General features: G+C 41.6%; 1 protein-coding gene across 2 annotated transcripts; it reads left to right on the top strand.

The window, feature by feature from the left end:
* The first annotated feature begins 17,717 nt into the window (after positions 1-17,717).
* On the top strand, positions 17,718-136,787 carry LOC126336564 (uncharacterized). Of its 2 annotated transcripts, none has more exons than XM_050000412.1 (4): positions 17,718-17,860; positions 84,108-84,204; positions 130,168-130,311; positions 134,670-136,787. In XM_050000412.1, exons 2-4 carry the CDS (start codon positions 84,141-84,143, stop codon positions 134,897-134,899), a joined length of 438 nt encoding a protein of 145 aa, XP_049856369.1. In that variant the 5' UTR covers positions 17,718-17,860; positions 84,108-84,140; the 3' UTR covers positions 134,900-136,787. The 2 variants fall into 2 exon arrangements, with proteins under 2 accessions (XP_049856369.1, XP_049856370.1); XM_050000413.1 differs by lacking the exon at positions 17,718-17,860 and adding an exon at positions 70,246-70,383.
* The last annotated feature ends 151,571 nt before the right edge of the window (positions 136,788-288,358 follow it).

Genomic DNA, 288,358 nt, shown 5'->3' on the forward strand with positions numbered 1-288,358 from the left:
GTGACAAATACATACCTCTACCCCACTCTAAAGAAAAATTCAATATGTTAGCTAAATTTCATATTCAACAAGATGTTGTATAATATGCACCAAACGCAAAATCATAGCGACTTCTATCTTTCGTTGCACACTGTTCCGAATTTCACGCAGTGTCTTACTTTCACGTAAATATCACAATATCTAGGACCATTAACGAAATGGTGGACACACCATCATGGACCTTACCTATAAATTTTTTACCGAGTAGTTTCTGTAAAATCGTTTCAGAAAGATTTCAGGGTGCGTGCCTCGTTTCTGTCATCGCCGACCGGCCGAAAGGTGGGAATCACTTATCGGCCTCCCCTTCCAAACAAACGAATGAACTCGCCCAGCGGGTTGGGAAAAAAACGGTCACTGCGCATCAGTCAGCGTATCCTGCACGAGCTATACAAGCGTTCACGTCACCACAGTACTTCGAAGAAGGATGCGAGTACATATAGTATTCTGACCTACCTCACCTTCATCTGCTATATACGAGTATAACTAACTGTCCTGAATTGTGCGCTTCTGCGAACTTATTTCAATATACTGAAGACTTCACTTTCTCTGCTGTCCATTGAGTCCTTCATTCTTCCCAATGTCCCCTCCACGTCCAATGCTACTAAAACACAGGCGTTGATTACAGAACATAAAATACAATCTTTGCGTCCCAGAGACTTCTGTTGCACAGTCCACGATGGTCCCTTTCAGCTAACTAAAACACTAAAATACCTTTGATTAAGAATCGACCAAAAAGTTAAATTGGTACAAACTAGCGTTATATTTACAAAGAATGAGGTTTATGACCCCACTTACCAGTATGATGCTTCACCTCCTCCCTAATTTGGTATCGAATGGTGTAATAAAGCCGTTTTACTCTCTTTTGAACCAATCTGGTCCACAACTGTTGTAACTGGTGCTAGCATTAGGACAGAGTTGACATCCCAGCTGGTCAACAGATGATCTATTGCGGACAGATATGGGGATTTTGCTGGCCACAGAAGTACATTAATATCAGACAGACAGTTCGTAGAGAAACATGCTGTGTGTGTGGACGAGCATTGTTCTGTTGAAAAGTGGCAAGATAATAAGATGAGAGGTAACACATGAGATCACAAGACGTCTGTGATGTACTGTTATGCCGTCGGAGTTCCATCAATCACCAGCATCCGTATATAAAAGTAATACCTAATGAATACCCACATCATTACGCCAGGAATAACACCGCTGTGCAACTCAAAACATTGGAAAAATGAGGCCTCTCCGAGCGTAGTTTCCCTAGTCCCTGACGATGGTCATGTGTGGTAGTGCACATGCGCAACCCCCTAATGCACACAGTGCGATGGTATTCATTACCAGTCCGTGCTTCTCTATCACAACACCACAGTCAATGGTGTTGTAGTGTTAATGGTACCTATGCATGAGACAATAATTTCATAGTCCAGCTGCTCTTGATCTCCAATCAATGGTATGGGATGGCACAGAATGTGGCAAGCAGTCCACTACCTGTTCTCGGATGGCAAGCGCAGATGTGACAGATTGACACTGTGCTTGCTGCACGATACGGCGACTCTCCCTTGTGGCAGCCAGACGTGGTGTACTGGGATCTAGGAGACAAATGTGCCTGCGCACAGGCCTGCAGTCAGATAGTGCCCCACCGTCACCTCAGACTGCCCCACAAATCTCGATATTCTATGATTAGACCAGCCAGCGAAATGGAGACCCATACTGAGGCTCCTCTCAAACTGTCACATGCTGATAACGCTGCCTCACACGAGTTCGCGACATCTTCATGTTCTTCACAGTGATCACTCGCCATCTGATGCTGTTCACGTTCCTTATACATCCTGCTAACAACACACATACACTATGGTTGTTGTACCACCTGCCACGGAGTACTGCGACTGAGACATTTGCATGCCCACAGATGATGTGTAAATGTATGAAGTTATACTGAAATGCGACCATGTCTTCTGGATGCTTCACATCGTTTTGTCAGGCAGTATATATATCTTTAGACTGTTTGTCTGTCCTAAGAGTAGTCAGGCGTATTTCTCTGGTGTATCAACAAATATCAGGAATTTCGTTTTCGTAATGCGAAGCTACAATCAGCCCAAACAAATATCGTTCATTACGTCTTTCATGCGATTCCTAGTGTCGACGGAAAACGTTGCTTTGTTTTCTATTACAAACAAGATATTTTTAAGCAGAATTTTACGTGCCTGCTCGATAGACCGGTCCCAAATTTGTCTAGTGCGATATTGAGTTTGGCGGTATATATGAGTAGGGATTGTAAAATACGAAGAATAGCTTGTACTCCAGCAGCAACTGGGCAGCGCTGCTGCATGGCGGTAGCAGCAAGTGAAGGCCAGGGTGCTGCTGCCGCTGCTGCAGTACTGGTTATTCCTCATGTTTTACTGTCCCTGTTAATACCTATAGCGACAAAACGAATATCGCGTTAGACTAAGATCGGACTGTGGTGTCGACTGCGCACTTACGGCGTTGGCAATTATTAAGTTACATTAAATAAAATCGTCATAACTTCTAAACGGTTTTGCGTCAGGACGTTCAAACAGCACAGTTGGCTGCGGGACATGATGGGAATAGGTATGCACGGTATGGTAGGGTTTGGCGACAAAGCCTACTTTCATTTCGATGGGTTCATCAATAAGCAAACTTGTGGGACAGAGAACCTGCATTTCCCTATCGATAAGTCTCTTCACCCTCAACAGGTGACTGTGTGGTGTGCAATGTCCACTCAAGGGATAATCGGTACAATAATGAGATCAACAGGAAGTGCAAAATGGCTAAGAAGGGATGGCTAGACAACAAATGTAAGGATATAAAGGATTACCTCACTAGGGGTAAGATAGATACTGCCTACAGGAAAATTAAAGAGACCTTTGGAGATAAGAGAACCACTTGTATGAACATCAAGAGCTCAGATGGAAACACAGTTCTAAGCAAAGAAGGGAAAGCAGAAAGGTGGAAGGAGTATATAGAGATTCTATACAAGGGCGATGTACTTGAGGACAATATTATGGAAATGGCAGAGGATGTAGATGAAGATGAAATGGGAGATATGGTCCTGCGTGAAGAGTTTGACAGAGCACTGAAAGACCTGAGTAGAAACAAGGCCCCCGGAGTAGACAACATTCCATTGGAACTACTGACGGCCTTGGGAGAGCCAGTCTTGACAAAACTCTACCATTTGGAGAGCAAGATGTATGAAACAGACGAAATACCCTCAGACTTCAAGAAGAATATAATAATTCTAATCCCAAAGAAAGCAGGTGTTGACAGATGTGAAAATTGCCGAACAATCAGTTTAATAAGCCACAGCTGCAAAATACTAACACGAATTCTTTACAGACGAATGGAAAAACAAGTAGAAGCCGACCTAGGGGAGGATCAGTTTGGATTCCGTAGAAACACTGGAACACGTGAGGCAATACTGACCTTACGACTTATCTTAGAAGAAAGGTTAAGGAAAGGCAAACCTATGTTTCCAGCATTTGTAGACTTAGAGAAAGCTTTTGACAATGTTGACTGGGATACTCTCTTTCAAATTCTAAAGGTGGCAGTGGTAAAATACAGGGAGCGAAAGGCTATTTACAATTTGTACAGAAACCAGATGGCAGTTTATAAGAGTCGAGGGACACGAAAGGGAAGCAGTGGTTGGGAAGGGAGAGAGACAGGGTTGCAGCCTCTCCCCGATGTTATTCAATCTGTATATTGAGCAAGCAGTAAAGGAAACAAAAGAAAAATTTGGAGTAGCTATTAAAATTCATGGAGAAGAAATAAAAACGTTGAGGTTCGCCGATGACATTGTAATTCTGTCAGAGACAGCAAAGGATGTGGAAGAGCAGTTGAACAGAATGGACAGTGTCTTGAAAGGAGGATATAAGATCAACAACAACAAAAGCAAAATGAGGATAATGGAATGTAGTCAAATTAAATCGGATGATTCTGAGGGAATTAGATTAGGAAATGAGACACTGAAAGTAGTAAAGGAATTTTGCTATTTGGGGAGTAAAGTAACTGATGATGGTCGAAGCAAAGAGGATATAAAATGTAGATTGGCAATGGCAAGGAAAACGTTTCTGAAGAAGAAGAATTTGTTAACATCGAGTATAGATTTAAGCGTCAGGAAGACATTTCTGAAAGTATTTGTATGGAGTGTAGCCATGTATGGAAGTGAAACATGGACGATAAATACACACCTGGAAATTGAAATAAGAACACCGTGAATTCATTGTCCCAGGAAGGGGAAACTTTATTGACACATTCCTGGGGTCAGATACATCACATGATCACACTGACAGAACCACAGGCACATAGACACAGGCAACAGAGCATGCACAATGTCGGCACTAGTACAGTGTATATCCACCTTTCGCACCAATGCAGGCTGCTATTCTCCCATGGAGACGATCGTAGAGATGCTGGATGTAGTCCTGTGGAACGGCTTGCCATGCCATTTCCACCTGGCGCCTCAGTTGGACCAGCGTTCGTGCTGGAAGTGCAGACCGCGTGCTCAATGGGGGACAGATCCGGAGATCTTGCTGGCCAGGGTAGTTGACTTAACACCTTCTAGAGCACGTTGGGTGGCACGGGATACATGCGGATGTGCATTGTCCTGTTGGAACAGCAAGTTCCCTTGCCGGTCTAGGAATGGTAGAACGATGGGTTCGATGACGGTTTGGATGTACCGTGCACTATTCAGTGTCCCCTCGACGATCACCAGAGGAGTACGGCCAGTGTAGGAGATCGCTCCCCACACCATGATGTCGGGTGTTGGCACTGTGTGCCTCGGTCGTATGCAGTCCTGATTGTGGCGCTCACCTGCACGGCGCCAAACACGCATACGACCATCATTGGCACCAAGGCAGAAGCGACTCTCATCGCTGAAGACGACACGTCTCCATTCGTCCCTCCATTCACGCCCGTCGCGACACCACTGGAGGCGGGCTGCACGATGTTGGGGCGTGAGCGGAAGACGGCCTAACGGTGTGCGGGACCGTGGCCCAGCTTCATGGAGACGGTTGCGAATGGTCCTCGCCGATACCCCAGGAGCAACAGTGTCCCTAATTTGCTGGGAAGTGGCGGTGCGGTCCCCTATGGCACTGCGTAGGATCCTACGGTCTTGGCGTGCATCTGTGCGTCGCTGCGGCCCGGACCCAGGTCGACGGGCACGTGCACCTTCCGCCGACCACTGGCGACAACATCGATGTACGTGTTAAAGACTGCGATGGAGCTCCGTATGCCACGGCAAACTGGCTGACACTGACGGCGGCGGTGCACAAATGCTGCGCAGCTAGCGCCATTCGACGGCCAACACCGCGGTTCCTGGTGTGTCCGCTGTGCCGTGCGTGTGATCATTGCTTGAACAGCCCTCTCGCAGTGTCCGGAGCAAATATGGTGGGTCTGACACACCGGTGGCGATGTGTTCTTTTTTCCATTTCCAGGAGTGTAGTTTGGACAAGAAGAGAATAGAAGCTTTCGAAATGTGGTGATACAGAAGAATGCTGAAGATTAGATGGGTAGATCACATAACTAATGAGGAAGTATTGAGTGGGATTGGGGAGAAGAGAAGTTTCTGTCACAACTTGACCATAAGAAGGGATCGGTTGGTAGGACATGTTCTGAGGCATCAACGGATTACCAATTTAGTATTGGAGGGCAGCGTGGACGGTAAAAATCGTTGAGGGAGACCAATAGATGAATACACTAAGCAGATTCAGAAGGATGTAGGTTGCAGTAGGTACTGGGAGATGAAGAAGCTTGCACAGGATAGAGTAGCATGGAGAGCTGCAACAAACCAGTCTCAGGACTGAAGACCACAACAACAACAACAACATTCCTTAATGGCACAGTGATTACCAAACAGTATATGAAGGTTTTGGAAAATGATTTCATCCTCATTATCCAAAGTGACCCTGATTTCGACAAGATGTGGTTCATGCAAGATGGAGCTCCACCCCATCGAAGCAGGAGACTGTTTGGTGTCCTGGAGGAGCACTTTGGGGACCGAATTCTGCCTCTGGGATCTCCAGATGCCACTGACATAGGCCTGGATTGGCAGCAATATACTCCGGATCTAAACACATGCGACTCCTTTTTGTGGGGCTATATTAATGACAAGTGTACAGCAGTAAACTCAAAACCATTCCTGAAAAACAGGCGGTCATTGACGGCATCGATGTTCCGACACTTCAGCGGGTCATGCAGAATTTCGCTATTCGTCTGCGCCACATCTTCGCCAATAATGGCAGGAATATCGAATGTGTCATAACCTAAATCCGAATATGTGTGGTGACGTTTACATGTTGAATAAAGTGTGTGCACGCAGAGCTTTGTAACTAATTTGCTTTTTAAATATAGTTCAATAATTGCCACGCTGTTAAATTCCGCTTTAAAAACCATTTTGTTTGTGGGAAACAAACCTATGCTTACCGTCAACAGCGAGCGTCACATGAAAGACGTCATGAGCACTATTTGGTTGAGCTGAATCCACTTCCATGCTGCATAATCGAAATTGCAAATATCTGCCGAAACACCAGAGAAAATGCACCTGACGACTCTTTCTGTATGCCTCACTTCTTTTTAATATACACAATCGTAAGTTCATTTAATTTGTTGGAGAATTTCATCACAACTCATATTTCGTACACCATTCGCCAGACCGTGGTTTGTGACAGAGGGTGGATAGTTTACGGTATCAATTCAGTCCTCCATCCCCCTATCGTCCTTCATTCGTCTTCCCATTCCATGCACGAAACACGCGCTGGCTGTGCTGGGACGGAAGTAATATATTTCCACCCTTGACTTCCAATGTACGCCCTCAAAACTGTAAAAATTCGCCTTTTCGTCGTGTTGAACGCCTCTCGTGTTGAATTCTACAACGAAGATAATTACTACTATTTTTGTGTAGCATTTCGCTCCAACTAAACAAATTCGCAATGGTTGCACTGACTTGCGTTTGTCAAGAAGCCTTCAGTCAAATGACATAGCTGATCTGAGATCGTGTAGGCACATAATTTGGTTACTACAGCCGGCACAGCGGTACTGTAGTTTGGAAATAAGGCATCAAATCGGGCTTTTCGATCTCATGAAAGTGAAAAATGATCTGGTTAGCAAAGAATTGAAAAATGCCATGATTTACAGCCAAGAACTGTCGATAAAAATTTCGTTTATTAAGTATACAAGCGCAAGCAGTTGCCAATCATCAGTTGTTGTAAATTATATTCAACAGTTGCGAGCTAACATCACAAAGATATTCGGGCTCACATGCGGTTCCTCTTTGTCGAAATTTCTTGGCTCAAACTCGTCTAGGGGTTGAACCACACGTGTCGCATTACACGCCCTAAATTAGACACTTGTGAGCCTTTGGTTAAATTGTCTGGCTGATGGCAAGTTTACGAAATACAAAGTTAACATAACATATAATAATAGTAATAATAATATCTGGAACTAAATGAACGACCCATAAATGATGTAGGACACACAGTTGTGGTTTAGTGAGAATAATGTTTATTCAGAAAGCAAACTAATAGCGAAAATGGTCGTATTTAGATTTACTGTTACACACGAGTGCATATCTATTTCATAGAATTACATCATTCACAATCCCATCGCGAATTACAAGTACACTACTCCATCTCGTTAACTATGCGAAAAGTTAGAGTTCACATCAGGCGCGTGGCTGCTCACCGCTCAGAGACTAAGTCCCGCGATACCACACAATGTGAAATTTTCTAAGTCGTTTCACTTCCTAGCTGCCTAAAGACCGACCGTCCGCTTTCGTGACTCCACCAGCACTGTACCCTTTGGTGTCTCCAGCCGAACTGTCCTCTTTGGTGTCTAGACCAGAATTGCCCTCTGCCCGTCTCCGACCACGTTTCCGGCGCGCCGAACATCTTCGCTCAACTGACTAGCGCAGTTCCCTTTCCTGAAGCCGTCCATCTGATTGGCTACAGCTTATTTTACATTACTTTACATTTTAATATGTTTAAATAACCAAAGCTTGACCACTTTCACGTTCTAAATAAAGTAACAATAATATCCATTACATAATAAACATTAAATTCTTTTACATAAAACCAATACACTTTCCTTCTTAACTTTGAATGTCACGACTAGTAGGCTAGCACCAATGTGCCTTCTGATAAACAAATAAAGAACAAAACTAACTATTACGCACTAAACTTTACAACAAATATTCTGTTACCTAATGGATCAATAAGGTGTCATGCTGTCATCGTTCAATGTGTTTTGTGTGGATGGAATTATAATCTGATGCTTAACAGAACATACTGATAATTTAAGTTTACTATATCTTTTAAAGAAATAAAGTTACAGAGTTGATATATGCAACATTTGTCATTTTAATGATGCTCTTCTATATGAAATATCGATTGTTTTGTTGGGATCACCATGAAAATTTATGGAGGACGGCAGATTAAAATTACTGTGGCTTGATTCCCTGCATTACTACAGAATTAAATACTTTTCATAAATGTTTCCCTTTATGGCCGATCTTAGGTTCGCCATATTTAACACTACTACGTCTCCTTGGCCACAAAAGCTATGTGTTGGGTTTCCCTATGACGAAGGTTCTCGTCTGTCTCACTCGCTCGCTACAGTGCTCAGGTCTCAATTGACCATAGACGTCTGTGAGTTTCCCCATCTCGTGGAGAATCTGCGCCCTTTGAGGCACGCGGTCCTGGACGATAGGGTTCGTTTCACAATTCCTGTAGGCTGACTCTTTCAGCCATATATTTAAATGAGAGCGCAATGTTTGTTAACTTACACAGTCTACTAGGCAATATAACAATATTGGCCCCAAATAAGATAACTTCAGTTATTCGTCACTGCCATTGGATAGCAATAGCAGCGACGAATCATGGGTCTGATATTATTTTATATCGACTCATAAACTGTCGTAAACATTTTATGATACCTGATGGTAGTCTGTAGACCGAAACTGGCAGTCTAATAAAGAAATTTATATCAGTAGTTCTTGGCCATGCATCATGACGAACTGTGTCAAATTAAATTGACAAAATTATCGAACATTGCCTGGCGAAAGGATTTGCTGAGCTGAGATCAATACAATAAAACAAATGGTAAACATCAAAAACTTATTTATTATTGCTTGTTACATACTTCAGCATATTATCGTTACCTATAACTTTCTGGTAAAAGTCATTGCATGACGCAAACTTCCAATTAAAATGAATGTATAATTCTGCTTTTACTATATGAACACTGTTTCTTTACTGCGTCAGACCATAAATGATTCATGTTCCACATAGGCATGGAACCACCATTATCATTTTGTCGATTTTGCAAATCAATAAATAAATTAGTAATATAAATACTTCGGTACTGAACACCGAAAGCCTTGCTGAAATACCGAACAGTTCGGTAAGAAAAAAACACCTGGCAACCTAGTCTGTGGGGTATCACCTTCGTAAAATATATCAGAAAGTTTTTCGATCCCAAAAAGTCCCCACATAACATATAACACACAGTTGTGCAACATATTGATGACAGTACCATAGATGTGTATATCTGTGTAACTATCCTCCGATCCTTCTTAAAAAGAAACAGTCTGCAGCGTTTAGACATGTCACTTCCTGCTACCAAATCGGACGCACTCTGCTTCGCGGATCTACCCTGCTGACTTTTTTTTCTCATAGTTCACATAGTACGTAAGAGCAGACCATCATGTTGAGAAACCTTCCTTCTACTGAAACACGTTTTTGAATTCTAAAAATATATGTTTTTCTATGCACCTCCTGCGGGGACACCACCTTAACGTAGCACTATCCATGCGGGCAAGGACCTTTGTGTGCTCTGGATACGGAGGGCTATGCCGGTGGTAGCATAGCTACCAGCAGGGTCACCCATGCTGGACAGGCCAAAGGGGAGGAGCCAGACGAAGTGTGTTCCACAACGACCTATCTTTAGCCTCTCTCCTCTCCTATCCTATCCTATCCTAAACCTCACCCTTTCCCTTACCATTATCAAACCCTTACCAGGGATATGGCGGTGTCCTTAACGGCAGCTAAGGCAGAGAAGAACATCTTTGGTACGGCGCAGCTGGTGGAGGAGGCACCCTTTCCCTCCTAAGAGCAAATGAGGAGTGGAACCACTGCCTTTGTGGTGAAGAGAGATCTTCATAGGCTGAGGGAGTAAACCCTGAAAGAAAATACTCAGATGCATTAGGCTTAGCAGACCAGCAGATGAGAAAAATTTGACATTACTATCAATCAAAGAACGAACCTCGGATTAAAAATACACTCCTGGAAATGGAAAAAAGAACACATTGACACCGGTGTGTCAGACCCACCATACTTGCTCCGGACAGTGCGAGAAGGCTGTACAAGCAATGATCACACGCACGGCACAGCGGACACACCAGGAACCGCGGTGTTGGCCGTCGAATGGCGCTAGCTGCGCAGCATTTGTGCACCGCCGCCGTCAGTGTCAGCCAGTTTGCCGTGGCATACGGAGCTCCATCGCAGTCTTTAACACTGGTAGCATGCCGCGACAGCGAGGACGTGAACCGTATGTGCAGTTGACGGACTTTGAGCGAGGGCGTATAGTGGGCATGCGGGAGGCCGGGTGGATGTACCGCCGAATTGCTCAACACGTGGGGCGTGAGGTCTCCACAGTACATCGATGTTGTCGCCAGTGGTCGGAGAAAGGTGCACGTGCCCGTCGACCTGGGACCGGACCGCAGCGACGCACGGATGCACGCCAAGACCGTAGGATCCTACGCAGTGCCGTACGGGACCGCACCGCCACTTCCCAACAAATTAGGGACACTGTTGCTCCTGGGATATCGGCGAGGACCAATCGCAACCGTCTCCATGAAGCTGGGCTACGGTCCCGCACACCGTTAGGCCGTCTTCCGCTCACGCCCCAACATCGTGCAGCCCGCCTCCAGTGGTGTCGCGACAGGCGTGAATGGTGGGACGAATGGAGACGTGTCGTCTTCAGCGATGAGAGTCGCTTCTGCCTTGGTGCCAATGATGGTCGTACATACGACCGAGGCACACAGGGCCAACACCCGGCATCATGGTGCGGGGAGCGATCTCCTACACTGGCCGTACACCTCTGGTGATCGTCGAGGGGACACTGAATAGTGCACGGTACATCCAAACCGTCATCGAACCCATCGTTCTACAATTCCTAGACCGGCAAGGGAACTTGCTGTTCCAACAGGACAATGCACGTCCGCATGTATCCCGTGCCACCCAACGTGCTCTAAAAGGTGTAAGTCAACTACCCTGGCCAGCAAAATCTCCGGATCTGTCCCCCATTGAGCATGTTTGGGACTGGATGAAGCGTCGTCTCACGCGGTCTGCACGTCCAGCACGAACGCTGGTCCAACTGAGGCGCCAGGTGGAAATGGCATGGCAAGCCGTTCCACAGGACTACATCCAGCATCTCTAAGATCGTCTCCGTGGGAGAATAGCAGCCTGCATTGCTGCGAAAGGTGGATATACACTGTACTAGTGCCGACATTGTGCATGCTCTGTTGCCTGTGTCTATGTGCCTGTGGTTCTGTCAGTGTGATCATGTGATGTATCTGACCCCAGGAATGTGTCAATAAAGTTTCCCCTTCCTGGGACAATGAATTCACGGTGTTCTTATTTCAATTTCCAGGAGTGTACTTAATGTAGGCAGCACTTCTTGTTCCATGGAACGAATGACAGCTCTTCACAGCCTGAAGAAAAAGTAAGGAACGCAAGAACATACACTAAACAAGAACAGAAAACTAGAACCCAACAAAAAGACAAAAACAAGTTGAGAGTAGGAACATTAAATGTAATAACCTCGACAGGAAAGACTGGAGAGATTGTAGACATGATGGAGAGGAGAAAGATTCATATTCTTGCATTGAGTGAGACCAAATGGAAGGGAAAAAACTCTAAATTGCTGAGAGATGGGTACAAATTACACTGGCAGGGTCACAATAAAGAGGCAAGAAATGGAGTGGGGTTTGTGTTTCACAAAGACATTGATCCTGCTACAGATGTGAGCTTTGTAAGTGAAAAGATAATTAGAGCAAGAGTGAACTTGGAAAAGGAATAGTTTTACTGTGCTCCAAGTGTATGCACCTCAGCAAGGGAGCAGTGAGGAACAAAAAACGAAATTCCTTGAAGAACTAGAAGACCAAATAAGAGAAGATAACATTATGATAATTGGGGATCTGAATGCTCAGATCCGCACTGACGGAAATAGATATGAGGAGGTGACGGGTCCTTTTGGATACGGAAGATGAAATGCTGAGGGAGAAGAAATTCTAAATCTGTGCATAATGAATCATCTTTTAGTGAAGAACACATTCTTGAAGAAACGAGACAGCCATAAGATTACTAAATATGGCTGGAGTGGCAAATCTAAGGCAGTTATAGACTATACATTAACGGACAACTGAACTGGAGGAAAGGAAGGGAAATTAAAGTCATACCAAGTGAGCACTTGGGTAGCCACCACAGGTTACTAGTAGCTGATCTAAATTATAAGATGAAAAGTTTGAATACTGTACAAAGAGAGCCAAAAATTAAGGAGTGGAAGATGAAAGAAGAAGAAAATAAGACAAGTTTACAGAATCTAGTAGCACAAAAATTGCCACAAACTGAAAGGGGTAATGTAGAGGGAGAGTGGAACCTATATAAAACATCAATAGTTAACAGTGCTGTGCAGATATGTTCCAAAACTAAGGGTAAAATGAAAGACAAAGAAACCAGTTGGTGGAACGATAGAGAAAAACATGCAATTAAAAAACGTAATATGGCAAAGAAAAACATGGAGTTTGAAAACAGAAATCAGAGCCAGGGGCTGGTGCCAAAAGATGAACACAAGGTGACAACACTGGAGAAGGACTACCGACAAAAGAAACTCCAGGCAAAGAGAAGTGTTAAACAAGAAAAGGAGAAGAGTTGGGAAATATTCACCCAGAAACTAGAGCAGGATAGCAAAGGAAACCAAAAACTGCTATATGCGTTATTGAAAAGTAAAAGATCTGATAGAGATAAAAGCGATTGAAAAAGACGATGGGGATATTATCAGGGACATGGAAGGTATCAGAGAAGAGATGAACAATTATTTTCAAATCTTACTGAATGGGGAAGGTGCACAAGAAAGTGACACTGAAGTCATTTAATTAGAGGAAGAGCAGGATCCAATCTCTTGGTTAGAATTCCCTGAAACAGATGAAATGTGGGAAGGGAGCTGGAGTAGATGAGCTGACAGGAGATATGATTAAAACCGCAGGAATCCATGGAATACAATGGTTACACCGGATGCTGGGGGTGATGTGGAAAGAAAACAAAGTGCCCGATGAATGGAAAAAAGGAATTATAATACCATTGCTCAAGAAAGGTAGTAGAAAGAAATGCACCAACTACCGAGGAATCACAGTGTTATCACAATGCCTTAAGATAATGGAAAAGGTCATAGAAAAAATATTGTGAAAAATTCTAGAACACCAATTAGAGGAACAACAGCATGGTTTCAGAAGTAATACGGAAACAATAGGTCTTATTTTCTCCCTCCGTCAGTTAATGGAGAATTATTGGGGAAAAGGAAAGGACTTGATAGTAGTATTCGTGGATTTGGAAAAAGGATATGACACTGTACCAAGGGATAAAATATGATAATGCTTGGAAAAAAAAACATAATGTTCCTGACTCATTAATTAAAAAAGTCCAGATGCTGTAAGATGGTTGTGAGAGCAGTGTACAAGTAGGCGGTGGAAGATCAAAATAGTTGAAGACAAAAAGAGGTGTTCAACAAGGCAGTTTGCTCTCCCCTTTACTCTTCATTACACTTATGGACACAATCATGGCAGAAATCAAGGAAGAAGAAAATGAAGATCTCAATGCTTTTGTTTTTGCTCATGACATCGCCATTTGGGGAGAGAGGGAAATGGAGGTTCAGAGGACACTAGATTACTGGAACACAAAATTTACATGTGAGTAGGAACAAGACAGTGGCAATTGTAACAACTACAACGCCTCTCGGTGTTAATTAACCAAAATAGCTCCCAAATTAGCTCCAATGCCCGGGAAATATAAATTCAGAAAATGTCCCAAGCCCCTCCACAAGTAGTAATTTACGAAATAGAAATAAGAGGGAAATCTATATTAGAAAAATAATAGAAAAAGAAAAGAATTATAATCATAAATTTTGGAAGCATGGGAGGGAGGGAAAACGATAGAAATGGTTAAATTATTAGTTATTCTTATATATGAGAAAATCAATATTGTAGTCACAGAACGTACGTCTTGAATACCAAAGATAGCGTTTATTAAATTATAAATAGACGTACAATGCAATTATGATACTCCAGTCTGTCTCCTCTAGTCTGTTCAGCTTTAGGAAGCAACAATAGGAGCTTTATTAAACCAGGGCGCAAGAATAAATCGCGACGAGATTGTTTTTTGGGAAGCATTAATTTCAGATCAGAATTAGAACATTTGTCATAGTAGAGGAACGGGGAGGTGATCAATAATCTCTCTGACCTTAACGTCACTTCGTGCGAAGATTTAAATATTTTACGGAATTAACGATGTTTGGACAGATTCGGACTTTGTATTGCGATAGTGGGAAAGCTTTACTTCACGCGACTGGTAATCATAGTTCGTGACAGTTTATGGATATTAAACGGAAACAATATTTTTATCGAAAGTGACAGAACATTGTTTAGTATTTCTGATATTGACGGGATTCCAGATGAGATACTTATTCAAAGAACCCCTTTGAATGCGATCGTGTGTTGTTGTTGTTGTTGTTGTCTTCAGTCCTGAGACTGGTTTGATGCAGCTCTCCATGCTACTCTATCCTGTGCAAGCTTCTTCATCTCCCAGTAACTACTGCAACCTACGTCCTTCTGAATCTGCTTAGTGTATACATCTCTTGGTCTCCCTCTACGATTTTTACCCTCCACGCTGCCCTCCAATACTAAATTTGTGATCCCTTGATGCCTCAAAACAAGCGATCCCTTCTTCTAGTCAAGTTGTGCCACAAACTTCTCTTCTCCCCAATCCTATTCAATACCTCCTCATTAGTTACGTGATCTATCCACCTTATCTTCAGCATTCTTCTGTAGCACCACATTTCGAAAGCTTCTATTCTCTTCTCGTCCAAACTAGCTATCGTCCATGTTTCACTTCCATACATGGCTACACTCCATACAAATACTTCCAGAAACGACTTCCTGACACTTAAATCTATATTCGATGTTAACAAATTTCTCTTCTTCAGAAACGCTTTCCTTGCCATTGCCAGTCTACATTTTATATCCTCTCTACTTGACCATCATCAGTTATTTTACTTCCTAAATAGCAAAACTCCTTTACTACTTTAAGTGTCTCATTCCCTAATCTAATTCCCTCAGCATCACCCGACTTAATTCGACTACATTCCATTATCCTCGTTTTGCTTTTGTTGATGTTCATCTTATACCCTCCTTTCAAGACACTGTCCATTCCGTTCAACTGCTCTTCCAAGTCCTTTGCTGTCTCTGACAGAATTACAATGTCATCGGCGAACCTCAAAGTTTTTACTTCTTCTCCATGGATTTTAATACCTACTCCGAATTTTTCTTTTGTTTCCTTTACTGCTTAGATTGAATAACATCGGGGAGAGGCTACAACCCTGACTCACTCCTTTCCCAACCAATGCTTTCCTTTCATGCGCCTCGACTCTTATGACTGAACGTGTTAATTTGAAACTGACTATTCGTCTTGAACTTTACTTCGATTTATGTTCATAAATAATTTGGTTACGTGACTGTAACAAGTGAACGAGACTCTATTGAAAACACTAGTATTAATTTACTTATGTTTTTTTATTTCAGAACTGGGAAGACAATATGTGTAGTGACTCACTGCCGGGATAAAACAAAACCCCTCAATAGCAGTCAATGTATAGATAAATTAACATTCCTACTTTCATGCAAGGTGCGGAAGTCGGGATAGGAAAAAGGGCCGCTACACAATGGAGATAAGCAGGACACCCTCACCTTGTCACATCAGACTGGAGGGGGAGAAGGCTGAATGTGTGAAAAGCTTCAGTTATCTGGGTGTCATCATATCACGCGATGGAAGTTCCAAACTAGAGGTCTTAAACAAAATAAAAAAAGGATCTAGCTTCTTCCACCAAGTAAGAAATCTAATCTGGGACAAGGAAGCCCCTCAAAGAGACCATGTACAAAATGTATCTCCTGCCAGTCATGGTGTATAATCTAGAGGCCTTTGTCATAAATAAGAGAGTCAAATTGAAGCATGTGAAATGAAGTTCCTTAGGTCAGCTCTACAAAAAACTGGGAGGACAGAGTCAGGAATGATTATGTAAGGAGAGACCCGCAGGTGACATTGACTACAGAGGAGAGAATGAGTGCTTTGAGATTGAAGTGGTTCGGTCAAGTGAAGCAAATGCACCTGACTCGAACTCCATGCCAGTATTGGGAGATGGAGGTACCAGGATGAAGACCAATTGGGCGGCCTAGAAAGAGAAAGACAGATCAGGTTAAGGAAGATCTCAAGAAGAAAGGAGTAACATGTGATGTAGTGGGGAGGGAAAAGTTATACCAGGACATAAACCAATGGAGGCATATCCTTCACAAAGTTCCCACTTGGCTCGCTGGAAGGAAATCCTGATAATGATGATATTATGCGCCTGGGTGACGATCCAGAGGTTTAAGTATTTTGGCGTTCTACTTCATTGAAAGAATTTCGAACAACGCAATTTAACATTTAACCATTCGCTATTTCCTTCTGCTTTGGAGGTCAGCTTTGTGACTGGGTGATATTGATTTATTGACTGGCGTTATATAGGACAACAGTTACTTAGGAGTTTTTGACATTTTGGTAGATAGATTTTTGCTTGCAAATTAATGGAATGCCTCCAATATAATTGCTAATGCTCGTTTTGATTATGTGCAGCCGTTAGTTATCAACGAGACTTCAGCTTTGAGTTTCCTAATACCGCACTCGAACTTAGGTTGCTCATTATATAAAATCTTATTACATTCCTCAAGTTATTTTATCCATTTTGGTTGGAGAATACCGCAGTTGTTTTCGTAAAGTACACTGTAGGAATACTGCAACCTGCCACAAGTTTTTTTGAAATGATTTTATTGTACCATTAGTAGATTCGGCCCTGACCTATCATCAGACGGGCTCAGGCCATAAAACTAGTAACGGTACAATAAAATTATTTCAAAAAACTTGTGGCTAGTTTCATTATTTATTGTAGTGCGAATTTACATCCTTCAGGAGCACAGTAACTCGACTGAGTGAGAAGTTTATGAGTTATATGTTGGCCTCAGCGTACCTCTAACCAAGAAAGAGAAATGTAAGGTTGAAGTAATAACAGCCAAAAGAACGGGATACAAAGAACTGCTGCAGCTATTATTCTCCCTGTGCAATAAAATAAATAACGCATTCATACTGTAATAATTTGCAGCAGACACATGTAAATGTTTCTCAATGAGCACTCTTAATGAACACAGATGCTAACAGCTACACCTCTTGGTGCCGACTTCTTGAACACGGCAAATTTTATTTCTGAATTTTCGAAAGCGCCATTTAGCAGCACGTTGTTTCGAACGTCGGGACGCGCCCAGTGCGTCCGATCGGTGCTGCCACCCTTCGGTCGCCTAGCAAACGAGAAGAATCGAGGTCACGTGATCTTACGCATTCCACAGCCCGCCATGCCTTGCCAAGGCGTGGGCGTGAAGATGCGTGAATATTGTCACTGCGTGGATATTGGCGGGAGAGAGCACACGTGATTTCTTCTTGAGATCTTCATTTTCCTGGTAGTATCATTGTCTACAATACTAACAGCTGTATAAACAAGATGCATGAGTCGTAGAATGTAGAAGGCGATACAGTTCTAACCACAGACGTGCCACATAAGAAAACAGTTTTCTACTTCATTTTTCATATGTGCAGTATTACATTAAGAGTTACTGCAGTGCTCTTTACAGTGACTATTTCGTCTTTTTTATTTTTTTGGAACGAAATTAGAAATATTATTTTTTGTTATGTGACCTTGAAACGGGTTTATCATTTCTACTCCAAATAATAATCTCATCATTTTAAAGCAATCCCTCAATGTTTTAGCAGTTTATAGGCATTTGCACTGTGTAGTATAGCTTTGTTTCGTATTAACTCGTTTAAATGTCAGCGTCGAAATTATTTGTCATCTGTCGCAACATTTTATACAATCAGCTGATTTACAACGGGAAATCAGGGACGCCAACATTGAAAATGACTGCTGTACGTTGTCAATATTTTGCTGTTTGGCAGTCTTTCCTTTTGTGGTTATGCCGTAAGATTTTTAAGTAAACTCCTAATCGCTACGACCTGTGACATATATTGTTCAATGGCTTCTGTATATCATACAGACACGGTACGCCGCGATGAATATTTTACGTCGAATGTTGCATCAAAATACGTAGTACGTCTTCCACAGAGATACGTTACCAATCAGTGTTGAAAACCTTAAGTTACTCATGTCAAAACTGTTCCAAAATAACTTCTTTATAATCAATAAAATGCAATAAGTTTCGTGACATTACTTCAAATTCACACAGTTACGATGTTCCACAATCCCGTCCAAACTACTGCTTATCTGCTTGCCGCACTGATTTATTATCAAGTGTGAGCATTGTTTCGTTGTAGTTGCTAATAATTATGAAAGGTATAATGACTCTTATTAGCAAGTTTTTGTAAATATTTCGATAGCTTTGGAAAGAAATGAAAATTTTGATTTCGAACTCAAAATAAATTATCAAAAATAAGAAAAGTAACTTGAAAAAATATCCATGTATGCCCGTAAAAGACAAGGAAATACGACAGCGAAGACGTCATGGGCCCCCATAGTAACGTCAACTTACTGTAACATTATGCGACAAGGCACTCAAAACGTCTGGAACTTCCGATGGTATCAATTTAGTGTCATCTGACTTTTCTGGAAGCAAAGTTCTCATATTTCTCCCCTATCGAACAGTTTAACGTTTGAAATCCTCAACTTCCGAATTTGGGACTGTAATACAGTACGTGTAAGAAATGTAGCAAGAGAAAGGTGTAACACACAGCACAGCTTTGTCCTAAAGGTTAAGTAAACGATACAAAACCAGTGACTGACGTACAAGGAAGATATGGAACATCCTCGAAGGCACTTATCAACTCTTGGAGATTTACGGAATGAAATACCGGAATGTCTGCCCGAAGAGTCAAGTTCGAATGTCCAACTCTGGACCTTCCACAGACACATTTCGTGTCGAAAAATCATAGGATAATTCTGTCGACGACGGGGTCGTTAGGGAGAATAGCACGAACTCTGATCGAAAAATGAGAAAGGAAGAGACCAGTGTTCTTTATACTACCAGTTTTCATCTAAGGATTTCTGGATCCCTTTCATAATCCTATCTGCTTACGCCACAATAAACTGCGAGCTACAGCGGTGGAAATCATCGGAGTATGCCAAGACTTGTTGAGCCTAGGGGTACATACGAGTAGCGTCAGATAATACCGCAGTTGTTTCTTGGAAACGTCTGTTTGTGTGATTGAGAATAAATGAAAAATGTAAAGTAGTTATCGCTGCTAGTGTAAACCCAATTTTTGGACCCCGCCGAGATAAAGTATCTGAAGTGAATCGAATGGTGCGTACTTCCCCAGTGCGCCCTCGATTGCATCAGCAACAAAATCCAAATCCTTACTTGATACACGATCGTCAGTTGGAACATTCGTCACATATTTGTGTGCCTGGTTGCAATTTTCCGTTATTATTAAAGCGCAGAGACAGAGGTCCAGTGTGGGCTGAATTACCTTATGGTAGAGAAACTTGGTAGATAATCTAATGCGTTAATGCAGAATCGATTTACGATGGGCAAAAAATTGGTTCCAATTTTGGCCACCAGGAGCAAAGCTGGCGCTGTACAGCATCTTGTTGACGTCTCCGGTGTTCACACTGGACATTGTGTATGTGGAAGTTAATAATAGCATCAACATTATGCCTTTCTTGCTTATCTGACCTTTTATGCCCACATCCCACCCCTGATTTATTGCGTATGGAAACATTTCTGTACGTCCTTCTTGCATTGAGGGCGCCAGATCTGCATCTGATGGCCAAAATTGGAACGAATTTTTACAAGTGTAAATCGGTTCCGCGTTAACGCATTAGACTATCTACCAATTTGCGCTACCGTGCAATAACTACAGCCCACGCTGGGTCTCTGTGAGTAGTTGCACTTTAATTATAACCACGCGGTATAAAGAGGCATTTAAATGAATTCGAATTTTATTTATTTCCTGCTCTATATATCCACAAATGAACTAAATTACAACTATTTATATTGCGTCAAGTGACGGTAACGTATCGAAATCGACTGTGACAAATATTCTCCCGCTACCGCCACTTCTAACAAACTCCCTTGCGAAAAGTTCTGAAAGCAGTTTCAGATAACTGCCATGAACAATTAGCTCGAGAGCTCACACGTAATGTGAATATTACTGATTTCTTGGCAACAAGTTGAAATGAACTTCTAGGTTCCTGGTAGCAATGCGATATCGTTTAACGTAGTCAGTTCTTAGCTGTCCACGAAATTAAAAACGAAACAAATCAACACATTTGTTTGAGTGTTTTCATGTGTCTAGAACAAAAATAAACAACCACTAGCGTCATAACAGCGAAACACATTATTACATGTTAGTGTAGTACGTAATGATTTAGCAGACGATATTAAAATCAGCAGCAAGCACTCCGTCTTCAGGCCACAAGTGGCACATCGGAACCATCCGACCGCCGTGTCATTCTCAGCTGAGAATGTGGATAGGAGGGGCGTGTGGTCAGCACACCGATCTCCCGGTGGTTATGACGGTTTTCTTTGACTGGGGCCGCTACTATTCGGTCGAGTAGCTCCTCGATTGGCATAATGAGGCTCAGTGCACCGCGAAAAATGGTAACAGCGCATGGTCACCCACCCAAGTGCCGGCCACGCCCGATAGCGCTTAACTTCGGTGATCTGACGAGAACTGGTGTATTCACTACGGCAAGGCCGTTGCCAATATTAAAAGCAACCTCAGATATTTAGCAGATGATCCAGGTATCTATAACTAAATCCTGTCTGAAGAAAGACACATAAATATTCAGTAAGTTCCTAATATAATTTGAAGGCGGTACAAAGGTTGGCATCTTGCTTTAAATGTTCAGACATGTGAAAATTTCCACTTCACAAAACGGAGAAGTATAGTATCCAATCGCAGCTCATACAAATATCTGGGTGTAACAATTTGTAAAGATAGAAAATGGAACGATCACATGGGCTCAGTTGTAGGCAAAGCAGGTGGCAGACTTCAGTTCATTGGCAGAATGCTACGCAAATGCAATCAGTCGATAAAGGAGATTGCTCACAAAAACTCGTACGATATGTCTTACAACATTGCTCAAGTGATCCTTACCAAATAGGACTAACAGAGGATGTAGAACGTATACAGAGAACGGTAGCAGGAATGGTCAAAGGTTTTTTTCACCCATTGGAGAGTGTTACGGAGACACTGATAGAATTGAACTGCCAAACGACTGATGATAGACGCAAGGTATCAGTGAAACCCTACTTAGTAAGTGTCAAGAAACAATTTTACGTGATAACCCAGGAATATACTACAACGCCCTACGTATCGCCCCCGGAGAGCTCGCAAAAACAAGATTAGCCTAATTACAAAGTGCTCAGAGATTTTTCAGTAATCTTCACGTGCTCCATACATTAATGGACCGCGGTAGAGCCCTAATAACTGCTCAGTGGTTAGCAAAATATGTATGTACACGTAGAAACCCAATAAAAACATTCAGCTTGAATTCGACAGTCACCGATGTTACACGTTCCAAGTTCGAATTTCTGAACTGAACTGCAGTAGTGTTTACGCTGATGTGGACTATCTTGACAGCTTGCACAGCATCAGGGGTCAGAGCCACACATTTAATCATCGTCATAGCCCTGGTCTCTAAAGCAGTCCTCACACGGAACGAGGCAGCAAACGTTGACGGGAACAGAACATCCGACATCAATAGAGACAGCGACCTCGGCTCACGGGACGAGCTGGTTAATGTGATTTTCTCTCCTCAGCGCTCACCAGCGGCCGTTGTCGGCTTTATTTGGTTCGCAGACTACACAGTTTCTTTACGAAAATGGATGTGCGGAAAACAGCTCCGTGAACTCTGCTAGCGCTTGTCGAAGACGAGCGAAGAAAATCTCGAACCAGTTTCTGGAGTCGTCGATGGCTTGAATAGCGAATTCCTGGTAGAGGAACACTACATAATGTTGTACAACGATTAAAAATACATACTGGTAGAAATTTTCATCCAATTTTCCGTTTTAAATTGAATATCGTTAAGGTATAGCATCTAACGTCAGTTTGCGCTTGCCTAATTATTCATACTGTCGATGTTGCATCGACTACCGACATTCTGAAATAACATACTTGGTCACATTAATTCAGGATCAAGATTCATTTCGTAATTTCATTCGAATGGAATTGAAAATGATATTTACTAGCAAGATACAAACAGGAGCGAGTTCACAAAACCAGAGATAGTTTCATAATAACAAAAACTTACAGTATGTAATTTGCCTCTACTTTCAGATCTAACTGGCAGTCACATTAAGATTCTGGCCACTGGGGAAACATTCGAGGCGTTGGCCTTTGCAACAAGAATTGCACCAAGTACTTTATTTATAATAAATAATATCGATGTTTGAAATAATACTCTTATTAAATGAATAAGGAAGACCCAGAACCTCATAAAAACAAAAGATGAGCCTTTCTTTTACTTAAGGCGAGAACTAGTGCTGTTGATAAAATGCCGAGTAATCGATAATTTCTCCAAAAATATCGATTTATGTCGGCAACTTTTTCCACCGATATATCGTTATTGAAACGGCAGTATAGGATGCAGATATTTTTATTTTACATTTTTTTCGCAGTTTTCGGTAAATATTTCAAATTGTTCCTTTGAAATTGTAGCAGAACATAATTTCACTTTCACAATGTGAAAAAAATCTTACTACTTTTTGAGCTTTCTCTTTGACTGTGTGAAGCAAGTATAGGTGACACAAAAGAAGTCCGATTGCACTGGAGGATGGGGGTGTGAATGGAACGACAAAATTTCCGTTGTCAGAAACAGCACACCAGTCGTGTTAAAAAAAAACCATTTTAATGCAACTAGTGTCTTATTTCTTCAGAAACAGTTGCTGAGAATTATGAACAACGTTTAAGATCACCCCGCAATTTTAACACTGCAATTGCTAGGTCGCTGGCGTTTGCAGAAATGAAAACACAGGGAAATCGACATGAAGTATTCCAGACCAATTCGATATGTGACGACACCAAACGACAGATTCATTGGAGGTGTTTTATTGTGCCACTTACATGCAGCTACCATTGCCAACAAAGTGGTTATCGCCAAGCGTGAAGGTGCATCGTTTTCCTCTCAATTCTCGCTCTAAAGGGGATAAGCAGGCTACTAGCTTGTTGATGTACAGGATATCTAATAACAAACTTATACTTAAATACACAGCTCTAAAACCGGCAGTACTCTTACAATGGGCAGCCGATATTTTTATTGACTTGTACATCGATATTTTTCTGCCGGTATATCGGTTCCTTTTTTCGATATGCAGAGGGCTGACAATGATATTTTTAAAAAATTTGATGTATCGGATTCCTGATATTTTTAAAAGTATCAACAATCCTAGCGCGAACCTGCTACCTTTATCTTTGTTAGCAAAGAACTCGTGACACAGATTGGACATACCGAGATGGTTTCCGTATATGGCATACAGTGTGTAAAGTCTGTAACTATAAATGTAATTATTTGGTATTTAATACGCAAACTGTACCAATAAGACGCGCTTTTGACAAATCATTCTGGTATAGCATTCAAACGGTATATTTTCGTAGCAAGTAAGTTATAAAAGGAAAAACATCAGTTATAGGAATCAGCTACCTACCCATACATAGTTTCCTGTCATTTTGTTACAACCAATCGCAGCTAAAACTCGCGTTTTCGAGAGATCCTCAATTTTCTGATGATTTGAAACAGCTTCTATTCGTACCACATACTCTACGAGAAAGAAAACCCACCAAATACGATGTTTAACGCCATACAATATGGCGGCTCCTCTGTTTGCTTGTGACGTAAAACGACGTTGCGTCTCATTGGCCACGTTCCTCTCCACCAGACAAAAATCCAACACGACAGATTATAACAAGCTGCACAGTGCAGTGGAACATGAAATTCCAAGCTGTGACGTCACCAGCTCCTCGTCCAAATGCGTTTCCACGACTTAGGGCGTACTTGTGCGAGTCGGATATAGTCACTTCGAATGCGGGTGCTGAAAAAAAAGTCATCGCCAGTATTTGGCTGGAAAGCTGTGATGTGGCGACGAGAATGTTCCTGATCATTATACTTCGGACCGGTGTACTGCCCTCTCCGCAATGTCTCATGGAATGAGGCCATGGTACTCCGCCTTTCGGATGGGGACTTTAAGCCTGGCGGCCCCCTTGATTCTATTCGGGAAGACTAGGCTCCCATTTCTCACCAGCATCGAACAGAAACATGACATCACACCATATGCAGATCCATTATAGTCGCCCACACCTGTGATACACACAGCTCTAACGCAACTCGTGGAAAAGGAGTGTAAAAATAAAATCCTTTTAGATTTGGTGGATGAACAATGCCTTACGAGCCTTTCTCTCTCTTTTGCGGATTGATTTAGATTGTGATTTTTTCTCAGATATACAGGATGACCCAAAACACCGTTAACATTTAAAACTGCACTAATTCATGGAACGATGCAGGTAGAAAGGTAAAATCTGACACACATGCCTGAAATGATATGTGGCTTTATTGGAACCAAAAGGGAGTGCAATAGCTGGCAAAAAATGGCGATGGACAGCAACAAGTCAGTGACGCCCCATGAGAATTTGGGCTGCCGAAAATCCTAGAACTGCCGTGAAAACCCCATTGCATGACGAGAAAGTCACGGTTTAATGTGGATTTACCATTTCAATCGTGATCGGCCCCTTTTTCTTCGAGGAAATGCGGGGGGCTGCTTTCCGAAAGGTCAGCGTGATGGGTGCGAGGCACGCTTATATGTTATAGAACCTCGCATCATTCCACAGTACGGCTGATAAAACATCTGCTGGAAGGTACTACTTTTATGCATGACTTCACTCCATCCCATATTGCTACACGTGGGAAAGGTCTCTTCCGCACATCGTTCGGTGAGTATCGCGTGCCGAGCCGCCACTTCCGTTATGCTGGACCTCCCCAGATTCACAGCCATCAATCCGTGTGATTACTGTTTGTGAGGTTACCTGAAGTCACAAGTCTATCGCGATCGGTCCGACCTCATTAGGTATGCTAAGAGAAACACCCGGGATGTTTCTCAGCGTACCTACTTACACACTGTAAGTGCTGTTACAACTTGTCCCTGGACTGTAGGTGCTGTTGATGAATAACGGCCGGCATGTTGAGCATTCGTTATGAAGAACAACGTCTCTGCTAACAATCAATTGTTATGCTAATTATTGTTTGTATAGCATAAGAAGCGCCAACTATTGGTCATTTTGTGCACTTTTTTGTTTCAATAACACTCCAGTCATTTCAAGCATGTGTGTCAACTTTTACCTCTCTCCTTACATTGTTTCGTGAGCTACTGAATTTTCAAATTTTACCGTCCTTCTGGATCACTCTGTACTTCAGTAGTTCCATGTAGTTCATAGGTATAAGTTATTATTTTAAGCCTACGACCATGGTTTAATGAAATAGAGATTTTTTTTTAATCGATGAAGGGTGATGCAGTGTCCTAGGAGGAATGGTAAATATTGAGGGATACGACAGGAACGTTCATTTTAAACGAAAAGTGCAGTAAATATGGGCTCTAAAATGCATACCTTAAGAATTATGGGCACTTCTTCATCTTCGCTACTGTGGAACACAGCTCATCTAGCTGCTTTCCATATTTTGTGACCAAAACAAGAAAAAATGTCCAGTAAACATGGACTCTAAAGTGGATACCTTGCTGTTATGAGTTCTTCTTCATCTTCGTTACTGCAAAAGACATCTCTTCTACTGAAGAAGTGTCATAGCTCTTAAGGTGTGCGCTTTAGAGCCCATGTTTACTCGACGTTTTTGCTTCGAATGAGGAGCGCATGCTCGTAGGTGAACACCTAGCTCTGTTTCGTAGGTCTGAGCCATGTGCGGAAGTGAAACCTGAACGATAAACAGTTCACACAACAAGCATCTCAGATGTGGTGCTTCAGAAGAATATTAAAGATGTTCAAGATTTCTCGATACGAACAAAATGAACTTTCAATGCTCTTTATCTCATATACTAGACAAAATTAGTGCACGGCACGGTGTCAGTTCTATTCTATTCTTTCAAAGAAGCTAGCGTGATGCTGTATCAGTACTCTCAAAGGCTGACGTGAAAACTGAATTCTTCTGGATTTTCGCCCATTCATTTCGTTAACGTGCAGAACAATTCCACGCGCTGCAGTATTAGTCAACAGTTCAGATATTGTATTATCCAAAACGTTGAAGCACACTTCATTTGTAAACTTCAGTGACTTCTACTTGATCCAGACGCCACTTCAACTAAGTTGACATTCTTTCCTATGATGTATAAGAAGCAGTCAAATGAAAACGAGACAGGTGGGTAAAAGTAAGTAAACTGTTTATCATTTCAAAAGCAATCACCCTAATTGTTAATACATTTATCCCACTCTGAAACAAGACCGTCAGTGACTTCATGGAGATATGAAAGCCTACCCAGGCTACACCTCTTTATCTGAGGCAAATCGACGGCCACGAATAATTTTCTTCCGAGCACTAAAAACATTCAAATTGCATGGCGGGGAGATCGTGTCTGTATTGAGGATGTAAGGGCTTCCCAGCAAAACTTTGGCGGCGTACTCGAAATAACCTTGGCAATATGTGGGCCGGCCCATTCGATTTCCATATTCTTGAAGCCCTGACGAATGACAATCGTGACCATTTATTTACTTCGGACGGAGAGGTGCACGCCAGGGGCATGGTTCCGTAGGCAACCGAAAACATTTTTCCATGAAGGCAATGACTGTCTTTTCTCATAGTGGAATTAACAGTCGTGGCGATTACTTTTTTTTCCATCTGCTTCGTTTTCATTTGACCGCCACTTTTATTTCAACCTGAAGCCAGTGGTTGTCGCTAGTACTAAAACTTATTAGTAATGAACTGTTCAAGTACTCCTAAATTAGAAACGGGTGTTAAGTACAAGCTGATACCATTCTTAGTAAAATGAAATATCTATTTTCTGTAATTGTGTAATTTGGAAGTTATAAGGTTATGTGAAAGATGGAATTCATGTTGTTTTGATTAAGAGGACGGGATGTACAATAATGATTATCGTTCCGAGGTGACACTTACCGACTTCAGATCACTTCTGCAGTCAATGACTTAATGTCAGGAGCAGAAATAAGTAAAAAAAAAAAAAAACCTGAATGCGTTTCACTTATCTCCTCATCTCATCAAGCAAATGTTTGTTGTTTGTCGGCTTTGTCATCTTACAGATCAGTAATCTGGAGTGATGCAATGAAAACGAATTCGTCAGAACAGTGTAAAGTAGATTACAGGGCAGCAGGGAAGTACTCTTTCAGAATCTCGACAGTTTTCCATTTATTCTGATAAACACTCCTTAACAGCAGTGTTGAAAATAATTCAAAAAATGGTTCAAATGGCTCTAAGCACTATGAGACTTAACATCTGAGGTCATCAGTCCCCTAGAACGTAGAAATACTTAAACCTAACTAACCTAAGGACATCACACACATCCATGCCCGAGGCAGGATTCGAACCTGCAACCGTAGCGGTCGCGCGGTTCCACACTGAAGCGCCAAGAACCGCTCGGCCACATCGGCCGGCAAACCTTGGACCAATGCAACCTACTTTCAACAAGTGTCTTTCTGAGGTTTGACAAGTGATAGAATAATGACTAGTAAATGAAGATTGTTGCAAAGTAGAGTTGAAATTGATAAGCCTGATACTGGAGACATACTCAAATGTGTGTGCTGATTATACATCGTAACTGACAAGGAGAGGAAAGAACCAGAACCTGTATTCACTCGCCGGCTAGCAGAATCGACATCAACGAAAAATACACTTCTGTCGGCGAGAACCGCGGCGTCGGTGCAGCGTATTCTACAGGGTGTTACAAAAAGGTACGGCCAAACTTTCAGGAAACATTCCTCAGACACAAAGAAAGAAAATATGTTATGTGGAGATGTGTCCAGAAAGGCTTACTTTCCATGTTAGAGCTCATTTTATTACTTCTCTTCAAATCACATCAATCATTGAATGGAAACACACAGCACAGAACGTACCAGCGTGACTTCAAACACTTTATTACAGGAAATGTTCAAAATGTCCTCCGTTAGCGAGGATACATGCATCCACCCTCCGTCGCAAGGAATCCCTGATGCGCTGATGCAGCCCTGGAGAATGGCGTATTGTATCACAGCCGTCCAAAATACGAGCACGAACAGTCTCTACATTTGGTACCGGGGTTGCGTAGACAAGAGCTTTCAAATGCCCCCATAAATGAAAGTCATGAGGGTTGAGGTCAGGAGAGCGTGGAGGCCATGGAATTGGTCAGCCTCTACCAATCCATCGGTCACCGAATCTGTTGTTGAGAAGCGTACGAACACTTCGACTGAAATGTGCAGGAGCTCCATCGTGCATAAACCACATGTTGTGTCGTACTTGTAAAGGCACATGTTCTAGCAGCACAGGTAGAGTATCCCGTATGAAATCATGATAACGTGCTCCATTGAGCGTAGGTGGAAGAACAAACTAAAATGAGCTCTAACATGGAAATTAAGCGTTTCCGGACACATGTCCACATAACATCTTTTCTTTATTTGTGTGTGAGGAATGTTTCCTGAAAGTTTGGCCCTACCTTTTTGTAACACCCTGTATACGAGGTGAATGACGTTCTTTTTGTCAGCGGAAGTCCACATATGAAAGCAGTTTGAGTACTTTAGAGAATACTGGTTACATAGGGTGAACGTATGGCTGAAGGTGTTCTTCGCAGTTTTGATTTTAAATACAGTTTCTAGATTTTTTTAAAATATTCTTACATAATGGCGTGCTTGCAATCAGTATCTGACGTACTAAAAAAGCAAAGAATTCAAAAGATGCGCTGTTTTCAAGATCTGTACTGTTTCTGTCACCAAATCGTACTAAGACCAACTGGCAGACGTATGCAGGACGGGATTGTGGAACGTCTTTAGGTTCTGGATTTTGTATTTAAACAGAGTTTCTAGAATTCTTTATACTGTCTTACTGAATGTAGACTGCGCGTCGCGTGTCATACATTAAAAAAACCTGATCACACAATATTGTACTACGATATGATTAGCGTTTCCGTTGCTTCCACACTCATGTCTTGTCACAGTGGTGGTATTCTTGTCTTGTACTTTCCATAGTGACCTGTTCTCGTTCACAAGACATGAGCTTCTTTAGTCTATAGTTGGTAATCAAGTGTGAAACGCACCCAGACACAAGAAACAAGAGCCGCGACGAGTGGCTGCGCAGTTTGAGGCCCCTCCCGCCGAAGGTTCGAGTCCTCCCTCGGGCATGGGAGTGTGTATTGTTCTTAGCATAACTTAGTTTAAGTAGAGTGTGAGTCTAGGGACGGATGACGTAAGCAGTTTGGTTCCTTAGGAATTCGCACGCATTTGAACATCTGAAACAACAACAGACGCTCGCTTGCACGTACTCAGTTTGACCAAACCCATTACAACGGGGTCCGTCCGTTAGTCGGCCGTTCCAGTGCCGCTGCGTTTGTCTTTCGTTGTAAACTGCAGCTCGTAACGAATACATTATTGTAGGTTTGCGTCTGCATCCTGGAAATGTCTTATAATTTCAAATCTGGTTTCGAAAACTTTGTTCCAAATGTGTTTTATTCTTTCACGATTCTTAAGCAAGGTGCTCGCGATGATTACACTATGCTCTGTGCGAAATTCTATCAGGTGGCTTCCACTTTAATCTCTTCCCCAAGCCTTTGTGTTCTTACTGTTTTCCTGTACCTGCTACCGTATCACATTTTAAATTTTTTGTCTCGCTTAACTATCTGAATAATCTCTTTTGTCGTACATTGTTTCAATGTGTTAGGAGATAGTGAACAATCATGAACGCTAGTCATGAAATCTGTTTATGGTGAAATGAGAAAACATGAATAATGGAATATGTGAAAGAGTACATTGTACAGAAAATGAAAAATTGGTATGTGTTCACCCAACTTCGCCTTTCCTTCGTGTAAGTGTAAGATATGGTTAATGAAACGCACCGGGCGTTTCAGTGGGTTCCGCCCCGTACGTCAGTGGCTGTCCGTCATTGGTTACCGCTAGCGTCTGCCGCTTCCAGATGGGAACGCCAATTCCGCGAGCCGCCGCGTCAAAGCGGAAAACGTTTGCCGCTGCCGTTGCCGCACGACGCGCTGCCGCGCTCTAGTGGGAATCGGCCTTTAAATAAAGAGGGCCGCCTTCGGCCGTATGCGGCCGCCCAACTAGCAGGACGAATACGGTTCCAGTGGAAGCTAAGCGTGAGCTCGGCGGCTCCCTGTGTTCTCTTCGAGATGAGTAGGCTATGTGCCGGCACCAGGTTTCACTCTCTCCCTTCTTTCATCATATCCAACCCGACTTTGAGGCTACACTACACACTCGGCCATTTCAGTCACCTACACTTAACAGATACACTAACGCTCACAGTTCTCATACACTGAAGCGCCAAAGAAACTGTTATAGATATGCGTATTCAAATGCAGAGATATGTAAACAGCGCCCGCATCTCGTGGTCGTGCGGTAGCGTTCTCGCTTCCAACGCTTCCCGGGTTCGATTCTCGGCGGGGTCAGGGATTTTCTCTGCCTCATGATGGTTGGGTGTTGTGTGATGTCCTTAGGTTAGTTAGGTTTCAGTAGTTCTAAGTTCTAGGGGACTGATGACCATAGATGTTAAGTCCCATAGTGCTCCGAGCCATTTGAACCATTTTCTATGTAAACAGCCAGGATACGGCGCTGCGGTCGGCAGCGCCTATATAAGACATCTCCGAGGTAGCGATGAAGTGCGAATTTTCCCGCACGACTATTTCACGAGTGTACTGTGAATATCAGGAATCCGGTAAAACATCAAATCTCCGACATCGCTGCGGCCGGAAAAATATCCCTCAAGAACGAGGCCAACGACGACTGAAGAGAATCGTTCAACGTGACAGAAGTGTAACCCTTCTGCAAATTGCTGCAGATTTCAATGCTGGGCCATCAACAAGTGTCAGTGTGCGAACCATTCAACGAAACATCATCGAGGTGCTGAACTGAGGGCCCACTCGTGTACCCTTGGTGACTGCACAACAGAAAACTTTACACCTCACTTGGGCCCGTCAACACCGACATTGGACTGTTGATGACTGGAAACATGTTCTTGGGCGGAGAAGTCTGGTTTCAAATTGAATGGAGCGAATGGCCGTATACGGGTATGGAGACAACCTCATGGATCCATGGACCCTGCATGTCAGCAGGGGACTATTCAAGCTGGTGGAGGCTCTGTAATGGTGTGAGGCCCGTACAGCTGGAGCGATGTGGGACCCCTGATACGTCCAGATACGACTCTGACAGATACAGGAGACACGTATGTAAGCATCCTGTCTGATCACCTGCATCAATTCACGTTCATTTCTAAGTCCGACGGACTTGGGCAATTCCAGCAGGACAATGCGACACCCCACACGTCCAAAATTACTACAGATTGGCTCCAGAAACACTCTTCTCAGTTTAAACACTGACGCTGGCCACCCATCTCCCCAGACATGAACATTATTGAGCATATCTGGGATGCCTTTTAACGTGCTGTTCAGAGCAGATCCCATCCCTCGTACTCTTACGAATTTGTGGACAGCCCTGCAGGATTCATGCTATCAGTTCCCTACATCACTACTTCAGACATAAGTCAAGACCATGCCACTTTTTGTACGGCACTTCTGCGTGCTCGCGGGGGCTATACACGATATTAGGCCGGTGTACCAGTTTCTTTGCCTCTTCAGTATGCTTCGGAAGGGTGACTGCGGGCGCGAAGGATACGGGAAACCTTTCCTATTAGGCAGCTAAGCCTTACTTACTTTCATATTCTTTCTCCGCAACAAGTTTCGTTATAATCGACGAACTCAGTGGCAGCGGACAAGTAGTTAAGCACTGTGTTTTTGCAGCCCGCTGGAAAACATTCTCCACTAAGTCTGACTCAAAAGAAACGAGGCTGATGTCCCTAACGAATATGTTCGATTACAGATTTCCCTCGTCGTAGCCAGCGTTGCCACATGTCCAGCTTTAGCCAGACATGTCTGGCTTTTCCACTATCGTGTACGGCCATATATATAGAGGCCCAACCGGTACGGCTTTCGTTAGGCTTTTCACCGTGAAGGGGAGAGCGCACAACTCTCTTCCAAGCTAACAAGGCAAATGCGAGGAATAAGTATACGGAGGAAAAAGTGTATAATACATATACCGACAACAACCACAGAATTCAATTTTTGGGATGGGTCTTGCCCACTCATTTCATATAGTGTGCCTAAGGGGTATAGCGTTCTCGGAATGCTATCAACAGTTCAAGCAAATAACATTACTAGTTTTATTTCTACACACATAAAAAAAAAGTTTTGCCTCACTTTGGTTCTCAGAACTCCTGAAGATAAACGTAGATTGTGGATATTGTGTCACAGGTACGGTCCCTTTGACTGTTCAGAGATGTCACTAATCCTGTCCAAAGATGTAAGCAACCATGCATGAGCAGCGCCTATTAGACGGAGGGGTTCCGACAGCCGATTAGTTCCAGTCATTTCACCAGGAAGGAGGTGCACGTCTCGTGTTGTCTGTAGTTGAACCATGCTTAGACGGTCAATACTTTTTGCCAGGAAGGGCTCTCAACAACGGAAATGTTCAGGCGTCTCGGAGTGAATCAAAGCGATGTTGTTCGGACATGGAGGAGATACAGAGAGACAGGAACTGTCGATGACATGCCTCGCTCTGGCCACCCAAGGGCTACTACTGTAGCGGATGACCGCTACCTACGGCTTATGGCTCGAAGGAACCCTGACAGCAACGCCACCGTGTTGAATAATGCTTTTCGTGCAGCAACAGGGCGTCTTGTTATAATTCATACTGTGTGCAATAGGATGCATGATGCGCAGATTCACTCCCGACGTCCATGGCGAGGTCCATCTTTGCAACCACGACAGCATGCAGCGCAGTACAAATGTACCCAACAACATGCTGAATGGACCGCTCAGGATTGGAACACGTTCTCTTCACTGATGAGTGTTGCGTATGCCTTCAACCAGACAGTCGGCAGAGACGTGTTTGGAGGCAACCCGGTCAGGCTGAACGCCTTAGACACACTGTCCAGTGACTGCAGCAAGCTGGAGGTTCTCTACTGTTTTGGGATGGCATTATGTGAGGTCGACGTACGCCGTGGTGGTCATGGAAGGCGCCGTAACGGCTGTACGATACATAAATGCTTTCCTCCGACCAATAGTGCACCCATATCGCCAGTATACTGGCTAGGCATTCGTCTTCATGAAAGACAATTCGCGCCCCCATCGTGCACATCTTGTGAATGACTTCCTCCACGACAACGACATCGTTCGACTAGAGTGGCCAGCATCTTCTGCAGACATGAACCCTATCGAACATGCCTGGAATAGATTGAAAAGGGCTGTTAATGGACGACGTGACCCACCAACGACTCTGAGAGACCTACGCCGAATCGCCGTTGAGGAGTGGGACAATCTGGACCAATAGTGCCTTGATGAATTTGTGGATAGTATGCCACAACGAATACAGGCATGTATCAATGCAAGAGGACGTACTACTGGGTATTAGAGGCACTGATGTGCACAGCAATCAGGACTACCACCTCTGAAGGTCTCACTGTATGGTAGTACAACATGCAATGTGTGATGTTCATGAGCAATAAAAAGGGAGGAAATGGTGTTTATGTTGATCTCTATTCAATTTTATGTACAGGTTCCGGAACTCCCGGAACCGAGAGTATGCAAAACTTTTTTTGATGTGTGTATGAAGCAGATTAACAATAATTAACTCTAATGTACAAAGGTGTCGGAAGCATTGGGCGACCTGCAACATAAATCCTAGTCCTGGCTATAAACAATGTTCAGGCGAGTCTGTCACATAGTTTGTTGTTCACTATTAACTGTTATTGTAGCACTCTCTGCTAGGCCGTGCTAATACTCCACTAATGTCCGGCCGAGCGTCGCTTATATTCACTTCTTGCAGAGGTCGCTCCTGTGTCGAGCGGTTCTTGTCAGTGGGCTATTGGCTTAAGTCGCCGCACCGCCTTTTGTGGTCTTGCGTGCTTCCTCTTCGTTCCGGCACTTGTGGTTACGCCACAACATTTTGCAACAGTGTTTCGCCATTTGCCTGAGACAGAGTCGCTTCAGGAAGCAGGAAATAATGAAGGACGTACCAGACATGTTCGGACGCCAACGCCGGACTTGGAGGAAAAGGTGATTAACACGGTGGAAGGCGACTACCGTGTCAGTACCAGGCAGCTGACCCGCCAGTACAGGGTAAGCCAGACAATTGTTACTATCCTTTCATTTACGCCGTGTGCAGGACTTACTAGTGACAGACTTTCCACATCGGGAGCAGTTTTGTTACTGGTTTCTTCACCAGGCAACCACGATTCCGGGATTTGTGTCATCCGTCCCCTATTCACAGATGAGGCCACAATTACGCAGAGCGGTATCTTCAACTTTCGTAACAGTTATCTGTGGGATCGTATGCAGAATTCCCGTGGTATGGTGATAGCGTCGGTGCGAATGTGTGGGCTGGAATGGATTGCAATCGTATTTTGGGACCAGACTTCCTTCCACATCGCCTAACAGGCCGGAATTATCGGCGTTTCTTGACAGTAACTTTGCCCCCCCCCCCCCTGCTTGAAGAAGTGCCATTGATGATTCGAAGGATTATTTGGCTGCTACGTGGTGGTGCACATCGTCGTTAACGTCTCAGTCGTGTCTTCCCTGGTCGATGGATCGAACGAGGAGGTCCAGTTGCACGGCCTGCTCCTTCAGCCAATCTCAATCCGAGCGATTTCTGGTTATGGGGTTGCCTCAAATTTATCGTGTCTGCAGCGCCTATTCAGATATGGAGACGCTGGAGCAGCGTATTTACACTGCCTTTGACACAGTTCGGATGCAGCCTGGCCGATGAGAACAACGTGTGAGGCAGAACATGCTACGGCGCGTACGTGCATGTGTTGAGGCACCTGGAAACCATTTTCAACACACTGTAACTGTGACTGCATGGTACGGCAAGTATTAGACCGCAGTCTCTGTAAAAATGTATGATTGTATAAATGGTCTCCTGCATGGAAACCATGCATGAAGCTACGTCCAGAGCGAGCAAGGCAAAGTAGGACGTGCCGATCAGCCAATCCACTGCGCCAAGCTCGTGCTTTGCTCTTATACACGTTGTGACACTCAGATGCATAAGGAAGAATTTTGTTCGGTGTTATAGAAATTCGAAGATTATTGCTTTGTTGTTCTATATCATAATGACATAGTGTTCTATTTCCTAATTACCCAGTGGACTAAGGAATGCAATAAATTACAGACCGACACAGTCACAAAGACAATGTTGCTGCTGTGTAATTTAAAACTCTACTGTCAAGAATACCACGAAATGATTTCAGAAATATAACGTTCTTGATCAAGTGGTTTCAAATGAGAAATATTAATAGTTAAGTCATATTATTGACTAATTGAAACGACCTCCCATTAAATATACTTTCGTTTTCCGTTCCAGACGAACATATAATTGTTTCTTTTGCTTAATGAAGAACTTCTGGTTTATTTTGACAGTTATTTAGTTCGTTACATGTTCCATATCTCATCCGAACAATTCTTTTATCGAAATGATGTGGAACGAGTCACTTTACAGGATTTGTATACTTGATTAGCGTTAACATTAATCAACACATTACTATTTTTAGTCCTACACATACAACTGCACTTATTTTATCTCTTTTTATTTTTGATTTATTTTTTGCCAGTTTTTAAGTAGAAATACGTCAATGGAATAGAAGTCGTGGTCCTCGTGAAATGATTTTAATTTTGATTTAAAACTTGCTTCGCTACCTGTCAGATTTTTATGTGTTGCTGCATATGAAACTCCTTTCTGAGCCACTGACAGCTTTAATAATGGGTAATAAATATCATTTTTCCGTCTTGTGTTGTAGGTATGCACATCACTGTTCTTCTCAAATCATGGTGGATTGTTTTTGACGTATTTGATTACGAAAATATGTATTGTGACAGCTCGGTTAAAATGCTGAGCTTTTTGAAGAGGTACCTACAACATGACGTCCGTGGGTGAACACAACCTATTATTCTTACTCCACGCTTTTATGCAACCATTGATTGCTTTCTGACTGAGCCGAGAAGATTATTCTGTAATAGATTGTTGAGTGGAAATATGCAAAATACGCCAGGACGTTGATATGTTTGTTTCCAAGATTAACAATTATACGGCGAACAATAATAGCTGAACTTAATTATTTGAGGAGCTCAATAACATGCCTCTTCCAGTTTACGTTTGGACCAATAGGTACGCCCAAAAATCTGGAGTATTCGATCCCATACATACTCCTCAGACCACCGTACGGTACATGGCGGAGGGAGCGCATTTCGAGTCCAGTTCGACTCGCAAATACAGTAAGGGAAAAACGATTGTCTAAAAACATCCGAACAAGACCTAATTTATTGCTTCTTATATTCGTGGTCCTTACGCGAAATGTATGTTGGCGGCAGTAGAATCGTACTTCAATCGGCCTCCAATACCAGTTCTCTAAATTTATGCAACAGTGCCTTGCAGAAAGAGCATCATCTTCGCTCCAGAAATTCCCATTTGACTTCACAAAGCATCTCCGGAATGTGAGTACTTAAGAGTCGATCGAACCAACCGGTAACACGTCTCGCAGCACGCCTCCGGACTGCTTCGATGTTTTTCTTTAATACGACCTGGTGCAGATCCCAAACACTCGAACAGTACTGAAGAATGGGTCGCACTAGCATTCTACACGTCTTCTGCCTTGTGGATGAGTAACACTTTCCCAAAATTCCACCAATAAAATGAAGCCGAGCATTGCCCTTCCCTACTACCAACCTGATGTACTCTCCATTCCATATTGCTTTGCAGCGATACGCCTAGATATTTAATCGAAGTGACTCTTTCAAACTGTACCCTACTAATGGTGTACTCTAACGTAGCAGGACTTATTTTTCCCTCCTGATCCGCATTAACTTATTCTTTTCTACATTTAGAGCTAGCTGCCATTCTTCACGGTAACTAGAAATTGGCTCAAATCATCTGGTATATTCCTACAATCACTCAACGACGATACCTTCCCATACACCACAGCGTCATTAGCGAACACAGTGAATTGCTGTTCATCCTGTCCGACAGTTCATTCATGTATACATGCAGAAGAAGGAATGCGTCCTATCGATCAATACCTTCTTTTAGCCAAGTTATGCCACACATTTCTATTTTCCCTAATTCTATTCAGTATCTACTTACTGGTTACGTCATCTCCCTATCTAATCTTTAGCATTCTTCTGGTAGCACCACAATTCAAAAGCTTCCTTTCTCTTCTTGTCTGAACCACGTGTCACTTCCATTCAAGTCTACACTCCATACAAATACCTTCAAAACTCACTTTCAAACACTTAAATTTGTATTTGAAGTTAGCAAATTTCTCAGAAAAGTTTTTCTTGCCATTGCCAGTCTATATTTTATATCCTCTCTAGAATATTTCGGCCAACATCAGTCATTTTACTGCCCAAATAGCAGAACGCTTCTACTATTTCTAGCGTCTCGTTCCTTATTCTAATTCCCAGAGAGTCGCCTGACTTTCCTCTACTACATTCCATTACACTTGTTTTGCATTTGTTGATGTTCATCTTATAACCTCCTTTCAAGACACTGTCCATTCCGTGCAACTGCTCTCCCAAGTACTTAGCTGCCTCTAAAAGAATTGCGATTTCATAGATCAATCTCAAAATTTTTAATACTTCAGTTTTTCCATTCTGCTGTAAATAATTCGTATTTTGCAACCATGACGTACTAAACTGATAGTGCGTTAATATTCACACCTGTCAACACCTGCTTTCTTTGGAACTAGAATTATTACACTCTTCGTGAAGTTGGGGGGTATTTCACCTGTCTCATACATTTTGCATATCAGTTGAAATAGTTCTTATTATGGCTGATTCTCCCAAGGCTGTCAATAGCTCGTCTATCCGAGGGGCCTTGTATCGACTCAGGTCTCTTAGTGCCCTGTCAAATTCTTCTCGCAGGTTTGTATCTGTTATCTAATCGTCATGTATTGTACCCACAAACAAAGTTGACACTCAGCGCTGTGGTTGATGGGAGTGACTGCGAAGGCATTTCCCATTTACAGCCGCTCCCAGCAGCCAGCGCGCCGAATATCAACCTTGCTTGCGCGTACAATACGCCCTCTTCCCTTTGTATAATATTCAAGTTAATTTCCGTTGTATAGCGTCACTATACACATATATTCCTTCTGTCTTTTAAACGTCCTCTTCCCTTTCTACACTATTGGCCATTAAAATCGCTACACCCCGAGCATGACGTGCTACAGACGCGAAATTTAACCGACACGAGGAAGATGCTGTGATATGCAAATGATTAGCTTTTCAGAGTATTCACACAAGGTTGGCGCCGGTGGCGACACCTACAACGTGCTGACATGAGGAAAGTTTCCAACCGATTTCTCATACATAAACAGCAGTTGACGGGCGTTGCCTGGTGAAACGTTGTTGTGATGCCTCGTGTAAGGAGGAGAAATGCGTGCCATCACGTTTCCGACTTTGATAAAGCTCGGATTGTAGCCTATCGCGATTGCGGTTTACCGTATCGCGACATTGCTGCTCGCGGTGACCGAGATCCAATGACTGTTAACAGAATATGGAATCGGTGGGTTCAGGAGGATAATACGGAACGCCGTGCTGGATTCCAGCTGCCAACGGCCTCATATCAATAGCAGTCGAGATGACAGTCATCTTATCCGCATGGCTGTAACGGATCGTGCAGCCACGTCTCGATCCCTAAGTCAACAGATGAGGACGTTTGCAAGACAACAACCATCTGCACGAACAGTTCGACGACGTTTGCAGCGGCATGGACTATCAGCTCGGAGACCATGGCTGCGGTTGCCCTTGACGCTGCATCACAGACAAGAGCGCCTGCGATGGTGTACTCAACGACAAAACCGGATGCACGAATGGCAAAACGTCATTTTTTCGGATGAATCCAGGTTCTGTGTACAGCATCATGTTGGTCGCATCAGTGTTTGGCGACATCGCGATGTACGCACATTGGAAGCGTGTATTCGTTATCGCCATACCGGCGTATCACCCGGCGTGATGGTGTGGGGTGCCATTGGTTACACGTCTCGGTCACTTCTTGTTCGCACTGACGGCACTTTGAACAGAGGACGTTACATTTCAGATGTTTTACGACCCGTGGCTCTACCCTTCATTCGATCCCTGCGAAACCCTACATTTCAGCAGGATAATGCACAACCGCATGTTGCAGGTCCTGTACGGGCCTTCCTCCAGATCTCTCACCAATTGAAAACGTCTGGTCAATGGTGGTCGAGCAACTGGTTCATCACAATACCCCAGTCACTACTCTTGATGAACTGTGGTATCGTGTTGAAGCTGCATGGGCAGCTATACCTGTACACGCCATCCAAGCTTTGTTTGACTCAATGCCCAGGAGTATTAAGGCCGTTGTTGCGGCCAGAGGTGGTTGTTCGGGGTACTGATTTCTCAGGACCTAAGCACCCAAATTGCATGAAAATGTAATGACATGTCAGTTCTAGTATAATATATTTGTCCAATGAATACCCGTTTATCTTCTGCATTTCTTCTTGGTGTAGCAATTTTAATGGCCAGTAGTGTATAATATTCAAGTTAATTTCCGTTGCATAGCGTCTGTATACAAATATATTCCTTTAGATCTGACGACAGGCACGTTTCAGAGCACACCGTGCATCGCACATTGTTGAACATGAGGCTCCGCAAAATATGACACGTGTACCTACATCATCATCAATGATGATTGTAGTGGCCACGGAATCGTTTTGTTGGGTGAATCACGTTTCTTGTTACACCAGGTCGATGGTCGCGTTCGGATAAGTCGTCATCCAGGCGAACTGCTACTCGATGATGATGATGATGATGATGATGTTTGGTTAGCGGGGCGCTCAACTGCTCGGTTATCAGCGCCCGTACAAATTCCCAACGTTTGCTCAGCCCAATGTCACCTCTGTCATGAATGAGGGTGAAATGCTGAGGACAACACAAACACCCAGTCATCTCGAGGCAGTTGAAAAGAGCTGCTACTCGAAACGTGCAACGCGCCACAGTTGATGATGTTCTCTCTACGAAGGCTGTACTGAACTGCTTGAGGAGCTGCACAAGTTTGATGATTGGTGCACTGAGAGGAAGTTAACCTTGGACGTAAATAATTGCAATATATTGCTCACCAGCGGGAAAATGCTCCTATCGCAGCACAAAAAGCGAAATGTTTCTGTTTATTTAAAAGACTTTAACTGAAAAGTAAGGTAGCATCTGCCTCATTCTACCTTCGTCAGCACCTTCACAAATTTACCCAAAACTTTTAGCATGCGAACACATTCGCGCTTTCTTTAATGCGCATCCCATGTCTAATTGCCTCAAGTTCCGCTAATTGTAACTCACTCACACAGACCAGTCCATCGTTGTAAGTCGCTCATAGGCATCTATTCGCAGTTGTCGTTTCTCACTCACTCATTCAGCCAGGTCATTGTCATTATTTCTTTGTCTACATCTGTAATGGTCTCCTGTGTCACTGTCACAGACCCTTCGTTCTGTCCTACTTCTATCGTCTCCTGTCCCTGCACTGTCTCCCTCTTGCTCTCTCTTACTACTAATCTAATATGCCGTTCCTTCCTTCCTACTACTGCTCTCTTTGCTCACTGTCACTACCTCTCTCTTCCTTGTTGTCACTGGCATATACTCAGTTGCTCATTATCACTCTGGCTCTCACCCACTTTCGTTTCCTCTTTCGGTTAGTCCTTCCTCCCCCACCCCCCCCTCCGACACTGTCACCATCACTCCTTTCCCAGCACTGTTCTATCACTATTAGCTATGTTCCTCTGCCATTGCGTCCTTCTCTTCCTCTCACACTGCCATTGTCTCGCTTGTGCTCTCTATAACACAACCACTGTCTACTATCTACCAGGCTTTATACTTTTCCGTATCTTTGCCACTGCCACTGTCTTCTCTCTCAACACAAAAAAGCGCGAATATGTTCACATGCCAACATATTTCGGAAAATTTTTATAGGTGCTGAGGAAGGTAGAATAAGGCAGCTAGTACCCCACTTTCCAATCAGAGACTTTTAAATAAACAGAAAAATATTCGATTTTTTTGTGCTCCGAAATGAACAATTTTTCCGCCGGTTCCCTTATTTTCCCTTCTGCAGCTGGGCATGTAACCCATATGGATAGAAATGTATTGGTCAGTAAAATTTAGATAGCTGACTTATGTGAAATTGAAATAACGCAGAACTAATTTTGCATCTCAGGCCGGGTTTTGTGTTCAAAAACATTTTGCCTGTGTTGCAGCACCAGAATATGGCGTTCCCAGATGATAACGGACAGAATTTCCAGCATATTTCTCCGTGCTGCGTCAGTTAAGAAACTACGTTTTCAGCTCTCGCCGGATTTTACGTGTATAAGTACGATAAACTCGAACCTCTGAATCTACGAAACGGATAAAGATATGCAGAAAGTTTTCAAGGCTGTTCGAGACTGGGATTTTAAGAATACATCGTAAAAATTTCAGCCATTTACTGTGCATAGCCGTCTTGGAATTCTCGGCTGGATTTTGGTCCGCTGATAACAGCGAAAACATAGTAAAAAAACCGTTTTTGGGATTTTCTGAGGAACCAAAGATGAACTAATGGTGCCTCCATAGGCCCCAGAAAGCCCACTGTAGACAACATGAAATGCAAAAAGAACCACCAGATTTGTTCCATTTGCCTACGCAGGAGGAAGTGTGTATAATTAATACTCTGACCATGTACTTTAGGATACGTCACTAAGACTATCCTTCTGTTAGGTACGCAAATGATGCCTAACCCAAGTACTGTCCAAAACATTTGAATCTACCTTTTTATCACTAACAGAACCCAAGGTATGAGCACCGGAAAGCACCGTTTTTACACTATGTGATCAAAAGTATCCGGACACCCCCAAAAACAAACGTTTTTCATATTACGTGCATTGTGCTGCACCTACTGCCAGGTACTCCATATCAACGACCTCAGTAGTCATTAGACATCGTGAGAGAGCAGAATGGGGCGCTCCGCGGAACTCGCGAACTTCGAACGTGGTCACGTGATTGGGTGCCACTTGTGTCATACGTCTGTACGTGAGATTTCCACACTCCTAAACATCCCTAGGTCAACTGTTTCCGATGTGATAGTGAAGTGAAAACGTGAAGGGACACGTACAGCACAAAATCATGCAGGCCGACCTCATTGTGGACTGGCAGAGACCACGACAGTTGAATAGGGTATAATGTGCAATAGGCAGACATCTATCCAGACCATCACACTGCAATTCCAAACTGCATCAGGATCCACTACAAGTACAATGACAGTTAGGCGGGAGGTCAGAAATTTCTTGGCCGAGCGGCTTCTCATAAGACACACATCACAGCGGTAAATGCCAAACGACGCCTCGCTTGGTGTTAGGAGCGTAAGCATTGGACGATTCAACAATGGAAAAACATTGCGTGAAGTGACGCATCGCGGTACACAATGTGGCGATCCGATGCCATGGTGCGGGTATGGCGAATGCCCGGTGAACATCATCTGCGAGCTTGTGTAGTGGCAACAGTAAAATTCGGAGGCGGTGGTGTTATGGTGTGAGCGTGTTTTTCATGGAGGGGGCTTGCTCCCCTTGTTGTTTTGCGTGGCACTATCACAGCGCAGGCCTACACTGATGTTTTAAGCACCTTCTTACTTCCCACTGTTGAAGAGCAATTTGGGGATGGCGACTGCATCTTTCAACTCGATCGAGCGCCTGTTCATAATGGACGGCCTGCAGCGGAGTGGTTACACGACAGTAACCTCCCTGTAATGGACTGGCTTGCACAGAGTCCTAACCCGAATCCTATAGAAACCCTCTGGGATGTTTCGGAACGCCTCACCGACCGACATCGATACCTCTCCTCAGTGCATCACGCCGTGAAGAACTGACTGCCATTCCCCAAGAAACCTTCCAGCACCCGATTCAACGTATACCTGCGAGAGTGGAAGCTGTCATCAAGGCTAAGGGCTGGCCAACACCATACTGAATTCCAGTATTACCAATGGAGGGCGCCACGAACTTCTAAGTCATTGTCAGCCAGGTGTCCGGGTATTTTTGATTACATAGCGTATGTGCTGATGTTTGGAACATATTAGATAAGTATGCTGTCGCATGCATATCGATAAATAGGCGAGGAAATGCGTTACTTTCACAACTGGTACAAATTACTGGAAATAAAAAATATTGTAAAATATCTAGGAGTACCATCCGGATGACATAAAGCGGAATGACCACATGAAACAAATAGTAGGGAAAAAGAGACGCCACGATGAGATTCACAGGAAGAATATTAAGGAAATGTAAAGCGTGCGTGAAAGAGGTGGCTTACGTAACACATATTCGATCGAGTCTTGAGCAGTGGACATCACTTTGGGAGCCGTACCAGGTCAGATCGCTAGAAGAGGTAGACAAGATCCGAGGAAGTGCGGGCCATTTCACTACGGAATCATTTAGTCGGCTCGAGAGCATCACGGAGACGCCTGACAAACTCGAGTGGCAGAAGCTACACGAGCGGCGTTTTGCATCATGGACACGTTGTCTGTCGCAAATCCGAAGGCATACGTCCTTGAAAGAGGGAGCACTATATTGCTTACTTCCATATACATGCGGCGTAATGACCACAGTGAGAAAACCTGAGAAGTTAGAGCTAACGCGGAAATTTACCGGCCATCATTTGTCCCCCCGCCATCCGCGAATGGAACAAGGAAGGGCCGGCCGCGGTGGCCGTGCGGTTCTGGCGCTACGGTTGCAGGTTCTAATCCTGCCTCGGGCATGGGTGTGTGTGATGTCCTTAGGTTAGTTACGTTTAAGTAGTTCTAAGTTCTAGGGGACTTATGACCTAAGATGTTGAGTCCCATAGTGCTCAGAGCCATTTGAACCATTTTTGAACAAGGAAGGAGGGGAACTCACAGCACTAGAGGTACCCTCTGCCACACACCGTGGGACGGCTTGGGGGGTGTAGATGTGTTTGTAGATGCAGATAAAAAAATTGGCCGATGTCTTTTACAGGTAAACATCCCAGTATTCGCTTGAAGTTTATTAGGAAAATCCAGGAGAAATAAATGTGGATGATGGGACAAAGATTTGTACAATGCTATGCGGACTTCAAGAAGAATACAGTAATCCCAATTCCAAAGAAAGCCGGTGCTGACAGGTGTGAAAATTATCGAACTATCTGTTTAATAAGTTAAGGCTGCAGGACGCTAACACGAATCCTTTACAGCAGAAAGGAAAAACTCGTAGAAGCCGACCTTGAGGAAGATCAGTTCGGATTCCGTAGAAATGTTGGAACAAGCGAGGCAATACTGACCCTACGACTTCTCATGGGATTCAGGCATACCTATGTTTATAGCGTTTGTGGATTTAGAGAAAGCTTTTGACAATCTTGACTGTATTACTCTCTTTCAAATTCTAAAGGTCGCAGGGATAAAAAACAGGGAGCGAAAGGCTATTTACAATTTGTACAGAAACCAGATTGCAGTTTCCAGAATGAGATTTTCACTCTGCAGCGGAGTGTGGACTGATGTGAAACCTCCTGGCATATTAAAACTGTGTGCCGGACCAAGACTCGAACTCGGGAGTATTGCCTTTCGCAGTCAAATGCTCTACCAGCTGAGCTACCCAAACACGACTCACGCCTTTTCCTCACAGCTTTACTTCTGCCAGTACCTCGTCTGCTTCCAAACTTGCCGGTGAAAGGCAAAGGTCCCGAGTTCGAGTATCGGTCCGGCATACAGTTTTAATCTGCAAGGAAGTTTCATATCAGCGCACACTCCGGCGCAGAGTGAAAATCTCATTCTGGAAACATCGCCCAGGTGGTGACTAAGCCATGTCTCCGCAGTCTCCCTTCTTTCAGGAGTGCTAGTTCTGCAAGGCTCGCAGGAAAGATTCTGTAAAGTTTGGAAGGAAGGAAACGAGGTACTGGCAAAAGTACAGCTGTGAGGACGGGACGTGAGTCATGCTTGGGTAGCTCAGTTGGTAGAGCACTTGCCCGTGAAAGATAAAGATCCCGAGTTCGAATCTCGGTTTTAATTTGTTAGGAAGTTTCAGATTGCAATTGTAAGAGTCGAGGGGCGTGAAAGGGTAGCAGCGGTTGAGAAGGGAGTAAGACAGGGTTGTAGCCTATCCCCGATGTTATTCAATTTGTACATTGAGCAAGCAGTAAAGGAAACCAAAGACAAATTTGGAGTAGTGATTAAAGCCTGGGGAGAAGAAATAAAAACTTTGAGGTTTGCCAATCACCTTGCAATTTTGTCACTGACAGTGAAGGACTTGGAAGAGCAGGTGAACGGAATGGGCAGTATCTTGAAAGGAGGATACAAAATGAACATCAACAAAAGCAAAACGAGGATAATGGAATGTAGTCGAATCAAATCAGGTGATGCTGGGGGAATTAGATTAGGAAATGAGACACTTGGAGTAGTAAATGAGTTTAGCTATTTGGGAAGCAAAATAACAGATGATGGGTGAAGTAGGGAGGATGCAAAATGTAGACTGGCAATGGCAAGGAAAGTGTTTCCGGAGAAGAGAAATTTGTTAACATTGAGTATAGATTTAAGTGTCAGGAAGTCCTTTCTGAAAGTATTTGTATGAAGTGTGGCCGTTTATGGAAGTGAAACATGGACGATAAACAGTTAGACAAGTGAATAGAAGCTTTTGAAATGTGATGCTACAGAAGAATGCTTAAGATTATGTGGATGGATCACATAACTAATGAGGAGGTACTGAATAGAATGCGGTAGAAGAAAAATTTGTGGCAGAACCTGACCAAAATAAGGGATCCGTTGGTAGGACACATTCTGAAGCATCAAGGGATCACCAATTAAGTAATGGAGGGAAGCGTGTGGGGTAAGAATCGTAGAAGACCAAGATATGAATACACTAAGCAGATTCAGAGAGATGTAGGTTGCAGTTGTTATTCAGAGATGAAGAGGCTTGCACAGGATAGAGTAGTAGGGAGAGCTGCATCAAACCAGTCTTTGGACTTAAGACCACAACAACAACAATGCGGAAGTACGAGTCCATTGTAGTATAACCAGAGCGCCACATAGCACGGCGAACAACGTTGATCAACCTAGTATTGGAGAGTTTACCAGTCACTGATTCGCTATCCCAACTTTCAGCTGCTGGGACCGGCCACCGTTAAAAGCAATATTCGCTCGGCGCCCATTCGTGCACCCAGGCCCGCACGAGGCACGGTAGTTGACTGGTTGCACCTGCGTTTGCTTCCTGTGGCGCGGAACTGCCGCCTCGCATTGTTCACAACGGATCACCTGCCACCTGACACACGTCATATCCGCCGCGCAGCAGCTGCACTCACGGTTACCAGATGTCGCTACTTTGTCACTTCGCGACCATTCCACAAATCACGACGTAGTAAACAGTTACTGGCCACTGCCTAAACTACCTTAGTCGAATCGTGTACTAAGTCATTTCTCAAGTTGTTCCGCAGAACCATAGGGTTCACTCAAGGATTCCACGAAACTTCGTGCCTTTTTTCATACAAATTCAAGAAAGTAGCTAGAAAGAACAATAAAGGTTAATGCCTCTAATAAAACTTGATAGGCCGGAATCAAGATTTAAACACTATTTTATAAATTAACAGATGATTAAATATCAAAATGAAGTGTGGGTTACAAATCCCTTTATGATCATTGTGCGATCCTCGACCGTGACAGAATTAAAACATGAAACTCTTATTGAACCGACATATGATTTATCGTTAACAGAAAAATGTAAGTTAATACCTTCAGCGGAATTCTGGTGCAGTTTAAACCATCACAATCCTCAATTAACTCAAAAAACTGTGTTGATACTTCTTTCCATTTGTAACTACGTATACGTACGAAGCATGGCTATCAACAAACAAATATCGCCTCAGCCTTGATGTCGAAATTCTAATGAGAATTCAACTTTCATCCATAATACTTAATATTAAGTATATCTGCGTAAATTACCATTCATCTCATTAGCGTCATTTGACTCTGTTGCTTTAAGTGCAAGTTTCTTTGAGAATTTTTAGGTTAATTTTGAAATTAGTTTTTGGTGTACATAATCTGTTAACAACAAAAACAAACTGCAGCAACTTTTGAAAGCTCCACGATGAAAGAGGACATTGAGAAAGTGTTCTACTTATCGAAAAGATTAAGAAATACTTACACTACTTTGTTGTCAGTAAAATGACGATTTAGCATTAGGTCTATGCCCTAATGAAATTAATACTTTCCATCCATAGTTCTGCGATGTGCACGAGTGACAGTCAGTCTGACGGTTTGTATCATTAACAATAGGGTCGGAACGGCTTTGGAAGGGGCGTATTCGGATAACAGATCTTTTACGAAAACATATTGTACTAGCAATATAAAACAAAGAAACACTGATTACACACCAAACTGCACATACATTTTATTTTGTGCCACAGGTCTTACAAATGATACAGAGAAATGACTGCATAACCTAATTTTAAAACTTCAAACTGGGCATTAAAGGAGGCATACAGTTTAGGAAAATAAGACCGAAAATCTGTTTTTGCATCACAACTCTTTTTATTGCTGCGAAATCTCGAAAACATTTTTAAGCCCGCAATTAGACAGCATTGCATTCTTCTTGTAGTTCTGATCATCTGATAGCCGACTCAAGGCAGTGATAAGCTTCCTGTCTGAATGGTCCTTTTTTTGCTGTCGCTGTTGCCAGGCTCTTCCTCTACGAAACAATGTGTTGGTCGTCCATGACACTGGCAGTTATTTCACCGTGCGTCAATACTTGATAGCCAGGGTGACCAACATCACATTCTAGCCGGTCTTGAATATTATATTTCAGTATTATCGTTCAAAACCTTACTCTTTAATCAGTCGAGCCAATTGGGATATAAATCCTGGATTTTGATCTTTCTTGTGCGCAAGCTTCTACCTTCACTGTCAAATACACTACCATAGTTTTTATTGGATTCAATGTTCTTTCTGATTACTTTGCTGTAATATGGATCCAAAGCTTCTATAAAATTTTTAAGTGGTGTCACCTTGCTTTCAGCTATTAGAATTTTATTTTTCGTCATTAAGTCATCTTCAAGCATAAGGTTTTGACGTACGCTTTTACATTAGGCAGAAATAACAACATTTCCAACTGCTGAAAGGAAGATTACATCATTTAAAAACTTATGTTTGGTGTTCGATATCGTTGTGTTCCCTCCATATTCGTGAATCAAGCTCGATCCACCAGCACCTTTCTTCAACTGGTATAAAATTTTACTCTTGTTGGAATCACTAATAACAACGCATGTACCTTTAGTCATCATTGCGAAAGGTGCAACAACACCACGTTTTGTCACAATTAGAGTTGTAAAACTACCATAGGCCTCCATAGACTGTCGTAAATAAGATAGACTACAATAATGTTTTTAGTAGCTTTGGTCAGTTAAGACCGTAACCGCGTTACTTGTATATTTGGTGTGTTGCATACTTACCGGGCTTACCCCATTTCGTTTGCTTTGTCTGCGTATGCAGTCAGCTTCTTACTAAATTCCCTTAGGAACTAGAAGCGCTGAACTGTCTAGAAACTGAGTGTGAGTATATAAAGGGCCACGTAACGTACAGGAAATTTTTGTTCTATTTGGTTATCCGCATGTCTGTTACTTAAGAATAAACGGTATTTACAGCAAAATTTTTGATTTGTAATGTGAAACAGCGAGATGTTATAGGAAAATAAAAAAGATACATACTTATCAAACAGTGATAGAAAACTGAGTTTCCGAAAAAAGAGGTAAACTTAAAAATAGCGAAACAAAAACATATCAAATATCGCTTCAATACTTCGTCGAATTTATATAATACATTTGTCTGTTATTGCTGAAAAACTTTCGTACTTACCTATAATAGCAGGAAACCCTTGCCTTGCATCATGATGAAGAACGTGCTACTGAGTACAAAATAGCAACGATAATTATATATATTTTTTAATGTTTGCGCATGTAAACTGTACTTGCATCAAAAGTAATAGTTTTGGTTACATAAGAGTGTAGGAATTACACTTATAATTTTTATTACTTGTAAAATCCAATTTTGTAAGGATATAATATTCACTCTGGGCTATCTCTGAACGATTTGCGGTTCATATTATGTGCAAAACAAACAAACCAAAAACAAAGAGAAGTCATACGATCTCAGTTCCTCTCTCACACTTTCATTTATGTTTCTTTCCCTACAAATGATAACGGTAATCCTACCATTTACTATGTCATTTATGTACTCTACCAAAACTATCGAATTGTAGTTTTAGTAGAGTGCAACTCTAGTCACAGTCGAAGGTCCAGCCGTCGACATAAAACAGCAGCAGTGACGGTTGGCGAGGAGGGGGAGACCGTTCAACCGACCATTCCAGCGTCAGCGGAAACAGTACAAGGCGCAGACACGCAAATTTGAATTTGCCAACTGGAACGCCTGCCGTTAATCGATATCTCAATTGATCGGTATCCACATAATCGATGCTGTACTGTACTGTTCTGTACCACAAATCGTAAGAACCGCCTGATCTCGCGCGTAAATACATGGTTGAATTAAATTACTTTTACAGACTCTGAGGACAGGTTCGTTACACAAAAACAATAAAAAATATGCACTAAACATGGGCTCTAAAGGCCATACCTTCAGAGAGACGAGGCTACGATTGCTTTGGTTGCGTATGAAGTACCATGGGCTGTGCTCGTCTGACTTCAGAATGCGCTAGGGCTTTTCGTGAAGTTGATGTACTGGGGTTGTGTGCGTGTTTTCAGTGTATAAGCCTGTGTTTGGTGTTTGATATATGTGGTACTGGTACCTAAGGAGGCGTGTAAGAATTAATTTTGGGTGTCTGAGAGAAGCTTCTGGTGGTTCGTTTCGTAAATTTTGGCTGAGAAAATGTGGTGAAGTTTGTGTTGTTTCGTAAAATGTTGTGGATTTGTCTTGAATAAGTGCGTAAATGGTGGGTTGGCTTAGGAAGACATGCGTGTGTGTCAGGGGCGTATTTGCCAACGTCTGAGATGACACAGAAAACTCTATTCTGGAGACGTTGTTGTCGGGATAGTGCTGTGTCTAACGCCATAGACCGTACCTCCGAGCCATACAGAATAACTAGAAGTATGAGCTGGCGCCAGTGGAGGAGTTTGCACTGAATGGATATTCTGTCGCCTTTCATCAGGGGATATAGCCTATAGAATACGGCGTAACCTTTTCTGCTGCGGTGGTGAGGTGCCTGTTCCATGTTAGGCGTCGATCTATTTCGACGCCCAGCTGAATAACTGAATTTCTCCAAGTTAGCTCTCTGGCGTCAGTGGAGAGTCGACGTTCAGGGTGCTTGATTTTAGGGGTGAAATAGAGCGCCTGCCTCTTGGTAGGATTGATCTTTATTTTCTAGTTGTTGCACCACCGCGTATTGTAAGTAAAACAGGTCGAAATATGAACTTTATTAAAATAAAAGTATTTACACGTGCATTTGCGTTGGCAGAATAACAATAATAATTTATTTAGACAAGTAGCAGTGAAGAGTCTTTTGTTTGGCTAAGCTGCAGCTTTTCCTCGCGGCAGTGTCACGCCACCGTCTCAGGAGCAGTAGGTCAGTTGGTGTCGCCTCAGGCTGTTGTTCCACGTAGCATATGAAGGCCTCGACAGCAGCGTAGCCATCGGTGTGACTCATCATCGGAGCAGCCTCTGCCTTGTCATCCTCGTCACTCTCACACTGCGATGGAATGTTAACCGTGTCAATTATAGAAGAGTCTGTCACTCCCAACTGTTCGTCCGAATTTGACCACTCGCCTACTTCCACCTCTCCTGCCTCCATGACTTAGAAATTGTGTCTGACTTTATTTCGCTCCAAGATTCGCTAATCCAGTACACGACGTCCTTCAAAGTCACATTCTTCAAAGCTCCTACAATTCTTTCGTTGTCTTCGGAATGCAGGATTGACTGTAGCAATCGCCGACGACACTTTTTTTTAGACATTCCAGAACGCCCCGATCCATGGACTGTATGAGACAGGTAACGTTTGGTGGGAAAAACAAGGCAGTTCTCCTGCACTTGGATGTGAGGAAGCATTATCCATGAGCAAAACTGCTTTGCATGGCAGTCCCCTCTCTTTTAAAAAATTCTTGCAGTCAGGTACAAATGAGTTAAAAACCAGTTCTTGAAGATTTCCTGATTCATCCAGGCATTATTCCGATGTGTATAGACAACTGGAAGAGCTGAGATGGGTACATTCTTGAATGCTCTTGGCTTGGCAGACTTCCCAACCACAACTAGTTTTAGTTTGTGGTTTCCAGATGCATTTGAAGCTGCCATAGCTGTGAGCCGCTCTCTGCTTTTTTTTTTTGTGCCCAGGAGCTCTTTTTTCTTCACAAGAAGTAAGTGTCCTCGCTGGTAACATTTTAAAATTTAGCCCAGTTTCGTCACAGATATATATTTGTTCATTGTTCATTAGACAGATTTTCATCAGTTATGATTTTTTTAAACTCGACGATAAATTTTGAAACGGCCTGAGCGTCACCAGAGAGTTTTTCTCCACATACGTCTCGTTGACGCACTCCATACCTCTTCTTCCACTTCGAGCCAGCGGCGAAATTGTCGCCTCCTTCCTGCAGCTGGTTTCTGAAAAACAAAGCTTTTTCTTGCAAGATTGGACCTGAAATCGGAGCACCCTTCTGTCTCTGTTGGGTAAACCACATGAACAATGCCTCACTTGTTTTTTTCGAAGTCTGACCTCTTTATACTTCTTCGACTGAGAGATTCGTGTGAGCATATCTGTGAAGAAAACTGTTCCAGTTTAAGTCGGTTTCTTCTCGAGTCACCAACAGTAACTTCACCGACACCATATTAGGGAGCAAGTTTTTTTATTGTTTCTCCTTTGTCAAGTCGTCTTAGTGCTTCTAATTACTTTTTGTTGCAGCACTCATCTTTGTAAGGTGTACAACGGAACACACAGTCAACAGACAAAACGACACACAACACTGTACAGTACAGGTACTGGGAACTACAGCAGCGTATGAACTCCCCAGTTTTGATCGGTAGCAGCCATCAGCAGTCGGGGTATTTCGTGCCATGCTGACAACAGATGTTCGTGCAACAGGGCAGCGAGCTAATCGTCGGTGTTGATTACATTGTTGTCTGCTTTGTCACTGAGCTGTACTCTCCCTATATATCTTTTGCAATGATGTTTTCATTATTTGTCAAGCATGCCAGTAAAAAAAAAGAATTATTATTGGAAACTCGAACTATCGAGACTCTGCAGTGTAAAGGACAGGACCTAAAACCGAACCTTGTGGGACTGCTGTCGCAATCCGTCGTGTCTGTCTGGACTTGTCTTCGTTCCTTACGAAGAACTGGCGTCCTGTAAGAGTCAATGATCCAGATTATGTGAACTGAGCACCCTATCTGATCTAGTTCGTAGATTAGGCCATGTTGCCCGACGCGGTCAAATGCTTACCTTAAGAGCTATGAGCACTTGTTCATCTTCGATACTGTCAAACACATCGTACCCTTGCTATAAAAATGACATAACTCCAAAATTTTCATTTTTAAGTTGTTACTATGAAAGAGTTGAAGAAATGGCACCTGTCCAGAGCAGCAAAAGTGTTTTTCCTATAATTTCATAATTTCGCCGTTAAAGGGAAGTTACGTCACTTTAATTGTTCGGAATAGGAACGTGCTGATGACAACAAAAACGTTGCATTGTTAGTTAAGTAATAAATTCTATGGCGAACGGATCTTTGTTAAGAAGTTCAAAACTGTGTTGCTTTGAGTTCTGTTGTTCGTTTTGAATTGAATTCACAAAAACCAGCACGATATTTCTATTTGTATCGCTTAAGTCGATCGAAGGAAGCATAGAGAGGTCACAGTTCGTAGTGACTGACAGAAAGTCATCGAATAAGCCGGAAGTGATTTCTGGCGTTCCCCAAATGAGTCTTATAGGTCCTCTGCTGTTCCTTATCTATATAAACAATTTAGCAGACAGTCTGAGCAGCTGTCTTAGATTGTTTGCAGATGATGCTGTCATTTATCGTCTAGTAAAGTCATCAGAAGGTCAAAAGTAATAACAAAACGATTTAGGATCGATATCTGTATGGTACGAAAATTGGCAACTGTCTTTAAATAATGAAAAGTGTGAGGTCATCCACATGAGTGCTAAAAGGAATCCGTTAAACTTCGGTTACACGATAAATCAGTCAAATCTAAAGGTTGTAAATTGACCTAAATATCTAGGAATTACAATAACGAACAACTTAAATTAGAAAGAACACACAGAAAATGCTGTGGGGAAAGCAAACTAAAGACTGCGTTTTATTAGCAGAACACTTAAAACATGTAACAGATCTAGTAAAGAGACTGCCTACACCACGCTTGTCCGTCCTCTTTCGGAGTAGTGCTGCGCGGTCTGGAATCCTTACCAGATAGGATTAACAAAGTACGTCGAGAATGATCAAAGACAAGCAGCACGCTTTGTATTATCGAAAAACAGGTGAGGGAGTGTCACGGACATGATGCAGGATTTGGGGTGGACATCATTAAATCAAAGGCGCTTTTCATTGCGACGGAATCTTCGCTCACAAGCTTTCCCCTCTGTGTGCGAAAATATTTTGTTGACGCCGTCCTACATAGGGAGAAACGATTATTATAACAAAATAAAGGAAATCACAGCTCCCACGGAAAGATATGGGCGTTCGTTTCTGCCGCGCGCCATTCGAGATTGGAATAATAGAGAATGATTGTGAAGGTGGTTCGGTGGACACTGTGCAAGGCACTTAAGTGTGATTTGGGGAGTATCCACGTAGATGTAGATGTAGAAAGGTTAAGTAATTTGGATTATGATAGTTTTTGAAGTATTATTTCTGGGAATTTTGCGTTACGTTAGTTTTACTAAATAAATTATAATGATCCATTTATTGTTTTTGTAATGAAAAGTATGTTATTTTCTAATTTCTAATTTAAATTTAAACATTGAGAGCTCTTCCAAGTAAACGGATCCCTTGATTATTGTGTGAATTGTATTATTTGCGATTGTGAATTGTTATTCTGAGTTGCTTCACTATAGAAGAATTAACATTCTCAGTTGTGTCGGTTTTGAAGAAGTAGATTAGGATATTTTGAGATGTGTAATTCTTAAAGAATATATTCATCCTTTTCTGTTCCGTTTTCATGCCGGATGATGATGTTTTAGTCAGGGCGGAAATCCTGTTAATCTGAGAAGAAACATATGAAATAAATACATGTAGTGAGACAGCAAAGGAAGAACATAATAAAATGCTCCATGAATTTCATTGATATAGAAACGCATCATCTTTAACGAATTCCTGTAATGAAATAGTATCAATTGTTTCTGCTACAATTTTGATAGCAATGGATATGACATTTATACTGTTGCATGTAGATCAGAAAGAAGATTGTTTAAAGCTTACTCTAACCGGTTTCCTCTGCCTGAAAACAAGAAGAAACATATTCAACAACTTCATAAAAACATCATTCCAAAGAACTTAATAATTCTCATTATAATGTCGTTCTCATTGTTAGTTGACTATTTGAACTGCTCATTATGATTCCACGATTTTAGTGTCAGATAACTGTTAGACTTGTATGACGATGAATGATACTGTCATTTTACTTATCCTTCTGAGTTTGTGAAAGGTTTTGTTAATATACATAATTTCCATAAACGTAATGAGTCTGCGTCAATTGACACCAAAAGCCTATAAGTCAAAATTAATCATACACATTGTGCGACTTGGAAATAAAACATTATTAATAAGAACATCAAAATTGACATACGTATATGTGTTATCCTAGAAAAGTGTCAGAACTCTAAATAATAAAGAACTATAAGTCCGATAAAGACAATGAAAGTGACAAAACTAAAATAAAGGGCAATTCCTTAGGGTAAATTACTGAAACAACTTTTGTTCCTGATGTTATGTCCAATAGCGGTAACGTTGACAAATTTGTTTGTTATAATAAATTCTCGATGGGGAATTAAAAAAAGGAAGAAATGGATAATTAGGGATCCGTACCCCAGTAGGTAAAAAACGGAAGCTTTGACTTCAAGAAGAATATAATAATTCCAATCCCAAAGAAAGGTGGTGTTGACAGATGTGAAAATTACCGAACTATCAGTTTAATACGTCACAGCTGCAAAATACTAACACAAATTCTTTACAGACGAATAGAAAAACTAGTAGAAGCCGACCTCGGGGAAGATCAGTATGGATTTCGTAGAAATGTTGGAACACGTGAGGCAATACTGACCCTACGAGTTATCTTAGAAGCTACATTAAGGAAGGGCAAACCTACGTTTCTAGCATTTGTAGACTTAGAGAAGGCTTTTGACAATGTTGATTGGAATACTCTCTTTCAAATTCTGAAGGTAGCAGGGGTAAAATACAGGGAGCGAAAGGCTATTTACAATTTGTACTGAAACCAGATGGTAGTTATAAGAGTCGAGGGACATGAAAGGGAAGCAGTGGTTGGGAAGGGAGTGAGACAGAGTTGCAGTCTCTCCCCGATGTTATTCAATCTGTATATTGAGCAAGCAGTGAAGGAAACAAAAGAAAAATTCGGAGTAGGTATTAAAATCCATGGAGAAGAAATCAAAATGTTGAGGTTCGCCGATGACATCGTAATTCTGTCAGAGACAGCAAAGGACTTGGAAGAGCAGTTGAACGGAATGGATAGTGTCTTGAAAGGAGGATATAAGATGAACATCAACAAAATCAAAACGAGGATAATGGAATGTAGTCGAATTAAGTTGGGTGATGCTGAGGAATCATTAGGAAATGAGACGCTTAAAGTAGTAAAGGAGTTTTGCTATTTCGGGAGGAAAATAACTGATGATGGTCGAAGTAGAGAGGATATAAAATGTAGACTGGCAATGGCAAGGAAAGCGTTTCTGAAGAAGAGAAATTTGTTAACATCGAGTATAGATTTAAGTGTCAGGAAGTCATTTCTGAAAGTATTTGTATGGAGTGTAGCCATGTATGGAAGTGAAACATGGACGATACATAGTTTGGACAAGGAGGGAATAGAAGCTTTCGAAATGTGGTGCTACAGAAGAATGCTGAAGATTAAATGGGTAGATCACATAACTAATGAGGAAGTATTGAACAGGATTGGGGAGAAGAGAAGTTTGTGGCACAACTTGGCCAGAAGAAGGGATCAATTGGTAGGACATGTTCTGAGGCATCAAGGGATCACCAATTTAGTATTAGAGGGCAGCATGGAGGGTAAAAATCGTAGAGGGAGACCAAGAGATGAGTACACTAAGCAGATTCAGAAGGATGTAGGTTGCAGTAGGTACTGGGAGATGAAGAAGCTTGCACAGGATAGAGGTGCATGGAGAGCTGCATCAAACCAGTCTCAGGACTGAACAACAACAACATAGAATCATTTTATTGGCCGTCTATGTTTCTGCCTGTCCGTCCGTCGTCTGTTGAGACCCGTTTTTCTCAGGAACAGGAAGACACATCAAGTAGAAATCCGTGTCCCCTTCTAAGGTCTATGGGCTCTCGACAGAGGAAGAAATTTAAGTATTTAAGTCAATGAAATCAAAAGATACGACCAATTATTTAACATATTTTGATACTTGCAGAGACACGCATAAAAATCTATAGGGTACCTCCTGTTGACCTAGAGTCATGAAGTTTGGCAAGAGCAAGGCTTCACACTACAAGTAAAGACTGTTTTTTTTTGTGTACTTTCCCTATGCAGCTCTGTCCTCATTAATGCTCATGCTGAATTTTCTGCTTCTTTTTGCATGCACCTAATTGTGTCATTTGTTTTAGAATTTGGTTAACCAAGTATGTTATTAATTTTGTGGCGCCAGTCTTTTACAGCGATAGCCGTTCTATGGCGCCGTTTGTAGCAGCTTCAAAAGGATAAGTTTGGATTCTTTCACTTTCCAACCACCTATCAAGAAAGTAGTCAAAACACAAAGGCCTGGGGATATGCGGTGCCTGTGAATGTACCTTGAGCCAGTCATCACATACATCTTCAGGCCGAAGAAACGCCTGCGTAGCACACATGCGATTTTGTTTCTCACTTCTTCATTTTCTTTGTATTCATGAGTAAATTCTAGATCTTGAACTTGCCACCACAGAGGCTTTTTCATGTGGAAATAATATCCATACACTTCGGCTGTCGGTCGTACAACTTCAATCGCAGAAATCGCTGCTGATTCCAAATCTACGGTCACGTTTGCAGTTTCCATTCTGGAATATTTACCACCAAATTTCGAAAAGGCGGATGTATATCTCTTTTCTTTTGTGTGGTAAAAATGCAAAGGCAACTGGATTGAAGTCCGTCTCATTTGCACCCCGAAAATAGGCAAGAATGATGTATATCTGCGAAGACTGTTTGCTACAGCACTTCAACGTTCCAGCCATAAAAAGTCTTATTTAGTTCTTAGAGCCTCCATCCCTGCTCTTCCGCTAAAACCTATTATCCTTTCTCCTAACTTGTCGTCTCTTAACAGGAAACTGCTGCCATAGCTCGCAGCTCTGCTTTGAAATCAATTTCTTCTCTAGTCTGCGGATCTCTCACATTTCGCTGCGATTTTGCCCGCTAGCAGTATAAAGTTCTCTTCGTTGCTTGCTCCTCTGGCATTTCAGTGACCAAATCATAGCATTGATTTTGCAGGCAACCCAGTTCTTCTAAATATGTTTCGGAAATAGAAGTCCCTTTCCCTCGTTCCCTATCCTTTTCCTGGTTTAAAGTCTTCCAAAGGATTGGAAAAGGGCACAGGTCATTCCCGTTTTCAAGAAGGGACGTCAACAGATGTGCAGAATTATAGACCTATATCTCTAACGTCGATCAGTTGTAGAATTTTGGAACACGTATTATGTTCGAGCGTAATGACTTTTCTGGAGACTAGAAATCTACTCTGTAGGAATCAGTATGGGTTTCGAAAAAGACGGTCATGTGAAACCCAGCTCGCGCTATTCGTCCACGAGACTCAGAGGGCCATAGACACCGGTTCCCAGGTAGATGCCGTGTTTCTTGACTTCCGCAAGGCGTTCGATACAGTTCCCCACAGTCGTTTAATGAACAAAGTAAGAGCATATGGACTATCAGACCAATTGTATGATTGGATTGAAGAGTTCCCAAATAACAGAACGCAGCATGTCATTCTCAATGGAGAGAAGTCTTCCGAAGTAAGAACGATTTCAGGTGTGCCGCAGGGAAGTGTCGTAGTACCGTTGCTATTCACAATATACATAAATGACTTTGTGGATAATATCGGAAGTTCACTGACGCTTTTTGCGGATGATGCTGTGGTATATCGAGAGGCTGTAACAATGGAAAATTGTACTGAAATACAGGAGGATCTGCAACGAATTGACGCATGGTGCAGGGAATGGCACTTTAATCTCAATGTAGACAAGTGTAATATGCTGCGAATACATAGAAAGAAAGATCCTTTATCAGTTAGCTACAATATAGCAGGTCAGCAACTGGAAGCAGTTAATTCCATAAATTATCTGGGAATACGCATTAGGAGTGATTTAAAATGGAATGATCATATAAAGTTGATCGTCGGTAAAGCAGATGCCAGACTGAGATTCATTGGAAGAATTCTAAGGAAAGGCAATCCGAAAACGAAGGAGGTATGTTACAGTACGCTTGTTCGCCCACTGCTTGAATACTGCTCATCAGTGTGGGATTCGTACCAGGTAGGGTTGATAGAAGAGATAGAGAAGATCCAACGGAGAGCAGCGCGCTTCGTTACAGGAGCATTTCGTAATCGCGAAGGCGTTACGGAGATGATAGATAAACTCCAGTGGAAGACTTTGCAGGAGAGACGCTCAATAGCTCGGTACGGGCTTTTGTTAAAGTTTCGAGAACATACCTTCACCGAAGAGTCAAGCAGTATATTGCTCCCTCCTACGTCTCGCGAAGGAGACCATGAGGATAAAATCAAAGAGATTAGAGCCCACACAGAGGCATACCGACAATCCTTCTTTCCACGAACAATACGAGACTGGAGTAGAAGGGAGAACCGATAGAGGTACTCAGGGTACCCTCCGCCACACACCGTCAGGTGGCTTGCGGAGTATGGATGTAGATGTAGATGTTACTTCCATCCGAACGTCATCTGCAGCTCCACATTGATGCTCGAATGAAAAAAAACACCCACGAATTCTTGGTTTTAAGCATTCCTTGGCAGTGGTTCAGTTTTTTTCTTGAACAGCGCCTCATCACAGCCCTGTCTTCTTTCGTTCTCTCCACTATGTAAGAATAGCCTTCATAGTGGCAACACGGCTTATCGCGAATCGTCGTCGAAACTTCCATATCGCACGATGTCAACTCTACGACAGATAGAGCAGTAGTAGACTGTTTAGACACTCAGCTAATGTGGTAGAGTATGTATATTGCGGCGCAATTTGGCCGTATCTCGGGAGCAGGTAGTTTAGAGTAATTACGATGGTCCGGGCGCATGTAAGCCGTGACGTAAAAGGAGCAGGTGTTGGGCGCATATTTCACGTCGGAGATTTCAGTAGGCGCAGTTTTCACGGATTCGAAATGAAAGTAGCTGGTGCCATATCCCGACTATTCGCAGTATAGAGTCGTGCATTGTCGTGAAAGGTAATGATTTCTTCGAAAATCACTCCGCGCTGTTTGTTTGAATTGACATGCAGGCTCTTGTAAGTCTCACAATAAATCTGTGATGCCACAGTATTCTCGCATGTTAATCTCATTAAATCTATTGTCAAAATAATTATTTGAGCTTACTGGAAAAATAAGTGTGCACAGATTATTTGGACTGTTCCTTAGTTATGGAGTACTCGTACGCACTTACGCACCAATGTTTCGTCCCAACTCTCGATTCTGTACAGAAATTCCTCTCCCTCGTCAATGTAGTGTCGAAGGAACACATTGTTTCAGATTTGGCAACATCGGTCATACATTTTGATACCCCCTGAATACAAAACCTATGGTAACCTAAGCTGTCTGTGAGAAACTTAAAAGAACTCTTGTCCTTGAAATCTGAGGCAAGTTCGAAAATGTGAACCGACGTCTGCCACGCACAAGTTTATCAGTCACGCCTGAATGTCTTCCTCGGCAACTTCCATCATGCACATCTAAGCGACTAGACTTGAATTTACTGCTCCAGCGCGTCACGACGGTGATTCACAACTCCTTCCCCGAACACACAGCTCTATCGCCGGTGAACATCGGCGCAAATGACTGCTCCTGCTTGCAGGAAGCCAGTTACAGAACGTACCTCGCGACTGGCCGGAGACAAAACAAAACAGTCTATGTCATTCGCTTGCCTCTTACACAGTGTCGAACGAAACTGAGTGCTGAGGGACACAACATGACCTTCTATGTCCCCTTTTCCAGCAACGCAAGAGCCATGAAACTACGGGCATTTGTTTATTTTTAACAACCAATCGGAAGTTAATTTGTGGATAGTCCTCGTATGAAGAGTTAGCGAGATTAAAAACAATTCTGCCTCTAGTTAAGAGCTTACTCGTTACATTTACGTTTGTGCTCCGTTAACAATAATAACGGAGCCTTAAAGTTACAATGCAGGTTAAACAGTGTGAGGAAGGAATGTTTTTATGACTTTATCTAAGGTATTAGAGTGTCATTTTAACTTCCTGTAAAGAAGAGGTGCGTAAGGGACTGAAGGGGATTCACAGATATCGCCCTTTAAAACAGACATTTTTCGAAGATATTAAAGAGGTTTTAACAAGATACTAGAAATCCTTCCCGGTATTTCTGCCATTTGAGTCTCACAGCATTTCAAAAATGGTTCAAATGGCTCTGAGCACTATGGGACTTAACTTCTTTGGTCATCAGTCCCCTAGAACTTAGAACTACTTAAACCTAACTAACCTAAGGACATCACACACATCCATGCCCGAGGCAGGATTCGAACCTGCGACCGTAGAAGTCGCGCGGATCCGGACTGTGCGCCTAGAACCGCTCCTCCACAGCGGCCGGCTTACAGCATTTCTCAGACAAACTCCAGTGAGGCAAAGAAGCCTACGACCATTCATTATACCCAGCTTCTTTTCATTCTCGCGTATGACATGTGTGTTAATTTCAATCCGATACAGGTCGCTTAATAATCATGTTGCTCTTAATGGAACGAAATCGACAGATGTAAAGGTAATTTACGGAGTACCCCAAGCAAATGTGACAGGATCGTTACTCTTCAAAATGTATATAAATGTTTAGGTAACAGCGTTGGAAGCTCTTTAAGACCCTTCAAAGATGATACGGATGTCTATTAGAAAGAAGAAATGCCAGAAGACAGTATCGATTTGGAGAATGACCTGCAGAGGGTTGATGAATAGTGCGAGCTCTGGCAGTTGATCAAGAACGCAAATAAATGTAACATTTTGCGCATACACAGGAAAAGAAATCGACTACTGTGCAATCACACTATTGATGACAAATTGCTGGAAATAGTATCTACCATAAAATATCTGGTAGTAACTATCCGGAAACAAACCACAGGAAAAGCAGAGGCTGGACTCAGTCTCATAGGAAGACTCTTAAGGAAATGTTACTCATCCAGAAAGGAAGTGGCATACAAGGCACTTGTTCGACCGATTCTTGAGTATTGCTCACCAACCTGGGATCCTTACTGGGTGGGACTGATAGAAGAAATAGAGAAGATCCAACGAAGAGCGTCGCGTTTCGTTACGGGATCGTTTAGTCAGCGCGCGAGCGTTTCGAGGATGCTCAGCAAACTGCAGTGGCAAGCGCTCCAAGAGAGGCGCTGATCACCACAGAGAGGTATGCTATCGAAATTTTGAGCAAGCGCTTCCCGGGAAGAGTCAGACCACAAATTACTTCCTCCCACATACACCTCGCGAAGTGACAACGACTAGAAAATTCGAGGGATTAGAGCCAATACAGAGGCTCACCGACGATCGTTCTTCCCACACGCCATTTGCGAGTGGAGTAGAGAAGGGGAAATTATTTAATGGTACCAGAAATATCAAAATGGTTCAAATGGCTCTGAGCACTATGGGACTTAACTTCAGAGGTCATCAGCCACCTAGAACTTAGAACTACTTAAACCTAACTAACCTAAGGACATCACACACATCGATGCCCGAGGCAGGATTCGAACCTGCGATCGTAGCGGTCGTGCGGTTCCAGACTGTAGCGCCTAGAACCGCTCGGTCACCCCGGCCGGCGCACAAATATCCTCCGTCACACACCGCTAGGTGGCTTGCGCAATATTGTTGTTTTTGTTGTTGTTGTTATCTTCAGTCCTGAGACTGGTTTGATGCAGTTCTCCATGCTACTCTATCCTGTGCAAGCTTCTTCATCTTCCAGAACCTACTGCAACCTACATCGCTCTGAATCTGGTTGGTGTATTCATCTCTTGGTCTTCCTCTACGATTTTTACCCTCCACGCTGACCTCCAATGCTAAATTTGTGATCCCTTGATGCCTCAGAACATGTCCTGCCAACTGATCCCTTCTTATAGTCAGGTTGTGCCACAAACTTCTCTTCTCCCCAATCCTATTTAATACCTCCTCATTAGTTACGTGATCTATCCACCTTATCTTCAGTTTTCTTCTGTAGCACCACATTTCGAAAGCTTCTATTCTCTTCTTGTCCAAACTATTTATCGTCCATGTTTCACTTCCATACATGGCTACACTCCAAACAAATACTTTCAGAAACGGCTTCCTGATACGTAAATCTATATTCGATGTTAACAAATTTCTCTTCTTCAGAAACGCTTTCCTTGCCATTGCCAGTCTACATTTTATATCCTCTCTACTTCGACCATCATCAGTTATTTTACTTCCTAAGCAGCAAAACTCCTTTACTACTTTAAGTGTCTCATTTCCTAATCTAATTCCCTCAGCATCACCCGATTTAATTTGACTACATTCGGTTATCCTCATTTTGCTTTTGTTGATGTTCATCTTATATCTTCCTTTCAAGACACTGTCCGTTCCGTTCAACTGCTCTTCCAAGTCCTTTGCCGTCTCTGACAGAATTACAGTGTCATCGGCAAACCTCAAAGTTTTTACTTCTTCTGCATGAATTTTAATACCTACTCCAAATTTTTCTTTTGTTTCCTTTACTGCTTGCTCAATATACAGATTGAATAACATCGGGGAGAGGCTACAACCCTGTCTCACTCCTTTGCCAACCACTGCTTCCCTTTCATGCCCCTCGACTCTTATGACCGCCATCTGGTTTCTGTACAAATTAGATGGGCGAAATTTGAGTCCAATCAGATGAGGGCTTAATCGAAAAGCTTACGTTTCAGTTACATTTGTACTAACCATGACAATATTTCACACTGACGTCAGTACCGCTCATATGGACGTATCCGCAATTATTACGTAAACGGTTCTTTTGCAGACCTATCTATAGTGGTACGTCTTTGCTTCTACTGTCGTATACTTTCATCAGCGTCAGTTTTCGCTGTTAATCATGATACGCCTTCTGTAGTGTGCAGTACAGGGTACCAGGTGCATACAAGAAGCCCAGCTTGTCAAGTGGGTCGGTGCAATCAATATTTCTGAAGCACGATCTTCTACTCAGCGGTGTGTAGTCTTTGCGTTGTTTTTTCTCCGCAATGCGTAAAGTGTTTGCGAGAGTTGCGGCTTCAGTGTGAGCTCGTGGATAACTTAAGCCGGTAAGTACATCACGCATTTTCACACCAGTCGCACTTAGCCGTGTATTTCTGCACGAGCGGGCAAACAAATGCCAAAGCATGAAATACAGCAATTCGCATTTCACACGCAAGCAAATCTGTCTTTCTGCAATGTAGAGCAAATAAATGCGCTTGAAACAAAGAATGTTTTCCCGAAACGAAGCATACACTGCACAGAGTGACCTATCAATACGTTTAATGTGTAAACGTGTTATAAATACGTTCGGCACCCGATGAAAAATAGCCTAATTGTGGAATTATTATTTGTGAAATTATTAACATTCGTTGTGTTTGTGATTACTCGTAAGCCTCATCAGTAAATATTATCTGACCGTCTGGATTCTGGGACTATAAATCCTCATTATTGCAAACATCCTGTTCACACTTACGTAAGCCGTTATTCTTATGGTGCTTAGAGAACTATCTTTATCTGGCTGAGATTGCCGCCTTTCGATGTTTTCGAACTAAATTTGGAGTTTAGAAAATTAGCAAATTATTTTATTTCTTTTTAATTAGGGTCGATACCTATGACCTATGTGTTACCTTTCTTCGGTCTCATTATTTATTTCTTGAGCTGCATCAATTTAAGGTTCAGCTACAGGGGGGCTTGGTTTTATATATGTTATGGTTTTGACACAATGTTATGTTGCCTCTGATACTGTACATTGCTTTTTGTTTTGTTGAGTGCAGTAAAGCACATTGTTTTATCTCTTACGTAGGAGTGCAATATGGATTAGTAAATAAGCAGCAAACGGACAGAATAACTTGAGAAGCAGTAGACTACTTTTTAATTGGCTTTTTCTGTTCAAAGCTCTTAATTAACAACATAGCCAAATAACACAAAAAGTTGACTATTCATATCTACAGCTATACTGATACTCTGTAAATCACTGTAAATCATTTGGGAGTATTACTTTCCGTTCATTGTGCTACGTATTGCGGTTACTTCCCGTTCATTCACAGACGGATCCTCAAAACGATGTTTGTTTATGTATCGTTGTGGGAACTATTTCCAGTTTAATTTCATTTACATGGCCCCTATGTAAACTATGTGTAAGGGTCAAAATAGTAGTCGTAAATGAGACTGAAAAAAAGGTTCTTGAAAGTTTAAAGCTGATTTTCTTTAGATATTTCTTCGTTTGTCAGTCAGTTGACAATTTTGAGTTTAGGTTGTACAATCATTTTATGAGTAGTCTCATTCACAGTTATCTGTGGATAAAAATCCTACATCAAGGTAGCAATTTTTCTTCACTGATTATCCTTTTCGGATCATTACCGAGGCATCTTTAGACCTAAAAATAAGAAAATTAAGTAAAAAAGTGACAATAAAAATACATTCAATACTTCAATTTCCTTTATGCAATACGTACCAATCTGAAATGTTGTTCAGTGTGTGACACTCATACCACATCGTCGTATTTTTTAGAGCTAAGTCGTCCAAGTGAAACAAAAAATCCCATAGGCATAATGGGAAAATACAACTATTAAAAGGTGATGCTATAGAATACAAAAAATATACGGTGAGTACTACGAAATAACTTACCTAAAGCCAAAACATGAGTTGTTTATGTGCATTGACAACGTTAATCACTAACCAAATATTGTTAGAGCGCCCATTATGCCACATGTATGTACAAACGTTCGACAGGAACGATAGTTCATTGCCCATGAGTGGACGTAAACAAGATGTCATTCCTGATATGAATATTACAAATCATTTCTGGTTTATATCCACTCATGGACGATGCAATTACCATTGCTGTTCATCGTTTGTAATTACGTGCGGCAAAATTGGCACTGTAACAACATTTGATTAGTGACTAACGTTGACAGTTTACATAACCAAGTAATATTTTCACTTTAGACATGGTACTTCATATTACCATCTACTTTTGCATGTTATAGTGTCACTTTTTTATGTTTTCGTGTTATGTCAATGGGATTATTTTGTTTAACTACGGCGACTTAGCTCTAAAAAATACAACGATGTGTGATAAGTGTCATACACTGAGCAGAATTTTAGATTGGTGTGTACTCCACAATGGAAATTCAAGTACTGAACGTATTTTTTTTATTGTTCACTTCTTATAAGCAATTTTCTGTATTTTTAGATCTGAAGATGGCTCTGTAATGAGCCGAAACCGGTAATCAGTAAAGAAAAATTGCAATACTGACGTACGATTTTTATCTCCCCCTCCCCCCCCCCCCATTGACAATGTCAAAGAATAATATTCTTCATAGCCGTTTTACCATTCCAGGAATTCCACTAACGACCCAAAGTCTGCCATTGCTTTCGCATATCAGAGAACGTAATGACAGTTCCGTATTATACTTCAAGGCACTGTTACTCCCAGGTACATGTTTAAGTGTATGTTTCTGCCCTCGTCTGTGGCTCATCGTTTGAGTAATCAGAATTCGTACATTCCGTGAGGAACAGAATATGTGAATGAATGAAGGAACGCGGTGGCATCTTCATTCCAAAGACTGGTTTGAAGCAGCTCTCCACACTACTCAGGCCCGTGCAACCTTCTTCATCTCCAAATAACGACTGCGATCTGGTCTCCCTCAACAATTTTTATCCCCCATGCTTCACTCCAACATCAAATTGATAATTCCTTGACACGAGGAATGTGTCCTGTCAACCGATCCCTTCTTTTAGTCAAGTTATGCCGTAAATTGCTTATCTCCCCTATTTGATCCATTAGAGGAAAGTGGTCTAAATTAGGGCTACCATTTACTTTTTGAGATACAACTCACGTTCTGTCCAAAATAAAGAATGTTGCAGTAAACAATACTTTGAAGTGTCTTGCTTGAACCATTACGGTGAAATGTAACATACTCTCACTATTTTTTCTTATTTTGGATTTAAAAATATTTTAGAAAGTTGACACAACCTAGAGCTGTGGTCTAATTTGGGCTGCCCTAACAAATATTGAGATCTCGTTGAAAAAAGTCAGTAAAATGAATGAAAAGCAATTTACTTGTATAATGCAATATTAGAAACATTTCATAAAGTAGCTAAAAATGATAAGGCGTTCTTTTATTTTCAAACCACTGTGCTTTATCAACAAATGTGGTCACATAATCATAATGTAAAACATTCTACTCTCTTGACAAGAGTCGCAAAGTGGCGTGGCCGGTTCTAAACTGTCTTCTTCTTCCTATCCTTGCCCATTTCCCTTTGTATTTTGGTGTTGCCCTTAACGTCTTGGAAGAGGTTGATATCTTCGGAGTTCTGAAGAAATCCCCTCGCTCCTCACTTAATGCCCAGACCGATCTAAGGCACAAGTATATTTTAGAAAATTTTGATTACTTAAACAGGTAGTCTTCCCCCTATAGCTTACTTGTTTTTTTTTTTCTTTATTGATTTTCAATTTCCCCCGAAGGAGGCGGGCTGGCAGGAGCTTAGTACGCTGCTCTACAGCCTACAGACTTTTTTAAAAACGGAAGAAGAAAAGAAACAACAAAAACAGGCGCTAAAACGGTGACTTAAAGTGTAAAATGGCGGAAAAATGCGGAAAGTTAAAACAGAAAGCAAAGGGGTTGACAATGTTAATAAAATACACAGGAATCAGACAAGTAACATAGTAGACACACAATTAAAAAACATGGCGACAGTCTGGTTTCTGTTCACAAGTAATAAAAAATTACACCCAGCAACAGTATGATGGCCATTCGCAAAACTTCCCAAAAGACACAACACGGAACACTCACTGTAGAACACTCACTGTAAAACACTGCACGAAAATGGAGGCACAAAGATGACACTCCTGAGTCAAAGGCAGATGGGCTGGGGCGGGGGGGGGGGGGGACCTGGAGGAGGGGGAAAAACAAGGAGGGAGGAGAGGAAAAAACGAAAGGGTTGGGAACCAAGGAGGGAGAGGACTCATAAGAGGGGAGAGGGGCAGGGCATCTACATCTACATCTACATGACTACTCTGCAATTCACATTTAAGTGCTTGTCAGAGGGTTCATCGAACCACAATCATACTATCTCTCTACTATTCCACTCCCGAACAGCGAGCGGGAAAAACGAACACCTAAACCTTTCTGTTCGAGCTCTGATTTCTCTTATTTTATTTTGATGATCATTCCTACCTATGTAGGTTGGGCTCAACAAAATATTTTCGCATTCGGAAGAGAAAGTTGGTGACTGAAATTTCGTAAAAAGGTCTCGCCGCGACGAAAAACGTCTATGCTGTAATGACTTCCATCCCAACTCGTGTATCATATCTGCCACACTCTCTCCCCTATAACGCGATAATACAAAACGAGCTGCCCTTCTTTGCACCCTCTCGATGTCCTCCGTCAATCCCACCTGGTAAGGATCCCACACCGCACAGCAATATTCTAACAGAGGACGAACGAGTGTAGTGTAAGCTGTCTCTTTAGTGGACTTGTTGCATCTTCTAAGTGTCCTGCCAATGAAACGCAACCTTTGGCTCGCCTTCCCGACAATATTATCTATGTGGTCCTTCCAACTGAAGTTGTTCGTAATTTTAAGACCCAGGTACTTAGTTGAATTGACAGCCTTGAGAATTGTACTATTTTATCGAGTAATCGAATTCCAACGGATTTCTTTTCGAACTCATGTGGATCACCTCACACTTTTCGTTATTTAGCGTCAACTGCCACCTGACACACCATACAGCAATCTTTTCTAAATCGCTTTGCAGCTGATACTGGTCTTCGGATGACCTTACTAGACGGTAAATTACAGCATCATCTGCGAACAGTCTAAGAGAAATGCTCAGATTGTCACCCAGGTCATTTATCTAGATCAGGAACAGTAGAGGTCCCAGGACGCTTCCCTGGGGAACACCTGATATCACTTCAGTTTTACTCGATGATTTGCCGTCTATTACTACGAACTGCGACCTTCCTGACAGGAAATCACGAATCCAGTCGCACAACTGAGACCATACCCCATAGCTCCGCAGCTTGATTAGAAGTCGCTTGTGAGGAACGGTGTCAAAAGCTTTCCGGAAATCTAGAAATACGGAATCAACTTGAGATTCCCTGTCGATAGCGGCCATTACTTCGTGCGAATAAAGAGCTAGCTGCGTTGCACAAGAGCGATGTTTTCTGAAGCCATGCTGATTACGTGTCAATAGATCGTTCCCTTCGAGGTGATTCATGATGTTTGAATACAGTATATGCTCCAAAACCCTACTGCAAACCGACGTCAATGATATAGGTCTGTAGTTAAATGGATTACTCCTACTACCCTTCTTGAACACTGGTGCGACCTGCGCAATTTTCCAATCTGTAGGTACAGATCTATCGGTGAGCGAGCGGTTGTATATGAGTGCTAAGTAGGGAGCTACAGTATCAGCGTAATCTGAAAGGAACCTAATCAGTATACAATCTGGACCTGAAGACTTGCCCGCAGACGCGAGAGGGAGTGAGAAGAGGAAGAGGACGGAAATGCAAAAGGACTCGGGGGAGAGAAGGGGCCAGAGAGAGGGGAGGTGGGAAAAAAAGAGGATGGAAGGGGGGAGAGGGAGCCCGGGAAAAGGACAGAGGAAAGAAGGGGGAGTGAGGATCAGAGTTGATAGGAGGTATAAATGGAGGGAGAGAGGGCATCATCTGGGAGGGGGAGTTGATGGAAGCCACCTTGGGAAAGGAGATGAAGGGTGCAGAGATGGAGGGTAGGGGGGACACAACAGTGAAGACGTGGCAGGGGGTGGGGATGGGAGAGGAGAAGAACAACCAGGGGGTGAGGGGGATCAAGGTGGTGGGAGGTGTAGAGGATGTGGATATGTTCGAGGAATAGGAGCAGATGGGGGAAAGGAATGAGGTCACACTTACTTGTTAGTAGGGTCTGTCCTATATATTTTTATGCGTACTCTGGGCCTTGCACGTTCAGAACAACCACCTCTATTATTCTTATGGTTTTATCTAATTGCCATGTTTTATATTGGCCACCCAGTATGGTATTTGACTTCTTAAAAAATAGACATATGGAATTGTTTATGAAATGTTCAGCACCCCCCACTCTTCACACCTTGTACACGTCATCCGGCCTCCGGCGATCCTCGCGCCACTGCGTGAGCGCTTTCCGCGTTTCGGCCAGCCAGTCTGGCCGTGTCCTCCGCTGCTGCGCGACTCCTCTCAGCTTGCACGGTAAGTTTCGCTGTTTGTTCGTGCTAATGAACGCTCTACGTCGTTCGTGTTTAGGGGAGTTTTATCAGCATGGAATTTTATTTTTATTTTCTAGGTCATCGCCGCTCCCATCATTTAAAAAATTACAAAAAAAAAAAATTTAATTTTAGCTACCGCTTTCACCAGACGACGGTATATTGGACGTGAATGGCGGGGAGTGGCTACAGGGCAATGTTCAACGTGACCGTGTTATAAATAGCGTATGTGAGTGTTTTCTCGTCTCATTCAAAAAACTGGTTGTTTAAAAGTTCAGTTTATACATCAGAATTGGGGGATCGAATAGTTTATATGACCCCTTATTATATTGTTATAAATAGCGTATGTGAGTGTTTTCTCGTCTCATTCAAAAAACTGGTTGTTTAAAAGTTCAGTTTATACATCAGAATTGGGGGATCGAATAGTTTATATGACCCCTTATTATATTGTTTTTGGTACAGATTGCCTGAGGATGCACCGATAAGTGGTGCGAAACGGTCGCAGATTTAATAAAAATCATTGATACAGCCAGTGCGGAATTTTCTTTGGAAAAATATCGTTTGTATCTTCCAACACAGGGCAAACGACTTTCAATTAAAATGTCTCACCCGTACAGGATTATACATAATGGACGTGCGAGTACATGTTGTATATGCATGGTTGAGGGCTTATGGAAGACAGAGCCTGGCCGTGAGTCGTGCACGAATAACCAGTTGGTGAGGTGATCGCTCGCGATAAGCGGGTTCGAGTCCCGGTCCGGCACAAATTTTCATTTTCGTCATTCCATTGTACAGCTGATGGTTGTCCATATTCACAATCTCTAATACATTTAAAGGCGCGTTTACATTGAGCCCAGAACGTGTTTTTGTTCGGAACATGTGTGTGCAACTTGTTCCCTCAACATGTTGGCAACATTCCCGTTTACACTAGCGAGCAACATTTCTACGTATTAGAGATGGATCGAACTCGTTCATTCCCGTGAACTACTTCATTCATCTCACTCTTTGCCGTGAACCGTTCAAATGAAGTAGTTCATTCATGAAGTACGAAAGCCTGGCGAAGTTGCCCAGTTCGCCGCTCAGCCTCGGCTACGCTCGCTTCTCCCCGCTCGTACAATAAAGCTTCGTAATACTTCACAATTTTACCAACAGGTGGCCGAACTATGCAGTAACGTGTACGCAACGTTTTACGCTCTTACAGCGTCTGAGTTAAATAGAACATGGTCGAAGGGGACAAAGAAAAGATAAACAGAGAAACGTGTCACATATAAAGAAGGTATTACATTTAATCTTGCTCGACATTTTCTCATGAAGCGTCCGAAAAAGTCTTTATCGGCCAAATGAAACATTATTTGTTGTATTCATGGACTGAAAACTAGGGCTACCAACGAAATGCAGTCCAATTTTATGTTCCTTTTAAAATGTAATGCAAAATAGAATGAGTATGTTTACCACTGTTACAAAGTCTATATACCTACGTTAAGGAATTATTCAGGACGTTTTCCTGTAGATTTTATTTTTGTTGAGAATAATAACCCTCCAGATTCAAAAATGGTTCAAATGGCTCTGAGTACTATACGAGTTAACGTCTGAGGTCATCAGTCGCCTAGAACTTAGAACTACTTTAACCTAACTAACCTAAGGAGATCACACACATCCATGCCCGAGGCAGGATTCGAACCTGCGACCGTCGGCCGCTCGGTTCCACACTGTAGCGCCCAGAACCGCACGGCCACTCCGGCCGGCTCTCCAGATTCAAAACGTAAACTGTCACCTGTAGTCATTGGTAAGATTTCGAGTAAAATCCCTCTTTCAGTGTCATTAACAAACCTTTTATTTTCATGTTGGCTGTGCGTGCTCACACAGCAAGCTTCTTCGTTTGTATCTTTAATATTCATTTGTCTGCAAGCGCTGCCAACGATAGGCTATCCGAAGACGTGAAGTTTAATTGCACCAATAGTCACGGGTAATGATGTCAGCTAGTCGTGGGCAGGAAATCGCGTATCTGTTAGAAATCACAGTGATTGAGAAGTCACAGATATCACAATAACAACTTTACAAAATCTAACTGCGATTTCAGTCACAGTTAGCAGTCGCAAGTAGCATTTCACATTAAACGCCATGAGCCATCTGTTGGCCGAATTCCATACTGCTTTCTGCGATTTCAGTGCCAAATCGCAACTGAAATCGCAAGTAGCAACTAAAAAGCGCAGTTAGCAGTGCCATCTGTTGAGCAAAGCTCATACTATGCTATTCGCTACAGAGTCAAACTGGGATTTCCGTGAGAAATCGCAACTAAGAGTCACAAGTAGCAACTAAAAAGCGCAGTTAACATTCTTTTCCTAGTGCCATCTGTTGAACGACGTACGTACTTCGTTATGAGAGCCTTGTGCCTCACGAGATCGGTGTGCTGTGTGTGCATATGAAGGACTTATTTCATTAGTGGTACAAGTCCATTTTTGTTCATTTTGAGATACGGAGTCGTAAAGTTAAATGAGCGCTGAAAAATCTACAGTTGAGATACCAGAAATATTCAAGCATATGGCTTCTTGCTAGAAATGAACCTTTATTAATGTTTGTTTGGATCATTAATTTCAGAAGCATTATAGACAGAAAAGTGGAGGTAATGGACTTGAACCACTATTGAAATAAGCCCTTCACATTATATGACGACATGCACATTCAGCATCAGTTATGGTTGGTCAAACACAGCTGTGACTCTGAATGTATTATATTAATAAGAAGCAACATTGCCTTTTTCTCCTGAAAATATCAAGTATCGTAACAAATGTGATTCTGCTTCCAATATGACAATTTTGGTTAATACTCCACATGCCTACAGGACTTTGCAATGTTAACACAGCAGAACTCAGACATCTGTATAAGTGTAGTGAAATGAAAACAGCATTATTGAGTCATATGAATGCCTCACTTTTATTCCGGCACAGTTCAAGACTCGGGATAAAAGTTTTGCACCTGGTGTTCTACGGAGCAACTTCACACACACGAACTTTTTGCCGACACTACTACCACCTACATAAGTAAGCTTTTCCTGTGTTACTTTCAAGTACTGCACTTAAGCTATTCCTGATTTAACTGTAAGATCTGTACTTCCTACTTTCATATCAACAGCCTCAAAATGCATATTGTAGACTTCGTGATATGTTACAGGTCAGTGTCACACCAAGATTGTGGAGAAGGGGTTTACCAGTAAATAAGTGGCGGAAAATTACGGGTATAGGACGGCTTAAACATGTGGAAAATGAGATTTTCATTATTCACTCACTGTATTTAACATTTATTATTCCTTGAAAATCGCATAACAATTTCAATAAAACACAGTTTAATCACTCATGTGCACACTTATTTCACAATTATGTCACTTTTAAACTGCAAATTCTCTAAGAGCTGTCTTGAATCTTCACAAGCCTCTCTCAACAGCCTTGATGTGGATAGATACGTACAGCAACCAGTAATCAAGAGTCAGAACTGTGCAAAATCGCAAGGGTTATTAAACAATTTTTGCTGTCACTAATTACAAGCAATATAATTGACAGAGTAGATTGCTAATATTTGCTGTAATGAAAGCCACTCAATGGGGTATATTTCACATTTGCAAGAACGATCTCACTGAAGTAATTAAGTCCATCGAAACACTTAGAAACTAACCTCTCGGCTGACGAAAACGGTCTAAAGACGCACTGGTAATTTCTCCAGATCTGTTGAGTTATCAATTTACTGAGTGACTGAAATGTAGTTCGGGTACCTGTGAACATAACAATATGTTAGAATTCATTTTCTAAGCACGAACTATTATGCTACTGTATGGCTACTTACATATTAATTACACTATTAATATTTTCACAGTTGTTTCTTTAATACATAACTAAAGCCAACGGAAGAACAAACGTAAAACTTACTTACCAATGACAGGTTTGTTGAGATGCAATTTTCTGTGTGGGCAGATGTAACTTTTTCATATGGTGGTAAGTCGCAGAAATCACAGGAGTCACAGAAATCGCAGAAGTAGCAGAAATCGCAGAAGTAGCAGAAGTCACAGAAATCGCAGAAGTAGCAGAAGTCACAGAAATCGCAGAAGTAGCAGAAGTCACAGAAATAGCAGTGGCGGGAAATCGCAGAAGTCACAGAAATAGCAGTGGCGGAGGGATACGCGACCTACGTTCAGTAACTGCGACAAATCACAGTTAAGAATAGCAGATACTGAAAAGTAGCATTCACAGAAACCACTGATATCGGAAAATCGCAGTTTAGCCCATCACTAATGTCAGCACTGCAGGAAGCAACTGACGCTGCTTTCCCCTCGCCCCTCACCTCCCCAACCCCTCGTAAACCTATCGTTCCCCACAAACACCGCGCGATTCGTCGACAGGCAGTAGAGGGAAGACTGAAGCGAAGGGAGAATGAGTGACGTAGTGCCGATGTAGCGGGAGAGGGAAAAGGGTAAGAGAGTGAGTGAACCAACTAGAAAAAAGTGTGGAGTGTGCTATCTGAGAAGAGTTTGAAGTACCAGTTCACTGAAATTGAGTGGTTAGTTCACACTTCACTAGAGTGAAGCGTTCATTTGAACGACTCATTCAGGAGCTCCCCATCACTACTACGTATTCGCATAGTCTGCTGCGGTGAACTGATAGGTTACTTTGTGTATTCACATCAAGAGATACGCTATGTCAAGTGAAGAGGAAGAGTTAATGACATTTTGTGCTGCATTAATAATACTTAACGAAATAAACACACGAAGAAAACGATGCAGTCGACGTCGGTGGACCAAAACATACTATAGAAGACGTGGCGGCAATGACATGCTTTGTGAGCTGAATTTGGAAGACGGCTCTGGCTTTTCATAACTTCAGTAGGATATCGCCGTCAGATTTTGAAATGTTGTTGAATATTATAGGACCATTTGTTTCAAAGAAAGTCACAAATTTCAGAAAAAAGCAAACCCCTGTGAACCAAAGACTTGCTCTTACTCTTCATTTTCTGGCATCAGGAGACTCCTAGAAAAGCCAGCCATATCTCAAATAGTTCCATATCACCCAGGAAACGTAGATATTTAAATCCAAACCACTTCGTTTCGTAAAGCGTGTCCAGTACCACATCCAGATTTTTTACTTTATTTTTCTTTTCTCTCGTCGGTACTGAGACAAGAGATTTCATTTTTTTTGTCCACGTCACTGCTGCTGGTGCCAAGCGCCTCAGAAACTTTTTGTAATGAATCATGTTTGATTTTAGTATTTTTGTAACCTGCGCAAAGTACATTCCACAGGTACTCCTCTGCCTCATGGAGCGACATTAGCTGGAAAATTTTGTCTCGTGACCGCTCCATTTCAAATAACAATGAAGGGACATCAAATAAATGCACCACTACACTCCAGCAAAACAAACACCAAAACACTCACTCAGAGCAAACGAACACTAACGCTGCGTAGCGGAATTTAGTGGTAACAGGCCACGAACAATGTCCCTTTGATCTCTACCGACACAGCCGTGGAACACTGATTTTGTGTCGCCAACATGTTGCGAACATCGGTAGTCCATTACCAGCCACGAATAATGTTTCGCCTTGATGCACCTTACAGACAGTTTTCACATATGCCACTGAATGTACCTGAAAAATTATATCTACGTATTACAAATTGTGCAGGATATATAACGTCAGAAGTACTGAGTTGCGTCAAAAACTGCCGCATCTTGCATGAGGCCTAAATTTATTATTGATAACCTGCTGAACAAATTTCGATTAAATTTGGTAAGGAAATACCTTGACCCTTGAGGAAAGACATAGGCTACTTTATAAAGTGTACAGTATAAGATACTTATTGATTTCAAGAATATTAGGCGAGTTAGGAAAATATATTCGCTCTTTGACAAAGTTATATACTCATTGAAGATGAACACAGTTTTGAAAATGCTTTTCGTCGTTGGTATGTGCAAAGTGATACCATTCTAAATAATGTTTCTTCGCCGTGTTTATTCCATACTTCCTCACTATTGGTTGCGTAATGTACAAGTTGCATAGCTAGTATGTGCGTTATACCAGATTTGAGAACGACAGAAGTTAGAGACTTGCAACAAACTTAACGCATAATTTCAAACCTTTACGAAACTTTCGCTCGCTGACAACTCCCACAAAATAATGAAAGGAAAGAAGTTTATTGCTAGCTACGTTTTCGCTGCTCATGTAGTAAAACTGTAGCAACAGGCGTGATGATGTGACGTTTACCTTTTTTTGCTTATTTGCTACTAACTCGCAACATATTTAACAGACAGTACCCACGTATGCTGCTGAATGTACCTACGAAGTACGTCATTGCACGATGCATATTTCAGGAGATGTAAGGTAAGAAGGAGATGGACAGAGGATGAGAAGGAGATGGACACAGAAAGGGAAGGGGAGAATATGGACACGGAGAAGGGTAAAGAAGAGACGGACATAGAAAGGGGAGTGGATGGAGAGAGAGAGGGGGGGAGAGGGAGATGGTGAGTAGCAGATTGTCGGAGGAGTGGGAGCAGATGGACAGAGATTGAAGGGGTGGATAGAGAGAAGCGGCAGAAGGGGGTGGACGGAGGAGGCAGAGGAAATGGACAGACGGAGGGGGAAGAAGGAGATGGGGAAGTGAAATAAATACATACTACTGCAACGCCAGGTACTAAGCTAGTAGTGAAATAAATACAATCCAAAACTAATTACTCATAGAGGACTTTCACTACTAACCTCGAAGGCTTGTTAACCTCTAATTAACGTAGTTCTGATGTGGGGATAATAGTTTGCCACCTCCAGAGAGTGCTGCATCCCTTCGTCTGCAGCGCTCGTAAAATTTACGACTCTAACATTCTTTTACTGCTAGGCGATAAACGGAAGGAGTCGTAACTTCCAAAAACGTAAGGGTACTTCCTGAAAACGGAGAAGTGGGTCCGAAACGCATTCGACATGAGCGGAAAAATAGAGTTTTGAGACTGTAGGCGGGGTGTTACTAGTAAAAACATTCTTAGCGCTGAAGAGAAGCTTCGTTCGTTGAAGTAAATCGTATAGCCGGATGCATATTTCTTGCCTCCAAGTTGAAGTATTACAAGTAATTTCGCCTGCTCATATATTGTTCAAATGTTACCATGGAAATGGTAACGATTCGACAGACTCTCAAATTTGGCCGTCATGCAGGGCTCCAGAACTTGCTGATAGTATCCGACAAATGTGTACTGCAATAGTCTGAAAACCCGAAAAGTAACAGTAAAATGAATATTAAAATGCTGGAAATCGTACGAGAATCGTTTCTAAATAAACGAAGAGGCATGCGAATGACACTGCTATGGTCCCCAGCTCTTGCGGGACCGGTCTGCAATGGCAAACTCGACCAACTGTCGAAGAAGGCCACTGTGCCCGGCCCTATAATCTTCCGTTTTCAAATTATGGATGCCGAAACTGGCAGAGGAAGACTGTGCAGATGTTTGGCGCCTGTCTATCTTACAAAAAGGTAAAAAACATACTGCAATACAGCCAGTAGTTAGAAGCGAGCTGTAGTTTTGAAATTTGAGGCGAGCAGGGTCCTGGAAACTAGGGTGGTGCAAACGCGTACCAGCCATCGTTCAACTACTTCCCGCTTACATCGGATAAGTATCAACGATAATCCTTTCTCCGACTTTCAGAAGAAAGAAGGAGATGTGAACCACTTGCCATTTTCCTGCAGTTTTCCTAAACTTAGCAAAAACTGAATGTGCCCCCTCCAACCAGGTACTCCCATTGTGTCATGAAGATCCTCAAAACTAAAAATAACGTTTTATTTTTTTCTACGACATTGTAACGTTTGTATATGAAGTTTGGCGTTCTATCTCTCATTGCATAAACACTGTAATATACCGGCGTATGCCTCCCAATCTCTGGTACGTTTTTTTTAAATTTTTACTCTAGTTAATAAGTCAAGTTTCTTAGCTTTATGCATTGTACCTACGCGGGCAATGTGCAAAACTTTTAATTGATTGTTCACATTTTAGCAGTGTGATTTCTCTATATGGAGGGTGAATCATCTAAAACTTGCACCGCAAATATTGCGGAAATGGAAATTGCTATTGATGTGCTATTTTCACAGAGCGGATTGATAGTCAGGGGCTTGTATAGTTGGCCAATTCACAAATTGTAGTAATACTTGTTTTTGTGCGAACATACACTTTTGTAAATGGAACAATGTCTTTTGACATTATGCAGGATTCTAGTGGGAGTAGTTTGCGAGGTATCGTATTTTGAAAAGTTTCCAAACTGACACTTGTTTATGCCATTCAGCCTACGTGGTTGCTAGGTAAAATGGTTCAAATGGCTCGGAGCACTATCGGACTTAACTTCTGAGGTCATCGCCCCCTAGAGCTTAGAACTACTTAAACTAACTAACCTAAGGACATCACACACATCCATGCCCGAGGCAGGATTCGAATCTGCGACCGTAGCGGTACGGTTCCAGACTGTAGCGCCTAGAACCGCTCGGCCACCCAGGCCAGCGGTTGCTAGGTACGATGTTGTTATGTTTGGTTACAGGGTGTTTGTGTGTTCCTTGAGTGTGCAATGGGATTTACGAACGCAGAAAATGTCGGCAGGCTCATGGTGTATGGAGAATGAAGTTCGTTCTTGAATGGTGTTCTTCTTCTTCTTCTTTTTTTTTATCATCAGTCTACTGATTGATTTGATGCGGGCCGCCACGAATTCCTTTCCTGTGATAACCTCTTCATCTCAGAGTAGCACTTGCAACCTACGTCTTCAATTATTTGCTTGACGTATTCCAATCTTTGTCTTCCTCTACAGTTTTTGCCCTCTACAGTTCCCTCTAGTACCATGGAAGTCATTCCCTCATGTCTTAGCAGATGTCCTATCATCCTGTCCCTTCTCCTTATCAGTGTTTTCCACATATTCCTTTCCTCTCAGATTCTGCGTAGAACCTCCTCATTCCTTACCTTATCAGTCCACCTAATTTTCAACATTCCTCTATAACGCCACATCTCAAATGCTTCGATTCTCTTCTGTTCCGGTTTTCCCACAGTCCATGTTTCACTACCATACAATGCTGTACTCCAGGCCTACATCCTCAGAAGTTTCTTCCTCAAATTAAGGCCGGTATTTGATATTAGTAGACTTCTCTTGGCCAGAAATGCCTTTTTTGCCATAGCGACTCTGCTTTTGATGTCCTCCTTGCTCCGTCCGTCATTGGTTATTTTACTGCCTAGGTAGCAGAATTCCTTAACTTCATTGACTTCGTGACCATCAATCCTGATGTTAAGTTTCTCGCTGTTCTCATTTCTACTACTTCTCATTACCTTCGTCTTTCTCCGATTGAATGGTGTATGGTGCAAAATATCCCAATACATGTCAACCATCTCGGCAGTTATTTACCAGCCTCTTCAACCAGTTAAGTGAAAGTGGTAGTGTAACACCTAGACAACGCAATAGAAAGAAACGGATGATGGCAGTAGAGGAGGAAATTATCTCGTTGCTGCTGTTGCAGCTGATCCCCACGTTAGTTCCTGCGCAATCGCACGAGGAAGTTGGGTGAGTCAAGCAAGTTTCCTGCATATTCTCCAACGACATAGGTTCCATCCCCATCACATCTCTCTCCATCAAGAGCTGCGTTGAAATGATGATGAGAATCTTGTTAAATTCGGTACATGGGTATTACGACATGACACTCCAGAAAAATCATGTATCTTGTCTAATGATGGAGCCACATGTACCAATCATTGCCAGGTAAACCGCTGAAACATGCACTGTCTGCTGACAATCCTCGTTGGCTTCGTCAGATGGAACGTCAGCGTCAATGGAATGTAAACGAGTTGTGTGGGATAGTGAACCATCAGCACATAGGCTCGTTTTTCGTATATGGAACACTGAACGCGAACGCAACTTCCGAACGGACCGTCTTTTCGGGTGCTACAAGGAACTTGTGGCAAAGTGATGGCTGTCCAGCTCATAGCGCAAGAAGTACTATAGGATGCCTTCACGATCCGTTTCCAAATTGTTGTACTGGACGCAGAGGATTGGTACCTTGGCCGGTCCGTACCCCGGATTTGACGCAGTAAACATTTTTCTGTGGGATAAGCTGAAAGAAAGGGACATACCAACTACACCCAATGATATGCAACGACGTATTTCTGTAGGTAGATCGGACGTCTCCACTGAAATGCTAGCACGTGTTCCGCAGTCATTCCATACCAGACTGGAAGCGTTTGTCACCGCTGTCGGTGGTCATTTTGAACACAGCCGTTGATGGTCAATTGTCTCGTTACTTGTCAGAATCCACATAACTAGTGTATACACTTGCGTTGTTTTTTAATGTGTGCTATCACAGATGTTGCACATGTGTCGGTGTGGCAACTTTTCAAAATACGATGTATCGTAAACGATTCGCACTAGAATCTGCAACAAACCCCATTGACTTTGACGAATTCTTCTCGGGTTATCAGCCGAGTGGTGGCGTCGTCTTGTCGCAACGTTTCGATGAATTTCGTACCCCTCATCTTCTGGCGAAGTGTCGGGATGCAATTTCTGCATATCTACGACGGTTGGAACTTTAATAGCAGCAACTATTTATTTACAGTGCGTACAAAACAGATACGTGTTTCAAAGTTTTACTGACCTTCAAAGCAGTCACCAGCATTGTGTATAACCCGTTGCCAGCAGTGTGGAAGTTGTAGGATATTCTTAACAGTGCCAGTTATGTTGACAGTTCGATCGGCGCGGTCCATTTTCCGACGAATTTGCAGCAGTTATCAAGCGAATGCCGTGAAGTGCTTCCTTCAATTTAGAAATCGAGTTGAATTCATGAGGGCTTAAGTCAAGGTGGTAGAGCACTTAGCAGCCCCATCAGTCAAACAAATCAGTAACAGCTTGCATTCACGCACTGTCCTGTAAAATGATGTTCAGATCCTCCAGAAAGTGTCATCACTTCTGCCTCTATGCTGCTCATTTTTGGAACACAACCTGCGAACAGCTTAGAGACAGAAATGATGACGCTTTCTGCAGGACTTGACCATCATTTTGCAGGACAATGCACAAACACGTACAGCGCAAGCTGTTACTAATTTGTTTGACTGATGGAGATGCTGAGTTCTGTACCACCTACCGCATTTCCCTGACTTAAGTCCTCGTAAGTTCAACTCGATTTCTAAACTGAAGGAAACACTTCACGGCATTCGCTTCAGACCTGTACAAATTCGTCGGGCAAAAGGCCGCGCCGCTCGAACTGTCAACACGGCTGACACTGCTAAGAGTATCCTACGACTTCCACATCGCTGACAACGGGTTATATACAATGCTGATAACTACTTCGAAGATCAGTAAAACTTTGAAACACGTATCCATTTTGTACGAGCTTTAAATAAATAGTTGCCACTATTTAAGTTCCATCCCTCGTATATATCTGCTTGGCCGTCGTCCGCTTCTGTATGCAAAGCAGCTATATAGATATGCAGAACACATCATCCAGACACTTCGCCAGAAAATGATGGGTACGAAACTCACTGAAACGTTGCGACAAGACGACGCCACCACTCGGCTGATAACCCGAGAAGAATTCATCAGTGGAATACGCCGAGAAAGACTGCAATCGCGTACCCACTGACATTCTAATTCACCCCACTTTTAGTTTGTTGATGTTAACAGGTATTGTTACCTCTAAAACGTGTATTTTTACACACAAAATAAAATTTCTAAGTATTATTATAATCTGTTGATTGGATAACAATACGAGTCCCTGGCTACCAATTTATTCTGTGAAAACCGTACGTCAATAGCACTCTCCATTTCCGCAAGTTTGAGGTGGCTCACTTTGTATAACGGCTGGTTCTTATTATAGTGTAACTACTCACAGAGGTCCAGTATGGGCTGTAATAACCGTATGGCAACGAAACTTGGTAGACATTCTAGTACCTTAAAGCGGAATCGATTTACTCTGGAAAAACATTAGTTCGTTCTGGTCACCAGGTGCAAATCTGGTGCTGTGAATGCAAGAAAGATGTATAGAAAGGTTTCCATATGCAATGGATTAGGAATGGAACGTGGATATAAAAGGTCAAACAACTAAGTGAGGCACAATGTTGGTTTTTATTCTTAACCGCCACATACACAGTTTCTTCAGTACGAGCACCGAAGACGTAAAACTACATGATCGACAGCTGCTCGCACCAACTCCGGTAGAGGCTGAGCATGTTGTACCTGCATACTGGCCTTCAGATCAGGTATAGACCGAACGTATCGCTGGTAAACGCTTTCTCTTAGATGTACCCAGGACCAAAAGTCACATGGGTTCAGGTCAGGTTATCTAGCAGGCCATCCATCTGGAAAACCTGCGGAGATAACACGTTCGTAGAAGGTCCTATTAAGCAAATCTTTTAATGAGTGAGCGACATGCGGCATTGCCCACCTTGCATGGAAACAGTGGTTTTCACATAGTTGCGCTCTTCCAAAGCAGGATTCGCATGATTACAAGGAGATCCCGATGATGTGCAAACGTCAGGGTACGCCTGACAGGCCGTCTGGGTGTATTATCTTGACAGAAGAAAGGACCGAGGGTATAGTGCTTATGCATCCACACCACATAGTCACATACGGCGAATGTAAATGCTCTTCGTGCCCAACAAGCGGTTTAGCAGTACCCCAAATTCAGCAGTGTTGTGTATTCACAGAGCCTGTACTGTAAAATCTGCCTCATAACTCCACAGAATATTTCTCGGCAACATGTCATCGATTTAATCCGTGCCAGAAACCGAAGAGCAAATTCACAACGTTGTTGCGGATCATGAGATTTCAGGCGCTGCATCTTCTGGAACTTGTACGGGTACCAGTGTAAAATAGTCCGCTAAACTTTCCACAGGTCCTACTGTTGACCATTGTATGGACAATTCTCGTAACACTGCACATGCAGTGACTGCTACGGTCGCAGGTTCGAATCCTGCCTCGGGCATGGATGTGTGTGCTGTCCTTAGGTTGGTTAGGTTTAAGTAGTTCTAAGTTCTAGGGGACTGATGACCTCACGCGTTAAGTCCCATAGTGCTCACAGCCATTTGAACCATTTTGCACAAGCAGTAGCACTGTAAGAGGCACGTGCTGTCGCACCGAGCTCTCGTCTTTCCGAATTTCATTATTAGTTTTTAAAACGATTTAATGACTTCGGGCATCTCCTCAGACCTTTCAGTGGCCGATACTCTCCGTCGTTCATTATAAACAGCAGCCGTTCACATAAAACAGATTCACTAACAGTGCAGGATCCATATTCTCGACAGCCATACTGCTCACTAACGTTACGGCTTGTCAAATGACTGTGAATGTCATACCGTCATACAAACATTGTACAGCGCCAGATTTGCACCTGGTGGCCACATATGGAACTAATGTTTTTTTCCCCCAATGTAAACTGATTCCGCATTAATGCAATAGCATATCTGCCAAGTTTCGTTGCAATACGGTAATTGCAGCCCACACTGGGCCTCTGCGAGTAGCTACACTGTAATTATAACGGCCAGCTATGTTGCATATTTGTACCAATGCGTTGGCAATACGTTCCAACAAACGAAAGCCATGTAAACACCCTACTTTGTGCTGTCGCAGAGGTTACGCGTTGTGGCGTTGTTTTTTCCACATGACAGCCGCCGGCGCGCATTGCACTGGCCTCGAGTAGTGGAGTGGCCGAGCTAATGCGACTGCTTATCTGCTTGCAGGTTATCTGGGCCCGCGCGAGTAACACGCGCGACATGGCCCGCTTCGGCAGCGATGCTCTCCTGCTACTGATCGCCGTCTCAGCGCTAGTCCACTCTGGTGAGTTCTGGCGGCGCGTGTAGCAGTATTATAGGAATACTAGCTGTACCCGGCCACGCTTTGCTGTGGCTCTCCTTAAGTGGAAAAGAAAGAAATGAAAAGCAAGCGTTTCTAATATGTCTGAAAACTGGATATACGTCATAATCTCCTTCTCTCCTCTGTCTTGCCCGCCTCCCCCTCCGACTTTCTTCGCCATCCCCTCCTCCTTCCCTCTCTCTCTCTCTCTCTGTCCACCACATTCTCTCCCTTTCTCTACCGATCTTCTCCTCCCCCCTCTCTCTCCATCTTCTCCTCCTCCTCTCTTTGTCCTCCTGACCCCACTCTCTGTCCATCTCCTCCTTCCCCTTTTCCACCCAATGGATCCAGGGATCCCGAATTCGATTCCCGGCCTGGTTGGGAATTTTCTCCGCTCGGGGACTGGCTGTTTGTGTTGTCCTCAACATTGTAGCCTTAGCATCATTCATGAAAGTGGCCATCATCATCATCATCATCACTCTTTTCCATCCCATCTGTCCATCTCGTCCTCACTCCTCTCTCTGACCATGAGACCTGTTTATTGTTACTGCAAATTCAGGTTGTGTAGTAGCATTCTAATCATAAACCAGCAAGCCACAAATAGAACTGTTTGCTAACGACGTTTCATTATGGTTTATTCCATATATATCAAAAAGCATAAAGTATTTATGTGCAAAACGTTTATTAGAGCAACGTGTAAAAATTTGAATGAAATCGGAAAGGTACAAAAATGGTTCAAATGGCTCTGAGCACTGTGGGACTTAACTTCTGAGGTCATCAGTCCCCTAGGACTTAGAAGTACTTAAACCTAACTAACCTAAGAACATCACACACACCCATGCCCGAGGCAGGATTCGAACCTGCGACTGTAGCGGTCAGGCGGTTCCAGACTGTAGCGCCTAGAACCGCTCGGACACCATGGCTGGCGGAAATGTACATATTGACATTTCTAATAAGTGTTGTCCCTTTATATATTATATAAACATAAATATATGTTATGTATGTTAAAAATATACCTATATTAAAGAATTACGTATCTCAAGATACGCCTATATTGGTTCAAATGGCCCTGAACACTATGGGACTTAACATCTGTGGTCATCTGTCCCCTAGAACTTACAACTACTTAAACCTAACTAACCTAAGGACATCACACACATCCATGCCCGAGGCAGGATTCGAACCTGCGACCGTAGCAGTCACGCCGTTCCGGACTGAGCGCCTTAACCGCGAGACCACCGCGGCCGGCTCACGCCTATATTAGAATCAAAGGTTGTGTCGAAATTTGGAAGCATTCTGTCAACGACTTTCGGAGGTCAACGATTTTGAAAAAACCAACATTTATATTTTTATGACGTTTCCCCTTTTATTACATATATGTTAAATATGTACCGTTTGGCGTTCCTGTAGCTATATAAAAACATGTAAGTATTCGAATGCAATGTTGTGATGGGCCAGCCGTTGTGACCGAGCGGTTCTAGGCGTTTGAGTCCGGAACCGCGCTGCTGCTGTGGTCGCAGGTTCGAATCCTGCCTTGGGCATGGATGTGTGTAATGGTTCAAATGGCTCTGAGCACTATGGGACTCAACTCCTGTGGTCATTAGTCCCCTAGAACTTAGAACTACTTAAACCTAACTAACCTAAGGACATATACATGCGGCTTAATGACCACAGTGAGAAAACCCGAGAAGTTAGAGCTAACGCGGAAATTTACCGGCCATCATATGTCCGCCCGCCATCCGCGAATGGGACAAGGAAGGGCCGGCCGCGGTGGCCGTGCGGTTCTGGCGCTGCAGTCCGGAACCGCGGGACAGTTACGGTCGCAGGTTCGAATCCTGCCTTGAGCATGGGTGTGTGTGATGTCCTTAGGTTAGTTAGGTTTAAGCAGTTCTTAGTCTAGGGGACTGATGACCTCAGATATTAAGTCACGTAGTGCTTAGAGCCATTTGAACCATTTGATTTGTTGTGATAAAGTTTTAAGCCAATCCGTGAAGAACTTTCGGAGATTTGAGTTTCTGAAGAAACGAACATGTACGTCTGTATTTATACAGAAATTCTAACCAATCGCAAATCTCCGAAAGTTTTTGACAGAATGCTTTGAAATTTTGACACAGCGTTCACAACTGGAATACACGTATATTTTTACACACTTATTTTTTAAATACCAACGGCGCTGCCGCATTGGTAACACCAGTCCACAACCGATCTCCGAAGTTAAGCGCTGTCGTGCTTGGCTACCAGTTGGATGGGTGACCGTCCGGTCTGCCGGCTGCTGTTGGCAGCTGGGGTGCACTCAGCCCCTCTGAGACCAATTGAGGAGTTACTTGACTGAGAAGTAGCGACACCGGTCGCGAAAACTGAGAACGGCCGGGAGAGCGCTGTGCTGACCACATACCTCTCCGTATCCGTATACAGTGATGCCAAAGGGCTGAGGGTGACACGGCGGCCGTAGGTATCGTTGGACCTTCAAGCAGTCGAACTAAGAAAATTGGGTATCTGTTAGATAACGATCAGTTTGGCTTTAGGTAAGGAAAGGCACCAGAGAGGCGGTTCTCACATTACACTCCATTACACTAGATACAAGATACATTCGTAGGATTTGAATGCCTAGACAAAGCGTCCGACAATGCAAAATTGTGCAAAATACTTGAAATTCTCATGAAAATAGGTGTAAGCTGTAGGAAAGACAAAATGTAAGTAACAATAAGAACGGAAAACCAACAAGGAAGTGTTCGGATTAAAAAGGGACTCCCATACTTTCAAATTGTACATGGAAATACTAATGACGGAAATAAAAGATAAGTTCAGCAGTGGGATTCAAATTTAAGATTGAAAAATATCAACCATAAGATTGAGGATGACATTGCCATCTTCAGTGGTAGAGAGAAAGAATTAAAGGAGGTAATGAACGAAATGAACCGTTTACTCATCACAGAAAGTGGACCATCAGTAAACTAAAGAAAGTTATGAGGCGTAGTAGAAATGGGATTAGTGAGAAAATTAACATAAAAATGGGGGGACCACGAAGTAGACGAAATGGCGGAATTCTGCTAGGACAGGCAAAGAGAGCATTTCTGGCCAAAAGAAGTCCACCAGTATCAAACATTGGCCTTAATTTGAAGGAGAAATTTCTGAGTGTGTACACCTGGGGAAGAATATTGTATAATGGTAAATCGTGGACTGGGGAGAATCTGTGAAGAGGGAACTCGAAGTGGTTGATATGTGGGGTTATAGAAGGAGGTTGAAAATACAGTGGACTGATAATACAAGAAATGAGCAGGTTCTGTGCAGAATCGGCGAGTATAGAAATAAATAGAACGTATTGACAAAAGCTGGTCCCGGCGGAGGTTCGAGTCCTCCCTCGGGCATGGGTGTGTGTGTTTGTCCTTAGGATAATTTAGGTTAAGTACTGTGTAAGCTTAGGGATTGATGACCTTAGCAGCTAAGTCCCATAACATTTCACACACAACATTTTCATTGACAAAAGGGACACGATGAAGGGAGATGTGTTTAGAGGGAACTGTAAAAAGACTGTAGTGGAAGACCATGGCTGGAATACAGCCAAGAAACAATTGAGGTCTTTGGAAGTAAGTGTTACTGGAAAAGGTTTGTACTCGATAGAAAGTTGTGGCGTACTGTCCTGACGACTGGGGTTAAAATTGTAAGTGAAAAGATATCGATGATAATTTTAAAATACCCCACTTAGATCACTGTTTATCTGCATAAAAATGCTTTCAAGAATTACATATCGACGGTAAGATCGGTTGATGACTTTGGTATCCTCAGAGAAAATCTGGAAGAGATACAATCCATTGAATGGATTGAACAGACACTAAGCGCAGAATATGGACTGAGGGTAAACCACAGGAAGACCAAAGGAATGGGTAGTAGCAGATATGAGCTTAGCGATAAGCTTAACAAGAAAACCAATAGATGACGTGAAGGAATTCTTCTCCATCGGAAGCAAAACGTTGCTTGATGGACGAAGCGAGAAGGATATAAGAAGCTGACCAACACAGATATATATACCACTATCGGATATGTTGTTGTGGTCTTCAGCCCCAAGACTGCTTTGATGCAACTGCTCATGTTCCTTTAACCTGTGCGAGCCTCTTTACCTCCAAATAACTACTGCAATCTACATCCATTTAAACCTGTTTACTATATTCATGCTTTGGTCTCGCTCTACAATTTTTACCCTCCGCACTTCCCTCGAGTACAAAATTTGCATTTCCTTGATGCCTCATAATGTGTCCTATCAGCTGATCCCTTCTTTCAGTCACATTATGTCAGACAATTTCCTTTTTCCCCCTTTCGATTCAGTACCTTAACATTAGTTATGCGATCTGCCCATCTAATCGTCAGCATTCTTCTGCAGCACCACGTTTAAAAGCTTCTATTCTCTTCTTGTTTGAACTGCATACTACTCACGTTTCACTTCCATACAAGACTACACTCCAGACGAATACGTTTACAAAAGACTTCCTAACACTTAAATTTATCTTCGATGTTAACAAATTCCTGTTCAAAAACATTTTCCTTGCGGTAGCCGGTCTGCATTTTATATTCTCTCTTCTTCGGCCATCACGAGTTATTTTGCTGCCCAAATAGCAAAACTCATCTAATACTTTTTGTGTTTCCTTTCTTAATCCCCTCAGCATCAGGTGATTTAATTCGATTAGATTCCATTATCCTCGTTTTGCTTTTGCCGATGTTCATCTTATATCGTCCTTTCAAGATACCGTCCATTACGTTCAACTGATGTTCTCTCTGACAGAATTATAGTGTTTTTACTTCTTCTCCCTGGACTTTAATTCCTACTTCAAATATTTCTCTGGTTTCCTTTACTGCTTGCTCAATGTACAAATTAAATGACACCAGGAACAGGCTACAGTCCTGCCTCACTCTCTTCTCAACCACTGCTTACCTTTCACACCCTTCGACTCATGTAGCTGCCGTATGGTTTCTGTACAAGTTTAAATAGCTTTTCGCTCCTTGTCTTTTACTCCTGCTATCTTCACAATTTCAAAGAGAGTACTCCAGTCAACACTGTCGAAAGATTTCTCTAAGTACACAAATGCTATATACGTAGGTTTGCCTTTGCTTAACCTATCTTCCAAGACAAGTCATAGGGTCAGTATTACCTCGCGTGTTCCTACATTTTTATGGAGTCCGAAATGATCTTTCCCGAGGTCGGCTTCTACCACTTTTTCGTTGTTCTGTAAGTAATTCGAGGCTTGCACAGGGAAGAGCAACTTGGAGACCTGGATCAAACCATTCTTCGGATTGAAGACCCAACAATAACGGTAACTGTTAGACAGCTATGAAGGACTGTGTGAGCTCAAAGCCCTGATGGAAGGAGCGGTTCCAATCGACTTTCGTTAGCTCCCAATACGGGCATCTCATAAGAATCCATGCACGCGTATCAGAGACTTATAAAAATACGTCATTCTTGGTTCGATTTACCATAGTTATTGTTATAAGTAAACGTCACTTTACGATCTATCGACGGTTAATGCTTTCATATAAGATTGATTTCTATAGAGTGAGTTGTTATTGTCATTATCGTAATTTATAAATTAAGCATGAAACATGCTTGTATTTAAATTCTAGTATGTCGTTTCAAGGTGACAGCGCATTGAAAATTTATGATAAGCATGTAACTATTATTATTAAATATCAGGCAATAATGCGTTAACGATAAGTCTTCAAGAGATACTATGATAACAAAAACACGAGAATAATATGATATGACGAAGTGCTAGGGCAATCGATAATCTCGCAATCTGTGGAGTCAAAGAATGTATGTTTGCATACTACTACTTGAAAACATTTTTTTTCACCCTAACGTTGTTAACACATATTGGGACTTTCTTATGAATGTTATACTAGTCCGTTTTGCAATATTTGACGTTATTTACATTACCGTCTGATTAGAGGCCGAAGGATGAAGTAAATATTTGGCGATTTCCCAGTGCGTAGTTAGGCAGAAATCTAATAGGACAACTAAAATTGCTGCGAGTGAAACGAGGAGCAATAACATTTATATTCTTCCCTGCCACAAAGTCGATAGCGATTCTTTCTGTTGTCGATATTGCGTGTAAAATGACGTCACCTTTGCAGAAAGTCTTGTGGAATGAGTGTTACCTCCAGTTTTAGCGCAAAGTATTTTTGCGCAAGTGAATCTTTGACGCTCAATATATTTTAACCATCGTGTCAAACTGGGCTTCTGCAGGTTCTATGATTGTGATATTTCCCTTCCTGTTCTCTTAAATTCCAATTGTCTAACCTTGATTAGTCAATGTGTCAACTGACTGCTTGATACAGGCATGTAAGTAGGATGGAGTACGAAACGTCCGAGACTATATGAAACGAAATCTTTTTTTCGGGTCCCTCTTTATATAGCATATGGTGGTCAGATTAGGTGTACCAGCATATACTTCCACTGCTGCCTGTTTGTTCTGACAGTCACAATGCCTGTTACAACGTTTTACCTCTCCTGCATCTGAAAATAACTGTGACGTTAGATTTGGGATGGTAACTTAATTACAATTATACTTCTGTTGCATGTTTTTGTACATCCAATTGAATATTTGGTTAACGTTAAGCATTATCTTTCATTGTATATTGCTAATATTTGCATATGAATTATTACCTTTATAAACATAGCGAAATTTAGTTATATGCACCCACTCATCCCTACGAGTATGTTATTATTAATTGTCACAAATCGATTTGTTTATTGCAGCATCTACCGCTGCGTAACGCGTTATATTGTAGAAGTCTCTGTTCACATTACATCTGAACGGTGCATTTATTAGTAACGTATTTCCAGCTGTATGTTATCTTGAAAGGAGAGACAATGACAGAAGTAGAAGTTACTTCAGGCGTGCACCAGAAAAGTGTATTGGGACCTAAGTTGTTAGTGACCTGGGAGACAATACTAATAATAATCTCGTACTTTTTACAGATATTGCAGTTATCTATAACTGACTGTAAAAACTATCTTACACTTCACAAATATCGAGTCAAATCTAGATACGATACCAGAGTGGCGCAGAGATTGAGAGCTTACGTTAAATGTTTAGAAATATAAAGATGTGTACCCCACAAAACTCAGAAAAGTAATATTCTATGTCTACAACATCAGTGAGTCACATTTGGAATCAGTAGACTCGTATTAAATATTTGAATGTAACAATTTGTAGGAATATAAAATGGAACGATCACATAAGCTCCGTCTTATGTAAGACAGGTGGCCGAATTTCTATCATTGGCAGTACACTGAGAAAATGTAATCGGACTGCTTACGAATCACTTTTGTGTCCCGTCCTAGCTTGTTGCACAAGTTCGAATGCCGGTATTAGGAGAAGAATCTAGACGTAGTCTCCATCCCCGTATGCATCACTCGCTGACGGATCGTGGAGGTAAGAGCAGACTAATACAGCACGTGGTAGCCAACCCGTCTTTCTTCGAGCGCTGCATAAGCCACTGGATGGGGTAGAAACAATAACACGACACCATGCTAAGTACCCTCTATCGTGAACGTCAAAGGCTTGCAAAGTATGTGTAGAAGTAAAGATTGATGTAGGTGGATGAGGAGAAGCTGTGACACTTTATGCTGCTATGATTATGCCTGATTGTGCGTCTCAGTATGATGTGGCACACTGTAAGTAAAATGTGAAAAAGTTTCAAAATTTGTAACTCTCAACGTGTCATACCAGTATTACTGACGATTTATTTCTGAAACGAATAAACTATGTGTTTTAACAATTTTTGGTTTGTCTACTGTAGTACTGGTTTCCGTGTTACAATGCATCTCAAGATAACTTATTACACTGTATGTAGTATAAAATGTAAAAGATTTCAGAACATGTAACCTTCAACGTGACAGTCAGTGAATTACTGACGGTGTTACTGCTTTCCACCGAGCGAGGTAGCACAGTGGCTAGCACACTGGACTCGCATTCGGGACGACGAAGGTTCAAACCCGCGTCCGACCATCCTGATTTTGGTTTCCCGTGATTTCCCTAAATCGCATCAGGCAAATGCAGGAATGGTCCCTTTGAAAGGGCATGGTCTGCTTCCTTCCCCACCTTTCCCTCATCGGATGGGACAGATCATCTTGCTCTTGGTTCGCTCCCCCGAATCAACCAACCAACCAACCAACCAACCGCTTTCCACTTTGTCAGACACTTACCTCTTCCGTCGTCAGTAGTCTCACATATTTATTTTGATTGTGCACACTGCTGCTTGAACTGCACTGGTTCCTTACAAAAGTAATCACTAACGGACTTGTATGTATGTATTAAACCAGGGAACTAGAAACGACGGAGAGGCTCCGTCCCGCCTTAGCCCTCAGTGTTTCACAGTCCCACAACAGGCCCCACCCCACCGCCACCCACACCGAACCCAAGGTTATTGTACGGTTCGGCCTCCAGTGGACACCCCCGGGAACATATCTTACCTGATGAGTGTAACTCGAAATGCTTGCATGGTAGAATAATTATGGTTTACGCGTACGTGGGAACGGTATTTACGCAACAATTGTCGATACAGTGTAACTGAGGCGGAATAAGGGGAGCCAGCCCGTATTCGAGGAGGCAGATGGAAAACAGCCTTAAAAACGATCCACAGGCTGGCCGGCACACCGGACCTCGACACTAACCAGCCAGGCGGATTCGTGCCGGGGACCGGTACGCCTCCTCGCTCGAGTAGCAGCACGTGAGACCACGTGGCTATCTGGGCGGTCTACTAACGGAATTACGACGCAAATATCACACGCTCCATGACTTCATTCTTAAACACCATCAACATTAATACAGTACTGTTGTATGATGTGTGTGCCTTTCTGCAGTAATCTGCATTCCCTAAATTAATAAATTTTTGTAGCGCAGCGAAACGTCGGCCTGTACTCGAATGCGGTTGATATGAGACTCGTGCCGACAGGAGCTTCCGCTCTAACAAACCAAACAATGAAGCAAAGACTGTTTTTAACTTCTCTCCTGAAAACGAGAACCGTTTACATTGCTGAATATTATGCTAGTGAAAATCTGACCCTACCAGCCTAGCTTGTTCGTAGATAAACAGATTTCTGTGAAGCTTTGGTCGAGTTCTATAGGACAAAGACATTATACAGGTGAAATTAGCAGAAACTATTAACGTTATTTTTAAATATGTGATCATATACACTTATAACATTTCATCATCACCAGACATTGAAGACAATGCGTTGTTGGTGCAGTCGTCCTCCCCATGTGTACCATTTGGTTCCAGTTGCTGTAGTTCATTCCAGTGATAACTCTTTGTAATACGGATCTTTTCAGCCTGGTTCTTGACATTTTCATCCTGGACATTTCCTTACTATATCTCTTTTACGAAGCAGTTATGCCAAATTATGTCTCCATTTTAATTTTTCATACCTCTATCACGTTGATTAGTGTCCTTTTCTCGTTCAAGTTTTTGTATTTATTCATTAGATTTACTTTCAGTCCAGGAGGTTTTTTGGCTCTTCTCCATACTCCCATCTCAGTTGCTGAACATCTTCTTCTAGTTTACCCAGCATTGCTTGAAATGTTCCAAATAAATGTTTTGATGAATTACTTCCTTGCTTCTACACTTCTGGCCATTAAAATTGCTACACCAACAAGAAATGCAGATGATAAACGGGTATTCATTGAACAAATATTGTATACTAGAACTGACATGTGACTACATTTTCACGCAATTTGGGTGCATAGATCCTGAGAAATCAGTACCCAGAACAACCACCTCAAGCCGTAATAATGGCCTTGATACGCCTGGGCATTGAGTCAAACAGAGCTTGGATGGCATGTACAGGTACAGCTGCTCATGCAGCGTCAACACGATACCACAGCTCATCAATAGTAGTGACTGGCGTACTTACCAGACGTTTCCAATTGGTGAGAGATCTGGGCAATGTGCTGGTCAGGGCAGCAGTCGAACATTTTCTGTATCCAGAAAGGTCCGTACAGGACCTTCAAAATGCGGTCGTGCATTATCCTGCTGAAATGTAGGGTTTCGCAGGGATCGAATTAAGGGTAGAGGCACGGGTCGTAACACATCTGAAATGTAGCGTCCACTGTTCAAAGTGCCGTCAATGCGAACGAGAGGTGACCAAGACGTGTAACCAATGGTACCCCATACCATCACGCCGGGTGACACGCCAGTATGGCGATGACGAATACACGCTTCCAATGTGCGGTCACCGCGATGTCGCCAAACACGGATGCGACCATCACGATGCTGTAAACGGAACCTGGATTCATCGAAAAAAAAATGACGTTTTGCCATTCGTGCACCCCGGTTCGTTGTTGAGTACACCATCGCAGGCGCTCCTGTCTGTGATGCACCGTCAAAGGTAACCGCAGCCATGGTCTCCTAGCTGATAGTCCATGCTGCTGCAAATGTCGTCAAACTGTTCGTGCAGATGGTTGTTGTCTTACAAACTTCCCATCTGTTGACTCAGGGATCGAGACGTGGCTGCACGATCCGTTACAGCCATGCGGATAAGATGCTCGACTGCTAGTGATAACGAGGCCGTTGGGATACAGCACGGCGTTCCGTATTACCCTCCTGAACCCACCGATTCCCTATTCTGCTAACAGTCATTGTATATCGACCAACGCGAGTAGCAATGTCGCGATACGATAAACCGCAATCGCGATAGGCTACAATCCGACATTTATCAAAGTCGGAAACGTGATGGCACGCAATTCTCCTCCTTACACGAGGCATCACAACAACGTTTCACCAGGCAACGACAGTCAACTGCTGTTTGTGTATGAGAAATCGGTTGGAAATTTTCCTCATATCAGCACGTAGCAGGTCTCGCCAGCGGCGCCAACTTTGTGTGAATGCTCTGAAAAGCTAATCATTTGCATATCACAGCATCTTCTTCCTGTCAATTAAATTTCGCGTCTGTAGCACGTCATGTTCGTGGTGTAGCAATTTTAATGGCCAGTAGTGTATATTAAGGTGGATTTTAATGAATTAGTCTTTTATGTGAATGCTTGTTCAGTCATTGCAATTCTTCTTTTAATATCTATTATACTTTCATTGCCCCTGTTATTGTAGTTCCCAAATTGCGTAATTCATTTACTTGCACTAGCATTTTATTTCCTATCTTAATATTTATTGCATGTGTCTGCTCGATTTACCACAGTATCTGGAAAAAATCGTAACAACAAGAAGGAGTTGTCCGACGTAAACGAAAGTTGGTAGGCATGTTCCTACATCTGAAAGATGATGTCTACTCAGATTTTGCGCCAGTCACATAAGAGTGGAGCTAGTAGCGCCCTGATGAGGATGCAAATCAGGTTTGCTTTAAATACACATTGTAACGACCGTGAGTTGAGATTGCATGTGTTGAGTTGATATTAGTAAAGAAAGCCTTTAAGGCGACAAAGATGCCAATATAAACACCTCACTGAGTTTGAATGACGTCGTGTAATATAGTTAGGAGAAGCTGGATGTTCCTTTGCGATAGTGCAGAAAGACTTGGCAGGGGTTTGGTCACTGTACATGATTGCTGGCAGCGGTGGTCACGAGAATGTACGTTCGCAGGAATACCGGGCTTCGGATGACCACGTGGCACTTATGAGAGGGAAGACCATCGTGTACGGCGTATGGATCTGGCGCATCGTACCGCAACTGCAGCTTCAATTTGAGCAGCAGTTGGCACCATAGTGACACAACGAACTGTTACAGATCGGTTACTTCAAGGACAGCTCCGAACCAGACGCCCTGTAGCGCGCATTCCACTGATCTCAAACAACCGCCATTTGCAACTTCTGTGGTGTCAAAGCCGGCCGCGGTGGACGAGCGGTTCTAGGCGCTTCAGTCCGGAACTGCGCGACCGCTACGGTCGCAGGTTCGAATCCTGCCTCGGGCATGGATGTCTGATGTCCTTAGGTTAGTTAGGTTTAAGTAGTTCCAAGTTCTAGGGGGTTGATGACCTCAGAAGTTAAGTCCCATAGTGCCCAGAGCCATTTGAACCATTTTGCAATATTAACCACTTAAATATGTTACCTAGACAAATGCATTCCCAAAATTTCATTACTCTACATTAATTTTTTTGGGTGTTGTGCCATTTTCCGTCAGCATATCATGGTTATTATAGTCTTGTATTTTTTCAGTCTTTTTTTGTTTGTTATTGAAGCCTCAGGCAAAGTTTTTAACATAGAAATCATCTTCTTTTCAGAATCTGCAGACATTTACTAAGTTACTACGACATTTACTACGTTGAAAGATAAATAACACTCTGGGAATTTTGATGAACAACAGCCTCGACCCTGTCGGTAATGCGCACGAGATCTGGATATATTTCGTGACTAATGTTCAGTGCAGTGGTAGACTCATGCAGTCCATTGTCTTTCATTTCCAAATCATTAAATGTCGCTATCTTGAAGATAACGCCCCAGAGGAAGTCAACTGAACATGTAGTGCAGCCGTCGGTAGCTGCCGCGGAAGCTCCTATCGCCGCAGCCACGATTCCTGCCGTGTCTGGCTTCCATTTCACGACTTCCTGGTTAGATAACTCTCAGAGGCGATAGTGCAATGAGACATACCTTTCACGTCTCCGACTCTGGGTGTGCACATGTTTTTCGACTGCTTACTATAATACGAGGGTATTACTAATCAAAGCTGGAAACCAGATATGACTATGAGTCACGAAACCTCTGTGGGCCAAAACAGCTGAATCGCGTTGGAGTGTCGGCATGCGGCTCAGAGATAGTCAGCTCGACTCCTGCGCTGGAAAGCATAGCAACGATCCCGTATCGTGTTGTAAATACCATGAATTCAGCGACTGATCATCTAACCCCAAATCGTCTGGAATTCGAGAGCTTGAATTCCAAACTCATAATACAGGGCCGGTCATGCGTGCCACACCGCACGCGAGCTGGGTGTGCCCACCACGTGCTGGCCGATGCTCGGTCTGTCTCAGGTCTGTTCGGTCCTTCTCGGAAGTACACGGTACACCTCAACATTTCATTTACTATTGGTGTGCGGTATTTTTCGGCCAGCACAAGTCTCTTCAGTTCGGCAGAATCCTGGTGTCAGCGCTGTTTACCTTTCAGTATTTGTTCATGTTGTGAAGGTCGTTCACAGGTGCAGTGGCTGTTTGCACAAGAAGAAGCAGTCTAGCAATCTATAGTTATAGGCTTATAGGACTTTAAAACTGAATGGGAATGACAGAAGAGTTGGATGAGAATTCTCAGTATCTATTATGCTGTCACATAATCGATGGATACTGCTAACTTGTTATGACACGGCGTTATAAGACTATCTACATCTACATCCATACTCCGCAAGCCACCTGACGGTGTGTGGCGGAGGGTACCTTGACTACCTCTGTCGGTTCTCCCTTCTATTCAAGTCTCGTATTGTTTGTAGAAAGAAAGATTGTCGGTATGCCTCTGTGTGGGCTCTAATCTCTCTGATTTTATCCTCATGGTCTCTTCGTGAGATATACGTGGGAGGGAGCAATATACTGCTTGACTCCTCGGTGACGGTATGTTCTCGAAACTTCAACAAAAGCCCGTACCGACCTACTGATCGTCTCTCTTGCAGAGTGTTCCACTGGAGTTTATCTATCATCTCTGTAACGCTTTCGCGATTACTAAATGATCCTGTAACGAAGCGCGCTGTTCTCCGTTGGATCTTCTCTATCTCTTCTATCAACCCTATCTGGTACGGATCCCACACTGGTGAGCAGTATTCAAGCAGTGGGCGAACAAGCGTACTGTAACCTACTTCCTTTGTTTTCGGACTGCATTTCCTTAGGATTCTTCCAATGAATCTGTCTGGCATCTGCTTTACCTCTCGATATACTACAGAGTCATCCGCAAAAAGCCTCAGTGAAGTTCCGATGTTATCCACAAGGTCATTTATATATATTGTGAATAGCAACGGTCCTACAACACTCCCCTGCGGCACACCCGAAATCACTCTTACTTCGGAAGACTTCTCTCCATTGAGAATGACATGCTGCGTTCATGCTATGCAGTAGGAATCTAAGAATTTGATAGTTGCCAACGAAAAGGCAAAAAATTACAAAGATCGCTAAAAGGGATTCATTGTTCTGTACATCAACAAGCATTTTTGGTGAACTTTCAGGCATGGAGCACGTGAAGATATTGTTGGTATGAACAGTAAAATTTCTTAAGTCATATGTATTATTCCACTGTCAGTGCCAACAGTTTTCAGTGGAACTGTTCAAAGAGAATGGAGACTTTACGCATTATTGTGAAGCCCGTTGACTAAGTCAAGGGGCATTCCTGGAACGATTTTTCGATTTAAAACGCTCTATTATCGATTTTGTGAATAAAAAAGGAGTGCAGGAACGACAAGTATTACATTTGGAATGTATTGCAAACTCGCAATGTAAGTGGATTTGATTGTACTCTGCCCCCATTAAGAGTTTGCGAGCTGTGAAACAACTTATTTCTGATGTGATTGGGGTGCATTTAAAAAGAAAGCCGCATTGCAGGCGGGACAAATGCTGACAAACACAGTCCAATGCCCTAAGCTCGCTGGCTTCAAAGAAAATGTGAGGTTTGAAGGATTTATTATGGCCTTGAAACAGTTACAAGCATTTTTCTTAAATGTCTTGAAGATACCGCCAATCTTGCATCTGTTGTCGAGCTGTTTGCCGTTTCAGTTGGAAGTCCCCCTGTGCATGTGCAGATGGAACTGCAAGGTAATTTCCATTTTAATGCGAAACCCTTTTACACTAAAGATGTACATGACATCTAAATTGCTTTCCTCAGGTAGTTTCCACCTCTTCGTGCTCAAAAGTGCTACAATATTGCTATCAACAAGCCTTTTTCTGATTACGAAACTACATAACTCACGTTTACGTGGTAATCTGAGGGCAAAAATCTGTGGAATCGTCTGTGTCTGTCAGTATGCCGACAGTTTGTACTAGATACAAATTATGTCTTCAGCACGCCAAAAAATAGTTAAATAATACTGAAAATTTATTTTGTTTGTGATCTGTGTTGTTGAAAAATGTGAAACATAAAACCAAATCCCTTGCAATGTGACTGCATTGACATCTAAGTACGGTACATTCGCAGTTGTCCACAGCTCATGATCTAGTGGCTAGCGTTGCTGCCTCTGGATCACAGGGTCCTGCGTTCGAGTCCCGGCCGAGTCGGGAATTTTCTCCGCCCGGGGACTGCATATTTGTATTGTCCTCATCATCGCCTCAACATTCGGGAATTGCCTAGACTGGAATTGGGAACGTTTGGAACTTGATTGGGCGCTGTTGATAACGACGTTGAACGACCTACAAACCAACATCGTCACATTCGCAGTTTTTGCCCTTCTCGCGCTCAGACAGTTTGCAATGGCGGTGGGGGAGGTGTGCAGCTAGTCTCAGCGCTATGGCACTCGCGCCCGAACCAGATTGTTGGCCGCCCACGCACGTCGTCTTCCTACACACGTCAATAAAAGTTTGCATCACCACGGTTCCGAGAGTTCGGGAACCTGTACAGAAAAACTGGAATAGATATCAACATAAAAATCATTTCCGCCCTTTTTATTGCTCATGAAAACCACACATTTCATTTTGTACCACCATACAGCGAGACCTTCAGAAGTGGTGGTCCAGTTTGCTGTAGACACCGGTGCCTCTAATACCCAGTAGCACGTCCTCTTGCATTGATGCCTGCCTGTATTCGACTTGGCATAGTATCAACAAGTTCATCAAGGCACTCTTGGTCCAGATTGCCCCACTGCTCAACGGCGATTCGGTGTAGACCCCTCAGAGCGGTTGGTGAGTCACGTTGTCCAAAAACAGCCCTTTCCAATCAATCCCAGGCCTGTTCCACAGGGCTCACGTCTGGAGAACAAGCTGGCCACTTTAGTCGACCGATGTCGTTATCCTGAAGGAAGTCATTCACAAGATGTGCACGATGGGGGCCCCAATTGTCGTCCATGAAGCTGAATACCTCATCAATACGCTGCCGATATGGTTGCACTATCGGTCGGAGGATGACATTCACGTATCGTACAACCGTTACGGCGCCTTCCATGACCACCATCGGCGTACGTCGACCCCACATAAGGCCACCCCAAAACAGCAGGGAACCTCCACTTTGCTGCACTCGCTCGACAGTGAGTCTAAGGCGTTCAGCCTGACCGGATTGCCTCCAAACACATCTCCGACGATTGTCTGGTTGAAGGCATACGCGACACTCATCGGTGAGAGAGAACGTGATGCCATTCCCGAGCGATCCTTTCGGTACTTTGTTGGGCCCATCTGTACCGCGCTGCATGGTGTCGTGGTTGCAAAGATAGACCTTGGGAGTGAAGTTGCGCATCATGCAGCCTGTTGCGCACAGTAGGAGTCGTAACACAACGTCCTGTGGCTGCACGAAAAGCATTACTCAACATGGTGGCGTTGCTGTCAGGGTACCTCAGAGCCATAATCCGTAGGTAGAGGTCAACCACTGCGGTAGTAGCCGTTGGGCGGTCTGACCGAGGCATGTCATAGACAGTTCCTGTCTCTCTGTACTGGCTCCATGTTCGAAAACATCGCTTTAGTTCACTCCGAGACGCATGGACACTTCCCTTATTGAAAGCCCTTCCTGCCACAAAGTAACAATGCGGACACGATCGAACCGCGGTATTGACCGTCTAGGCATGACTGAACTACAGAAAACACGAGCCGTGTATCTCGTTCCTGGTGGAATGTCTGGAACTAACCAGCTGTCGGAACCCCTCCGTCTAATAGGCGCTGCTCATGCATGGTTGTTTACATCTTTGGGCAGGTTTAGTGACATTTCGAAAAGTCAAAGGGACTGTCTGTGATACATTACTCACAGTCAACGCCTATCTTCAGGAGTTTTGGGAATTGGGGTGATCCAAAACTTTTTTTAATGTGTGTATACTCTGCCTATTGCAAAAAGCCCTTGCCTCGGCACATGACTCTAAACACACGCTGTTGGCCAGTTTTAATCCATCCAAGTAGCACCATAAAGAAACGACTACTATCGAACGAACGTCTGCTTGAGCACCCCACAAACCAAACATCATCATCATCATGTTAGTAATATGGTTTATATGGCAACAGGTGCGCTTCGTTCACACAGCTGCCGCCTACACAGCTCTCTCAAGTTCGACAGTTGAGTTCTTGCTGTTACTTCGCTGTGGTACTGTACGTTCTCAAAGTTCAGCGAGCGGATGCTGAATCTACTTGATCGAAAGCTTTCAATTTGTGCCGATTTGTGAACTGCAGACTAGAGTGATATGTGGCGTTGGAGGAATCAAGCAGAAGAGGTGGATGGAATGTGTTATTTCCTTGCCCATCCACCTACTACTCTTGCTACTCCCAACATATCTTGAAAATGTGCAGCTGATTTGGTGCCATTTTTAGTAGTGATATCGACACGGTGGAGCTAGTTTGTAAAATAGCTGCTTTCAGGTTCCAGATGAAAGAGGTAATGAAGTGCATTGGTATGGTCTTGCCATTTGGGTATTTTGAAGGCTTTTGAGAGTGTGGGTTGAGAACTGCTTACCCAAACATCGTAATATCTTTGATGATATTTTTAATAATGTCATAAACTGCAGCATATTATGAATGCAGTTTCAGCAATTTAAAAATGTAAAAAGACAAATTAAAGTTGAGTATGGGTGAAAGAAAACTATTAAGATTGGCTGTCTTGACGATATACACGACACAGCAACTAACCTTCACTTCAGCGAATAATCAGTACATAAGCTTCGTTCAAAGCAAGGAAATGTACCGTAAAAGTTACAATAAAATGCACAGCAGGAAAAGGGTATGTTCTCAACTCTTTATTATAGACCTTTTTCTTGTATTTCTAGTGAATAATTTACGCACTGCTAATAATGTATGATGAGCAAATATCTGTTCTGTATTACATCTCGCACTAAAACACTATCTTGTCGAAAGTAGACATTATGAGGACTGTGGCCGTACCGTTATGAGGTCTATAATTTAAAACAGCAGCCAGCCACAAGTTTGGTTTGAGAAAGTTTATTTAAATCAAACCATTACTTGTTTCTGATTTAATACAAGTCTATCTTCAGACGGCTTTTACAGATTTTCTTACTTTCCTGCTTGTGTCTCGTTTTGTAGTCGTTATAGTTTTCTGCACCGAGATTTAAAAAAATTGTCAAAATTCGGTAAACTTGTGAGAGACTTTTTTTCTTTTTTGTAGTTCAATGAATGATTTTAAAGTTAATTAATCATTAAATGTGACGAAAACTTACACGGCTTATGTGCGATAGGTACAAGAAACAAAAAGATCTTGTTTTATTTAATTTTGTGTTGAAACATTATACTTTTGTAATTCGTATTAACTAAACACATTTTTAGCCTTGTTTCAGAAACTTTATTATTACCGTAGGCTTTGGGTTATAAGTTGGTTTTCTAATTCATAACTGGTCCCAAAGATGTGAACCAAGCAAAGATACAAAGATAAGCATGTCAACTTTTTAAGTCTATCAATTCTTGACATAAACAGTAAAATTTATGTCTGTTGAAAATTTTGACAAGTTGCCTAAGGATTTATAAAATTCATTACTACAGCATTTACAGTAACTATGACTGAACATATCTGGCTGCCAGGAATGAAGCTTTTTATGTCAATGAAGGCATCAAGGTTTTTCCTCGTTGTAGGAGTTGCAATATTTTAGAAATTAAGAAATAGGTTGTTGTATCCCGCATTTATTACTGAATGAACAAACTCAATTCAATTAGTCACCCCTTTTAGACAATATTGTGCCCCCTCCAAAGAAGAAAAACCTTGGTGCCTCCATTCACATAACAAAAAATTCAATTCTGTGCATTAGTCTTTTCCAGTGTATGCTTAGTCATAGTTATTGTAAATGGTGTACTAATGAATTTAGTAAATTCTGTCTTAATGAATTTTGTAAATCCTTGTGTAATTTATCAGAATTGTCAACAGAGACAGCTTTTACAATTTCAGTCAAGAATCGATAGAGTAATGAAGTCGACATGTTTATCTTTGGGTTCAGTTATTTACTAGAAAATGAGCTTATGACCCGAAACCAAGTGGTAATAAAGTTTGTGAAACAAGGCTAAAAAAGTGTCTCGTTTATTTAATTCAATATGTAATGTTTCATCAAACATCCACAGTTGAATCAATTAAAAAGGTTGTAATTTATTTACTAAATGGTACATTCAATTTTTTGTAGACCGTATTTTACATCAGTGTAGTTCATTTAAGTAATATATTTGAATAATTATTCTTTTTTAGTAAACATTATTATGAAAATCACTGGAAGGAAGTTTTACGCGGGGGGTTTGGGGGCGGAAGCGCAATTTTAGTAGTTCTGTTTTGGACAATGATGTCGGTACGATCTGGATGTCGAACTGTGTGGTCCAGCGAGTGAGGGAGGTCGGGGCCAAGGGGACCTGTTTTTCCCAGGGTGCCATTCGCAGAGCGCCGAATGGTCTGTAAGAAAACAAGATTTTCCAAAAAATATATTATTGTTAGTATTAAACTCTATGTATTATATTACTATGTGTGTTTCTAAAGGGGGGGGGGGGGGAGCGGGGACAGTTAAGCTTCGTGCTCTGCGCGCCAGTTATGTTCACTGTGTCATAGATGGAACTCCATCTGCCTGAATTTGCCGGCCAAAGATGCTTGTACTTCGCTCTTGTCTAATTACTACATGGCTGCCACGAAATATTCACAACGCAAAATGAAAATACCTTTTTATTCTAGTCGCACATCATCCTTTCGGGGCGCAGTTTGATATAAAGCCAGGAATGAGTAAAGAATTCTTCATCACATACAGACCGGTGGAAGTTATTTTGCCTAACTACAGCATGGCCAACTATGCAGATGACAAGAATCTGGAGGCACGCCAAAGCTCCATTCACAGAAAGCAGAGCTCTGCTTCCGAGTAGTATAGAGATCACTGGTTTGCGCCATTCATTGAGACACGAGCGCGAATCGGAGTCCCGTTTGACGTCACTGCCAGTAACAGCAGCCAGAATTATGGTTGCGGTGGCGAGGGGGAAAGGGGGGGGGGGCAGAGGAGTTGCTTTAGAGCGTTTAAAATAAATTGTGACTTTTGACAGTTGAGTACGGGCGGGTGGAGGAAAGCGTAGTTGCCAGCTTGTGCTCGACGCGTCAGCAGGTGACAACAGAATAACGACAGGCCGACTCGGCGCAGAATCTAATAGGCTCGCTTCACAGGGCGAACAGCAAGTCGCGCAAACCGGCCGATCTGCGATCTTTTTCAAACGATTTTAAAGAAATCATTCGGTAATGAACTCTCATTCTCGTACATCTTAGAGTTTAATTCGTCAGCTTCAATGATGACCCGCCTATCATTTCGTTAACAGTCATAATTATTTTGATATTTCCACAGTAGGTAAATTACTGCAAGAAATCCTTAGTTTGCAGTTAAAAATAGGTCTTGCTATGAATTGTTAAGTTACATATTGTTGCTTACTAAATGTAGATAATATATTGAATTATTTTTTAAACTTGGAACGTTATCGCTGCTGTTTCCAAGCTCGGGAAAGTCGAATTTACGTAAAGCGTTCCGTCTCGAACTCGTGCGTCAGTCTAAAAACTGTAATGGAATATTTATTAATTCATTGTACCTCATAAATGGTTTAAGATATCGAAACATTTTGGCAACTGACAGCGCGCAACGACGAGAATGGCTCAAATGGCTGTGAGCACTATGGGACGTAACATCTGTGGTCATCAGTCCCCTAGAACTTAGAACTACTTAAACCTAACTAACCTAAGAACGTCACAACATCCATGCCCGAGGCAGGATTCGAACCTGCCACCGTAGCGGTCACGCGGTTTCAGACTGAAGCGCCTAGAAGCGCACGGTCGCTCCGGACGGCCAACGACGAGAATGTTTTGGCATATAATTAATATGCCAAACTTCCATATCTACCGCGATATTCAAGCGACTACAGATTTTTTCAGTTAAATGATGTGATTATTGAGGGCCATCGATAGCTTGTGAAACGATAACTTTTGTGGGTTTCGTAACAACGTAAGTGAATAAGTTACACGTTTATTTTTATACTGAGAATAGGCCATACTATAGACCTGGCTTGTACTCAGTTGTTAGTTTAACAACACACTATTTCGGAATTCTATCGTAACTCAAGGCCAGTCCTGTCACGTAACATTGGCAGTGGCTTCTTATGCTAGTATTTTCAACCTCGGTGGGCGTAAACTTCTTGTTTTTTTGCCACATTACTTTTCACCTAGGCCCATATGTTCTCAGTCGTAATTAAACGAGCATGATGCGGGGAAGTCTGATTAAACGATTCCCTTTATCGTTAGCCAGTTCGTCGACCTGTTGTTGTTGTTGTGGTCTTCAGTCCTGAGACTGGTTAGATGCAGCTCTCCATGCTACTCTATCCTATGCAAGCTTCTTCATCTCCCAGTACCTACTGCAACTTACATCCTTCTGAATCTGCTTGCTGTATTCATCTCTTGGTCTCCCTCTACGATTTTTACCCTCCACACTGCCCTCCAATACTAAATTGGTGATCCCTTGATGCCTCAGAACATGTCCTACCAACCGATCCCCTCTTCTGGTCAAGTTGTGCCACAAACTTCTCTTCTCCCCAATCCTATTCAATACTTCCTCATTAGTTATGTGATCTACCCATATAATCATCAACATTCTTCTGTAGCACCACATTTCGAAAGCTTCTATTCTCTTGTTGTCCAAACTATTTATCGTCCATGTTTCACTTCCATGTATGGCTACACTCCATACAAATACTTTCAGTAATGACTTCCTGACACTTAAATCTATACTCGATGTTAACACATTTCTCTTCTTCAGAAACGCTTTCCTTGCCATTGCCAGTCTACATTTTATATCCTCTCTACTTCGACCATCATCAGTTATTTTGCTCCCCAAATAGCAAAACTTCTTTACTGCTTTAAGTGTCTCATTTCCTAATCTAATTCCCTCAGCAGTACCCGACTTAATTCGACTACATTCCATTATCCTCGTTTTGCTTTTGTTGATGTTCATCTTATGTCCTCCTTTCAAGACACTGTCCATTCCATTCAACTGCTGTTCCAAGTCCTTTGCTGTCTCTGACAGAATTACAATGTCATCGGCGAACCTCAAAGTTTCTATTTCTTCTCCATTGATTTTAATACCTACTCCGAATTTTTCTTTTGTTTCCTATACTGCTTGCTCAATATAAAGATTGAATAACATCGGTGAGAGGCTACAACCCTGTCTCACTCCCTTCCCAACCACTGCTTCCTTTTCATGTCCCTCGACTCTTATAACTGCCATCTGGTTTCTGTACAAATTGTAAATAGCCTTTCGTTCGCTGTATTTTACCCCTACCACCTTTAGAATTTGAAAGAGAGTATTCCAGTCAACATTGTCAAGAGCTTTCTCTAAGTCTACAAATGCTAGAAACGTAGGTTTGCCTTTCCTTAATTTTTTTCTAAGATAAGTCGTAAGGTCAGTATTGCCTCACGTGTTCCAGTGTTTCTACAGAATCCAAACTGATCTTCCCCGAGGTCGGCTTCTACTAGTTTGCCATTCGTCTGTAAAGAATTCGTGTTAGTATTTTGCAGCTGTGGCTTATTAAAATGGTTGTTCGGTAATTATCACATCTGTCAACACCTGCTTTCTTTGGGATTGGAATTGTTATATTCTTCTTTAAGTCTGAGGGTATTTCGCCTGTTTCATACATCTTGCCCACCAGATGGTAGAGTTTTGTCAGGACTGGCTCACCCAAGGCCGTCAGTAGTTCCAATGGAATGTTGTCTACTCCGGGGGCCTTGTTTCGACTCAGGTCTTTCAGTGCTCTGTCAAACTCTTCACGCAGTATCGTATCTCCCATTTCATGTTCATCTACATCCTCTTTCATTTCCATAATATTGTCCTCAAGTACATCGCCCTTGTATAGACCCTCTATGTACTCTTTTCACCCTTCTGCTTTCCCTTCTTTGCTTAGAACTGGGTTTCCATCTGAGCTCTTGGTGTTCATACAAGTGGTTCTCGTATCTCCGAAGGTCTCTTTAATTTTCCTGTAGGCAGTATCTATCTTACCCCTAGTAGCGTTAATTTTTGGCTTGCACAGCACTACAAGTTACATTAACTTCGCCTTATACATGCTGGGTTCAACTTTGTCTCATGGATTATTTTTTTGTACCCAGAGCAAAATATCCGCTTTCCTCCACTGCATCGTTGGAGCACTGTAAATCATAGAGCGGTCTGGCGTTTCGTCCATTACTATAGTCGAACTCCGAGGAATGTTTACTATAGTCGAACTCCAAGGATTGTTTTGCAGCAGAACGTTACCCTCGCAGCCGGTGAACGTGCTCTTCGATGACACTGTTGTTACTAATGCAGTGCTAACACAAAACACTTGTTCACAATACCTGGCAACTACTAAACACTTCAACGCCAGAAAATATGACTTTACAACGAAAGGTGTCAAACGTTCATGCGTGTAACGCGTGACACCACGTGGTACTGTTTGTTCAAGCTGTGGCAACAGGGGTACTTTACCAGCATGACCACTGGCGGTGTGGTAGGGGAAGCCGGCTCGCCATTGGTGTTACCTGGGCAACAGCGTCACGTACGGCTCCGGCCAGCCAAACGGCAAAAGTCGCGTCTAATTTTAAACGCACTTCAGAGTTCGTTACTGCTTATTTCGTTCGTGAGCCACGTGGCGCCAAAACCAGTTGTAGCATCCAAGGTCACGGCCCGTAGAGTACTGTCGAGTCCATTAATGCGCCCGGTGCGCTCGCCTGATTTAAACTAGTTACTTCACTGCACAAAAAGGCCAAAACGTCGAGACCTTTCTTAGGTTAGTATTCGTGAAACTCGTTGGACTAAGGCACTAAAACAAACATTGTGTCTGCGTATATGATTCACTAAAATATTTCTTCCTAACCTCTTGCATTTCTGATACGGAGAGAAGAGTGTGCAGCGCGTGACTAAACAGTTTCGTTGGGGGTTACTTCTAAGTTTGAGGTCGATTGATATGATATCAAATCGTCGTTTCCTGTATTTGTGGCTAATTACAACCACAGTTAGGTTTTTAATTATTCGTTAAGGTTTTGATAATATCGTTTAGATAATTGTAGCATTACGTGGGTGATCCCATTGAGACAGTACTATGCAACTGCTGTATAATTTATGTTTGTTTGGTTGTCACAAAGTTAATTTATATAAAAAATTGAATTAAGGGAGTCCTGTCCCCCCATCTCCCTCCCATCCTCCACCTGTTAAATTTCTGCTGGCACCCATGCGGCATCATATCTTGTGCAACATTTTACTCCAAAAAAGTGTAAACAGTAGCTTCAGATTTAGGACGAGGAATTCCTTTTTAGCAACACCACAAGATGATTAGTAGCTTAAAAGTTAAAAGAAAAGAACACGTTAAAAATTATAATCCCTGTATACGTGCAGTTATCGTATACACAGAGTGTCCAAAAATAATGTATACACTCTTTGAAACTGAATATCTCTTTAATCAAAGAAGATAGAAATACAGTACAAAGTTTGAGGTGTACTTTACGATCCAACTAAAAGTGGTAAATATTCAAAATGGCCTCCTTCAGCCGCAATACACCATCGACATTGACTTAGAACAGTGCGACATGCCAACTGTATTGTTTCTAATGGAATAGCATCACAGGCCTCCTCAATTTGCTCTCCTAAGCTCATTCAGTGTTTGTGGTCTTGCAGTGCAAACTGTGTTTTTGAGAGGACCCAACAGACAGAAGTCTAGAGGAGTTAAATCAGAAGATCAAGCTGGAAACTCCACACTTTCTCTTTGTCCGATCCATCTTGAAAGGCATGCACAACTAACAAATTCCATCACATCAATATGAAAGTGAAGTGGTACACCACCCCGTTGAAAGCAACAACCTTCATTTTCAAAAAGGTCATTGAGACAAGGAGTTATCATATACAACATTTCTGTTTAAGTCACCTGTGACAGTGTTTTGAAAGTAGTGCAGTCCAGTTAACCTTCCAGAAGACAGATCACACTAGACTCGTACTCCTGGTAGATTTCACTGGCCCAGTACATGTTTTAATTTTTCTAATAAGTTTAAAGGTCATTTCATCTGACCATATCGTGTAAATGTTGCTCTTATTTGCATCTGCTAACGAACCACTCACAAAATTCATTTCACCTTTTGGGATCATCCTCATTAAGAGCATGGAAAAGTCTTGAGATGTAAGGCCTCAATTTCTCAGCGCACTGAATTCTATGAACACTGCATTTGCAGGTCGCAGTCTCACGAGAGCATTGCCTTGCAGATTTATTTGGGATTGTGTGTATGCCTGGGTCACTGCATCAGCCCTTTCATTGTCTGCTGAACATATCTTTCTTCCACAATGTCCGTTCTTCAAATCTTGCGCTGTTCCTCTGATGTCAAACTTATCTCACATTCTTGCAATTGTTATCCTTGGTGTTGATGGTTTTCCAAATTCAGCACTCCAACATCGTCTTACCTCACTCACATTCTCTGTTTTCCAGTAACACTTTAGCACGCATTTCCGCTGAGCCAACAATAACCTCATGTTTACAATCCTGGAACAAAAGAAAGTGTTATGTTTTTCATTGCCTTCTGAATAAGTACCCACAAAAACTGCGTTTCTATCTTCTTTAATTAATGAGATATTCAATTTCAAAAACTGTTTACATTATTTTAGGACACCCTGTATTTTGACACTGATAGTCATATTGCACTTTTAATTTATTGGTGGCTGTCGAAGAAGTTACAAGTATTCTGGTATGCATGAGATTTATAAATATTGAAACTAAAGGGACAGCAGCTTTGTAAAAAAAAAATCACGTTATGAAATAAAGCACAGCGCTGCAGACTTGCGCTTTTGGTGAATCTTTAGCGCAAATGCTCATTTTCTATGGATGGAAAAGCATACACTATGGATGCGAAGAAGATGAAGATGAAAAGCAAGGGAAAGGAAGAAATACGATGTAGTCACGTGTTTTTCTGTCAGCAAAATGATTTAAAAGTCGATTTAGGTAGGTTTTTAACAGTGTCGGAACTATACTTTTTAGTGGTTATTTACAAGTCGGCATTCTTCTTCCAAAATATTAAAAATTCTTTGCACCCCTAGGTCTAGCCCCTCCGCCCTACAATCTATCGTATGAGCCCCCTTGATGACAAGCACTTCAGCAACAATGTCGAAAAAGTAAAGAAAGTTACTATCGAAGATAGCTGAATCACTGTCATAAGGGTTGGTCAGAACGTTGGTACAGCATACAGTTGATGCCATGCTATTTTTCTTTTCGGAGTTTGCGGAATGAAGTTCACGACGATCCAGAACTGCACAAACAAGTCATATGATTGTGTGAATGTATGAATGTATGTGTATGATTTCGACACACCATCTGCAAAGGATTTATTTTCTTCTATTCATTCTGTAAAACTAGTAGAAGCCGACCTCGGGGAAGATCAGTTTGGATTCCGTAGAAATACTGGAACACGTGAGGCAATACTGGCCGTACGACTTATTTTAGAAAAAAGATTAAGGAAAGGCAAACCTACGTTTCTAGCATTTGTAGACTTAGAGAAAGCTTTTGACAATGTTGACTGGAATACTCTCTTTCAAATTCTAAAGGTGGCAGGGGTAAAATACAGGGAGCGAAAAGCAATTTACAATTTGTACAGAAACCAGATGGCAGTTATAAGAGTCGTGAGACATGAAAAGGAAGCAGTGGTTGGGAAGGGAGTAAGACAGGGTTGTAGCCTCTCACCGATGTTATTCAATCTTTATATTGAGCAAGCAGTAAAGGAAACAAAAGAAAAATTCGTAGTAGGTATTAAAATCCATGGAGAAGAAATAAAAAAACTTTGAGGTTCGCTAATGACATTGTAATTCTGTCAGAGACAGCAAAGGACTTGGAACAGCAGTTGAATGGAATGGACAGTGTCTTGAGAGGAGTATATAAGATGAACATCAACAAAAGCAAAACGAGGATAATGGAATGTAGTAGAATTAAGTCGAGTACTGCTGAGGGAATTAGATTAGGAAATGAGACACTTAAAGTAGTAAAGGAGTTTTGCTATTTGGGGAGCAAAATAACTGATGATGGTCGAAGTAGAGAGGATATAAAATGTAGACTGGCAGTGGCAAGGAAAGCATTTCTGAAGAAGAGAAATTTGTTAACATCGAGTATAGATCTAAGTGTCAGGAAGTCTTTTCTGAAAGTATTTGTATAGAGTGTAGCCATCTATGGAAGTGAATCATGGACGATAAATAGTTTGGACAAGAAGAGAATAGAAGCTTTCGAAATGTGGTGCTACAGAAGAATGCTGAAGATTAGATGGGTAGATCACAAAACTAATGAGAAAGTATTGAATAGGGTTGGGGAAAAGAGAAGTTTGTGGCACAACTTGACCAGAAGAAGGGATCGGTTGATAGGACATGTTCTGAGACATCAAGGGATCACAAATTTAGTATTGGAGGGCAGTGTGGAGGGTAAAAATCGTAGAGGGAGACCAAGAGATGAATACAGCAAGCAGATTCAGAAGGATGTAAGTTGCAGTAGGTACTGGGAGATGAAGAAGCTTGCATAGGATAGAGTAGCATGGAGAGCTGCATCAAACCAGTCTCAGGACTGAAGACCACAACAACAACATTCATTCTGTGTTATAGTATCGGATTACGGTATATTTTAAGGCAGTAAAGCATCCAGTGTGAGGGTTTTCCGGTATATAGAAGAAATATAAGTACACACATCAAAGTCAAATGTCTCGGAGCACTGTGGGACTTAACACATATTAAAAAAAAAGTTTTGCATCACCTCGGTTCCCAGAACTTCTGATGACAGACGTTGACTATGGATATTATATCACAGACACAGTCCTTTTGACTCGTCAGAGATGTCACTAAACTCGCCCAAAGGTGTAAACAACCATTCATGGGCAGCGCCTATTAGACGGAGGGAGTCTGACAGCCGATCAGTTCCAGCCATTCCACCAGGAAGGAGGTACACGGCTCGTGTTGTCTGTAGTTCAAACATGCCTAGACGGTTAATACGGCGTTTCAATCGCTTCCGCTTTCTTACTTAGTGTCAGGAAGGGCTCTCAACAAGGGAAGTGTCCAGGCATCTGGGAGTGAACGAAAGCGATGTTGTTCGGACATGGAGGAGATACAGAGAGACAGGAACTGTCGCTGAAATGCCTCGCTCATGCCGCGCAAGGGCTACTACTGCAGTGGATGACCGCTACCTACGGATTATGGCTCGGAGGAACCCTGACAGCAACGCCACCATGTTGAATAATGCTTTTCGTACAGCCACAGGACGTCGAGTTACGGCTCAAACTGTGCGCAGTAGCCTGCATGATGCGCAACTTCACCACCGACGTCCATGGCGATATCCATCTTTGCAACCACGACACCACGCAGCGCGGTACAGATGGGCCCAACAACATGCCGAATGGACCGCTCAGGATTGGCATCACGTTCTCTTCATCGAAGAGTGTCGCATATGCTTTCAACTAGATCATCGTCAGAGACGTGTTTGGAGGCAATCCGGTCATGCTGAACGCCTTAGATACACTGTCCAGCGAGTGCAGCAATGTGGAGGTTCCCTGCTGTTTTGGGGTGGCATTATGTGGGCCGACGTACGCCGCTGGTGGTCGTGGAAGTCGCTGTACGATACTTGAATACCACCTTCCTACCTCTAGTGCAACCATATCGGCAGCATGTTGGCGAGGTATTCGTCTTCATGGACGACAATTCGCGCCCACATCGTGCACATCTTGTGAATGACTTCCTTCAGGATAACGACATCGGTCGATTAGAGTGCCCATGTGCTCCAGACATGAAATCTATCGAACAGGAGTGAGACAGATTGAAAAGGGCTGTTTATGGGCTACGTGACCTACCAACCACCCTGAGGGATCTACGCCGAATCGCCGTTGAGGAGTGGGACAATCTGGACCAACAGTGCCTTGATGAACTTGTGGACAGTACACCACGACGAATACAGGCATGCATCAATGCGTGCTACTGGGTATTAGAGGTACCGGTGTGTGCAGCAATGTGGACCATCACCTATGAAGGTGTCGCTGTATGGTAGTACAACATGCAATGTGTGGTTTTCATGAACAATAAAAAGGGCGGAAAAGATGTTTATATTGATGTCTATTCCAGTTCTCTATACAGGTTCCGGAACTCTTGGAACAGAGGTGATTCTGAACTTTTATTGATATGTATATAATCGAAGGTGTAAAAAAAAGGAAATCTCGTAACCAGTTATTTAGAAAAACGGGAATTTGCCCCCTTCGATGTATAAATATTTATGAGACGTTTATATTATTTAAGGAACATGCAAACGAAAATCTACACCTTTTCTACCTTTTCTACAGGTATAATACACGACATAAACAAATTTCCACAACAAAAAATCAACTTAGCCTCTGTCAAAGAGTAACATTACAGTATGATAAAAAGATTTCCAATAGGTTACCAGAACAATTTCACTCGCTGGATATATTTAATGTACCACACTTTCACAACATGAAAAAACTCGTAACGATGTACTGTAATTAGATGTTTAACACCTTCTTCCGAACTATATAATATGTCGGTATAAACTTAAAAATTTCCCTGATGTGAACTGTGTAGTGGTCATGGACTTCAATGACGTTCTATTAGGTTTGTGCAGAAGTTCGTAGCGTTTTTGTTTTCCATGTTGGTATTCCGGTTGTTATGGGTTTATTTAGAATTGTCATTTTTATTTGTAAGTTCACTGTTTCTGATTCAGTTTACATATTGTCATTTTATCATTTGGAGATAGTGAGTGGAGTTGTGGACCTTAGAGTATGGAGTGCTAAGTGGAGAAACCGAAACATTTCCGCCGTATTCTTCTGCTTGAGTCCAACACAGAGGTGACAGCAGGGGACGCAGCCAGAAACATTTGCGCCGTGCATGGGTACAATGTCATTAGACAGAGCACAGGAAGAAGGATCGTTTTAACATTAGTGACTCTCCGCGTTTGCGAAGATCTTCAAGGTTTGATGAAAATCGTTTAAATGCATTAATCCATAATGAACTACGTCAGTGTACTCAAGTGTGGTGGAGAATGACCATTCCACCATCGTGCAACATTTGCATGCACTGGGGGAGGTTCAAAAATTTGATGTATGGGTACCGCACGCTCTAAACCAAAATCAGAAAAATCAGCTGGTAAAGCTCTTCTTGCTCGTCAACAACACCGAAAATTCCTATGCTGTATTGTTACTGGTGACGAGAAACTGTGCCTTTATGCTAACATACGGAAAAGAAAGGAATGGTTGAGTTCAAACAAAGCAGAAACTCCCAGTACAAAGACATGGGCACATCCACAAAAGATAATGTTATCCATCTGGTGGAACAGCGACAGTGTGGTGTGCTTCAGATTGATTCCCCGAGAACCACTGCTGCCATTTATTGTCAACAACTGAGACGTGTTACAGACACATTCCAAGAATAACGACGAGGAAGACTGCGTGAATTAATGCTACTCCACGACAAATCCCGCCTGCAATCTGCTAAACTGACAAAAAACACTATACAGAAGTTGGGTTGGGAAGTCATTCCACCACCCTTATTCTCCTGATCTTAGTCTTCGCACAACCTTCAAGGAACTTCCTCTCCGGATGAAAATGCGCTCCGAACATGGCTCAACAAGTTCTTCCCCTCAAAACGACGTGATTTCTTCAGTCGCGGAATCGAAAAGTTAACAAAGCGCTGGTAGACTGTTGTCAATAGTGAAGGAAAATATATTCTTGATAACTGAAGTCTCTGTTTTGTATATCTTTTGTGTTTATTAAACTTATAGAAAACGCAAGGAGTTCGTAGCTCGTGGTCGTGCGGTAGCGTTCTCGTTTCCCACGCCCGGTTTCTCGGGTTCGATTTCCGGCGGGGTCAGGGATTTTCTCTGCCGCGTGATGACTGGGTGTTGTGTGGTGTCATTAGGTTAGTTAGGGTTAAGTAGTTCTAAGTTCTAGGGGACTGATGACCACAGATAATAAGTCCCATAGTGCTCAGAGCCATTTGAACCATTTGAAATGCAAGGAACTTATGCACCAACCCAATAGTAAACTTAATTTTTTTGTTGATGTAGAAAGTGCACCTCTCTCTGGTTCTTATGTGCGTAAAAATTAATTACATTATACGTTTCAATAAAAGCCTAAACTGTTTCGCGGTATTTAACTATAAAATACGTAGCCATAATATCATCATAAACGTGTATTATCATACCATTTCTCATCAAACACGGCCTATATCTTGTTGTGTCTTGTACAAAAAAAATGATGGTAGGGGTCCAATAAATTACAGTTCAATGCAACAAAATCCTGCCACTCAAACAGCTGATGAAGCCAACACTCGATAAGAAACCTAGAAGCCACTATAGCAGCGAAAACCGACGAAAGACGAACGGCTTTTTGCACACTTAACTTCAAACGGTTCAAATGGCTCTGATCACTATGGGACTTAACATCTGAGGTCATCAGTCCCTAGAACTTGGAACTACTTAAACCTAACTAACCTAAGGACATTACACACATCCATGCCCGAGGCAGGATTTGAACCTGCGACCGTAGCGGTGGCGCGATTCCAGATTGAAGCGCCTAGAACCGCTCGGTCACTTCGGCCGGCGAACTTGACTACTGCAAGTGAATCTACAGGGATAGAGCAAACAAGGTAACACAAACAAATGACTGGATAGTGAAGAGGTCTTTAGCAGCCCGCCCCTCCCACCACTCTTTGTACTTGTATATATGCGTATTGTTACCATCGTATTCCAGCCTGCACCTTTTAAGTCCCGCTGCAAGGGGCGTCACCGTAGAGGAACGCACGAACAGACGGACGCTTCGAGCGTGTTAGCTCTCAGGAGGTAATCTTGGCGGCAAATATGCTTACTGATAAGATAAACCCCTTTTGTTTTCGTCTTGGAGTGCAGGCTGTTGTGCGTCACGGAAAAACGTGCTTAACGCTTGGAGCCGTTGCTTCTCGAAGAAAGGAAGGACCATTAGGGTTTAAAGTCCCCGTCAACGATCCGGTTTTTGGAAACAAATCACAAGCTCGAGGTGGGGAAGGGCAGAAAAGGAAATCAGTTGTGTTACCGGCATTTTCATAATTATTCACGGTATTCTCCTTAATAGTTTATAGAAACCAAAGAAAAATCTGCCGTGCGTGGCAGCCGCGCGGTCTAAGGTCTGTGACGGTCCGCGTGGCTGCCCCGTCGGAAGATCGAGTCCTTCCTCGGGCATGGGTGTGTGTGTTTTCCGTAGCGTAAGAAAGTTTAAATTAGATGGAGTAGTGTGTAAGCCTAGGGAGCGATGACCTCAGCAGTTTGGTCCCACAGGATCTTACCAAAAATTTCCAAGAAAAATTTAACTATGTTTATATGGGCACGGAGTTACGCGACCACTTTCCCGAATGCTAGTTGAGTCAATAAGCCCTGTCAGTGAAGACCAAAAAATTGGCGAGTAGGAGTCAAGCACTGAGGATTGCATACAAACTTAATTATGTTTGTATATAGTTCATCAGTGTTCGGAATCGAGAATCGCAATGGTTTTTGCTTGTTACCAGTATCGATACTGGCAAAATACTTGTCCCGGAAATTCCAAGACAGCATCAACGCCTCTGCAGTAGTTCCTCATACTAGCTTGGATATACAAAAAGAAACGAGCCGGGGAATTCAGTTTATATACGTACAGAGAAGATTTAATAAAACATTTTTGATACTTACTAAAACATGACTCCAACTTATATTTTACGTTTGTGTGAAATAAAGTTCGTCTGTTATGCTTTTGACGGATAATGAATGCAGTGTACGTTCAAACGGAAAAAAGTTATGTGATATAATTATAATTTAACAATCTTTAGATTTTTTCCTTATATTGTGAAACATTTTTTTCTTGCCAAATTTCAAGTGCCCTGTAGGTTTTGATAGTGAGATTTCACTTTCAAGACTTGTGATATAAATGTCCATATCTTTTGATTGCATCGAATTAGAAGTTCAAAATTTTTACATTATCAAGAGACCGTAGACCTTAGTATGTGACATGAATTTTAACTCAATATGTCAACCTGTTCAAATGGTTCTGAGCACTATGGGACTCAACTGTTGTGGTCATCAGTCCCCTAGAACTTCGAACTACTTAAACCTAACTAACGTAAGGACATCACACACATCCATGCCCGAGGCAGGATTCGAACCTGCGACCGTAGCAGTCGCACGGTTCCGGACTGCGCGCCTAGAACCGCGAGACCACCGCGGCCGCCTCGAATTAGGGAAGGAAAGAGAAGGAAGTAGGCCGTGCGCTTTCAAAGAAACAATCCCAGCATTTCCCGAAGCGATTTAGGGAAATCACGGAGAACCTAAATCAGGATGGCCTGACACGGGCTTGAACCGTCGTCCTCCCGAATGCAAGTCCAGTGTCCTAACCAGTAAGGCACCTTGCTCGGTGAGTGGTAGGAGAGAATGCCATAAACAACATACTAAAAATCCTGATCAGTGGGGTGGGGATGTGACCGAAAATCACTTTTAGTTGAATAACTTGACATATCTCAGTCCATAACGAAAATGTACAAAATTAACTATGTTACATTTCCTACAAAAAATGTACTATTCATTTTATCTCTGGTTTGTGCGTAGGGAGTGATAAATATAAACCCTCCCTTGGCGCGCATGCACTGTAGCTTAGGTGGAGTTTGTGGGCCAGTTTGAGATATTTTCCCTACTTGATAGATAACAAGTATCTTGTATAAAATTGTTCGTCTCAACTTCCTCTAATCCAATTTAGTTGCCGGCCCTGGTGGCCGAGCGGTTCTAGGCGCTACAGTCTGGATCCGCGCGACCGCTACGGTCGCAGGTTCGAATCCTGCCTCGGGCATGGATGTGTGTGATGTCCTTAGGTTAGTTAGGTTTAACTCGTTCTAAGTTCTAGGGGACTGATGACCTTAGAAGTTAAGTCCCATGGTGCTCAGAGCCATTTTAACCATTTGAACGAATTTAGTATGTTGAAAACAGATCCTAAGTGATCCTACTACGATTATTTGTGGCTCATCCGAAGTTAATTTCGTTAGTGTTTCTCGGTGGTATCCCAATACCATATCTAAAAATAGTGAAGAACTTAGGTGTAACTTTGGGTGAACATCTCAAGCGGCCAGAAAATGCTGTCACTTTCAGGAAGACTTCCGCTTACCTTTCTTCCCTCCAAAAGTTTCGGAAAAGTTTTCAGAGGACGTGAAACGTGGGCAAATTGATGGTGCTCATGTATTGGATGCTTCTGTAACCAAGGCAGACAAAGTATCTGGTGTTTCAAGAGTAACAGTGTCGAAGATTTATACCGCATACAAGGAAAGTGGCAAAACATTATTCGCAAAGTCACAGCTCGGATTAAATTATGTGTTCAGGGATCGCGATGGGCGATCATTGAAGAGAACTATGGCTAAAAATAAGAGGGCAACAGCTAGTAAGGTCACTGCAGAACTGAATGTCTACATCTACATCCATACTCCGCAAGCCACCTGACGGTGTGTGGCGAAGGGTACTTTGAGTACCTCTATCCGTTCTCCCTTCTATTCCAGTCTATAATTCGTTAGTTTATCTATCATCTCCGTAACGCTTTCGCGATTACTAAATGATCCTATAACGAAGCGCGCTGCTCTCCGTTGGATCTTCTCTATCTCTTCTATCAACCCTATCTGGTACGGATCCCACACTGATGAGCAGTATTCAAGCAGTGGGTGAACAAGCGTACTGTAACCTACTTCCTTCGTTTTCGGATTGCATTTCCTTAGGATTCTTCCAATGAATCTCAGTCTGGCATCTGCTTTACCGACGATCAACTTTATATGATCATTCCATTTTAAATCACTCCTAGTGCCTACTCCCAGATAATTTATGGAATAACTTCAAAATGGTTGAAACGGCTCTGAGCACTATGGGACTTAACATCTGTGGTCATCAGTCCCCTAGAACTTAGAACTACTCAAACCTAACTAACCTAAGGACATCACACACATCCATGCCCGAGGCAGGATTCGAACCTGCGACCGTAGCGGTCACGCGATTCCAGACTGAAGCGCCTAGAACCGCACGGCCACACTGGACGGCTATGGAATTAACTGCTTCCAGTTGCTGACCTGCTATATTGTAGCTAAATGATAAAGGATCTTTCTATGTATTCGCAGCACACTACACTTGTCTACATTGCGATTCAATTGTCATTCCCCTGCACCATGCGTCAATTCGTTACATATCCTCCTGCATTTCAGTACAATTTTCCATTGTTACAACCTCTCAATATACCACAGCATCATCCGCAAAAAGCCTCAGTGAACTTCCGATGTTATCCACAAGGTCATTTATGTATATTGTGAATAGCAACGATCCTACGACATTCCCCTGCGGCACACCTGAAATCACTCTTACTTCGGAAGACATCTCTCCATTGAGAATGACTTGCTGCGTTCTGTTATCTAGGAACTCTTCAATCCAATTACACAATTGGTCTGATAGTCCATGTGCTCGTACTTTGTTTATTAAACGACTGTGGGGAACTGTATCGAACGCCTTGCGGAAGTCAAGAAACACGGCATCTACCTGGAACCCGTGTCTATGGCCCTCTGAGTCTCTTGGACGAATAGCGCGAGCTGGGTTTCACACGATCGTCTTTTTCGAAACACATGCACCTGCGAACCCTGTCAGCGCCAAAACAACACGGAGGGAGGTGCAGAAGCAGGAAACTGTAGGGCGAACTAGAATTCTAAAATCACTCGTCAGTGACACAAATGCCCGTCACGGGAAAGCGCGGTGGACTATAGAGCCATTTGTCATTTGGTCGAACGAGTCTTGTTCAACGCTATTCCCAACTTTTGGCCGAGTTTCCGTCGCAAGGATTAAACATGGTGGGGGTTCGATGATGTTTTGGGCAGCCATATCGTGGTAATCCGTAGGCGCCGTGGTTACTCCGAAAGGTCACATTACTGTCGAGGATTATGTGACCAATTTGGCTGATCTGGTCCACTCTATGGTACGATGCTGATTCCCCAGTAGTGATGATGTGTTTCAAGACGCTAGGGCCTCTGTTCACGCAGCTTATATCGCCCAGTACCGTTTTCATGAGCACTCCGTGTTCAGGCCAGGAGTGGCCTACCGGGACCATCCGACCGGCATGTCATCTTCAGCGGAGGATGCGGATAGTAGGGTGAGGTGAGCACACTGCGCTCCCGGTCGTTTTGATGGTACTCTTGACCGAAGCCGGTACTAATCGGTCGAGTAGCTCCTCAATTGGCATCACGAGGCTGAGTGCACCCCGAAAAATGGCAACAGTGCATGGCGGCCTGGATGGTCACCCATCCAAGTGCGGACCACGCCCGACAGCGCTTAACTTCGGTCACCTCAGGGGAACTGGTGTATCCACTGCGGCAAGGCCGTTGCCGTTTTCATGACCACCAGGATGAATTGTTGCACTCCCCCTGGTCACCACAGGCACCAGATCTCAATGTTATTGAGCCTATGTGGTCTAGTTTGGAGAGAACGATGCGTGATTGTTATCCACTCCATCATCGTTACCTGCCTGAACGTACCATTATTTTGCAAGAAGATTGTATGATATTCCCTTGAGAAGCATACGGGACCTGTATTTACTCATTCCGAGACTGCACAAAGTTTTTTTTGTCAACTATTTTCCTGTACCGTATTATGGTAATCTGTTGTGGGTTTGGCATTTCCGTATATTTGTTCGACCCTTATGGTTCCTCGCGGCCCGACGAGTTACGTAGCTACTACCATGCGCTATGCCTACACTACTGGCTATTTAAATTGCTACACCACGAACATGACGTGCTACAGACGCGAAATTTAACCGGCAGGAAGAAGCTGCTGTGATATGCAAATGTGCTGACATGAGGAAAGTTTCCAACCGATTTCTCATACACAAACAGCAGTTGACCGGCGTTGCCTGGTGAAACGTAGTTGTGATGCCTCGTGTAAGGAGGAGAAATGCGTACCATCACGTTTCCGACTTTGATAAAGGTCGGATTGTAGCCTATCGCGATTGCGCTTTATTGTTCGCGACATTGCTGCTCGCGCTGGTCGAGATCCAAAGACTGTTAGCAGAATATGGAATCGGTGGGTTCAGGAGGGTAATACGGAACGCCGAGCTGGATCCCAACGGCCTCGTATCATTAGCAGTCGAGATGACAGGCATCTTATCAGCATGACTATAAAGGATCGTGCAGCCACGTCACTATCCCTGAGTCAACAGATGGGGACGTTTGCAAGACAACAACCATCTGCACGAACAGTTCGACGACGTTTGGCTGCTGTTACCCTTGACGCTGCATCACACACAGGAACGCCTGCGATGGTGTACTCAATGACTAACATAAGTGCACGAATGGCAAAACGTCATTTTTTCGGATGTATCCAGGTTCTGTTTACAGCATCATGATGGTCGCATCCGTGTTTGGCGACATCGCAGTGAACGCACACTGGAAGCATGTATTCGTCATCGCCATACTGGCGCATCGCCCGGCGTGATGGTGCCATTGGTTACACGTCTCGGTCACCTCTTGTTCGCATTGACGGCACTTTGAACAGTGGACGTTACATTTCAGATGTGTTACGACCCCTGACACTACTCTTCATTCGATCCCTGCGCAAACCTACTTTTCAGCAGGATAATGCTCGACCGCATGTTGCAGGGTCTGTGCGGGCCTTTCTGGATGCAGAAAATGTTCGACTGCTGCCCTGGCCAGCATATTCTCCATACCTCTCACCAGCTGAAAACGTCTGGTCAATGGTGGCCGAGCAACTGGCTCGTCACAATATGCCGGTCACTACTCTTTATGAACTGTGGTATCGTGTTGAAGCTGCTTCGACAGCTGTACCTGTACACGCCATCCAAGCTCTGTTTGACTCAATGCCCAGGCGTATCAAGGCCGTTATTGCAGCCAGATGTGGTTGTTCTGGGTACTGATTTCACAGGATCTATGCACCCAAATTGCGTGAAAATGTAATCATATCTAAGTTCTAGTACAATATATTTGTCCAATGAATACCCGTTTATCATCTGCATTTCCTCTTTCTGTAGCAATTTTAATGGCCAGTAGTGTGCTTCATCCATACGCCTGTAGGCAAGCACCTCAGTACCTCAATTACTTATTAATACCTGTCAGATCATCATAACGTATACACTACATCTCAGTTGTCTGTCCTAACTGCATCCATTCAAGATGGTTAAAATGGCTCTGAGCACTATGGGACTTAACATCTGAGGTCATCAGTCCCCTAGAACTTAAAACTACTTAAACCGAACTAACCTAAAGACATCACACTATCCATGCCCGAGGCAGAATTCGAACCTGCGACCGTAGCAGCAGCGCGGTTCCGGACTAAAGCGCCTAGAATCTCTCGGCCACAACGGCCGGCTAGCTGCACTACATGTACAAGCAATCCTAGTTTAGGTTTTCGGTCATTTCCCTGAATTGCTTCAGGTAAATGCGGGGATTGTTCCTCTGAAAGGGCACGGCCGACTTCCTTCCCCATCCTTCTCTAATCCGATCGGACTGATGACCTCCCAGTTTGGTCCCCTCACCCGAATCAACCAACCAAACGGAAGCCTAAAAACATTCGTAAACACGCTCCCTGTTGCTGCCGTCCGCCTGTGGAACAAACTATCCTCCACACTACCCACAATTCATTGGCCTGTTGTTTTTAAGAAGAAGCTAGAGTACTTCCTTCTATCGCCCTCCTACTTTTTCCCTTTCTCAGACAACAAAACTAGTGCTCCTATATTCTACCAGTCACACTTCTTTCTCATTTCGTTTCTCTATTAGTCACGCCAGTTTCTTGCCCCTTATCATTAATTGTGTGTTCTCACGTTAACCTTTCTCTGTCTCTTGCACCCTATTCCCTCATATCCATTTCTGCTAGAGTACCTTCCAGTAATTTGTTTTTATTGTTGTGCTTACCACGAAGAATTTAAAATGTGTGTTTTTGTCCGCGCTGATGTAATTTCTAAATGAAGTTCAGATGTGTGTGAAATCTTATGGGACTTAACTGCTAAGGTCATCAGTCCCTAAGCTTACACACTACTTTACCTAAATTATCCTAAGGACTAACACACACCCCCATGCCTGAGGGAGGACTCGAACCTCCGCCGGGCCCAGCCGCTCTAATTGAAGTATTCTGTAGTAAGTGTAATTTACAACATGCTTATCGTAATGTACGTAATGTAAAAGAAGTAGAATGTATAGTTAGAGGTAATAGAGGCCCTAATGATCGTAAGCTTGCCAAATTAAGTAAATCAATAAACACCTGTAAATAAAATTAAAAAAATAATTCAGCGTTCGGTATAGCGTAGAAGGCTCATGTAGTAAAACGATGGATACAGCGAACTTCATATCTGTGAAGATATGCAGTACGATTGCATTTTCGTTATCACCAACGTTGTGGTACAGTCACGTAGAAAGCGTTGTCGAATCAGCTGATACAGCTCTGAAGAGATTGGAAGAGGAATAGGATGTTGAATCGATAGCAGATGACGCGCAGCTGCATCTGTTGACAGCTCCCGAGCAGACAGCTGTTCTGATTTCGCAGCTCCGACGGAACTCTTTTTGGCTTCCATCAAGGGCGCCGCTGCCGTGCGTATTTCGTCACACCGGCGTCAGTGAACGGAGTACGGGACGAAAATAGCTTCGTGGACAAGGCTGCGAATCTGAGCAGGATCGGGGGACGGCGTTGTCTTAAAGAGCAACTTCTAGTACAGTGTTTGCTGTTGTGGAGGGTTTGTCACCGATCCGTCATAAAACCTTTAATTTGTACACGTTTTTATACATACAAGTACGGTTCAGCCAAAATGCTGCTGCAAAAATTTATTATGCTCCGGCTAGTTTTCACTATTTTGTCATCAACCGGCAGATTTTAAAAGCTAGTAAACTGACGTATGATATATACCTTCACTATTTCCAGTTTTAAATTCTGCCATATGATGACAAAATAGTGGCAACCATTTGCACAAAAAGGCGTTTTATAGCAGATTTTTGGTTGTAGTCAGGGTGTCCCACATGTCTTCACTATAAATGTATCAAGCAGATATTGTTTAGCTTCCAAGGGGAAAATTAACCAGCATGATTTCCTTTCTTGTAATTTTGTTCATTACGAAGTGTAAGTCTTTAGCACCCTACATTTTTGTATTGGGTAATCCACTTCCTCTCCTGAAGACCTGTTGAAACACGTATCGCAGTGTATCATTCACGTAAACACGATATTATTAAAAGCTTAACACAAAATTGACTTTGGGTCACATGTACTAATGCACAGAACAGGCGCCTACGGTAGCAAACGTACATCGTCAACTTAACTTGTGAGTACAATGTACACCAACGAAGAGCAGATAGAATTGCCACTCACCTGTGGATAATGTAAGCTTGCAGAACAGTACTTGCAGTAATATTTTCTTATTTAGAATAATGGTAGGTTTGGTACAGTACTGTATACTTTTAAACGATGTATTGCGTAAAGGCAATCCGTGATTAAAAACAGCATCACCATTACTTTTCTCTTACATTGGTTGAAGGTAGACGTAATGCTGATCAGGCAGATGAACTTTACAGAGGGCGATATCCCAACAAGAACCCACCTTCACGACAGATGTTTTCTAGTCTTGCTGTGACGCTTCAGCAAATGAGAAACTGCAAGCCAAGGCAAAGAAATCATCGTAGAGCTCGCGCGGACGAAGCTGTCGAAATTACTCTTCTCGTTTCTGCTGCAATGAATCCACACGTGAGCACATGTCAGCTTGAACAAGACACTGGCGTTCCTAAACCCACTCTACAACAAATTCTAATATGGCACCAGTTCCATGCTTGTCATCTATACTCACAACAAAAATTGCATGGGAATGATTCTCGGAATTGTGTACAATTGTGTAAGCGGGGACAGCAGCAAATCCTCGCGAAACAGAACTTCCTCTCGAATGTTTTTTTTCCGATGAATGTTCCTTCTCTAACAATGGGCAGAAAATAAAACGGACATGCATGACTGGTCCACCGAAAACCCACGATGGCTTAGTCAGGTGAAACATGAAAACAATGTGAAACCTCCCCTTAGAAAAATTTATGAATTACTGTGCTTGGATATCCCTTATGTTATTTGATTTTCAAACAGCTGAGCAGAACTGAACGTACTCAGACATTACTCTCTTTACTTATTCTGATCAACACTAAACTGACACAGAATATTTTTTAGCGCAACGCAATCTGACTTCCAAAAATCCCTACGAAAGAATGGCCCTGACTAACAATAACCTATACCTTTCATGAATCACTTGCCTCACAAAATCTTCGTTACTCGAACTAGTGCAATACAGCGAGCGCCAATACTGCCAGCTAAATAAAAGATTCTAACTACTGATAGGCATAGTTACCAAATGAAAGATTTTGATACAGAACAAACAATGTATTTATCTTAATAGTGTTCAAAAGTCATTATATATCAGTTCATGACATCCACTCTTACAAATTTACTCTTTCTGATGGACACACGTCCAGATCATCCGCTCTCAAAACTCCGCCATCTCTCTCTCCACATCCACCACTGCTGACTTCTCACCTCCAACTGCGCAACGCTACGCGCTGTTCACATCCAACTGCCCATCACTAGAATATTCCAACAATGCAAACCAGCCACAGACCGCACACAGCACAGTCAGTGATTTTCTTACAGAGCGCAACGTGGCGTTACCAACATAGAAACCTAAACAGCCTACTTACTAATGAATGTTCTGGTATGAGATGCTTGGTATTGCAATTATTATCACTTGTTTCATTAGCGGTGATTAAACGGCAGCGCATATGCCAACTTTCTCACACGATTTCGTCCTGGATCAAATGCTGCTAATCATCATTGTGCTAAGTCGAAATTTCTGCAAAGTGTCTTCGTAGCGCTATGCATTGTTTGTGGTTCGACACTCCAAAAACTCGATGAGCTGAAGGCCCCTGCAGTCGAAGAGGAAGGTCATCATGACCTTACCGTAACTTGTGGAATAGCTTTGGAATTATTTCTCGTGGGAGATGTGAGATGTTTCAACTGTTGGCTTTGCTATTTGCGTGTCGGAATGCTGTCGGACGGAATCATCCTACTGCGTGTTAGCGCTCACCTGCCCTCCCACTCTGCCTATCGGACGAAGGCTACGCTTCAGCGATTAGGTTGGGAAACACTGCAACATACTCCGTACAGACCGTATCTTTCACCGTGTGATTTTCACACCTTTGGCGACCTGAATAAAGACGTGTGGACACGTCGGATGAGGAATTGCAAGAATGGGTGCGGTTGAGGATCTGTCAGCGGCCGACCGCATTCTACGAAACAGGAACTGATCCTCTCGTCTCGCAGTGGGATGAATGTCTTAACACGTGTGATGAATACCTCTGAACGGAATCATTCGATGGTACAGCTGTAGCGGGTGCTCGGTTCTCGTTTGTCTGCTCCCTACAACACGGCATACAAACGGTGGACTTTGAAATCTGACAGGAATTTCGGCTGTCAGTTAATGCTTGTTCATCTCAGTTAGCGTCCAAGTGAACGACGCAAAGAGAACTGCATACAATGAGCATTTAGAGTCGGTTACCTCACAAAAATCCTCGTTGACAGAATTACATAATACTGCTGGACAAATATATACCTGAACAAGCTTCTTCATCTTACAGCGACAATTCATTTTGCAATAAGTTTCCATATGAGACCCCAGTAAGTTCATTCTGTAAGCCAGTAGGTAAACCCAGTTAACTCACTGTTTATCAAAAAGAGAAAAATAAGTTAAAAACATCGCTTTACAATGATATACATATTCACCCAGTAGTCTGAGTTTTTTATGTTGTTAATGCTGACAGCGCAGCATCAGTGAACTGTGTGAACAGAAGTAATCAGCTCTGAGATCAACTCACTGAGCTGTCCAGTAATTGTCCAAAGCAGTGACAAAATGCCCTGCAGTAGGTTTAACACTGGCTGCACATGTAGAACATCAAGGGACAAAAAAGCAACAGAAAATGCTCAACAGAATGAGGCCACTGGACCCGACAGGATACCCGTTCAATTCTACACTGAATACGCGAAAGAACTTTGTCGTCTTCTAGCATCACTGTTCCATGGGTCTCTAGAGGAGCGAAGCATTCCTAATGATTGGAAAAAAGCACAAGTCATTCTCGTTTTCAGAAGGGTTGTGGAACGGACATGCAAACTTTAGAACTCTATCTCTGATGCAGGTCTGTTGTGGAGTTTTTAACATGTTTCATGTTCGCACGTTACGACATTTCTGGAGACCGAAAAATCTCCTCTACAGGAACCAACATATGTTCCAAAAACAAAGATCGTATGAAACCCAGCTCGCTCTGCTCTTCCACGAGACCAAATAGCAGTAGATAACAGGCGCCCAGGCAGATGCCGTGTTCCTTGATTTCCGAAAGGCATTTGGTACAGTTCCGCAATACCGCCTAACGAACAGAAAACGAGCGTATGGAATATCAGACCAACTGTGTGATTTGACTGAAGAGTTTCTAGCAAACAGAATACAGCATGTCATTCTGAACGGAAAGAAGTCTTCAGATGTAAACTAGCATCGGGTATGCCACAGGAGAGTGTTATAGGACTATTAATTTTCGTCGGCCGCGGTGGTCTCGCGGTTCTCGGCGCTCAGTCCAGAACCGTGCGACTGCTACGGTCGCAGGTTCGAATCCTGCCTCGGGCATGGATGTGTGTGATGTCCTTAGGTTAGTTAGGTTTAAGTAGTTCTTAAGTTCTAGGGGACTACTGACCACAGCAGTTGAGTCCCATAGTGCTCAGAGCCATTTTTATTAATTTTCACAGTATACTGGGTGGTTATAATTAAACTTTCCCTATTTAACACTTTATAACACGGAAACTAATTACCATACGAGTATCAAACGCAGCAGAATCAATTCAACTGAAACATTTTTAATGTGCTGATACGTTAAATAATATTACATATCGGTACCATTTCTGCTACAAAAGGGGCTCAATATGGCGCCCATCAGTGTCCAGAAGAGCCTGAAAGCTCCGATTGCATTCGGCACAGCAGAACGAAGCATATCCGTAGGTATGCTGGCTACCTCTTTTGATATGCTGCACTTCAGCACATGTGTGAATGTTCCCCTGTTAGACCATGTCCTCAAAGTAGCCCCACAAATAAAAATCACAGGGTGTGGGGTCAGGTGATCTTGCCAGCCAAGCATTTGGAGACGACCAGCTGACAATTCAATAGTTTCCAAATGTGTTACAGAGAAGCAGGTGAACTTAACGAGCAGTGTGCGGTGGAGCCCCATCTTGCATGAAAACTGTCGAGTTCAATGCGTTTCTCTCGTGTAGATTGGGTATGACATGCTGGCGAAGTATGTTACAGCCTAATGCTGGCCAGTCACATTGCATGTCTTTGGTCCTTGAGCACCAAACTGTTAAAAAAAAAAAAAAATGGGCCAATGATGAACGTAGACATGAAGCCACACCATACGGTGACACGTTCCCCCCCTGGGGGCGGGGAATCCACCGGGGGGCCGAACCCCACAATAACCCTGAAAGAGTGGTTCGGTGTGGGGTGGCGTAGGGATGAAGGGGGGACTGCGGCAGCCATCGTGGGGTTGTGGACCACTGCGACTGCTGCGGGGACGGATCCTCTCTGTCGTTTCTAGGCCCCCGGTTAACCAATTAATTATACAATACAATACTCTTCATCACAATCACAAAAAGAGCCAAATTAATCCCCTTATGACAGTTCTGGGTCTAGATGCAAGGATCACTATAGTAAAAATAAATTGAAAATAGTGACAACATACTAATATTGCAAAATGTAAACTTTCACGCCCGGAATTGTCACGATTAGTAAAATATTTCGGGCTACTATGCCGTGGTAGAAGGTATTTCACTTTAAAACCCGACGTTTGGTCCCCATCTGCGGACATTTTCAAGGGGGATCGTAGCACTGTTGAAAGTCAGATCCACACTCTGGCACGCTGCTGACTACAGCAAAATTCCACTACCGCGAGCTTCCGCGCAGTGGCACGACGTCACATGTTTTGAATACGCGAGCACAACTGGGCTAGTTGCGGTCGCGTAATCAGAAAAAGTGGCATCACGCCACTGCGCATGAAATTTGGATTCCGGTGGTGAAGATGAGTACCAGTCTTCCACCATGGAATGATAGCAACAGCGGACGACGGCGGTCGACAAGGCCAGTTTGCGCTCCGTATTCAAAACATGTGACGTCACGCCACTGAGTGGAAGTGATTTTTGCTGTAGCCAGTGGCGAGAAGGGGTGTAAATCGGACATTCGACGGAGCTACGGTACCCCTTGAAAATGTCCTCAGCAGATGGGGACGAAACGGCGGGTTTTAAAGTGAAATAGCCAAGAATACTTTATTACTTGCAACACACTAATATCTCTATTCCTCAACTCACCTTCACCTACTGAAATCTGTGTAATTCTCCATTTCCTGTTATCTCTACAAACTTCATATCCACTTTCCTCCCTTTCTGTATTAAATTTATAATTATATAGCATGCAGTTAGAGTATTTCCTTCTGCCCTGTGTTTTATGGCAAATTTGGCCTCATGTTAGCTTTTATATTTTCTGTAACATAGGCACCCCCTAACTTAGCATCGTGCCATATTACCAACAACGCTAGCTACACGCTACTTGTGTGTGATACAAGCAAAGAACAAGGACAGGTTTCAGTCAGGTATAGTCTATGGTCAGATACCTCTACATTAAATGTATTTTCTGCATTTTCTCCTCAGAGCCCTAGAACTGATCAGCATTTAAGCTTGCACTGGCATATTGTTATTGGCATTGGCTTAACTAAATGAAGCAGATGAAACAAATGACAATCTTATTGTTTCAGGATATGCATTGCAGTGCTGGTCATGTTCATCTGATGCAGACCCAGATTGTGCTGACCCTTTTTACCCATCACATAAGACACTTACTGAATGCAAAGCAAAACATAAAGGGGAAAAGCCCACTTGCGAGGCTATTGTTCTTAAAGGTAAGTAGGTTTTCTTATGATTGGCATATGAAAATTACCAACCTTCTTTCTGTATCTATGTACTAGTATTAAATATTTCAAATGAAACGGCTTTACAGAGCTCATAGTACTTGTTGTACTAATGCAACTGTGCCCAGTGCAGTGGCTTAGCAGTATTGGTACATCACACATTCACACAGAGTAAAGCAACTGAACAACACTTTAAACAACAAAAACCAATGTTATGAAATGTCTTTAGGTGTCTGATACACAATGTTGTGTTACATTTTGGAATATTACTTATAAAGTTTTGTTGCCAAGACTGCGTGTGACAACTGGAGAACTGCGGACAGGAGGAACCCCTTCGCTTTCTTCCATGCCCCTTTCCTTGTGTTTGTTTCAGGCTCATTGGCCATTTGTCACATCCTCTTTGAAGCATCCGTTTCTTGCTGTTTTCTTTCTTCTATTACTAACATTAGTTGTTTTCTTTAATCTTCTCTTGGTCTCGCTCTTCTTCTTCTCCTCCACGTTTGTGGACATCATTCCCAAACTCACCTTGCCTTGCGACATTGCTCCAGTCTCCTTATGTGACCATACAATTTGAGACTACACTCATGTATTTCTTCAAGCATGTCTTTTGCTACCCCTTCTATTCCTTTTATTTGTTTAATAGCCTTCCATTATAATATTGATATTCAACTAGTTCTTCTCATGCAATCATTTTCCAAGGCTGATAATTTTTGTTGATCTCTTTGGATCATCGTCCATATTTCTGCTCCATAAAGGAATATACTTTGAGTAATTTCCCCATACATTTTTTCTTCAACATATGTGTAATTGTTCATACTATAACTGGGCATTGTTCTAATTATACACAATCCAGTCACTTTAATGTGACCCAATACCTATGTTCGACATCAGCGAGCAATAACCACTCACTAATGGCAGGTGGTAACAGTAGCAGTGGAAGGTATATAAGGGAGTGGAAGGGGTTGGGAGGACGCGGTAAATAGTGCGGTCATCGTCATAGTGTGGAAACAGGGAGATGTTTCTGACATTCAAAAGGACATGATCTTTGGCTTTTCCACTGAGTAACTGACAACCCAGATCAGGCAAGGTTCTACCAACAGTGTCTCCTTAATGACCATTCAGTGAGCTTTCCTGCATCTGGCCCTCCACGGCAGACACCTGGTTCATGTATCCATGCTGTCTGCTGTTCATTGACGATGAAGGCTGGAATTTACTTGCCAATACAGCAACTAGAGGTTGACTGAGTGGCAACAGGTGGCCTTTTCAGATAAATCACATTTCATGTTCCACCAGACTGAGGGGCATTGGATCACTGCGAGGGTCCAGCCCGGAGCAAGGAATGTTATGGCCTAGGGAATGTTACCCTGGGTGATATCATCATTCTGGAAGGCATAGTGGCTCAACGCAAGTATGCATCCATACTTGGGGTCCATGTCCACCCCTATTTGCAGTTTTTTTTCCTCAGCATGATGGCATCTATGTAGAGGACAATGCAATGTGTCACACAGCTCACAGTGTATGAGCACGGTTTGAATAGCCCCAGGATGATTTTACTGTACTCCCCTGATCATCAAGGTCCCCTGATTTAAATCCAATTGAGAATCTGTGAAACAACCTCGATTGGGCTGTTCATGCCATGGATCCTCAATTGTGAAACCTAGTGCACCTGGCCACAGCACTAGAGCTGGCATGGTTCCAAATCACTGTTGATACCTTCCAGAACCTCATTGACACTCTTCCTGCATGTCTCCACTGCAAAAGGTGGTTATTCAGGCTTTTGACAAGAGGTCACATTAATGTGACTGGACCATGTAGCTAATCTTGCATGAAACTGAAATTTCTTTTCAGTTACATCCATCTTTATAAATACTAAATATTTATATTCCTCAAAAAACCTGATAGTTCCTTCATGTACGTCATTGTCTCTGTTGCCCTACTGTCTAATATTCTGTGATACTGAAAATCACGTTGAGTCCCACCTTGTGTTTTGCAATCCAATATTGTAGCACAGTACTCAAAGATTTGTTCAACACAGCATTCATTAATCAGAAGAGCCTGGGACTTAACTCTGTTTTTTTGTATATATAGTCACTCTGCCTTTCCTCTTACTAATTCTACAGTAGTTTGACATTAAGTTGTACCCAGTAGGATATATCTATTTGATTTCCACCAAAAATCAATGTAATGGAAGCACAACGCATCTGTTGACATTCCATCAGCCCTTTGCTTTCTGTGTGTGAATGAGAAGTATCATTTTTATTAATGAGGCCTTTGGTGCTTTTCCAGAGGACAATAAATGAATGTTCTCTAAGATTCACAGCTTTGTCCAAACTACAGTATTTAGTTTTTTGACTAACGGCTTGTATTGTAACTGTCTTTCAGATAAATTTACCAAGAAAAGGACTTGTAGTTTCTAATAATTAGTTGTGCATGTGGCTTCAGATGCTTCATCTTACTTCCATACAATGACATAACTTTTATATTATTGACATAAATTTTCTGTTCTGACCACATTTTTCTAACATACTATATAATTTGCAACAAGGGCATTATCATATGTCTTTTATAAATCAGTAACAGATAAGTTGCACTGTCAATACAATGTAACTGGCCCAGACAGAGTAGCTGTCTATTCTGTTCTAGCTTGAAGCAGGACATTGTCTGATAGCATAGCAATATTGTCAGTCTTCGTACGTGTTTGTCAGCCATTCAATGCCAGAGCTGTACCCTTATTCCTTCCATCATCTATATGCCACCAATGACTCTCCATCACCAGATTAAATGTACACATCTATTGTGACAATTCCTTTCTCACCTGTCTCACTGACAAAGTGTTGTCAACATATTATCTATTCACACTAAATCTGTGTTGTTTCTCTTCAGTATCTATTTCTTTTTCTTCCTTTGTCTTATGATTTGCACCTACAGCCTTCCAATAACCAAAATTTCATGAACAGTCCTATAATTATCACATTATCTTTTCTTAGAACTTTTTGTATTTACTGGTGGTGTTAAACAAACCAGCTTTCTTCCAATTCAGTCACATACAATTAAATACATCACCTAGACCCCTGTTGCCTTATCTGAAGCATTTTTGGCTGATCATGGAATGCATCCAGGAGCAGGGTATTTTCATTTTTCATTTGGCTTAAATTATTTCTGTGTTCTTTCTTACTTGTGCTCTGAACACACTGCTCTGTCATTAACTTACAATATATTATCTCCTATTTTCAAATTTTGGCTTCTTCTATCAGTAGGTTACAATAATATTTCACTCATTCTTCCATCTGCATCCTTTGGATGTTTATACAATTTCTGTTGTTGTTCTTTACATTTACCAGATGTATTTTTTGTTCAAGCTGTTGCTTTCTTTTTTGTCTTTCAATTTATTGTGGTGTTGAGATTTCAATTCTCTTGATTCAGCATTGCTAACTATCTGTTGTTATATTGTGTGTGTGTGTGTGTGTGTGTGTGTGTGTGTGTGTGTGTGTGTGTGTGTGTGTGTGTTTGTCTTGTCTTGTCTTATCTTCTGTGAGCTCTTCCAAGAATAGTTCCCACATTCATCTTTTCTCTTTGTACCAAGAGCCTTAAAAACAGTACTGTGATTTATAATTTAATTTATTTACTAGTTATAGCATGAGGAAGTGTGTGGAGTTCCAAATCACACTGTTGTTTATCATTTGTGTTTCATCTCCGGAGTACAGCTGAATATCTGTAATATACAATACAAACTAATGACTTAAATAAAATAGAAAGAAACTTCCACATGGGAAAAATATATTAAAAACAAAGATTCCAAGACTTACCAAGTGGGAAAGCACTGGTAGACAGGCACAATAAATAAAACACACAAACACACACACAAAATTTTTAGCTTTCACAACCGACGGTTGCTTCTTCAGGAAAGAGGGAAGGAGAGGGAAAGACGAAAGGATGTGGGTTTTAAGGGAGAGGGTAAGGAGTCATTCCAATCCCAGGAGTGGAAAGGTAAGTCTCAGTCCGGCACACAGTTTTAATCTGCCTGGAAGTTTCATATCAGCGCACACTCCGCTGCAGAGTGAAAATCTCATTCTGCATTCAGTTACAGTTTTTCAGTGAACCCAAGTTCTAGAAAACAACCAGAGAAAAATTTGTGTATCACTCTTGTTTTCAAATGTGGGCAGAAGAAAAGTGCCTTGATGACTTGTTTCAAATAAGCTGTTTGATTAATATTATCTGACAGATGAACAGCAACACATTTTTTTAAAAATTGGTATTAAGTTGTCTCAGTAATCCATTCAATACTCAGCAACATTTACCTTATTAAATTATTAAACTGACAATAGTAAAATATTTCTTTTATGTTTCAGTAAACACACTGGAGGTCATTACAATGCGTAACTGTGGCTCAGTTCCTATGAATGGACCGATGAATGTGTCATGCAATGTGCAACTGCCTCCTCATAGCAGCATTGAACGCTGCCATGTTTGTACAGAGGATGGGTGCAACACAGCTCCAGCTAAAAGGAGCACTTACTGGGTAGCAGTAGTGTCTGTCCTCGTTGCAGTTCTAAATGGTTCAATAAAGTGTTACTTCTGAAGTGTGCAATAGTTTTCATTTGCTCAGGAGTGGTGTATACCATTTCTTGTTAAAGTTACTGCAGGAAAACAAAGATCACTGCAGTGTCAGAAGTACTATGTTATTCCATGTCTGTGTTTAGCTGTCAGACATCAGGAATTTGCAAAATTAATAATCAACAGCTTTAAGAACTGAAAAGAACTGGGGGTACCATAACAAAGAACTACTTTGTGGCAATTTTTAAACTGGTGGCAGATTTATACTCATTCTAGTTTTTTTTTCTTCTTCTTTAATCTATGTGTATATTACTTGCTCTTATAAATAATAAATACTAAATTGTGAAGTGATAAATATCTGGCAGCAATATCTTATTCATAAAGTAGAAAGTTAATGATGAGGTCATCAGGGATAAAAGAAATATTGAGCTTATCAACGAGGAGAGTAGTTATCTTGACAACAGTGGCTCACATAAACACTGAAAGTTAGGGCCCCTTACAGTGATGATTTGCTTTCTGATGTGGTAAAGGACAAGTGAAAAGAATGCTTATTGTTACCAAACAATTGAATTTAGGTTTCAGTAATGTTTTTGTTGGTGCTTCCTATCATTTGATTTCTCATACAAAGTGATCCTAGCACAAGCCATCTAACATTTTTTGCTCTTGCCACCTAATCATCCCTTCTTCCCCTTTCCCATGCACTTTTCTACTATTTGCACCTTGTATTTGTCAGCTAAACCACCCATTCTCCAACTCACATTCCTCTCTTTCCAGGTTTTACCCTCTCTTCTTCCTTTTTTATGTGTCATTCACTTTTTATTTTCCATACCTCTTGAGAATATTTCAAATTTATACTTGGAGTATCCTGGTTACTCAAGATTCTGTTTATAGTTCCATCATTTCTCTCATGTGTAATCCCATTTTGTTTGTTGATTTGTGTGAGTCCTCTTGTTTATTTTTGATTTCAAATTAAGATGAAAGTTGTAATACTTATCTAAAGTGATAAGTTGTACTTTCTCAAACAGTCTTGCCTTCTCCTGTTCTCCTAGTTATGTACCAGAGTTAGTTCAGTGCTGTTGTTTCTTTTCCTCAAATATTTCCAGGCAGCATATATTTTCCTATCTGCAATACAATGTCTCCACTATATATAGTGAGTAACAGTCTATCCTTTTCATAATATTGCCATTATTCCATCCTGGATTTTCCAGTGTTTAAAAGAATGACCCTTTTGTATGACCATCATGGAAGAGGGAATCAAAAACGAGTGTATCTGTATTGTTATTACTGTTTCTCAAATTCTTGTATAATAACTGTACAACTGCTGTCTTATCTACACAATCCTCGAATGTGTGTTTTTGCACACATATTCAAAAATCTAAATATCCAAGTAGAGATAAATTCTTCAAAGGCATTGAATTTACATTGCCTTTTTTTTTGTGTATTATGCTATGTGAAATATTAAATATCTATTTGAAAACACAGTTAACGATACAAGACTAAAATTAAAACAGATCTTCAGGAAATATTTTATTGCGTGCAACAGTATGTGTTCTTGTGAAGTGTTATTTTCTACAGTGGTGAAGAAAATATATAATATGTATTTTCATGTTGTTTGATATATGTATAAGTTCAGTTTTGTGATTGCTGTGCCATGAAATCGTATCAGTATATGTCAAAGTATAAGAATTGTGTGTGTTGTTATGAAGAAATTATTTATTAGTCAAAGATCAACTCTGTCTTCTTTGGCTTTATATGTTATTGATTGTCTTTATCACATAGTTCTCAATTTTTTGTAATTGCTATTAGATTAAATCCAATAATTTAAACAATAAAATTGAAACATTTTGTACAAATTAATAAATGTGTCATACCATATACGCATGTGTGTTTTTGTGTCATTAGTACTTTTTTTGACTGATATCAACTATTTATGACAGCTATATGTCTCAGTGTAAAATTAAGAGGACTGCTGCTATTTCAGAAAAAAAGAGCTGATTCCTTACGTGTATTAAATAGTGGCTGTTATCAGATATTGCTAGTTTAATATCTGCAGGACAACACTGCAGTTTATCATAGAATAACAGTTACTTGCTGATAAAAGAAAACAAGAGCTCCTGACAAAGACCAACAATATCTGTCATACAGCTGACAGGAGGCACATTTATTTAATCCAGATGACCAGGCACTTTGCAGAAGGATAGGCTGATACATTGTGCTATTAATTCTTTTGAGTTTATATAGTACTTCAGTTTCTCACTTTATATCAGATGGAATATGTAGAAGATCATTGCACCAATCTGACCCCTTGACAATGAGGCTGACTCCATATGGGAATTACTTTTTTGTTTTGTGTTATGGATGTATAATTGAAAACTGAATTGAACAACTGAGTATTACTTTCATCATAACTAACAAATACCATTAAGGTTTAGTATTCTAGGATGTTTGAGAAGTTCTCTGTAAAAATTTATATCTATTTACTCCACAAAGTATTATTACTGCTCACTTTTGAAGAATGAATACTTTCTTCACTTTAGTGCAGTACTCAAGAAGATGATTATGTTAAAAAAGTGAGTGAAGTTGTTCAACACAAGCCAACACCCTGATCTCCAAGCCAGAACAATGAGAAATACTTGTAAATGGAAAAGATGCTGAACCAAGCCTTTTGATTTGTTCCAGTATGTGTTCACTCTCTTTTTGCTTGTTATCCAGCTAGACCATGCGAATTTTACACACAGTGTTTCATTTTCTCTATGACCATTAATGGCTTCTTACGATAATAGCTAGCCATTTTTATATGCTTGAAATTATTTTTGTAGGATTAAGATTCAAACATTTGGCTGTGAACCCATTGCAAGCCTATTTAGCTATTGCTTTATTGAATAAAAGCAATACTGAATAAAGATTCTTGATTCATCCAGACTATGTATAGTGCAGGTTAGTTAGGAGTCTTGGTTAGTATGCTTAGATTATCACCAGGCATTTCAGTCTCTGAATAGTCCATAAATACACTGCAAGTATATTTATGAATCTTAATAACAGGTGGAGATCCAGTACTAATCCTTGTAAGACTTAATATTTTCTGTTGACACAGTATACATTTAATTTTGACACTGTGATGCAGTTTATCATTGTTCCCCTCTGCTTTCTGTTATGAAGATAAGATTCCATCCACAAAAGAGGGATACCATCAACACTACTACATGTTAGTTTCCCTATTATAAGTTTACCATGCAACCAATAAAGGTGGCAGAGCCATCAGTTATGATTCTGTCAAGCTATATTGTTCTTTTATTATCTAAATATAATTTCTCACATTTTGCTGTCACTCTTTCAATACTATGATTCATAAACCATTTGTTATGGTTTTACATCTAAATCAAGGTAAGAGGGTGCACAAATATAAATTATCAGCAGATTAGGACCTTCAATCCTAGCTAGGTCTTTACTGACGGAAATAATCCAAATATGTTCCTAAGTAAATCTCAATTATTCTTGACCAGAATTTGCCTGTCAGAAAATTGACATTAAAGTTACCACAAACAGTGTCTCCAGTTACAACTGTATAACCTTGTTAGTACTGTGGGTACATGATAAAACTGCTAATATTTTGTGTTAGTAGCCTGTACACTTTCAATATTACAGTCTGAATGTTTCCAGATGCTGTACTGTAGTGCAGTATTCAAAGGACCATACATTACAACAGTGAAAAAGCTATAAACCCTGAGACTTAATGCAAAATAGCTGGCCGGTGTGGCCGTGCGGTTCTAGGCGCTTTAGTCTGGAACCGCGTGACCACTATGGTCACAGGTTCGAATCCTGCCTTGGGCATGGATGTTTTTGATGTCCTTAGGTTAGTTAGGTTTAAGTAGTTCTAAGTTCTAGGGGATTCATGACCACAGATGTTAAGTCCCATAGTGCTCAGAGCCATTTGATTTTTTTGATGCAAAATGTAATTTTCTGTGCATACTGACTCATCTTTGCTTTGAACTTACAAATTTCCTTTATGTATTGATCTGTGGATGAGACCACCAGCACCTGGAAAGAAGACCATGGTTAACTTAGTGTAATGTCATGCGGATCGAGCCAGGCTTGGTGAAATGCTGCATTGACAGAATCAAGGTGCATACCCTGCAATCTTTCTTAAATGACTTTACAGAACCTATTCAGCAAAAAATTTGATTTCTACATTACTAGTGGCCTTATATTTCAGTTTAGTGGTGAGTACCCACCCTTTAATTAATGGTCGTAGTTATCATGATACTGTATCTAACAAATTCATAAATGTTTCAATGAAAAATAGAGGTTTCTGTGAATTTGCATTTGGTGCATATTAGACTGTATATTGCTGTGTATGAAATGTAGCTAACATTTTGAATTTTTCTTTAAACTTGGCAGTTTCGAGATAATGTAGCATGTTAACATGTTCAAATGTTAGTGTGCAAAGAGGAGGGTATTTTGTAATATGGTTAACGTATGGATCTTTATCTACAATGATACAACAGAAACTACAGTTCTTATTTTTGATTTTATTTCATTTTTTTCCAAGCCAATACTGCAATTTTTAAGTCATCAACAGCTAGTGAAAAGATAATTCGTTAGTATGAAAAATATGACATTTCATCTCTAATGGTACTATAAACTGACACAATAAATCTTTCCAACAGGTTTTCTTTCCACACTTCAGATACCTTTGACATATGAAAAGTTTAAGGCAAATAACATGTCATATTTCTATTCCTGCCCCTGCATAGAGTAAGGGAGTGAATCTTCTTACTACAAATATCTCTTAATCCATCAGTGAAAGTGACATTGACAAATAGTTGGTAAGGTTCTGCAAATTGTCAGTTTGTCCAGAGTTAAAAAAGTTCCTTAATGGGTCAATTGTACTCTGCTGAAAAATGCAGAATTGTTTGACTAGAAATAACAAATTTGATGCCTGTTTATCTATGGTTAAAAAGATGTGTTAACCTTTCTCAAAGCATCATCAGTTATATGTAAAGACTACATTTCTTTTTTTCTTTCTTTTCTTTTCTCTCTCTCTCTTTTTTCTAAAAAAACAGTATAATTTACACAGCATAGCGCAGAGTCTATTATGACAGGATACTGAAACAGAACGTCTTACTAAACAAGCAGCTTGTGATAAGAGAGATCAACAGCCCTCATTGTGTCAGTTTATAGTAACATAAGAGAAGAAATTGCAGCATGTTTTTCATATTATTAAATTTTCTTTTCAGCAGCTGTCAATAACTCTTTAAAAACTTCAACACTGGTTTGAAAAAAAATAAAATAAAAGCTGTAGCTTCTGCTATATGACAACAGATAAAGATCCATATGTTAACCAGTGGAAAAATACTCTCCTCTTCACATGGCATCATTTGCCAAAATCTTGTTTTGATATCTCAACTAGTTTATGAAGTATGAGGAATGTTATCAATATTTCATTCCTGCACATGTGTAATTGGAAATGAACTTGCTACATCACATCTGTTTTCTTGAGTTTGGAGACAGATATTGATCCCATCCAAGTTAAAAAAGAAAAAAAAATTCAGAATGTTACCTTCATTTCATACACAGCAACATATGGTCTACTAGCACCATACGCAAAGTCATAGTGGCCCCCTTTTTTCATTGCAATGTTTTCAGATTTGTTGCATGAAATATTGTAATAATTATGACAGTTAATGAAAGGATGAGCACTTCACCATGAAGCTGACATATAAAACCACTAGTAATATAGAAATGATTTTTTTTACTGAATAGATTCTATAAAATTGTCTTAGAGAGATTGCGGGATGTGCAACTTGATCCTGTCAGTGCACCACCACGTCAATCCTGGTCCACTCTGTGCGACATCACACACACAAATGAAGAAATGATAATGTCTTTAAACGATGCCTCCAAGATGTTCACTGGAGTTACACCTATACATCTATTTTGAAAGTTTATATTTTAGCTCCAAAATCAACAGCTGGTATATCATAATGAGTGGGAGGGATGCCAACTGTGCCACTAAAACCAAAGTCATTGCATTAAATATTGGTTATAAACATATAAGCAACCAGGAATTTATTGCAAAAATCTTCAGTGACCACATCACAAGTGCTGTTGGACAAATAGGTTGCAATGACTTTTTGGGAAATGCCATGGAAATACCAGAACATAACTAGAAATTAAGTAAAGAAAACCACTGTCTCTTTAAAAAGCTAAGGATAATCAGATGTAGTTCTAAAAGTATATTCATATCAATTATGCAAAATTTTGGCTCACATAATGTTTACATGAATCATGGTGTCTGTGCAGGTGGAATAAATGTTGCTATAGTGAAGCACTTCACAAAAGGGAGATACAATGCAAGTTACAAATTATCATCCTGTCTCTCTCTTGACCATGTAGATAAAAGTCGTAAAGAAAGTACTGATTCCCAAAATTGTGATGCACCTAAAAAAACTTTGACATAATGAGTGAAAGGCAGTTTGTCTTCCAAAAAGGTGTGTCCCTGACTGAATCTGTATTTTCCTTCATGAGTGATGTACTGGAATCCCTAGATAAAAAAAAGACGCAAGTTAAGATGTTTCATTATCTGTATAGTGATTGCAGGATTTGTCAGCATATTCCAATGATAAAATCTTCTAAGCTGATCATCCAAGAAGATTTTATCATTTTGTGAACTGTCTGAGGCTTTCAACAGTGTTGATCACAAAATACTTATCAAAGTAGTATGCAACTGTGGCATCATAGGGACAGAGGGAAACTAGCTAAATCCTGCCTTCAAGACAGGAAGCAGAAGGTGGTTTTGGTTGTGATCAGCAAAGCAGGTGAGGGGGTAGAATCTGGCTGAGGCACTGTACTCCATAGGGTCCCCCATGGATCTGTCTTTGGACCACTGCTGTTTTACACACACACACACACACACACACACACACACACACACACACACACACAGGGTGATTATTAAAGTTAAACTTTCAAAACGCTGTGGAAATAACACTACTGGTCAGAATGATGTCAAATTGCAATGCAATATTATTGGAGAAGGGGGAAAACGTATGACAGAAGGAAAAAATAGTGTGAAAATTGATCAGTAGATGGCACTGTATGTGCCAGAATACATAAATGAAAACACTTGTCATGTGCACAACCCACTGAAGTTGGTATAAACACGCTGGGTACACGGCTTTTCCTCCTTTTGTGTCTGCGCTGTTCGCCATGGCTGTCTCAATGCAGGATCACACTCTGCTTCTAATGCTGTATTAGAAGAATGATGAGTATGCACATGTCACTCAGCAGAAGTTCTGGATCCTGAAGCATTGGTGAAAAGGCGTTGGCCCAATGACTGCTCTGGGTCTGGAGAAAATGATTCGAAATTTTAAAAGACAGGTTTCTTTGTGTGTGGAGCCTGGTAGAGGGAAGAAACTAATTGATTCAACATCAGTGGAAGCAGTGGCCGCAGTAATGCAGGAGGAGATGAGTGGTGGTGTGCAAGCATGTAGTGCACAGAGAATTTCCCGAACATTGGACATACCTGTGAGCATGGTACATAAAATTCTACGAAACGTCCTCCTTTGCCTTCCATTCAAAATTACCCATGTGCATGAGTTGCTGGAAAATCTACAAGCAAATTGGCCAGTACCATTTCATCCTGAAAAGGTGACTGTGTGGTGCAGGTTTATGGCATCATCGTAGGGCAATATTTTTTCGAAGAGACAGGTGCTTCCAGTCCTGTTACCTGTACCATCACTGGTAAGCTCTGAGTGTCTTTTGTGCAGCCACATCATACCAGCTGTCCAACAGTGTGGATGTGTGGATGGGATCATTTTTATGCAAGATGGCACACCTATGCACATTGCAAATCCAGTTAAGCAGCTACTGAAGCACCATTTCTGAAATTCTAGAATTATCATGCACCATTTCCCTACAGCCTGGTCACCCTGATCACTTGATCTTAATCAATATGATTTCTGGCTGTGGGGTTATCTGAAAGATGCTGTGTTCCGTGTTCTGATTGCAAACTTAGCTGCATTGAAGACATGCATTGCGAAATATATTCTGAACATGACCCTGGAAACACTTTGATTAGTTTTGGAACATGCTGTTTCTCAATTTCAACTTGTTGCAGAAAACAGTGGACACCATATTAAACATGTTTTGTGCCAGTCACATGGAAATTAATAACCTGATTTGATTTTGACTGATGCTTTTTACACGGGTTTTGGCCTCAGAATGGTTAAATGTGATTGATATTTTTTATGCAGTTTTTTGCCTCAAGACAATTAAAAACTGTATGACTGATGCTTTTTATGCAGTTTTTGGCATAAGGACAATTAAAAACCGATGTGAATGTCACTTTTTATGTGGTTTTTGGCCTCACGACAATTAAAAACTGATTTTTCTCATATGATGTGATATGACCTTGCCATGGTGGATGGGCTTACGTAGCTAACAGTATCGCACCTGTTCACCTGTGCAAATTGAGTAGTACAGTTTGTTTAATGTCAAATGTACACCTGTGCAAATTGAGTAGTACAGTCTGTTTAATGTCAAATGTCCACCTTAGGCATTTTTGAAGTATTCATTTGTCATTTGTGCTCAACTACTATTAAATTATAATGCCTACAATGCTATCTATTGCTACATTTTATAACTATTTATTTTTCTTCTGCCATATGTTTTCCCCTTCTCCAATAATATTATGTTGATATTATGTTGCAATTTGACGCCATTCTGACCAGTGGTGTTATTTCTACAGCGGTTTGGAAGTTTAACTTTGATTACAATCACCCTATATAGCTATATTCAGTTCAACTCTGATCACAAAATCCCATAGGAGACACCTATTGCCTAAGACAGTCTGCAAATTTGAAGGGTACTCTGCATCAAATTCTAAGGCCTCCACATGGATAGCAGGCTTGGCTATGACATCATGTCCTACAAATCATAAAATGGTTGTCCTTGGCTAGTTTTACCATTAGGACAATCTCACATATTGGAGACATCATTGTTATAAAGTGCACTTACTGTGTGTGCTTCTACTCTATTATCTGTTATGGAATTAACTCCTGCAGCAATTTACCCAAATCAAAGAAAAGTTTCTAGCTGCAATAAAAGTTCATGTGAATTATGTGCAGAGTTCCCCCAAGAACCTCCTGTCATAAATACTTTACAAGAACGTGGGACACTTACTACAACTTCCCAATATATTTATTTAAATCAGTCTCGGGCACAGACAGTTGCACAGTTTACCAGTATTACAATAATTAATTCATTGCCAAACCAAAGCTGTATGTAGTAACAGTGCATTATTTAAAAATAAAATGAAAAGGTATTTACCTGATGAAACTTTTTATTTGTTTTGTGCATTTTTAACAGAGAAATATAGAACTTTTATGCCTATATTTACTCTGTTTGTTTGTTATATATTGTACAATATGTGCCAATCCATGTGCAATGTCTTTTTTCACTATGATTCTGGTTTGTTCTGAATTTATGTTTTTATTTTCCCTATATATATATATATATATATATATATCCATGTTCTAGAATCTCATGCATATAGTAGTATCTAAAGAATATGTACGTAAAGTAAAATAAAAAACTGAAGGCAGAAAATGCCAAATTTTTAAAACTGAAATAAAAGAATACTTTATTAGCCACGCCTGTAAATTATATGAGTATATGGACTGGGGATATGAATTCCACTTAACACTAATATTCCCACTAAACAAGCATTAATTTTACCACTATACAGACACAGTTCTTTGTCTGTTTAAAGTTAAACATTATAATTTGATTTGTTCCACATTCCTGATGAATCACCTTCTTAATGGAATTTATAGGATATAATTTATAAAGGAATGAATGAAACTTTCCAGAATTTCTCAATATTTTCTTTATTCCATTTACTTTTTTTTATCTTGATTCTTATCCCTCCACTTTTTCTCAATGTTATCTCCCCTCCTAGTTTTTAATTGCAATGTTCACTTCTCATTCTCTAATCCACCTTTACTTCTCTTTTGTCGTCACCATCTCTGGACTCTGCTTACCAGTGTATTATGTTTCGCCTCTTACTTCCTGACCCCTCCTTAATTTTTTGTCTTCCCTTGTCTTCACAAATGGTCGATCACTCCCATCCTAGGGTCTGAGTCATCTGTTCTTCCTTTTTGAACTTGTCTAACATATCCTTCTCTTTTCTCTGAGGAACGAAATAATCATAGCGAAAGATATGGTAGTTTTCACGTGTGGATGTCACATAACAGAATATACAATGTCATCTTCAGCATCAATGTATATACATATGAGACCTTCAGATTTACTACAAAGAAATCCCACAAAGACTCAACATAACTGATGTGATGGGTTTGGGGCAACACATACTGAGTAAGCTCCATGCTGTGGTCTTGTGGCAGTAATTCCTTTTTGTGTACTTGTGCACTGTAAGAACAGCAAATTGCTAAATTAAATTCTTTACCATGTTTTTGTTGTGATCTTTCTTTAGTATTAGTTCTGTGGATGACGGTTTTAGTTTCCTTTCATTCTTATTAATTTGTAACTTTCACAGTTAGTAATAAGGAATTCTGTATACTCAGCAATTATGTGCCATCATTTTGTCATTGATTTATGAACTGGTGACACCTCTAAAACATTTGTACCTTTTGGCAAAAGGCATAAATAACAAGTAGCCAAGTTACATATCAAATCATGAGTGAAGATGACAAGCATTTCACCATCTTTGCTGAGGAAATTAGTAGGCTTAGAAATGAAGTAATGGTTTGGAGCTTATCATCCCCACAAATATGAGCAAAAAACCTTTACAGGACAACAACACATATGCATCACAACATGGCAGATACTTCCAGTGGAGTACAGGAAGATGTTAAGCAAGATTTAAAATATCTGCAGGCTCAAGTACAACATACTGCTATGACCAGGTATAACAGTGAATGACATAGCAGAACCAAGGCCACAGTTTGCAGCAAAAAGGTATCTACCCACCAGTTTCAGCAGTTCACTCCTATAGCACTTGCAGTTGCAGTCATAATAGGTCCTTTATAATAGTAGCCATATATAGAGCACCTTCAGGAAGTTTCAACCTGTTTATAAATGGTCTTGAAGATTTATTATCTCATCTAAAATTAAAAAACAAAGAACTAGTTGTTGCTGGTGATTTTAATATAGATGTCCTGAAAAACACTGTCAGTGAACAGTTACTGAAATCAGTTACATTGTCATTCAATTTAATTTCTACTGTAAATTTCCCAGCTAGGATAGACAAATGTTCTAAGACTGCCATTGATAATATATTTATAGACAATTCTAGGCAGCTAAACCACATTACAAAACCAGTAGTAAATGGGATATCTGGCCATGACATGCAACACCTAATGTTAAATTTTGAAAATTGTCAGGATAAAACATCTATCAGAACTGAGTACAGAAGGCCAATGAAACAGCCAAAAACTGAGAAATTTAGGAGATTGCTCAAAGAAATTAATTGGATGGATGTTTACAGCATCCAAGCCACAAATGGAAAATACAAAACATTCATGAATGAAGTTAGCACTTTATTTGAAAATTGTTTTCCCCTGAAGGTAACTCAAATTAAGCAGAACTCTAATAAGAAACCATGGACCACACAAGGGACAAAGATATCATGTGAGACAAAAAGGAAACTCTATCTGATTTGTAGGGACACCTTTGATACTAGTATTATAGCTCATTACAAATATTACTGCAAAATATTGAAGAAAGTTATTCAGAAATCTAAACACCTGCATTATAAGAAGAAAATAAATAGATCCAGCAATATAATAAAAACAATATGGGATATGGTTAAGTCAGAGACAGGTGTTGTTGTTTGTTGTTGTTGTCTTCAGTCCTGAGACTGGTTTGATGCAGCTCTCCATGCTACTCTGTTCTGTGCAAGCTGCTTCATCTCCCAGTACCTACTGCAACCTACATCCTTCTGAATCTGCTTAGTGTACTCATCTCTCGGTCTCCCTCTACGATTTTTACCCTCCACGCTGTCCTCCAATGCTAAATTTGTGATCCCTTGATGCCTCAAAACATGTCCTACCAACCGATCCCTTCTTCTAGTCAAGTTGTGCCACAAACTTCTCTTCTCTCCAATCCTATTCAATACCTCCTCATTAGTTATGTGATCTACCCATCTAATCTTCAGCATTCTTCTGTAGCACCACATTTCAAAAGCTTCTATTCTCTTCTTGTCCAAACTAGTTATCGTCCATGTTTCACTTCCATACATGGCTACACTCCAAACAAATACTTTCAGAAACGACTTCCTGATACATAAATCTATATTCGATGTTAACAAATTTCTCTTCTTCAGAAACGCTTTCCTTGCCATTGCCAGTCTACATTTTATATCCTCTCTACTTCGACCATCATCAGTTATTTTGCTCCACAAATAGCAAAAATCCTTTACTACTTTAAGTGCCTCATTTCCTAATCTAATTCCCTCAGCATCACCCGATTTAATTTGACTACATTCCATTATCCTAGTTTTGCTTTTGTTGATGTTCATCTTATATCCGCTTTTCAAGACACTGTCCATTCCGTTCAACTGCTCTTCCAAATCCTTTGCCGTCTCTGACAGAATTACAATGTCATCGGCGAACCTCAAAGTTTTTACTTCTTCTCCATGAATTTTAATACCTCCTCCAAATTTTTCTTTTGTTTCCTTTACTGCTTGCTCAATATACAGATTGAATAACATCGGGGAGAGGCTACAACCCTGTCTCACTCCTTTCCCAACCACTGCTTCCCTTTCATGCCCCTCGACTTTAATAACTGCCATCTGGTTTCTGTACAAATTGTAAATAGCCTTTCGCTCCCTGTATTTTACCCCTACCACCTTTAGAATTTGAAAAAGAGTATTCCAGTCAACATTGTCAAAAGCTTTCTCTAAGTCTACAAATGCTAGAAACGTAGGTTTGCCTTTTCTTAATCTTTCTTCTAAGATAAGTCGTAAGGTCAGTATTGCCTCACGTGTTCCAACATTTCGACGGAATCCAAACTGATCCTCCCCGAGGTCTGCATCTACCAGTTTTTCCATTCATCTGTAAAGAATTCGTGTTAGTATTTTGCAGCTGTGGCTTATTAAACTGATAGTTCGGTAATTTTCACATCTGTCAGACCTGCTTTCTTTGGGATTGGAATTATTATATTCTTCTTGAAGTCTGAGGGTATTTCGCCTGTCTCATACATCTTGCTCACCAGCTGGTAGAGTTTTGTCAGGACTGGTTCTCCCAAGGCGTCAGTAGTTCTAATGGAATGTTGTCTACTCCGGGGGCCTTGTTTCGACTCAGGTCTTTCAGTGCTCTGTCAAACTCTTCACGCCGTATCGTATCTCCCATTTCGTCTTCATCTACTTCTTCTTCCATTTCCATAATATTGTCCTCAAGTACATCGCCCTTGTATAAACCTTCTATATACTCCTTCCACCTTTCTGCCTTCCCTTCTTTGCTTAGAACTGGGCTGTCATCTGAGCTCTTGATATTCATACACATGGTTCTCTTCTCTCCAAAGGTCTCTCTAATTTTCCTGTAGGCAGTATCTATCTTACCCCTAGTGAGATAAGCTTCTACATCCTTACATTTGTCCTCTAGCCATCCCTGTTTAGCCATTTTGCACTTCCTGTCAATCTCATTTTTGAGTCGTTTGTATTCCTTTTTGCCTGCTTCATTTACTGCATTTTTATATTTTCTCCTTTCATCAATTAAATTCAATATTTCTTCTGTTACCCAAGGATTTCTAGCAGCCCTTGTCTTTGTACCTACTTTATCCTCTGCTGCCTTCACTACTTCATCCCTCAGAGCTACCCATTCTTCTTCTACTGTATTTCTTTCGCCTATTCCTGTCAATTGTTCCCTTATGCTCTCCCTGGAACTCTGTACAACCTCTGGTTCTTTCAGTTTATCCAGGTCCCATCTCCTTAATTTCCCACATTTTTGCAGTTTCTTCAGTTTTAATCTACAGGTCATAACCAATAGATTGTGGTCAGAGTCCACATCTGCCCCTGGAAATGTCTTACAACTTAAAACCTGGTTCCTAAATTACCATTATATAATCTATCAAATTACCATTATATAATCTATCTGATACCTTTTAGTATCTCCAGGGTTCTTCCACGTATACAACCTTCTTTCATGATTCTTAAACCAAGTGTTAGCTATGATTAAGTTGTGCTCTGTACAAAATTCTACTAGGCGGCTTCCTCTTTCATTTCTTAGCCCCAGTCCATACTCACCTACTATGTTTCCTTCTCTCCCTTTTCCTACACTCGAATTCCAGTCACCCATTACTATTAAATTTTCGTCTCCCTTCACTATCTGAATAATTTCTTTTATTTTATCGTACATTTCTTCAATTTCTTCATCATCTGCAGAGCTAGTTGGCATATAAACTTGTACTACTGTAGTAGGTGTGGGCTTCGTATCTATCTTGGCTACAACAATGCGTTCACTATGCTGTTTGTAGTAGCTTACCCGCATTCCTATTTTCCTATTCATTATTAAACTTACTCCTGCATTACCCCTATTTGATCTTGTGTTTATAACCCTGCAGTCACCTGACCAGAAGTCCTGTTCCTCCTGCCACCGAACTTCACTAATTCCCACTATATCTAACTTCAACCTATCCATTTCCCTTTTTAAATTTTCTAACCTACCTGCCCGATTAAGGGATCTGACATTCCACGCTCCGATCCGTAGAACGTCAGTTTTCTTTCTCCTGATAACGACATCCTCCTGAGTAGTCCCCACCCGGAGATCCGAATGGGGGACTATTTTACCTCCGGAATATTTTACCCAAGAGGATGCCATCATCATTTAATCATACAGTAAAGCTGCATGCCCTCGGGAAAAATTACGGCTGTAGTTTCCCCTTGCTTTCAGCCGTTCGCAGTACCAGCACAGCAAGGCCGTTTTGGTTAATGTTGCAAGGCCAGATCAGTCAATCATCCAGACTGTTGCCCCTGCAACTACTGAAAAGGCTGCTGCCCCTCTTCAGGAACCACACGTTTGTCTGGCCTCTCAACAGATACTCCTCCGTTGTGGTTGCACCTACGGTACGGCCATCTGTATCGCTGAGGCACGCAAGCCTCCCCACCAACGGCAAGGTCCATAGTTCCTGGGGGGAGGCAGAGACAGGTAGGATCAGAAATCAGGAGGAACAAATGGCTCTAAAAATAAATGATACCCGGTAATAAACGCATGTTGTGTTGCAAACCATTTAAACAAGTATTTTGTCTCTGTTACTGATAGCATGGGGTTGTCAGGTTCAGTAAATAATTCAATGGAATATCTGAGACCAGTGCACACAAGCAATCTCAGTAAAATGGAATTGACACTTACTTCACCCAAAGAAATAGAATACATCATAAAGTCCTTGAAATGAAAGCATTCTAGTGGTTATGATAACATATCAAAAAAGCTAATAAAAGAGTGTTCATGTGAGCTTAGTCATAGCTTAAGTTATTTGTATAATCAATTACTTGTCACAGAAACATTCCTGGACTGGCTTTAATATGCTGAAGTTATACTTCTCCACAAGAAAGGGGACAAAGAAATGCCGTCAAATTATTGATCGATCATACTTTTGCCATCTTTTTCAAAAATCTTTGAAAAGGTTGTGTTCAAGTATCTACTTAAGCACCTTAGTGAAAATAACATACTGTTAAAGTCACAGTTTGGGTTTCTTAAGGGTTCTGATATTGCGAAAGCTATTTACACTTACAGCAAAAATGTCCTTAATTCATTGGATAACAAATTAGAGGCAACTGGCATATTCTGTGACCTGTCAAAGGTGTTTGACTGTGTGAATCACAGCATTCTTTTAAGTAAATTAAAAGATTATGGTGTCACTGTTAGTGCTGCAAAGTGGTTTCAGTCATATCTTACTAATAGAAAACAAAGGGTGTCATTACATAACACTTCAGCAGTAGGCAATCAGACATCATATGACTGGGAAGAAATTACATGTGGTGTTCCCCAAGGTTCCATACTAGGTCACTACTGATTCTTGTGTATATTAATGACCTGTCATCTGGTACATTACCAGATGCCAATATAAATTTAGAAAGGGCAGCTAATCAAATTTTTACTGACATTAGTAAGTGGTTCATAGCAAATCCACTGTCATTTAACAATGAAAAGGCCCACTATATGCAGTTCATAACTTCCTAGAGATTTCCTTCTGGTGTGTGTATAAAATATGACGACATGGAAATAGGAGAAGTTGAGCTTGTAAAATTCTTGGGATTACTACTTGATAATAAATTCAGTTGGGAGCAACATACTAATAAACTGCTAAAGTGCCTAACCAAGTCTGTGTTCGCAATGTGAATGATGTTAGACATAGGAGATATAAATATATATATAAAAAAAACTGGCATATTTCGCTTATTTTCACTCCATTATGTCATATGGTATCATATTTTGGGGTAACTCCACAAACAGAGAAAAAATCTTTAGAGTACAGAAGCATATAATAAGAGTAATGAGTAGCGTAAACCCAAGAACATCATGTCATAACCTATTCAAGGAATTTGGCACATTAACCACAGTTTCTAGTATATTTATTCCTTAATGAAGTTTGTTGTAAACTTTTTCCAACTAACTGCTTAGTACACAATATCAGTACTAGGCATAAGAACAATATACATAAATATTTAAAATCACTTACTCTTGCCCAGAAAGGAGTCCAGTATTCAACACATATTTTTCAATAAGTTACCAGCAACCATTAAGAGTTTAGTTTCAGACAAGGCACAATTTAAACATAATTTAAAAGATTTTTTGGTGGCCAACTCCTTCTATCCCATCCATGAGTTTCTCAACAAGTGCAGTAGACCATTTTAATGAAAATTTATATTACTTTAATTTTTGACAATACTTGGTTGCAACAACCAAGTAACTACCTACTGTGTGAATGATGGATGTATGGAAAGCAGATGTAAGTCTTAAGTCTGTAAATAGTGGAAGTTTAATTTTAAATCTTTTACATAATCTGACTGTTCTTAACTGAGGATCACTGAAATGAATAATTTACTTTATTTTTTGAAAATACTTGGTTGTAATCGCCAAGAATCTAGCAAATGTCTGAATGATGGATTTAATGAAAGCAGATGTAAGTATTAAACCTGTAAATATTAGAAGTTTAAATATAATTCATGTACATAATTTTACTGTTTGTTGACTGAGGATCATTAATAAAATTAATGAAACTCGAGTTTTCTAATTACATTTTCGTAATATGTTTATCTGACATGTTCCACACCCAGGAGGACTCCCTCTATTATGGGTCTATGGAATGAATAATTAATCTAATCAAATCTGATCTCATCTCATCACCATTTGTGCCTTTTCAACCATTTATGTGGTTTGTAGCACTGGGAAATATATTCTGATAATGGAAAGTGACAACAACTACGAACAATTCGACTTTGTGGTAAGCAATTTAGACCATCAAATCATAAAGTTGATATCAGACATTATGGTGAACCACTGACAGATGGAACTGAAAGAAAAGCTAATCTCCTACTGCACAACATCTGTTCACCTCAGATTTAGGCAGGGGCTATATCAAGAGAAGCGGGGTGAACAGAGCACCATTGGAGTTCTGGCAGCACCTGTTCAACTTAGCAGACAGCTCTGCAGTGTCTGACAATTTGTTGCTTCACATTTGGCAGCAACAACTTCTGGCTCGAATTCAAACAGCATTGGAGTTATATGAAGAGAGATAACCCAACAAATTACTGCAGGCCACAGATAGGGTGCATGTGACACTTGAGTCAACCACAACAGTTGTGACGTCATCATCGGGCCTGTCAAATGCAATTAATTGCGATCAGTCAGACCCAATTGAAATGACAACTCCCAACTGAGAAGCAGTCATACTGTGACTCCCATTGAGCATTTCAGACAATATCAGGAATTTAAGAGCCACAGTGGAGGCACTGACAATGCAGTTAAACATGCAGCAGTGATGATAAGACTTCAATGATACAAATCAAGACCAGTTCCAACTGGTGACATGACAAAGTGAAACTCAATGTCAGCAGAAAGAGTCACACGAAGTGTGCTGGTATCATAAGTATTGTGGTTGAAATGCTACAAATGCACATCACGATGTGCTTACATAAAGGCCAAAGGTGTCCACAGTAACAGTGCAGTGCCTATATGTCACTGACAGCAACCATTCCTATGCACATGTTTTACCATATTGAAAAGACTGTATGTATCAGACAAACAAACCAGCACAAAGTTCTTGGTAGATACCAGCTCCAACATCAGCACATTCCCTGATATCAGTTCACATGGTCTTCTCTTACCATCAATATCTCTGAATCTATCAACTTCTTAGCACATTTCGCACTAGCAGTTGGTGTACAGGATGTGTGATTGTTAAGCTTAATGAACAACAGTGCAGTGTCAGGGACTAAAAGTCATGTGATATATGCAGTGCCACTGATAACTGACAAACTGACAATACACTCCCTTTAAAGAAAGGGAACACAGCTGAAACACAGAAGCCTTCAAATGACCACACAGGAAAATTAGGAAACGTGTCACAAGAGCATATTCACTGCAAAGAAATCAAACACAATACAGTACACTACATCTGTATGACACCAGAACAATGTCACTTGCTGTGTCCATGAAGAATCATGCCTGAAAGGCTGACAGAGGCAAAGAAAACCTTGAAACAAATGTTGCAGTCAAAAAGTATTCACTGGTGAGAAAATTCATGACCTTTGCCTCTACACCTAGTCCACAAGAAAGATGACTTGTGGAGGCCATGTGGAAATTACCAAGCATTAAAGGCAAGAATGACCCTGAACGAGTACCTGATTCCCAACATACATGACATAACACGCATAATGATCAGGACAGAAGATTTTAGCATTTTCGACCATAAAGAGGCAAATAATCATATACCAGTAGCTGTTACAATGTTCCAAAGATAGCAAGGATTACACCAATCGGTTTATTTTAATTTTTATTCATGCCTTTGCACTTCAAGAATGCAGCACAAATGTGGCAACGTTTCACTGATGAGGTACTCAAAAGACTTCCATTTTGCTTCACTTCCTTAGATGATAGTTTAGTGTTCTCTCCTAATGCTCAAGTGTACAAATAACATTTGTGCCATGTATGCAAATGGTTGCTTGCCCTTCCTGCACTATACTGTTTCAGCTGACAGCAGCTGCCCATTGGAAGGAAAAGTTACAGCACTATAATCTCTGCCAAAACCAGTGAATTACCAACAACTGAGGCATTTTTGGGTGACAAATTTTTACTGACATCATCTTTCAACAATAGCAAAAGTGCAGACACTGTTTGTGGATGCACTTATGGGGCACTGATTTGTCAAGTGGATACCAGAGATGGGCAAAGCTTTCAGCATTATCCAGGTGTGTTTAAGCCAGGCATTGTTATTTTCTCACCCAGTCTCCTACGCACAGTCCATTGTTGCAGTAGATCCAAGTCAGTCAGCAGTCACTGCAGCACTCCACTAACAAGTGGATGAACAGTAGGAACTGCTGGATTTTTTCTCTGAGAAGTTGCAACTGGTTCAACCAATGTGGAATGTGTATGATAGGGCAACTTTGGCAATATACGAAGCAGTCAGGTACCTATGTGCACAAACAGAAGCTCAATCAGTGACTATCTTTACAGATCACAAAGCCCTATCTCTACATTAAGAAATGCCAGTAAGAAATGCTCACCAAGACAGTTACGATATATTGAATTCATAATGTAGTTTATGATAAACATTTACCAGGTAAACATGCAGAAAACTTAGTTGCTGATTTCTTCTTCCATATTTGTGGAGTGTCAGTGTTTATAAACTATAGAGAACTCATTCAGAGCAAACCAAGGGTCCACAGTTGCAACAACTGTTAAATGACACATCTACAGGACTAAAATTTGAACAAATTCTGGGATGCAATTCTAAGTTGCGGCTGTGGTGTGACTTGTCTCAGGACAAACCATGGCCATACGTTTCAGAGAAGTTCTGAAAGATGGCCTTTGATAGTGTCTATGGCCTATCACACCTTGGAGCCAACACTCAATCAGATTGTTTAAGGACTGTTTTATGTGACTGCTATGAAGAAAGACACAAGTGAGTGGAGATATTCCAGTGTTCAATGCCAACAAAGTAAAGCGGGTTGTTACATACACAGTGCAACTGGTAACTTCTAGGGCTGAGTGACTAGATTTGCACACATTCACATTTACCTCATTCTCCCTCTTCTGCAGCTGGATGGATACAAATATCTACTCTCAGACATAGACAGATGTACTGTGTGGGCAAATGCAGCACCAAAAACAGTTATATCAACTGAAAACACAGCAAAAATGTTTATGTGTATGTGGACTGCATCATTCAGATGCTCTCCATATTACAATTCATCAATGATGCCAGTTTGAAACCATGCTGTTCCTGGTACAAGCTAGACTGTATACACTCCTGGAAATTGAAATAAGAACACCGTGAATTCATTGTCCCAGGAAGGGGAAACTTTATTGACACATTCCTGGGGTCAGATACATCACATGATCACACTGACAGAACCACAGGCACATAGACACAGGTAACAGAGCATGCACAATGTCGGCACTAGTACAGTGTATATCCACCTTTCACAGCAATGCAGGCTGCTATTCTCCCATGGAGACGATCGTAGAGATGCTGGATGTAGTCCTGTGGGACGGCTTGCCATGCCATTTCCACCTGGCGTCTCAGTTGGACCAGCGTTCGTGCTGGACGTGCAGACCGCGTGAGACGACGCTTCATCCATTCCCAAACATGCTCAATGGGGGACAGATCCGGAGATGTTGCTGGCCAGGGTAGTTGACTTATACCTTCTAGAGTACGTTGGGTGGCACGGGATACATGCGGACGTGCATTGTCCTGTTGGAACAGCACGTTCCCTTGCCGGTCAAGGAATGGTAGAACAATGGGTTCGATGACGGTTTGGATGTACCGTGCACTATTCAGTGTCCCCTCAATGATCACCAGAGGTGTACGGCCAGTGTAGGAGATCGCTCCCCACACCATGATGCCGGGTGTTGGCCCTGTGTGCCTCGGTCGTATGCAGTCCTGATTGTGGCGCTCACCTGCACGGCGCCAAACAGGCATACGACCATCATTGGCACCAAGGCAGAAGCGACTCTCATCGCTGAAGACGACACGTCTCCATTCGTTCCTCCATTCACGCCTGTCGCGACACCACAGGAGGCGGGCTGCATGATGTTGAGGCGTGAGCGGAAGATGGCCTAACGGTGTGCGGGACCGTAGCCCAGCTTCATGGAGGCGGTTGCGAATGGTCCTCGCCGATACCCCAGGAGCAACAGTGTCCCTAATTTGCTGGGAAGTGGCGGTGCGGTCCCCTACGGTACTGCGTAGGATCCTATGGTCTTGGCGTGCATCCGTGCATCGCTGCGCTCTGGTCCCAGGTCGACGGGCACGTGCACCTTCCGCCGACCACTGGCGACAACATCGATGTACTGTGGAGACCTCACGCCCCACGTGTTGAGCAATTCGACGGTACGTCCACCCGGCCTCCCGCATGCCCACTATATGCCCTCGCTCAAAGTCCGTCAACTGCACATACGGTTCACATCCACACTGTCATGGCAAGCTACCAGTGTTAAAGACTGCGATGGAGCTCCATATGCCACGGCATACTGGCTGACACTGACGGGGGCGGTGCACAAATGCTGCGCAGCTAGAGCCATTCGACGGCCAACACCACGGTTCCTGGTGTGTCCGCTGTGCCGTGCGTGTGATCATTGCTTGTACAGCCCTCTCGCACTGTCCGGAGCAAGTATGGTGGGTCTGACACACCGGTGTCAATGTGTTCTTTTTTCCATTTCCAGGAGTGTAGTTCCAATGACACCACACAACCAGCTACCATCCTGCCACTAACAGCATGATAGAAAGTTGATGTAAAACCTTAAAAGTGTCACTAATGTGTCAGCTAGAATAATGGATAGGCACATTACCTCTAATGCTGTTAGACCTTCAAATGGCATAAAAATATGACATCAGGGTCTCCCAGTAGAAAGAGTTTATGGTGAACCTCTGCAGATTCTGGCCGACAGCATTGCTGCCAGATGCAAACGAACTTCTGCTGATGGTGCAGCAGTTAAAGCAACACTGCACCAATATATGTTTTCCAAACCCTTCTCTCCATAGTGCCCTTCAGGCGTCTGTACATGAAAATTTCAAGAGCTGCTCACATTTGATGTTGCAAATGGACTAAATCAGGTTGCCTCTACAGCTATCGTACACTTGCCCTTTTCCAGTGTTGGGCAGAGCCTTGCACACCATTGAAAGTATCAGTTGAATGTGTTCAACCAGCATGGAGTTTGTCCATAACAACATTAGACACCTTGCTGACACATTACGTCACAACCAACCCAGGGTAGATAAGTCATGCTTCGCAAACAACAACAAACACTCTTCACAGCTGATGGACATACCAGGGTTGCAACTGACAGTTTCACCGCCACTGTGACACCCAACCCACACAACAACTGGTTGATGAATCAAGTTCAAGTACCAAGATCTCTCCAGTGCTCTACATTGTAGGAGTTAGGCTGTATGACAGTGATTTCTTTTTGTGTACTTGTGCATTACGAGAACAGCAAGTTGAACAAGTAAATTCTCTGCCATGTTTTTGTTGTGACCTCTGCCACTTTATTATTAGTTCTGTGGTTGGTAGTTTCAGTTTCCTTTTATTCCTGTTGATTTGTATCTTTTGCAATCAATAACAAAGAATTCTGTATGTTCTGGAACCATGTGCTGTCATTTATGTGGATGATTAATGAAACCACAATCTTATATCAACTGTTGCGCAACATATCTGCAGCTAAGCAAACTGGAATTTTCAAGGATGTCATGTGAAGTATGTCTGAATGTATTCAGTCCATTGGCAAATTATTTCCTGATAATTTTTTTCCTGCTGCTCTATGTGCACCAGGAGTCTTAGTTCTAGCAGTGAAACTGTATCCTATGTCATTAATTGCTGCAAGAAACCTAGTTTGTTAACACTATAGATAATGTACAGTGTACTTTTCAGTGAAGGACATGTTAACATGCAATATGACAATACCAATATTTTATTCTGTTTTTTTTCTTTTTTTTTGTGTCGGCCAGTTAATTTTAGCCTAACAGTGGGTGTCAAGTGTGGGAGTAATGAGCAGCAATCTGGAAAAACACAAGGAAAAACTTCCATCAGATGTCACAAATAGTTGCATACCTCTGATGTGATATTAATGGTTTAAATAAAAATTAAAAATTATGTATGTTTATTTATTATTATTCGCTTCCAGTATAAAATAAAAAATGTATCTGCTCCACTTCTGTATAGCCATCATGCTGTTGCTCAGAAATATAAACACAATTTCATCTGTAACTGTCAAACCAAACTATCACCTGCTGTTCCCATCATTCTCCTAGTATTTGTGGTTAACTCCCAGAAAGACTGCCACCTTTAACTGAGGCAACACCTTGCACCTATTGTATTGAGACATTATTCTTAAGACATCAATGAAGCAGTATATCAGAGTTAAAAAATAGCTTTTGAATCAAATTATTATTTATATAATTTCAAATAACAGTGAAAACCAACTGCAGGCAAAATTTTGTGTATCAAAATAGGATTTGGGAACCACCACAGATTGCTGGTATTGTTTGCATCCAAATCATGACACTCGTACAGTGATTGAACTGGGCTGAAATGAAGGTAGAAGGACTACACAATGGTATAATAAGACATCATTTGTGATCAAATGAAACTGCAAAAAGTCACTTAATTGCAATTTTTTGAGGAACTACCACTAAATGATCATTTAGTTGAAAAATATTGTCACAATCAACAAATGTGGAAACTAACAATGAGTACAAAGAAATTGTCAACAGTGTAAGGACTGTATGCTTTTTCCATGTTTGATGCTGTGAAGCAAACAGCTTGGGTGGTGATGTGGCTAGCCTTTGGCACTGTAGTACTTGTGTCTATCACTCTACAATTATGAAGAAAGAGCAGCTACTCTTAAAACTCAAAGCTGAACTGGCAGTACCACAAGGTTCATTCAAATGAAACCTGGTCAGTGCGTCTACTTTTGCCTTACACGTAATGTGACACCACATAACTGCAAGTATGATGGTGCTATCTATTGGCAGAGAGACTGAGGCATGCACACCATTTGATGTTGCATAGCACCAGTGTGGTTTCACACGGAAGAGAAAGTGGTCACACAAGTTATCGTCCAGTACCGAACATGCAGGTGAGTAAGCAGGAACAATGAGGAGTGATTCGATTTTTGATGGTGGAGAGAATTGGAGGCCATTAAATGTATCGACGGGTGAAGACTGTGTACAATGAGTGCAGTCTTAGTCATTCAAGTGTTGTGGAATGGCATAAATGATTCCTTGAGGGGTGTGAGTCACTGGAAGACGATGCTCATCCTGGACAGGCTCATTGTGTCATCACACCAGATATGGCTGTGGAAGTGAATGCTTTAGTCTTGGACAACAGCAGAATCACCGTAGATTTGACTCATTGGTTACTGGGTATTAGCATGGGCACCACCCACACCATATTCCATCAGCACTTGAACTTCCAGAAAATCTGAGCACAGTGGGTTCTCCACCAACTGACTATTGAACAGTGCAAAACTTGAATGACACTGTCTTTGAGTCATCTGCAATGTTACCAAGAGGTGGAATACAGCTTTATGTTGCATATTGTCACAGGACCCAAAACATGGTGTCACCATTTTGAATCAGAAAGCAAGAGTCAGAGCAAGCAGTGGAAACATTACTTCACCACCCCCAAAGAAATCAAAGGCCATGCACACCAGTTCTGGTAAGGTCATGATGTCCTCCTTTGTTGTCCACGAGGGCCCACTGCTTGTCAAGTTCCTGGAGCTGGGAACCACTGTCAATGTCAGCATTGTCAAGCCACTTTACAGACCTTAGACAAGCCATCAAGTCAAAACGCCGAGGCACGTTATCCAACAGCATTATCCTCCTGCATGATAGTGCTTGCCCACACATGACCAGTGCAGTGAAGATGATATTGTAGCAGTTTGGGTAGGAAATACTGGAACATCCACCATACAGTTCCAACCTTTCACTGTGTTACTTCCACATGTTTGGACCTCTAAAACAAGCTATTCGCGGACATCGATTCGCAATGGATGATGAAGTGTGTGACTGGGTCCAGGCCTGGATCCGACAGCAGGCTATTAGCTTCTTCAAGGAGTGAATTGACTGGCTAGTGACACAATGGGATAAATGTGCCAACAGTTTTGGCGACAATTTTTGAGTATGTGTACTGCGTCTAACTACATTTTTGAGTTAATAAAATCATTACCATTACTTTACCCTGGTGACCAGGTTTTATTTGAATGCCTCTTATAAATGGATATTGAAAATAAATTGCATTTTGGACAGTTAGGATTGAGGGCACTTTGTTTGACTCCCCACAGTAACATTTAAAACAAGAACATCATGACTTGAGGCAACAGTGATAGATAATTTAGTTCCAAAATGGACTGTTTTTCATGAAATAGATGTGGGTCCCATAATAAATGGTTTATATAAACTTGGTGATCAAATGTTATCAATAAAGCACCGCCATAAAACAAATTTAACATAGAAAGGAAAAGTAAAATTTCACAGAACTGTTACTGTTACACTATTCGGAAAGAATTTACAAGATGAAAAATGGGAAGAAACTCATCAAGGACACACAGTAGATGAGAAATTCAATTATGTAATAAAAGTTTTTTTTACAACATTATGAATACAATGTCCCTTTATAATGGATCAGAGACATTTACTGTAGAAGAAAAGAAAAAGGGGGCTAACATATGGGAACAAAATATCTTTTAATTTGAAGGCCTAGCTCTAATCAAGACTTAAAAATGCAGTTCAGGCAGTAGTGTTAAATTCCTCAGTGTCTCACCAAAAAGGGCAGAAACTGTGTACTGCATACAAAAAATTAAAAATGCCAAGAATGAGGCATTTGGAACATTTTAGGCATGGGAAAATAAACTCAAAGCAAATGACACTGAACTCCTGGATGACAATAGCAGTGAGACAGATGGTATGAAATCAAACTATTGACTCAAATATAATAAACTTTCTTGAGACTGAGAAGCTTATGTACATGAACCAACATGGTTTTAGAAAGCATTGTTTGTGTGAAACTCAGCTTGCTCTTTTCTCATATGATATACTGTGCACTGTGGATCTTGGGCAACAGGCAGATTCCACATTTATAGATTTCCAGAAAGCATTTGAGATGGTGCTCCTTTGCATACTGTAAGCAAAGTTACAAGCATACTGCATAAATTCACAGATATGCACGTTGTTTAGAGAAGGGAGTAAGACAGGGTTGTAGCCTCTCCCTCATGTTATTCAATCTGTATATTGAGCGAGCAGTAAAGGAAACAAAAGAAAATTTCAGAATAGGTATTAAAATCCATGGAGAAGAAATAAAAACTTTGAGGTTCGCCGATAACATTGTAATTCTGTCAGAGACAGCAAAGGACTTGGAAGAGCAGTTGAACGGAATGGACATTGTCTTAAAAAGAGGATATAAGATGAACATCAACAAAAGCAAAACAAGGATAATGGAATGTAGTCGAATAAAGTCGGGTGATGCTGAGGGAATTAGATTAGGAAATGCGACAATTAAAGTAGTATAGGAGTTTTGCTATTTGGGGAGCAAAATAACTGATGATGGTCGAAGTAGAGAGGATATAAAATGTAGACTGGCAATGGCAAGGAAAGCGTTTCTGAAGAAGAGAAATTTGTTAACACTGAGTATAGATTTAAGTGTCAGGAAGTCATTTCTGAAAGTATTTGTATGGAGTGTAGCCATGTATGGAAGTGAAACATGGACAATAAATAGTTTGGACAAGAAGAGAATAGAAGCTTTTGAAATGTGGTGCTACAGGAGAATGCTGAAGATTAAATGGGTAGACCACATAACTAATGATGAGGTATTGAATAAGATTGGGGTGAAGATAAGTTTGTGGCACAACTTGACCAGAAGAAGGGATTGGTTGGTAGGACATGTTCTGAGGCATCAAGGGATCACCAATTTAGTATTGGAGGGCAGTGTGGAGGGTAAAAATCGTAGAGGGAGACCAAGAGATGAATACACTAAGCAGATTCAGAAGGATGTAGGTTGCAGTAGGTACTGGGAGATGAAGAAGCTTGCACAGGATAGAGTAGCATGGAGAGCTGCATCAAACCAGTCTCAGGACTGAAGACCACAACAACAACAACATAGGCTTCTTAAGTAATAAACCCCAGTACGTTGTCCTCAATAGCAAATGTTCATAAGAGACAAGGGTACCATCAGTAGTGCCCCAGGGGAGTGTAATAGGACTGCTGTTGTTCTCTGTATACATAAATGATTTGGTGGACAGGGTGGGGAGCAATCTGTAGTTGTTGGCTGATGCTGTGGTGTACAGCAGGATGTCAAAGTTGAGGAAATGTAGTAAGATACAAGATGACTAGACAAAATTTCTAGTTGGTTGATGAATGGCAGGTAGCTCTAAATGTGGAAAAATGTTAGTTAATGCAGATAAGTGGGAATAACAGACCCATAATGTTCAGTTACATAATTACTAGTGTCCTTCTTGACACAGGTAGTCATTTAAATATTTGTGCACAACATTGCAAAGTGGTATGAGATGGAATGTACATGTGATAATGTTGTAGGGAAGGTGACTGATCGACTTCAGTGTGTTGGCAGAATTTTAGGAAAGAGTGGTTCACCTGTAAGGGAGACTGCATATAGCATGCTGGTGCAACCTATTCTTGAGTACTATTCAAGTGTTTGGGATCCATACCAGGTTGGACTGTAGGAAGACATTGAAGCAATTCAGAGTTAGTCTGCTAGATTTGTTATTGGTAGGTTTGAGCAACATGTAAGTGTTACGGAGATGCTTCGGGAACTCAAATGTGAATCCCTAGGAGGGAAGGCAATGTACATTTCGAGAAACACTATTGAGAAAATTTAGAGAACTGACATCTGAAACTGACTGCCAAAAAATTCTATTGATGTCAATATATATTGCACATAAGGACTACAAAGTTAAGATTTGAGAAATTAGGGCTCATACAGAGGCATATAGACAGAGTTTTTCCGTCATTCTGTTTGTGAGTGGAACAGGAAAGGAAGTGACTAATAGTGGTACATGCTATCCTCTGCCATCCACCATACAATGGCTTGCAGAGTTTCTATGTAGGTGTAGACTACTAAATTGAAGAATGTGTTGCAAGGATAATTCTCATCTATGTATTTCACAAAAGTTGGTGATCAGGGGAAGGGTCCAAGTGGCACCAGCCATTGTCTGGGCAAGAGACTCCACAGTGCTGCAGGTGTGCTGTTCATGAGCGTTAAGACTATATGTTTTGGTATGGAAGGGGTGACAGCTATCAACACGCTAATACTGTTGATGGTTAGTGAGCTACATATGAACAGAAGTGTGGATTGAGCTGTGAGAGAGATAGTCAACATCCAAATAGGTGCCACATTGGCCAGAAGAGGACAAGGTGGAGTCAGTGTGGGAGATGTTGAGGAATTAGAAAGGGTGTCTTGGCATTGGGTGCAGATGATGACAATACTATGAATGAACCTGAACCAGACAAAGGGTTTGGGGCTCTGGGAGGCTAGGAAGCTTACCTCTAGAAGGTCCATGAACAGGTTGGCATAGGAAGGTGCCATGTATGTGCCCATGGCCATGTAGTAGACTTTTTTAATCTCTTTTCCTCAAGGGAGAATTAGTTATAAGGGAGCATGGTAATCAGTTAAATGTCTGTGGAATGAAGTGATGGGTTTCAAGTCAGGAGGATTCTGAGAGAGGTGTAATTACACATAAACTGGAACAACTGTGGATCTATTCACCTACTCTCCATAACATTTACAATATTCATTGAGATCATTACCTACTGCATAAAATAAACATTCATTTGAATAAAATGAAAGAGCAAACTGCCTTTAGAAACTGTACACAGTACAATGAACCGTAGGTAAGTTGTTAAATAACTCTATTGATTTCCCTGCTCTTTTTATTAACTTAAGATCAACTGCAAGTACTCAGTCTGTATGTAATTGAACTGCTTCAGCCAGTAGACACTTTGTTCATCATAACTTAATTTTCAGGTAGTGGAAATTTGTTCTGGTGTAACAAACAGATGCTTTTGACTACAATATAAAATTGTATCAATCTTTGTACTTATACAAGGGCTATCCACAAAGTACATTACGTTTTCGTTTGTGTCCGTTAGGGGCGGGGCTAGCGTGGCCATCTTGGTGCCATGGCATTCCACCACTCAGTCGGCATCCTGCCGTGCTAGTGAGAGGTTCGTGCTGTATTCCATTGAGTTACTGTGACAGTCTGAAATGTCAGCGTTAATTGAAAATGCTGCGAAGTGTGAAGTGCGTGCTGTAATAAAGTTTCTGACTGCAAAAAACTGTACACTGATAGAAATCTATCGGCAGCTTTGTGAAGTGTATGGGGACAACATAATCACTGAAAGTGGAGTGCGTCAATAGGTCATAAAATTTAAAAAGGCGGAACTAACGTTTACGATGAAGAGCGAACTGGAAGACCCAGCATAGTGACTGCCGAACTTGTCGAAAAAGTCGATGCTGCGGTCCGTGAAAACCATAATTTCACAGTAATGGAACTCTCTATGAGTTTTCCACAAATTTCACAAAGTTTGTTGCATGAAATCATTACTGAAAAGCTTAGTTACCACAAGTTTTGTGCAAGACGGATACCAAAAATCTTGACAGAGATTCACAAAAATCAGCGAATGGCTACAGCGTTAACGTTTTTGGATGCTTACGAGAAAGATGGCGACTCATTACTCGATCGCATCATTACTGGTGACGAGACATGGGTTAAGCATGTGAATGCGGGACAAAATTGCAGTCAGTGCAGTGGGGGCACACAAATTCCCCCCCAAAACCCAAGAAATGCATGCAGACAATGTCGGCAAGGAAGGTGATGGCGACTGTCTTTTGGGACAGAAAAGGTGTGATTTTTGTAGATTTCCTGGAAAGGAGTACTACAATAAACTCTCAAAGGTATTGCTAAACTCTGCACAACCTCAGAAGAGCAATACAAAACAAGCCCAGGGGAAAGTTGGGCTCAAATATATTGCTGATTCACGACAACACCCAGGCACACACGGCAAATGCCACTCGTGCGTACAGTCCCGACCTGGCACCAAGTGACTTCCACTTATTCCCAGCAATGAAGAAGTGGTTGGCTATGCAGCGTTTTGATGACGACACACAGCTTTAAGAAGAGGTAACCACGTGGTTGAAGGCGCAGGTGGCCGAATTTTACGATGAAAGAATTTCCAAGCTCATCCATCACTACGATAAGTGCGTTAATTTAAATGGCAACGATGTAGAAAAGTAGTATTTAAGTGTGGCTTTCATCTGTATATAACAAAAAAATTCAAATACTTTATTTATTTTTCATTCCAAAACGTAATTTACTTTGTGGATAGCCCTCGTATTTACTTCATCAGCTATCATCTTGTGAATCTAGTTTTTGCATTTGGTTTCCTGTCTGTGAATTGTCCCGCAACATAATTAATGTTTACTGAAATGCAGAACTGCCTATTATTCCCAGTGACATAATAGATTTTGTGGATGATGGCCGATAGCTTCCATGAACTAAAAATAGTAGTACAGCTGCATATTTTACAATGCAGTTCTTAACTTTAAGGTTTGGGGTTAGTTCATGGAAACCATATTCCACAAAACCTATTATGTTATCATGAACAAGAGGAAGTTCTGCATTTTGATAAATGTTATTTATGCTGGGGGATAATTTCTAGACAGGAAACCAAAACATCACCACCACATAGTCTGGACACTCATGGAGAACCCACCTGCAGAACTGAAAATCCCTTGCCCAGATGATAAATGCCTCATTAAGGCTAACACAGGCAGGCAACATCTCCTAAATGTGGCATGCAGACAGATTTCTTGCACCATATTCTCACATCCTCCCTACTCCTCCCACCATCCCCAAAAACCAACTACAAAGGAGAGCCCTCATCATAACCCAGTATCATTCCAGACTGAAACAACTTAACCATATCCTTTACAGGGGGTTTTGACTAATTATTATTGTGCCTTGAAATGAGGAAATCCCTAACCACAATCCTTTCCATCCCTCCTTTAGGTATTCTGCCACCCACTCAATCAATGCAACATCGGGATCCATCACTATGCCACACAACCCCAATCCCTTGCCACATTGATCATACCCCTGTGGGAACCCTAAGTGCAGGACCTGTCTGATTCACCTATCCAGCACATCCTGCTCCATTTCAGTCACAGGTTTACCCTATGGCATCAGACGCAGCACCACATGTGAAAGCAGCCATATCATATACCGGCTCTTATGCAATTTATGCCTATCATCCTATCCCATCAGTACAATATGTTTCAAGACCGAAATAATACAAAACAGAGGAAAGTTAAGATGGCAGTTTTAATGCTTCAGGTGTTCTTTGAAATCTTCCTCCTCTTTAATACAATGTACAGAACATTCATACAGCCATGTGAAACAGTCAGAGAAGTCTTTCTTTGGGATGTTTTTCAATTTGAGCACCACATTGGGTTGAATGTTGATTACATCTTTAAAAGGTTGACCCTTCGAGTGAATTACTGCACTTTGTCATTTTGTGGCAGGTTAATACTGATAACACCAAATCTCAGACCCATGATGATTCTTTTCCAGGCAGGAATAATTCTACAATTACTGTAATATTTTTGCATTTTATTCAAGTTGTGGTGGTCACACAGGCATTGTTGTTTTTGTTTGGGAGTCAAGTATTTGGGAAAAAGCCTTGCACACACTTTTCTCTTCTTTAGAACATTCTGTAGAATATCTTGAATGCCTGATTTAGAGATATTGCTTTATTATGGTCTGTTACACAACAATATTGGCACACCAAGGCAAAAGGCCACTAATTAACACTAGCAGTTCACAACTTACTGGTCGAATACACATATGTTGTTTTCAGTGTTGTTAGTTCAACCTGTCACACAATGCTGAGAACAACATGCTCAATTTCATTGACTGCTCCACAACCTGTGCCATCTGGATACTTTCCCCAAACACCAACTTCTCTGAATTAGATGGATGGAGTTGTCTTTAAAACACGTCTTTCATTCATGTAATCTTCTTGGCTTCAATCTCCACTAGCCCCCTGCCCAACACCCACTTCCAACCTGTCACAGAACCCAAACTTCACTCAGCCTGCACCTTCCCTCTCTTCCCCACAGTCATCGCTACCCACGCACTGCCACCTTTTCCCAATCCACTCCTCCACATCATTGTCATTGTGCTGGTGGCTATGTGTCATATTCCTATTTCATGCATCTCCTGCCTTGTACTGCCACATTCCTATCCTTTGCACCCTCTACCTCCCTCCAAGCTGTCAGCCACCATTCCCCAACCTTTTCTCCCAGTTTCTGCTCCCCTTTCTCCTCTCTCCCACTCCACCTGTGAAAGCCCTTCATTCCGGTCGGCCTACAAAACTGCAGTCTGGACACTGTGCGTTCAATTGTCACAGTGTGGCTCATAATGCTCAACATTATCAGGAATGCAGGAATGGAGAAAGAGACCATTATGTAATTTGTTAAAATTTAAAAGAATTTTTTTACAAAAGTCTTTTAATACCTAGATTGCATTTATATGAGGAAATTAAAATATGATGGCTATCTAGTTTTGGTTGTAAGCAACATCCATCTTCATATCTGTAAACAAGCAAAATGCAGAAAATCACTTTAGAAGTTTCTTTGCAGCATTATATGCAAGGTAAAAATGTTGGAAGAAAGCACACCTACTACTCTGGTAAAAATGGCAGTATACAACATCATCCGTTAAAAACAAAGTGATATATAAAAAATGAACGTGTATCACAGTCAATTTTACAGTGTTGCACCGACAAAGAATTTGACATTTTTAATATAACCTACCATACACATATTAGATGTGGGTTGAACACAAACTGGATATACCAGTAACAAGCATAATGCAGTGACATACATTTGTGTGGAAAACTCCATGTGTAAGAAATCTGGTGCCAAGAGCAATGACAAAACTGAGCCAGACAGTGCATCTATAGGAATACACAAAAACAAACAAAACATCTTAGTTCAAAATTCCACACAAAATAATTTTATAAATCTTAAAATGGCTGAAGGATACATCATTGGAAAGCTAAAATCTATTGTTCATGGTAAAAATGTCAACATATTACGTACACAACAAATATCCTACATAACTGCCATTTTACAATGAACACACAAGATTCCGATGGCACACCAATAATTTAAAAACTTACCATACACATTTGAGATACAGGTTAAAGAAACTTGTTATATCAGTAAAAATCACATCAATCCTTAACTTGCAATTTTATGAAAGGCAAGTTCAGCAAAAAAGCTTTTATGCAATGGCACAGAAATTAAGAACGGTTCTATACCTGTAGGAAACAAAGCAGGCAATATATAGCACATAGTAGAAAATGAAACCCTGAGTTAAAAGCAGTAAAAAAACGAAGGGGAGTACATAATGTGGTTGATAAAATCATAGTCAGTCATAAAATATAAAACGGCCATCACTGCATTGTGTAACTTGTCACCCATTAAATAAAATGCTTGAATGTCCAAATGGACTGATTTGACTATCTCCATTCAAAGTCAAAACACAACTGGCCTACACTTGTTCTCACACAGAGCAGAAATAAACAGGGCTGGCAGGTGGTGCACAAGTACAGTACAGTACATGCATTAACGTACAAGGTGTGTTCAAAAAGAAACCTCCCGGTAACTTTTGAAATAGCCTGCATTGTGGCTACTGAGTGCGCCTAGCAGCAGGTTTAGATGACAAACTGACATTTGCCTTGTATCACTCGGACAATTAGCAAATAAACAGCAGCTGCTGAAGTAATCATCAGTAGTAATCAGTAGTAATTGTCAGATTAGTGTAATGAAGGAGCTTGAAGAACAATGTGTGTGTGTGAAATTTTGGTACAAACTTGGCAAAACTTTCACAGAGTCATTTCAAATGCTTAAACAAGCATACGGGGAAGACTGTATGAACTGCACGCAGTGCTATGAGTAATTTAAGTGTTTTAAACAGGACAGAATGTCGGTCTGTGATAATGCCAAGTCTGGATGTCCTTCCACTCAAAGATGATGGCCATGTGGATTCTGTTCATGCCGTGATTCATGCAAAATGTTGTTTAACTTTTTGGGAAGTTGATGAGGAGGGGAACATCAGCATAGGATCATGCCATCAAATTTTGAGCGAAAACTTGAGATGCATCATGTCAGTGCAAAATTCATACCAAATTTTGTTGACTGAAGATCAGAAACAGATCCATGTTGAAATGTGCGAGAAGCTGCTTGCCACTTTTAATGACAATGAAAACTTTCTTAGGAACACCATAACAGGTGACAAAACATGGGTGTGCGGCTATGACGCTGAAACAAAGATGTAGTCATCACAGTTGGTGGGCAAAGGGTCACCTTGTCCAAAAAAAGCACACATGAGTTGGTCAAAGATCAGAGTGATGTTGGTTGTGTTTTTTGACTACCAAGGCATTATCCATCATGAATTTGAGCCACATGGTCTGATGGTAAACAAGGAAATCTAGTAGGGAATCCTAGTTTGTATGAGGGATGCTATGCACAGAAAGAAGCCTAAATTGTGGGGAAAGCCAGAGATGGATATTGCAGCATGACAATGTGCCAACTCATGCAGCACTCCTTGTCTGCAGCTATCTAGCAAAACACCAGATTCCTGTTGTGCCCCATCCACCATAGTCTCTGGACCTAGTCCCATAGTCCCAGCAGACTTTTCCCTGTTTCCTAAACTGAAAAACACATTGAAAGGACATCTTTTCCAAACCTTAGAGGAGATACAGGACAATGTGATGAGAAACCTGCATGCAATCTCACATAATGTGTTCCAGGAGGCATTCCAAAACTGGAAGAAACAATGGGAACTGTGTATTGCAAGTAGAGGGACTATTTTTAAGAGGACAGTGCTTGAAACATTGTACATTACGCAGGAAATCTTATACAGCAAAAGCTCGGTTTCTTTTTGAACACACCTCATATAATGACACAAACAATAACAATGCTGAGCCTCCATAAATTCAAAAATTTCTCAATTCCTTTCCTAGCAAATAACTCTTCCCACACTTTCACTCTAAATGCTCTCCAAAGAACCTATGCCATTGTGGCCACTTACCTACAGGAATGTCTTTCCCCCACTACCGTGACCTGCCTACTGGGCCTTCTCCTCAGCATTCTCATTGGTGTGCAAGTCAGATATTCTTCCACGTATTCTACTGGTAAACAGTCCCTGCAGACGGCACATGAGTACTCCATATTTTGCTTGTGAAGTAGTACCTCCAACAAGAAAGTGAGCATCACAGGATAACTATTCGAGAAGAAATCTGATGAGTTGGCCTTGTGCATCACTTGGCAGCAGATTGCTTTCTGGCACCACAGCTTTCTGAGCAGTACCAGTTGCTCATGTGCCTCATTCTCTTTAGCATTCCCAAGTTGCTATGGACATCATCACTGACACTCCATGGTCCAGCACTTACTGTAACTTAAAAGAGCACCTAATCACGCGATTGTCAGCATACAAAATGCAGCTCTCTCAGGCACTATTTTCTTCAGAGGAGTAATACAACATAAGACCCACACAGCTCCTGAAACATCTCCATATCTAACCACATGTCTTGCCAGACAAACTTTCATTTCAGAACTGAAATTTTCACCTGCCTGCTGCGAGCTGTATAGTGCTCACTATTCAGGCCAATACTGACATCAATACCACCACCTTAACAACAGAGAGGGTGTTTGAGTGCCTTAGCCTGTCAGCCGCAGCCTCCTCCTGGGCCCCTTACTTGGCTATCTCCTCCGCCCCTACAACAACAAGCCCCCAGTCACCCTGAAGCAAAGCTGATAGTTATGGCCCTACAGCCTACAACTCAGGATGCATAGCCAGACCTAGCACAAATAACAGTGCATTTGAGCAGCAAAATGGCAAACTTAACTATTAGTTGTTTCTGCACCCCCCCCCCCCCCCCTCCCCATTTTCCTCTATCCCAGCACACATGACCCAAATTCACAATCCAAATATCTCGTATAACTGTGCCCCCTCCCTCCACGGTAACTGCCAATGCACTGGCCTGTGTATCCCTATGACTCCGTCCCTCCTTCCACTTGACCAGTGAGCTAGAGGACCTGCATGATACCAAGCCCATGTACTGTTATCAACAGTGCTTTGGCAATGACACTACCAATTGTAAACTGCTGTGCTCATGTCATGCAGAAGCATTCAGCAACTGGTAATAGGTATGCCCAGTTACTCAGCAATTTCCTAACATCTGTTCACATTTGACTGCTGTAACCCCACTTCACCCATCTCCTACCTCACTGACATCAGCTCAGGCCTTTCCATCTCCCCGTGTAAACTCCTGACCTTGTCCTTCCTCCTCACTATTGCAAATGGCTCCATCATCACTACATACAGTACCTTACCTATCACAATGATCTTGACCTCTGTGAAGAGTTTCTTTGGCCTTCACCATGGCTAATGTGATCAACCTAGTCCTTGGTGCAAATTTTTTATCTTTTCCCTGACCTCACACAATACTGCCTAGTTGACGATCTGTTGGGTCACTCCACTCTCTACACTTCCCAGTCTTCCACCCACTTTATCATCAAACAACTTTCACCAATCTCCTTTCCCAATTCCCCCTCCTCACCTGGGCCCCCTGCCACCCCTGCAAGGTGCACTACGACATGGTGCACTATATTGCTCAGTGTAACATTTGTGTTCTTCTACCAAACAAGCACAGATTTGTGCACACAGAAATATTGAGACCACTGTTGCTCGAGTCCTCCACCAATCCAAAAGCCCTCACTGCTCCACACTTCATTTAGGACGTAAGAAGGTTGGAGCCTGGTGCCCTTGCAGTGATTATTGGTGGTTCATGCGAAAACCATCCCTGCCTTTTATCCCATCCCATTGTTACACAGTTATAGTGAAACAGATTGCACAACATGCTTTTACACAGATCCTGGTCACACCAGCAGACATTGGTAAGACAGCAATTGTTACACCTTGTGGTCTCTTTTAAAGCCTCTTGATGACCTTTTGCCTCCACACTGCCATAAAAACTTGGAAATGTTTCTTAGATGAGGTCCTCCTCAGCTTACCTAGACGATATGCTTATTTACTGCCAGAATACAGCCAGACCCATGCCACCACAGCCAGCACACCAAACCAGCCACCAACAGTAGCCATCTGTTCCCTCCCACTGCACACGATGCTGGCATGCCCTGCTGTGAACATGGCAGCTGTAAGACATTACAGAACTTGCCTGTCCCCAGCCTCTGCTACCTGACTGACACCACCACATGCCACCACCATTGACAATGGCACCCAAACCTCAATGTTCAATGTCCCAGACATGCAAGCGGCATTGTTATCCTAATGTCCTCCTCCTGTAGTTGGCGGTGGGGAGGGAGTTGAGTGGCACCTCTCTAAATTCTAAAATTTTGTGAATCCCACAGTCTGTCCTAGCAGATGATCCTTACCTCGCAGTTGCACCTACATGCTCTCCAAAGCACCCATGCCATAGTGGGCACCTACTGTTGGAAATGTGTTTCCCCCCATTACTGTGACCTGCTTACCAGGACTTCTGCTTGAAATTGAAGTTAATGTGCAATGCTGGCATTCTTCCACTTGTTCTAGTGGCGAACAGTCAGTGTGTGCAGGAATGTGAATGCTCAACTTTTCATTGGTGAACCAGTCCTTCCAACAAGGAACTGAGCACCACAAGATGACTATTGGAGGACAAATTTGGTCAGTCAGCCTTGTGCAGTGCTTAGCAGCACATAGTTTGCAAATGCCACAATTTTCCAAGCAGAACCAGTCACATTCGTACTGTATGGCTAATATATCACATCCTCTTTAGAAGTCCAGGTCACTTTGGAGAGCCTGCCTTCCAATTCCAGAGGTCAATCATTCCACATTCCACCCCTGTAAGTGATCTGTACATTGTATTCATTCATGCAAATACTGAGTGTCCATGTGGACCATCCCATTTAGTTCTTACATGGTTTCCCACAGCCTCTATGAGGAATAAACTTTTAGTGTTTATGTTGGATTTTCTAACATGTGTTAATTTTAGTGATGTCTACCAACTGTAAATGTAACATCCATTCTGTGCCAGAACTCATGAATTAAGAACCTCGGCTATACAAATCCCACCTGAAATAGGTGTACTGACAATTTTTTCTCTGTATGTTTTTGTAAGTAAGGTATAGTAGTTTGTCTGACGTAATAAACAGCCTGTGTTACCAAAAATTCATCGTCATTACTTTTTACTGCTTTGCCAAAACAAGTCTTCCATACATCACTTTCTCCTTCTGTTTCTCATAAGTTCCCTTGCTCTATAGTGGTGACATGCATTGTGCAATGAAACACTTAGGGCACTGTACTACATTTCTACAATAACACGCGTGCAATAAGAAACAATAATATTATTTTGGATGGAGAGTCATTGGCAGATGTGGAACTAAACTTAGGTGTGCTTCCTGGTAGTTTATTTGGAACCTTGCTGTTCATCTTGTATATTGATGATCTTGCAGACAATTAACAGTAACCTAAGATTTTCTGCAAGTGATATAATCTATCGATAATGATAGAATGATCTGAAGAAATCTGCAAAAATATTCAGTCATATCTTAATAAGTTTTCAAAGGTACAAAGATTGGAAACTTGCTTTAAATTTTCAAAAATGTAAAATTGTGCACTTCACAAAGTGAAAACATATAGTGCCCTGTGCCTATAATATCAATAAGTCACAGTTGGAATCAGCCAATTCACACAAATACTTGGGAGTTCCAATTTATAGAAATTTGAAATAGAATGATCACACAAGCTCAACTGTGGGAAAAGCAAGTGGCAGACTTCAGGTCATATGTAGGATAGCAACAAGTATGCTGATAATAGATTTGTGTCACACCATCTAAAATATTGCTCAAGTGTATGGGACCCATGCCAAATTAGTCTCACAGGAGATAGTGAAAGTGTAGCAATGGCAGCAATAACTATTCAATGATTGATCCAAACATGATTGATAATGGGAAAGATTTCTGCACAATCAAACATTTTGGGTTCTTGAGAGACAGACATAACAAGTACTTTGGTTTACCAGACCATGTTACCTATTGTACCTATGTTGTATTGTGTTGCTCATTATGAATAAAATAGTTCTTTTGAGGGTACTAGCATGTCATATTTACCACCAGAAATATCCACTATGGCTCAGGAATTATAAACGTATACAAAGAAGGGTATTGTGCATGGTCACAGTTTTGTATGACAAATGAGAGAAACTTATGGAGCTCAAGAACCAGCTGTAAGCAGGATTTCCACCTTTGACAAGTAAACCTGGGACTGCCAACTTTGGCAAGTGAAGGTTCAGAACACTTCAAACAAAAGGAAGCACTTAGTATATTAAACAGGCAATTCATACTAAAGTCTGTTAGTTTTTATCCTCACAGCAAAATTAAACTACAAATACCACAACTGAAACTTAAAATATTTCAATAGTGCAATATGATGTAATCATATTGTCAAAAATTGATTATTTTGAAAGTTAATAGTGATTATCTGATACACTGATGAAAAATATTGGGGTTGTGGATGGAACTTATAGAAGTATTTGTCTGATGTAGTTGACATGGGAAATTTCTTCTCACTTAGAACATGGTGACAGAACTGTGAGCAGCTCATTTTATAGTTTATTTTAACAAGAAATTCACTTTGCACAGTAACTATGAACCATGTTGCAACACATAATGAAAAGGAGGTGGAGGAACACTTACTCTTAAAGCCATTTTTGTTGCTCTCTCATGTCTTTTAAACATACTGACTTTGGCTAAAAGAAGATGATGTTATGGAAATGGATGCTCCAAACCAATGGCAATAAGGAAATATGCTTTTTTAAAAATATTTTATGTGACAGGCCTGATTTGGCTTATTGTCATCATCAGGTGATGTGTAGTTGGAAGTGACAACCATATTGCATCTATAGTAGTCTTCCTGAAGAGGGGCAGCAGCCTTTTCAGTAGTTGCAGGGGCAACAGTCTGGATGATTGACTGATCTGACCTTGTAACAATAACCAAAACTGCCTTGCTGTGCTGGTACTGCGAACGGCTGAAAGCAAGGGGAAACTATGGCCATAATCTTTCCCGGGGGCATGCAGCTTTACTGTATGATTAAATGATGATGGCGTCCTCTTGGGTAAAATATTCCGGAGGTAAAATAGTCCCCCATTCAGATCTCCGGGCGGGGACTACTCAAGAGGATGTCGTTATCAGGAGAAAGAAAACTGGCGTTCTGCGGATCGGAGCGTGGAATGTCAGATCCCTTAATCGGGCAGGTAGGTTAGAAAATTTAAAAAGGGAAATGGATTGGTTAAAATTAGGCATAGTGGGCATTAGTGAAATGCGGTGGCTGGAGGAACAAGACTTTTGGTCAGGTGACTACAGGGTTATAAACGCAAAATCAAATAGGGGTAATGCAGGAGTATGTTTAATAATGAATAGGAATATAGGAATGCGGGTAAGCTACTACAAACAGCATAGTGAACGCATTATTGTGGCCAAGATAGATACGAAGCCCACGCCTATCACAGTAGTACAAGTTTATATGCCAACTAGCTCTGCAGATGACTAAGAAATTGAAGAAATGTATGATCAAATAAAAGAAATTATTCAGATAGTGAAGGGTGACAAAAATTTAATAGTCATGGGTGACTGGAATTCGGTAGTAGGAAAAGGGAGAGAAGGAAACGTAGTAGGTGAATATGGACTGGGGCAAAGAAATGAAAGAGGAAGCTGCCTGGTAGAATTTTGCACAGAGCACAACATAATCATAGCTAACACTTGGTTCAAGAACCATAAAAGAAGGCTGTATACATGGAAGAAGCCTGGAGATACTGACAGATTTCAGATAGATTATATAATGGTAAGACAGAGATTTAGGAACCAGGTTTTAAATTGTAAGACATTTCCAGGGGCAGATGTGGGCTCTGACCACAATCTATTGGTTATGACCTGTAGATTAAAACTAAAGAAACCGCAAACATGGGAATTTAAGGAGATGGGACCTGGATAAACTAAAAGAACCAGACGTTGTACAGAGTTTCAGGGAGAGCATAAGGGAGCAATTGACAGGAATGGGGGAAAGAAATACGGTAGAAGAAGAATGGGTAGCTTTGAGGGATGAAGTAGAGAAGGCAGCAGAGGATCAAGTAGCTAAAAAGATGAGGGCTAGTAGAAATCCTTGGGTAACAGAAGAAATATTGAATTTAATTGATGAAAGGAGAAAATATAAAAATGCAGTAAATGAAGCAGGCAAAAAGGAATACAGACGTCTCAAAAATGAGATTGACAGGAAGTGCAAAATGGCTAAGCAGGGATGGCTAGAGGACAAATGTAAGGATGTAGAGGCTTATCTCACTAGGGGTAAGATAGATACTGCCTACAGGAAAATTAAAGAGACCTTTGCAGATAAGAGAACGACTTGTATGAACATCACGAGCTCAGATGGAAACCCAGTTCTAAGCAAAGAAGGGAAAGCAGAAAGGTGGAAGGAGTATATAGAGGGTCTTTACAAGGACGATGTACTTGAGGACAATATTGTGGAAATGGAAGAGGATGTAGATGAAGATGAAATGGGAGATACGATACTGCATGAAGAGTTTGACAGAGCACTGAAAGACCTGAGTCGAAACAAGGCTCCCGGAGTAGACAACATTCCATTGGAACTACTAACGGCCTTGGGAGAGCCAGTCCTGACAAAACTCTACCATCTGGTGAACAAGATGTATGAAACAGGCGAAATACCCACAGACTTCAAGAAGAATATAATAATTCCAATCCCAAAGAAAGCAGGCGTAGACAGATGTGAAAATTACCGAACAATCAGTTTAATAAGCCACAGCTGCAAAATACTAACACGAATTCTTTACAGATGAATGGAAAAACTAGTAGAAGCCGACCTCGGGGAAGATCAGTTTAGATTCCGTAGAAATGTTGGAACACGTGAGGCAATACTGTCCCTACGATTTATCTTAGAAGCTAGATTAAGGAAGGGCAAACCTACATTTCTAGGATTTGTATACTTAGAGAAAACTTTTGACAATGTTGATTGGAATACTCTCTTTCAAATTCTGAAGGTAGCAGGGGTAAAATACAGGGAGCGAATGGGTATTTACAATTTGTACAGAAACCAGATGGCAGTTATAAGAGTCGAGGGACATGAAAGGGAAGCAGCGGTTGGGAAGGGAGTGAGACAGGGTTGCAGTCTCTCCCCGATGTTATTCAATCTGTATATTGAGCGAGCAGTAAAGGAAACGAAAGAAAAATTCGGAGTAGGTATTAAAATCCATGGAGAAGAAATAAAAGTGTTGAGGTTTGCCGATGACATCGTAATTCTGTCAGAGACAGCAAAGGACTTGGAAGAGCAGTTCAGCAGAATGGATAGTGTCTTGAAAGGTGGATATAAGATGAACATCAACAAAAGCAAAATGAGGATAATGGAATGTAGTCGAATAAAGTCGGGTGATGCTGAGGGAATTAGATTAGGAAATGCGACAATTAAAGTAGTATAGGAGTTTTGCTATTTGGGGAGCAAAATAACTGATGATGGTCGAAGTAGAGAGGATATAAAATGTAGACTGGCAATGGCAAGGAAAGCGTTTCTGAAGAAGAGAAATTTGTTAACATCGAGTATAGATTTAAGTGTCAGGAAGTCATTTCTGAATGTATTTGTATAGAGTGTAGCCATGTATGGAAGTGAAACATGGACAATAACTAGTTTGGACAAGAAGAGAATAGAAGCTTTCGAAATGTGATGCTACAGAAGAATGCTGAAGATTAGATGGGTAGATCACGTAACTAATGAAGAAGTATTGAATAGGATTGGAGAGAAGAGAAGTTTGTGGCACAACTTGACCAGAAGAAGGGATTGGTTGGTAGGACATGTTCTGAGGCATCAAGGGATCACCAATTTAGTATTAGAGGGCAGCGTGGAGAGTAAAAATCGTAGAGGGAGACCAAGAGATGAATACACTAAGGAGATTCAGAAGGATGTAGATTGCAGTAGGTACTGGGAGATGAAGAAGCTTGCACAGGATAGAGTAGCATGGAGAGCTGCATCAAACCAGTCTCAGGACTGAAGACCACAACAACAACAACAACAGTAGTCTTACTGTCATGTCTTGGTAAGTTTAATAGTTCTTGTAGTTATAAAATGTATAAATACGTTTTTGCCAGATATTTTGACAGTTCAGTTTTGACATGTAGCATCATAGTAAAGAACTGTCAAAACTGGACCATCAAAATATCTGACAAAAACATATTTTTACATTTCATAACTACAAAAACTGTTATACTTACTGAGACATAATTTCTTATACTGATGCATACTGCGCTGCGGGCAACAGAATTAAAAAAAAAAAAAAAAAGGATAAGATGTTAAACTTAATAATATGACATTAAATGTTATGCTATATTGCATAAAAAAGTAAAACTGTAAAAATAGATGAACATTAGGTACTTGAGTGTGTCCCATCATACTTATGAAGAGGCACTGGACAGTTATAAAAAGTAGGGATGATCCCTAAGAATTGGAGCAGATGGTAGCCATAGCTATAAGTTACGAATCTAGGAATCTGCTACAACTCCTTATATATCTCACCCACAGGGGCTACAAGGACAAAATTAGACTAGTTATGATGTGTACAGAGGCATTTAAGCACTCATTCTTCCCATCCTCCACATATAAATAGAAGGGGAAGGAGGCCTAATAAATGGTACAATGGGAAGTACCGTGTGCCATGCAGTTTGCAGTAGTTTGCAAAGAATACATGTAGATGTAGAAAGTATTTTGCTAATCGGCAGCTTGTCTTCTCAAATTTTCATCATATGTACTCGCATCTTGTCACAGATATTTCCAAAATGTATTGTTTAATGCTTCATATTCTAACAAAGCACCTACATTTATAAATACAGAGTCCTCTTGCAATATATGTATATCTACATGCCATACAGTTTTACAATTAATGCTACTCCAGGCCATTTAGCTAACAGAACTTTCAGTCCTTAATTATAGATACTGAGGTAATTTGTAAAGGTTGTGGTTCCCAATTTCTTGTTCTGTTTTGGGTGGGCTTTTGCCTATTCTGTGTACTAGAGAAGAAGACAAGATCTACATGAACATTATTTTGTTTGTCCATAAAACAGCTTCTGCAAGATGTGTGGTTATTTACTTCACACAATGCTTTTGCAGCACCCTTCTGTTGCATAAATATTTTATTTATTTTAGGTGCACTACCCCAGAAAATAATGTGATTAGATAACAGAGATTGAAAATATACATAATAAGCCCTAGGTCATTAGAGTAAGAGTCACTTGGCCAAATTATGCTGAAGTGAGGTTTTTGTGCAGGTATATCTATGTACTGACATCATTTCAGCTTCTAACATGTTTTTATCTCAAGGAAATATTACACACAATGCTTCATTTAGTGTAAGACCAACAAAGCCTACTTATGGAGCTAACACCTGATACTACAGGGTTTTAACCATCCTTGAAGTCATTGGAAGATCATTTATGTTAGTTAAGAACAAGATCTGGCCCAGTACCAATCCCTATGGATTCCTATTCATTATGTTACTCTGTTCTGAGGTTAGTTTCATGCCTTTGGAATATGATGTAACATGCCACTGAGTGTAAATTGCAAGGTAGGCCGAATACTAGGAAAATGCAATTAGTCTGCAAAGGAGATTGCTTACAAATCACATGCACGATCAATCTTAGAATATTGATGAAGTGGGTGGGATGCATATCAAATAGGATTATGAAGGGAAATTGAATGAACGCAGAGAAGGGCAGCACAAATGGTCACAGGTTTATTTGACCCATGGGAGATCACAGAGATGCTGAAAAACCGAACCGGCATATTATTGAAGATAGATGTAAAGTTTCCCAAGAAACCCTACTTATAAGGCTTTAAGAACCACCTTTAAATAATAACTCTAGGATATGCAACATGAAAACATAAAAATATGGCAGCAATTCTGCATGCAGAGAAACCATATCATCTTATGAATATACACATGTATGAATGGAAACCCATGATTTTTTGAAAAGTTTGCAATGAAGGGCATTACGTGTCTACAGTGCAAAACTATGCAGCATTGTAGCTGTGTGAATGCAAATCCTAAACAGAAACTATGGTTAGTCCCAAATGTTGAATTAGGTTAAAAATTTATCAACACAGAGTGCATAAATGACCTTAGCAGAATATTAATAAATGTGCACATTAATTGAAAAATATGAACATGAAACACACATAAAACAACAAGAAGATTTTGGGATCAAATTTAAAAATATCTGTGACAAAGGAAATGGACAAAGGAAGAATGTGACCATCGCATTCTCATGAAAATTTAAATGTGAGTGCAGAGCTCTGTAGAAAATGCTGTAAAACTATAAAAACAGGACTAATGAGTGTAGGGTGAAATAAAATCTTTCTCTTTTGGTGTGGAGAGGTTGATCCATCAGTGAAGAATGACAAAAATTATCCAAAGAGATGGAAACATGACAGGTAAAAGTCCAAGATTTGGATGTTGTAATACTCCTGACGCTCCTGATCTCAGTTTCATATTAGTGTGCCTTATGCTGGCATGTGCTGTAGTCTACCAATAAACATAATACAAAAACCAGTGTTCATTTGTATTATGTTCCATAACACAACTTGTTTCTGTAGACTTAACTTGTGTATGTTGAATCATTTGAACGGCAAAAATGTGCGCTCAAATTTTGGTGCTTGACTGACACTTAGGACAGTGACCTTTTCTGTGAACTATGGACTTTGTGCACCGAATGATAACTGTTGTTTCCTTATTTCCAGTTACCAAGGGGAACCATCTCTAACTGTTGTTATGCAACAGCTGATGGCTCATCCAGTGGAAAGTCAAAGGTATATGGAGGACCTCCTGGCTATAGTACTGCAGCAGCTAATGGTCAGTCCTTCACCATTCCAACCATACGAGAAAAAACTGGATGACTAAAACTCTTACAAACAAAGGCTGTGACAACATCTGTATTTAAGCAAAATGATGGTGATACTTGTAATCCATATTCTTCTGTGAATTATACCACAAACTTATCAGTTGCCCTGCAAGCTGAACCCCCCCCCCCCCCCCCCCCCAGATGGAACCCGATAAATTGACTTTCAACAAAATTTATTCTTTGTCAAGTACTCACTGTCAAAAACATTGTCATGTGATTTCTACTTGCCTCAAATTTTACCAGTGTTGTAGGCAACCGAGTCAGTCTTGTGAAGCTTAGGTGGCTGAACTTCATCGGCTACCTCATTGATGTAAGGTTTTTACGCCCATCATCAAAGATTTTATGCTGAAGGCATCATCATAGACATAATCATCCACACACCACACAATACAGAGTTTCAGTTAAAAGCATTACAGTTTGATGAAACAGCGAACCCAGATGCAATGCAGATTTGGCAGCCAGCAGTGATGTCATGGCAATATTCCAACAGTGGCATATGTGTCTTTCCGCATTGAAACAGGGGTCTCACATCATCCCAGGTTTCAACAGCATTACTCATTCTGCCCAGACAGTTTTCAGAAGTGTCCATTCTGGTGCACAGACTGCACTAATATACAAGACATGGTTGTCTTGTTTCTGTTTGTCAGGTGGCAATTCTCACCTCATGGTCATGAGATCACCATTCACAGAGTAACCAGGGACTTAACTTTCTTATTCATAAGTAGTTATGACACTGAGAACTTTTTCAGTCTGTAAGCACTAACATTTTCTGGATCTTACATGAGTGACACAGTAAACCTGATCTCAGACACTTCTCTTTATCCACAACTGGCTGTGCTCTGCACTGGATTCCTTAACTTTTTTCTTTTGGTATGGGAAAAGTGAAGAATTTTGAAGCTCACATTTTGCTGAAAGCTTCAGTAAGGCCTTGCTTAGTTTGCCATCTGCAGCGCGACTAGCGCTATAGAAGAAGGCCAAGGATGAATTAGACAGGTTGCAAAGGTTGGATATGATATAACCTGTATGATCAAATCAGAGGACTATTTCTCTGTTTGTCACTAAGAAACTGTATGGGGAACTCAGACTGTGTGGAAACTTGAAGGTCACAGTGAATTTTCCAGCTGACAAGGCTATGCATCCCATTCCAAAGCTGAGGAACTGTTTGCAAAGCTGGTGGGTGGACACTTTATCTCCAGATATGACTCACTGGTGCATGCTTACAGCTCCCATTAGACCAATGTTCACAGAAGATACTGGTGATTAATATGCCATGCTCTGTATACAGATATAAGTAGTTGGCCCTTGGGGTCTCTAGTGCCCTGGCAATTTCCCAGAAGTTCCTGGAAGAGCTAGTACATCATACCAGGTTGCATTAACTATTCGGATGACATTGTCATTACAGGAAGTTCCACTAAGCAGCATTTAGTGAACCTGAAGTTATTCTTTTTTGTTTTGCTGGAGGCAGAATTAAAGTGCTACCTCATCAAATATGAATTTTTTCAACCTTAAATGGAGTATTTAGGTCATGTCCTTTCTCATGAAAGTGTCTTATCAACACAAAAACATGTCAAAGCAATTGCATCCATACCTTGGCCTGTGAATCTCAAGCAGCTCCAGACGTTTCTGCAATTCTATATTATGCAAAATTCATTCCAGTGGCATCTCAAATAATTCATACACTACAGCTCTTATGTAAGAAAGGAGAAGCTTTCGTGTGGTGAAACAGCATTCTTAGAGTTTAGGAGATGTCTACTCTCAGCATCTAGTTTAGCAATGTTCCAACCCATGAAGCAGATACTGGTTGTGATGGATGCATTGGACTGCTGGGTGGGATCCATCCTCACTCAATGAGGGGCTGAAAGTTCACAGCACCCCACAACTTACACTTCGAAAACCCTCCCCTCTGCACAAATGAAATACTCTCAAATTGATGGCAATTATAATTGCTTTCTTTATTGCACCAAGTTCCACCTGGTTATCAACCATAAGCTATTGATGTCATTGTTCAACCCCCACAGCTCATTTCCCAGATTGTACAGCTCATTGGCTCTAGCAATAGGCATCATTTCTTTCAAGATACACATATGAAATATATTTCAGAAGTACATCCCAGCATGCAAATGTGAATGTTCTTTCCCATCTATCCCTTGGGCCAGACTACCATTTCAATCAAGAAGAAATTCTTTGCTTCTACCTGGGCAATGAGACGCAACAAGCTGAAGACAGTTTTCCCATTATGGGAGCCCACATCAGTGCCGCCACAGAGGCTACATTCTCAAACAGTTTTGCACCATCATCTTGAGGGGGTAGTCAGAGCAATTGGCCAGGCAACAATCTACTTCTCTTCAGCATTACAACATTCTAAAGCAGTGTGTAAGCTCCAGGATGTTAAGACACAGCAAGGAAACCCCAGTATTGACCAAGCCTAACTCACATGGATCTGGTGAGAAAACAAAAGGGTGGAACAAGTTTTATTGGTTTTCATTCAGTTAAAACAAGTAAACACACAAAACCCAGTGAAATGAAAATACCTTTCTATAGCAATAATGAAGTTCTGCTTCTTCATTTAAATATACTATCTGTCAGCTGTAAACTCATTGAACTAATTACATGCTTGAAAGAATCAATTACTGTGTTTTGTGTACAATGAATGATTGCACAACACACAGATCAGTCTTCATGTGAGGTTTTAATGCTTCGAAAACCTTGTACAACTTGCGTTGTGTAGTGACCTGTCTCCCTTAGCACGTCCACAACCTGTAGATGACAGATGGAGCGATATCCTTGTTGCATCAGACAGAGAGCCTTTGCAACTTGCACTGAATTAAGATGTTGAGTTGGATGTGCTTGGTTGAATACCATATCTAAAAACGACAGCTGTCATCTACGTAACTCATTAGAGAGCATTAGGACACCGGCATTCACTTGCTTGTGAGGGGTTGCCTGGTGCTGTAATGGACAACATAACCAATAGATTGTGAATGACTTCAGTTATTGATACGGTGAAAGCATAGGTCTCAAGCAAAGCAATAACACCACAGGCAATGGGTGTCTCAAAATATATTTAATATACCAGACACTGATTCATGTTTTCCCATAATTCCTTTGAGCACTGTGTGTGTGTGTGTGTGTGTGTGTGTGTGTGTGTGTGTGTGTGTGTGTGTGTGTGTGTAGGCCCGCTTATAGAGGCCACTTGGATCAGCCCCCTGGCATGCTCTGCTGAGCCACCCAAAAACCAGCATTATTTAAGCTATTGCAAACGAGTGCTCAGCCTATTCTTTATGCTGTATTACTGTTGTCCAGTCAATGTGTTCAGTGCTATGCACAACCTGTATCTTATGTGTTTCTCTATAAAGCACTACGGTTCATAAATCATGTTTGTCCTTGCTATGGCAAGTACTCATTGAAGACCCCTTCAGGTATTGAAGTCATAATTTGGATTACTTCCAAGAATAAAGATGCCAACACGGACCGAAGACCAGAATACAACAGATGTTGACAGCTTGTTCGTAGACCTAAATACATGTTGTTATTTAATTGTAAAACTGATTATAAATGATTTAGCTGACCATGAAGGTTAAATATTCATAGTAAAACCTAAAACTAGTAAAAACATATATAAGAGAAATTTAGCCACTGACTGACATGGTGTCTAGAGGAAGCATATGAGAAGAACATTGTGAACACACAAGGTTGATAAAAATTTAAGTTTGTAAAATGTAATACCTCTAATATTTGATTCCTGTTATCCCCTATTACAAATGAGTGTAAAATTAAAGAGAACAAGGCCAAGGGATGGACAACATGTTGGATATAATCATGCTTTGCTGGGTAGAGAAACCTCCACCTTATTCTGACAGTTAATCATAATTAAATGTTGTAAAATATGAAAAAGCTCCCAGACAATAAGTGTGCAGAGGTTAAAGATAAGACACATGTACTCTGCACCAAAAACTGAACCACCCCAACAAGAAATTGAACACAATATAAAGCAATATTAAAGAACACTCTTATAAATGCAGTAAGGCAAATAAAATGGTATTAAATGAGTACTCCTGCTAACAAACACTAGACACAGTTGCATAAAGTTTACTCTACTGCCTTAGTTTCAGTTTCATGGTGGACAGCACCTCAGATTTGTTGGTTGAGCAGATGGCTGCAAAATTGAGAGTCTCCCTCATTCCTGTCTCCACAGTGCGGAGCCCCTGGGCTTACTACTGACATTTTACTCACAGCCAAAAGGATGAACAATGACAGATTTATAGATTGTGTACTTCCTGTAGAGGAGACAGCATCCATAAGAGATGATAGTATAAGTTCCTGAGGTACCTTTTGTACCACTGGTACATGTCTCTTGGTAGCACTCCCAAACACACTTATTTGCAGCATCTTCAAATCATTTGATAGCTGCCAGGGTGATTTCCAGCTGCTTACAAACAGCAGCTAACTCATTCTGTTCCGAAGACCAACATTCACAGAGGGGATGCATTGTGGCTGGTGGAACGTTTTATGAAACAGTAAATGAATACTTCTGTTTCTCTTTTAAAGCACACTTTAAGACAAAATAAAAAAAAATAATGAAATAAATAAGAAGCACCATCAAGGAATTACTTGAATGGGCCTGAAATCAGTAGATGTGAGGTACATAGACAGATAAACAAATGATTATAATTTCAGACAAATTGGTAATTTATTGAAGAGGATGATTGGCACTGATTGATTGAGCTGCTGGATGTTCCCATAAGGGATATTGTACCACATTCTGTCCAATCGGTACATCAAATCGTCAAAATCGCAACCTGATTGGAGGGCCCTACTGATAATGTTCCAAATGTTCTCGGTTGGGGAGAGATCTGGTGACCTGGCTGGCCAAGTGGCCAAGGTACGGTTTGGCAAGTGTGAAGACAAGCAATAGAAACTCTCACTGTGTGTGGGCTGGTATTATCTTGCTGAAATATAAGCCGAGGATTGCTTTTCATGAAGGGCAACAAAATGGAGCATAGAATATTGTCAGCGTACTGCTGTGCTGTAAGGATGCAGTGGATGACAGGCAGAGGGGTCTTGCTAAGAAATGAAATGGCACCATAGACCATCTGTCCTGGTTGTACAGACAGGTGACAGTCAGGTATCTCATCTCTGCATGGGACGTCTCGCTGGTCATCAGGGCCTGGAGACTCCTCAGTCAACTGTGGGATACCAACCTGACTGCCACCTGCCATTTGGCCTGATGACCAAGAGTGATGGTCAGGTTACCATTTAATTTCACAGCAGGACCCCTTTGGTTCTCATCTGCCTCACCATTACAGCACAGCAATACACTGAAAATATTCTACATGGGTTTTCTTGCCCTTCATGGCAAGCCATCCTGACCTTACATTTCATCAAGGTAATGCCCGCCTGCACTCAACTAGAGTTTTTACTGTTCGTCTTCATGCATGCTAAACACTACCTTGGCCAGCAACATCGCTGGATCTCTCAGCAATTGAGAACATTTGGAGCATTGTAGGCAAGGCCCTCCAAACAGCTCGTGATTTTGACGAGCTAACGCGCCATTTAGACAGAATTTGACATGGTATTCGTCAGTGAGCACCTGACAACTCTATCAGTCAATGCCAAACCGAATAATTGCTTACATAAGGACCAGAGGTGGACCAACGCATTATTGACTTGCTCAGTTTGTGAAGCTCTTTCTCTTTAATAAATCATCCAGTTGGTTTCAAACTGTAATCATTTGTTTGTCTATACATGTACATCACATCTATCAATTGCCGTCCCAGGATAATGCAAGTCCTTTGTAGTGGGTCGTTTTTTTTCCCTTAGGGTGTATCACAATTTCTGTTTAACAACTGATGCAGTTAACATCCAACAGAGAGATATCTGTTAATAAAAAACACAAAAACAACAACAACAACTAAATCCTGGGAGAAAGTTTACTGATTCCATGAACCTGCTTGGTAGTTCTGCCAGAGACAGCAAAAGACTTGGAAGAACAGCTGAACGGAATGGATAATGTCTTGAAAAAAAAAAAAATGGTTCAAATGGCTCTGAGCACTATGGGACTTAACATCTACGGTCATCAGTCCCCTAGAACTTAGAACTACTTAAACCTAACTAACCTAAGGACATCACACAACACCCAGCCATCACGAGGCAGAGAAAATCCCTGACCCCACCGGGAATCGAACCCGCGAACCCGGGCGTGGGAAGCGAGAACGCTACCGCACGACAACGAAATGCGGGCAATGTCTTGAAAAGAGGTTATAAGATGAATATCAACGAAAGTAAAACAAGGATAATGGAATGTAGAGAAAGTAAACACTGGAGGTAGTGAATGAGTTTTTTTTAAATTATTCAAGCAGCAAAAGATGGCAAAAATAGAGAAGTTATAAAATGCAGACTGGCAAAGCAAGGAAAGCTTTTCTGAGAAAGAGAATTTGCGTGTGTGGCCGTTTAAAGCCCAAACGATACGAGCCGCCATTTTGTGCTCAAAGTTGAGAGGACGTATGCAATTAATAGCGCCTCTTGGGCACCAAACTGATATGTACGCACAGTGCAAGATTTGTATACAGTGCGTATCACAGTTGACAGTAAAGTTTGACACGGTTGAAAGTGTTCGGGGGATAGGGGAAGGGGAGGAGGGGGGGGGGGGGGCGCCAAATGAAATGCTGCTTGTGTGGAAAAATATCCTCGAACTGACCCTGTTTGTGTGGGAGCGAAACGTGGACAATATACATTTCAGACAAAAAGAGAGTAGAAGCTTCAGAAATGCTGTGCTACAAAAGAATGTTGGAGATTAGATGGGTAGCTCGAGCAACTAATGAAGCGGTACTGAATCGAATTAGGGAAAAAAGAAATTTATGGTACTGCTTGGCTAAAAGAAGGGATCGGTTGACAGGACACATTCTGAGGCCTCAAGGAATCGTCGATTTGGTCGACTGTAGCAGGCTGTGATTTCGCCATACACAGCGTCAGTTGTGTTCCTCAGTGTTGCTTCTCCTCCACGTATAATTGTTGAGTACTCCATAATGACACGGATAGTGAAGATTCTAATAGAAGGACATTAACGTTTAGTACACAAAATGTATTCGCAGTTGCGAATACGGACAACCATTAGCTATATAATGACAACGGAAGTTTGTGCCGGGCTGGGACTCGAACCAGGATTTCTAACTTTACACGAGCGGTCGCCTTAATCGATTTGGCTACCCATGCATGACCCACGACCACACCCAAACTTCCATATTTCTTCGTACCTGCGTCACAAGCTGCACTCGTACACTCGTACGTAGAACGTAGATACAGGAACCATTGGTATAATGGTCGTAGCTGTGTTGGGAAAGTACCAGAGCTCCAAGGGCTAATAGAAAGCATTGATGCTCAAATCGTTATAGGCACCGAAAGCTGGCTGAAGCCGGATATAAGCTCAGCCGAAATTTTTGCAAGAACATAACGGTATTCCGAAAGGATAGGCTAAACACGGTTGGCGGTGGCTTGTTTATTGCTGTCAGAAGTAGTTTCTCTTGCCGCCAAATTGAAGTAGAAACTTCCTGTGAGTTAGTATGGGCAGAGGTCATTGTTGCCAACCGCAATAAAATAATAATTGGATCCTTTTACCAACCTCCCAATTCAGGTGATACAGTTGCTGAAAGGTTCAAAGAAAACTTGAGTCTGATTTCAAACACATACCCGACTCATACGATACTGACTTTAATTTACCCTCAATATGTTGGCGAAAGTACGTGTTTAATTCCGGAGGTACGCATAAAATATCATCCGAAATTTTGCTAAACGCATTCTCTGAAAATTATTTCGAGCCGTTAGTTCATGAGCCCACGCGAATAGTAAACGGTTGTGGAAACACACTTGACCTCTTAACAACAAATAATCCTGTGTTAATAACGAGCATCAAAACCGATTCAGGGATTAGTGAAAACATAGTTGTCATAGCGAGATTGAACGTTGCAATCCCCAAATCTCTAAAAATAAGCGAAAAATATACCTATTCAAAAAAGCAGATGAAAATTCATAAATTAACAAACGACGGAGCTGACCCTCCTTGGTACCGTACACAAAACGGGTTAGAACACTGTTGCAGAAACATCGAAACAAACACGCCAAATTTAAACAGACGCAAAGTCCCCAAGATTGGCGATCTTTTATAGAAGCTCGAAATTTAGCACGGACTTCAATGCGAGATGCCTATAACAGTTTCCACAACGAAACTTTGTCTCGAAACCAGACAGAAAATCCAAAGAGATTCTGGTCGTATGTGAAATATGTTAACGTCAAGAAACAATCAATGCCTTCTCTGCGCTATAGCAATGGAGATACTGTAGAAGAAACTGCCGCCAAAGCAGAGTTACTAAGCACATCCCTCCGAAATGCCTTCACAAAAGAAGACGAAGTAAATATTCCAGAACTCGAATCTAGAAGAGCTGCCAACCTGAATAATGTAGAAGTAAATATCCTCGGAGTGGTGAAGCAACTTAAATCAATTAATAAAAGCAAGTTTTCTGGTCCAAACTCTACACCAATTAGTTTCGTTTCGGAGTATGCTGATGCATTAGCCCCATACTTAACAATGATATACAACCGTTCGCTCGCCGAAAGATCCGCACCCAAAGACTGCAAAGTTGCACAGGTCACACCAATATTCAGAAAGTTAGTTGGGATAATCCACTAAATTACAGGCCCATATCGTTAATGTCGATATGCAGCAGGATTCTAGAACATATATTGTGTTCGAACATCATGAATTACCTCGAAGAAAACGGTCTATTGACACACAGTCAACATGGGTTTAGAAAACATCGTTCCTGTGAAACACAACTAACTCTTTATTCACATGAAGTGTTGAGTGCTATTGACAAGGGATTTCAGATCGATTCCGTATTTCTGGATTTCCGGAAGGCTTTTGACACTGTACCACACAAGCGGCTCGTAGCGAAATTGCGTGCTTATGGAATATCATCTCAGTTACGTGACTGGATTTGTGATTTCCTGTCAGAGAGGTCACAGTTCGTAGTAATTGACGGAAAGTCATCGAGTAAAATAGAAGTGATTTCTGGCGTTCCACAAGGTAGTGTTATAGGCCCTTTGCTGTTCATTATCTATATAAACGATTTTGGAGACAATCTGAGCAACCGTCTTCGGTTGTTTGCAGATGATGCTGTCGCTTATCGACTAATAAAGTCATCAGAAGATCAAAACAAACTGCAAAACGATTTAGAAAAGATGTCTGAGTAGTGCGAAAAGTGGCAGTTGACCCTAAATAACGAAAAGTGTGAGGTGATCCACATGAGCGCTAAAAGGAATTCGTTAAAATTCGGTTAGACGATAGGTCAATCTAATCGAAAAGCAGTAAGTTCAACTAAATAACTAGATATTACAATTACGAACAACTTAAATTGGAAGTAACACATAGAAAATGTTGTGGGGAAGGCTAACCAAAGACTGCGTTTTATCGACAGGACATCTATAAAATGTAACAGACCTACTAAGGAGACTGCCTATACTACGCTTGTCCGTCCTCTTTTAGAATACTGCTGCGCGGTGTGGGATCCTTACCAGGTAGGACTGACGGAGTACACTGAAAAAGTTCAAAGAAAGGCAGCACGTTTTGTATTATCGCGCAATATGGGAGAGAGTGTCACAGAAATGATACAGGATTTGGGCTGGATATCATTAAAAGAAAGGCGTTTTTCGTTATGACGGAATCTTCTCAGCCGGCCGCGGTGGTCTTGCGGTTCTAGGCGCTCAGTCCGGAACCGCGCGACTTCTACGGTCGCAGGTTCGAATCCTGCCTCGGGCATGGGTGTGTGTGATGTCCTTAGGTTAGTTAGGTTTTAATTAGTTCTAATTCTAGGCGACTGATGACCACAGATGTTAAGTCGCATAGTGATCAGAGCCATTTGTACCATTTTTTTAATCTACTCACGAAATTCCAATCACCAACTTTCTCATCCGAATGCGAAAATATTTTGTTGACACTGACCTACATAGGGAGGAACAATCACCACGATAAAATAAGGGAAATCAGAGTTCGTACAGAATACAGGTGTTCATTCTTTGCACGCGCTATACGAGATTGGAATAGTAGAGGATAATGAAGGTGGTTCGATGTACTCTCTGCCAGGCACTTGAATGTGATTTGCAGAGTATCCATGTAGATGTACAATTCCTGTCCAGGGGGAGGACATTTTAATTAAAAGTCGCAGCCTGGTATCGGCGGATAAATACGGTACTGCTGAGCCTGTGTTGTTAAGAAGTACAATGCATTGTTCCTTCGAACATATAAGCGTGCATATCCGAAGGAACATTGGATCATACCTCTTAACATGCAGGCACTGCAATATCGTATTAACATGCATGGACAAGAACATTTTATTTTTTCATCCAGCACCCAACAAAGGTTAACAATACCCAAATGGACTGTGCGCCATGAAGGTACACTAAAACGTCAACACTGAAACTGTAGATCGTGGGTCGCTCCCCAACGTGGGTGCGCGATTTCATTTTGTAATGTGTTATTCAATCCCCCATTCTCTCGTCATCATGGCTGGTTCAGATATTTATCATATTATTAGGCCAGGAAACCCGCACAACTCTTATATATGAAATTACGATTACATCAATACCATTAACTGCCGACAGGCGTTGATATACATCAGCAGGGACAACTGAAAAATTATGCCCTGACCGAGACTAGAATCCGGGACCTCCTGCTTACATGGCAGACGCTCTATCCATCTGAGCCACCGAGAGCACAGAGGATAGCGCGACTGCAGGGATTTATCGCCAGCCCGCTCCCCGTGAGTTCCACATTCTCAATTTATAGTCCACACACTAGGTTCGTAGTGCCCCTGCCATTATACACATTACTCGCGGCACACAATCCATCGAGTCCCGTAAGGGGTCAGGCAAATCGTGTGCATACGCACTGAAGAAGGTCATGAGCCGGTTAGACTTAAACGATATGAAGATGGCATCTGTTCTTTCGGACATATCCGAAAAAAACATATGCCCTCTTCATATCTTATATATGATTCCATAGCACTATCGCTCACTATACTGGCGGGTAGAGATGTTCTTTCCCGTCTTGCAACAGGTGGATACTTAGTCGTTAGATGGTGCAGAACGTACAAGACATCATAAAGGCACCCGTAGCCGATAAAAGAATTAGTCAGGTTTCTCGTGCGTGTGAATTTTTTTGGCAATGTGCTACTTTTTTGACGTGTTTATCAAATAAATACTGTATTTGGTGTGCTTGAGAGAAATTTTGTTAGAAGACTGATTCGAAAAATAGTTTCGACCGTTTACGCTCGCATTTGCCAGATAAATGCAATTTCCCTACCGGACACTGAAGATGGCGGATCGCACGAATGTTGATGCCTCGTCGCCGATTTTGAGCGGAAGGAATTTTCTCTATATTGCATTTTACCTCTTTGCATCGTGAGTTTCCACAATTGTGAAACTTAGATCAAAGGATTATATGGACAAAAACAAAAGATCATATGCTATCAGCAAACTGGAAGAGGTCTTTCCCATCCAAGTATTATACTGGAAGAAGCAGAATCAACATTGCACGTATGACGTCCAAGTGGGAATCCAATAAAATAATATTGTCTTTCAATACTTGATAGTTCGTAGTGCAAACCAGTATGAGAGCTGCGCTGCACGATACAAATTTTAATCCGTAAGCATGCTCCAGTTGCCAGATATCTCAAAATTATAGATTGTCGTTGACAAACTTGAACAGATTTTCGCGTAACTGTGTATTCCTTTTCAGTCTGAGAGCTAAGTAAATCTAGCGAGTTATTGAAAATTTGACTTTGGTTCCGGGAAAGTTGAGTTTAGTATTTCCTTTAGGAAATTTACATGGATGTATTTATCGCTCAATTTCAGATGTTCCCCGGACTCGCGTCTTGTTTTCATTTTCTTCTTTGTACGTACAGGGTGATTCAAAATTCCTATTACAAGCTTCGAGGTGTTGTAGGGGATACTTAGTAGATGAAGTTTTGTTAAGGAAATCGTGTTCGGAAATGTGTTGTTTTGATATTCTCGTAAAATAAGTTTGAGGATTGGATCACTTTCAGTCTCACACTTCAAGGTACGCAGACAAGCTGAGAAGAGGACGCGGCCGTGAGAAACTGCTGTTATTAAGACATCACATAACACCTTCGTCCGACTACAACAGTGGTTCCCAAACTCTCTGAGACCACTACCCCTGAACGACATCAAATGATATCCAATACTCCTAAGAAAGATTGGGATCTAATTAAACATTACACTTATCTTTCAGAATGACAAATGACTTTCAATTTTTAGCTAATGTTCAAACAACAGAAACACACATGTTCTCTTCGTTTTTCACTGCACCAAGAAATAATCTTAATTCACTTCTTCGCTTTTGTTTCCATTGCCACCGTAGTCGAAGATGTACGTTCACACCTGTATGCTGAAAAAAGAAATTGGGATTCTTATGGGCTCTTGCAATAATCACTGATCCAATAGTAAAGCTACTGATCATCGAAGTTTCGCCAAATTAATATCTGTTCCCTTTCAAGGAAATCTGTTTGGAGTGTGTTGCCTTTTTGATATGCGAGAAATAGTGCTTTCGCACTAATTTCGCTGTCTGAAGATGTTCCGTCAGCCACAGAATTTGATGATCTTAGAGCCCAGATATTTACGTCCCACCTTCCCACATAGAAAAATAATTTCTGCTAGAATTTATTATTGATAACGACCAATAACTACTACCACTCGATGGTCAGCAAAAGGAATAAGCAGAAAAGTTAAAATGGTCTCGAGTGCTCATGACTCTTTTGCAGTGAGTCCTGGCCTTTTAACATGAAAACTGTTCACAGTTCGAGGGCTACTCAGCGACGCGTCGAGAGATGCACGTTGCAAATTACTGGAAAGGACAAGAATGCAAATAAACGTGTTAAGGAACAGACTAGAGGGGAAGGCGTAATTGTGATACAGACAGAAAAAGATGGATGTGGGGTGGACAACAGCCAAGAAGGTGGATGGTACACGGGCAAAGGAATTTCTATTATGGATTCTAAGAAACAACCGAAGAGCGAAGAAAATTAACGGAAGGTACGTAGCAGATGGCATTAGAAAATAATCAGGAGCCACAGGAATTCGTATCGCTCAAAGTCGCAGTGCATTGAAATATTTAGAGAAAACTTTCATCAGGAACTGGTAGATGATGATGCTCCGTTACATATTAGAGTGTACCATAATGATGATTACTCTAAAAAATCAGTTTGAGTGGTCATTATTAAATCATCAATAAATCCATTTTGGTTTCACCCCTCGGAAAGTTTGATTTGACCCCTTAGGGTGTAATTACCTCTAGCTTGGGAACCATTGGACTACAACAGTGGCTGCGAGAAATTGGTAGTCTCGAAACTTGGAGGACTGTGGTGATCCACAGCCGCACTGCAACTCGATCTTGAAGAGGGACGTCCGACACTACGTGGAAGAGAACGCTAGGACAAATGTTTGAAACATTGCCCATGCCACGTACTCCTGCGGCACACAGGTCAGAGCCCATTGTCCCGTTGTGTACGTACCGTGAGCCGGAGATTTGAAAGCGATCAGCACAGTTAGCTCTAAAAAGATATGAAATTCTGGAGATTGTTTTAATCACTCAGGTATCAATAATCTGAGTTTAGATTTCTGACACCCAAAACTCCAGATGTCAGACACTCAGATTGGTAGCAAACGTTGTATGTCGATAATCAACCACAACTGCTATTTCAACAAAAAAAAAAAAAGTTCAAATGGCTCTGAGCACTATAGGACTCAACTGCTGTGGTCATCAGCCCCCTAGAACTTAGAACTACTTAAACCTAACTAACCTGAGGACATCACACACATCAAGCCCGAGGCAGGATTCGAACCTGCGACCGTAGCGGGCGCGGGGTTCCGGAGTGCGCGCCTAGAACCGCGAGACCACCGCGGCCGGCACTGCCATTTCATTCGGGCCTAGTGAAGCAGGGGATACAACCTGTCGGCTTTGACCAATGACGTCAGAATTGGCCAGAGAACAGTTGTTTCACAGATGAAAGAGTTGACGAGAATGTCCAGGAACAAAGGAATACAAGAGACGAAAAATATAGTTGACATATATAATGGCCAGTAGTATTTTCACGTTAACGATATCGCATTTTTGTATCGTATTATATCTCTGGAAAATGAAAGAGAAAATGGATGGAAAATATTGGTAGCATAGAATACATCACGTCACGTATATGTGAGTTGTATCTCGAACCTCATTCCAACTTTATTGCTTAAGTGCAGTACGGGATACAATTTTGGAGTACGTCGATTTCTTCGTTTTCACTAACATTAGTGTCCTGTTGTTCAGTTGAACTACGTATTCCCTGCTTCACTAAACCCTAAATGAAGCACGGGGTACAAATTTTACATGTGTTGTTTATTTCGCCTCCGCTATCACTAAGTCTGTTCTACGTAAGAACAGACTTACGTAGATATTAGTACTACCGATGGCAGAACGGGCTACGCACATAATATTTGTATCCCGCACTTCCGTTGACCTTTATATATCTTCACTGCAAATGAAAACGTGGAAATGGACGTACGTTACATTTGTAACCTGTACCTCAGTTGAAATACGCGAGACGGCACATATACAATTTGTATCCCGTACTTCACTATGGGATACAGTTTTTTTTCGCCTTCGATGCTTATAGTATCCCATTCTTTGCTTGAGCTATATAGCTGCTATACACAACATTTGTATTCTGCTCTCCAGTTGACATATGTTGGTAAATCTCATCAATGTTACATAAGTCGTTCTTTTCGAATAGGTGGTGTCAGTGTAAAGGTCAACTGAAGGACGGGATATAAATTTCAGTTGTGTCGGCCGTTTCGCCTTCAATATTGCTAGTACAGATTCGAAAAAATCGTACTGATACTAGTGCTGGGAAATGAAAGAAGAACGACAGCTGCGAAATTTCTATTGTGCACAGGACTACACGAAAATACAACAATGAAATACGTCAAAATAGCCACATACCCACATGCACAACAAACACAACATTACGAAAAAACACGCACAACACACACACACACACACACACACACACACACACACGTTCACCCCCCACCCTAATGATTAGATTAGATTAGATTAATACTTGTTCCATAGATCATGAATACGACACTTTGTAATGATGTGGAACGTGTCAGGTTAATAAAAGATGTCTGTACAAGAAATTACATTACACAAAATATTGCATGACACTAATGATTAAGTTTTTTTTTTTTTACTTAGTTTATATCTAAAAATTCAGCCAATGAGTAGAAGGAGTTGTCATCTAGAAATTCTTTTAATTTATTTTTAAATGTTAGTTGGCTATCTGTCTGGCTTTTGATGCTGTTTGGTAGGTGCCCAAAGACTTTTGTGGCAGCATAATTTACCCCTTTCTGTGCCAAAGTCAGATTTAACCCTGCATAGTGAAGATCATCCTTTCTCCTGGTGTTATAGGTATGCACACTGCTATTACTTTTGAATTGGGTTGGATTATTATCAACAAATTTCATAAGGGAATATATATACTGTGAGGTTACTGTGACGATCCCTAGATCCTTAAATAGATGTCTGCAGGATGACCGTGGGTGGGCTCCAGCAATTATTCTGATTACACGTTTTTGTGCAATGAATACTCTTCTACTCAACGATGAATTACCCCAGAATATGATGCCATACGAAAGCAGTGAATGAAAGTAGGCATAGTAAGCTAATTTACTGAGATTCTTATCACCAAAATTTGCAATAACCCTAATAGCATACGTATCTGAACTCAGACGTTTCAGCAGACCATCAATGTGTTGCTTCCAGTTTAACCTCCCATCAATGGACACACCTAAAAATTTTGAAAATTCTACCTTAGCTACAGACTTCTGTTCAAATTCTATATTTATTACTGGAGTTGTGCCATTTACTGTACGGAACTGTATATACTGTGTTTTATCAAAATTTAAAGAGAGTCCGTTTGCTGAGAACCACTTAATAATTTTGTGAACAACATCATTTACAATTAAATCACTTAGTTTTTGGTTTTTGGATGTTATTACTATACTTGTATCATCAGCAAAGAGAACTAACTTTGCATCTTCATCAATGTGGAATGGTAAGTCATTAATGTATATCAAGAACAGTAAAGGACCTAAGACCGAACCCTGTGGGACCCCGTGCTTGATAGCACCCCAGTTTGAGGAATCAGCTGTTGTTTTAACATTACACGAACCACTTATTTCAACTTTCTGCATTCTTCCAGTTAAGTATGAATTAAACCATTTGTGCACTGCCCCACTCAAACCATAATGATTTAGCTTATCTAAAAGAATTCCATGATTTACACAATCAAAGGCCTTTGAGAGATCACAAAAAATACCAATGGGTGATGTCCGGTTATTCAGAGCATTTAATATTTGATCAGTGAAATTAGCTAACATATTAAGGACGGTACATTTGCCCAACATGTTTAATGAACCATTTAAACAGGCAATATGTTTGGGGAATACTATGTTTCCATGAATATCTGTCTAGGTGACTTTGAAGTGCGGAAATCTGGCGTTTCCGTTTCCCTGCAAGAGAATTCACAGCTGACCAATAACCCTCTATGCTATTTGTGCAAGCCCCTGTGGATAATGATCTGAACTCAATACTGATTTACTACGAGATGCTGATAACCCCTTTCCGTTAAATCCCTATATGAAGAAAACCCGTCTCAAATTACAATGGAACCTTCTTCAACGTGATCTTCAATTAAGCTGTCCAAAACTTCCTTCCTTCGATTGGGTACTACTTTCAGCACTACATCATCACACTCCTTATCTGAAACTACTGCCCCCCAAACCCATAATCTCCCCAGTCGTCCTTGCTTTTGCCAAAATATGATTCGTCAATTTCGACCATAACACACGCCCCCCGCCCCCCAAAGGCTCCATATATTTCATGTACTCTCCACACACTTCCCTACAAAAAGAATACCAATCCACAACTTTACCCTTAGTCACACAACATTCGTGCACACTCAGCCACACAGGACATCTCAGATACCAACAGTAAGTCATTTCCATGATGTCTCTCAAGGCGAGCTTAGATTTTTCGAACCACGTCCCTCTTCTAATGGATCGCCACAACCTATCTCCGCTGCAGCGCCATACGAATAAGTCGTGAGTACGGCGACGAGATACACTTGTAGGCGCGTATATTCGCCGCACTAGCGACATCTAACGTAATCAGCAATGAGACCATACATTTCTAAAAGACAAATCGTGGTATACATGTCTTCGCTCATAGCCTCTCGTAAATCATCAAGGTTTCTCGGAACAGATAAATCCATACCTACAAACGAAATTGAGATAGCTACTAAAAATTATTCTAAAATAAGAAACTAATAGTTCAAATTACCTCAATATCACTAAGAATGAAATTAAGTACCGAATGAAATAGAAACAAGCAATTAATTTAATAAATGCACACGACGAATATTTTCAGCAATATGTAGCGATCTCTTTTAAAATCACATTCAGTTATTTTAATGTACAATGCCACCGCTTATCCGGAACACAGAACTGTTTTATTACCTATGGCTCGAAGTAAAGACATTACTATCTGTGAGTATGTATGACGTCATTGGTCAAACCCGACGGGTTGTATCCCCTGCTTCATTAGACCCTTTCATTCTTACTGTGTGCCAACATCCAGCGTAAACGTTAATTAAAAGTAACTCCAGATTTACAGAGCACCAGAAAAGCATAACTATGAGTACCTAATATGTATAGCTTGAGTGGGGAACTTGGTACCACGTCAGAGTGTCGTATATCGGGTCGTAGGTTCAAACGCCAATGACGACATTTTTTTAAAACTGTATTATGCGTGAAAGTGTTGTATGGGACAACATTTTTATGACATGTAAAACCGCTGTTTGGAGTTTACTGCAACGTTCAATTGGCAGTCTGCTTTCGCTTCGTTTCTTTGAAAGTAGTAAACATATAGAGTACATTTGAAGTTTCACAGAGTATACAATAAAAACAGAAAAATAAAGAAACAATTGCATCACACACGCGGTAGTATAGTAATAATAATAATAATAATAATAATAAAACTAATAGTAGTAATAAACACATTAATAACATCAATAACAAGTACGTAACGTTCAACCACTGAAGCGAAAACAGACTGCCGAAGGAACATTGCTAAAAACTCCGAAAAGTCCATTTACATCTCAGGAAAATGTGCCCCCATATAACAGTTTCAAGCGTAAACAGTTTAAAAAAGTTTACGATCAGTACGGTTTGACAGTGGGACCTTCGATATGATACCTGCACGCTCTACCAACTAACCCACACGACATCGACTGAACGATCTGTCACAGTTACGTTTTTCTTGTGCTCCATAGTTGTGGTGTTACTTTCAATTATCATTTACGGATGTCCTACTGGGAGACAGCACATAGCACGAACTAAATCGGTTTTTTGGTGGATATTCTATCGACAACATCTGGAACCCATCTGAGTGTCTGACATCTGGAGTTATGGGTGTGAGTGAAGATTCAGACGCGATGAAAATAAAACCGCCACAATTTCGGACTTCCCGTTTTTTCCAGATTCTTCCAAAACTAAGCGTTTAATCGACAAAGTTAAGTTTAGCAAAATGTAGAGCACAAAATTCTGCATCGTTCCAGTACAAAAACTGATTAAATTTTTCTTGCAGGACAGCTATGTCAGAAAACGGCAATTTTTCACACTTTTCGATAAACGCACGTTTCGTCGCTATAAAATGAGCAGCATTTGAGAGCTTTACGACAAAAGTTGTAGAGCATCAAATTGTGTTTTCAAAAAGTCGAAGAAAATTACAAAAAACTTAGCTGTAATTAACTATCGCCATTATTCAGTTACTAGCCGACAAACACGTCATTTCCCAGCTATTCATTTTGCCTATTTGACGTGTGACCAAGACGAGCATCTGTCTTTCGTTGATTATTACCTTGCATGTACTCCTGCAGAAGACTCAGTGTGAGACAATCTCGGACAATTTCTGTACGCTGGGCACAACTGCTTCGCGCCTCTACAACACGATTTCGTAAACGTCACTATGGCAACGTCTCTTCACAGCTCTATAGATAGCTATTGTTTTCGACTACAGCCGTTTGTGTTTAGCAGCAGAAAGTTGTCAAAAGCGATGGTAGGTGTCATGGAATTACTTAAATTTACTGTAGGAGTTTGTTGGTAAAAAATAAATGTATTAAAATTTCATGCATGATATGGCATTTTTCACAGTGTTTATGACATCATATCTCCTCATCTATATGTCATCCAGTGATACAATTTCGTATATACATTCAACGGCACATGTGGGTACTGTCTGCAAAATGTGTTGCGAATAGAATTAAAGTAATAAATTAAAAGATCATGCCTGATGCGGCAGTTTCACTTCACGAACAGCAGACATGTAGTATGCGATAAACTTTTTTCCATTCACAAGTTTGTGAGTGGTGTGAGTGAGAAATATCTCATAAACATTTGAAATTATGTGTAAAGTTTGTTGCAACTCACTAAGGAACATCATGTACAATGCAGCAGTTTTCCACGCATCTCAGTGCTAATGACTTCAAATCTCTTGAACTATGAGCATTACATAATTGTGTAGGTGTACTTCACGTCAGGTGTGAATACTGTCTGCGAAATTTTTGCGAATAGAGTTAGTAGCACAGAAGTAATAAATTTAAACGTCATGCACTATGCGACTGTTTTTCACGTTTTTTTCTCGTTGTTTATGACGTCTGTCTCTTGAATTGTGATAGGTAGGTCATTCTTCCCCTAGCAGCGATTGTTGTTTGACAGTACAGGATATGTGTACTAAGTTAGGTTGAAATCGATTCAGTGGTTTATGAGCAGATGAGGAATATACGCACATAAATGTATCAATTTTTACAATACGTGTGGATACGTAAATCACATGGTTAACGACCAATATTAGCTTTCAGTTTCAGCTGAATTGTTTATTCCAGTTTTCAGTTTTGCACACTACTTTTCAGTACTCTCATTCTCTGCCTACGTACGCATGCGGAAAACACGAAAAGTTGCGTTTTACAAGTTGTTTGATGCCTTTAAAGACCCGATTGACTTCGAAAAGACAGAATTCATTGTAGATGGGGGATTTCTGTTGCGTAGACTGGTATGGGAGGTAACCGAAATATTTTCTTCTATAATTACAGAGTACGTAGATTAAATCAACATCATTATTATGTTTGATGGATACCCTAATATGATAAGTGACAGGAGTACGAAATCAGTTGGGTGACTGCGCAGAGCCACCAAAAGAACTACACCAATTGTCACATTTAATGCAACAACGCCAGTAACTATAGCAAAAGATTTTTTTCGATCGAATGAACAAAATAAACAACACCTCATTTCTTTACTGACTGTGCAACTTGACAGTTGGCACTTCAGTATTAAGCTAGATGCACAGGATGCCGATACTGCAATTGTAGATACTGCTGTTGACGTCGCTCAGCAGTTTGTTGTTGTTGAGGATGAGAAGAAGGGGGAGCAGGAGGAGGAGAACGACTTTCTTGTGATTCTGACCGGTTTCGCCCCATTGTCTTCAACATTTTTCTACTGAAGCCAGGGAAAGGTAGATAAGGCGACGTACTTACAGCTTCCCTAAATATCAAGTTGCTGAAGAAGACAACATTCTGCTCCTACAGGCCTTTAGTGCCTGCGACGCGACTACATCGTTTTTCAGGAAAGAAAATGTAAAGCAAAAAAATGTAAAACAAAGACATTATTCTACTACAACTACCTCCTGCGGAAGCAACTAACTGCTCGACAGCATTCCCTGAAAACGTATTTGCAGCCCACTAGAGCCACAGCAATGAGGTTGAAAGGTCTCAAAATCCGGCCTCTTGTCATTTTCCACTATCACAGAAGCAGCGCCTGCGGAACTGTTGAAAATCATTTACTGCTCATGTGATAGAGGATGCCATCTAGGTTGTACCAGCACGAATAACAGCGTTAAGTGTGCCGCCTGGCACAAAGTCCCAACTGACATGTCTATTACTGATATTGGTGATTGTGAAGGAAGAAGAAATCCCACCGAAGATACGGGTACCGAAGAAATGGGTAAATTAGATTTAATTTTACTGGACCTTCATCCTCCAAGCATGTAAAGATGTAATACTGTAAAATTAAGAAAAACAAGGTGTACATAGCTAAACATTAATCTTTTACTCTAAGATACTTTGTTTTGTTGCACTACTTCAACGCAGTTTTTTTTATGTAACTTTATATAACTCAATTTGTTGTTGACTGAATTAAGTTTCGTTATTTCTAGTAGAACAATAGTAAACCTAACGCATTTCTTTTCACTCATATCCTTGTAAGCAAATTTTTTGCCCTCTATACAGGGTGACTTTATGATAATGTTACAAACATTCAGGGAAGATGGAGAAGGGGAAACGTGTCAATCGTGGTAACGGACCTTGATCCGGAACTGACCGAGTCGAAATTCGTTAGCGAAAATCGTTCTGATACCTCTGACAAGTGGGGTACTGGTAGTGTTATTGCTAAGATTGTAGGGTAGGCAAATTTCAGAGGTGGTAGAACGGACCAAAACAGTGAAAAAATGTCTTAACAAATACGAGCTGTAAAATGCACACCGTAAGAGCTATGAACACTTGTTCATCTTCGATACTGGGAAACACATCTCTTCCACTGCAAGCTCTTTGACAATATATATTTGGAGCAGATAGTATGGACTAAAACAAGAAAAAATGTCCAGAAATACGAGCTCTAAAATGCGTAGCTATGGAAATGGTTCAAATGGCTCTGAGCACTGCGGTAGAACTTAGAACTACTTAAACCTAACTAACCTAAGGACATCACACACATACATGCCCGAGGCAGGATTCGAACCTGCGACCGTAGCGGTAGCTATGGACACTTGTTCAGTAGAAGATATGTGTTTCACAGTATCGAAAGTGAACTTGTGCTCGTAGCTCTTAAGGTGTGTGTGTCACAGCTCATATCAGCTATGCATTTTTTCTTGTTTCAGTCCATGTTATCACCTTTGAAAGTTTATATCCTACAATCTTGGCAACAACAGTACCGGTGCACGTATTCCACTTCCAGAGATAAGATAGATCTTCGATTATAACTTTCGACTTGGCCGTTTCCGGATCAGGGTCCCCTAATTCAAATTGGTACATTTATCCACCTCCATCATCTCTGAGAGTTTGTAACATCTTCAGATAATCACTTTTTATAAATGCCGTGGGGCTAGGGCCTCCTGTCGGGTAGACCGTTCGCCTGGTGCAAGTCTTTCGAGTTGATGCCACTTCGGCGACTTGCGCGTCGATGGGGATGAAATGATGATGATAAAGACAGCACAACACCCAGTCACTGAGCGGAGAAAATCTCCGACCCAGCTGGGAATCGAACCTGCGCCGTTAGGTATGACATTCCGTCGCACTGACCAATCAGCTGCCAGGGTCGGACATCATTTTTTATAATATAATATATTAATATTATTCTGTTAATTTCATAGTTTCCAGAATTATTCACTCGGTAACGCGTAAGTTAGAGATTACAACCAGCAACAAGAACTTTAAAAAATCAAATATTGAAAAAAATCATTGTTTAGAATGCTGGTCGTTAACCATGTGATTTACTTATAATTGAATAATGGCGATATATACTTACTAGCTAGGCCTTTTGCCACTTTCTCTGACTTATTGAAAACCGAGTCTGATGCTCAACAATATTTCTTGTACAAAATTTTGCCTCAAACTGACCAGTTCTCAGATGCTCCACGTTTTACAGCGACGAAGCAAGTGTTTTTCGAAATGTGAAAATATGCAGTTTTCGGATTTATCTCACCTACAGGAAAATTTAAAATTTAAGCAAACAGAAAATTTTTGATATTCAATGAATGCTGAATTTAATGCTCTACATTTTTTGTAAGCTTGGCTTTTTCGATTGGACGCTTAATTTCGGAGGAATTTGAAAAAAAAGCAGAAAAAAGTTCGAAATTTTGATGATTCTTCCTTTCATCACAGCTCAGGCCCCTCTCGGAAATAAGGGCAAACTCATATTATTTATCAGAAGCCCGCTTGAGTGATTAAAACAGTTTCCAACATTCCATTAATTTTTGGAAAGCAAAACTCTAATTTTCTTGGCCTAATTGTGTTTAAGTCAATGCAAACAAATTTCTGTCTTCATTGGTAGTCATTCCAACTACTGTAAAAGTACTTCACGACACATGGTGACATGTGCTTCAAAATTTTGATAATTTGGTTTGTACGTCTGCGCTCTTGTTTTACAAATACGTGGAAAGCAAAACAGCGAGCATAACAGACAAATTTGATCCTTTAAGGGACCTTTATATTGAAACCAACATCTCGATCAGTTGAAGACCATATTAGATCTTGCACTGTGGAACTGACCCCATTCCTAGCTCACATTGTCTAGAATCTACTGCGCAGCGAATAGTGCAGTGTGACTGAAATAAAGATGAAGTCACTCCTGTTTATAAAAAGGATAATAGGTCAAGGTCGCTAAGGTTCGTCTCTTAAAAATTCCTAGGTCATATATGAGACTCAAACATCATGACATTCTTGTAGGTAAGAAGCTTATCTTGAAGAATCGGCATGAACTGGAGACTATGTCACTCGTATGAAACACAAATTGCTTTATTCACACAATGGATCTCGAAAACATTAGACGAATGTGAATAGGTAGATTTCATCTTCCTATGTTTCAGAAATGCGTTCGGAATTGTACCAGACTGTCGACTAATAACGAAGACAGGATCATATGGAGTAACTTCATAGTTATGGCACCGATTCGATGAATTATTATCAGTTGAACCAAATACTGCATACCGGACGGAGAATGTTCAACGCACAACGAAAATAACAACTGGTGCGCCTCTAATGTTTTGAATATACATCAAGTTCTGTACACTCGGTTCGAATATTTACGTTTTCTTTATAGTTACTGATCTTTCGACTTGAGTGTCCAAGCGTAATGGGATCGTTATGTTCGCAATATAACAATTTGTCAGAGAGGGCCAGAAGCGCTACTATTTTGCTAGCAGAACGATTTCCAGTTGTTATGATGAATGAGAATTCTTTAGATGTGGATAAACGCAATGTAATGTCCGTAGCAAAGAGCAGGAGGGTGATAATACATATTACAAATCGTGAAATTCCGGAACTTGTCGAATCTTTTACATTTTTAGAAATAACAAAAAAAAAAAAAAAAAGGTTCAAATGGCTCTGAGCACTATGGGACTTAACATCTGAGGCCATCAGTCCCCTAGAACTTAGAACTAATTAAACCTAACTAACCTAAGGACACCACACACATCCATGCCCAAGGCAGGATTCGAACCTGTGACCGTAGCAGTCGCGCGGTTTCGGACTGAGCGCCTAGAACCGCTAGACCACCGCGGCCGGATAAGAAATAATACTAAGATACGGTTTGAACTAGAACGAACACATAAAACTGTAGGAGGGAAGATGAATGGAAGACTTAGATATGCTGGTAGGCTTCTGGGAAAGTGGCGTTCATCTGTAAAGGAAATTGCATGAAAGAGGCTAGTGCGAGAAACTTGTGTTGCTCCAGTATTTGGTGTACCTATCACTGACAGGGCGTGACGGCAGTTGTCGAACGAATTAGGAGAGACGCTGTGGATTGTAGTATGTTGGTCTACTCCTTTAGTCCAAAATGTTTCGAAACTGCATAAGTAAAAAAAAAAAAAAAAAAAAAAAAAAAAAAAAAAAAAAAAAAAAGAGAGAGAGAGAGAGAGAGAGAGAGAGAGAGAGAGAGAGAGAGAGAGAAAAGTTAAAAGGGTGATTTTAATGCTTCGAGTATACTACACAGCCTGATCTCACTTGAGTACAACGGACAGGACGTTCTTACAACCACCTAAAACTGGCAGAAAACAACTTCTTTGGGATGATGTTCAACTCGGATGTTATTTTGGCTTAAATTTCGGTCTGTCAAAGATTTGACCCTACAAGCGAATTTTGCAATGTGTCATTTTGTGGTAGGTCTGTACTGGTAACATCACGTTCGCTAACCGTGACGATTTTCTTTCCATGGAAGATTTCTCCGCGTTTCGCACTTCAGCCAAACCGTGGCAGGCGTCCAGGCGTCGTTGTTTTTGTTCGGGAATGAAAGTGTGCGGGACAAACTTTGTACAAACTTTTCTCTCCATCACAACATTCTGGAGAATGTCTTGAGAACTTTGTTCAGAGATGTTGCACTTTTGTGATTTGTGTCAAAACAACGTTGACAACGGCTTCATGCTCATTACTTACCACTGCCTACTCAAAACTGGCGGGTCGAACGCACATATTCTGTTGTTTACCGCTATCAGTTCAAGCTGCTACTGCAGTTACTGCATTGAAGTCGCTTATACACCGGGAATACAATCAGTTGGAACTTTTTGGACGGGCTCGGCAGCCCTTATGAAACTATATGCAAGATCACTGTGGATTTTAAATAGTAATTTTTGAAAAAAAAAGGTTATTTTCTCGGGAGCCTGTTGGATAAATTTGAAGGATCGGTATTCGAGGAAAGAACACTGTGAGGATATTTTGCTACCGCCGTCGTAGATCTTGCACGAGGGAGCATGAGAACGAAAGAAGAGACTTCAGAGAGCCCACAATAATTTTTCCTCTCTCAATGAAAGTAGGACATAAATTCACTAGTATAGATACCAACTATCCTCCGGCACGCACTGTAATGTGGCTTGTATAATATATGCGTAGATGTACCTGAACTTTCTCGATGCTGGGCTCTGGTGTAAAAAACTGGTATAAATCAGTATGTATATCAATATTATTATTACACGTCTTCATTATATATCCCCCCCCCCCCCCAATGCCGTTGGTGGGGAGGCTTGGGTGCCTCAGAGATACAGATGGCCGTACCGTAGGTGCAACCACAACGGAGGGGTATCTGTTGAGAGGCCAGACAAACGTGTGGTTCCCGAAGAGGGGCAGCAGCCTTTTCAGTAGTTGCAGGGAAAACAGTCTGGATGATCGACTGATCTGGCCTTGTAACACTAGCCAAAACGGCCTTGCTCTGATGGTACTGCGTACGGCTGAAGGCAAGGGGAAACTAAAGCCGCAATTTTTTCCGAGGGCATGCAGCTTTAATGTATGGTTAAATGATGATGGCGTCCTCTTGGTAAAATATTCCGGAGGTAAAATAGTCTCCCATTCGGATCTCCAGGCGGTGACTACTCAGGAGGACGTCGTTATCAGGAGATGGAAAACGGGCGTTCTACGGATCGGAGCGTGGAATGTCAGATCACTTCACGGGCAAGTAGGTTAGAAAATTTGAAAAGGGAAATGGATAGGTTAAAGTTAGATATAGTGGGGATTCGTGAAGTTCGGTGGCAGGAGGAACAAGACCTCTGGTCAGGTGAATACAGAGTTATAAAAACAAAATCAAATAGGGGTAATGCAGGAGTAGGTTTAATAATGAATAAAAAAAAGGATTGCGCGTAAGCTACTACAAACAGCATAATAAACGCATTGTTGTGGCCAAGATAGACACGAAGCCCACGCCTACCACAGCAGTACAAGTTTCTATGCCAACTAGCTCCGCAGATGACGAAGAGATTGATGAAATGTATGATGAGCTAAAAAAAAAAATCAATTCACATAGTGAAAGGAGACGAAAATTTAATAGTCATGGGTGACTGGAATTCGATAGTAGGAAAAGGAAGAGAAAGAAACGTAGTAGGTGAATATGGAATTGGGGTAAGAAATAAAAGAGGAAGCCGCCTGATAGATTTTTGCACGGAGCATAACTTAATCATAGCTAACACTTGGTTCAAGAATCATGAAAGAAGGTTGTATATCGGAAGAGGCCTGGAGATACTGGAAGGTCTCAGGTAGTTTATATAATGGTAAGATAGAGATTCAGGAACCAGGTTTTAAATTGTAAGACATTTCCAGGGCAGATGTGGACTCTAACCACAATCTATTGGTTATGAACTCTAAATTAAAACTGAAGAAACCGTAAAAAGATGGGAATTTAAGGAGATGGGGCCTGGATAAACTGATTAAACCAGAGGTTGTTGAGAGTTTCAGGGAGAGCTTTAGGGTCCGATTGACAAGAACGAGGGAAAGAAATACAGTAGAAAATAAATGGGTAGCTTTGAGAGATGAAATAGTGAAGGCAGCAGAGGATCAAGTAGGTAAAAAGACGAGGGCTCATAGAAATACTTGGGTAACGGAATATATATGGAATTTAATTAATGAAAGGGGAAAAGATAAAAATGCAGTAAATTAAGCAGGCAAGAAGGAAGACAAACGTCTCAAAAATGAGATAAACAGGAAGTGCTAAATGGCTAAGCAGGGATGGCTAGAGGACAAATGTAGGGATGTAGAGGCTTACCTCACTAGGGGTAAGATAGATACTGCCTACAGGAAAATTAAAGAGACCTTTGGAGGAAAGAGAACCACTCGTATAAATATCAGTAGCTCAGATGGAAACCCAGTTCTAAGCAGAGAAGCGGAAGCAGAAAGGTGGAAGGAGTATACAGAGGGTCTATACAAGGGTGATGTCCTTGCGGAAAATATTATGGAAATGGAAGAGAATGTAGATGAAGATGAAATGGGAGATACGATACTGCTTGAAGAGTTTGACAGAGCACTGAAAGACCTAAGTCGAAACAAGGCCCCGGGAGTTGACAACATTCCATTAGAACTACTGACAGCCTTGGGAGAACCAGCCCTGACAAAGCTCTACCATCTGGTGAGCAAGATGTGTGAGACAGGCGAAATACCCTCAGACTTCAAGAAGAATACAATAATTCCAATCCCAAAGAAAGCAGGTGTTGAGAGATGTGACAGTTGCGGAACTATCAGTTTTATAAGTCACGGCTGCAAAATACTAACACGATTCTTTACAGGCGAATGGAAAAACTGGTAGAAGGCGACCTCGGGGAAGATCAGTTTGGATCCTATAGAAATGTTAGAACACGTGAGGCAATACTGACCCTACGATTTATCTTAGAAGATAGGTTAACGAAAGGCAAACCCACGTTTCTAACATTTGTAGACTTGGAGAAAGGTTTTGTGAATGTTGACTGTAATATTCTCTTTCAAATTCTGAAGGTGGGAGGGGTAGAATACAGGGAGCGCAAGGCTATTTAGAATTTTACAGAAACCAGATGGCATTTATAAGAGTCGATGGGCATGAAAGAGAAGCAGTGGTTGGGAAGGGAGTGAGACAGGGTTGTAGCCTATCCCCGATGTTATGCAATCTGTATATTGAGCAAGCAGTGAAGGAAACAAAAGAAAAATTCGGAATAGGAATTAAAATAAATGGAGAAGAAATAAAAACGTTGAGGTGCGCCGATGACATTGTAATTCTGGCAGAGACCAAAAAAGATGGTTCAAATGGGTCTGAGCACTATCTATGGTCATCAGTCCCCTAGAACTTAGAACTACTTAAACCTAACTAACCTAAGGACATCACACAACACCCAGCCATCACGACGCAGAGAAAATCCCTGACCACGCCGGGAATCGAACCCGGAAACCAGGGCGTGGGAAGCGAGAACGCTACCGCACGACCACGAGATGCGGGCTCTTAGAGACAGCCAAGGACCTGGAAGAGCAGTTGAACGGAATGGACAGTGTCTTGAAACGAGGTTATAAGATGAAGATGAACAAAAGCAAAACGTGGATAATGGAATGTAGTCAAATTAAGCTGGGCGATGCTGAGGGAATTAGATTAGGAAATGAGACAATTAAAATAGTAGATGAGTTTTGCTATTTGGGGAGCAAAATAACTGATGATGGTCGAAGTAGAGAGGATGTAAAATGTAGACTGACAATGGCGAGGAAATCTTTTCCGAAGAAGAGAAATTTGTTAACATAAGAGTATAGATTTAAGAGTCAGCAAGTGGTTTCTGAAATATTTGTATGGAGTGTAGCCATCTATTGAAGTGAAGCATGGACGATAAATAGTTTGGACAAGAAGAGAATAGAAGCTTTTGAAACGTGGTGCTACAGAATAATGGTGAAGATCATATGGGTAGATCACATAACTAATGAGGAGGTACTGTATAGAATTGGGGAGAAGAGGAAATTGTGGCACAACATGTCTAAAAGAAGGGACCGGTTGGTAGGACACATTCTGAGGCATCAAGGGGTCACCTATTTAGTATTGGAGGGCAGCGTGGAGGGTAAAAATCGTAGAGGTAGACCAAGAGATGAATACACTAGGCAGATTCAGAAGGATGTAGGGTGCAGTAGGTACTGGGAGATGAAGAAGCTTGCACAGGATAGAGTAGCATGGAGAGCAGTCTCTGGACTGAAGACCACAACAGTATACCACCAACCATTAACTGGAACACCGTTAAGTAAGTATTTTATGTTTAGTTCGTAGAATTTCCTGGTTGAACAACAGCTCATTTTCTAAACTTGTTTAATTTACGTTGAGAAAAGTGTAAGAACTGTTTCTCACGAGAAGAGCTAGTGGATTTAGTTCACAATAGAACTTTTCAATTCTATACAGTCAAAAAGATTTCGTGGGTCCCCTATACCCTCTGGAAACTTAAAAAGTTAATTAGTGTGATAATGTCGAATTGCGCCAAGAACGAGGTGGTCTACGAGTCTGTCGACACAGACTCGCTGATCTGCGTACGGGCTGCAAACTTGGCTGACCACAGAGCGATCAAGGTCGCAGTGGCACAACCGTAAATATCTCTGGAGTGAGCATTCACATGCGCAGAGCAGATTTTGTATTGTAAATATACATTTCCGGCGTGGTCACGTGTTCTCGGGACGTCGTGTGTGAGTCCGTATAGCGCCTTGTATATTCAGAATGTCACTACATCCCTAATACAGACGTATTCTTTTCTTACGTGTTGTAGATTATTTATATATGTTGCACAAACATTTTAACAGTGTCCATTTGATACCGGGAATAAACCAGCTACGTAACTTTTAAGGGCAAGTGATATTACATCGCCGACCGAGCGGTTATAGGTGCTACAGTCTGGAACCATGCGACCGCTACGGTCGCAGGTTCGAATCACGCCTCGGGCATGGATGTGTGTGATGTCCTTAGGTTAGTTAGGTTTAAATAATTCTAAGTTCTAGGGGAGTGATGACCTCAGAAGTTAAGTCCCATAGTGCTCAGAGCCATTTGAACCATTTTTTTGATATTACATCCTGCTTCTTTGCGATAGGTGTAACAATTCAGATGTACTCGATTTTTGGAATTTTTCGGTATGATACGGCACTTTATAGTATTACAGAGCCTGACGTACAGTTTTGCATTAGAAGTCTTGCAAAACGACTTGAGAGTACGCTAGTACTTTTGCAAGTGTCCGAAAAACACCGAATTTGCCACACATTAGCGATTATATCCCTGCTAATTCGTCCTTTTTTCTGCTATTTCTGCGTATTTATTTTCTCGTTTTTGCAACGTAAAGTACAATTTTTCTTACTGGTGACACTTTGAAGTATTTATTTAACGCATTTGACGTACATGCTCCCAGTTCATTAAATCAATAGTAGACTGAGTAATCTACACTCCTGGAAATGGAAAAAAGAACACATTGACACCGGTGTGTCAGACCCACCGTACTTGCTCCGGACACTGCGAGAGGGCTGTACAAGCAATGATCACACGCACGGCACAGCGGACACACCAGGAACCGCGGTGTTGGCCGTCGAATGGCGCTAGCTGCGCAGCATTTGGGCACCGCCGCCGTCAGTGTCAGCCAGTTTGTCGTGGCATACGGAGCTCCATCGCAATCTTTAACACTGGTAGCATGCCGCGACAGCGTGTACATGAACCGTATGTGCAGTGGACGGACTTTGAGCGAGGGCGTATAGTGGGCATGCGGGAGGCCGGGTGGACGTACCGCCGAATTGCTCAACACGTGGGGCGTGAGGTCTCCACAGTACATCGATGTTGTTGCCAGTGGTCGGCGGAAGGTGCACGTGCCCGTCGACCTGGGACCGGACCGCAGCGACGCACGGATGCGCGCCAAGACCGTAGGATCCTACGCAGTGCCGTAGGGGACCGCACCGCCACTTCCCGGCAAATTAGGGACACTGTTGCTGCTGGGGTATCGGCGAGGACCATTCGCAACCGTCTCCATGAAGCTGGCTACGGTCCCGCACACCGTTAGGCCGTCTTCCGCTCACGCCCCAACATCGTGCAGCCCGCCTCCAGTGGTGTCGCGACAGGCGTGAATGGAGGGACGAATGGAGACTTGTCGTCTTCAGCGATGAGAGTCGCTTCTGCCTTGGTGCCAATGATGGTCGAATGCGTGTTTGACGCCGTGCAGGTGAGCGCCACAATCAGGACTGCATACGACCGAGGTACACAGGGCCAACACCCGGCATCATGGTGTGGGGAGCGATCTCCTACACTGGCCGTACACCTCTGGTGATCGTCGAGGGGACACTGAATAGTGCACGGTACATCCAAACCGTCATCGAACCCATCGTTCTACCATTCCTAGACCGGCAAGGGAACTTGCTGTTCCAACAGGACAATGCACGTCCGCATGTATCCCGTGCCACCCAACGTGCTCTAGAAGGTGTAAGTCAACTACCCTGGCCAGCAAGATCTCCGGATCTGTCCCCCATTGAGCATGTTTGGGCCTGGATGAAGCGTCGTCTCACGCGGCGGTCTGCACGTCCAGCACGAACGCTGGTCCAGCTGAGGCGCCAGATGGAAATGGCATGGCAAGCCGTTCCACAGGACTACATCCAGCATCTCTACGATCGTCTCCATGGGAGAATAGCAGCCTGCATTGCTGCGAAAGGTGGATATACACTGTACTAGTGCCGACATTGTGCATGCTCTGTTGCCTGTGTCTATGTGCCTGTGGTTCTGTCAGTGTGATCATGTGATGTATCTGATCCCAGGAATGTGTCAATAAAGTCCCCCTTCCTGGGACAATGAATTCACGGTGTTCTTATTTCAATTTCCAGGAGTGTACTTTACTGTAGGGACTATATTTATATGATAAAATAACAAATTACATTACAATTTGGAATAAATTGACAAAGGCATAAAATCAGAATGGATAACTAGAAGGGAACAGGCAGTGAGTGACAAATTGGAGAAATGCGGACTTACTATATTGTTATTTTTATTGTATGAGGTGGTTTTATAGACAAGATTAGGAAGTGTTTTCAGATGTTGTATTGAAATATGCCAACGGCTTTGCCGCAGTGGTAACACCGGTTCCCGTCAGATCACTGAAGTTAAGCGCTGTTGGGCTGGGATGAGTGACCATCCGTTCTGCCGAGCGCTGTTGGCAAGCGGGATGCACTCAGCCCTTGTGAGGCAAACTGAGGAGCTACTTGATAGAGAAGTAGCGACTCCGGTCCCGGTAACTGACATACGGCCGGGAGAGCGATGTGCTGACCACACGCCCCTCCATACAGTGATGTCTGTGGGCTGAGGATGACACAGCGGCCGGTTGGCCATGTTGGGCCTTCATGGCCTTTTAGGGGAACGTTAAATTTTGTTTTTATTTTTTGTTTAGTATTGAAATATCCATTGAAACTAAATTCGCCTTGTGTGTGGTTTGTCGTGCGGTAATATGTTAGTAAAGAGCTGTGGCAGATTTCTTGTTGCGTGCTCAGTTCGTCAGCGCACCTGACGATTGCGACACGTCCTAGCGGCGAAATACTGTGACCGTTGGGCACGATCAACCGGCAGTACACCCGGGGACTATTAGATCAACAAATACACCGGGAGAAACTGAAGAATCACATAGAACATTCTTGATTCTACTCATTCACACATCGTTAAATTTTTTCTTGAAATGACAACATCCATAAATGACACAGTTAAAAACAGCTTTTCATCGCTCGTAACTGAACAATGCCCATAAAACTGAAAATATACTTTAATATAGAGAAGAGGCAGCGGAAATAGTTTCTCATAATTCAGGCATGTATTAAAAATAAAAATATTTTGAGGCAGTGGCAAACGGTGACAGTCCCTTGTAAAGTATCAAATACGATAAATTATTATATTAAACCATACCTCTTGGTTTGTATACCATCAGTAGATTCCAATCATGCTAGTTATTACCGTCAAAATCCTGTTGGTTTAAACTATAAGACAAGCTGTATTGATATCAACTATTTAATTTTAAATACATTTACGATATATCACTTAATTAGAACTTGTAGCCGCAAAAAAAAGTCACGTAGCGCTGGCCGATAGCGTCACATAACGGTCTTCGCTTCAAGCAATTTGTCAGTCCCCATTTCGCTACAACACCGGCCACTGATGTGCGTATTATGTACAAGCCGAACGTTGTCTTTCTTGAACGTTGTAATACAGGTATGCATCAGCTGCCATACTGTTCACATGTACCACATGATAGCAACTTTTATATGATGATATCTGTTACGAGATGAGGTAAAAACTGTTTGTTTACGAACTTCCGGAATGCTGGAGTAATTCCAGGGCTGCGACTTGTGTTAATCAACACAAGGGAAAAAGTTGCAAATTTCATTTTCATTTATTTGATGACTCGTATCGGGCCGGATTCCATTTTCAAATGATCCAGACAGTCAAACTGGTATGCCGCAAAATATAAGAACCAAGCCGAGATAAATATACGCGTGTAGCCGGCCGTAGTGGCCGAGCGGTTCTAGGCGCTACAGTCTGGAACCGCGCGACAGCTACGGTCGCAGGTTCGAATCCTGCCTCGGGCATGGATGTGTGTGATGTCTTTAGGTTAGTTAGGTTTAAGTAGTTCTAAGTTCTAGGGGACTGATGACCTTAGAAGTTAAGTCCCATAGTGCTCAGAGCCGTTTGAACCACACGCGTATAACAAAGTGTAAACGGGTCCCGAGGTAGCGTAAATAAAGTAAATAAAAGTTAAATTTGAAACTGTGGCTGTTTCTCCATTGTTTTATACGGATTGTGGCAGTTACTAAATTTCAAGGGCACAGTGCCTTTGTTTTCTAATCTTCGTTAAATTACACTATGCACGAACGATGAAAAGCTGTTTTTAACTACGTCATGTATGGATGTTGTCATTAAGACAGATTTTAAGGATGTACGAAGCCATAATGACATCAGCACTAATCACGAATGTCTTAAAATCTGGAGATGGTTAGATTGTTAAGCGAAACTAGGAATCCATCCAAATAAAGAAGATTCATGCAGTATATTGACTTCGTGGATTTTCAATCCCTAACACAAATAAAAAATTTACAGCTAATCGCGCATCTCCTGGTTGACCAAGTCAACAAACTTAATCCTATTGTCTTTGTTGAGACATCAGCGGTTTGCACGTTCGGCAGACGCCACACTTATCACATTCTGAACCGGGCACATGTCGCCTAGAGTCTCGTTACGGTTTTACTGTCCATTATCTGGACAGATGCGCTTTATGACGCCTGCGATAAAGCACCATCGTTTTAACGTGGCAAGATTTAACTGTATGCTGCAAGCCCTCTTCAACATCACTACCGCGGCGCTTGCTACTTCGGCAACCGAGTGCAATGATATCTCAAATCTCTCTACCTTATAAATAAAACTTTCCCCCAACAGTGTCTACCGTACAGAGTTTAAAGTTGACTTATAAAGTAACGGCACATTGCCCTCCACTCTCTAATCACTACTTGTTTTGGATTTTGGAACATATACTGCATTCGAATATTATGAATTATCTCGAAGACAACGGCTATTGACACATAGCGCGGATTCAGAAAATATCTTTCTTGTGAAACACAACTAGCTCTTTGTTCGCACGAAGTAATGAGCGGTATCGACAGGGAATCTCATATTGCTTCCATATTTCTAGATTTTCAGAAGGCTTTTGACACCGTTCCTCAGAAGAGACTTCTAATCAGATTGCGTGCCTGTAGAGAACCGCTTCAATAGTGCGACTGGATTCGTGATTTCCTGTCAGAGCCGTCACAGTACGAAGTAATCGACGGAAAATCATTGAGTAAAACACAAGTGATGTCCGGCGTCCCCTCAAGGAAGTGTTATAGGCCTCCTGTTGTTATTGATATACACTACTGGCCATTAAAATTGCTACACCAAGAAGAAATGCAGATGATTAACGGGTATTCATTGGGAAAATATACTAGAAATGACTTGTTATTACATTTTCACGCAATTTGGGTGCATAGACCCTGAGAAATCGGTACCCGGAACAACCACCTCTGGCCGTAATAACGGCCTTGATACGCCTGGGCATAGAGCCAAACAGAGCTAGGATGCCGTGTACAGGTAAGCTGCTCAGGCAGCTCCAACACGATACCACAGTTCATCAAGACTAGTGACTGGCATATTGTGACGAGCCAGTTGCTCGGCCACCATTGACCAGATGTTTTCAGTTGGTGAGAGATCGGGAGAATGTGCTGGCCAGGGCAGCAGTTGAACATTTTCTGTATCCAGAAAGGTCCGTACAGGGCCTGCAACATGCGGTCCTGCATTATCCTGCTGAAATGTAGGGTTTGGCAGGGATCGAATGAAGGGTAGAGCCGCGGGTCGTAACACATCTGAAATGTAACATCCACTGTTAAAAGTGCCGTCAATGCGAATAAGAGGTGACCGAGACGTGTAACCAATGGCACCCCATACCATCACAGCGGGTGATACGCCAGTATGGCGATGACAAATACACACTTCCAACGTGCGTTCACCGCGATGTCGCCAAACACGGATATGACCATCATGATGCTGTAAACAGAACCTGGATTCATCCGAAGAAATGACGTTTTGCCATTCGTGCACCCAGGTTCGTCGTTGAGTACACCATCGCAGGCGCTCGTGTCTGTGATGCAGCGTTAAGGGTAACCTCAGCTATGGTATTCGAGCTGATAGTCAATGCTGCTGCAAACGTCGTCCAACTGTTCGTACAGATGGTTGTTGTCTTGCAAACGTCCCCATCTGTTGGCTCAGGGATCGAGACGTGGCTGCACGATCCGTTACAACCATGCGGATAAGATGCCTGACATCTCAACTGCTTAGTGATACGAGGCCGTTGGGATCCAGTACGGCGTTCCGTATTCCCCTCCAGAAACCACCGATTCCATATTCTGTTAACAGTCATTGGATCTCGACCAACGCGAGCACCAATGTCGCGATACGATGTGGCTAAGCGGTTCTAGACGCTTCAGTCCGGAACCGCGCTGTTGCTAAGGTAGAAGGTCCGAATCCTGCCTCGGGCAAGGATGTGTGTGATGTCCTTAGGTTAGTTAGGTTTAAGTAGTTCTAAGTCTATGGGACTGATGACTTCAGATGTTAAGTCCCAAAGTGCTTAGAGCCATATTTGATCAACTGCTCTTTGTGTATGAGAAATCGGTTGGAAACTTTCCTCACTTCAGCACGTTGTAGGTGTCGCCACCGGCGCCAATCTTGTGTGAATGCTCTGAAAAACTAATCATTTGCATATCACAGCATCATCTTCCTGTCGGTTAATTTTCTCGTCTGTAGCATGTCATCTTCGTGGTGTAGGAATTTTAATGGTCAGTAGTGTATATGAACGATGTAGAAAACAATCTGAACAGCCCTCTTAGATTTTTTGCAGATGATGCTGATATTTACCGTCCAGTAGAGTCATTAGAAAATCAAAACCAATTGCAAAATGACTTAGACACGACATCTGTATGGTGGAACGAGTGGCAGTAAAAGTCCGTTAAATTTCGATTACAGAATAAATCACACAAACTAGGCTGTTAGTTCAACTAAATATCTAGGAATTACAATTACGAACAACTTAAACTGGAGCAATAACATAGATAATGTTGTGGGGAAGGCATACCAAAAAATGGCAGAACATTTGGAACGCACAACAGATCTACTAAAGAGACCGCGTACACTAAGCTTGTTCGTGCTCTGCTACAGTACTGGTGTGCGGTATAGGATTCTTACTTCGAATGCGACAATATTTTACTGTCGATAACCTACAGAGGAAGAAATTATTATCATAGTAAAATAAGAGAAGCCAGAGCTATACAGAAAATTGTAAGTGTTCATTTTTCCTACGAGTTGTTAGAGAGTGAAACGGTAGGGAAATATTCTGAAGGTGGTTAGAAGAACCTTCTGCAGGGCACGTAAGTGTGAATTTCAGAGTAGTGATGTAGGTGCAGATCAGTGTATTAACAATGCCTGTTTCCGTTCAAGAGTCAGTATTTTGCTTATGATTGCCTGCAGTGAATTCGTAGTTGCATCCATACTTCTGTGAAGGTTGTTTTAAGCGATGTACAAGTTCTTTGTATTCATATATGCATATTTTTTAACCTTCCACACTGTGTGTTTTAACCTCTGTCCGAATCTTCAGTTTCTTCATTAATCAGTTTTGGATCACCTGCAATTACAGACGACTTTGAGAGCCTTATGCGGTCAAAACTGAGACCGGAAGTCGTAATTAATTTTCTCACGGACAGAGCACAACTTGGGACTCCTAGCCTTCACACACTTAACCGGAGTGACTCTCTGGCAAGTCCGCTTACATAAGGGTAAATCAAAATCTGGATGGCCCGGCAGTGGTTCGAGCTGCCATTCACCTGAGTAAAAACTAAGGAAGTTTGAGAAGTAGACTATTATTGTTTCTTATTTTTATAATAATTATTATATTATTATTAGAGGTTTAATTTTGAGTTAAATCAATTATTTAAACCTTTCTTTATTGTTGGATTGCTTCTGATAGTATGAAACCTTCCTAGAAATCGCCATGCTGGTTCTGAAGATCTCGTAGTTCAACAGCGACTCCGCTACATTAGTTCTCCGGTCGCCTGAAATTTAGAAAGGTGCTTTATTTATGGTCACAGTATCAATGGGGTCTGTGTAACGAAATTACACTCCTGCGATGAGATTTGATGATCTCTAGGACACCGTTGAATTTCATAAAGTCAGAAAATATTGTTGTCCAAAGAATAAATGACCATGCTTGCAGAATCGGCCGTTGAAACATCATCCAAACGTCGTGCCGAAGATCCTATGGGGGTAGTTTATTGGCACAACAATATATCAGTCACTGTTAAAAGGAAATAATTGTTTTTACACCTTTTCATTAAAGAACATGTTTCTTGAATCCTTTACAGAAGTTCGGAGGCGAAGTATTCACTCGCTGACACTTATTTTGCCGTTCAAACTAAATCAACTCCCGAGAACCTTTAGAGGTTGCTAGCACCAATACGATTGTTCCAGAGACTGAGGCTATTACAGATCCATGTACTACCCCTTCAAAGCCCAAGACAAAAGTGTGTCTGTTCATGATATTGACGTAGCAAGAACGTTCTTTCCCCAGAGTAGTGCTGACAGGCGAATGCTGTTTCTTATGATATAACTAGTAAAAACATTTTAACAATAAAGGGAGTGACTCTGTATAATTTAGCTGCGGCGACTGTGTCTCTACAGTGAAGTGTTAAGATATGATAAAAACATTTTCATGGTAAAACGAGCAGCCTATTTTTTGTGTTGAGCAGGTATTCTGTAATGAGATTTGTCTGTTCGCTTAAATTAAATTTTCTTGTTAATATTTGCAGTCATTCTTGCTCCATTATTACTTCGATCAAAAGCTGAGCACAGGCATAAATATGGCACGAAACAATGGATCTTTAGATAGCGCACAACATTAACAGGAAGATACACTCATAAAATACACAAGATAAAAGTAATCCACACATACCAATACGTAACACAAAGTGTACTCATAGCTCAACATGAGTAGTAGGAGACGAACAATGACATATCGCAAATAACTCATACACAAAACTAAGAATATTTGTAAATATAACATGAAATTAAGATTGTCTTTAAAGGAAGTAGTGCTATTTAAAAGAACTAAAAACAGGGAAAGAAGAAAAAGTTAAGCATAACACTTCACTGATCTATCAATTATTTTCCAATTGCTGCAACTTCAAATATGTTGGGGTAACTACTAAATACTCTAATATTAGATACAAAGAGTATTAAAGAGTGAGTGCACCCATTCCACATATGCAGAACACGTAACAATAGAAAGGCACCGGAATCAAACGCAAATGGCAATTAATGCCTTAATAACAGAATACAAACCAATCCCACTCTCCAGGAAGAGAATTTCTTATAGAGGTGCATAAAGAATAGAGAAAAGTAGCTCACTGATCACAAAAGCACCAAGAGAAGAATAACACTCCCTATGAATCACAAAATAAGCATAAAATAAAAATAAAATGAACATTTGTATCCAGAAAGAGATAAATGTGTATACATGTTAACACACACTGTTCGCATAGAGTGCCTGCCTGCAGTAGTCTCCCACCCACCATCATTCCCACTCAATTCCATTGTTACTCTGTGGCAAAAAATTTGAATGATTTTGGACGGATAGGAGGGTTCGACAAGGAAGTGAGGTCTCACTACTGCTCTCGAATATCATCAGGGGAGTTCGCCAAGAAAAAACAGCAGATAATACGAATGTCATAGAACACGCAGACGATGTAATGATTTGCAATGACAATGTACAGATACTGGAAGAACAACTAAATACCTGGCAGAGGGTAACTGAAGCAGCAGGAATCATAATAAGCTTAACAAAAAGTGAGGTAGTGAAAATCATCAGGAAAAATTAAAAAAAAATAAAGGATGTAAGTTGTAATAGAAAGATCATTAAAAAAGTAAATACCTCCAAATTTCTAAGAAAAATGTAACCAAAAAATGAAACATCAGGGATGAAATTTGGGAGAGGATAGAAAATTGCTCAAAATTTTATTTTTGTGTATTGGCCATAATTAGGATTTGGAAAATACCAGCTGAAGCAAAGTTAATGATACAGAAGTAACATTTTCTCTCAGTTTTGATCAATGGATTAGAATGTTGGACTTGGACAATACAAGCATTTGAGGTGTACTTTCTATGAATGATCTTGCCTAAGACGTGAAGGGACAGAATAAGGAATGAAGCAATGTGAAACATGCTTCAGATCAATTCTCTAAATGAACCTCTGGAGAGAAATAGGCTCAAATGGTCTGGCCACTTTAAAAGAATGGAACAAGAAAGACTTCCAAGAAAAGCTTTGGAATGGACAGAATCTAGAAGAATGCCAATTAAAAGATGAGGAGCAAGATGTAGACACAAGGTAAAGGCTGATGTCAGTTGAAGAGGACTACAGTGGGAAAAGACACAGAATGATAGTTAATTGCATGTTCCATACATCATTTAGAGGCTATGAGATTTTAAACAGAACTCCATCCATGGAATAGAAGGTGTTGTCTAGAAGAAATGATTTTGAGTTAAATTTAAAACTTGCTTTGCTGTCAGACATTTATGTTGTTGGGCAAATGATCTAAATGTCTCGTTGCTCTAGACTAAACTCTTTTCTGAGCCACTGGCAGCTTTAATAACATGTAATAAAGATTACTTGTTTCCTATAGTACTGTAGGTATGGACATTACTGTTATTCTCAAATTCTGAGGAATTATATATGACGAATTTCACTGGCAAGTATTTTGTATTGTGGTGATGCAGTTAAGATGCCTAACTCCTTGAAGAGATACCTACAAGACGACCATGGGTGAATGTAAAATTTTATTCTTACCGCTCAGTTTTGCTTAATCAGTACTTTCTTTCTAAGTCATAAGTTACCCCAGAAATCTACTCCATAAGACATAATTGAATAGAAATATGCAAAATATGTCAAGAGGTTAATTAGCTTGCTTCAAGACTAGCAATTATACCAAGGGCAAAACTGACTGAACTTAACTGTTTATGGACCTCAGTAATATGCTTCTTCCACTCCAAGTTATCATAAGTATGTACATCCAAACATTTACTGACTCCTGTTCATGTGCTATATCAACTGTTGATATGTCTCTGTTTGTTGACAGCAATGAATACAGTGTGTTTTTTTTCAAAATTAGAGGTGAATCCATTTTCAGAGAATCACGCAAAAAACACCAATTTTAATTGCTGAACGTTAAGGGGAGTTAGAATGGGAAATAATTTTTTCACATTTTCGGATTTTTATCTCATTATAAAATTTGCAATTTTCCTAATAAAATGATATATTTACATCACTTATAAACTCACATAGGAAGTATTTTATTTTATTTTTTTAAATATAATCTACAACTGTTGAAAATGTTAAAATTTTTACGTGCATTACTTCAAGATCTAATAAAATCGGCGATTTTTTATATAGAAAGCTGTGGATTTCTGTGTTATAGAGGTTAAATTAAGTGTTTGTATCGGTAGCACTGTCAAAAACATAATCGTATCGTTTCATAGTATAAACAGTGTTGTGTGTCGAAGTGCTAACGCTTTTCCGAGGAAAAGTGATGAATAGATTGGCAAATCTCTCAAAAAGCAAAGTATGACGCCAACACTAAGTTTTTTTAAGAAACGTAGGTTTTATGGTAATAGATTTTCGAATAAAGGGAAACATTGCGTTCAGTATGTGGTGTGTGAAGTTACAGACAATGAAATACAGGCAAAATCGTCAGTATCTAAGAAATACCCATTAGTTTTTCGAAGATTGAAATAAAACGTTGTGATACACAGTTTTCTCACAACTAACATGATGTAAATGGTAGGTTAGATTATATTCTGATAGATTTACACATCCTAACAAGGGTGTTAGTTGAATGTGTGTGTTGTAAAATATGTGGAGAGCCAGTTAGTTTACATGAAAACACTGAGGTATCAAATGGACTGGCCTGGAAACTTATCATTGATTGTTCCAGTTGTGCATATACTCATTCATTTTGGAATTCTGATAAGTGTAAAATTATTATTTTGAAGGGAATTTAGGTGGTTTTATAGATCGAGAGCTATTGGCAAAGGACACACAGCAGCAAATACAATGTGTGCCATAATGAATATACCACGCCCACCTTGTAAAATCGACAAGTATGCAGGATTTATTGGAGCTACTGCAGAATCTTTTACATGTGAAGAGTGCTGCAAACGAAGGTGTTGAAAAAAATGATGGTATGACTGACATACTACAAGCTTTTGATGACACTTGGCAGAAGTGCGGCTGCAGTTCGAAGAATCCTGTTGCTACGGTGACCAGTGTGGATGATGGAAAGGTAATAGATTTCCAGATTTTAACCAAACATTGTTGTAAGTGTAAATCAGGGAATCAAGAACGGCATATCTGTAACAGAAATTAAGAACGAACAAGTGATAGTATGGAGGCCTTACTGAAATGTTTAGTCGATCTGTGAGCGAAAGGGGACTATGTGTTACACTAAGTTCTTAGGTGATGGAGACTCAAAAGCAAATAACAGTGTAGTACCCGCTCAGCCTTATGGTGAGAAGATTATCACAAAACTGGAATGTGTTGGCCATGTCCAGAAGAGGATGAGCACCAGGTTGAGGAAGTTGAAAAAAAGTTTGAGAGACAAGAAACTTTCTGATGGTAAAACCATAAGAGGCAGGCTGACAGACGAAATGATTGATGAACAACAGCAGTATTATGAGATGGCCATTACAAATAATACTGAGGGTTTGTTGAAAATGAAGGAGTTAGTATGGGCTACCTTCTTTCACAGACTGTCAACTGATGAAAAACCAGTACACCTTTGCCCTCCTGAACCTGATTCAAGGTGCAATTACTGTAGTGCCCAGTACTCAGACAGTACATACAGCCATGAATATTCCATTCCAACAGAAGTCATGTTGTTGTTGTTGTTGTTGTTGTCTTCAGTCCTGAGACTGGTTTGATGCAGCTCTCCATGCCACTCTATCCTGTGCAAGCTGCTTCATCTCCCAGTACCTACTGCAACCTACATCCTTCTGAATGTGCTTAGTGTATTCAACTCTTGGTCTTCCTCTACGATTTTTACCCTCCACACTGCCCTCCAATGCTAAATTTGTGATCCCTTGATGCCTCAAAACATGTCCTACCAACCGATCCCTTCTTCTAGTCAAGTTGTGCCACAAACTTCTCTTCTCCCCAATCCTATTCAGTACCCCCTCATTAGTTACGTGGTCTACCCATCTAATCTTCAGCATTCTTCTGTAGCACCACATTTCGAAAGCTTCTATTCTCTTCTTGTCCAAACTAGTTATCGTCCATGTTTCACTTCCATACATGGCTACACTCCATACAAATACTTTCAGAAATGACTTTCTGACACTTAAATCTCGATATTAACAAATCCTCTCTACTTCGACCATCATCAGTTATTTTACTTCCTAAATAGCAAAACTCCTTTACTACTTTAAGTGTCTCATTTCCTAATCTAATTCCCTCAGCATCGCCCGATTTAATTTGACTACATTCCATTATCTTCGTTTTGCTTTTGTTGATGTTCATCTTATATCCTCTTTTCTGGACACTGTCCATTCCGTTCAACTGCTCTTCCAACTCCTTTGCCGTCTCTGACAGAATTACAATGTCATCGGCGAACCTTAAAGTTTTTACTTCTTCTCCATGAATTTTAATACCTATTCCAAATTTTTCTTTTGTTTCCTTTACTGCTTGCTCAATATACAGATTGAATAACATCGGGGAGAGCCAAGAACCCTGTCTCACTCCTTTCCCAACCACTGCTTCCCTTTCATGCCCCTCGACTCTAATAACTGCCATCTGGTTTCTGTACAAATTGTAAATAGCCTTTCGCTCCCTGTATTTTACCCCTGCCAATTGGAAAGAGAGTATTCCAGTCAACATTGACAAAAGTTTTCTCTAAGTCTACAAATGCTAGAAACGTAGGTTTGCCTTTTCTTAATCTTTCTTCTAAAATAAGTCGTAAGGTCAGTATTGCCTCACGTGTTCCAACATTTCTACGGAATCCAAACTGATCCTCCCCGAGGTCCGCATCTACCAGTTTTTCCATTCGTCTGTAAAGAATTCGCGTTAGTATTTTGCAGCTGTGACTTATTAAACTGATAGTTCGGTAATTTTCACATCTATCAGCACCTGCTTTCTTTGGGATTGGAATTATTATATTCTTCTTGAAGTCTGAGGGTGTTTCACCTGTCGCACACATCTTGCTCACCAGCTTGTAGAGTTTTGTCATGACTGGCTCTCCCAAGGCCGTCAGTAGTTCTAATGGAATGTTGTCTACTCCGGGGGCCTTGTTTCGATTCAGGTCTTTCAGTGCTCTGTCAAACTCTTCACGCAGTTTCTTACCTCCCATTTCGTCTTCATCTACATCCTCTTCCATTTCCATAATATTGTCCTCAAGTACATCGCCCTTGTATAAACCTTCTATATACTCCTTCCACCTTTCTGCCTTCCCTTCTTTGCTTAAAAATGGGTTGCCATCTGAGCTCTTGATATTCATACACATGGTTCTCTTCTTTCCAAAGGTCTCTTTAATTTTCCTGTAGGCAGTATCTAACTTACCCCTAGTGAGATAAGCTTCTACATCCTTACATTTGTCCTCTAGCCATCCCTGCTTAGCCATTTTGCACTTCCTGTCGATCTCATTTTTGAGACATTTGTATTGCTTTTTGCCTGCTTCATTTACTGCATTTTTATATTTTCTCCTTTCATCAATTAAATTCAATAATTCTTCTGTTACCCAAGGATTTCTAGCAGCCCTCGTCTTTGTACCTACTTTATCCTCTGCTGCCTTCACTACTACATCCCTCAGAGCTACCCATTCTTCTTCTACTGTGTTTCTTTCCCCCATTGCTGTCAATTGTTCCCTTATGCTCTCTCTGAAACTCTGTACAACCTCTGGTTCTTTCAGTTTATCCAGGTCCCATCTCCTTAATTTCCCACATTTTTGCAGTTTCTTCAGTTTTAATCTACAGGTCATAACCGATAGATTGTGGTCAGAGTTCACATCTGCCCCTGGAAATGTCTTACAACTTAAAACCTGGTTCCTAAATCTCTGTCTTACCATTATATAATCTATCTGATACCTTTTAGTATCTCCAGGGTTTTTCCACGTATACAACCTTCTTTCATGATTCTTAAACCAAGTGTTAGCTATGATTAAGTTGTGCTCTGTGCAAAATTCTACTAGGCGGCTTCCTCTTTCATTTCTTAGCCCCAATCCATATTCACCTACTATGTTTCCTTCTCTCCCTTTTCCTACACTCGAATTCCAGTCACCCATTACTATTAAATTTTCGTCTCCCTTCACTATCTGAATAATTTCTTTTATTTCATCGTACATTTCTTCAATTTCTTCATCATCTGCAGAGCTAGTTGGCATATAAACTTGTACTACTGTAGTAGGTGTGGGCTTTGTATCTATCATGGCCACAATAATGCGTTCACTATGCTGTTTGTAGTAGCTTACCCGCATTCCTATTTTCCTATTCATTATTAAACCTACTCCTGCATTACCCCTATTTGATTTTGTATTTATAACCCTGTATTCACCTGACCAAAAGTCTTGTTCTTCCTGCCACCAAACTTCACTAATTCCCACTATATCTAACTTTAACCTATCCATTTCCCTATTTAAATTTTCTAACCTACCTGCCCGATTAAGGGATCTGACATTCCACATCCAATCCGTAGAACGCCAGTTTTCTTTCTCCTGATAAAGACATCCTCCTGAGTAGTCCCCGCCCGGAGATCCGAATGGGGACTATTTTACCTCTGGAATATTTTACCCAACAGGACGTTATCATCATTTAATCATACAGTAAAGCTGCATGTCCTCGGGAAAAATTATGGCTGTAGTTTCCCCTTGCTTTCAGCCATTCGCAGTACCAGCACAGCAAGGCCGTTTTGGTTAATGTTGCAAGGCCAGATCAGTCAATAATCCAGAATGTTGCCCCTGCAAGTACTGAAAAGGCTGCTGCTGCAGTCATGGATACTATAAAACCTGTTTGCAGAGACCTGACAAATCCTGAATTACTGAAGAAGTGTCTGCATGGTCAGACTCAAAATCGCAATTTGATGTTAACTAATCTTATATGGACTTGCTTACCAAAAAACTTTTTGTTGAAAAGAAGTTGGGCATCAGTGATGCTGTTATTGGTTTTAATGATGGCAACATTGGTAGGGTGAAAGACTTACAGCAGTTTGGAATTAATCCTGGAGCAAAATGCATCAGAGAAGTTGAATGGATGGACAAGGTTCACATTGATAAAGTAGAGTGTACAGCACAGTTGGCCACTAAGGAGTACAGAAAGAATAAAAAACTTGGGAAAAAGATCAAGAAGTTGATGTACAGTATGGTGCAGGGTGCTTCTGAGTGACCAAAAATACAAAAATTAAGCATATATTAGGTGAGTTACAGTCTTCTGAAACTTTAGAATCCATTCCTGAAAATTTACATTTTCTGTTGCATCTTTCCCTAAATCTCAGAAACCACTTCGAGTAGAATATTCAAATTCAGGGAGTAATAACATATATATCCTGAGTCTACTGAAAAGGAGAACATAATGTTATGAATAATTAAAATTATTTAGAATAACAAACAAAAAGTACACAATATTTTAGCCATATAATTAAAAAATTCTGTTTCCGAAAGTAGTGGCTGAAATGCAATTATTGTAGTTCAGTAGACTCAGAAAATACAGTTTTATGTCCTTTTAAAAGTTTCTTGTCAATGGCTACAGTGGTTCATGAAATACACGGAAGCCAAATCACTAAATATAACATTGTAGGATAGGGTGTTCCAAAACCCCTTAAGTGGAATGTGGTTCACATATGGAAGGAATAGGAGTGGACCCAAAACTGAATCCTGTGAGCCTCTCTTTGTGATTTATCCTTGGTCATTAAAAATTTTCTAACCTTCCAACATTGTTTTAATTATTCAGAAGAACCTATTGCTTTCTGATTGTTAGATATGATTCAAACCAGATGTGCATAAAGCCATCAGTTCCATAAAACTTGAGTTTTTCTCAATAATCAGATATCTTAGAAAAGTCACAAGGAATATCAGCTGGCGATATTTTATGATGTAAGGCTTGTAATATTTGATGTGAAATGTATAAATATATAAACAAGCAGTCTGGAATACAAGTAGTGATATGTTTAGTAAATTGTTTCTACCTAAATATGAGACTGCTCTTGAGTAAATTACTTTTTTTAATATTTTGGTAAAAAATGTCAGCAAGGAAACTAGATGATAATTATTTAAGACTGTCAGTCATCTTTCTTACGATGAGGCTTAGTAATTGCGTATTTTAATTTTCTGAAAAAATTCCCTGTGCCAATTATGCATAACATATTTTCCTCAGGACATTACTCATTAAGTTCCAACAACTTCTCAAAATTGTGTCTGTAACTCCATCATCACCATATGAGCTTTTGTTTTTTAGTATTTTTATGATTCTATTACTTTCAATGAAGGATGCTGGTGCTGCTTGTAGTTGCTTGAAGTTTTATGGAATGACATTTTCAATACATTCTATTGTTTCTTCAACTGAACCATTTAATACTATTGTTGTTACTACATTTCGAAATAGACTGTTAAGATACTTGCAGCCTGCAAATTATGAATCACAACATTGTCATTTAATAGAATTGTCATTTTATTTTGTACACTGCCTAGCTGTCCTCTCTCCTGTTTGACAATATCCCATATAGTTTTAATTTTATTATCTTCATTATTCATTTCTGTGAAGATGTGCATACTACTTGACATTTTAATGACTTACATAACAATAATGCAGTATTTTATGTAGCATGCAAGTATGTCAGATCTTGATTTATTCTGGTTTTTATATCAATTTCCCTCTTCCTCTTACATGAGATTTTAATTCCCTTAGTACTCCACAGCTTACTTGGTTTTTAATAGATCTTTTGGATTATTATCTTAAACCATTATATCATGTTCTCATTAATAAGCCTCACTTTTTTGTATGAACCTGCCTCAGGGTTATAAGGTGCTATATTGTTTATATCCATTAAGTGGGCATCATGATCAGATAGTCAATTAACAAATCAATTGTTTCAGCCTAAGCACTATCTATGTATACCTTATCGATCAGTGTCTTACTATAGTGCTGTTCAAGGCTGGAAAATTGACTCTAAAAATTAAATTGGAATATGATAACAGTTCATTTTCCTATCTGTATCTTTTAAGAAGTCTACATTGAAATTCCCACAAACTACTAATTGTTCTTTTTATCTGACTGGTAGCTCAATTAGACATATGGATTTCTTGTTATGGTCCTAGGCAGGATCTGTAGACAATTGCAGTTACCAGGAAAGTATTCTGCAGTAATAATTTACAAGCAAATGCTTCTGGGTTTTGATCCATACAAAAATTATTTCTTTCAATTTTTTGACCTTGTATGCAACTTTTATGTATGTTGCTACACCTTCTTTTTCAATGTTAATTCTATACGAAAATGATGATAGTCCATAATCCCCAATATTTAACTATTGCAGGAGAAAAGAGAAGATTGGAAAAACTTCTGTGAACGGCCTGCATAAGCAGAAACGTCTTAGGAAGAAGAAGAAGACTTCCTACAGTTTCCACGATCTGTCAGTTAACACTTCTTTCAACAACCTTGAATTAAGCAAGTAGAAGGGTCAATTGCAGTAAGCAGCAGTATTATAACATGGTATTAAGTGAGAACTTGTATCTTTAAATGCTGTTTATTTTGTAGATATAAGTAACTGTTGCCCATCTTTTGCATGCAGCCACATTCCTAGAATTGTCTGCTGAAAGAGATGACCAGTCGTTGTTCTTGCCTACAAGATAAACTGCAATGACATATCAGCTTTCCAAAGAAGAGTTATTGAAAGAAATAAAACTTAGGTGACATAAATGTAACTGCTGAGCATACATCCTTCACTTCCCTAAGTGATAGCATACCTACTCCTACAATACGAAAAGTTATCCATTACTTATTTATGACTGGAATAATGCAGGGGTAAACCAGGATCACAACACAGTTTTCAGTCTCCTTTTAATCTAGCATCCACCTCTCATTGATGCGAAGTGTCGCTAGGAATAACTTTGAATTGTAGGTGCCTTTCCGAGGTTGGATAATTAGGGTGGATTACAGATATGAAAGTTGTCGAAATGGCGTCCAATTGAAATACTTTCACTGGCCCTTTCACCACACAAAATACGTTCATTGCTTTGATGATTTAAAATCTAAGTTCTGAACATACGCTCATCGGTATTTCAAACCTTAAGAACATCTTATTAACGTCAAAAGTATAAATAGAAGGTTTAATATCAAGCAGTTGAGCTTTTATTTTTAAAACAATTGATTCGGATGTTCCCAAAATCAATGGATCTTTTCAGCACTCAAGTATTAAGAAAGATCCTGTATGACTACAGCTATTACAGTGAGTATCATTGGAGCATTAATGCACGTATACCAAGCAAATAAATAAATAAATAAATGTGTAATAAAAAATACTAGATGTTAAATATCGACTTCATTTCTGTTATTACTGTAAATATCATTTTTGCACAGTCTAGGCATACTGCCTAAGGGTAACACATTAAATTTCTTTCTCTGTGTGATACATGCCGACCTGTTAAGATATTGGCATTAATCCTAAGTCTTTGCATCCCACGGCATAGAACTGAACGTATTATCGGTCTGTGATGTGTGGATTACGTAGTCCAACTCTTAATCAAGAGAGTAGAATTATGAATTTCATATTGGAAAGCAAGCAGCAGTGACTAATGGTTATTAAGCAACATACGTCATTTACTTGCATGAATGATTAATTAAGAAGAAGACGAGTAGTATAGTGAAACGTCCCCTTAGAAAAATTACGAATGACAGTGATACAGAAACAGCTGAGTAAAACTCCATGTACAAAGACAGTTTTCTCTTTACTTATTCTGATCATCACTAAACTGACACACAATATTTTTTAGCGTAACGCAATCTGACTTTCAATAATCCCTACAAAAGAATGGCCCTGACTAACAATAACCTATACCTTTCATGAATCACTTACCTCGCAAAAATCTCGTTACTCGAACTACTACAATACAGCGAGCGCCAATACTGCAAGCTAAATAAAAGATTGTAACTACTGAAGGCACTACCTACTGGTAGGCACAAACACACACACACACACACACACACACACACACACATATATATATATATATATATATATATATATATATTGTGACATCCAATTAAACAGATTTCCTTGTTCTGATGGACACTCGTCCAGATCGTCCGCTCAAAACTCTGGGGTCTCTCTCCCCACATCCACAACTGCTGACGGCTCACTTCCAACTGCCCAACGCTACGCGCTGTTCATATCCAACTGCCCAACACTACACAAGCGAATACTCCAACAATGAGTCCAGTCAGCCACAGACTGCACACAGACAGCCAGAGATTTTCATACAGAGCACTACGTGGAGTTAGCAACATAAAAACCTAAACAGCCTACTTACAATAGATACAGAGATGAAACTCAAAAAGAGAAATTTGTGGCATTGACTTAAGAACGAAAAGTGGCTGAACGAATTGCAAGTTATTTCGCTAAGAATATGATACGAGTTGTCTTCCATAATGACAATCAGCTTCGCCAATATCTTGAATATTTCCACTCAGTGATGTCTTGAGAAATAATTTTCTGGAACAACTTGTTACTTTGCTACGTGTGAGCTATTCGCCCTCTCATTTAGGAACCAGTCAGAAGTCAGCATCAAGCGGGTGATCTATACAACAAAGCTGCAAAGGCTACTCTAGCAGATGACAGCCAGAAGGTTTCATGCACCCACTGGGCCAGGAGGCGGCAGCGTGTTTGCCAAAAGAAATCGATGCTCCCATGGACCTACTTGCCTCCACAGGGTCACGTGGCGAAAAAGAGGCGCCGCCGTATCCTGTCGCCTTCACACAGTGACGCCAGCATCCTCGTTGTGCTAGGCCATTTCAATTCAAACGAGCCCTCTGGGCCAGGTGCTGACCGCAGTAGCAATTCATCAGAGTTTCCCTAAAGAATCGTCAGGATTTTTGACGTAATAATCCAGCCAGCAAGCTCTGCTATGTGTAGGAGTCAGTGCCGTCATCAGAGTTCACCGAGATGTGGCCTCTGCACTGGGGATATTTGCGGACTTTGGTATTGACTGCCATAGTCCTTTATGTTATTGACTTTTTCATTCCAAAGTTAACTCAGAAATGGAATTAACTATTTCTTCGGGCTGCCAATCCATTAAACAGTTACTGCGCCATTCAAATGCAGTTATGATTCACCCACGTACTGTCAATGTAAAAACTTACACAAAGGAGGACATTCGAGTTAACGTGCTTACTAATAAACTTGTTCTGCTTTTTTTTATCTTGGCTGTGTTCTTATTGTGCCTCCAGCGGCACAGTACTTATCAGTATTTATTGTACAAAAGCCAGCAGATAAATAACATTTAGCGTTCACCTAAAGCTGTGTAGGTACTTTTTCAAACAGTTAGGCATTTCAACCCCACCCTCAAAATACATACATTCGCAAATGAAGTCCGTCATCTATACTATTTCACAGTTTGAGAAGAACAGCGATGTCTGCAGCTACAACACTAGAGAAAAAAAGTCCTTTTATGCCCCACTATTGAAGCTGTCAGTGCCTCACAATGGAGTTCAGTACTCAGCAACAAAAATTTTTGAATATTTGCCTGTTGTTGTTGCTGTTGTCTTCAGTCCTGAGACTGGTTTGATGCAGCTCTCCATGCTACTCTATCCTGTGCAAGCCTCTTCATCTCCCAGTATCCACTGCAACCTACATCCTTCTGAATCTGCGTAGTGTAGTCATGTATTGGTCTCCCTCTACGATTTTTACCCTCCACGCTGCCGTCCAATACTAAATTGGTGATCCCTTGATGCCTCAGAACATGTCCTACCAACTGATCCCTTCTCCTGGTCAAGTTGTGCCACAAACTCCTCTTCTCCCCAATTCTATTCAATACCTCCTCATTAGTTATGTGATCTACCCATCTAATCTTCAGCATTCTTCTGTAGCACCACATTTCGAAAGCTTCTATTCTCTTCTTGTCTAAACTATTTATCGTCCATGTTTCACTTCCATACATGGCTGCATTCCATACAAATACTTTCAGAAATGTCTTCCTTACACTTAAATCTATACTCGATGTTAACAAACTTCTCTTCTTCAGAAACGCTTTCCTTGCCATTGCCAGTCTACATTTTATATCCTCTCTACTTCGACCATCCCCAAATAGCAAAACTCCTTTACTACTTTAAGTGTCTCATTTCTTAATCTAATACCCTCAACATCACCCGGCTTAATTCGACTACATTCCATTATCCTAGTTTTGCTTTTTGTTGATGTTTATCTTATATCCTCCTTTCAAGACACAATCCATTCCGTTCAACTGCTCTTCCAATTCCTTTGCTGACTCTGACAGAATTACAATGTCATCGACGAACCTCAAAGTTTTTGTTTCTTCTCCATGGATTTTAATACCTACTCCGAATTTTTCTTTTGTTTCCTTCACTGCTTGCTCAATATACAGATTGAATAACATCGGGGAGAGACTGAAACCCTGTCTCACTCCCTTCCCAACCGGTGCTTCCCTTTCATGTCCCTCGACTCTTATAACTGCCATCTGGTTTCTGTACAAATTATAAATAGCCTTTCGCGCCCTGTATTTTACCCCTGCCACCTTGTCAACATTGTCAAAAGCTTTCTCTAAGTCTACAAATGCTAGAAACGTAGGTTTGCCCTTCCTTAATCTAGCTTCTAAGGTAAGTCGTAGGGTAGGTATTGCCTCACGTGTTCCAACATTTCTACGGAATCCAAACTGATCTTCCCCGAGATCGGATTCTACTAGTTTTTCCATTCGTCTGTAAAGAATTAGCGTTAGTATTTTGCAGCTGTGACTTATTAAACTGATAGTTCGGTAAATTTCACATCTGTCAACACCTGCTTCCTCCCCCCATGAACCATGGACCTTGCCGTTGGTGGGGAGGCTCGCGTGCCTCAGCGATACAGATGGCCGTACCATAGGTGCAACCACAATGGAGGGGTATCTGTTGAGAGGCCAGACAAACGTGTGGTTCCTGAAGAGGGGCAGCAGCCTTTTCAGTAGTTGCAGGGGCAACAGTCTGGATGATTGACTGATCTGGCCTTGCAACATTAACCAAAACGGCCTTGCTGTGCTGGTACTGCGAACGGCTGAAAGCAAGGGGAAACTACAGCCATAATTTTTCCCGAGGACATGCAGCTTTACTGTATGATTAAATGATGATGGCATCCTCTTGGGTAAAATATTCCGGAGGTAAAATAGTCCCCCATTCGGATCTCCGGGCGGGGACTACTCAGGAGGATTTCGTTATCAGGAGAAAGAAAACTGGCGTTCTACAGATCGGAGCGTGGAATGTCAGATCCCTTAATTGGGCAGGTAGGTTAGAAAATTTAAAAAGGGAAATGGATAGGTTAAAGTTAGATATAGTGGGAATTAGTGAAGTTCGGTGGCAGGACGAACAAGACTTCTGGTCAGGTGACTACAGGGTACAGGGCACGAGGAACAAGACTTTTGGTCAAGTGACTACAGGGTTATAAATACAAAATCAAATAGGGGTAATGCAGGAGTAGGTTTAATAATGAATAGGAAAATAGGAATGCGGGTAAGCTACTACAAACAGCATAGTGAACGCATTATTGTGGCCATGATAGATACAAAGCCCACACCTACTACAGTAGTACAAGTTTATATGCCAACTAGCTCTGCAGATGATGAAGAAATTGAAGAAATGTACGATGAAATAAAAGAAATTATTCAGATAGTGAAGGGAGACGAAAATTTAATAGTAATGGGTGACTGGAATTCGAGTGTAGGAAAAGGGAGAGAAGGAAACATAGTAGGTGAATATGGATTGGGGCTAAGAAATGAAAGAGGAAGCCGCCTAGTAGAATTTTGCACAGAGCACAACTTAATCATAGCTAACACTTGGTTTAAGAATCATGAAAGAAGGTTGTATACGTGGAAGAACCCTGGAGATACTAAAAGGTATCAGATAGATTATATAATGGTAAGACAGAGATTTAGGAACCAGGTTTTAAGTTGTAAGAAATTTCCAGGGGCAGATGTGAACTCTGACCACAATCTATTGGTTATGATCTGTAGATTAAAACTGAAGAAACTGCAAAAATGTGGGAAATTAAGGAGATGGGACCTGGATAAACTGAAAGAACCAGAGGTTGTACAGAGTTTCAGAGAGAGCATAAGGGAACAATTGACAGGAATAGGGGAAAGAAATACAGTAGAAGAAGAATGGGTAGCTCTGAGGGATGTAGTAGTGAAGGGAGCGGAGGATAAAGTAGGTACAAAGACGAGGGCTGCTAGAAATCCTTGGGTAACAGAAGAAATATTGAATTTAATTGATGAAAGGAAAAAAATATAAAAATGCAGTAAATGAAGCAGGCTAAAAGGAATACAAACGTCTCAAAAATGATATCGACAGGAAGTGCAAAATGGCTAAACAGGGATGGCTAGAGGACAAATGTAAGGATGTAGAAGCTTATCTCACTAGGGGTAAGATAGATACTGCCTACAGGAAAATTAAAGAGACCTTTGGAGAGAGGAGAACCACGTGTATGAATATCAAGAGCTCAGATGGCAGCCCAGTTCTAAGCAAAGAAGGGAAGGTAGAAAGGTGGAAGGAGTATATAGAAGGTTTATACAAGGGCGATTTCCGGAAAGCTTTTGACACCGTTCCTCACAAGCGACTTCTAATCAAGCTGCGGAGCTATGGGGTATCGTCTCAGTTGTGCGACTGGATTCGTGATTTCCTGTCAGGAAGGTCGCAGTTCGTAGTAATAGACGGCAAATCATCGAGTAAAACTGAAGTGATATCAGGTGTTCCCCAGGGAAGCGTCCTGGGACCTCTACTGTTCCTGATCTATATAAATGACCTGGGTGACAATCTGAGCAGTTCTCTTAGGTTGTTCGCAGATGATGCTGTAATTTACCGTCTAGTAAGGTCATCCGAAGACCAGTATCAGCTGCAAAGCGATTTAGAAAAGATTGCTGTATGGTGTGTCAGGTGGCAGTTGACGCTAAATAACGAAAAGTGTGAGATGATCCACATGAGTTCGAAAAGAAATCCGTTGGAATTCGATTACTCGATAAATAGTACAATTCTCAAGGCTGTCAATTCAACTAAGTACCTGGGTGTTAAAATTACAAACAACTTCAGTTGGAAGGACCACATAGATAATATTGTCGGGAAGGCGAGCCAAAGGTTGCGTTTCATTGGCAGGACACTTAGAAGATGCAACAAGTCCACTAAAGAGACAGCTTACACTACACTCGTTCGTCCTCTGTTAGAATATTGCTGCGCGGTGTGGGATCCTTACCAGGTGGGATTGACGGAGGACATCGAGAGGGTGCAAAGAAGGGCAGCTCGTTTTGTATTATCGCGTTATAGGGGAGAGAGTGTGGCAGATATGATACACGAGTTGGGATGGAAGTCATTACAGCATAGACGTTTTTCGTCGCGGCGAGAGCTTTTTACGAAATTTCAGTCACCAACTTTCTCTTCCGAATGCGAAAATATTTTGTTGAGCCCAACCTACATAGGTAGGAATGATCATCAAAATAAAATAAGAGAAATCAGAGCTCGAACAGAAAGGTTTAGGTGTTCGTTTTTCCCGCTCGCTGTTCGGGAGTGGAATAGTAGAGAGATAGTATGATTGTGGTTCGATGAACCCTCTGCCAAGCACTTAAATGTGAATTGCAGAGTAGTCATGTAGATGTAGATGTCATGTAGATGTAGATGTACTTGAGGACAATATTATGGAAATAGAAGAGGATGTAGATAAAGACGAAATGGGAGATACGATACTGCGTGAAGAGTTTGACAGAGCACTGAAAGATCTGAGTCGAAACAAGGCCCCCGGAGTAGACAACATTCCATTAGAACTACTGACGGCCTTGGGAGAGCCAGTCATGACAAAACTCTACCAGCTGGTGAGCAAGATGTATGAGACAGGCGAAATACCCTCAGACTTCAAGAAGAATATAATAATTCCAATCCCAAAGAAAGCAGGTGCTGACAGATGTGAAAATTACCGAACTATCAGTTTAATAAGCCACGGCTGCAAAATACTAACGCGAATTCTTTACAGACGAATGGAAAAACTGGTAGATGCAGACCTCGGGGAGGATCAGTTTGGATTCCGTCGAAATGTTGGAACACCTGAGGCAATACTGACCTTACGACTTATCTTAGAAGAAAGATTAAGAAAAGGCAAACCTACGTTTCTAGCATTTGTAGACTTAGAGAAAGCTTTTGACAATGTTGACTGGAATACTCTTTTTCAAATTCTAAAGGTGGCAGGGGTAAAATACAGGGAGCGAAAGGCTATTTATAATTTGTACAGAAACCAGATGGCAGTAATAAGAGTCGAGGGGCATGAAAGGGAAGCAGTGGTTGGGAAAGGAGTGAGACAGGGTTCTTGGCTCTCCCCGATGTTATTCAATCTGTATATTGAGCAAGCAGTAAAGGAAACAAAAGAAAAATTTGGAGTAGGTATTAAAATTCATGGAGACGAAGTAAAAACTTTGAGGTTCGCCGATGACATTGTAATTCTGTCAGAGACGGCAAAGGACTTGGAAGAGCAGTTGAACGGAATGGACAGTGTCTTGAAAGGAGGATATAAGATGAACATTAACAAAAGCAAAACGAGGATAATGGAATGTAGTCAAATTAAATCGGGTGATGCTGAGGGAATTAGATTAGTAAATGAGACACTTAAAGTAGTAAAGGAGTTTTGCTATTTGGGAAGTAAAATAACTGATGATGGTCGAAGTAGAGAGGATATAAAATGTAGACTGGCAATGGCAAGGAAAGCGTTTCTGAAGAAGAGAAATTTGTTAACATCGAATATAGATTTATGTATCAGGAAGTCGTTTCTGAAAGTATTTGTTTGGAGTGTAGCCATGTATGGAAGTGAAACATGGACGATAACTAGTTTGGACAAGAAGAGAGTAGAAGCTTTCGAAATGTGGTGCTACAGAAGAATACTGAAGATAAGGTGGATAGATCACGTAACTAATGAGGAGGTATTGAATAGGATTGGGGAGAAGAGAAGTTTGTGGCACAACTTGACTAGAAGAAGGGATCGGTTGGTAGGACATGTTTTGAGACATCAAGGGATCACAAATTTAGAATTGGAGGGCAGCGTGGATGGTAAAAATCGTAGAGGGAGACCGAGAGATGAGTACACTAAGCAGATTCAGAAGGATGTAGGTTGCAGTAGGTACTGGGAGATGAAGCAGCTTGCACAGGATAGAGTAGCATGGAGAGCTGCATCAAACCAGTCTCAGGACTGAAGACAACAACAACAATAACACCTGCTTTCTTTGGTATTGGAATTATTATATTCTTCTTGAAGTCTGAGGGTATTTCGCCTGTCTCATACATCTTGCTCACCAGATGGTACAGTTTTCTCAGGACTGGCTCTCCCAAGGTCGTCAGTAGTTCCAATGGAATGTTGTCTACTCCGGGGGCCTTGTTTCGACTCAGGTCTTTCAGTGCTCTGTCAAACTCTTCACGCAGTATCGTATCTCCCATTTCATCTTCATCTACATACTCTTCCATTTCCACAATATTGTCCTCAAGTAATTCGCTCTTGGATAGACCCTCTATATATTCCTTCCGTCTTTCTCCTTTCCCTTCTTTGCTTAGAACTGGGTTTCCATCTGAGCTCTTGATGTTCGTACAAGTGATTCTATTATCTCCAAAGATCTCTTTAATTTTTTCTGTAGGCGGTACCTATCTTACCCCTCGTGAGATAACCCTCTACATCCTTACATTTGTCCTCTAGCCATCTCTGCTTGGCCATTTTGCGCTTCCTGTCGATCTCATTTTCGAGACGTTTGTATTCCTTTTTGCCTGCTTCATTTACTGCATTTTTATATTTTATCCTTTCATCAATTAAATTCAATATTTCTTCTGTTACCCAAGGATTTCTAGCAGCCCTCGTCTTTTTACCTACTTGATCCTCTGCTGCCTTCACTACTTCATCCCTCAGAGATACCCATTCTTCTTCTACTGTATCTCTTTCCCCCATTCCTGTCAATTGTTCCCTTATGCTCTCCCTGAAACTCTACACAACCTCTGGTTTAGTCAGTTTATCCAGGTCCCATCTCCTTCAATTTCCACTTTTTTGCAGTTTCCTCAGTTTTAATCTACAGGTCATAACCAATAGATTGTGGTCAGAGTCCACATCTGCCCCTGGAAATGTCTTGCAATTTAAAAACTGGTTCCTAAATCTCTGTCTTACCATTATATAATCTCTCTGAAACCTTTTAGTATCTCCAGGCTTCTAGCATGTATACACCCTTCTTTCATGATTCTTGAACCAAGTGTTACCTATGATTAAGTTGTGCTCTGTGGAAAATTGTACCAGGCGGCTTCCTCTTTCATTTATTTGCCCTAGTCCATATTCACCTACTATGTTTCCTTCTCTCCCTTTTCCTACTACCGAATTCCAGTCACCCATGACTGTTAAATTTTCGTTTCCCTTCACTATCTGAATAATTTCTTTTATTTGATCAGACATTTCATCAATTTCTTCGTCATCTGCAGAGGTAGTTGGCATATAAACTTGTACTACTGTAGTAGGTGTGGGCTTCGTATCTATCTTGGCCACAATAATGCGTTCACTATGCTGTTAGTAGGAGCTTACCCGCATTCCTATTTTCCTATTCGTTATTAAACCTACTCCTGCATTACCCCTATTTGATTTTGTGTTTATAACCCTGTAGTCACCTGACCAGAAGTCTTGTTCCTCCTACCACCGAACTTGACTAATTCCCACTATATCTAACTTAAACCTATCCATTTCCCTTTTTAAATTTTCTAACCTACCTGCCCGATTAAGGGATCTGACATTCCACACTCCGATCCGTAGAACGCCAGTTTTCTTTCTCCTGATAACGTCATTCTCTTGAGTAGTCTCCGCCCGGAGATCCGAATGGGGGACTATTTTACCTCCGGAATATTTTACCCAAGAGGACGCCATCATCATTAACCATACAGTAAAGCTGCATGCCCTCGGGAAAAATTATGGCTGTAGTTTCCCCTTGCTTTCAGCCGTTCGCAGTACCAGCACAGCAAGGCCGTTTTGGTTATTGTTACAAGGCCAGATCAGTCAATCATCCAGACTGTTGCCCCTGCAACTACTGAAAAGGCTGCTGCCTCTCTTCAGGAACCACACGTTTGTCTTTCCTCTCAACAGATACGGCTCCGTTGTGGTTGAACCTATGGTATGTCTATCTGCATCGCTGAGGCACGCAAGCCTCCCCACCAACGGCAAGGTCCATGGTTCATGGGGGGAAGATCATTTGCCTAATAACATCAAATGTCTGACAAGTAGCAAAGCAAGTTTTAAATCTAACCGAAAAACATTTCTCCTTTAACTCCTTGTATTCCATGCGTGAATTTTTGTTTGAAAACTGGTACCATGTAAAAAAAAACAACTATTTATTAAGTGCAGTTGCAAGACTACATTTGTAAGTCTAAAGAATAATGTATTCATTATTGTTAACGCTAATGATGCATACATATCCTGTAAACTAACTCGTTCCATATCATTTCGATAAAAGAACCTTTCAAACTATTTATGGAACATATAACTAACTAACCTAAGTATGGCATAAAAGAGTAGTTAATAATTAATACTCAAAGTCAGATGTGTATAAGATAAAATGTGGCACTTGTCCAGTATTTTACATATTGGCTATGGGCACATTTTTTGCGAACTTTAGTGAAAACTCTAAAGTTGGGAATAACACAACGCTTCTGATCTTCGTTTAAAAAAAAAAAACGTGGACATAAAGTAGGGCATATAGATCAGTAACTCAACGTCATTATGTTTCTAAAGACTAAAATTTAGATATACTTGTACAGGTAGAAAATTTTACTGGTTTAAAAAATACTCACATCATATGTTAAAACAACAAAGTGATTTCTATAACAAAGGCTTTTTCGAAAGATGTTTGAATCTGTGAAGATGTCTCTTCTTTTTTGGCTTTTCCTTTTGTTGGGGTACCTTTTTCTGCCATATCGCACTTGTCTAGTAGCAATTTAACAGTTGTTTCATTCTGGTTGTTAGAGTACATTTGTGACTAGAAATACAGAAAAAATATTGCTTCTTCTTGGCATCAAGAACTTACATATCGATAAAGTTGTTTTTTCAGTCGAGACTTTTCAATTGATACTTTTACCCATACAGTACTTTATACCAGGAGTTGTATCCAATAATCCTAGAAATGATTTGTTAAATTTTTATTATTTATCAAAGATTTTGGCGGTATGACTTAGTTTGAAGACCTTCAACAATTAAACACGGGAGCACCAACAGGCCAAAATTGAACAAAAAGCTGTGTGTGTGTGAGCGACAGAGCGAGTGCATGAAAATGTTTGCGATGCGTCGCCAAGCTTGTGAATGTTTCGGCCGAGGTTCGGAATCCCACTGTTTTCAGGATTCGACTTACTTGTTGTTTTTTGTATTGTTGTGTAAAACAGTTCAAGTACAGTAACTGCTAAATGGCGCCTACCAAAAGTGACTCTCGGCAGTATTCTGTTTAACCGGATTACAAGGAAGTAAGGTGTAAATCTGTTTGAAAAATTTGAAGTTTTCGGGAAATACTTCAAACTTGAGAAAGCATTTAAGAAAACAGCTCAGCACAATAGGAGGGTAAAATTATTTACTTAACAAGATTATAAGAGGGGGCTAGTGCTTTACGTATTTCTTAACATAAATACTTAAAGATATGGCTGGGATAAGGGCGAAAATCGAAAGGTTTGGTTTTGAGGTAGCCAAGTTAAAAAATTACAGTGTTAAGTAGCTGTTCTGGACAAATCACAGAGCGATCAGCCAAGATTGATTTCTGAGTGACTGTGCGGAGGAAAATAGGAAAGCATCGGTAAGATTTAATTTATTTACTTTTGGCCACTATGGAATAATTTTTTCTGATAACCTGTAATGTAATTTCATATTTCAAGTTCCAGTTGTTTAGAAATTGCAATTTGTAGTTAAATAAAAACATTGCTTGATTTAAGATTGGTATTATTCTATTTGAAACTCGTGAAAACCTACTACTTATTGTTGACAGAGTTTGAAACTTAAGCCGATATAGAGTATTTGCTCTAATCTTTTGATTAAAGAAAAGTCTCAGTACTTCACTTTCGCCTCTGCGATGAGTGCGATATTTTTCTTATAGTACTATCCACGAGTAAAGTATCAATATTTTTTGTTCGATACCGTGTCCAGCCGTACCTGCGACCACTAGCGACCAGTTTGTTACTCACGGACCTTGTCTGAATGTCTACGTCATGTAACCACCTAGAAGTGTACGTCTAACTTACCTACACCAGTAGTTATGTAACTTAGTTCTGTTCTTTAGTTTCATATTGTGAACACTTTTTCTTTTCTGTCTGAAATCTAAGAGTTATCAGTTTCATAGTGTGTTACCACCCCTCTTTCTGGTCAAATATTTGAGTGGAACGAAAACAAGTCTCACTAGATATTACACAATGGAGTTTTGTCCTAATTTTCATAATCTAACGAAGTGTAGGAAATGGACAAATAGGGTATCAAATTGACCATCGTGAGTTCCAGTTTTGCAAAAGAAGATTTAATTGCTTGTAAATATCAGGGTAACTAAGAAAAAGTTAAGTAGTGATTTGAGGGACTCATCAGCGGCTGTTAGTTATGTGAAGGACGTGTCAAAAAATATTAAATCACAGCATAAATTGGAACTTCGTTGCTTTCTCTTGATCTATACTCTTACTAATAAAAGAACAGCGATCGATATTTAAATATATTATATTTCACGCTTTTTGTACAAAACTTGAATATAAAAAAGTTTTGGAAAGAAAGTCAAGAGTTTTGGAAAACGACGTATCTTAAAGTAGGAACTAAAATAGATTAGAGAAACATTTGACATGGTTTTGAACGATCACCAAAAGCATGTACATCAAATGAGGTACTGATAGTGAATTTAGAGTTCGATGTTCAACTTGGAAACGTGGAATTTTGAAGAGTGCTTGAGAATATTTATCTGGTTGAATCTCGCTCAGTGCATTTCATGAAACATTTCCCTGTTATTTTTCATATTTTTTTTTTTGTTTCTTTTGAAATGGGTCACCTGGTAATGATTTGCTAAGTTGTCGAAACTGGAAGTGAAACGAAAGATGAATGAAAGAACTTTTTCACAAGTAAGTAACGCAACACTTTTTTCTCAGCACATTTCGGTTGAAAAAATGCTGAATCTGTTGTGGGACAGCCGGCCGCGGTGGTCTAGCGGTTCTAGGCGCTCAGTCCGGAACCGAGGGACTGCTACGGTCGCAGGTTCGAATCCTGCCTCGGGCATGGATGTGTGTGATGTCCTTAGGTTAGTTAGGTTTAAGTAGTTATAAGTTCTAGGGGACTGATGACCACAGATGTTAAGTCCCATAGTGCTCAGAGCCATTTGAACCATTTGTTGTGGGACATTCGGAATATTTCTGCTTCAGCCTCTACAGTTTCATGAAGTTCCGACAGGTGGCAGCGCTTACGTAGTCTTCAAAACGACGTCTGTGAAAGTGGTGCGTTCCAAGAAGAGAGCATCATGGAGTTTATTTTGGCGCAAAACCAGAGCACCGCTGATATTCATAAGCTCTTGCAGAATGTCTACGGAGACCTGGCAGTGAACAAAGACACGGAAAGTCGTTGGGTGAGGTGTCTGTCATCATTGCAACAAGGCAGCTCAAATCAAAAATGTTCAAATGTGTGTGAAATCTTATGGGAAAGGCAGCTCAAAGCTGTCCGGTCTTCCGCGTACTAGCCCGAAACACACAGCTGTGACTTCTGCAATGCTGGGACGTGCGTGTACTCTGATTCGAAGTGATCAACGGGTTGCAATCAAACACCTCGCTGCTCAACTGGACGTCTCTGTTGATGGACTTAACACACTCGTCCATCAGTTGAGGCACTCAGTGATGTGTGCCTGCTGGGTTCTTCACTGCCTTACAGAAGACGATAAAGATCTGTGCGGAACTGCTTGCGCGTCGAAAGGCTGACTGTGACAATTTTTTGTGGAACATCGTCACAGTCGGTAAAGTCATGCCGACGGTCTTCTGGCACTCTGAAAGGGTTAGCCGGCCGCTGTGGCTGAGCGGTTCTAGGCGCTTCAGTCAGGAACCGCGCTGCTGCTACGGTCGCTGGATAGGATCCTGCCTTGGGCATGGATGCGTGTGATGTCCTTAGGTTTACGTAGTTCTAAGTCTACGAGACTGAGGAGCTCAGGTGTTAAGCTCCGTAGTACTTAGAGCCATTGACTCTGATAGAGGTATTCTGTTTCCTCATCGTGTAACGATAAACTCTGAAATGTATTGCGCTGTCCTAGGAAATTGAAGAAACGATTTCAGCGTGTTCGTCACGACAAGAAATGCCAAGAAACTTCTCCTTATCCACGGTAACTCAAGGCCTCACATAAGCCAGCACTCCTCAGAGGGGTCATTAAACTTCAATGGACTATTTTTCCTCATCTATCCTACAGGCAGAATCTCGCACCTTCCGACATCCTTTCGTTTGCCCAATAACGGAAGCATTTCCTCGGAAAGCAGTACGTGGGAGATGGAGAGGTTATTGACGCAGCAAGGTGTTAGTTCTGGCTCCAATGTCGACCAGTAGACCGAGCGAGGTGGCGCAGTGGCTAGCACACTGGACCCGCGTTCGGGAGGACGGCGGTTCAATCCAGCGTCCGGCCATCCTGAGTTATGTTTTCCGTGATTTCCCTAAATCGCTCCAGGCAAATGCCGGGATGGTTCCTTTGAAAGGGCACGGCCGACTTCCTTCCTCTTCCTTCCCTAAACCGATGACCTCGCTGTCTGGTCTCCTCCCCCAAAAACAACAACAACTCGACCAGTAGAATAGTACAATGCCCTCGTACAGAACAACCTTCCCCCGTTCCTCCCGCTAAGCCCCCTCAGTAAGTTGGCGTAAGGCTATCGCACTGAACGGATCTTTTGTTTTGCAGCAAAAGAAGTGGGCAATAATATGGAATCCTGAATAAAACCAGACTGCTTTTGGAAAAAAAAAAAAAATATGTTGCATTACTTACCGAACGCCTCTCGTATTTTCGTAATGTGTCTGGATAGCTACCTTCCACAACGGCTGTTATAACAAATTATTATTGGTTTTCCATCTTAAGCTTACTATAAATAATCAAAGAGTACCTTTTACCATATGCGTTACGCTTTTATTGGTAAAGCATGCTATATGGTCAGACTGGTAAATATGGATACGTCTTGGTATATATGGCAACGGCATTGCCGCGGTGGATACACCGGCTCCCGTGAGATCACCGAAGTTAAGCGCTGCCGGGCGTGGTCGGCACTTAAATGGATGACCATCCAGGCCGCCATGCGCTGTTTCCATTTTTCGTGGTGCACTCAGCCTCGTGATGCCAATTGAGGAGATACTCGACTGAATAGTAGCGGCTTCGGTCAAGACTACCATCAGAACGACCGGGAGAGCAGTGTGCTCCTATCCGCATCCTGCATGAGGATGACACGGCGGTCGGATGGTCCCGGTAGGCCACTCGTGGCCTGAAGACGGAGTGCTTGGTATTTGTACATTAAAAATATTGGCTATTAACTCTTTCTTGTGCTTTAGTCTCTTGTTTATATATTCTGCGAAACACTGTATTCCTTCATTGTCTGATGAAAACCTAAGACATTGTCATTAATTTCCAGTCATACCCAGCGCCACACAAACACACACACACACACACACACACACACACAGAACCATTTTCTCTCTGCCACTCCACCTCCGTCGAAGCTCTCTCTCTCTCTCTCTCTCTCTCTCTCTCTCCCTCTCTCTCTCTCTCTCTCTCTGTCTCTCCCTCCTCCCCCCCCCTCTCTCTCTCTAAACACAAAACAAATGAATAAACATAAGCACTGCTCACAGCGGAACACTTGAACCTGCAGTACTATTACCAGTGTGAAGTTTTTAAAAAACGGTGCTGTAGTGGAAATAACACCAATGCAACATGACAAAACTAGATTCAAAGAAGCTGAAAAACTGCCAAGAGAGAACGTGCAAGCAGGTTGATTTCGACCACAACTTCCGGTAACTAGGAAGGGAAAAGCATTGGTTTGCAGAATATGTAAACAATGGGCAAACAATAAGTAAATTATAAGCCAATTTAAAGGCGCATACTGTTTTTAATATGTAAATATCAAAACGTATATGTATCCATATTTCTAGGATGGAGTCAAAGGAATAAAACCGAAACGCGTCTGCTAAAAAACACTCTATCTGCAGTAAGCTTAAAATGGCTCTGAGCACTATGGGACTCAACTGCTGTGGTCATTAGTCCCCTAGAACTTAGAGCTACTTAAACCTAACTAACCTAAGGACATCACACACATCCATGCCCGAGGCAGGATTCGAACCTGCGACCGTAGCAGTCGTACGGTTCCGGACTGCGCGCCTAGAACCGCGAGACCACCGCGGCCGGCGCTTAAAATGGAAAAGCCGATGATAATTGATTAATATTTTCATATTTGATGCTGGCTTTGTGCACAATCGTTATATAGGTTTGTGATTTTGATTTTGTCATGTATTTTTACATACGTATACTTTTGGCATCGTTTCTCTGAATTCTATTAAGTCATTTCTTGTCAACACGCCAACAAATCTGTTTACTCCCAATTTAAGTCAGTCCAGAAGCTGTATGGCAGCTTTCACGGCACAGCTCCAGTATATTTTACTGTATTGTTTATAATTTTAGATAGTAGAAACACGATGACCTCGGAGCACTTGTTTGTAATGTGAAAGAAACAATAGTTCCTGTGGTTTAGCTGCGGCCTCGGAAGTTCTTCAAATACGGCACTCACGCTACGGCTGGGTAATTGTTCTCTGGGTTTCCCACAGCGCCCCGTTGCATAAATATCCACTTTGTATGTCCACATTCATCTCTTACCACACATCAACTGCGCGTCACGACTGACGTAACCACCAAGGTTTCAAGGTCGCGGGTAGAGACGTCGTGCGCAGAAAATGGGACTGGTTTTTTTCCTAATTCGCCCTTGCGACGATCGGAGGCAGGTAACGTTTCTGCGCCCGTCTCAAATGCATATATTTTTCCGGCTGTAGGCCTTCTGATATAGAACATGGATAACAGTGTTGAAATTCAGTCATACATACACACTTCATAAGTTGGCTTGCTTTTAGTTTAGATGAAAAAGTATAAGAAACAACGAAGAAAACAAGAGTTGCTGCGTACAACTAATCCGTATTTAGCTAGATAAGAGGCGCGTTTCTAGAGCTGAAAGGGGCTGTCTTATTTGCCATGTTTATTTCCAGGTAGTTTTGGCCATAAATGTGAATGAAGTTGTGAATTTGGTAAATGTACTCAACGTCTGTAGTATCGATATAATCATACTCTTTGTAAGTCTGTGTTTTGAGACCAAAGATGTTAGAGTAAGTCAGAGAGTAGCAGTGAGTAGTGTGTTTTGGTCAGTCTGGCTATGTGCTTGGTCTGGAAAGTGTGGAAGCTGGCCTTCCGTGTAATGGAGGAAGTATTATTTGATAAAGATTTTATAATAATATGTTTCGAGGAAATCAGATGATGTGAATACAAGAGTGACAAAAGCCAATTTTTAAAGTAATATACACGGTGTCCCAAAATAATGTATACACTCTTTGAAACAGAATATCTCTTTAATTAAAGGATACAGAAATACAATTTTTATGGGTAATAATTTAGAAGACGGTGAAAGACACAACAATGTTTTCTTTTGTTTCAGGATTGTCAGGAAACATGGCGTTATAGTTTGAACAACAGAAATGGGTGCTAAAGTGTTACTGGAAAACTGAATGTCAGTGCAGTATGCCGACATTGGAGAGTTGAATTTGGAACACTACCACCGATAAGAGTAACAATTACAAGAATCAGAGATAAGTTTGAAGTCAAAGGAGCGGTGCACGATATGAAGACGGGATATGGCGAACGAAAGAGAAGTTCAACAGACAATGAGAGTGTTGATGCAGTAATCCAAGCATATACACGGTCCCGGAAGCAATCAGTGAGGCAATGCTCTTGTGAGGCTCGGATCTGCAGCAGCAGCGTTCATCGAATTTTGCAGTATCAGAACTTTAAGCCTTACATTCCAAGACTTCTCCACGCTCTTAAAGAGAATGATACTGATAGGCGAAGTGAATTTTGTGAGTGGTTCATTAACAGATGTGAGGAAGAGCAACGTTTCCAAGATCGAATTGCATGGTCAGATGAAGCGACGTTTAAACTTGATGGAACAATTAACAGCGTGTACTGGGCCAGGGAGAATTCATACGTAAACGAGCAAAGGCATGTTAATCTACCAGTAGTAACAGTCTGGTGTGGTCTGTCTTCTAGAGAATTAATCGGGCCGTACTTCTTTGACAACACTGTCACAGGCGACTCATACCTGGAAAAGTTGGAAATTATAACTCCTGGTATTAGCGTTGTGTTTGGAAATGAAGATTATTAGTTTCAATAGGATGGGACGCCACCTCACTTTCACCTGGATATGAGGGCATTTCTCAGTCGTGCATTCCCTGCTGGATGGATAGGACGAAGAGGGAGTGCGGAGTATCCCGCTCGATTTCTGGATTTAACTCTTTTAGACTTCTTCCTGTGGGATAGTATGAAGAACACAGCTTACACTGCGAGACCACACACACTGGACGATCTTAGACGGCAAATTGAGCAATCCTGTGAAGCTGTTCCGTTGAAAACAACAAAGTTGGCATGTCGCTCAGGCGTAAAGTTGTCGACGGTGTGCTGCGATGGATGGAAACCAGTTTGAACATTTAAACCTTAAGTCGGACTATGGCGAACTAACACCACTAAAATTGTATATCTAACCCCTTTTATAAAAGAGATGTTCAGTTTTGGGACACCCTGTATTTGTAACTGCGTACGTCCTTGTTGTTAGAACATTGTGTATGGTTAAAGTTTGCTGTCCTCCCATGAACCATAGACCTTGCCGTTGGTGGGGAGGCTTGCGTGCCTCAACGATACAGATAGCCGTACCGTAGGTACAACCACAACGGAGGGGTATATGTTGAGAGGCCAGACAAACGTGTGGTTCCTGAAGAGAGGCAGCAGCCTTTTCAGTAGTTGCAGGGGCAACAGTCTGGATGATTGACTGATCTGGCCTTGCAACATAAACCAAAACGGCCTTGCTGTTGTGGTACTGCGAACGGCTGAAAGCAAGGGGAAACTACAGCCGTAATTTTTCCCGAAGGCATGCAGTTTTACTGTATGATTAAATGATGATGTCGTCCTCTTGGGTAAAATATTCCAGAGGTAAAATAATCCCCCATTCGGATCTCCGGGCGGGGACTACTCAAGAGGACGTCGTTATCAAGAGAAAGAAAACTGGTGTTCTACGGATCGGAGCTTGGAATGACAGATCCCATAATCGGGCAGGTAGGTTAAAAAATTTAAAAAGAGAAATGGATAGGTTAAAGTTAGATATAGTGGGAATTAGTGAAGATCGGTGGCAGGAGGAACAAGACTTTTGGTCAGGTGAATAAAGGGTTATAAATACAAAATCAAATAGGGGTAATTCAGGAGTATGTTTAATAATGAATAAAAAAATAGGATTGCGGGTAAGCTACTACAAACAGCATAGTGAACGCATTATTGTGGCCAAGATACACTCAAAGCCCATGCCTACTACAGTAGTACAAGTTTATATGCCAACTAGCTCTGCAGATGATGAAGAAATTGATGAAATGTATGATGAGATAAAAGAAATTATTCAGGTAGTGAAGGGCGACGAAAATTTAATAGTCATGGGTGACTGGCATTCGACAGTAGGAAAATGAAGAGAAGGAAACATAGTAGGTGCATATGGATTCGGGCTAAGAAATGAAAGAGGAAGCCGCCTGGGACAATTTTGCACAGAGCATAAATTAATCATAGCTAACACTTGGTTCAAGAATCACGATGAAGGTTGTATACCGGAAGAGGCATGGAGATACTGGAAGGTCTCAGGTAGATTACATAATGGTAAGACAGAGATTTAGGAACCAGGTTTTAAATTGTAAGACAATTCCAGGGGCAGATGTGGACTCTGACTACAATCTATTGGTTATGAACTGTAGATTAAAACTGAAGAAACCGTAAAAAGATGGGAATTTAAGGAGATGGGGCCTGGATAGACTGATTAAACCAGAGGTTGTAGAGAGTTTCAGGGAGAGCATTAGGATCCGATTAACAAGAACGGGGGAAAGAAATACAGTAGAAGAATAATGGGTAGGTTTGATAGATGAAATAGTGGAGGCAGCAGAGGATCAAGTAGGTAAAAAGACGAGGGCTAGTAGAAACCCTTGGGTAACAGAAGAGATACTGAATTTAACTGATGAAAGGAGAAAATACAAAAATGCAGTACATGAAGCAGGCAAAAAGCAATACAAACGTCTCAAAAATGATATCGACAGGAAGTGCAAAATGGCTAAGCAGGGATGGCTTGAGGACAAATGTAAGGATGTAGAGCCTTATCTCACGAGGTGTAAGATAGATACTGCCTACAGGAAAATTAAAGAGACCTTTGGAGAAAAGAGAACCACTTGCATGAATATCAAGAGCTCAGATGGAAACCCAGTTCTAAGCAAAGAAAGGAAAGCAGAAAGGTGGGTGGAGAATATAGAGGGGCTATACAAGGGCGATGTACTTGAGGACAATATTATGGAAATGGAAGAGGAGGTAGATGAAGATGAATGGGAGATATGATACTGCGTGAAGAGTTTGACAGAGCACTGAAAGACCTGAATCGAAACAAGGCCCCCGGAGTAGACAACATTCCATTAGAACTACTGACGGCCTTGGGAGAGCCAGTCATGACAAAACTCTACAAGCTGGTGAGCAAGATGTGTGCGACAGGTGAAACACCCTCAGACTTCAAGAAGAATATAATAATTCCAATCCCAAAGAAAGCAGGTGCTGATAGATGTGAAAATTACCGAACAGCTGCAAAATACTAACACGAATTCTTTACAGACGAATGGAAAAACTGGTAGAAGCTGACCTCGGGAAAGGTCAGTTTGGATTCCGTAGAAATGTTGGAACACGTGAGGCAATACTGACCTTACGATTTATCTTAGAAGAAAGATTAAGAAAAGGCAAACCTACGTTTCTAGCATATGTAGACTTAATGAAAGCTTTTGACAATGTTGACTGGACTACTCTCTTTAAAATTCTGAAGTTGGCAGGGGTAAAATGCAAGGAGCGAAAGGCTGTTTACAATTTGTACAGAAACCAGACGGCAGTTATAAGAGTCGAGGGACATGAAAGGGAAGCAGTGGTTGGGAAGGGAGTGAGACAGGGTTGTAGCCTCTCCCCGATGCTATTCAATATGTATATTGAGCAAGCAGTAAAGGAAACAAAAGAAAAATTCGGAGTAGGTATTAAAATCTATGGGGAATAAATTAAAACTTTGAGGTTTGCCGATGACATTGTAATTCTGTCAAAGACAGGAAAGGACTTAGAAGAGCAGTTGAACGGAATGGACAGTGTATTGAAAGGAGGGTACAAGATGAACATCAACAAAAGGAAAACGAGGATAATGGAATGTAGTCGAATTAAGTTTCGTGATGCTGAGGGAATTAGATTAGGAAATGAGACACTTAATGTAGTAAAGGAGTTTTGCTATTTGGGGAGCAAAATAACCGATGATGGTCTAAGTAGAGAGGATATAAAATGTAGATTTGCAATGGCAAGTAAAGCGTTTCTGAAGAAGAGAAATTTGTTAACATCGAGTATAGATTTAAGTGTCAGAAAGTGGTTTCTGAAAGTATTTGTATGGAGCGTAGCCGTGTATGGAAGTGAAACATGGACGATAAATAGTTTAGACAAGAAGAGAATAGAAGCTTTCGAAATGTGGTGCTACAGAAGGATGCTGAAGATTAGATGGGTAGATCACATATCAAATGAGGAGGTATTGAATAGAATTGGGGAGAAGAGGAGTTTGTGTCACAACTTGACAAGAAGAAGGGATCGGTTGGTAGGACATGTTCTGAGGCACCAAGGGATCACCGTTTTGGCAGTGTGGAGGGTAAGAATCGTAGAGGGAGACCAAGAGATGAATACACTAAGAAGATTCAGAAGGATGTAGGCTGCAGTAGGTACTGGGAGATGAAGAAGCTTGCACAGGATAGAGTAGCATGGAGAGCTGCATCAAACCGGTCTCAGGAATGAAGGCCACAACAACAACAACAAAGAATGAGATTTTCACTCTGCAGCGGAGTGTGCGCTGATATGAAACTTCCTGGCAGATTAAAACTGTGTGCCCGACCGAGACTCGAACTCGGGACCTTTGCCTTTCGCGGGCAAGTGCTCTACCAACGGAGCTACCGAAGCACGACTCACGTCCGGTACTCACAGCTTTACTTCTGCCAGTATCCGTCTCCTACCTTCCAAACTTTACAGAAGCTCTTCTGCGAAACTTGCAGAACTAGCACTCCTGAAAGAAAGGATATTGCGGAGACATGGCTTAGCCACAGCCTGGGGGATGTTTCCAGAATGAGATTTTCACTCTGCAGCGGAGTGTGCGCTGATATGAAAGGCAAAGGTCCCGAGTTCGAGTCTCGGTCGGGCACACAGTTTTAATCTGCCAGGAAGTTTCAACAACAACAAAGTTTGCTGTAGAAATTTTGTAGTAATGCTCATGGACTGGACTTGTCTGATTGTTGAAACAGGTGTCAGGGAAGGCAGCTATACACAAGAGAGTTATTAAGAAATATTTTGCTGATATGTCTAGGTTGAGAATTTTATGAAAATGTTATATTGTTATTATGACCTAATGGAACACAGTTATACTTGGAGTCTTTGTTCTTATTTATCGTTCGTTAAATTTAGTCTCTCATTTTTCATTCTTATCTTTCACGATTGAGTTTGCATACTTGCACTGCACATTGCGAGTTCTGTACTGCAACGTTTTTGTGAATATTGGCAAGATATCGTTTTGCTTTGCACAATGCAAGTAAGGCGAATGAAATTTGGTTTTTCGTAGGCATATCAATATTCCTAGTTGCAACAGGTTGAAGAGCAGACGAGCATTCCTTTCGAACAGATATGCCAATAAGTTTGATTACAATCGAAGCTCATGTTCATTGTGAAGCACAGTGATTGTCAAGAGTGTTTTTGTGAAAATATCAGCATCAGTTCTGCGGCTTAGTAACAGTAAAAGATTTCAATAAAGTGCTGTCTTGTAAATTTTCTAGCAGTTTTATCAGGTAGCCAGCCGCATTAATTTATATGTTCATTTGCTCTGTAATTACAACAACAGTTCTGATTCAGTGGTTGTTTGCAAGACTAAGATGAAGATTAACAATAGTCAGGGTCAATATTTTAATCTGAATCATTTGTTTTGCAGTCAGTTTGCACATGTAAATTTAATTGAAAGCGGATTACATTCTCGCAGACGAATTATTTGATGTACCAGCTATTTTGGATTTCGCATGTAAATTTTCACATTGTTCTGTTGCCATGGGTTGAAATTTGCGTGCTTCGATGTCAAAATTTACATATTTCTCAAATACCGACATGACACTTACATAACGAGCTTAAGTATAACAAGAAACTCTGAAAGTAACAGCTTGAAATATTGCCATTGTAGCCCTGCGGCGTCTGTGGTGCACATACTCGCCAACTACTTTCAACCGTGCTCTTGTGCAACGCAGCTAGCTCTTTATTCGCACGAAGTAATGGCCGCTATCGACAGGGGGTCTCAAGTTGATTCCGTATTTCTAGATTTCCGGAAAGCTTTTGACACCGTTCCTCACAAGCGACTTGTAATCAAGCTGCGGAGCTATGGGGTATCGTCTCAGTTGTGCGACTGGATTCGTGATTTCCTGTCAGGAAGGTCGCAGTTCGTAGTAATAGACGGCAAATCATCGAGTAAAACTGAAGTGATATCAGGTGTTCCCCAGGGAAGCGTCCTGGGACCTCTACTGTTCCTGATCTATATAAATGACCTGGGTGACAATCTGAGCAGTTCTCTTAGGTTGTTCGCAGATGATGCTGTAATTTACCGTCTAGTAAGGTCATCCGAAGACCAGTATCAGCTGCAAAGCGATTTAGAAAAGATTGCTGTATGGTGTGTCAGGTGGCAGTTGACGCTAAATAACGAAAAGTGTGAGATGATCCACATGAGTTCGAAAAGAAATCCGTTGGAATTCGATTACTCGATAAATAGTACAATTCTCAAGGCTGTCAATTCAACTAAGTACCTGGGTGTTAAAATTACGAACAACTTCAGTTGGAAGGACCACATAGATAATATTGTCGGGAAGGCGAGCCAAAGGTTGCGTTTCATTGGCAGGACACTTAGAAGATGCAACAAGTCCACTAAAGAGACAGCTTACACTACACTCGTTCGTCCTCTGTTAGAATATTGCTGCGCGGTGTGGGATCCTTACCAGGTGGGATTGACGGAGGACATCGAGAGGGTGCAAAGAAGGGCAGCTCGTTTTGTATTATCGCGTTATAGGGGAGAGAGTGTGGCAGATATGATACACGAGTTGGGATGGAAGTCATTACAGCATAGACGTTTTTCGTCGCGGCGAGAGCTTTTTACGAAATTTCAGTCACCAACTTTCTCTTCCGAATGCGAAAATATTTTGTTGAGCCCAACCTACATAGGTAGGAATGATCATCAAAATAAAATAAGAGAAATCAGAGCTCGAACAGAAAGGTTTAGGTGTTCGTTTTTCCCGCTCGCTGTTCGGGAGTGGAATAGTAGAGAGATAGTATGATTGTGGTTCGATGAACCCTCTGCCAAGCACTTAAATGTGAATTGCAGAGTAGTCATGTAGATGTAGATGTAGATGTAGACCGTTGACTAAAAAGAAACGCCATTATAGTATCTTTCTTTTGCATGAAAGTTTAGACATACGTGTTTAAAACGACTCGGCCTGTTGTGAAATCTGGACAATTGCTCGTTTCTTAAATACAAGAGACGTGAAAACTGCCGAAATTCATCGGTGGACTAGTGAAGTGTATAAAGAATATGCTGTCGTTGATATGGCTAAAAAGTGGCGTGAAGCATTTTTTAAGGGTAGCAACACAAATGTGCACGATGAAAAACGAGTTGAGCGACAGCCTTTCATTATTGATGGCCCAGTGCAGAAAATCGATTTAAAAAAATCGAGTACACGGACGCTACACGATTTCATCATTGTATCATGCCTCTCCGCACGTTTGAAATGTTGTTTTGTACGAAAATTTGACAGAATGCTTGGACGGCACGCACGCTGGATCGAAATGGTACGACTACAGCTTGCATAAATAACTTTGCGATTGACAGATTGTCTTGACAGGGGTCAGCGGTGCGGCCGTGCAGCCAGCACGACCCTAGATAAGGCTCTGGATGTCCCTGAAAAGAGGCAGGGAAACGAGCATATTGCGTTAGAGCAAATACCCCGATTGTTTGGCGGCTGCCCTATAACAATCAGTTTGCTGAAATATGAGTCACGAAGTCATTTTAATCGATGTATAAACCGTCGCACGACTTCATATGGCCTAAGTCTTGCGATTTTAGATCGAACATGGCCGGCGTGTTCGTCGGCATGTCGCATGTACAGCAGTTGGCGTAATGGATTCCTACCTTTATGACAATTCGGAAGAAAATTCTTCAACACACGGTTGAAAAAGGCTGGACAGGTTGAGGTGCGTTTGGAATAATGACTAGCAAACAATGGTATTGCTGTAGACTATTGAAGGCTTACCGCCCTGATGTTATAAACAAAATTGGCCACGTGCGAGAAGGACTGGCTCTCTTATGGTTACGTAAAAACTTAATTATGTATATATAGAAAATTCATCCAGCAAGAATTTCGGCGATTTTTGCGTTATCGACGTTGATACTGGCAAGATACAGGTCTTGGGAATTCCAAGACTTTCGGAAACATTTTAATTTTAAGTGTGAAGTGGGATAACAAATGACAAAAGAAAATTTTTTCCGTGTTTGATAATTACAAATTAACAATTTTCTGATTTCCTTTTCTTTACTTGTGCTGTGAAACCTTGCTTCTTGCCAAATTTCATGATTCTAGGTGAACGGGAGATGCCCTGTAGGTTTTGATTTGTGACTTTGCTAGTATCAAAATTTGTGATATAAATAGTCGTTGCTTTTTGAACGCATTGACTTAGAATCTTAACTTTCCTAAACCAACAAGGGACCGCAGTCCTTAGCATATGACATAAATTCCAACTTCGTACGTTTTCCCGTTCCTAAGAAAAAGATGTCTTAACAGATAGACGGACAGAGAGACAATCAGATAGCAAATAACAAAAAAAATTTTTTTTCATGTGATGTAATTACAAATTAACAACTTTAGGACTTTTTTCTTTAGTTGCACTGGCTTATGCATCCCGGAAAATTTCATGATTTTAGGTCAACAGGAAGTACCCTGTAGGTTTTGATGAGTGAATTTACGATTGCCAAAATATGGGACATAAGTAGCTGCATATTTCGATTGTACTGGCTTTGAAACTTCGCGTTTTTACGGCGCCAAGGGACCGTAAACCTTAGCATGTGACATAGATTTGATCTTGGTACGTCTACTCGTACCTAAGAAACGGCGTTTGTAACAATCGGACAGATAGGCAGACGTACAACTAACTGCTTCTATAAGGAGGCTGTATTTTACCGACTGAAGTACGGAACTATAAAGTAATATGTTTGCTTCTTATATAAGAACACATTTTTTTGGGTCGTTAGTCATTTCACTGGTTTGATGCGGTCCTCCAGCCTGTACCAATCTTTTCATTTCACAGCGGCATTTACATCCCTCATCCGTAATAGGGCTAAGTTATGCAATAAGGATTTGTATTGCAAAATGTGCTTGAAGGTGTGACCATGTTATTCAAAATAGAACCAACTCCTTTCTGTAATGTCCTGCCATCTACAATGTCCAGAACCAACTGCCAGCACTAGAATCAAAGCTGCAATGATTTGCAATACGGAATCAAGTCATGTCTTCAGGTCCATAGGATCCAAAAACATGAATTTAAAGAAACCGCACAACTTGAAAAGAGTACTGTTAATAGTAAACAAGACATACATCAGAACAATGTAACCTGTCTGCAACTCCGTCAGATTAGAATCTTAAAGAGCGAAGCCTTCTCTGTATTTATGAATGCAGAATTACATGAGAATTTTGTTGAAGTTGATGTCAAGAAAAGAAGAGTTGGTCACCGCAAGTCTGCAGTAAACTCCTCATCGCTCCTATTACCTTTGTGGCCTAAAGGAAAGCCTATATCACAGCCAAAATTGGACGACATCGCATCCATCATGCATCTTATTCAGAGAGATGATACCACGTTTTACAGTAGTCTTTCAGTAGATTGTGGTATTGTGGATTATACTGATGGTGTTGATGGGAAGTTGGACTTCACCTTGGAATAACATTTGATTCACTGTGCAAAAATGCATTATTTGTCTTGCCATTGCATTGTATTATGTTCACAATGTTTGGTAAATAATTGAAGTTTAATATATTAATACATGCAACATCACTATTGACAGGTTTTTCAAGTTTCTGATGCACACTACCCAGTCCCTCAAAATACAACACAAAAGATCCAAGTGCCATTTTGACTTATTGAGGTATGCAGTAAGGAAAATCTATATTTTATACCTTTCTTTATTTTAAAAGCTGACATCTGAAATGTACACTGTAATAACATTCTCACCTTGTCTATATTGGACTTGTAGAATTTTATTTTTGATGTTTTGCAAAACATGATGTAGCTCAAAACTATAAATCTGGAGTTGGTTCCATATTTCATAACTGGGCCCAATTATTTGTTGGATCTATTCCAAGCTCGGTCTTCTCCTACAGCTTCTATTCTGTATAGATCCCTCAAGTACCGTGGAACTGATTCCCTGATGTCTGAACGCTTATCCTATCATCCTGTTCATTCTTCATGTCAGTGTTTCCCATACATTTATATCTTCGCAGAGAAACTGCTCGTTTCCCACCATATCGTTTCAACTAATTCTTGGCGTCCTTCCATAGCTCCCCATCTCAGACGCTTCAGTCCTCTTCTTCTCCGCTTTCCCCACCCAATGTTTATACCCAGCTGCCATAAAATGTAATGCTGTGGTCCAGACATATACAGTGTGCTCAGAAATTTCTTCTTCGAATTACGGCAGTGCTAGTCTGCTATTTACGTTCTTCCTTCTTCCGTCATGAGTTACTTTGCTTCCAAGGTAGCAGAATTCCAAACCTGTGTACTTCCGGGGCCACAGTTTTGAAGTTAATTTTATTCATATTATTAATCCCATTTCTGCTACTCTTCATCACTTTCTTGTTTCTTCAGTGTACCCTCAGTCTGTATTCTGCGCCCAGTACACCCCAGTTTCGTTCACTATGATTTGTAAATCATTCTCCCTCCCACGGAGAATATCGATGTCATCAGCGTATCTTATCGTTATTACTCTTTCATCCTGAATTTTATTCCCACTCCTGAACCTATAGTTTTATTCCCGTCATAATTTCTTCAGTGTGCAGATCGAACGGTAAGGGAAAATGGCTGCATTATTTTCTTACACCTTTCTTAAAAATGGCGCTTCGTTCATGGGCTTGCATTGTCATTGTTTCTTCTTGGTTCCATACTATTTATATATTACCCATCATTTTCTTTAGTTGTACACATGTTCTTTCCAGAATTTCAAAAATTTTGCACCATTTTCCATCGTCGAATGCGCTTTCTGGGTCGGAAAATTCTATGAACGTTGAAAAGTGCCTGTGTGTAAATTTTTGTAAATTTTTTTTTTTTTTGTAGTTTTGGATATCTGGAATCACGCTCGTAAGGTTTGAATTGCTAAGACAAACGCGCGCAGCCTTGGCAGAGAAGCTGTGCTGCGCAGAGACGAATTATAGGTGATCTTTGGGCCGCGAAGATGCGCGCCAGATTTGTCTGTTGATCGCGAGAAGAGGAGACACACAGTTCAACTTTACGAGGGGGAGTTGGAAAATACACTACTGGCCATTAAAATTGCTACACCAAGATGAAATTCAGATGATAAACGGGTATTCATAGGACAAATATATTATACTAGAACTAACATTTGATTACATTTTCACGCAATTTGGGTGCATAGATCCTGAGAAATCAGTACCCAGAACAAACACGTCTGACCGTAATAACGGCCTTGACGCGCCTGGGCATTGAGTCAAACAGAGCTTGGATGGCATGTACAGGTACAGCTGCCCATGCAGCTTTAACACGATACCACAGTTCATCAAGAGTAGTGACTGGCGTATTGTGAAGAGCCAGTTGCTCGGCCACCATTGACCAGACGATTTCAATTGGCGAGAGATCTGGAGAATATGCTGGCCAGACCAGCAGTCGAACATTTTCTGTATCCAGAAAGGTCCGTACAAGACCTGTAACACGCGGTCGTGCATTATCCTGCTGGAATGTAGGGTTTCGCAGGGATCGAATGAAGGGTAGAGCCACGGGTCGTAACACATCTGAAATGTAACGCCCACTGTTAAAAGTGCCGTCAATGCGAACAAGACGTGACCGAGACGTGTAACCAATGGCACCCGATACCATCACACCGTCGTTGAACTCTTCGTGCAGATGGTTGTTGTCTTGCAAACGTCCCCATCTGTTGACTCAGGGATCGAGGCGTGGCTGCACGATCCGTTACAGCCATGCGGATAAGATGCCTGTCACCTCGACTGCTAGTGATAACGAGGCCGTTGGTGTCCAGCACGGCGTTCCGTATTACCCTCCTGAACCCACCGATTCCATATTCTGCTAACAGACATTGGATCTCGACCAACGCGAGCAGCAATGTCACGATAAGATAAGCCGCAATCGCGATAGGCCACAATGCGACCTTTATCAAAGTCGGGAACGCGATGGTACGCATTTCTCCTCCTTAGACGAAGCATCAGAACAACTTTTCACCAGTTAACGCCTGTCAACTGCTGTGTGTGTATGAGAAATCGATTGGAAACTTTCCTCATGTCAGCACGTTGTAGGTGTCGCCACCGACGCCAACCTTGTGTGATTGCTCTGAAAAACTAATCATTTGCATATCACAGCATCTGCTTTCTGTCGGTTAAATTTCGCGTTTGTAGCACCTCATCGTCGTGGTGTAGCAGTTTTAATGGTCAGTAGTGTAAGTTTCTCCTGTTTACAGTTATGTGATATGGGCGAAAGACGACACGGCAGGTGAACGCTCACGTGCAAGACACCGATACACCATTGGGTAGAGGTCGACTGTGATTAAGCTGCTGGCGCTGTCGCAGTGCCTGCACAAAGCAGAGGCCAGCCGCTCAGTCTTTTTCTGGAGCTGTGGAGAGAAGTTGCATTTTGGAGTCGTGGTTAAAGGGGGAAGTGAGAGCTGTTGTCTGCTATGAATTGGCACGTGGAGTATCAGGCACAGAAATTCATAACCGCCTTCTTGAGGTGTGTGGGTCAGGTGTGATGTCGAGGCAAATAGTGCGGAGATGGTGCCAGCAGTTTAGTGATGGACGTCAGCAAGTGCAGGACATACCGAGACGTGGACGGACGCGCACGGCCACTACATATGCAAATGTCAGGAAGGTGAATGACATGATTAAAGCAAAAAAAGGGGGGAAGGAGAGGAAAAACGAATGGGGGAAAGGAGCCGATGGAGGATGATGACCCATAAGAGGGGTGGGGGTGCAGGGCACATGCGACAGGGAGTGGGGAAGGCAGAGGAGGGGAATAGAAAAGGACCTGGGGGGGGGGGGGGAGAAGTGAGGTAGACACAGGTTAGGTGGGGAGATAACAGGATGGAAGCGGGGGGAAGAGGGAGCCCAGGGAAAGGACAGAGGAAAGGAGGGTGGGTGAGGATCAGAGTTGATAGGAGGGATGGATGGAGAGAGAGAGGGCATCATCTGGGAGGGGGAGTTGATGGATGCCACCGTGGAAAAGGAGATGAAGGGTGTAGAGATGGAGGGTAGGGGGACAGAACAGTGAAGGCGTGGCAAGGGGTGGGGACGGGAGAGGAGAGGAGCAACCAGGGGGTGAGGGGGATCAAGGCGGCGGGAGGTGTAGAGGAATGCGGATTGCGGATATGTTCGAGGAATAGGAGCAGATGGGGGAAAGGAATGAGGTCATAGAGGATCCGCATGGGGGACGGGAGGCGTATACAGAAGGTGAGGCGGAGTGCATTACGCTCAAGGATCTGGAGGGACTCATAGAATTTGGGGGGAGGGGGGCCAGATATCCAGGCGGGACTGGCATAACAGAGGAATGGGATGGATTAAGGAGCTGGCTGAGCGAGAGGCAGGCGCTTAAGTACTCTATCGGGGACGCCACTATTGGCCGTTGCAACCACGTGTTCCACTGGGGCGCCCTTACTCTAAATGCGGGCCAGAAGGCGTGTGCCGCCACAGCTTACGGCGCGATGATGCAGAGACCTCTAGGGGTCTTCGACGTCCATGACGTCTGGCGGGGATTCAGATTCCATGGCGCGCAGTACCAGACTTAAGAAACCATGATTGTATCCAAGAGTGCATCTCTTCGTCCAAAGCAAATCGACGGCCACGAATGTCTTCCTTCGGGCCTGTTGGCAATGTTGTTTAGAGTATCCTGCAGAAGTTTTTCAGTGAAGTCCTTACACATCCTCAATACAGTCTCGATCTCTCCCCATACGATTTCCTTATTTTTGGAGCCTTGAAGAAACGTGTCGCGAGGGGGCGGGGAGGGAGGGGTGTGGGGTACTATCGTTCTCGTAATACGGAAGTGGGGCTATTTATCTAACGTCCAAGAGCGCGGCATCATTGGATTTCGGGCCACAGATGGAAGCATTTCGGTAACAGCTAGGTTTGTAAACTGCTCGCGTGCTGCCATGGTTAAAGTATACATTGCATGGAAAAATAGCGATATTAAAAATCGGCGCCAAGAGAATTGTGGTGCACCATGAGCCATACATGACAGGTGAAGTGGTTGAGCAAATGACAGCCCAGGTAAACCAAGGGGCTACCAACAGTGTCGCCTAAACGACTGTTGCTGTTCGTGGGCCTGTGCAGCAGGCTTCTGGTTCATGCAGTCATGACTACTGTTAATCGGTGACCAAGGCTGGAATTTGCACGCCGGTACCGCAGCTGGACGCCCCCTGAGGGACGACAGGTGGCGTTCCAGATGAATCATGTCTCATGCTCCAGCCGACAGATGGCTGTTGGCGTGTACGCTGTGAAATCTCTAAAACCAACCACCCTGCAACATTCGTCTAAAGGTCCAGTCTGAAAAGGTTGTAAGGGTCTTGCTGGATAGGTTGTGCTGAGATATAATTGATGAGAAAAAAATTCGAAACGTGCATCCTTTCCCAATTAGTTAGCATTGCAGTTAGCCTATCAGGCCGTTTCGCGCGGAAATTCAAGCGGGGCACCAGATATACACTACTGGCCATTAAAATTGCAACACCACGAAGATGACGTGCTACAGACGCGAAATTTAACCGACGGGAAGAAGATGCTGTGATATGCAAATGATTAGCTTTTCAGAGCATTCATACAAGGTTGACGCCGGTGGCGACACCTACAACGTGCTGACATGAGGAAAGTTTCCAACCGATTTCTCATACACAAACAGCAGTTGACTGGCGTTGCCTGATGATACGTTGTTGTGATGCCTCGTGTAAGGAAGAGGAATGCGTACCATCACGTTTCCGACTTTGATAAACGTCGGATTGTAGCCTATCGCAATTGCGGTTTATCGTATCGCGACATTGCAGCTCGTGTTGGCCGAGATCCAATGACTGTTAGCGGAATATGGAATCGATGGGATCAGGAGGGTAATACGGAACACCGTGCTGGATCCCAATGGCCTCGTATCACTAGCAGTCGAGATGACAGGCATCTTATCCACATGGCTGTAACGGATCGTGCAGCCACGTCTCGATCGCTGAGCCAACAGATGGGGAAGTTTGCAACAGAACAACCATCTGCACGACAATTCGACGACGTTTTCAGCAGCATGGACTATCAGCTCGGAGACCATGGCTGCGGTTACCCATGACGCTGCATCACAGACAGGAGCGCCTTTGATGGTGTACTCAACGACGAACCTGGGTGCATCATTAGCAAAACGTCATTTTTTCGGATGAACCCAGGTTCTGTTTACAGCATCATGATGGTCGCATCCGTGTTTGGCGACATCGCGGTGAACGTACATTGGAAGCGTGCATTCGTCATCGCCATTCTGGCGTATCACCCGGTGTGATGGTTACACGTCTCTGTCACCTCTTGTTCGCATTGACGGCACTTTGAACAGTGGACGTTACATTTGTGATGTGTTACGACCCGTGGCTCTACCTTCCATTCGATCCCTGTGAAACCCTACATTTCAGCAGGATAATGCACAACCGCATGTTACAGGTCATGGATACAGAAAATTTTCGACTGCTGCCCTGGCGAGCACATTCTCCAGATCTCTCACCAATTGAAAACGTCTGGTCAATGGTGGCCGAGCAACTGGCTCGTCACAATACGCCAGTCACAACTCTTGATTAACTGTGGTATCGTGTTGAAGCTGCATGGGCAGCTGTACCTGTGCACGCCATCGAAGCTCTGTTTGACTCAATGCCCAGGCGTATCAAGGCCGTTATTACAGCCAGAGGTGGTTATTCTGGGTACTGATTTCCCAGGATCTACGCACCCAAATTGCGTGAAAATGTAATGACATGTCAGTTCTAGTATAATATATTTGTGCAATGAATACGCGTATATCATCTGCATTTCTTCTTGGTGTAGCAATTTTAGTGGCCAGTAGTGTAATTTACGTCAGTTGTTCTCAGAGCTCGGTTGATAGCGCCTGAGACTGCTTAGCCTTTGGCTCGGGGCCGATCCTTACTACCGCCCCATGTACAATTTATGTATATCTATCTTGTTAGATTATAGAAAACTAAACGAAGAACACGTTTAGCGACACCATGCCTTGCGGGCCACTTGAATTTAAGTGCATAACGGCCTCATTGGCTAACGTAAATGCTAATTAACCCGGAAACGGAGCAACATATCGAATTTTTTTCCTAACCATTATTTCTCAGCTCTTCTTACCCTGAATCACCCGTACAAGCTTCTCCGGCTGTTTCTGACACCCTATATACTCGTATTAATTTCAAGGCTCTTGGTTTTGTGTCTTCCTGGGCTGCAGTAATTCTTCAGCAATGCTGTTTAGCAACATCATTAATTTTTTGGTCTTTTTTAAACGTATTACTACATTATCCCTATTTAATTTTGGGGTGACTGTCCTGTGCTCAACTGACCGAGACTTATTCTTCTTGACACCTCATTTCACTAATCTAACTTCAACCAATCGATTTCTGTTTTCAGTTTCTGTACCGTACGTACAAAGTTAAAGGGTCTAAGACACTACGGTACGCCAGGCACAACGCCATATTTGTTTTTTTCTGATAACAGCCGCCGACTCAGTATTTCTCTCCCAGAGATCCAAGAAGGTGACTGTTTTACCACTGGAGTATTTTACCCAGGGAGATGCTATCGTAATTAAATTGACGAGTGTTTATTTCTCTCGATTGACGAATGCGGGAGACTGGTCATTGGAAAGAAGAGACAAGGGACATGGCTGAGCTGTGTGTCAGCTCTCAACACATATCGCGCCCTAAATATTGTTCTGAGTCCTTCCATTCCATCGTTAATTGAGTCTTTCATATTTATCGTTACGCTGCGTACGATTCTGTTGAGAATCCCCTCTGGCGGCGTGTCTGGTATTATCGATATTCGAGTCGTTGCTTCCTGTTAGCCTTGAGGAAGGGAATAAGATCTTTGGGGGGATGGCCGGTTGGTTGCCTAGCGGTGATGAGTCGGTCGGTCGGTTTTTATAATCGGGAATTAGAGAATGTCGTACGATGAAACCGCGGCGTGGCGTGGCGGTGGAGAGTTGGCTGTTGTTCCGAGAAGCCGCGTGGTCTTTCCTGGCGGTGCGAGACGCGTTGACGGGACAAGGCTGTAAGCTCTTGCTGTGAGCACCCGGGGGCCACGGCTGTGGTTCCGAGTCACTACTTGGTGAGAGCGGCAACGGGTGTCTTTAAATTTTCCGTCTGGAGGCGGGAATGATGGACTAGCAACTCGCCTAACCCGCGGAGTGGTATATCGCCGCCGTAGGTGTAGAGAAGACGAGGGCTCCGGTAACAGAGCGCGTGGCTGCGTGACTGTGCCCAGTTGGGTTCGCTGGCGACGCGGACACGGTCGGGTGTGAGGAACCTTTGCATCGGAGTTCACCTGCTGTTTCTCTGATAAACTGCAAGTCAAGTTGGTTAAAGGTATAGATGTTAACTGAAAAATTTGGGTTTGTGCAACCAGCGTCTTTCCTGCCTTGTGGCCTCCTGCGTTCGGGTTTCCTGCCCCGTCGCCCGTGTATTTATTGACAGTGATCTTTTCCGCTTCTTATTAGTACTGCCCGGTACGAAGTGTATTTTTGGTCAGCGATTATTGTTTTAGATTACATTTTTGCTGCCTTGTGGCCTCCGGCGTTCGGATTTCCTGTCCCCGTCGCCGGTGTAATTACAGACAGTGATCTTTTGGCTTCTTGTTAGTGCTGCCTGGGAAGAAGTGTATTTTTGTGCAGGGATTATGGTTCCTGATTTGATTCCTCCCCTGGCCTCGCGTGAGGTCGATGTGATTGTTGAAAGTGACGCGTTGTGGGTCTGTTAGTCCGCTTCTACCCTGAGCATTCTTCGGGAGACAATTGTGGCCGCCCTTAAACCCGGTCCGTTAATTATTTCTATCCCAGGACATTTTGGTGGCAGGACATGGTATTAAAGTTGTTAGTTATTGTAAAATGTCAAATGGTTGCATTTTACTCTGATTGTTTTTGGTCATTGTTAAAAAAGTTTGCCTTTCATTGGTGGGTTTTTAAAATTACGTGGTTTTAAAATTGTTAGTTATTGTAAAAGGTGAATGACTGTATCTTTACTTTGGTTGTTTTAATCTACTTGTCATCCTTTGAAAATGCTACTTCTGCCTCTCTTTTAGCGAGCACTTCTAATTTAATATCTTGTTGTGCCAAAGTTTAAAAGAAGTTGGCTCCCTACATGTTCGGTAGCGAAATTGTATGCAAATTGGTCGTTTTTAAAAATTTCATTACTTGGAAAGTTTTAATTTTGTTATTAAATGCTTTATCAAATCTGTTTTAAGTAAAATGGCTTGCCTATTAACGGTAAAGTAAAGTTTTTAATTTCATTACTTGGAAAATTTTGATTTGTTATCAAATGTTTTATCAAAGTCGGTTTCAAGTAAAATGGGGTGGCCGTAAACTGTGAAGTAAATTGTTTTGAAAAGGCACTCATGCCTACTAGCTTTTTTTGGATCTGTTACTGGTCAAGTGATAAGAAATGAGTTATAATGGTTGAAGTGATCAATAAAGAAATGGTAAATTGCGACTTGACAGTAACCAACTAATTTTGGCCCCGTTTCCCAACTGGGGGTTTTCCTTGATTAATCGTAACACCCGTCTCAATGGCAGCATGAGGACCACTCGCACACCCGATTTTGAAGAGCAGGTGCTGGAAATTGTTGCAGCGACCTCCACTGCAAGTACTCGTCCTATTGCACGCGCAACGGACGCTGATCATACTAGCGTGTAGCGACATACGAGTACTCTACGAACAACAATTGCACCCATTTGACGCACAACGAGTCCATGCAATGCTTGTGACTGACTTTGCACCAAGGATCACATTGTGTCAGTGGTTGCTAGAACAATGGATTGTTCGACCAGATTTTCTCCGAATCGTGCTGTTTACTGATGAGGCCTCATTTGATCATGATGTTATTTTGAACAGCAGGAATCGCTATGCGTGGGATGAGGAAAACCCTCACGCTGTAGTAGAGTCACACCATCAGTTATGTTCGATGTATTTGGGCCAGAATTGTAGGCGACAATCTCATTGGGTCTCATCTTCTACCTGGCCGTCTGAATGGCCAATTGCACTTGATATTCGTGCAAAGGGTTCTACTTGAATTGTTGCAGAACGTACCCTTCGCTGTTCGTGAGAGGATGTGAATACAATATGAGGTGCAGCGCCACACTTCAGTGTGGATGCCCGCAACTACCGCAGTGTTCCCAGAATGAGATTTTCTCTCTGCAGCGGAGTGTGCGCTGATATGAAACTTCCTAGCAGATTAAAACTGTGTGCCGGACCGATATTCGAATTCGGGACCTTTGCCTTTCGTGCTCTACCAACTGAGCTACCGAAGCACGACTTACGCGCCGTCCTCACAGCTTTACTTCTGCCAGTACCTCGTCTCCTACCTTCCAAACTTCGCAGAATCTCTCCAGCGAACCTTGCAGAAGTAGCACTCCTGAAAGAAACTATATTGGGAGACATGGCTTAGCCACAGCCTGTGGGATGTTTCCAGAATGTGCTTGGGTAGCTCAGTTGGTAGAGCACTTGCTCGTGAAAGGCAAAGTCCCCAGTTCGAGTCTCGGTCCGGCACACAGTTTTAATCCCAGGAAGTTTCATCTGAGTGTTGTTTTTCCTGGTCGTTGGATTGGAAGGGGAGGTCCTATTCCATGACCTGCAAGTTCATCTGACTTGAATCCCCATGATTATTTCCCATCGGAATATCTTAAGTCAGTAATCTATGAGACCCAAATGGATAAGGAGATGGAATTAGCTGCCAGAATTGTAGCTGCCTGTGATGTGATTTGAAATACACCAGGGATATTTGTCAGGGTTCATCAGAATCTTGTTCGCCAATGTCATGCTTGCATTGAGGTTGATGGCCGTTAGTTTCAGAACATTTCGTAAGATATAGTACACATTTTACGTTCATTGTATCTTTGTTGGTATTTGCAGGTAACTGTGACAAATGTAAATCAAAAATACACAGTATTGTGATTTTATTCCTATTATCTACTTAAGCTGGCTTCACCAACCCTAGATTCCCAACCTCTATATCCTATTAAAATTATATTACGGAAACATCCTATACGTTTGGTCTTACAGATAGTGCTAATGACTCCTTATTTCACGTACATAGCGGAAAAGTTTCTGGTATACTGTGCTTCGTACTCTTCGTAACATAAATTCAATTTGCCAAGTGCAGTTACTGATGCTTCTTTGCGTGATTAATATTTATTATGTATGTAAGCAGACTGAAGCAACGAATGGAAATTTGTGTGAAATTACCTGTTCACTAGGCAGGTGCGCTAAACACTAAGCCATCCGGACGCAGTGTCTTTGCACAACAGCACTGTCTATCCTGGCAACGCCTCCCTCCTCAGTCCAGATAAAACAGGTGATCCTGCCTCAAATCCAGGCATTCAGGAAGGATCCCCTGCTCCGTTCGATGCTGCCTTATCTCATGCTTACATTAATCTCTGATCTTACTGTGCTAATCACTTAAATACGGTACATAGACAATGGTATTCACTCTACACTGATTATTTTATGGTGTTCTGATTTCTTTGGCGTCGGTATTGTACCATAAAAATCCAAACGTGTTCATCATGTTGTCTACGGCACCATATCTTATAGTTAAGTTTCCTATGACTATTTCTGGCGCTACGGTCGCAGGTTCGAATCCTTCCTCGGGCATGGATGTGTGTAATGTCCTAGGGGACTGATGATCACAGCAGTTAAGTCCCATAGTGCTAAGAGCCATTTGAACCATTTTGAACTTTTTCTGGAATAACATTGAAAAGATTTATTTTAAAACTGTGCTCTGAACTCTTGTTTAAATTTTCTTCCGCTTTTTCATCTGCAAAGCATTTTTCTTTCATCTTACTCTTGTGCCGCGAATCATTACATTCAAGTTAGGCGGTATTCCAAATTTTCTGCTACACTGCAGCTTTCTGCGTAAATAGTATCCCACCTGTCTCTCAATTGACCTAATTCTTCCAATACATTCTTAATATCGGCATTTTCAACTTCTGTTGTGACTTCCCTTGCATGAATCGCAACGTTACTTATGTTTATTGCACCTAATACTTTGTGCTCCATTGAACATGCCAAGATATGCTGAAATGATTTCAAAAACTTCTGAAAGACCTTTAGCTCAGTACGAGCCTCCGTAGTCAAATTAAAGGCAAGTTCAACCGCCCTTTGTAATTATGGCAACTGCTCGGCAAACGGACGCACGGCATTTATCCGTGCTGAGCTTCTCATTTCCGACAGCTCGTGAAGAAACGATCCAATATTTTCCTTTCAAAGCCTCCATGTTTGGGGACTAAACTGATAACTCCATGAAAAACTGATGGAAATTAAAATACATTCATAAATATTACAACACTTGCGTGTGGCTAATAATAGTGTTTTTTGCTCTACAGTGTGTGAAGAAATGGTCGTCCCTTACATGCAGAACCACAGTATTTTGCATTAATTTAACCACTAGTTATATACATGTTTTTAAACTATTTCCCAGGTTCAGGGAGGGCCTCCAGCGCTCAAGCCTTTTATTCAAAATCCAGGAAAGTACAGGTAGTACAATTTGAGCTTTGTTGCATGCAGCCTTACGGTGCAGTGTAAGTATGTTTAGATAACAGCGTTCCCTTGTTCTCTCAAGGTTGTACTGAAACGGTTAGGTCGGGAAATCATGGAAAACCTAAATCAGGTTGGCCGGACGCGGGTTTGAACCGTCGTCCTCCCGAATAAGAGTCCAGTGGGCTAAGCACTGCACCACCTTGGTTGGTGACATTTAAATGGAACAAACTAAGTTGTTAGATTTGCAATCGCGTATTCACAGCAGTGCTAAACACATGATGTTATGATCTTGCTTGAAACACCCCGGGGAAATGCCTAAAATAATACTTTTTTACTATAGTTTCACAATCGATTCACATTTATTGTCGTTTATTGTTCCATTACATTTCCACTAATCAACTGCTACACCTCTTTTTGCTTACTGGTCAACATCTACGATAAAACATGTGGCAGCAGGTTCACCACATTGCAGTGTGCCTATGAACAGATTTAAAAGCGTAATCGGAACGTCACTTGTGACGCATCTAATTTCATCCACTCTGTGACCCGTCTAATTTCATCTACAGCTAGTTTAAGGTAATTCATACTAGAATAACTGGAAGCGACACATTTTACTAATTACTATAATGGTGCCGCAAGCGGCGTGAGTTGTGGACACGCCCATGGATGACGCAATACCACGTTGACATGTACGGCTTCAGGTGCTTAACTGAAGATTTATTCCAGTAAATTAGATACTAAATGAGACGGAGGAACTGAACTTGACTATCACGTATCCTCCGCTACCTCTTGTTTACCAGGAGTTCGAACCAAATATGCTGATGGCATTTGTAGTATCCAGACGCTTGCAGTTTCATATCATACTATGTTTTCCTTGGCTTTTCGGAATTTATTAACTGCTACGAACAATTTAAAGTAGTAAACTGATGTCAGTATGACCCTGGGCTTTCATTGGTACAAAGGTATGCTTGAATGGATTATTGAACAGCATTTTTTCTACTGTCAGTATGAACTGCCGCACTGAAGGTACTAGGATAATCTGAAACTTTGTCTTCCTATCACAGACATGGTGTTTTGATGTAAACGCGGTTTGGCTTTCAACTATTGATACAAGTTTACATGCGGAATAGTTTTGTTTATAAGGTGTTTTACAGCAGCCGTTGTTTGTGCTCTTCCTTTAAATAAAAAAATAAAAAACAAGAATGCTGTGCCGTCACAAAAATGTTTTGGATCGTTTATCAGATATGGAAATTCATCGTTGCTCGTCGAAGATATGTAAGCAGTCTGCCTCCTCATTTTCCATATTTGTGGTACTCACTTATATATACCACACTCAAAGATTAGGTTGTTGTTGTTGTTGTCTTCAGTCCTGAGACTGGTTTGATGCAGCTCTCCATGCTACTCTATCCTGTGCAAGCTGCTTCATCTCCCAGTACCTACTGCAACCTACATCCTTTTGAATCTGCTTAGTGTACTCATCTCTCGGTCTCCCTCTACGATTTTTACCCTCCACGCTGCCTCCAACGCTAAATTTGTGATCCCTTGATGCCTCAAAACATGTCATACCAACCGATCCCTTCTTCTAGTCAAGTTGTGCCACAAACTTCTCCTCTCCCCAATCCTATTCAATACCTCCTCATTAGTTACGTGATCTATCCACCTTACCTTCAGTATTCTTCTGTAGCACCACATTTCGAAAGCTTCTATTCTCTTCTTGTCCAAACTAGTAATCTTCCATGTTTCACTTCCATACATGGCTACACTCCAAACAAATACTTTCAGAAACGACTTCCTGATACATAAATCTATATTCGATGTTAACAAATTTCTCTTCTTCAGAAACGCTTTCCTTGCCATTGCCAGTCTACATTTTATATCCTCTCTACTTCGACCATCATCAGTTATTTTACTTCCTAAATAGCAAAACTCCTTTACTACTTTAAGTGTCTCATTTCCTAATCTAATTCCCTCAGTATCACCCGATTTAATTTGACTACATTCCATTATCCTCGTTTTGCTTTTGTTGATGTTCATCTTATATCCTCCTTTCAAGACACTGTCCATTCCGTTCAACTGCTCTTCCAAGTCCTTTGCCGTCTCTGACAGAATTACAATGTCATCGGCGAACCTCAAAGTTTTTACTTCGTCTCCATGAATTTTAATACCTACTCCAAATTTTTCTTTTGTTTCCTTTACTGCTTGCTCAATATACAGATTGAATAACATCGGGGAGAGGCTACAACCCTGTCTCACTCCTTTCCCAACCACTGCTTCCCTTTCATGCCCCTCGACTTTTATGACTGCCATCTGGTTTCTGTACAAATTGTAAATAGCCTTTCGCTCCCTGTATTTTACCCCTGCTACCTTTAGAATTTGAAAAAGAGTATTCCAGTCAACATTGTCAAAAGCTTTCTCTAACTCTACAAATGCTAGAAACGTAGGTTTGCCTTTTCTTAATCTTTCTTCTAAGATAAGTCGTAAGGTCAGTATTGCCTCACGTGTTCCAACATTTCGACGGAATCCAAACTGATCCTCCCCGAGGTCCGCATCTACCAGTTTTTCCATTCGTCTGTAAAGAATTCGCGTTAGTATTTTGCAGCTGTGACTTATTAAACTGATAGTTCGGTAATTTTCACATCTGTCAGCACCTGCTTTCTTCGGGATTGGAATTATTATATTCCTCTTGAAGTCTGAGGGTATTTCGCCTGTCTCATACATCTTGCTCACCAGCTGGTAGAGTTTTGTCATGACTGGCTCTCCCAAGGCCGTCAGTAGTTCTAATGGAATGTTGTCTACTCCGGGGGCCTTGTTTCGATTCAGGTCTTTCAGTGCTCTGTCAAACTCTTCACGCAGTATCGTATCTCCCATTTCGTCTTCATCTACATCCTCTTCCATTTCCATAATATTGTCCTCAAGTACATCACCCTTGTATAAACCTTCTATATACTCCTTCCACCTTTCTGCCTTCCCTTCTTTGCTTAGAACTGGGTTGCCGTCTGAGCTCTTGATATTCATACACGTGGTTCTCCTCTCTCCAAAGGTCTCTTTAATTTTCCTGTAGGCAGTATCTATCTTACACCTAGTGAGATAAGCTTCTACATCCTTACATTTGTCCTCTAGCCATCGCTGTTTAGCCATTTTGCACTTCCTGTCGATCTCATTTTTGAGACGTCTGTATTCCTTTTTGCCTGCTTCATTTACTGCATTTTTATATTTTCTCCTTTCATCAATTAAATTCAATATTTCTTCTGTTACCCAAGGATTTCTAGCAGCCCTCGTCTTTTTACCTACTTTATCCTCTGCTGCCTTCACTACTTCATCCCTCAGAGCTACCCATTCTTCTTCTACTGTATTTCTTTCCCCTATTCCTGTCAATTGTCCCCTTATGCTCTCCCTGAAACTCTGTACAATCTCTGGTTCTTTCAGTTTATCCAGGTCCCATCTCCTTAATTTCCCACATTTTTGCAGTTTCTTCAGTTTTAATCTACAGGTCATAACCAATAGATTGTGATCAGAGTCCACATCTGCCCCTGGAAATGTCTTACAACTTAAAACCTGGTTCCTAAATCTCTGCCTTATCATTATATAATCTATCTGATACCTTTTAGTATCTCCAGGGTTCTTCCACGTATACAACCTTCTTTCATGATTCTTAAACCAAGTGTTAGCTATGATTAAGTTGTGCTCCGTGCAAAATTCTACTAGGCGGCTTCCTCTTTCATTTCTTTGCCCCAATCCATATTCACCTACTATGTTTCCTTCTCTCCCTTTTCCTACACTCGAATTCCAGTCACCCATTACTATTAAATTTTCGTCTCCCTTCACTATCGGAACAATTTCTTTTATTTCATCGTACTTTTCTTCAATTTCTTCATCATCTGCAGAGCTAGTTGGCATATAAACTTGTACTACTGTAGTAGGCGTGGGCTTCGTATCTATCTTGGCCACAATAATGCGTTCACTATGCTGTTTGTAGTAGCTTACCCGCATTCCTATTTTCCTCTTCATTATTAAACCTACTCCTGCACTACCGCTATTTGATTTTGTGTTTATAACCCTGTAGTCACCTGACCAGAAGTCTTGTTCCTCCTGCCACCGAACTTCACTAATTCCCACTATATCTAACTTTAATCTATCCATTTCCCTTTTTAAATTTTCTAACCTACCTGCCCGATTAAGGGATCTGACATTCCACGCTCCGATCCGTAGAACGCCAGTTTTCTTTCTCCTGATAAAGACATCCTCCTGAGTAGTCCCCGCCTGGAGATCCGAATGGGGGACTATTTTACCTCCGGAATATTTTACCCAAGAGGATGCCATCATCATTTAATCATACAGTAAAGCTGCATGTCCTCGGGAAAAATTACGGCTGTAGTTTCCCCTTGCTTTCAGCCGTTCGCAGTACCAGCACAGCAAGGCCGTTTTGGTTAATGTTGCAAGGCCAGATCAGTCAATCATCCAGACTGTTGCCCCTGAAACTACTGAAAAGGCTGCTGCGCCTCTTCAGGAACCACACGTTTGTCTGGCCTCTCAACAGATACCCCTCCGTTGTGGTTGCACCTACGGTACGGCCATCTGTATCGCTGAGGCACGCAAGCCTCCCCACCAACGGCAAGGTCCATGGCTCATGGGGGGGGGGGGGGGGGGGGGGAAGATTAGGTAGCAAACTGGAATACAGCGACAACTCAAAATATCGGAAAACATTTAAAGATGAAAAGACTAACTACTTAGATGAATACGCCAATATACATGAGATAAAAAGCTCTTTTATTAGCCTCCAATAATATCTCGCTGCGTACCTTCACTCACATGGATCGAAAGGCTTACCTAGATCTCAGTACCACCCTCATATACACTGAACCCCTCCTGGAACAAGTCACTCAACGGAAAACTACGGGTCCTCCAGTACTCTACCGAACATAAATTTTTCTTTCCTCCCGAAAATTAGCTAAGGCGAGTTCCCTTCTTTATCTTGTGCTGTGAAGATTGCGTTTCTCTGCACCAGGTAGAATAGTCAGATGAATCTGAGCCTAGTCACGCTGTAATCTGCGACTCACCAGCAATGAAATCTATAACCAAAACTGAAGCAGGCTCACCACATAATTCGTACCCGGAATTTGTAACTCTGGTCGTACTTAGGTCTCATACATCACGACTTTTTAATAAAATCAAAAAACTTTTTTAAATAGCCTTAAAATTTTAGAGTTTTTGAGATACATGCTTGGAGCCTAGAATGAGTTGTAATAGATGCAAAACTCTTCTTACAATGTGTGGTTCCCTCGCATGTGGTAATTAGTCTCTGTAGTCTCTGTGATATGATCCCATTTATGAACACATGTGGAATCGATGAAGTTGAAAATCATGCGTTCACTTGGCAGCATGCGAATATAGTAGGAAAGAATTTGAATAAACTTTGATCCTTGCTTTTTAAATATGTTACTGATGTTTGAAAATAGTTCTCACATCGATTTAAAAGACGTCTTTAATTCAAATTAGGTTCCGAACCCGAAAGTTTAATGGAGGATCCACCGTTCTAACGAATGGTTTGACAGACCACACTAGTAGTGTACTAGTTGCTCTCTCAAACTTTGCAACACTACAAGTGCTTCTACACACCATAGTAGACTAGTACCTCTGCGGGAAAATTGCAGTGGAGCGGTCCTAACAATAGTATAATCAGTATATTCTGAATGAATTAGCACCGCACGATGCTATTTAGGTTACGCAAAGGACCAGTTTTGAAAACCGTTTCGCGGCTAGTCTGTGAAGTTCAAGACGAATGTTAATTGCTGATAGCATGGCATGTCATGGGTCTCGGACTTATCAGTAATGAAAGAGCGGTGGGAAAAATATTCTATTCAAGAATGTACTCTGTAACTATGACAGTTTAACTCCTTTCATTATATGAACAGTCAGTTTACACAGCCGTTTTCTCGAGTTCAACGAGGAATTAAAAAAATTCATTTTTTCTTTCAGGCTTATTTGTGGTCTATTTTTATGCAGCCGATCACGATTTCCTCTCCTGTGCCAATCTCCTCATCTCAGAATAATTTTAACATTCAACGTTCTCAATTATTTGTTGTATGTATTGCAATCTCTGTCTTCCTCTGCAGTTTTTTGCCTCCTACCTTTCCCTCTAGCTCCACGAAAGTTATTCCCTTATGTCTTACGTCCTATCATCTGGTTCCTTCTTTTACCATTTTACATAGAGGGTGTAATGCGTATAAGTGAAGATACTTTTGTATGTGGTGCCTTACTATGTACACACATCAGTATGAAGGTTGCGTTTTCTATGCATTGATCAGTCTTCCCACAAACACGTCACAAATGTTTCGACCTGATATTTTCTGCATGGATGTAAAGCTCGACTAGATGGACTACACCTGTCAGTATAGACTAACCGTTTTGTACCTGCGTGTCCACTCTTCAGCACCTGACCTGCTGCTCTGGGGAAAATAACGACTAATGGCTTGCTCTTGCCACATGTCGGTACTACGTGACTTGTAATTGCCATAACTGTTGGTCTGCAAATGATGTAAGTACTGATGTAATGTTGTTCAGTAGACTGTCCTTGGTCACTAATAGAAATATCTGCGCTTATACCTATTAAACCTTGTATATTCCTTTGATTTACCTGTCTCCATAGCTGGATTGGAACAGATTTTTGTGAAATGTTCATAACAAATTTCTGACATCAGGTGTCAAATCAAACAACGGGAATCTTGCAACGAAAAACAAGCAACAGAGCATCAGTGTAACAACAGATCCTAAATGCAAAAAGTGTCTCACATGTAGATTTATTTGTCCTGAAGCAAAGTCACATTGGTCGTGGACAAAAAAGAAACTGACCTGAATTACCAGAATGAGCCCAGCCACGACGGACTTGAGTGCAATTCTTCAGTTGAATGGGCACATTTTCCCAGGAACCAAACACCAGTCGTATACTTGTTCCTTGGGACATTCCACTCACTACTCGACAACCATATCCACTAGAGACGTATTGGACTTTCAATCTTGTGTACAGCAGTAGCACTGGATCGTGCGACAGGGGTGGGGTAGAAAATACGAGGGCTATTTGCAAAGTAAGTTCCGACCGGTCGCGAAATCGAATCACTGTGAAAATCAAAAATAACTACACTTTATAGCTACTTCTCTAAATAGTCACCTCTCCAACTTAGACATCTGTCGTAGCGTTGTACAAACCTACCAATACCCTAGTCACAGAAGACAGCCGCCTGTGCTTTATGCCAATTCTTTACGCTGATCTACAGCTCGTTGTCTGTGCCTAAATGTTTTCTTCATAGCTAGTCAATGTGAGCAGAGATGATGCTCACTAAACAGTCAGTTACAGGCTGTGTTGTTGCAGGTAATCAAACACTTCCCATCGAAAACGCTGCAGGAGCATCTTCATTGCTCCTGCAGAGAGCAGTCGAGAATTGTCATGAAGAAAGAACCGCATGACAGTTGTGTTATGTGGGCTGCATGATATCAGGTTAAATCTCTCACCAGGCCCTCATACTTGGCGGGAGACGCTTTTTCCTAAGCATCTTTACGTGCTTACTGTACACTCAGAACTGAAAAGAGCGAATGTTGTGCGATCGACGGGCATACTAGAGACACTGCCCAACACATGTGTGCAAAGCTTCATCGGATTTTCACAGTGGTTTCCATTTCGCGGCGAATCGGAACTTAATTTCCAAGCCCTCGTACACTGAGGTTACAGAGGTCATGGGATATCTTCTTGTAACGTGTCGGACCTCCTTTTCACCCGGCGTAGTGCAACAATTCGATGTGGCATGGACACAACAAGTAGTTGCAAGTCCCTGCAGAAATTTTGAGGCCGGCCGTTGTGACCCAGCGGTTCTGGGCTCTTCAGTCCGGAACCTCGCTGCTGTTACGTCGCAGGTTCGAATCCTGCCTCGGGCATGGATGTGTGTGATGTCCTTAGGTTAGTTAAGTTTAAGTAGTTCTACGTCTAGGGTACTGATGACCTCAGATGTTGAGTCCCATAGTGCTCAGAGCCATTTGAGCCAAAGAAACTTTGATTCATGCTGTCACTACAGCCGTCCATAAAAGCGACACTGTTGCAAGAGCAGGATTTTTGCGCTAACTGACCTTTTGATTATGTGCCGTAAATTTGTGATAGGATTGATATCGGGAAATCTGGGTGGCCAAATCATATGCTCGAATTGTCCCGACTATTCTTCAAACCTGGGTGCACACAGCCTAGTGATGCCAATTGAGGAGCTACTCGACCGAATAGTAGCGGCTTCGGTCAAGAATTCCATCTTACGACCAGGAGAGCGGTGTGCTGACCCCACGCCCCTCCTATCCGCATCCTCCCCTGAGGATGACACGTTGGACGGATGGTCCCGGTAGTCCACTTGTAGACTGACGACGGAGTGGTATTGTTCAAACCAATCGCAAACAGTTGTGGCCTGATGACTTGGTGCATTTTATCCATTAAATTTCTATCTTTTTTTGGGGACATGAAGTCCATGAATGGCTACAGATGACCTCCAAGTAGCCGAACATAACCATTTCCAGTCAATGATAGGGTCAGCTGGACCAGAGGAGCCAGTCCATTCCATGTAAACACAGCCCACACCATTGTGGAGCCGCCACCAGTTTGCACGGTACCTTGTTGACAACTTGGCTGCATGGCTTCGGGCTGTGGGATCTGGGCCGTACTCGGACGTTACTACCAGGTTTTACCAACTGAAATCAGGACTAGCCTGACCAAGCCACGGCCAGCCTCTGTGGCCGAGGGGTTCAAGGCGCTGCAGTCTGGAACCACGCATCTGCTACGGTCGCAGGTTCGAATCTTGCCTCGGGCATGGATGTGTGTGATGTTCTTAAGTTAGTCAGGTTTACGTAGTTCCAAGTTTGGGGTACTGATGACCTCAGATGTTAAGTCCCATAGTGCTTAGAGCCATTTTTGACCAAGCCCTGTTTTTCGAGTCGTCTAGCATTCAACAAATATGGGCAGGAGAAGAGAAGAGGCACTGCAGACTATGTCGTGCTGTTGGCAAAGGCACTCGCGTCAGTCGTCTGCGGCCATAGCCGATTAACGTCAAATTTCTCGCACTGTCCTAAAGGATGCGCTCTTTGTACATCCCACATTGATTTCTGCGGTTATTTTACGCAGTTTTGCTTGCCCATTAGCACTGACAACTCTAGACAAACGCCGCTGTTCTTGGTTGTCGAATGGAAGCCTTCGGCGACTGTGTTGTCTAGGGTAAGACATAATGCCTGAAATTTGGTATATTCGACACACTCTCGACACTCGGCATCGCGAAGTATGGAAATTTTAAATGATTTCCGAAATGGAATGTCCCATGCGTCTAGCCCAAACTGCCATTCTGTGTTCAAAGCCTGTTAATTACCAATGTGAGGCCGTTGCCACGTCGGAAACTGTGGTGTCACCGCCAGACTCCACACTTGCTAGGTGGTAGCCTTTCGGCCGCGGTCCGTTAGTATACGTCGGACCCGCGTGTCGCCACTATCAGTGATTGCAGACCGAGTGCCGCCACACGGCAGGTCTAGTCTAGATAGACTCCATAGCACTCGCCCCAGTTGTACAGCCGACTTTTCTAGCGATGGTTCAGTGGCTACATGCGCTCTCATTTGCCGAGACGACAGTTTAGCATAGCCTTCACCTACGTCATTTGCTACGACCTAGCAAGGCGCCATATTCAGTTACTATTCTGAACAGAAAATATTGTGAATAATGTAGCGTCAAGAGCAACGTTCATCATTAATGGATTAAAGTATGAAACTACTTACGTCCGATCTCTGAATCCTAATTCCTTGTCATGTTCCTAACCCCACGTCAGTATAGTTCTTCCCTCCTCACGCCAGTCTGCGTGAGCTAAACGCGTGCATTTCGGCCTCCTCTAGTAACACGGTGTTACCTCTTCAGCCAACTACAACAGAAACCTTTTCGCATAAATCACCTGAGAGCTCCGCCAATGCACCGCCCTTTTGTACCTCGTGTACGAGATACTACCGCCATCTGTACATGTGCATATCGATATCACAAGAGTTTTGTAACGGATCCAAAACATTTTGATCACCTCTCTTGGTTTGCATTAATCAGGAATGCAATTTGGAATTCAATGAAGACCGACAACGCTGTTGAAATATTAATTGTCTTTATTGGACCAAAAAGAATATTCCAGTCATGAAGAGGGGACTATCTCTTCTTTTTTAAGCATGAATAATTCTTGTTTGAAGAGTAAAGATTAATAAACAATTTCGCCTCTGACAGTGATTCTGATTCCTTGCCCAGATCGAATGTCGTTACGGAAGCAGTGGCAGAGGTACATGGGCGTCATACCGGGGCCGCTTCTCGCTTTTGCGGAGGCTGCCTCCGCTATTGCCGCGGGCGTATCACGTGGGCCCGTTCATATATTTCAAATGGCTCTAAGCACTATGGGACTTAACATCTGAGGTCATCAGTCCCCTAGACTTAGAACTATTTAAACCTAAGTAACCTAAGGACATCACACACATCCATGCCCGAGGCAGGATTCGAAACTGCGACCGTAGCAGGAGCACGGTTCCGGACTGAACCGCCTAGAACCGCTCGGCCACAAGGCCGGTCGTGGGCCCGTCCACTGACACAACAAGAGTCCGTAAAAACTGCGGCGTCGCACCTGTCCAGTAGTTTTCGCTATTTTCGTAGGCTTTTGATACACTCCATTGATAATAGAGTGACGACCTTGCCCGTGTTTACGTTTTTAGATTCTGTTCGTTCCCTGGACTGTTTGGACACTCTTACAAAGGCTTTTGCTATGCTCTGGATCTAGCTTCTAGCTAGTCATCCACCTCGTGAACTCCGCTGTCACCAACCACAGCAACTACCTGTTTGTTCCTGGTCTCTGCGTCATCACCAGTGTGAGTGATCGTGATCTGTACTGTACCTATCCTGGGCAGGATAGAAAAAAAAAGGAAACAGATTCAAAACCATTTAGGTAAGAGGAAGAAGAAACTGCAAAAGAGAGGAAAAACTGTCAGAAGGAAGTAATGGAGAAACTACTGGCAAATAAGGCAAAACTGGTGAGCGAAGGACTGCTATAAGGAAATGAAAGCGACCGAAAAAAGAAAAGGAAATCAAATAGAAGTCGCCACAGACGCCTTTGCTTGAGAAGTGCCGTTTCAAGCCCTGGAACTGGAAGAAACCTGTACTACCACTATTTGGCCGACAAGGAGACTAGAGGTGGTTGCGCCAAGTCCCTGATTACAAGACTTTGCGCCAGTGTTCTGGGTTAAATTCCAAGCCTCTCCGAAGTGTTTCGTAATGTGTGATCATATGAGAGCATATGACGATGCATCCGTCGGATGGGGACAGTAAGCTCGGCGGTGCCTTAGATGCTATTAGAGAGGAGCAGCCTATGTACCGGTACTAGGTTTAATCCTTACGCTTCCCTGATCATCGTACATTATAAACACGAGACCGCACCAGACTTAGGAAACAACTCTCATGCACCGTGGGGACAGAGAGACCATCGTGCAAAGAGGACGGCCACCCTATCCAGTTAGGCGAATAATTTCATACGAATCATTTTTTATTTTGTTTTCAATTTTGTGGACAGCTTCCTCATTTCTAATCAGATCACTTATTTTACAGGGTTCTCTGACACCACATACAAACACTTTTCGAAGGACAAAATATTGTTTATGAAGATAAAAATCTAGTTTGTTGGGCCGCGTCATGTTGCTCCTCAGTCTCTTCTCACGCAGTCGATGTTTCGATCCCTCTGCTGGGATCTTCTTCTGGATCTTCTCACGTTCACGGTTAGCCAGCTGAACACTGTGAAAGACCAGTGTCGCCTTCACTTAACAAAAGTCAATTTTCTAGCGTTTGTGCCGAATATAACGTTTTTTTTCATTTGATTTCATTTATTCAACTTGCTATAATGTACTTGTAATACCACATGTGTAGATACCAAGATACGTAAAGAAGAAGTCTGGTTATAATGAGTTACGATAGTATGGATGAAAAATAGTTAGAACGGGAAAATTCTGTATGATCGATATGAGGTTTCCAGGTAACACCATAAAATGACACTAATAATTATATTCACAACAGTAAACTTCAGTAAGATCGAAATAAGGTTTTCAAGTAGAAAATCATTTTCTCTTAACTTTTAGTAACGCAAATGTTCATATGCTGGGAAACTTTATTAAAGGGCAAAATTTATGAAATTCGTTCATGTACTAAAACCGTTTATCGACGGGCTATCTGTCTCCATTTCCTGTAATGCTCTTTCTTATAACACCTCTCTCTGTGTATTAACTAGCCCCAGACCCTTAGCAGGTGATCTATTGATTGATCACCGTCTCCACGCGTAGATGCAGCACTTGGGGTTTGCCTGAACCATAGTTCAAATGGTTCAAATGGCTCTAAGCACTATGGGACTAAACATCTGAGGTCATCAGTCCCATAGAACATAGAACTACTTATACCTAACTAACCTAAGGACATCACACACATCCATGCCCGAGGCAGGATTCGTACCTGCTACTGTAGCAGCACCGCGGGTCCGGACGGAAGCGCCTAGAACCGCTCGGCCACAGCGGCCGGCGAACCTATAGTGAACATTGTTGTAACGTTAGATGACTGCGGTAACTTTATGGAAAGACGATGTTAAACAGTCCCAAAAAACTCTTTTGTGATAGCCCCTTTTGTAGTTTCAGCCCATTCTGTTTCCCAATTTTCTTTCGCATTGCTCTTAACTTTCTTCCGATCACAGACGAAGGGACTCTGTTGTATCTTTCTGTTGTGTTTTCTCGAGCTGTTTGTTTGGAAAGCTTGTCTGCCACTTCATTCCTAGGAGTTCCTACATGTGCTTTCGTCCATTCGAAGTTAATGTGCCATTTACTCTGCCACAGCTCTCTAATTTTGTTTCTGAACGCTTCTGTCAAATATTTATGTCTCCTAGATATTTTTAATGAACCTGGTATAATTCCGTGCGTACCACAGCTGCCAAGATAGAGGATTGTTAGGTTAATTTTCTCGGCTACTATTGACGGCCACCGTCAATGGTAGGTAGCGAAAAAAGCAGAGCAAGAAAGGGGGAATACTTAACAAAATATTATTGTCGTACCTCAGAGGTACGTAACCAAGATATTAATGAATGTGGCCTCTCGTGGCCGCTATCGGAAAGGTTCGGTGGCATGACAGTAACAAATCCACATTAATCTTTTTGACTGTCGCATACTTTGTGAAAGTCAGAATAGATTCGCGAGCAAGTTGTGTGGTCGTTCCATCAGAGCACATTCTTATGGGCCTCAAGCGCACAGGCAAACACACAATGCGACCGAAGCGCCTTCAATCGCAGATGAAATAATGTTGTGGTCAACTAATAATTATTTTTATTCCTCGGGCGACGAGAATGGGTATTTACTTGGTTCACGGCGGGAAGATGGAAGTCTATAGCTGTCATCTCCATGGAAAAAATTTTCGTTCTTAGAAATCTCGATCGGGTCTCCGACTTTCCTTCCGTAAATGTTGGCTAGCAATGAAGCGTTGTTGAAATCTACGTATTGGCAGGCGTTCCGCTACCACACATTTCACTCTTTTTGTTTTCACAGCGTATGCCGTTCGTGCTCTTTAATACATTCTTTTACTGTCGTTTTCTATCCTGCTTCTTCAAAACAAGAGCAGGGAGACTCCCTTTATAAGTGAATGCGACATTGGTCGTTGACAGTTTTCAGCTAACTGGAAACTCTAGAAAATCCTGAAGAAGATCCCCAGCAGAGGGGTCGAAACGTCGATTGTGTAGAAGAAGTTGAATATGGTGCGGCGTAACTTCATAGAAGATTTTAACTTCAGTGACAAGGGCCACGTAAGCCTGAAACTAACATACCGTATTTCGTTCATCTACATATCTACATACATACTCCGCAATCCACCATACGGTGCGTGGCGAAGGGTACCTCGAACCACAACTAGCATCTTATCTCCCCGTTCCACTTCCAAACAGAACGAGGGAAAAATGACTGCCTATATGCCTCTGTACGACCACTAATCTCTCTTATCTTTGTGGTCTTTCCGCGAAATATAAGTTGGCGTCAGTAACATTGAACTGCAGTCACACTCAAATGCTGGTTCTCTAAATTTCCTCAGTAGCGATTCGCGAAAAGAATGCCTCCTTCCCTCCAGAGACTCCCACCCGAGTTCCTGAAGCATTTCCGTAACACTCGCGTCGATGATCAAACCTACCAGTAAAAAATCTAGCAGCCCGCCTCTGAATTGCTTCTATGTCCTCCCTCAATCTGACCTAATAGGGATCCCAAACGCTCGAGCAGTGCTCAAGAATAGGTCGTATCAGTGTTTTCTAAGCGGTCTCCTTTACAGATGAACCACATCTTCCCAAAATTCTACCAAATGAACCGAAGACGACTATCCGCCTTCCCCACAACTGCCGTTACATGCTTGTCCCACTTCATATCGCTCTGCAATGTTACACCCAAATATATAATCGACGTGACTGTGTCAAGCGCTACACTACTAATGGAGTATTCAAACATTACGGGATTTTTTTTCCTATTCATCTGCATTAATTTACATTTATCTATATTTAGAGTTATCTGCCATTCTTTACACCAATCACAAATTCTGTTCAAGTCATCTTTTATCCTCCTACAGTCACTCAACGACGACACCTTCCCGTACACCACAGCATCATCAGCAAACAGCCGCACATTGCTTTCCACCATATCCAAAAGACCATTTATGTAGATAGAAAACAACAGCGGATCTACCACACTTCCCTGGGGCACTCCAGATGATACCCTAACCTCCGATGAACTCTCACCATCGAGGACAACGTACTGGGTTCTATTACTTAAGAAGTCTTCGAGCCACTCACATATTTGGGAACCAATCCCGTATGCTCGTACCTTAGTTAGGAGTCTGCAGTGGGGCGCCGAGTCAAACGCTTTCCGGAAGTCAAGGAATATGGCATCCGTCTGATACACTTCATTCATGGTTCGCAAGATATCATGTGAAAAAAGGAAGAGTTGCGTTTCGCAGGAGCGATGCTTTCTAAAGCCGTGCTGATGCATGGACAGCAACTTCTCTGTCTCAAGGAAATTCATTGTATTAGAACTGAGAATATGTTCGAGAATCCTGCAACAAACCGATGTAAAGTATATTGGTCTGTAATTTTGAGGATCCGTTCTTCTACCTTTTTTATATACAGGCGTCACCTGCGCTTTTTTCCAGTCGCTCGGAACTTTACGTTGGGCAAGAGACGCGAGATAAATTCAAGCTAAGTAAGGAGGCAATGCAGTAGAGTACTCTCTGTAAAACCGAATTGGAATCCCATCGGGACCTCGCGATTTATTTATTTTCAACCCATCCAGCTGCTTCACAACTCCCCACTATATTATCCATACGGGAATCTGTACGAGACTCAAACGGCGGTAAGTTTGTACGATTCTCCTGCGTGAAAGATTTCTCAAATACTAAATTTAAAATTTCAGTTTTCGTTTTGCTGTCTTCCGTTGCCAGGCCAGACTGATCAGTTTAAGCGCCATGTAGAGCTTCGCAGCAGTCGTCGAATTTTGCTTTCGAATGAAGTTGAATTCAGGTGTCCGCGCGTTACCTTAGCATTCCTGCCGTTACGTTTGTGAACCAGAACGGACACGCACGGTAATGCGGTACACGCAACAGGAGGCACGCAGGATATCCGAGGGCTGCCTCATCGTGCCCGCATCGCGTGCCGGTCACACGTGGCTGGCACGTAACACGTAAAGGAAAACCGCCGGTATGCTCCTAGCGATCAGTTACTGCCGCCTGCCCTCGTATGGAACTTTGAACTCTTTTTGCTTGCGTGAAAAGGTGACAGTGGACGGTTTTTAAATGACATGTACAATATATAAGGAGCTATCAAAAAGCTTCCGTGTCACGGCTTTCTTGCAGCGTACATTTAACGCATCATCGACGTGTAGGCCTAGGGTTAGTGTGGCATTCGTCTCCTTTCATTGTGCAAGCGGTAACTGGCAAAAAGGTGAACTATGGCGACGTTATTACCAAATGCGTGCAAGCTGGACCAACGTCCTGTTATTCTTTCCTTGGGTGCCGAAGGATCAACACCAGTAGACAGTCACCGGATAAAGGAGAAAGTGTTCGGGGCAGTAAGTTGTAACATCACAATCTACATCTACATCCACAATTATACTCCGCAAGCCACCCAACGGTGTGTGGCTGAGGGCACTTTACCTGCCGCTGTCATTACCTCCCTTTCCTGTTCCAGTCGCGTATGGGTCGCGGGAAGGACGACTGCCGGAAAGCCTCCGTGTGCGCTCGAATCTCTCTAATTTTACATTCGTGATGTCCTCGGGAGGTATAAGTACGGGGAAGCAATACATTCGATACCTGGATAGCAAGCTACACCGCGATGCAGACGCGCCTCTCTTGCAGAGTCTGCCACTTGAGTTTGCTAACCATCTCCGTAACGCTATCACGCTTACCAAATAACCCTGTGACGAAACGCGCCGCTCTTCTTTGGATCTTCTCTATGTCCTCTGTCAACCCGACCTGGTACGGATCCCACACTGATGAGCAATACTCAAGTATAGGTCGAACGAGTGTTTTGTAAGCCACCTCCTTTGTTGATGGACTACATTTTCTAAGGACTCTCCCAATGATTCTCAACCTGGCACACGCCTTACCAACAATTAATTTTATATGATCATTCCACTTCAAATCGTTCCGCATGCATACTCCCAGATATTTTACAGAAGTAACTGCTACCAGTGTTTGTTCCGCTATCATATAACCATACAATAAAGGATCCTTCTTTCTATGTATTGGCAATACATTACATTTTTCTATGTTAAGGGTCAGTTGCCGCTCCCTGCACCAACTGCCTATCCGCTGCAGATCTTCCTGCATTTCGCTGCAATTTTGTGATGCTGCAACTTCTCTGTATACTACAGCATCATTCGCGAAAAGCCGCATGGAACTTCCGACACTATCTACTATGTCATTTATATATATTGTGAAAAGCAATGGTCCCATAACACTCCCCTGTGGCACGTCAGAGGTTGCTTTAACGTCTTTAGACGTCTCTCCATTGAGAACAACATGCTGTGTTCTGTTTGCTAAAAACTCTTCAATCTAGTCACACAGCTGGTCTGATATTCCGTAGGCTCTTACTTTGTTTATCAGGCGACTATGCGGAACTGTATCGACCGCCTTCCGGAAGTCAAGGAAAATTGCATCTACCTGGGAGCTTGTATCTAATATTTTCTGGGTCTCATGAACAAATAAAACGAGTTGGGTCTCACACGATCACTGTTTCCGGAATCCATGTTGATTCCTACAGAGTAGATTCTGGGTTTCCAGAATTGACATGATACGCGGGCAAAAAACATGTTCCAAAATTCTACAACAGATCGATGTCAGAGATATATCCCTATAGTTTTGCGCATCTGCTCGACGACCCTTCTTGAAAACTGGAACTAGCTGTGTTTTTTTCCAATCATTTGGAACCTTCCGTTCCTCTAGAGACTTGCGGTACACGGCTGTTAGAAGGGGGGCAAGTTCTCTCGCGTACTCTAGGTAGAATCGAATTGGTATCCCGTCAGGTCCAGTGGACTTTCCTCTGTTGAGTGATTTCAGTTGCTTTTCTATTCCTTGGACACTTATTTCGATGTCAGCCATTTTTTCGTCCATGCGAGGATTTAGAGAAGGGACTGCAGTGCGGTCTTCCTCTGTGAAACAGCTTTGGAGAATGGTGTTTAGTATTTCAGTTTTACGCCTGTCATCCTCTGTTTCAATGCCATTATCATCCCAGAGTGTCTGGATATGCTGTTTCGATCCACTTACTTTCTAGGATTTTCTGTCAAGTCGGTACATAGAATTTTACTTTTGAATTCACTGAACGCTTCACGCATAGCCCTCCTTACGTTAACTTTGACATCGATTAGCTTCTGTTTGTCTGAGAGGTTTTGGCTGCGTCTCAATTTGCAGTGAAGCTTTTTTTGCTTTCGCAGTAGTTTCCTAACTTTGTTGTTGAACCACGGTGGGTTTCTCCCGTCCCTCACAGTTTTACTCGCCACGTACCTGTCTAAAACGCATTTTACGATTGGCTTGAACTTTTTCCGTAAACAGTCAACATTGCCAGTGTCAGAACAGAAATTTTCGTTTTGATCTGTTAGGTAGTCTGAAATCTGCCTCCTATTACTCTTGCTAGACAGATGAACCTTCCACAATAGGTGTCGTTAGATAATTAAAAATTAGTGCCCAAACAAATCGTCATACTATCTGGTATACAAAAATGAAAATTAAACCGATCTTTTATGCAACTAATTAATCTCAGCCCCAACAAGCGCATGCCTGTAGATATAATATGGTTCGACGAACTTCTTTTTTTCATTCTTATGTGCACTCCCTGTGTCCTTATTTCCGTTTTTCACCCTTTCTGAAAGTGTGTAGTCAAGTGTGAGTGATTTGAATGTGGTAGCGGACGAACCAGAGAAGTGGTGGGTTCCTTAATCTTCTACCAACCTAAAGAGGGTTGGGCCAAAGATGTGTAAAGCAAAACGTTTTCCTAGCAGAGGTTGGTCATGGGCTTCCCCCACCATCTCGGGCGGTTCGGAGAGAGCTCCGCGCGACGGTTACAGAGCGAGTTGTTCTGAAGACAGGTGAGCGACCAGAGGTTCCCTCAGAACATCTGTGTCGAACAAGGGACAAAAGGTATTTGAATATGTTATTAATTTGTTAAACTCAACAATTTCCTCTGGTAGCTAAATTAGCAATGACCATGACTGGTTATAATTTTTGGTTAGGTTAATCGGTTGCAGAATAATGTGATTTCCGT

The sequence above is a fragment of the Schistocerca gregaria genome, chromosome 2 (genome assembly GCF_023897955.1).
Source record: "Schistocerca gregaria isolate iqSchGreg1 chromosome 2, iqSchGreg1.2, whole genome shotgun sequence".
Classification (NCBI taxonomy): domain Eukaryota; kingdom Metazoa; phylum Arthropoda; class Insecta; order Orthoptera; family Acrididae; genus Schistocerca; species Schistocerca gregaria.

Bases quoted from the DNA above. Each gene is read 5' to 3' on its own strand.
- LOC126336564 (XM_050000412.1), top strand. From the start codon at position 84,141: ATGGCCCGCTTCGGCAGCGATGCTCTCCTGCTACTGATCGCCGTCTCA. The intron at 84,205-130,167 runs GTGAGTTCTGGC...TTATTGTTTCAG, and splicing joins CTCAGCGCTAGTCCACTCTG to GATATGCATTGCAGTGCTGG. The intron at 130,312-134,669 runs GTAAGTAGGTTT...TTTATGTTTCAG, and splicing joins CGAGGCTATTGTTCTTAAAG to TAAACACACTGGAGGTCATT.